The following is a 260,879-nucleotide window of genomic DNA, read 5'->3' as shown; positions in this document are numbered from 1 at the left end:
CTGATGGAAATTCTACCTCCAGATTCCTTCCATTTTTAGGCCACAGCCTACCAGACAGCGCAGCTGTGCGGTATGCGAAAGACATCATGGGGCAGGGTGGGGGGGTCAAAAAGTTGACCTGGGAATGCATTCTGCCCGTTGCTTGCCATTGGCTCTGTGTTTTGTAACTCACATTTTCTTACTTTCCATTTGTTGGCGTAGGCTATCTTCGTCCCTCCCATGCTAAAACCATATTTACCAGAGTCCTTTCCTGTCGAAGGCTCCCTTTGTGTAAACAGGCCTGTAATTCTTGTTCTTATCTCGCCACATTTGCTGTGCATTCAAAGACAGGGGTCAAACGTTAAGATGTGTCTTCCAGAGAGCTTGGTGTTTATTTTGCTTTTGGCTGACTTCAGTCTACGCTGGTGCTCCTCCTATACTTCATTTAAGTGGCTGTAACATAACCCTTAAATAGCACATCATTTAACGTGCGGATGACAGATTTTATTTTATTTTTTAGACATTGAGAGATAAGTGATTTGCTCAGAATCACAGCACTGTCCCCGATTGTTAAAATGTTATGCCTGCTTGCGTTTTAACCTGCAAATTACACATACATGTGGTTCCGTAACACGAACTACTCCCCATCATTACTCATTTAAGAGCCCCCCCTCACATGTACCTCCATTTCCTGTCTTTATCCTGTGCACCTGCACTTCCCAGGATGTAGTTTCTATTCCTGTGATAGGTGCAGTGGCACCTGGACACCGAGTAATCAGGGCCATATTGAAAACAGACTATTGCTTCATATTATATTTTAAGCAAGAGCCAAGGAGTCTGTTTCCTTCCTGGCACTGGAGGCATCGTACACTATCTACCCCACAGGGCACTTCCACACACTGTGTGCTTGTCTCCGTTGTTAACTACAAAGTATGTTGCCAGCGCTTTTGTGACGTCGCCACTACCTGTCATCATTCTTCACTGCCCAGCCACCCTTAGTGCACCCCCCACCTCGTCCCCTGTCCGACCCTGCAATTACTAGACCGTAGCTTCCGTTTGCGCAGCAGGTGCAGTGCACAGTGTCCCCACTACACAAACCGTTCAACCCTGATGATTGCTTTATTTCTGCATAGCCCTCTCCCATCCCTAGCATTTACCCCAGCATTTCCGGTGTCATATAGCTTCTGTAAGTGCAGCAGGTGCAGTGGCTCCACAACAGTAGTCTCTTCCCTTGGTGCTTTTTATCACGATCCTCACAAGTTGTGATTGTTAGCGCCCTGCTACTTGTAAACAACCAGAAGCCCACTCGTTGTTCTCTAAGTCCCTCCCCCAAAGTGTCTGTGTGTCTCTCTCTCTCTCTCTCTCTCTCTCTCTCTCTCTCTCTCTCTCTCTCTTCTCTCTTCACTCTTCACTCTTCACTCTTCACTCTTCACTCTTCACTCTTCACTCTTCACTCTTCACTCTTCTCTCTTCTCTCTCCCACCCCCTCCCTGCTCCAGGTTAAAGCTCCACAGCCCCTCTTCATTTCCGTTTACCCCTTTTCCTACCACTGCCTCTACTTACATTGTCTCATCACTCAGAGGTATTCCCTGTCTTGCTGGAGTTTACTATCCGCATTTGTGGAATTCTGCTCTGTACCGATTACACTCCATCCTTCATGACCTTCCGGCCTGTTCTAGAATGCAAACTATGCATGTTTAAGTCTTGCCCTTTACCTACAAACCCACCTAAGTAAGGTATGTTCTTACCTTCCCCCAAACACGCCTTCAAAACGTCCTTTCCCATCCAAGTTCAAAGTTTTTATTTGATTTAGTTCTCTACTGAGAACAATAAATTTCAGTCAAAACCTTTGTTATATAAATTTAAAACATTCAATACAAATGTAAAAACGTTTTTAAAAATGTAAACAGGTTATAACACACGAGTTCATCTGGGGGAAATGTAAAAAGCGAAATCAGACTGCACGGTTCCACTATTGTATCTGAGTTGGATTGTTTTTAAGAAGCGCCTTCTAGCCTCGACTAGTTTCATATTCGGGCATACCGACACTACGTGCTTCAGATCTTGCACTCCACTATTCCACTATTCCCATCCCTGCCCTACACAACCACACTTACCAGGCCATAACGTAATGATGTGCAGCAGGTACAGTGCTACTGTACCTCCCCAAAAATAAAACCAAGACAGATGAATGCTTTATTTCACTTCTCTCTCAGAAGCACAGCTGCCCATTTCCATACTTGCACTGCAGCCAATGACATTCTGTTCATGACGCTGCACTTTTTAGGTCGAGCAGGCCTGCATTCAATGCGAAGCATTGATTGCTGTCTGCTTCGACAACTATTGTCAGCCGTTTTTGGGAATGTAGACACGAGTCAGACGCGCGCTTTTGCAGTCTCAGTTTTGACCGCGGGAGCGCGCTTCTGAGCCGCGCTTGCGCAGACGAACTCACAGCCCCTGCTTTCGCTTCGCTCGCATGCATTAACGGCGCACACACACAGACACAGCCAGCCCCCACCCCTCTGTATGCACACACACACACACACACACACACACACACACAGGTGCGCGCACACATACACACGCTGCCGCCCCCCTGCACACACACAGACACGCACGCATACACACGCCACCGCCGCCCTCTGCCCTCCCCCCCCCCCCACACACACACACACGGTGGTTGGGTGACACAGGCAGCTGCCCTCTGCCAGGCTCACAATGAGCGAGAGGGAAGGGCTTTGCTTATCCTTACCGGGGCTCTTCAGATTGTAGCGGGCTTCCACGGATGCTCGTGGTGTGCCGGGTTCATGTCGGTGTTCCGCCGCCCCAGCTTTAGCCCTGACGTGGCACCAAGTTCGTGGCCCTGCCCCGGTGCTCACACTAACGCTGCAAGCTGCGGCGCCCGGGGAGGTGACGTCAGATCCAGCCGCTGACTGTGTCCTTCAGTGCAGCGCCGACATAGAAAAGGGACTGGTGCGGCGGAGAAAGTGTAAGCGAAACTGCAGGAAGGGTAGGCGGAGGCCTCGAGCGCGCAGACACTCAGGCCATCTTATGAGAAGGAGGCTTCCTCTTCAAGTACCGTTCATCATTGAATTGAAAAAAAGAAAACAGATTTTTATTATGCATCTGGCTTTAGGTAATCGCTACTGGCTGCGCTGTCATAATTGTAATTGACATTCGAATATGTTTGCCGCTTAAGTAAGTAAGTACCCATAATATTTTTATAATAGGGATATGAAGGGCTTTTTTGGTAATGTTTCAAGGTATGTGACGTATACGCAGAGAAATCACATACTTGTTTTTTTTATCTGTCTCAGTGTGACTGTGTCTGCGCTAGGGCCTGGCCAGTGATTTATGCCATCGTTAGAGCAATTACATTTGTTGGCATTCTTTTGCCCTATTTTCTCCATCCTAGCACAGTAGCAGTATTTGTGGCTTGCTGGGGCCAACTATGTAAGCCCCTCCCTGTGTGTGTGGTACCGCAGTAGGGTGAGCAGGCGTCCCGGATTCGCCGGGGCAGTCCCTGTTTTTCAACCGCTGGTTTGGGTCACGTCCCGGTTTTTAGAGAGGGGCAACTCAAAACAGTGAGAGCCGCTTTTTTAGGTGTTCCAAATCAGCGCTAGTTCGTAGCTGTTACTAGTAAGCAATTTAATTAATCGGTATGGTGCTGGTTTTGAAAATTACATTTTATTTAATTTCTTAGTGCTTTTTCTGTGTGTTTGTGTTGTTGAAGGTTGTCCTTCTTTGCCACTTCCTTGATGTACAATTCTAGTCCTTCCTCTGTGTTTTTGAAATGTCCCGGTTTTTCAGTCGCATGATCTGGTCACCCTCTGTGGTAGGCATCCCGGACCAGAAGCTTCCTATTGGTTCTGGTCGGGTTCATTGCAGAGGTGGGCGGGGAGTCGTGGGTGTGGTCGGCCCGCAGGAGCAGGGTTGATGCATTCCTACAGGTTAGTAAACATCAATGTGATGTTTGGTGCCACAACAATTTATCTTAAGGGGACCCGGTGCGTACCCATTCATATTAGTGCAACAGGAGCAGTGGCACCGGGGTCTGTCGATACTGGGGACAGGGCACTACACCACAGTTATGGTTGCATTTTACAACTGAAATGAAATTAAATGAAAAAGAAACTTAATAAAGCGCACTGCGGCCAAGCGGCTTCCTGGTGCTGAGGACTCATCCAAGCTCACAGAGGGAACCCAAGGGAACTAACTAGGGAATGCCTGAGAGAACAAAAAAGTTTTGAGGGCCCTACGAAAGTGGGTGTAGATAGGGATGGAACGTATAGAAAGGGGGAGACTGTTCCAGAACCGGGGGGCCAAGACCGAGAAGCGGGTGCCTCCGGTACGTGATTTACCGAAACGGGGGACGTGAAGGAGAGAGAGTGATGAGGAGCGGAGAGTGCGGCTGGGGGCATGGGAAGTGATGAGAGAATTGATGAAAAGAGGGGCGGAACGAGCATGCGCCTGAAACGCCAGACAAGCAAGCTTGAAGAAGGATCTAAAGTGAACAGAGAGCCAGTGTAGGGATTTAAGTGCCGGAGTAATGTGAGAAGATTTGGGTAGGCGGAGGATAAGGCGAGCCGCTTGGTTTTGAATGGCCTGGAGGCGGCGAGTTTCATAAGCGGGAATGCCTACATACAGGCCATTCCCGTAATCCAGGCGGGAAATGATGAGAGCCATGACGATGGTCTTGAGGGCATCTACAGAAAAAAACCGGGAAATCTTACGAATTAAACGAAGAGACAAAAAGCAAGATGATACAACGGAACTAATTTGGGCATGCATGGACAGGTCATGGCTGACCTTGATGCCCAAGGTACGAACAGAAGGAACCGGTGAAGGAGGGGGACCAAAGGAAAGGGGCCAATGTGCCGGGGACCAGGGGTTAGAGGGACCACCCGTGAGGACAAGCTCTGTCTTGTCCGGGTTGAGCTTCAAATGATTGAAGCTCATCCACTGAGAAATAAAAACTAATGTGGAGCAAAACTTGGGAAGGGAGTCAGAAGGGGACGAAAGATCAAAGACGAGCTGGAGGTCATCTGCGTAGTTATACACAGAGACCCCTAGCTCGAGAAGAGAAAAAATAAGAGGACGGATATAAAGATTAAAGAGGAGAGGGGAGAGGGAGGAGCCTTGGGGAACCCCACAGGTAACCGAACGAGGGGGAGCGGAGAAACCAGAGAGGTGAACCGCTTGCGACCTGCCTTGGAGAAAGGACGCGATCCAAGAAAAGGCAACGCCCTGGATGCCCGCTGGGCTGACACGATCGAAAAGGATGGCATGATCGACCGTGTCAAACGCAGCGGACAAATCGAGGAGGACCAAAGCTTGGGGGAGATTGCTGTCGGCTTTCCCCTTGAGTTCGTCCAGGACCGCAAGAACAAAACCCGCCTGATGGGAGGCCAGAAGATGGTTCTCCTCGATATAGGTGGACAGGCAAGATGTGGCATGGCTTTCAAGGATCTTTCCCAGGTAAGGGAGCAAGGAGATGGGCCTGAAATTAAATAAAAGGGAAGGATCTAAACCAGGTTTTTTGAGAATTGGGAGAACTATAGCGGATTTAAATGAAGAAGGGACAGAGCCCAAGGCCAAGGAAGCATTAAGGGAAGTAAGAGATGGGGCAGGACAGCAAGTGAAGAGTGTTCTGAGAATCCGTGCAGGAGCACAGTCTGCTGGGGAACCGGACTTAACCTTAGCAAGCAGGTCAAGGAAAAGCTCAGGAGAGATAGGTTGAAAATGGTCCAAAGAAGAAGAGGGCAAAGGAAAGGGAACAGAGAGTTCAGGATAAGGTACAGGAGGAATATTGGCCTTGATATTAATAATCTTGTCGATGAAATAATCATTCAGAGAAAAGCAGAGAGTTTGAGAGGGAACAAGAGACGTGCAGGTGCAATCGGAGGTGGCGAGATTGTGGACTAATGAGAAGATTTCTCGAGATTTGTTGGCAGAGAGGGCCACTCTGTCAGTGAAATATTTTGTTTTGGCCGCTAGGATAACTCTTTTATAGTCATTGAGAAGAGCTTTATATTTGAGGCGGAGAGTGGGGCAATAATTCCGTCTCCAGTGGCGTTCCGAGCGCCTGAGATCAAGTTTGAGAGCTTTAAGCTCGCTGGTGAACCATTTGTGCGCATCGTAGGGACGGAGAGATTTGACCTTCTTGAGCGGGGCAACCTGGTCGCATGAGGAGGAGAGCCAGGTGCTGATGGCATCTGCCTGACTTTCCAAAGATTGGCCAGTCAGGTCAGGAGCAGAAGAGGCCAAGGAGGACAGAAGGGGGTTAAGGTCGGTCTGGTTCCAACTACGAGCCAGGATATTTTTAGGTAGAGGGACTTTCTCGGCTGGACCCAAGTAGATGGAGAATGAAATCATAGAGTGGTCGGACCAGACACAAGGGAAGATAGAGGTAGATGAGACGTTACAGTGTAAAGACCAAATTTGGTCCAAGATGTGACCCTGGATATGAGTGGGGGCCAGAACGTGAGATGTAAAGTTAAGACACTGAAGTGTAGCAGAAAAGTCTTTGGACAATGAGTCCTCCCTGGGGTCGCCCGGCCAGAAATTAAAATCACCGAGCAGTAACAACGAGGAGTTGTTAACCACCAGTGTGGCCAGGAGATCCAACAGGGTGGACACGAACAACGGCATAGTTTGAGGGGGACGGTACATAAGGACAACAGTGAGAGGAGAGGGAAGATTAAGGGAGCTGGCTACCAAGTAGTCTACATTGGGTATGAGGGGGTGAGCAAGAAGTTGAAATTTCAAGGAGGAGCGGATTATCATAGCCACACCCCCTCCAACCTTGCCATCCGGGTGATCTGCTCGGAGGGCGTAATGGGTGTCTGGGAGGATGGCCAAGAGATCTGGGAGAGAGTCGGAGGAGAACCAGGTTTCTGGGAGGAATAGGAAATCAGGGGACTCAGTGTTGAGAAGATTAAAAAGTGCCGTTTGATTTTTGGCCGCAGATCGGGTGTTAAGCAAAAAAGCAGAGGCTGCCAAGGGACCAGGGGAGAGGCTAGTGACAGGGAGAGTACAGGACATAGGGGAGGTGGGACTAGAAACAACTGAAGGGGGACAAGAGCGGTGGGGGACATATATACCAAGAGTGTCTAAACGGTGCAGTAGGGAAGGGGAGAGAGGGATGGAAGCAGGATGTGCAGACAGTTGGGCCGAAGTGTAGACCAGTGGAAGAGCAGAGTCTGTGGCCCCTGGTCCCGGCCCGTCGCGGACGGGCGCAGACGGGCTTAACTTAGGCGCAACTTCGGCGCGCCTTCGTCGCGCCCGCTGCGCACGTCCGCTGCGCTGCCGGGACTGATTAACCAATATGTAGGGACACATGAGGAGGGAGGGTCAGGGAAATGGCAGGGGGGGAGGGGCCGGAAAACTGCAGCGCTAACCCCAGAGCCGCCCAAGATGGTAGACTCGCCCGTCCCCACCAGCCCAGCAGGAGGAGACGATCAGCGGCAGGCGCTCTGGGGCGCGTGCAGGAGGGTGAGGCAACTAAAAGCTAGCAATGCGCGAAAGTCCAGAGCGCAGCTAGAAGACCCAGAGTTCGAGGACCAGAGGTCAGTAAATGTCTAAAAGAAACGTTGCTCCCGGCGAAGCCTCGGGAGATCTGTGAAAGGCGTGAGGATAGGCGCGAGGTCCGCTGGGCGCCTGAAGTACTTGTCGGGGGGGGGAGGGGCCGGAAAACTGCAGCGCTAACCCCAGAGCCGCCCAAGATGGTAGACTCGCCCGTCCCCACCAGCCCAGCAGGAGGAGACGATCAGCGGCAGGCGCTCTGGGGCGCGTGCAGGAGGGTGAGGCAACTAAAAGCTAGCAATGCGCGAATGTCCAGAGCGCAGCTAGAAGACCCAGAGTTCGAGGACCAGAGGTCAGTAAATGTCTAAAAGAAACGTTGCTCCCGGCGAAGCCTCGGGAGATCTGTGAAAGGCGTGAGGATAGGCGCGAGGTCCGCTGGGCGCCTGAAGTACTTGTCGGGGGGGGGGAGGGGCCGGAAAACTGCAGCGCTAACCCCAGAGCCGCCCAAGATGGTAGACTCGCCCGTCCCCACCAGCCCAGCAGGAGGAGACGATCAGGCGCTCTGGGGCGCGTGCAGGAGGGTGAGGCAACTAAAAGCTAGCAATGCGCGAAAGTCCAGAGCGCAGCTAGAAGACCCAGAGTTCGAGGACCAGAGGTCAGTAAATGTCTAAAAGAAACGTTGCTCCCGGCGAAACCTCGGGAGATCTGTGAAAGGCGTGAGGATGAACCAGGGCACCCTTGCTACGCCCCAACCCAGCACTGAAAGGAGCATTAAACATATCACTAGAATGTAACCAGGTAACCTATAAGTTACACATGCATCTCTGCAGTTGGTTCCTCAACCCATTGAGCGGTCTCCCTTAGAACAGAAAGTGTGAGCTCAGTAGCAGGTTATATTCTGGGATAGCAGCCTGCTGAATAAACTGATAAGTCGATCATACCTTAAGCTGTGTAGCAAGCACATTACCCCTTGGGCCCCAAGTCATCGTTCCAATAATACATGGAGAGTTCTGTAAACCAGATAAAGCAGGGATATTTCCTGGATATGATCAGATAATGGCTAAGCCAATGTATACACTTTTAAACATATGTTCCGCACCTTTTACAAGGACAGTCATTAGCCAGACGCTCCAGTGAGCTATTTACGTAGCAGTAAATAATCTACATGAGAGTTAAGAAAGAAACAGATCTCTTTATTAATCAGACATGGAAGAATAGTTGGGACGAGCAACAAACGGAGCAATATCCTTTGAAGCCATGCACAGACTCTCACACTCTCACAGACTCTCACTCTCTCACTGACACACACTAACTCTCTCACACTGACTCACTCACACCACTGACTCACTCACTCTCTCACTCACACTGACTCACTCACACTGACTCACTCACACTGACTCTCTCACTGACAGACTCTCCCACTCTCACTCTCACTAACTGACTCTCCCACTCTCTCACTCACTCACTCACTGTCACTAACAGACTGTCACTGACCGATTCTCCCACTCTCTCTCACTCACTGACTGACTCTCCCACTCACTGACTCACTCACTCACTGTCCAGACTCTCACTGACCGACTCACCCACTCTCTCTCTCACTAACTCTCTCACACTGACTCACTCACACCACTGACTCACTCACACTGACTCTCTCACTCACTCTCTCACTCACACTGACTCACTCACACTGACTCGCTCACACTGACTCTCTCACTCTCACTGACAGACTCTCCCACTCTCACTCTCACTAACTGACTCTCCCACTCTCTCACTCACTGTCACTAACAGACTGTCACTGACCGATTCTCCCACTCTCTCTCACTCACTGACTGACTCTCCCACTCACTGACTCACTCACTCACTGTCCAGACTCTCACTGACCGACTCACCCACTCTCTCTCTCACTGACTCTCCCACTCCCTGACTGACTCTCCCACTCATTCTCACTCACTGACTCACTCACTCACTCTCAACACATATTGTATTACAAATGTAATAGGTGTCACATTTGCGAAAGTTTAAGCTATTGGCATTGTAAATGACAATGCTATGAATGTATCTATTTTCAAAACCAACACATAAATAAAATGTACAATGCCAATAGCTCAAACTTTCCTAATGCGAGACCTATTGCATTGCAAATGCTTGTTTTATTAACTATGAAGTGACTGGCAGTGTTCTCACCTGAAAACTATGAGAACATATCCTTCTGAAACAGCAGCCCTATTACTGATCTTCTATGGCAGTTCTCCAGTCCCTGCCCTTTGCTTCTGCACTTCCACAGGAGTACATTCCATGTATGCAGCAAGTGCAGTGGCACCAGGACACGGTGGCTTCAGGGACCAATTGACCACAAGTTAATGCTTCATTTTGGATTTTAAAGCACCCAAGGAGCCTATTTCCTTTCTCGCACTGAGGCCATCACACACTGTCTACCCCACTGCTCACTTTCACACATTTTGTACTTGGCTCTGTTGTTAACTTCAAACCTCTTTCACACCTGTGCTATACTAACACCACAAGCAGCTGTCACCCTTCTGCGCTGCACACCTCTCCGTCCGAAGCCAGCGCAGCTACACTTCCTGGCAGATAGCATCCTTTTGTGGAGCAAGTGCAGTGGCACCATTCCCCTGACAAACTTAATAACCACACACTTCTGCTTCATTTCGCCCATCTACATATTCTCTCCTGTCTCTCGAGTTTCCTCCCCATTTCCAAGGGCATAGCTTCCATTGGTGCAGCAGGTGCGGTGATGCCAAAACACATTTCTCTCTCAAATGTGCTTTTCATCTCAAACCATGCTGGTTATTCTGTTTTCACATGTGTTACTTGAAAACAACCACGGAAGGAGGAAAAGAAGGAGAGAAGCCAGAGCTACCTGTGAAAGGTAAAAGGGACTTGGGGGCTATTAAAAAAAACTACTCTTAAATCGGACCTTATGAGGGAAGCTAATTCGGCCAATTCCGACCGTTCCCCCCTCAATTAGTAAGCATTTCCCCGTTTTAAGAACGGTAGCAACAGCAGGCAATTGTGGCGATGCGGGCAGTAAAGGTCTCTATAAAGGTCTTCCCAATAGTAGCCCCCAAGTTCCCTCTGCGGAGCTCGAGACACTTATACCACGGATCACACAAGAGGCGAACTTAGAGACCCGGCAAATCGATGTAGAAGGAGATAACGAGCTTCAGCTAGCTCCCTTAAGTGAGGCCATGATAGGAGCCGAAGAGCAGGAAGAGAACCTAAATGTTATGTTATGTTATGTAATTTTGTAACTTATGTTCTAGGCTAAAGATTCAGACATTAGGATTCCCAGATCTCTAGTATCTTTTAGTTTTTTGCTTTGTGGTTAGGTGGTTGGAACTCACACTTGACATCCATCATTCAAGGCCATCTTGGCTGCTCAATAAGGGTGAGAGGTGGAGGGGGGGAGAGGGGGCACCAAAAGGATGTAGAAGGATGGGCACAAAACAACAGGTTGAAAACTGGTTGCAGAGCACAAAATTACTCTTATTTAAGAAACCAAGGCAAGAAGAGAAATAGGCAGGTATGCAGGAGAGCTGAGAGAATCAGTAGCTTAAGATGAATTACATAAATAAAATCAAAATAATATCGGTCAATATATGTGGGCTTAATGACTTAGCAAAAAGGCAGAAAGTGGCAAAAGGGCGGCGGATGCTGGGCCCGGATCTGATCTGCCTTTCAAGAGACACATGTCGAAGGAGCCCAAAAACATCTTTTTAACTCACTAGGGTACTAAGTAATTGGAACGACAACTCGAGGTGCTAGAGTGAAATGGGTAGGGGTGCTGGCAAATCACAGGCTTGCTTTACAAATAGACAGGGTAAAAGCTGATAATATTGGGAGATGGGCAATTGTGGGCTGTTCTTTGGCATCAAATTGCGCTTTTACATTGTGTTCTATTTGTGGGAACAACCAAGATGATCCGAGAGTAATTAACTTGGTGACAGGGGAGCTAGCACATTGGCCGAGTCCTATCATACTATGTGGGGATTTGAATATAAATTTACCTAGCTGCTGGCAATCAGAGAAGAATTGGAGGTACAATGGTTTGAAGCCAAGGGTGTTTCAAGCCATGCTAAACATGATTGAGACACATGGACTAGTCGATGTCTGGGCAGAACTGAGACCCAACCAAGAAGGATTTACTTTTTTTCAGCACCTCACGTTTCGCTCGCACGGCTTGATTATTTTCTCATCTCTTCATCCTTGATCAGTTCCTCTCACATTGAGATCTCACCCCGATTCATGTCGGACCGCAATCCATTAATGTTAACCCTGGATGGTTTAAAACCTGAAAACACTAGTATAACCTGGACTTTTGAAAAAGCGCTATTGTATGATGTCAAATATAAAGTATATATGCAGAAGTGGATTCTGGACTTTTTTTAAGCAAACTTGGGCTCTGCCCCTCTGATGATAGTGTGGGACACATTCAAGGCCGGGTTCAGGGGGGAGACTCTTAGCTTTTCAATAAAGAGAAACAAAACTGAAAAAGAACAGGTGCAGAAACTGCAGGAAAAATTGACGGCAGCAGAAACTAATCTAGCTCAGGCAATAAAAACAGGAGGGGGAGTAGAGGCAATCCAACACGTGGTAGCGGCAATCAAGGCAGAGATATGCTCAGTCTTCTCTGAAGTAACGGCCGCAAAGTGGGCTGTGACACGGGGGAAATTTATGAATGTGGGGAGCAAATAGGACACCAGCTTTCGTTAGCGATTAGGCAGCAGACAACTATTAATACAATAACCACAATTAATACCAACTCTGAGGGGGTCACAAAAGACATAAAGCCTTCGAAGGGTTTTACAGGAACCTCTACACTGAGGAAGATGTTATACTCTTGGAAGCTAAGAACATAGACATCGCGGAATATTTAGGCCCCATACCCACGGCTAAGCTCAACCGGCAAGCTCAAGAGCAGATGGAGTACCTACGGAGGAAGAAATACTAAGTGCAATTAAGAAACTGCCGGATGGCAAGGCAACGGGATTAGATTGTATTCCTGCAGAATTCTACAAAATCTTTGAGCCACAGATTAAAGAAGCTTTTACATTAGTGGTTAGCTCAGTCTTTGGTGGCGCCTCCCCCCTCCTTCATGGTCCCTTGCAAAAATTGTAATTTTTGCGAAGAAAGACAAATCTCCACTTGAAATGTCATCCTATAGGCCAATCACTTTAATAAATACGGACTCAAAGATATTCTCAAAAATACTGGCCACTATTTTTATTTATTAATTAAGCTTATTAAGCGCGACAGCTACCCAAAAAGAGTTTCCCGGCGCTGAACAGGTAAGGTACTAAGTGGCTTAACGTTGCAGACAGGGATAGCGTTATTGATTGAAAAGCCAGGTCTTGACGGCTCTTCGAAACTGAATATAGCTGGTTTCTAAGCGAATATTCAGGGGGAGAGAATTCCAAAGAGTTGGTCCAATGTACGCAAAGGATCTGCCACCCATTCTAGAGAGTCTAATTCTAGGGACAGTGAAGTTGCCTTCAGAATCTCCCAAAACATACAGAGTTTAGTCTCCGATTGGCAGCCTGGGTTTATCCCTAAAAAAGGAACAACTGAACATATAAGAAGAACAATTATGCTATTTGATGCAGCAAAGGAAGCAGGAGACCCGCTCGCCTTAATATTATTAGATGCCGAAAAGGCTTTCGATCGGGTCTCCTGGTCTTTCCTATGGGAGGCTTTAAAACGGGCGGGCTTTGGACCCAATATGCTGCTGGCGATCCAGGCACTATACAAAACCCCTAAAGCCAGAATCATGGTTAACGGAAAACTAACAGAACCGATAGAAATCTCACAAGGGACGAGACAGGGGTGCCCCTGCTCCCCACTATTGTTTGCCTTATATATCAACCCACTCATTAGCAAAATAGAAGCAAATCCAGAAATACCAGCAGATTTCAGTCATGGCATGAGCACAAAAATCAAGGCATCCGCTGATGATTTGGCGATCGTCACCCCAGACCCTAAAAGTGCCATCATGGCACTGGAGAGTGAAGCTCAGGAGTTTGGAAAAATATCAGGGTATAGTCTAAATAAAACAAAGACACAGATAATCCTAAATGAAAACATAGCTTGGACTGATAGACTAGTTGTCCCCAAAGCGAAATATCTGGGTGTGAATATCATGGCCAACATAGACTCAATAGTGGAAGAAAATCTGACCCCATTATCTGTAGACACTAAAAAAGCACTCAAAAAAATTGACAATTTACATTTAACTATAATTGGACGTTGTAATGTAGTAAAGATGACCTACTTCCCGAAGTTGTTATATTTCTTCAGAACAATTCCCCTGGAATTTAGCAATGCAATCCTCCTACTATTTGAACAAATATATTGTCAATTCATATGGTCCTACTCAAACACCAGGAGATCATACAAACTACTCTCCCTACCCAAGGAGAGAGGAGGCTGGGCGCTGCCAAACCTTAAGCTATATTGTTGGGCTACTGTTTTACAGTATAATCCTTTCTTACTACATGATAACATAGGTCGGACACACTCAGGATTACCATCCCCAAACATGGTTTTACTTGGGGAAAACAGCAAGGGATGCCTATGGAGGCAGCTTGAGTTTGGCTACTTTAAACGTGTACGGTTCAAGTCCTTAAGAAATGCATACCGGGTCTTTTCCAATTCCCGGCAATCTTCGGCATCGGCAAACTGAATTACTATACCCCTACTAAACATAACCGTATGCTTCCTTCAATCTTTGATAATTCTTATTTGGGGAAATGGTATAGTGCAGGGATAACCAGACTGGGGGACTTGATCACCCTGAATGGGGTCCGGTCCTTTTCGGAGCTCAAGACACAGTACTTGATTGGGGAAAATCAGATCTTTCACTATTTTGCAGTCAAAAACTTTTAGATCGCAAGATTGGCGGCCAAGCCGGTTTTGATAAAATAGAAATAATTGACAGAATACAGGAAAGTAAACCACTCCGGATTGGAGCAATTTACGCCTGTCTGAATGCTAAGATGCCAGACCATCTGGAGAAATTTGATGTAAAGTGGCAAACAAAGTTGAATGCTAACCAGAACGTCTTTGGCGCTGCCCTGAAACTAGCCCATAAATATTTACTATCCACTAAATTACAGGCCCAATTTTATAAGACCGGGTTCTTCCTTTATATTACACCTAACAAAATAGCAAAGTGGGGAACCGGAAGAGGAACCCTATGCCCCAGATGCTTTGAATTCTCAGCGGATCAGATACACATGTTCGCCACTTGCCCAAACCTAAAACCGCTTTTAGAACAAATACAACACTTTATGGGGGTAGTGCTGAGACAAGACATACAATTAACCACGTCAGTCATCTTATTGGGGCTGGACGACTGTACTCGGATTGGGGGCCCTCTGATTTTTGTAGCCATCACTATCTATAGGATTTGTATTGCGGCTCACTGGAAGGACTCGGACCCCCCATCGTTTGCACAATGGCAGACAAGACTACTTGCGACATGCAAACTAGAGAAAGCTATTTATGCCAAAAAAGGCAAACAAGCCAAAAAAATTGGAATGGCGGTATGGGAACAGTTGGGCAAATGGATTGATGGGGTGCAAGACTAGATACCTGTTAGAGTGGGCTTTTCTACGCAAACTAAGGAGACTACTTAGGCTGAACTCTGTCTTCTTTCTTGCCTCGCATATGTAGCTGTGTGGGTTTGTTTTTCTTCCTTTTATCGTATAATGTGCAGATGACTGTTTTTTATTTCCTCCTTTTTTTTTCTTTTTCTCTTTTTTGGGTTTTCTTTTTGGTTTGTGCCCTGACTCAATCAATGTGGAAGGTGTCAAATGGTACCAGGGTGGGGGAGCGAGGGTCTTGAAAAAAATGTGACGGAAACTATGTATTTTGGTTTTTCTTTGTGACGAAAAAAACAAACAAAATGAAAACAACCACAAACTACAACTGTTGTCCTTCTGGAAAACCACCCCCTCTCCATCTTCCTGTTCCACTTCAAATGTTCACAACCTCCCTTCACGTTCTTTTCGCCCATTAACTGCCACCACTCCATTCAATTACATTTTAACAACATTCACACGCTGCATAAGCTCATTGTTGAATTTTGTTCTGCACTGATTGTACTCCATGCTTTGTGCCCTTCAGTCAAGTCAAGAAACAATCTTTGCTCTTTCACACACAGCGTCCTCTTCATACAAAACCACAGCGTCCTCTTCATACAAAACAAACTACTGAGATGTGTTCCCTTCCATGCCCCACACTACTACACCAACTGGACTGTAAGTTCATCATCAGGTGCAGAGCCACTCTAACCTAAAAATACAGTACTGTACAAATAAACATTAGCAAAGTCAACAGCTCAGCGTTCACATTATAGGACTGAGACCTATTGGTTTTGCCAATATTTGCCAATATTTGTGAATATCCCAGGCAATACACTGGATCTGTAAACTTTTTCATAGCTCTTCCTCTCTGCTCGAGGTCGCTGGGATCCACAGCTCGTTCTTTGACCCCAACAGAGTAGTCTTCAGAACTGGAGTATGTCAAAATGAATGTTCCTACAGTGTGGATGCCATCAGTGCCAGCGGACTCTGGCGCTTGGCCGATAACCCCTCCTCTACATCCTCCTCGGTATCTGCCTTCAGGGCTCTGCATCTTGCATGTCTTCCTGGAGTTCCCCGCTCTAGGCACAGATCCAGTGTTCTTTCTGAACGCCATGATTGGTATCTTTAGGAGAATCAGATCCCCCCTGGAGTGCCTGCAAGCCCCAAGGGATCGGTTGGAGACACATTCAGATTTCCACCAAATAGCTTCCCTCAACACCAGTCTGCGTTTGTCACCTGCTGTGCTGCCTTTTGCATCAGTACCTCTGTCGCTTCACCAGGCAACACCTCCTCTGATGCCAATGGTGCCAGTCCGAGTGGCGAGTCTGAGGCCTCAGGCCTTCAGACAGACCAACCTCTCTTTGAGCTCAAGGAGATGCTCTTCAGATCCAGGAGGGAGGGACCACATTTGTAGGAGTATCAGCAATATGGGGAGGAGCAGCGGGGCTGGATTTTGCGGTGATGACTCTGTGCGACAATTTTTTTTGCCAACAATTCATAGGTAAATGTGCTGTATTAGGACCGTAGCTTACGAACTACGAGTAACAAAAGGATTTCTGTGACAAAATCAGTAACCCACATAAAATACGGTTACCTGATCTGCTTGGTACACGTTCTTTGCATCAAGCATTCTAACCCTCTTCGCTACTTTATGATGACCCAAGATTGTCACCAGACAAAACTCTGACCCCTGTCTGGGAGGAACGTCAATCACCGGAGTTATTTCAACATTTTTATTGTTGCCTGGAAACTGGTGAACACACAAAAACTCTGCAGTAGGTGCCTTTAAACCCATAAGTTATTTCCAAACACTGTGCCCCCTGAGCTCAGTGGCAGGTGCAGCTGCACTGGTCGCACCACCCTAAAGCCAGCCTATGGCTTTAGCTTCAGAGACACTATTTATGCCCTGTCTGGTAGTGACTCAGACCCATTGGATTATGGTAGGGAAGCACCTCAGTATTTGCAACTCACTCTGCATGATTACCAGGGACTTGGGTTATGCCAGTGAAGTGGATACATCCCCTGAACTGTAGATGCAAACCCATCTGGTTCCCTCCCGAAGTAGTTCAGACTATGCAGTGGTCAGATAGGCTGCTTAGATGTTGGAGCTACCACTACTCTCTCTAGTGACAAGAGCAAAGTTTTTGACCGCGGTGCTCCAGCACCCCAGTTAGCCAGCATAACCAATCTTGCCTTTTAATGAGATCTTATTAGATCCTGTCATGGTTGTTTAGGACAAGCCATTCTTTTTGCCCACAATAAGTAGAAAAATAGACAGGTAAGGACTCCAGTTTTCTTTCCATTCACCCTTCCCCGGTGAGTCTGGTGGTCCAGGCTTCTTGCTCTTCAAAGCTCTCTTCTGGAGCATTCCCTACAGCACCAGCAAACAGGGAATCTAAAAAGCTGGAGGCTAAAGCCAAAAGGGTCTATGCATTAAAACACCTCAACTTCACATGCCATCATGAAATTGCCAAAACATTGAGGGGGCAGGTTTGGGGGAATTGGTTAGGGATGACCAGGCAACATCCTGGCAGATTATTCAATTGGGTCTGGACACAGTAGACTCCGTGTCAAGAGCTATGGGCACATCAATTAACCTTCAACGTCATGCCTTACTTAGGACTTATGTTTTTTTCTTCGATGGCCAGACGACATTGATGGACCTACCTGTTGACGGCTCCAGGCTATTTTTGGGAGAAGGCCAAATTGGCCCTGGTGTGTTGGAAGACCATCAGAGTAATGGCACGTGCCTTGGGAACAACCTCACCAAAAAGATACCCAAATGTGTGTGAAGTTTCTGGACTTCGGATGCGGATTCAGCTTCTGATAGAGCCAGTCAACACAATCTCAACAGCAACCCAAGAACCTGCTCTTAGACAGGATAGGGAGCCATGGAAAAGGCAGAGCGCCAACCGTCCAACAGGCGGCCTCCTCTTCTCCCCCTAAACCTTTTCCTGGGAAGCAGCTCTAGTTCGTCCCTGGCAGAGCACGTGACACATGGAAGGCATAACTTCAGACCATTAAGTCTTACCCTTTTAGCATTCCCCTCTCCAGTTCCCCCCTCCTCTTTCATGTCAGACAGAAGGAACATCTCCCTTTTTGTGCTGCAGGAGGTGGCAGCCCTCATGCAAAAAGTAGCAGGGGAAGTGGAACCGGAGCAGGAGATTGGGCAGGGGTGCTATTTTTGGTACCTCCAGGTTACAAGAAGAATGGAGATCTTCACCCAATCCTCAATCTCAGGGTCTTGAGTCTCTTCCTCCAGAAGGAGAACTTCAAGATACTGTCTCTGCCTCAGGTTCTTTTGGCGCTGGAAGCAGGAGACAGGATGGTGTCCCTAGAATTGCTGGGCATGTATTTCCATACACAGATCCTGCCGTTTTACAGCAGGCACTTGTGCTTCATGGTTGGGTCCACTCACTACTAGTTCACAGTCCTCCTCTTTGGACTAATATTGGCACCTCAAGTCTTCACAAAGGTGATGAAAGTGGCAGCAGCTCATCTCAGAAAGTCGGTGTTAGTCCTGGCATCCTTGGTGTGGTTCTCTCCTAACAGTTGTGCCTTCAACCCTCCTGTTTTGCTGACTTTGTTGGCTTTGGACTCTGCACACTTTACCACTACTAACCAGTGCCAAAGACCATGTGCTCTCTCCTTAAAACATTGTAGAATTGGCATACATTCAATTGGGCTATTTAGTTTACTTAAAAGTCCCTAGTAAAGTGGTACTACATATGCAAAGGCATGTACATTAAATGCTACTAGGGGGGTCAGTCAGCCCCAAGAGGGTGATACCACCCACTTAAGTGCACTTTTAAACATCTCTCAGGATTGTCATTGCAGCCTGCGTATGCACTTTTAAACTGCCATTTTGACCTGGCAAAGTAAATCTTTTGCCTGTCCCAAACCTGCCTTTTTAATAAATATGTCACCCCTAGGGTAGTCCCTGGACTACCCAGAGGACAGTGTGTACATTTTACATGTCTTGGTAGTGAAAAACGGAGCCAACTAAGGCTATTGACCTTCAACTACATGAAAAAAATCAAATGAAGTTTAAATGGGCCAAAACCTAGAAAACACTGACATAAAGCAGAGAAAACCACAAGGGCTAAATAAAGACGTTACAGAAAGTCTCTCAGCTTTAGGAGCAAAAATGGTTGCGGACATTCTGAAACGTGTGGCACAGAGCACATGCATACTTGGCCACAAAAGTTATCAGGGAAACAGACATTAAATAAACTGTGACAAAGACCAACCAAGTTTGAACAGAAAATGTAAACCTAGTTATAAAACTTAGTGGAAGGCAGATCCACAGCTCTGAAAATACAAATGTGAACTCAAAACGAAAGAAATACTTAAATTCACCTTGCTCTCCAATGAAACGGCCGCTAATTTTCTCTCTAATTCACAGACCCTGGATTTTTCTAACGCGGACATTGCCGCGGCTGACCTTGTTGAAAGAATCTCTTCCATGATGGATACCCTTGCCCCCAAAAAATCTATCTATTCTACTAGGTCTAAGCCTACCGCGCCCTGGTTCTCTGATCGGTTACGTGAAATGAGGCAGGAGTGTAGAAGGAAGGAAAGACTTCGGCGGAAGGACCTGGCTCCGTCAGGCAGGGAGTCCCACAAACAAGCCTTGAAGTCCTAGAAAGACGCTATACTTGAGGAAAAAGTAAGACACTTTTCCAACATTGTCGGGGGTCTTACCTTCCCTAAGGAGCTTTTTAACATCTTCAGTGCTCTTGCTGCCCCCTCTATTTCGGATAAGGTGGAACCTTCACAGGCACTCTGTGATAGCTTATCCTCCTTTTTTACGCTCTAAGATAGCTGACATCTACGTCCAGTTGGAGCTTCAAAATACCACTCTGAGACCTGATTCTACGTCAGATACTCTCCCCAATAGCGACCCTAGCCGTTCCTCTTCAGGGAGTTTTTGCTCCTTCCCAAACCTTACGACTGAGGCCGTAGATCTGCTGATTGAAGGAACTAAATCAGGGTCCCCTTTGGATCCCTGTCCCCTTAAAGTCGTGAAAAGAGCTAAAGCAGCTTTTATCCCCCACCTTATGACAGTTTTGAACTTAGCCATATCCTCAGGACGTTACCCACTGATTTGGAAGGCTGCTGTGGTCAGACCCATACTTAAGAAGCCTTTGCTAGATCCTTCCAGTCTCAAGATTTCCGTCCCATTTCCCTTCTTCCTCTTCCCACAAAAATTATTGAATCCCAACTCAATTTGCACTTGAGCGCCTACCTGAGGGACTATCAGATTTTAGATGACTCCCAACATGGTTTTAGATGCTCTCACAGTACAGAGACTGCACTCACAATGGTGCTGGATAATATTCGAGTCCAGGTGGATGCGAGTCATACCACCCTCCTAATTTTACTCAATCTCACCGCCTCCTTCGATACCCTGTCTCCCCAGAGACTGGTGGAACGCCTCAAGGAGATAGGGGTCAGGGGATGGGCACTGGATCTCCTTGCTTCTTTTCTCAGTGAGCGGTCCCAACTTGTCAGAATGGGGAGCTTCTCCTCTGAGCCCTCCCCCCTTGCCTGCGGTGTGCCCCAGGGCTCTTATTTGAGCCCTACTTTGTTCAATATCTATCTGGCCCCGCTGGCAAGGGTGGTGAAAGCCTTTGGGCTTGAGGTGTTATCCTATGCAGACGACACCCAGATCATGGTATCTATTATGCAAAAGGTCAGGAACTCCGCGCAAAATTTCAAAGACTGTGTGGTAGCAGTCTCATCTTGGATGGTTCATAACTATCTTAAATTGAATGGTGAAAAGACGGAAGTCCTGATCTTTGGGGAAGGCCCGGACATTTGGTCGGGTGAGTGGTGGCCTGATTCCCTAGGTACCTGTCCCACTCCTGTTCCTCATGGGAAAAATCTTGGAATCATTATTGATGATTCCCTTTCAATGACTCTGCAGGTTTCAAGGACGGTGTCCACCTGTTTTGGGCTTATTCGTATTATAAGAAAAATATCTCAGTTTTTGTCTTTGGAAGCCCGAAAAAAGGTGGCTATGGCCTTAATCCTGACCAGATTAGACTATTGTAATGCCCTCTATCTGGGCATCAACAAGGGTCAGATCCTCCGCCTGCAGATGGTTCAAAATGCCGCTGCAAGGCTGGTTTTGAATCTCCCGAAGCATCATTCGACCACATGTTTGCTTAGGCTGTTGCTTTGGCTTCCGGTGGACCGTAGGGTTCTGTTTAAGACCCTTTGCCTCACCCACAATGCATACTATGGACGGGGCCCTTCTGGCCTAAAAGGCATCATTAAAAGATACACACCCTTAAAGAACCTCAGGTCAGCAAATCGTAATCTTCTCGTCGTTCCAAGGTTTAAAAGATTGAGGTGGGGGAGAGCTTTCTCGCTGACTGCTGCTAAGGCGTGGAACTCTCTCCCTGTCTCCCTCTCGGGGCAACAAGAACACTCTGTCTTTCGCAAGTCCCTTAAGACCTGGTTGTTTCCCAAGAGCAAGGTCTAAGTATGATATCCGAAGTTGTCTGTGGGTGGTCTGTACATAAGCGCCTTGACACCCTTGGGCTTAGTTTGCGCCATACAAATTGCTCATTCATTTATTAATTTAAGTAAAGGTCAGGGAAATCCATCTATCGAAAACCAAGAACATATATCTGCCTGAAACAAAGAGCTTCAGTAACAATAGCAACCGGGGGATAAGGGCCGCCAACCCCAACTCTACCAATTAATAACCATAATTTGATAGTAGTACTGGTATAGTATGGTAGGTGCATCTGCTCTAGGTATGGCCCATTTTCCATAGTAAGTTGAATTCATTTGTAATAAGGAGATGCAATTTACGCTGAATAATTTTCATATATATGTTATTAGTGTACTAGTTAAGATCACAAAATACTTCTTAAATGAACACAGATTTTTCAGATATTATAGAGAAATTATATTATTTAATGCTTGTTTGTACAGTAGTTTCCAGGTTAAAAAGAAACTAGCACCCTGTTGTTATTGCTACCTCTTTTGGTAAATTACAGATTTACACCTTACAGAGAATATCACTGATGATGTGTTTGTAAAGCCCAACTACTCACCAGTGCGGGTCTCAAGGTGCTGAGGGGGTGGGGCTGCTGATCCGTCTGGGCGCTGAGGTTCATTTGAAGAGACAGCTCTTGAGATCCTCCCTGAATTAGGTCAGCGACGGGGATTGCCTGAGGTGGAGAGGCAGAGTGTTCCAGGTCTTGGCAGTGAGGTAGGAAAAAGATATTCCTCTGGTACTGGTCTTGCGGATCCGTGCTACGGTGGCCAGAGCTAGTTGGGCGGAGCAGAGGTATTTAGTAGGTACGTCGAATGAGGCTTATCAGCTTGGAAGACGATCCATTAAGCTCTAAATTTCACTTAAACCAGTGTATGACTGAAGTCATTGCCTGGATGAAGGTTTGAATACTATTAAGATTATTACTGACAAAACTGAAGTGCGAACTGTTGAGAACGACCCCACTGCTTGGTCCATTGTGTAGTGGCTGACGAATTTAGAGGATCCCCTCATCCAGCCAACTTAGTTCAAAACCTTAGTTTCTGCTCTGACCCTAACCTTTATCTTTCTTGCCAAATCAACAAAGTCACAGTCTCTGGAGTTTTACTTGGTGTCATTTTCTTCCCTTTAAGGGTCGTCAAATTGCCATACAAGCAATGATCTAATCTTGCTTTGACTGCACAACTATAAGTCTTCCCACCTCCTCTTTGATAAAACTACAGAGGATTTAAAATGGTTAATCTTTGGACTGCCATTACATGCGCATACTTCTTCTCTGCCATTGACCTTGCCTCGTGATCACACACAGCACATCATTTTAAGCTATCTTTCCTTGTTCTTTGTCCCTTCTTCTATATTGGTCATCATTATTGGCAAAATTGCTTTATCTCTAACATTCCAGGCTGCTTTTTTAGGTCTCGCCTGGCAAACGCAGCGCATGCGTTGCTTCACTTAGCAAGCTTCTATTGTTGTGGCTTTGGTAAGCGAAGGGAGACAAACCATGTGTGCACAAGGACAGGCGATGTGCGCGCGCATAGCATCTCCTGAGCCTCACACGCTCCCACCGCGCGCTCACACTACAAGGCAGACACGCGCTTGTTGCTTACTGAAAACCGTGTCTTGAAGAAACTGTTCACAACCTCTCTTTCTTCTTTCATTTAGTTGCTTCCCTATGAAATGGATCCAAAAAAGAAAAACACTCTTGCGGGAAATGCCCTTTCAGAATGGAGGGAAATAAAAGGTTTTAAATATGAAAAATACATACATAACTAAATAAAGCAAGATAGAGTGGTTGCAAAGTGACCAGATTGGTTTTATTTGATCCAAACACATCAGCCTCACTCTACAGACTTTGCAGTGAAGCGCTACTTTTGTTATCTCGTCTTTCTTTGAACAGCATTGTTATTCCCAGGTGCGGAAGTGCACCATTCCTGGATTTATTGCAATACCAGGTTGATGGGTGGATTGGAAAACAAAATGTGTACCATGGCTCTGTGTTTATGGATGTGGTCTTTTTAAACCATACTGCTTACGTTTTGTAAGGATATAAGCAATGGACATTGAAACGGTTCCCTTCAGGGCCCTGTAGTCATGTCCTTAACTTTTCAGGTAAAACCACTCACTGATTTCTAAATAGTGAGTGAGAGATCGTTTACTTTAACCATGTTGTTTCTGCTTACATTTCACATGCTTTACTTAATCTTGCACCCCCTATGAGTGTTTGCTTTTACTTTTTTTTTTTTTAAAGCAGGATATTACTCTTATCAAGTGCATAATTTGAATTGAGCCACATCCAAGTGTTTATAGCAGGCACAATTTGGTTGCAGCTGTAGGCAGTGCGAGTTTCTCTCAGTGGGGCAGTATGGTGTTCAGTGGGGGAGAAGATGTGGCACTATGGCCAGAGCTGTCAAATTTGGAACTCGGGAACCGGGTTCAGCCTTCATGACGAGTCCACCAGACCACTCTACTGAGGGATTCAGAAAAGGGGGTGGTGATGAACAGAGTGTCTGAAATAAGCAGACCACTCTTACCCAGTCCAAAGATCAGGGCTTGATCCATCACCGTTATTTAGCTCACTGCCCCATCCCAGCTCAGAACCTGGCTATATGCAAATTAGTCTGTCCCTGGCCCAGTGCATCATGGGAACAGGGCAGACCAAACTACCAAGCCAATTCTTCACCAGAAAGGAGACAAGCTTCCGGGGACCGGTTTCTGGCATTTCAGCCGTCGTCGGCCCGGCTTGCTTGAATCCTGATGGAGCAGTGAGCAAGGGACTCATGTCTGAGTATACCCTGCCACACCTATAGTGAGGGAGCATACTCCCATGCTTGACCTTTGAAGGCCCTGAAAGACCTTAGAAGGCCTGATGTCTTAGCACAAGCAGGTGTACCCTAGTGGTGTCCATTGTGGGTTAACCTTGAAGGTCTGTCCACCACAATCCATACTGAAGTTCATCTCCAGTCTTGGAGGCTGGCCTAGGAAGCAGTACACCCTAGAGCAACAGTGATCCAGTCACTGTGACTCTGTCACTGAGGTCACATGAACCTTGAGCAGGTTAGGGCGGTGCGAACGGTGTGACTGCACTGGGTACCTGTTTCGGGTGGGTGCGGAGTGTTTGCAAGTATATTATGGGTTAAAAAAACTTGCCTCTTCCTTCATGGCCTCCAGCAATTTTCAGCAACAATAAAAATGTCATGATAACTTCGGTGATTGATGTTCTTCCTAGAGAGAGATCAGAGTTTTGTCTAGTGAAAGGTTGACTCCTTGAAAGTTAGCACAGAGGGTTAAAGTGCCTGCTGCAAAGAACATGTACCTTGCAAATCAAAAAAGTGCACATAATGTTAACTAGGTTAGTAGGTTACTGCTTTTGTCAGAGAGATTCTTTTGTTACTTGCAGTCTATAAGTTAAAATCCTCACATGGAACAGTGCGCTATTAAACTATACTGCCTACTAGTATGGTTGTCATGTGGCTTCTACACCTTGTAGTCCTTTGTCCTATGTAACATTTCCTATACAGTGATTTACACACATATAAATGATTGTCTCTGTCTAGTGTGTGATGTAAAGTGCTCTAACACCGCACACTGGTATGAGTGGCACTGTAGAGTGAGTCCGAGGTGTAGGTGATCATTGGGAGCACCAACAAACATTGTTGCACAGGGCTCCACCAGTACTAAAGCCGGCCCTGCTATCGAGGCCAGTCCTCCTCACCCATTGGTACCTCCATTGGCCTTGTTTCAACAGTAGTAGCTGCAACTCACCAAGGATCGGCAATGCAGGATTTGCACGCACACCAAACTAAGTTTGCAAACTTCACAGTCTCTCTGGTTCATGCACAAACAATTTTATCATTTGCTACCTGCTCTGGAGCCACTGGAATTATGGAGCAATGGGGGACAAAATGATGCAGCAGTGTTGACTAAATTATGCAACAAAAAAGGCTGCAGCGTAATGCAATATATTTTCTTATACTTTATTATTTAGACATTTTTACACATGTTAAGTCTCTGCAAAAATTCTGCCTCATCAGTATCAGTATAACATACAAATGCAGCAGAGAGAAAGGTGATCAGTCAACCTTTGCAAATGGCCGTCCACTTTGCAGCAACTGAAGTCACGTTTTTTAGTAACTCTTTGTCTGTTTGAGCTACAAAAATTATTAGTTAAAACTGTAAGATTATGCAGTGGATGATGAATTATGTGGCAAATACGGCAGAGCCATAATTATATAGAAAACATTAGCAAACTAGGATATTTTGCCATTCATGTTTGAACTGCTCTTGTGGTAGAAGGGAGGAGAAGTGCTAATGAGTGAAACTGCATGGCTTGGAGACAAATGGCTCGTAATTCCACTTTTAAGCGTATTTGGGACATTGTGTGATTGGAAATATATCCCACTTTGTGAATCTATTTAAATGCCAATAACTCCTATTATACATTAAATAATCAAGTGTATCCATTGGTTGAATTAAATAACACAATAAGCAGTAACTGGTTGGTGAAATGCCAAACAAATACTAAAAATTGGGATGTTTGGCACATTCTGGCCACACCTCTGATTCCACCCACTGATCTCTGCCCACAGTTCCCCTTCTTTTTTTCCCCCCACTTCGACCACTGCATACAAGTAGTGACCTGCATCAGCACTAGAACTCCCCATGTCCTTCCGCAGGACCAGGGTGGAACATGAACCCCATTCTTTGGACGGCTTCACCCCGTGGTGTAACGGTGCCCACCATGGGTGGTAACAAAGTGCGAACCACGCTCTTCGAACGGAAACAAGGTCCCTATACAAGGCGGTATTTATTTTGCTTTTGTTCTCTTAACGCACAACAGTGCCATCTTCTTTAGCATTTGCTGCTCTGTCCAACCTCCTCCTTCTGCTCTCGGGAGTCTCCCCGCTCCACCATGCAATAAATGTACCGCCTGCACTTGGTAAGTGGCACGCTTTATTATGCCCATTTGACGGTGTTTGCGACTGTGTAATTCGTAAGCTATTGTGGCACACAATTACACAGTACTAAAAGCATGTATGCCTGCTACGTAGTATTTTGTTGAAAATTGAATGCCAAAAACACAGTAATTGTGGGCTGTAAAAGTATGCTTACCAACGAAAATGCCTTTGTAAATTGGTCCCCAAGTTGTTTTAGACTCCCGTACCCTAGAAAGTGAACATTCAGCATTTGCACCACTTAGGATGTTATTATGCCAATTTGAAGGTGTTTGCGACTGTGTAATTCGTAAGCTGTTGTGGCACAAAATTACGCAGTAATTAAAACATTCATTCCTGCTACGTAGTCTTTTGTTGAAAATTGAATGCCAAAAACACAGAAATTGTGGGCTTTAAAAGTATGCTTACCAACGAAAATGCCTTTGTAACTTGGTCCCCAAGTTGTTTTAGACCCCCGTACTCCAGAAAGTGAACATTCAGCATTTGCACCACTTAGGATCTTTGCCAGAGTGCAAAGACGGGGCTGGAATCGGAGCAGGTTGGCACTGGGGCGCAGCTCCCAGGAATGTGTGCAGTCTGTGTGGGCCAGGCCGTTTCAAGCTACCTCTTGTCCATGTATCTGAGCACAGATCTCTTCTTTTGCTTTCATGCTCTGTGAAAACGAAGATTCTTAGACTACCTGCGCATTATTAAAGCTCTGGTGCTCAATTGTTACCGCTCTCACATTTTTTATTAAACTATTTATGACTCAAAGTAAAGTCACAACATTGTTTATTCATCCTGGCTTAACCTGGGCAGCCTGCCAACCTGTGCATCTTTATTTTGCTGATCTACATCTGGTTCGAAATTTAGTTTGGAAGAGGGTAGAGGATGGGGGGGTTGAGAGGTCATGCACTTCCTGCTGTAATTTGTATATCCAAGTGTCTGATTAGTCATTTATTGCCTTTCATTTTATAGCACTTAATACCGTGGCGTAGGCTTCAAAGAACATTAGTTATTACCTATCAACACCGGTACCCTTTTTACTGGCCTTGGTAAGAGGAGAGGTGGGGATGTGAGTCCAGCTTGGTTTTTTGTAGGGCTGGTCTCCCCCCACCCCCGTTCGTTACATCCAAGGGAGCTTCTGACCTGCTTTAATGTGATAGATTAGTGAGCTGTTGTATCTGTGTGTCACAAGTTGCAGTTCAAGCTGGACAGCCTTTCATCTTTTAGCTGTCGAGACATTGCGTACCATTCATTCGGTAATAGTGTTTTTCATCAAACGTTTTCTAAGACAATTCATCCTGTGATAACTGATATGAATGTTCAATAATATCAAGGCCCTTGTGAACATAGCAGAGAGGCAGCCCCTCTTTTTAGGTCGAGCCTGGGCAGCGCATGCGCTGCTCTGGGAGGCATGCTGTATTCAAGTACGGACCTGAAGCTCCGCCCACTCTCCGTCCATATTTTTCATTGGCTTGTGTCATTGTCCACTGTGAACTGTGGCTTTTCATTGGTCAATAGGCTTAGTAGTCCCTCCTTAGTACTGCTTTGTCTTATTTTGTAACCTCCCATAAGGACACCCCTGTTACGTTTGTTGTTACATGGTCGGCTTTAATTGTAGCCTCCACACACTATTTTCTTAAATCGCTTTGTCCACGCTCTGTCATATCTCTCCTATTGCTTAAAAAAAAAATCTTTATAGCATGGGCGCCGAACGCATTTGCAATGCTAAAGGTCTTGAATTTGCAAGAGTTTGAGCTATTGGCATTGTAAATGAGAATGCCTTTTATTTATCTGTTTTAAAAATAACACATAAATAAAAGGCTTTGTCATTTACACTGCCAATAGCTCAAACTCTCATAAATGCGAGACCTATTGCATTTTAAATGCTTGTCTTTTTTTACTTCCCAGACTCTTCTTAGCTTTCCCAAAATCAACAATAAGAGATCGGACAATCACTCCTTGTCCTATTTGCAGTCTAAGGTGTAGCCAACACTTGGGTATGCAGTGCATTGAGTAGCCTCTAGGTCATCTAGTGAAGAGCTAACACAGTTTTGTATGTTTCGCCTTATGTCTGCCCCTGAGCTCTCTTATAACATATATTTGGTTGTTATGCTCATCTTTGCATAATGCTTCACATGTATTTTATAATGCATAATTGTTTTTAAAGTAAAACTGAAAAATATTATGTAAAGCATTTTCACAAGCTTCTCGAAAAAAGAGAACTAGCTTCGGACATTCCAGGGAGAGCATCTATGACAACCACATCTGAATCAAAGCCATATTTTTTCTCATTTGGCAACAATGAATTAACAGAGAGTACAATATGATTATTATATTTGGAGTGTGTAGGGGTACGTTGTGACCGGGATAATGGATGATGGTTTTTACACTATTTCGTGGCTGGGATACGATCATTACTGAGCTACTTTTCGGTAACTCGCATGCGATAACTAGTGAGTTATACTTAGAATATGGTTGACCTACTCAAATTAACAATGACTGCTACCATGAGCAGTGGTTATCAGGACTGACCAAGACATTTTGTTATTTAGTAATTTGGTCTCACATTATATTGAAAAATAATTTGATTTGAGTCTTGACGCCAACAGACAATATGGGATATCATCTTGAGTAATTTATGGTGGAACACGATTTCAGGATGTACGATAAATGAGTGTGTACCCTACATTTCAGCAAGACTCCAATTCAAGGTGGGATCCTATAATTTACCAAATAGTTCATTTGAAAGCCATATGTGGGCAACAGAGAGCCCACTACAATATGGCGCTCATGCACATAGGTTATATTCTGTGTCTGATAGCCCATTACTTAATATGGGTTAGATCGTAACTGATATATATGGCGCCCATGCGTAATGCCAATATTCAATGAGAAACACTCTCTCGAGTAGCAGATGACAGGATTTTGAATTTATAAGGTACTTTTGCTTATATCACAAATTAACGGACGGCTTATTCTAGTATTGTGAGTGACCGTATTAGCCCGGCGATCTAATTGCAGTTGCTAACCTATATTTATATGTTGTGGCACATGGTTCCAAAATAGCCAAGTTTAATGTCTTTATAAAAATTAAAAGAGTTACTTATGATTACATTAAAGGGGCACACCATCGTATAGGGGCTCTAGAGGTCCCATTACAATATAGTGCCTCTGTACAAATTGCTATTTCGAGTTAGATAGTCCGTCTTTGATTTCGTGTAACAAAGTGCCAGTGTATAAATGGGTAGCCCAACATGGCGCCCATGCTAGACGCTGAGATTTAATGATGAGCACTCTGCCAACTAACTGAAGTTAAGACACATAACAGCTCGGTGTAATATTCCTGTTTACATGAAGGACGATTTATTGGACGGTGCATCTTATCCATGTCTTATTACAAGTAATCATGTCTGCTTGGTTACTTTAACTTAGTTACTGATTGAAAGTTAAAAGCTTTAGATCATATTCGCGAAGATTGAAAATGTGATGCTCTTAATTTGGTGTACTGGAGAATACTGAAGACTGGAGTTTACGCACAATTGAATTTACAAAAGTACATATTATTTCAGATGTATGACCTCATACCATTTCAATATGGCGTTCTTGTACAAATCTGGAATTTTGATTTTCGGTCCATTTTTGTTATAACGTAATCGGTGTAAAATGGGTACTTTAACATTGCACCCACGCTGTATGCTGAGATTTAATTCGGACTACTCTCCCAATGTTACCGTATTCGCTCGGTAACTCTAATTTAGTTATACGTTTCGGAACATGCCCCCATGATGGAGATTTTAGTATCTAAAATTTGGACTACTTTAGTTTCATAATGACTTGATTTTACATACAATGGGGTGTACATAACACATTGTATATCGGACGAATGGTTTATTATCACTGGTCCTTGCTTTTCGTCTTTCTGAAATACAATGTGGATTATCTTTTGCAGATACTTGAACTGTGATATGGTGGATAGTAAAATAATGAGGAATATTGGATTGAACACTGAGATATAGGTATGAACTAATTGATACATAACAGTACCTAAATCTATGTTTTAAATACTACTTTTGGTAACGGTGTTTAGTGATAATAATTATTAATATTTTGGTGCTTTGAGAAAATCCTTTGATCAATAACTGGAGATTCAATTTGATAGTGACTTATTAGGTAAGTCGGAATTGAATAACTTAATGGTAGACCACTAATGGGCTATAGTTGTTACCTGGAACTTATTTAACTTCTCACATGCACGTTCCTTTTGGTAGTTTGAACTTAGCACATTTTTTTTAAGGTGCATGAGGAACTACATCTGAAGACTGTCTTAGTTTCTCTTTGCATAACTAATCATTTTCCTGATTCATTATATAGAATCTTTTACCCTTCTCACGTGTGACTAATCACGAGGTTTCTAAACATTTTTCTTTCCTTTGGATCACCTCTGATTATTTCACATTACACTAACCCCAGTGGGAGTAGGTGAATGAAATAGTTACTAGTACTGCTTGTTTCTTGTAGCCCTGATGAAGTCGGTGGGACACTATCCATGAGATGAAACACGTGTTGGCTACAATCTGTTCAGACTGGCTGTGATATTATGGATCTTGGAACTCTAACATTTGGAATAAAGCAAGGAAGTTACCATAACTACGGACTGATGGACTTACTTTGAAGTGGATTTGTGCGCATGATAAAACCTTGATTGTATTGTTATTTGGGTATATTATTTCCAGACTTTGGAGGGCCAGGTGGCCGTTTCGATTTATCCTTGCTGCAGTATTGGTAGTTTGGAAGTAGAATACTTTGCATCAACTCAGCGCAAATTTGGCCCTGCCACCATTCACATTGCTGTGACATAACAAAGAGGACAATCAGCCTTGCCCCAGTGCAGACACCAGACGGGAAAAATATGAGCAATGATCAGTTCTGCTTGTGTGTCATCTGAGAAGTTCTTATTTATGGAAAGATTTTGATGCCAATGTATACATTATTAGAAGAGATTCCATCAAAGATTGACACATATGCGGGTGTGGCCAAGGTAGATGGATGGACAGACCTGGCTTGCTAAAGCGCAGCATTTCCTGAAAAATATCTGACACAATCCTGGCTTCTGAGTGAACGGAACTGCTATGAGAACATAGCTGACCCGGCAGATCCGTTGAGCTGCCTGTGAGAAGATTGTTGACAACACCTGATGGATTCTGCTGTGGCGACGTGAAGAGAGGCTGAGAGGCAGCTACTAGTTTTAAAGGTTTCCTTGGCTCTCAACGCAAATTACATGCACTGTCCAATCTGGAACTGGGAAGAGCGTTGTCTGATGATGGAATAAATGGATTAAAAATTGGGACATTTGGTTTAACCTAGTATGTTTCAAATGGAGTTGCCTTGTCGCTGGTACTAAGTAACCAAATTATGCATAGGTTCTTATCTGAAATAAGAGGACCTTAAGCAAACAGACCAGAACCTAGACATGATTATAACTGGCTTTTTCATATGGCAAATTCCCTGGAGTAAGAAAACAACAATTTTTATTTTGATTATTTATTGAGCCATGAAAGAAGCGGTATACTATTCTTTTAAAGATGCTGATGAGCACATGAGGCTTTAAAAGGTTCTTTCATCCCTTATCTAAACACATGTATACTAACTCATCCACTGCTAATTCAGCTTTGAATATATTAGGGGAATGTTTATACACTTTACTATAGGAACTAGCTTGCACAATTGCGCTGGGTGTTACTAGACACCTCAGTGACACAAAGTGCCTTGGCCAATTCTTAATGAGACTTCACTTTTTTCACCTTAGAATCTCACTGCTGTACAGCACAATTTTTCGAAAAGGAAACATACTACAATCTAGTCTTGATTCAAGATACAGGGTATACCTTTATGTCCAGCTGATTATCAACAGCTAATGCTGTTGATTCATGGGACTTTATCTCTGCCCATTAATACTTTTCATTTCTATGTCAGATGCAAACTTTTTTAGTGTTGTATGAGCCTATACGCAACACATTTTCCTTTAAATTTCAGTTCCTTTCAAAAAAGTTTCTTGTGTTCATTGGCAATCCTTTGTGTACTAATCCTTTTTGGCACTCGCATGTATGAGACGAGATTGCAATATATAGATCTTGCAATCTTTCTAATCCTAACCTTGCTTGCAAACTGCTTGCTGTGCCTGCACTGGTTATTTCCTCCCCATGCTGTTCTAAAAACTGGTGACTATGCTTTCAGAATGAGTATTTCATGCTGCAGGCTTAGTCATGTTCACTGAGATGGGGTAACCCTGGGTCCCTCAGAACCTGGGCGTTTACAAAACAAACTACAAATGGTTCTGTCGGATGGACAATTTCTTAGCATGCCATAATTGATATGTACCAAGAAACACACCGAGAATGTTATTGTATGATTTAAACAATCAGTATATTATTCCTTTTTCTTTTTGGAATATAAGGCTGTCACAATTTAACCAATGGAAAGTAACTAGAGAGTGACTTTTGGTGAGTAAGTGAAAAAGGTAACAATGTGATATAGTGTGTGAAATATACTCAGTAAGGAAAAATTGCAACGGAATAAAATGTATGAATCAATAAACATCTATCCTTATACAAAGTAATGTCACACCCCTAGTCTAAATCATATTCCAACGTTGGGTTGAGGAAACTGTAGGATATGGATTGATGCGAGGCGTCGACGTTTCGAACCAGGGACAGGCGTTACTCAACAAACAGGTCTTCTTCAAGACGGTGAGGTGGAGGAGGACAGCCAAATGCAGTGGTGATTTCGACGTATTCTGTTCGAGAAAAGGAAGAGGGACATCCACCGTCTGGTTGGATTCTTTGCCAGGATGAATCTTTCTGAGTGAAAGCCCCTTGATGTCAAAGAAGCCGGTAATGTGCTCCTGAATTCCTTTACTATGCAAAGGTGATCTTGTGTCTGTAAAGTAGCTTAATCATTCAGCAGAAAGCTGCGAGTTGCAAACACAATTTAGTTCTTTTTCTTTTTAAAAGACAACTGGTTCATTCCTAAAATGCTCCAAGTATCCAACGCTATTTAGCAGATTTGTGAACTCGCAATCGTCAATGAACGGCACCGTACGGTTTGCAACTCTGAGCTTTCTGCTAAAGGATTGAGCTAAAACATAAATGGACTATTTAGTTAAACTGAGGAAAATTTCTTAAAAGCAAACATTTTTAAGAGAAAGTAGTACCGTTTAGAGGGAAAAAACATTACACTCACTTTGAGTGGTCACTTGGTGGGAGGCCAAAGAATTTACCTATTTAGGGAGAATCTTCTCTCAGACACTACAAGATTTCTCCCATTTTCAGCGTATCGACCTTAAGGCGGATGCTCACACCGGAGTGCTGAAGAGACGGTACTCCTCCTCTGGACAGAGGGAAGAAAATCTCTCCTATCTTATCCTATGCTCTAGAATATATTCCTATATATATATAAATGGCATGTTATAAACATGAAAGAAGGGTATCTGTTTCGAAAAATCGTAAAGGTAAACCAAGCAGGCCCTGTTCAAGGAATATCGCATGTTACTACGTGTTCTAATACCACGCAGTAGGTTACTACGCGGTCGTTGAAACGACCGCTTTGTTACCACGCATGGCTTTACAACGCAAGTCGTTTCTACGACTTGCGCTAGTTGGCGTGCTGGATTTAGGAATAGTATACATCACTAGTCCTACTCCAGATAGCGCAACAGCAGGGATTGTGTTGGATTTAAAATCCATCACACCCCCTGGCTTTGCACGCCACCTAGCGCAAGTCGTAGAAATGACTTGCGGTGTAAAGCCACGCGTGGTAACAATGCAGTCGTTGTAACGACTGCGTTGTTACCTACCTGCATGGTAATAGCAGCGTTGTAAACGTTGTTTCCCCTGTTGAAGCATTGCACCTCGAGGTGTCCATAGTCAGTTCTTTCTCTAGAGCTATAGCAAATATAATAAGATGGGCGTATAACTTATTACACGATGACGTAGGATCCGTAAGGAACTTTTTACAACTTTAAACATTCAAACTCGTATCTGGGCACTATACTTTTAATCAGAATCTTAATACAGCGCTAGACCTTTCTCAGTGCACAATAGCACTTTTACAGTCTTGGACTCCTGTACTATTGAAGTTATTCTTGAAGAACTTGACCCCAAGAATAAGCTTTTTGAGCTCAATGTAACGCACTGCTCTCAGTTATCACACTATAAATCCTATGCAGAAACCCTATAGTATAAGATTCAACAAAGATATGTGCGATTCACATTAGTACATAGAATTCAACACTGTATTATTTTTTTGTGCTTAGGGATTCTACCACTAAACAAGTTTACACAAAGTATTGAAACTCTGACAATAAGAACAGACTTATGTGAACTTTGCAACGGAGGAGTCAATATATTACTCACGTATTGTATGTCTGCCAACAAAATATTAGTAGCGTCCCGATACCGTTTTCTAAAACCCATATGTTTTGGACACAGTATATTCACTGTTCAAGGTCAAATTGTGTTTTTAAGATCACTACCTAATGAATTTGTTTGCTATAACCTGTTTACATTGTTTAAGTTTTTCTAATGTTTTTTTAAATTATTCTAAAACAAGTATTGTGTTAGTATTTATAATGAAAACTATGCTTTGACCTAATGTTAAATTTATCCCTTGTGTTGATCTCTGAAGAGGTCTAAATCAAATAAAAACATTTGAAGGTCCAGTAAATGTCTTTGTCACTTATGCCATTTACACCTCTAGGGACTTTAATGTGATTGTCCAAATTATACCCATTTAAATTCTCAATATGCAGTACCTATCCCCCACAATATCACCTGGTTTGGGGAATATATGTCAAAATCACAGTCAGTATAAAAATATATATATATATATATATATATATATATATATCTATATATATATATCCAAAAATAACTCTTCCCAAGAAAAGAGATGAGGCCCATATGAGGAAACAAAGGAGGTCTTTAATCGCAGCTCAGGCAATGGGTAACAGCACCGTAATTCTAAGGCGTATGCATTTCGGCTCCTGCCTCTTCAGCGCCTGTAGTGCTAATGAGAGAAGGGCGTTCACTTCCGGATATAAATATCCCGCCCCATCTCATTACTGACAAGCCGCTCCGCCCCCAGGTGAGTATGTCCAACACCTTCATATTACGTAGCGCGCCTAGTATCGTGGCGCCTACATATCCCAAGAGGCAGTGTTCTTGCAGCATTCTGGATGCGGGGCTAAGTGAGCGTGCTATGTATGTAACTCCGATCCAGAGCCACGGGACAAAGTCCCCAAAACCACACCAACCCCCAAAGTCACAGGGATCCATCTCCGCGGGGGCAAAGTAGGAATGTGCCTCGCCCAACGTGCAGTTAATAACTGCAACACCGCTCCAATCCATCCCGGTGTAAGGAGGTGGGCCCAGGTCAATCCAGTCACCTGGAAGAAGAAACAAGTCCACCGTAGCGGAGACCAATGGTACCGGGGCCAGCTTGTGGTGTGGGGGCCTCATGAGCGCGATACTAGTCACTCGCCCTGACAAACCCAAAAACAACTCTTCCCAAGCAAAGAGATGAGGCCCATATGAGGAAACAAAGGAGGTCTTTAATCGCAGTTCAGGCAATGGGTAACAGCACCGTAATTCTAAGGCATATGCATTTCGGCTCCTGTCTCTTCAGCGCCTGTAGTGCTAATGAGAGAAGGGCGTTCACTTCCGGATATAAATATCCCGCCCCATCTCATTACTGACGAGCCGCTCCGCCCCCAGGTGAGTATGTCCAACACCTTCATATTACGTAGCGCGCCTAGCATCATGGCGCCTACATATCCCAAGATGCAGTGTTCTTGCAGCATTCTGGATGCAGGGCTAAGTGAGCGTGCAATGTATGTAACTCCGATCCAGAGCCACGAGACTTCCAGCTCCCAAGTACATCACTCGTGAAAAACTTTTCAACCAAAGTTTATTTGGGTTTCTTTAACACAAAAGATGTGTTTCGGTGACTGCCTTTGTTAATCTATACTACTATTATAAAGAGAGAGCCCAAACCTTTGAGGCGGGTAATCTCAGTAACCACAGCACCAATCACAACACCCAATACAGCGTTGTAAAGGGCAGTTGCAGCAGAAGGACATAGGCTATGCAGTCGGCCACCATATACATTTAAAAGGTAAAAGACCCGTGCCAGCAAAGTAGTCCCTTGTGTGCGTGTATGCGTTGTGCTGTGGGCGTGACAAACGCTGGGGGCGCGTGGTACGTTCTGCCCTTCATGCCATCATTTCTTGTGCAAACGCTGGGTGCCCAGCATCAGCGCGCCCGGTGGTCCAAGATCCGGTTTCTCAGAGCCCCCTTCGCTGAGTCGCCATGCTGCAGTCACCCGCTCTTCGGCGGTCCAAGATCCGGTTTCCCAGAGCCCCCTTCGCTGCATCGCCATGCTGCACTCACCCGCTCTCCGGTCACAGAGGCCCCGGCCTCGTCCGTCACCTTGGGGGACATGGAAGCCCAGAGCAGCACCAGCCCCAGGAACGTGCCGATCACCAGCACACTGCTCAGGACGAAGCCCAGCTTCAGCCGCATCGTCCGCTGCCTGTCCTCGGCCCCGCTCTCTCCCTCCAGCTCTCAGCCGCGCTCCCTCCTCCGCCCCTCACGGCTCTTCCGGATTACAGTCCGCTCCTTCCCCGGCTCTGCTGCTCCTGGTGCTGGCCGCTCTGCTGCGCGTCTCCTGCAGCGGTGCTGCCCCCTTACAACCCTTTGCACACATTCTATTTCTGCCCCGGACAACGTCGGGACGGGATGCTAGTTTATATATATATATATATATATATGTATATATATATATATATATATATATATATAAACACCAGTTCCGGTTAGTTAGAGCTGTTGGTGGGCGGTCTGGTACGGGTTACCGGATAACCCAACACATTTCAGAAAGTACTCCTTCCTCGTGAATGAAGGTAAACAGACCCCCAGAGTATTGCAAAAATGATCTAATTTAATGGCAATCAACGACGCGTTTCGGATTTCTCCCAATCAATGGCGCGTTTCGGAAATCCGAAACACGCCGTTGATTGCCATTACATTGGAAATTTTTGCAGCACTCTGGGAGTCTGGTTTCCTTCATTCACGAGGAGGGAGTACTTTCTGACGCGTTTCAAAGCTCCATATGCTTCTCTTCAGAGGCTTTAACGGAAGCGGTGTGTGCAACCGCTGACGACTTTACCATTTTCCATATGACACACCCACCAATGTGGATCCCCGTCCCTACCTACACATAAACCAAGCTGCTGGTCGAGTGCTGCTTAAAGGTGGACAACTTTTGGAGCAGTATATAACACGCGGCCGTACAGCGGAGTATGCACCACCCCGTAATTCTTGGGGGTCACGAAAGTGAAACAGCAGCCCTATACAGGATCGAGGACGGGCTCACTTGCAGGGTCCATACAGGACTTGATTGTGTGCTCTCCGCACTACACTTCCCATACTGCACAGTCTCATCTGAGCCTCCCATTGGTGGGTGTGTCATATGGAAAATGGTGAAGTTGGTCATTGTCTATTCTCAAGGCATAATGGAGCATGGGATCTGATGTATTATGCAAGGGTTCATCTGGTCATCAGAGATGTACATGCAGTTAAGCATCAAGATTCAAGTCCCATGGCTGTTCCATACACACAGGTCTCATTCTTTTGCTCCCTATCTTGCTCTTTTAGGAACAGCGACATAACTGAGATGAAAACTAAGCTTGCCCAGAAGCAGGCAACGGGTTGGAAAAGATTTAAGCCATGTATACATAAGTGCCATCTGGGAAGCTGTAATTTATGGCAGGCTTTTGTTAGAAAAGTGTACATTCATTTAGATTGGAACAAAAGGGATTCAAACAAAGATTGCTACAATATTATAATGTCAATTTCCATATTATTCATATTGCTCCTTGATGTTAATCACCATGAAGCTCATATCTGCAATTACACTTTTTATACATATATTTTGCTCTTAAATAAGACTTTCATATTTTATTAAATCCTTTCAAGATAATTGTCGATTTATTATATGTGCGTCTATTTGGTGAAAACAGTGCCAGTAACACACTCATGGAATGTAAATGTATTCCAAACTCTCTCTGGCAGACATGATTGTTCAAAACTCAGTACCTTCAAGCAAGTGATGGGAAATTTGTCGGTCAGAGCCTGTCTGCTCCTTTTGCTAAAGCTGGAACATACCTGTGCTTATCTGAGGGCTAAGAAGGATCTCCTGGGCTGGGTTTACAATAAACTTTTAAAAACGTATCAACAGGGTCTGCTCGGAGAGCTCTTTTTGCCCCAAAGAAATTGCATCCACATTAATAACTGTTCAAACCTGGGATGGAGTGAGTAGCTCTCCGCCTGCACTAGCAAGTCCCGTTAGAATTTTCATGTTGTTGTTCTATATTATTATGTTTTTCTCTGAACAGATTAGTAGGGTTATGATCTGTGTGATCCTGGCCCAGCTTGGAATTATGTGACACTTTTTGATGCACCTTCAAGTATAGCGCTGCCTAAGGCGCAGTTCTATAGGGGGGTATCTTTTTAGGAGTGTGTGGTCCCTGAGTGTACTTGAGCAGTGCGTGAAAATAACAGGGCTGACCACTATAGAGACTTTAGGGAGGAGGTTTGTCGCATAGAGCAGTGTCTGAGTGAAACAGTACTGCTGTGCTATTTATGCCGGGGTGGGGGGGGGCATATAGAACTGTACCTCGGTAACTGTGTGCACTATCAACTCTTTTTGTTTACCTACAAATGGTAATTTGTGAGTTTCATGTTTGTAAGGGATCTCAGCAGGACTGCGCAAGAAGGTTACTGAAGGCACAGCAAGTGCCTCCCTCGTCTGTTTGCATGGCTCCTGAGAGTAGGGGACTACATGTTCAGTTGGAGTTTCACCCAGGTCGATCGTTTCACTCTTCTGGCTGCCTTATGTGTTTATATGCCAAGCATATCAAACACACAAAAGGTGATGGGAGGAATGATTGCAGTAAGACTAACCACTGGCAATCACTTGTGGTAGCATGCCAACCCATCGTTTTTTTTGGCCACCATGCCACCTCAGTTAGGACCCAAGTCTTGACCTTGCTCCAATGGGACCATTTGAGCCAGAATTACAGCGGCAGGTCCTCCCTGAAGCAGAGCAAGCAAGACAAGACTGTTTTCTCACTGATAGGGGTTCTTCAGTCGCGCATAGCCTGGTTCCAGTGGCACAGTGAACATGAGACCAGCAGATGAGTCTTTCTTTGGCCACTTATGGCGTTACATCAATTACACAAAAGGTAATGAGAGGAATGCTTGCAATAATTCTAACCACCTGCAATCACTCAGGGTAGCATTCCAACCCATCCTTTTTTTTTTACTCCATGCCATCTCAGTTTGGACCCTCCAATATGTAAATCAGTTTTTACCCTGCTCCAATAGGGACAGTTCAGTCTGAACTACCAGGGCAGGTCCTCCCAGACTTCAAGCAACCCAAGACTGATTTCTCACTGATTGGGACTTCAGTTGGATGTAGCTTAGTTCCAGTGTCACAGTGAGCATGTAACCCAACCCTGGGCATACATACCCTTGGCCTCTTAGGATATTACATCAAACACACAAAAGGTGAGAGGAAGAACGTTCGCAATATGCTCTAACTACTAGCAATCGCTCGGGTAGCATTCCAATTCATTGTTATTTTGCTCACCATGCCAACAGTTTGGACTCAACCATATGCAAATCGGTCTTGACCCTGTTCCAATAGTAACAGTCCAGTATGAACTGCCAGGTCATGTCCTGCCTGAACCAGAACAGAAGCAACCCATGACCGGTTTGCCATCAGTTGGGGCTCTTCAGTTTGATGTAGCTTGGTTCCAGTGGAACAGTGAGCATGGGACCCACGTCTGGGCATAGCCCTGGCTACTTAGGGAGTTACATCAAACACCTTAAAGAGGTTGGGTGCATAAGTCTAACCACTGGCAATCGCTCTGGATAATCTGAGGTGGCATGGTGGGCAAAAGAATGATGAGTTGGAATGCTACCCCAAGCGACTGCTTGTAGTTAGTGTGGTTAATTTTGTTCAGATCTCTACAGTGTTCAGATCAGTTAATCACATATTAACAGGATCCAGGAGCCCTCTTAGCCTGTGGGAGCCTTGTTGCAGCAACTCGTGGTCACACCAAAGACAAATCGTCCCCATAATGCATTTGCATGTGTCATCTGGACACCTGCACATACTATCCATTCAGTTTGAGTTTACATTTAGTTGAGCACTTTTATCATTTTACTGTTGTAATTGTCTGTGACAGCACGAATGTCAAAACTCATGTGACATCACTTCCTGTGATGACATAAATGTGCCAATTAGTTCTCACTCCTAATGATGTTGAAAATGCTAGTGTTCTGCAGAACTGACAGGCTGTGAACCCAATGTTCAGGAGCATCTGAGCCGGAGAAGATGGAACTCTAGTTTCCACTCAGTGTTCCAAAAGCGACTTTGAGGTCCCAGGCTCCTCTTAAGGCTGTGCCCAGTCTGTCTCTGCAGCCATCCAAGGTGTAATGATGGACACATCTATGGGCACTAGGACCGGCCCGAGGAAGGCCGAGGGTGGGCGGAAAGGGAGGAGCCAGGGACCAAGAACGGCTGTTTGCCGATGTACCAGAAGGAGGAAGGACCGCCAATAAAGAAGCTCCCAAATCACATCTTGTGTCTGTGTCTATATGAACCACGCAGGACACTACATCTGGCGACAAAGGTGTTAAGAACGTCTACGTGTGTGGGAAGAACGGCTAACTCAGTGCGTGTCAGACACTATACTCTACTCCTGAGGCGGAAGCCGGGAGTCTTTGTTTTTAAAAATCCTGATTTATTTTTAATTCTCCTCACTGCTACTCACTTCCTTCCTTCTCCCTCCTCCTCGCTCCGGTCCCTGCACTGCCGATCTTGGGGCTACTGCAGGGGACCAGGTATAGCGACTTTAGCCGCCATCTTGGAAGGAAGGAGTCGTGAGGTAGCGGTCCAGTCGACAGACCCTCCCGCCTGCCGCTGGTACTTAAACCGCGCCACTTGACCTGCGCGTTGCTCTTTGCTCAAGACGCTATACTCTACTCCTGAGGCGGAAGCCGGGAGTCTTTGTTTTTAAAAATCCTGATTTATTTTTAATTCTCCTCACTGCTACTCACTTCTTTCCTTCTCCCTCCTCCTCGCTCCGGTCCCTGCACTGCAGATCTTGGGGCTACTGCAGGGGACCAGGTACAGCGACTTTAGCCGCCATCTTGGAGGGAGGGAGTCGTGAGGTAGCGGTCCAGTCGACAGACCCTCCCACCTCCCTAAGTATAAGATGTCGCCTCTGTCCCGGCCGCGCAGCGGCCGCGTGCAGCGGGCGCACCAAAGGCAAGCCCGTCTGCGCCCGTCCGCGACCGGCCGGGACCCGGGGCAAGCCATAATGCCCTAATATACTCCTATTCCTCATCACAACTACGGGCATGCCAGGGCAACTGGTGTATCTGTCCTTCTGTCCAGACTCGCATCAATAATCTTGGAATCTCCCTTCTTACCCCCGCGGAACTTGCCTCCTTTGCAGGACATCCCTCGCAGCACTCTGCAACTCCCCCTCCTGCTCAGGCAAGTGCTATTCTTCTGAATACCCACTCGGCGGTAAAACACCAACTTGAGCTCCATAATCTTTTGACCTCTGTCCAACCGACTTCTTATTTTTAACTGAAACCTGGTATTCCTCTGACTCATCCTCTGATGTTCTGGCTACTCTCCCCGATTCATACTACGTCCTCCGAGCCGACCGCCCGGATGGGAAAATCGGCGGTGGTGTAGCCATAATTATTCACTCCAGATTCCAGCTACAACTTATACCTTTTTCCCGCATTCCTTCCGTAGACTTCCTGGTCGCCCGTTCAACCAATCTTGCGGTACCTTTGACCTGCTTATTGCTATACCGCCCCCCTCAGACTATGCCTCACTTTATTACAGCCATTCAAGACTTGCTGGCCACTCTCGTGGTCAACAACTCTTCCATACTTATTGTAGGAGATTTCAACTTTTGGCCCCATGATCCCCAAGAAGACCTAATGTCCAAAGAATTCACAGAATCTCTTGGCTGTTTTAATCTTACGCCCCTGATCCACCTTCCCACCCATTCCAGTGGCCATATCCTGGATCAGATCTGGGTTGCCAATATCTCCATCTCGTCTCTGTCCATCTCCTCCTGCATCTGGTCCGACCACTTGCTGATATCCTTCTCCCTTGACTTAGGAGCTGTCAATAAAGTCCCTCCTCCAAAAAATAGGTGGCTCCGTAACTGGAACCATGTGGACATGCCTGCCCTGTGCGCATCCCTCGCGGCCTCTTCTCCCTGTCTACCAGACTCCCCCCCCCGACTCACAGGCAACCATCCTGAATAATTGGCTATCAGCAGCCTGCGAGTCAGTTGCTCCTCTCAAGCTAGTTAGGTCCTGTCGCTCACGTGAGGCTAACAGGTGGTTCACCGAAAACCTTAAAACTCTTAAACTCTCCCTAAGACAAGCCGAACGTCACTGGAGGCGTACATACTGCCCCATTCTCAAATCCCAGTACTCTGCCCTTCTTCGCAGCTATAAAAAGGAGATTCTGGTGGCTAAGACGGAATATTTCTCTACTAAAATTCTCCTAGCCAGCAATAAGCCTAAGGAGATTTTTACTATCGTCCATAATCTAGCAGCTGCAGACAGAGTCCTACCCAAACCGGTTCCTTCCCAATCCCTCTGTAACTCCCTCAATTCCTACTTCATCGAAAAGATAGCTGCCATCAAACTCAACATACCCCAGCCCCCCTCCTCGCTCCCCCCTACTCCCGCCACCCCCTCCGTCTTTCTTGACTCATTTCCTTTACTCTCAGAAGAGACTTTCCTTGGTCTCTTAACGAAGGTCAAATCTGGATCCCCCTTGGACTGTTGCCCTGTCCGCATACTTAAGGAGGTCTTTTCCAACTGTCCTGGTCCCCCTCTCACCCTGCTAAATACATCTATTCAGCACGGCATCGTCCCAGCCTCCTTCAAATCGGCCATTATCACCCCCATTCTGAAAAAACCTGGGAGTGACCCTTCCTCCCTTTCCAATTTCCGCCCTATTTCCCTACTCCCGTTCCTTGGAAAGACTCTGGAGACCCACATCACCTCCTGCCTCTCGACCTTTGTTGAGGACAATCATCTCCTATCCCCCCACCAGGCTGGCTTCCGTCCAGGTCACTCGACGGAATCCTTGGTTCTATCTGTCCTGGACGAGCTTAGGCAATGTGCGGACTCCAATTCCTCCCAGGCCTTGGTCCTCCTCGACCTGTCCGCTGCCTTCGACACGGTCGACCATTCCATCCTCATCGACCGTGTCGAGGGAGCGGGCATTCGGGGCACCGCCCTGGCCTGGCTCTCTTCTTTCCTAGGGGGCCGGACTCAGGCCCTCCATCTGGACGGCTTCTCGGCCGACCCCTGCCCGATCACATGTGGGGTTCCTCAGGGCTCTGCTCTCTCCCCCCTTCTTTTTAACCTTTATATCCTTCCCCTTATCTCGGCCCTACAAAACATGGAGGTAACAGTTTACAACTACGCAGATGACCTCCAGCTCATCTTTAATCTTTCTTCCTCCCCCGATTCCAGTTCTAACCTCTGCTCTGTCCTTACCTTTATATTTGACTGGATGAACTCCAACCAGCTCAAATTGAACCCGGACAAAACGGAGCTGTTACTCACCGGTAATCTCCCTAGTCCTTGGTCCTCTGCATTTTGGCCCCCTGCCCTTGGTCCCCCTCCTTCCCCTTCTGTCAAAGTAAAAACTCTAGGTATTCTAGTCAGCCAAGATCTGACCATGCGCCATCAGATAAGCGCCGTTGTATCATCTTGTTTTTTATCCCTACGCATCATCTGGAAAATCTCCTGCGTCTTTTCGGCCGAGGCCCTTAAGCTCATTGTCATGGCCATGATTACCTCCCGCCTTGACTATAGCAATGGGCTCTTTGTAGGAATCCCGGCATATGAGCTTCGGCGCCTACAGCTCAATCAGAACCAGGCTGCACGCCTGATATATCAGCTTCCTAAGTACCATCACGTCACTCCCCTCCTCAAATCCCTTCACTGGCTCCCTATCTCCCAACGTTCCCTTTTTAAGTTGGGCTGCATCACCTTTATGGCTCTTGCAGGCACTGCCCCCGGCTTTGTCAGATCCAAAATTCAGCCCTATCTCCCTAAAAGAGACCTTCGCTCCTCCTCCCTTATCCTTCTGGTAGTCCCTCGCTTCGAAAGGAAAAAACACGGTGGCCTCTGTTTCTCCACTCTTGCCCCCACCTTCTGGAATAGCCTTCCCTTTCCTATCCGGTCCATAACCAACTATATGGATTTCTCGAAAGCTCTTAAAACTTATCTTTTTTCTTTAGCTTTTTCTTTACCTTAACCCCCTTTTCCTTTTCTGTCTGAACTCTGGGTATAGCGCCAAAAAACCGCTTGGTGTCAGTGCGCTCAACAAATGCTTTTCAACTTCAACTTCCCTGGAAGTGGGGAGGCACCTAGAACTGTGGGCCGGTGACCGCGTGGTGACCGAGTCACAGCGCGAACATCCTCGCGCGCTGGGAGCTCACCCCAGTTATCCGGCGGAGTATGTGACCCGACCGGAGCTCGCCCCGCCGCACCGCGTGTGCATGCGGCACGTCCTGGGGGCAGGATCCTGCTGCCTGCCTGCTCGCCGGGAGCCCACCCCGGCGATGAAATAAAGAAAAAAAGAAAGGAGCTGTCTCACCTGGTGCTCCGGCTGAAGAGAGAGTGCCAGCTGAAACTGACGATCGGTGAGTGAGAGTGCGAGCGAAAAAATCAATGCATTTGTGTCTCTGGTAAACAAAAGGCCAAATCTCGCTGTACACGAGAATCTTGTGGCGGCCATTTTGAAGTCAGGCAATTCTGTCCAATCCCCTGTCGGGGATCCTCAGTGGCCATCTTGGAGTCAGGAAGAGAGCCTGAAAGAATGAACAAGCACTGGTGAGTGCAAAGGAAAGAATAAACAAGCACTGGTGAGAGCAAATGGAAAAGTAAACAAGCACTGGCGAGTGCAAGAAAAAGTAAACAAGCACTGGCGAGTGCAACTGGAACAGTAAACAAGCACTGGCGAGTGCTAAGGAAAGAATAAACAAGCACTGGCGAGTGCAAATGGAAAAGTAAACAAGCACTGGCGAGTGCAAGAAAAAGTAAACAAACACTGGTGAGAGCAACTGGAACAATAAACAAGCACTGGCGAGTGCAAATCCAATCACAGATTCGACAGAAAGGACTTTTGTTGGCACGTTTGAAATAACGGGAGTGCGCGATGGCTGACCCCGTTCCCATGAATGTGTTGGGAGTCTCGTTCCTGCGCCCTCCAGAGCTCCTCACTCTTGAATCTGGTGGGGGTATATGCTTGCGGTGGCAAGAATGGCTAGAAGATTTCACAGACTTCATGACGGGGTCCCATGTAAGTGAGGCTGGACAGCTATTGTTCGCGCTCAAGAATCTTGTAGGCAAAGAAGTGGGCCAGATCATAAAGGAGCTGCCTGTTGAGTCAGCCGGTTCATATGTCAAGGTCTGTGAAGCACTCAACCGCAAGTTCTTGCACAAAAAGAACATCGATTATGAGCGATATACATTCAACCTGGCATCGCAAGAGAAAGGTGAGCAAATTAGTGCATTTGTCACACGCCTGAGACGCTTAGCCAGATATTGTGATTGTGACAAGTTCTCCACCGAGGATGCCATCCGACTGAGAATTATAGAAGGCTGTCTGTCAGAGCCCTTGAGACGCAAACTGCTCAAGAAAAGCTACCCGCCAGAGGAGATTGAGGAGATGACAAGAGTTGATGATCAAGCAGACGAGCATGCGAAGAAGATGGAAGCCGGGAGGAGTGAGAAACGTGAACAGGCGTTCAGGATGCAGTCTCGACAAGTGCACGGACGGTCCCCACCTCAAGCGCGCTCCTCCAGATCCAAGAAGCAATACCACCCTTCAAGTCGTCGACGCAGAAGCGCAAGTCGCACCAAGAAAAGGTCAGAAAGGCTACAGATACGGCTATGATTTTCCACATGCAGACGCATCCCAAGCCCTAGGCCAACGATGTCGGAAGTTTGGTAGAGACAACCATTTCGAAAGCATGTGCAGGACGTCACACAAGGATGACCAACGAGAACATACCCGGCAATATCGCCCCTCGAGCAGTCGTCACCATGTCAGAGCAGTACAGGATAGGCGAGACTCATCCACTGGGTCGTCACAATCCAGCTGTCACTCCTGCCGAACATATCAATCTCGACGATCATTATCAAGAGAGTCAAGATCCCTATCACCTATCTCACAAGACCGAGACGAATATGTATATTTTGTAGCAGATCCTGATCGTCTAAAAGAGTATCCAAGGCTAGACATCAGAATTGGTTCTCATCACACCAAGTTTGTGCTGGACAGTAGGGCGTCACTAAACTACCTACCTGTGGCGGAATATCAAAGAATGAGGCCACCTCTCAAATTGGTCAACGCCCATGTGCGAGTATATACGTGGATGTCAAAGAAACTACTCCCCTGTCTTGGGAAGTTCGCGACCGATCTATCCTACCAAGATCGCACAATACAAGCCTACATTCACGTCATCGAAGGGCCTGAAGCAGACTGCCTACTAAGTCTGGCCACCGCCGAACGACTGAAGTTGATAGACATACTGTACAAAGTGGATGACAAACCACACATCATTGAGAAGTTCCCCAAGCTCTTCCAAGGTCTCTGGAAGATGAAAAACTGCCAAATCAAACTGCACATCAACGAGCAAATCACACCAGTAGCGCAACACCATCGGAATATCCCGTTTCATCTGCATGAAGCCGTGGAGAAAGAGCTCCAAGACTTACTTGAGGCTGACATCATAGAGAGGACTGATGGGCCAACCCCATGGGTCTCCCCGGTTGTTGTGGTTGTTGTGGTTCCAAAGAAAGGAGAGACAAACCGAGTCTGTCTATGTGTAGACATGGGAGCACCTAACACAGCGATAGAGAGGGAGAGGCACCCAGGCCCTCACATCAGTGACATGATCACGTCACTCAACGGAGCCAAGATATTTTCAAAACTGGACCTTAACAAAGGATATCACCAATTAGAGTTGCATGAGCGGTCCCGATATATCACGACATTCTCAACACATCTAGGGCTGTTCAGATACAAAAGACTACGTTTTGGGGTGTCCTCAGCAGCAGAAATCTTTCAAGAAGCAATCAGGAGAACAATTTATCATGTTCCCCATGTACTGAACTATAGAGATGACATCCTGGGCTATGGAGCAACCACTCAAGAACATGACAGGGCGCTAGATCGGGTCTGTCATGCATTGACGGAAGCCAACCTCACACTCGATCAGGACAAGTGTGAATTTCATAAGCCAACACTGACATTTTTTGGCCACATCTTCTCTGGAAATGGCATGAAACCTGACCCCGAAAGAAAAGGTAGCAGCAGTCAATGACACACCGAGCCCAGATGACGTTAGTGAGGTACGCTCATTCCTGGGCATGGGCAGCTACTGCTCCAGATACATACCAGACTACGCCACAATAAGTCACCCCCTGAGAACGCTCACCAAACAAGGGCAGCCGTTTCAGTGGTCCGCTCAATGTGAACGGGCGTTCAGAGAAATCAAGGAAGCTGTGTAGTCGGCTAAAAACATGGCTTACTTCAATCCAAAAAAGAAGACGGAAATAACAGTGGGGCCATCCTAGCACAATATTACAGAGATGAGAACCAACGGCACATTGTAGCATATGCCAGTAGGAATCTGACACGGAGAGAGCATACTCCCAGCCAGAGAAGGAAAGTTTAGCTGTCGTATGGGCCTGTGAACATTTCCACATATTCATCTTCGGAAAGTACTTCACTCTGGTCACTGATCATCAAGCTGTGCTCACAATTTTCGGAAACCCTCGAGCAAAAATGCCACCACGAATAGAGAGATGGGGCCTACAAGAATACACCTACACCATCATACACAAGCCAGGGAAAGCCGCAAACCCCGCCGACTACATGTCCAGACACCCCACCAGGACCAGCAAATCGGAACAATCGATTGCGGACTAATACATCCCCTTTGTGGTAGATCAGGCTAGACCTCCCGCAGTTTCGATGGAAGCCATCTGTGAGGCGACACAGTCCGACGTCACCCTGCAAGAAGTGAAACACTGGATACAAACCAATAGCTGTCGACATTCACAAACAAATGGACAAAACGACCAAGAGATGGCAGCGTTCAAACACGTCCACGAAGAACTGTCAATAGCGACAAATGGGCTCATCCTAAGAGACACTAGAATTGTGATCCCACGACAACTAAGGCAAGGGGTAATACATCTAGCACATGAAGGACACCGGGGCATAGTAGCCACGAAAAGAGCACTCCGCGAGAGAGTCTGGTTTCCAACACTGGATCTAATGGTGGAAACAACACTGAAAGACTGCCCACAATGTCAGCTAGTGAGCCGTCCAGATCCCCCTGCACAGCTGCAAATGTCTCCACTGCCGGAGGGTGTCTGGCAACACGTTGCCATTGATTTCTTTGGGCCATTCAAGTCGGGCCAATATGTCCTGGTCATCATGGACGAATATTCCAGATTCCCCATTGCACAGTTGTGCACATCCACAAAAGCCTCCAGCGCCATACCAATTCTAGAGGAAGTATTTGCTGCATGGGGCATTCCTCATGTGGTGAAATCTGACAATGGGCCCCCATTCAACAGCCACGACTTCGCCGAATTTGCTCAACACCTAAACTTCAAACACCGGAAGATCACACCACTATGGCCTCAGGCAAACGGAACGATTGAACGTTTCATGGCCACGGTCAAGAAAGCCATTCAGCAGGCGGAGCTCACTCGAAAGAATATCCAGACAGCACTTAACGAGGTACTACGAGCCTACCGAAACACGCCCCACCCCACCACGGGCAAATGTCCTGCCACCCTCATGCTAGGCCGATGAGTGCGCACTAGATTACCAATGATGAGCTTCCAAGCGAGTGAACAGTATCCCGATTCTGAACATGAGGAGATCGCGGCCAAAGACAAGCTGAAGAAAGAAAAAATGAAGGACTAATCAGATGAACGTCGACATGCCTCTCACGCTGAAATTCGAGAAGGAGACTGGGTGCTGGTGCGGCAAGAGCAGCAACGAAAGACTGACTGCAAATATCACGAGACTCCGCTGAAAGTGGTGCAACAGAAAGGAACTATGATTACCGCGGAAACCGACGGAAGACGAGTAACCAGGAATGTGACGCACTTTAAGAAGTGCAGCCCTAATGTCAAAGAACTACTGACTGAACCGCGAGCTGAGAAAAAGGAACCAGAGACACCACCCAACCGCAGTCAAGTACTGATGGAGATTGCTGATGAACACGAGCAAAACATCGCTGATCATCAGTCGTGCCCCAGACGGACCACGAAAAAACCGTCTCGCCTCATCTTAGAACTTTAAGTGGCAATCGTCAGCGACGTGAAAGCAAAGGGTGTAGATAGATTGCTGTGTTTTTTTCTATTTTTGTTTACAGAGGGGGGAGATGTAATGATGGACACATCTATGGGCACTAGGACCGGCCCGAGGAAGGCCGAGGGCGGGCGGAAAGGGAGGAGCCAGGGACCAAGAACGGCAGTTAGCCGATGTACCAGGACGAGGAAGGACCGCCAATAAAGAAGCTCCCAAATCACATCGTGTGTCTGTGTCTTTACGAACCACGCAGGACACGGTTTGTGGATTTCCATCTCTGCTGTAACTGCCATTTGTTGAAGATTCAATTTATATGCCTGGAAGTGCTCACGATTAGGATTTTAACATTTCTTGTTTACATTTTGCTACTATGGAAGGGCTAAGAGCTGGTAGGTGAAAAATATTTTTGGGTAAAACGTCCAGTATTCTTTTGTAACATGACAATTATCCCTCTGTTTGCAAAATAATCATTAATAAATAACTGAGATAGCTCTCAAATACTTTGTGATTTCTTCATATGTCTGCTGTTTTAGGTTTACATTTCAAAAGAAGAAACAAATCAGATTTCATTGCGTGTCCCATGTTTTCACTGTCATAAATGTAGTGACTTGGTGATGGCTGGCTTGCAGTCGTGTCATTTCTAGCTTGGTCATGTCTTTCCAGACTGGAAGATGATTCACGCAGGAGGAGTCAAGCTGGTTTAGGCAGAAAGCGCGCAAATTGCACCCGAGCAGGATGTCGCAGCGAGAGCTCTTGATTTAGGCAGTCTATCCAGAACTATATGACATTATTCAAATACTTTCTGAAGCTGATGCATATCTCGATTGTCAACTATAATAAATACATTGCTGTTGAACATCAACATCATCTCATGAGCTGCTTGGTGAATAAACTGGTGCAGTGATCATATATATGGGTGTGCTGAGTTGAAGACTACACTGGTAACAAGGAGGCAGGAACATGCATAATGCAACACTGCACCTTTAGTTTTGCTAAATCAGCACAGATGCTAGACTTCGCAACATGACCACCCAAAGGTGACATGCCCATCATCACTGCAGGTACAAGTTCCTGTGAACATGCCTTGTTACAGCTAACGTCACCCTCTGCCACTTCTAATTCGCTATACCTAGGAATGCCACAGCCATTCAGCTTGACTACTATACTGGCTCTAGATGGTGCAGATTGATAAAATACGTTGGCATTTACAAAGGAGTTCCTGGTTTCGAAAATTAAAAGTGCCTCAATTGTTTGCTGATGCACTCTGTGGGGTCCTGATACACATGACATCATGTACCAATTTGATGAGAATGAAAGATTGTTGCATGAAGACCTGAAAAAGTTTATTGACATACTTTCTGCCCAAAATTAATTTCATGAATGCTGATTGTTTCACTTGTTGGTGCAGATACAAAATGAAACAATTGACTCTGGTGTCATAAGATTGAAGGAAAGTGTCAATTTCAACAGTGAGAAAGTTGTCAGATCGCAAATTTAATCTGTGAAGCTGCTGCTTTGACAGATACTAATAGCAAGCAGAAGTCCTGAGCTGACAAAATAAAGACTGAAGTGAAGGAGTTTGTGCATGGTATCAAAAGCATGCACATTCCCAACAGCAACTCCAAATAACTTTGCTCATGCTGTGGCTTCCGTCTCCCATGCATATGAGCATTCCCTGCTACACAGAGCATGTTCCACAATTGTGGCAAAGTTGGACATTTTCGAACTGTTTGAAGGATTCATGACAAAGGCAAAGTGCAAATGATTCAACAATTACGAAATCGACATCTCTAACATATTCATGTCAAAATGCAGCAATCGCCTTTACCAGCACGTTAGAAAAGTGGCTGCGCAAAACAGATCTCCAGCAAAATCTGATTCAATGTCAACACATTCTGAAAATCCACACATATGCATTCTGGTCCAAGAAACCTCTCAACGGTCTGGGTATGTTCAGTCAACAACTCACACATGACTCGGACCCTCTTAAAACTGACATGTTATGGAGGCTGCTGCTGGTACAGACTATCTCCTGAGTTTTAAATCCACAGTGAAAATTCCTATGCCAGGTTATAGGCAAAGTGTTGCTTCCCCACAGTTGTTGCTTCCCCACAAATTGATGTAGAAAAACTGTTTCCTGATCTATTTCACTGCATTGGCCAGCGGAAGGAATGTCAAACTCGACTCCACATAGATGAGACTGTCAAGCTGGTGGCTTTACATTATTGTGAAATTCCAATCAGCATACAAAACAAGTTGAACAAGACATCCAAACACTCTTGTATCAAGCCAACATTGAAGCAGTGAAAGGACCAACACCCTGAGTGTCAACCATGGTGTCTTTACCTAAATGACAAGCAGGTGGGAATATTCGCATCTGTGTAGACCGAATCAAGCAATTCAAGATGAGCAGCTTCTTGCACTGTGAATTTAAGATATGATACATCAGTTGAATGGTGCCTGCATGGTCTCTAGCATAGATCTCAACAAAGGAAATCATCAGTCAGAACCTGAAGAATTAAAAATTAGCTAGCTATCGCGACAAGAATTTTCAATTCTATTAAGGACACGGAGGCGAGGATAATGCTTTCTCTTTCATTTATTGCTACACACAGCAGCCAATGAAATTTAGTATTGTATATCAAAAACTACATTTCCCATGATGCAATGGATTACTAGACCGACTGCACGAGTGGAGAAAGGCTGCTCTTTTAATTGCTTGCTGTGCCTTATTCTATTAGTTGTACCCGATAGCAAGGCTGCACTGATTGAGATCGCACTTTACTTTTTAACAAAATTCACACTGCTGATCGTTTTTTAAAATTGTAAAACTGCACGTGTGCTCTACTGGCACTCTGAAGGAAGCTGCGCTGAGTGAGACCGCACTTCATTTTTAAAACATAGCCAAAAGTCACATTGCATTTTGTGTAGAAATCTGCTGTGTCTCCTACCTGCATTTGTTACCTCCATTGCCGCTGCGCTGCCCCACACACCCCAGTCCGTCACGGCAAGTGCCGATAGAACGGAGGGTGGAAACGGGGTCACACGCTCCTACTTCCGGCAGGGGGCATTTCCGGCTCTCGAGCGCTCTGCGGTCTAGTTGACCCGAGGCTCGAGAGTACTTACGACAATGTCAGGGCGAACGCGCTGCGGACGAGCGCAGCGGGCACGCCCTCAGCATGCCGAAGACTCGCCTAAGACAAGCCCGTCTGCGCCCGTCCGCGCCTGCACGTCGCCTCTCGCCAGGGACCCTGGTGAAAATATGAGAGACAATGTAACTTATTCCAGGCAGGATTTACTGACCCTCAATCGCTCGGATGGCACATGCAAAAAATTCTCCCTCACGCGTAGGAAAGGCCGTCCCAATTGCTCATGTGGCTTCTCCCTTCCCAAACCCTTAATGCCACTGTCCTTCTTGATTGCCAACCCTTCACAAATTAAGGTGGGCCAGCTTAACATAAGATCCCTTCAAAAACATCATATGGAAGTCTATGGATTACTTACCAGCCATGCCCTAGATATTTTATTTCTCATGGAAATCTGGCTACAAGACGACATGGATTCGGTCATCAACCTAGCCACCCCTCCAGGATATTCAACATACACACTAAATAGACAAACTAGGGGAGGTGGGATAGCGATGATTGTCAAGTCTCATTACACATGTCTATTTACTAAATTGGATATTGAAAGCAGCAAATGTGCCCGCTATAACGTTAAAATCAACCCTCAATTTACCCTTGTGGGTATTCTGATTTACAGACCGCCAGGGTTAGATAGTAGTTTTATAAAATCACTCCTTGATAATGTGTGTTCTCTGGTCACTGGAACAGCTAATTTTAATATAATGGGTGATCTAAATATTCCCTTCGATCTTACCACTGATAAAAAGATAAACACCCTGTTAGCTGACCTAGCCGCTTTCCAGCTCTGTCAGCTCGTTAGCGGTTCTACACACAGAGGTGGCCATCTTTTGGACCCCATCTTTTCCAACTTGACCGAGGTGACAGTAGAGGCCCCTATTCCCATGACCTGGACAGACCATCTATTGGTGATTATGATAGTGCCCATGGGGAGTGCTCCCAATATAAGACCCGTCCAGCAAGTGCTGAAACGGCCATGGAGGAAGCTCCGCCTCGAGGAATTTCATGCACTTCTTACAGCTGACCCCCCCAAAACCAGTGAGGACCCTGATCAAGGGTATGAGAACTTCTGTGACTGGATCAATCAGACTCTTGATGTACTGATTCCGGCTAAATGGATTAGGGCACGCTCACAGGAATCCAGTCCCTGGTTTAACGAAGAGCTCACCTCCCTTAAAAAAGAGTGTAAAATAGCTGAGCGCAAATGGAGGAGAGAATATGATCCTTCGCTCAAAATCCTCTATGTTCAGGCACGGAAAAGGTATCATCGTAACATCTGTAGGACACGAGCTATATACTACAGGACAGAGATTAGCAATATCCAGAAAGCCTCAAAAACCATCTTTAGAATATTAAAAGAGCTCAGCGCCAAACAAACAGTAGAAAAAGTGAACACCTCTCCTACATTGTGCGAGAATTTGGCTTCCTTTTTCCTGGACAAAATTCAGAAAATTTACAATGCTTTCCCTACTACACCACACCTTAACCCCTCAGTCACTACAAACAGGCCCTAAATAACCAACATGCCTGCGCTCAGTCAAGAAGAATTTCTTAAAATCTGCAACAAAATCAAGTCAGGCTCACCGGCAGACCCCCTCAAACCAGCACAATTTAGAGAAGCAGACTGGACAGTACTTGGCCCGCTCCGAGACATTATAAATTCGTCCTTCTCCACTGCCAACATTCCTTCCAGATGGAAGCAAGCCTGGGTCTCCCCTATCATAAAAAAACCTACGCTAGACCCTAGTTTACCCGAAGATTTCAGGCCTATTTCGCTGCTCCCTTGGCCAGCCAAAGTGGCGGAGTCCTATGTCAATACCATCTTGACCAAATTCCTGATATCCAACTCCATTCTAGACAGCTCCCAACACGGATTCCATGCTGGACACAGCACTGAAACGGCCCTCCTGAGTGTGACGGAACATCTCCGGACCATATTGGATTCCGGCGGGACGGCAGCACTGATCCTTTTAGATCTCAGTGCTGCCTTCGATACGGTCTCACACGAGGTGCTGTTGTTCAGGCTTGAGGAGGCAGGAATATCAGGACAGGCCCTCAATTGGATTAAGGCATTTCTATCTGGGAGATCTTTCAGGGTCTCCACCCCACCGTTCCTCTCTAAAGAGTGCCCCATCAGACAAGGAGTGCCCCAGGGATCTGCACTCAGTCCCACGTTATTTAATATCTACGTCAAACCGTTGCCAGAGGTAGCCAGGAAACGTGGGTTGTCATTAGTATCCTATGCTGATAACACCCAGCTAGTGGTAGCACTGGAAGATGAGGACGGACTGAGTGCTCAGAACTTCAAACAGACCCTTGTCAACATCACTAACTGGATGACCTCAAACTATCTCCAGCTTAACGCCGGCAAGACGGAGGTCTTGCTGGTGGGCAAAGAGACAGCAACCTGGGGAAACAAATGGTGGCCTGAGGCATTGGGCCAACTGCCTGAGCCTAAAAACCATGTGAAAAATATTGGAGTATGGGTGGATTCCACCCTTAACTTCACACATCAGACTAAAAAAGTGGCTGCCACATGCTTTGGGATCCTGCGGAACCGTAGGCCGATCTTAAAGTTCTTTGACCATCAGACACGCCAGCTTGTGGTACAGTCAGCCATTCTCTCGCGGCTGGACTATGCAAGCTCCCTATTGTTAGGGGTAAACGTAGCAGAGAAAGTAAGACTGCAGCGAGTCCAGAATGCCGCAGTTAGAGCTTTGACAGGCCTCCCCCGACATCAGTCAGTGGCAAATAACCTAATTAAACTCCACTGGCTCCCGGTGGAGAAGAGGATCCACTTTAAGACCCTGTGCCTCCCATTCAACATCTTGAAAAGGGCCTCTCCACCTATGCTAAGTACACTTCTCACTGCATATGTGCCCCGTCGCACTCTGCGCTCGGAGGGACAAAACTTGGCAGTCGTCCCCCGTATTAGGCTAGCCAGGATGGGTGGACGTTCCTTCCGGTATCTTGCAGCTAAGCTCTGGAATGATTTGCAGTTCCAGATTCGTGGACTGAACGACCTCCTGTCTTTTAGAAAAGCCATAAAAACCTACCTCTTCTGTCAAATGTTGTTATGTTAATTGCAAGTTCCATCTCCAGTGGTCCTCTCTCCGTCTCTGGTAGAAAGCGCCGGGACGCCCCTTTGCTGGTGCAGCCGTGCGGTATAGAAAAATATATAACATAACATAACATAACAACACATCACATCCTGTAATAGCCCATAAGAGCCAGTCAACACCGGATATCCTCCTCTTTCTTTGCTTCGAACAGTAAGTCCATAAATAACTGAAGTCCAACAATAACATCCTCCAAAGTGGAAGAACAGCCAACTGGAAAAAACTTCTTCTCAACAGGAAGCATACTTAATCCATCTTCTTCTCAGAACCTGGAAGAATGAGAAAATGAGCCCGCAAATTCTGCTTCATGGGTGGGCAAAATCATTACAATACATGTAATATAACCGGGTGGGATAATCCTCGCCTCCGTATCCTTAATAGAATTGAAAAATCTTTGCGTGATAGCTAGCTAATTTTTTATTCTATTACAGGACCGGAGGCTTCGTATTATGCTAGTTTAACGCTGATGAAACACTACAGAGGAAATATCACCCACCGGTTTATAATAAAATTGTTTGAAAGTAGATTCAGAGGACCAATCAGCAGAATGCATAATGTCCTGAACAGTAGATCCTAACATAAAGGTCTTAGAGGCCATGGCGCCACGAACAGAGTGTGCCCCAAAAACCTGGGTATCAATACCCGCCTCCTGCATAACATACTTCAACCATCTGGCTATAGTAGCCGCAGTAACAGGCCTGAATGGTTTCTGTCAAGCAGTCAATAGCTGTGCCACACCTGTAGGCCGAATAGACTTTGTATATTCCTCATGTGCCTTAAGGCAGCGCACTACACAAAGCTTAGCATAACTTGGAAAAGCATGGTAATCAACACTTCTAGTCATTGTCTTGGTCCTTGCAGTAATATTAAAAGAGACTCCCTCTGGAGTAAATACTCTACCTGTAATGTCCAGGGCTCTAACATCCGAAGACCGTCTACATGCCGCAAGACATCAAAGCATAGCCAACTTGGCTAAAAGTTGCTTCCTTGCCAACATTTCATTTTGGGGCCAAAGATTAAACAGGGAAAGAACTAGAGAAACATCCCAAAAGGAAGTATATTTAGGTTTGGGCGGATTCGCTACCCTAATACCCTTCAGAAGGATGCATACCTACGGGTTTACCTTAAATCTGAGAATGACCCGCCGAAATAGCGAAACGGAAATTATTAATGAAACGATATGCCAAACCTTTGACAGCTTTCAGAAAAAGAAAGTTCACAAAGCAGGGTAGTCCTGCCCCCACGGGATCCACGTGTTGTTCCACGCACCAACGAACCCAGCCTTTCCAGGCTGAGGTGTATCTCTTTCTGGTGGATGGACCCCAAGCTTGGTTGATGAAGGCTTAAGCCTGCTCCGAAAACCCTGGCATTTACCAACGTTGCCTGAAAGTCTCCAGGTCATCAGGGACAGTTGCCCCGACATTACCATCGGATGCATCTCTCCATGAGGGCCCTGGAGCATTGTCGGGGATTGTGGAATCTACCTGGGGAAGTCGCAGCTCAACTCCAGAAGACTCTGGAACCAGGGCTGCGACTTCCAGAGGGGAGTCACTAAGATCACCTCCGCCCTCTGTCGCATTATCTGTGTATACACTTGAGGGATCAATATGAATGGGGGAAATGCATAATTCAGAGACTGAAACCAGTCCTGAGTGAACGGATCCGGTCTCCAGCTGAACAACTGAGGCATTTGCCAATTCAATCTGGACGCAAAGAGGTCAATCGGGCATGTACCCCAGATCACTTGTAACCAATGAACTATCTGAGGTTGGACCTGCCAGTCGCTGTAGTCCTTGAGATGTCTCGAGTGCCAGTCCGCCACCACATTCGACTGGCCCGGAATATATTCGGCTATGACAGATATCTGGTGATTTAGGCAATAGTGCCAGAAGTCCTTCGCTATCTCTACTAACATGGAGGATCTTGTGCCTCCCTGTTTGTTGAGGTAACGAACTGCCGATATATTGCCCATCCTTTAAAGGATGCAACATGAGACTTTCTTGGGTGACAGAGTCCTGATCGTGAATGAGCCGGCGAGCAGCTCTAGGCAATTGATGTGTTGGTCTAGTTCTTGGAGGGACCATCGTCCTCCTGTGGAAATATTTCCGCAACGCGCCCCCCAGCCCCAACGGCTGGCGTCGGACTCTATGACAACTTCTGGAAGGGAGACCATGCTACCACGTGGCTTAGCCACCACTGAAGCTCCTGGGGGACCACTGATGATAGAGTAACCAGGTCCGTGTACGAGAGACCCTTCTGTAGGTGTTGAATCTTCAGAGATTATGGCCCGGTAATGAAGGGGGCCCGGGAAAATCGCCTTAATAGATGACGCCAGGAGACCCACTATCCTGGCGATGGCTCTCAGTGAGACTGTCTGTTTGGACAACAGAGAGCGTAGTTCCGTCTGTATGTCGCGCAGTTTGGAACAGGGAAGGCTCAACTGAGCCGCATGAGAATTTATGACAAAACCCAGAAAAACAATTTTTTGTGATGGACACAGTACGGATTTGGCTTTGTTGACCACAAACCAGAGTTTTGCAGCGTAGCAATGGTCATGTGCAGATGTTGTTCCGCCATCTCCTACGTCTGCACCATGATCAGTATATCGTCTAAATACACTATCATGCAAATCCCTTGCTCTCTGAGGTAGGCTACCACTGGTTTCAACACCTTGGTGAAACACCATGGAGGTGAGGAAAGTCCGAAAGGAAGTACCAAATATTCGTGCCACCGGTCTCTCCACTGGAATTGCAGAAATCTCCGATGTGGAGGAAAAATCAGAACAGATAGGTAGGCGTCCTTCAAATCCAGACGGACCATCCAGTCCCCCTGTTTCAGAAGATCCGCCAAGAGATGGATACCTTCCATCTTGAAATGCTTGTAGACCATATATTGATTGAAATCTTTCAAATTGAGTACCAACCTGTAACCTCTGCCTTTCTTCTGAACCAGAAAAATATTGCTGCAGAAACCGTGAGGGCCCTCGTCGCAACGTGCTATCCCATGTTTCTGCAGCAATTCTTCGATTTCTGAATCTATGAAAACGCATTCTATTTGGGGAAAAAGACAGCTGCCTGGGCGGTCTGAACTGAGAGGGGATCTGAAAGAAATCGAGATGAAAACCCTGAACAGTTTCTAAAATCCAAGCACCTTGAGACAAGTGAGCCCCATTGTGAAAGAAATATCGAATACGGCCCCCCCAAAGGAAGTGGGGAATTGTCCGGAGAACTCACCTGAAGATTCTGAGGCCTGGAAACCACCACGGTAGGTTCCCTTGTTGAAACGTCTCTTGTTGAAACGCTGCCTGGTAGGGTAGCACATTCTCCCACGGGTGGAGTCCCAATCGCCTCTGCCTCTGCCAAAGTCGCCTCTCTGGGGGCCTTGGAAAGACGAGCGTCCCTGGCCTCATCCGGGCCTGTTAAGAACACCAGCCTGAAAGACTCTCTTTATTCCTGACTGGGTTTTATCGAGAGTCGTGAAAGTGCCGACGTACTTAGCACGTCCTTCACAAAACGCTCACCGAATAGATTGCCGTCCGCCAGAGGACCAGGTTCTGCCGCTGCCAACTCGGTGAGGTTGGAGTCCATCCTCATAAGGAGAGACTTACGCCGCTCCGTGGATATTGTGCAATTAGCATTACCCAGGAGGCATATCGCCCTCTGGGTCCAACCTGCTAAAACATGCGGATCCATCGTAGCACCTGATTCCTGCGCCTCCAAGGCCATCTCTAAGATCTTTGCTAGGGGTCCCACAACGTCCAGGAGTTTGCCCTGGCGCCCCCTCCAGGCACGATCAATGCCCTTCTTTGGGTCTATGGGAAAACTTTTTTAGGAAGGTCAGCGTGCTCAGGGGTTTCTGCGACCTTATCAGAGATGTCCGGTCTAGGGCACTCTGACCGAAGTCTATTCCTCACCTCTTAGTCGAAACTCTTACGGAGGTTGTCATGTAGATAAGCGGCAACCTCCGGCGCTGGAAGCCAATCGGAGGATCTCGGATGAACAATGTCAGCCGGGTTGAAGGTAAAGGGGGTGGACACAGGAGGAGCCGGCTCCACATTCTTGGACTTCTTAGTCTTCTTCCTAGGAGGAGACTCGTCAGGGGTGTCAGTAGACTTAGTGTCCGTATCGGTATCAGTGTCCGGAGCCTTGGACTTGTGCGGGTCAGGAGCCGGCAGAGAGGACAAGGTATAGGAGTGAGGCCAAGATTCAGTGTGAGAACCAGAAGAAACCCCGTCCTTCTTAGGGACTGCAGGCTTAGAGAGACCATGGCGCTTGGCAAACTTTTCTAACTGCTTAGTGATAGGTTTTAACGCAGTCGCCAGTGCTTGCTGTACAGTTCCCGGAACTGTCTTCTCCAGGGCCTTGTTGACAGAGTCCTGGACAGAGGCGTCCAGGGCCTCAACAATATTATCCTCAACAAAGGATTAGGCTCTTCCTCTTCATAAACAGCTTCATCCTCCTCATAGGTAACCCAATCCTCCACAGTGGTGCCAAATTTATAAATGGACCTGTTCATGAGGTAATATATATATATTCAGGGGAGTAAATGGGGGAGCCAACCCACAGCGCAAGCCAATCACCGGTACCTAGCTCCTCAGCAATGCTGTAGACAGGTAATTGTAGCCCATAGGGAGTAGATGGAGCAAAAGCAGTAAATATATACAAGGAGGTGTGCTCCCTCCAGGCCCTTAGTGTTTTTGCAGCCAGTCAGGCGTAGATGTACTGCTCGAGAGAAAATCCTAGCTGAAATGGGAAGAAAACGACTAAAAACCATGCAGTAGCGATGTGAGTAGCCCATCCTACCAAAAACCAGCCCAATTGGGCTACACACATCGAAACTTAGAGGGAAAGTGAAAATGAATGCTCCAGCGCTTTCGGCCAATGAGGGGGGCCTCCGCGCTTCAAGATATGTAAATTAAGCCCGCCGAAGGTGGGACGGTACCGGTGAACTCGCTTAAAACTGGCCCACAGTGATCGCTGCACTGACAAGACCCGCCGCGCGGGTAATTAATGCAAGTCCCGCTGGAAGCGGAAAGAACAGTGCGAACCTCCCTGCTTACGGGAGAGACGCTGGCCAGCTGAAAAAACCCTCGCGCGAAGGTCGCGCTAGTCTAAATGCCTCCGTCCCCGTAGGGACGCACCGGAGAAGCGCGCGCACATCCCCGATGACAGCGGGGTGTCACGGCTGACTGAAACTGAAGTAGAGGCTCGCTACGAGTCAAACAAGGGCAAGGCACAATAATAGCAAACGCGAGAACACGTAATACAAAGCGCTGAAGCGGCGTGAATATAATAATAGCATATAATCACATTAGCATATAATCGCTAGGCAAGAAGTAAAAAAGCACTTAACTGGCTGCGTGAGCAGCAAAGAAAGAGGAGGATATCCGGTGTTGACTGGCTTTTATGGGCTATTACAGGATGTGATGTGTTGTTTGCATCATGGGAAATGTAGTTTTTAATATACAATACTAAATTTCATTAGCTGCTATGTGTAGCAATAAATGAAAGGGAAAGCATAATACGAAGCCTCCGGTCCTGTAATAGAATCTAGGTATATCACGACATTTGCCACTCACTGTGAGCTGTATCGATATAAATGGTCTTAGCTTTAGCATTTGCTCAGCAACTAAGGTGTTTCAGAAAGAGTTAAGGAAAGTCATTCAGGGCATACCTGTGGGGATAGCAATTTATTATATGCTGTGGTTGTGACCTCACTGTGTAATAAACTCACAAATCCGTTTTGGTTACAGTCAAGCTTCTTTGCAAATCCTTATCTCAACCCTCAGTAACTGTGGCTTTGAGCGCTTAGGCATTTACAAAGTAGCATATGTGAAGCATGTAGAAGTACCAAAACAGTCAATAAGAATGAAGAACGACACAAAGGAAATTTAACACATTTATAAACATAGCTCCTATTTTTATGAATCTTTAGACACCAGAATGAACAAGATCCACTGAAGGATTCCAGAGATATACATTTTTAAGCAAATGATAAATAACTGCTTTTCATTCAATTCGCAAACAAGCATTGGCAGCTACCATTGTTAGCGGTTACTTTGAAAACTTTTATAAAGTTGAGTACGGTTACTCCGGCCTGATTTGGGTAACCTACTCCAGCAGGGAGCGAGTCACAAGGGCCAATAAGTCTTGGTAGGACAGTTACCTTGCAGTCAAACAGTCTCCAGTCCAGTTCCAGGCTGTACAGGTGAACCACCATAGACTTTTCCTGATGCAAAGGATACAGGATGCTGATCCGGAGATGGGGGTCTTGCTGAGTTACTCCTCAGTTCACAGTCACGGTGGGGTGACTTTGGCCAAAAGAGTCAATGTCCCTTGACGTCTGATTGAAGTTCAGCCAAAAACCAGTTGCCACTGGTCTGCGGTTACAGCGAAACCGCGGTTCCCTTTAACTGAGGCTAGTATCCGTTTACACTCCGACGATTCCCCCGGGTCCAGCAGACTTGGATGCAACATTAGATCATCAAGACTTGATATTCCAGGCTGTGCTTCGGTGGTCTAGTAGCGATCAAGACCTCTTAGACGGAAGGTTTGGTTTTCTTCTCTGTATAAACAAGTAGCTATCTGCCAGACTTTAAGGGGGATTCCTCCCCTGAACCATTTTAAATGTCCAGACTTTTCACTAAAGTAGGGCATGCAGTTGCAATTCATTTTTTCGGACCAGTCACAACAGGAAAACACCTCCTGGTTGTCACTGATGAGTGCTCATGATTTCCTTAAGTCGTGATTGTTGCTAGCACTGTCTCTAATGTGAAGAAAAAACTAAGTTTTCTCCTCATCAGCATTCCAGAAAGTGTAAAGTCGGATAACAGTCCCCTTTCCTCAAAGAAAGAGTACTTTTGAACATTATTTGAAGACTCTTGTCAACTCTTGTATGTGGAGGAATCACCTTCTTCAGTTGGTAATTGCAAAAAAGATGAGGCAAACTCTAAAAATTCAAGGTGAAATTTCCACCACTTCTGATGTGCAAATGCTGTGTTGCTCACCCTCTATTCTTCCAGCTAAAAATTCTGAAACCATCCTTCCTTTTACCTCTCAACCTAATACACCATCAAACTATGGTGCCTTTTGCATTGTCACTCTGACTTTATCTTCTCTCTCTTCCACTAGTCAAGGCCGAAGCAAAAAGATCAAGGCCCCTGAATGCCTCATACCTGTGAAGGAGTTGGGTTGGGTTAGGGGTTGACTTGCATAGGAATCGGTTGGGCTCAGGCCGAAAGAGTTCATCCAATGACGAAGTAGAACTCTGATGTGAGGACTCCTGTTCTCCTTATTTATATGATCATTTTGATACTTTGTATAAAGCTGATGCATAGCACCTAGACCACCAAGTCAATAAATATGTTGCTGACCATTATCATAAATGATGCCAGAATAATCGGAGTAATTTTGCGTTACTCTTATGACAAGAAATTACAGAGCATACACCTGTGCATGTAATTTGTGGCAAAAATGCCTACCCAAAAGCAAAGGAACAAAGCGTGAGCAGCTGCTTCAGTTGCTGTTCTGTTGCATTTAGCGCTATTTTGTTAGGTGAAAATGCAACATCAGGTTAATTTCGGACGCAAAGGTGCATTTTGCACTAAGAAAATAGTGCTAAATGCAGGGTTACACTCCTTACGTAATTCCATGTAATTTTGCTGTAATACTATGTTATTATGCTACAGTAAATTACTAGATTTATGCTCACCCTTTGAATGAGTAGAGGGCTGTACAATAGTACAAAAAATATAGGACAGTCAAGTCTCTGGTAATCAATACACCTAACCCTCTGGGGACCTTGAGGTCTCATAGGAGGGGGATGTGGGTGCCATTGAGGATGACTAACGGGTCAAGGCGAAGTTGGCCTCGAGGATGCTTGCCATATGCATGCATCTCTGCTTGATTCAGTTCTGCTACTTTCATAGGACGTACTAATCCCTGAGCGACTGTGGGGAATGGGGCGGACCCGCAACCCGGCATGATTGTGGTGTTAGTCTTCACCGGGTACTTTTTACCACAGTTTGGACAAGTCCAGAGGCGCAGACGTACTGGACGGCTGTTAATGAGTACATCAGGCGGGTGGTAGGAATTCCCTTAGTGCCTAATTTCAAGATAGTCTTGCTGGGTATTATGGAATCAGTGGGTGACTCCAGACCAGTTGTGGTACAAGAATCGAGGGAGAAAGGTACCACCTCAGGTTTGAAGGAAGAAGCAAGCCAGCAGGTAAAATATCCAGAAGAGTTTATTCTTGTATCTATGGAAAACGGAGCCCACAGCAGCATGTCAGAGATGCACATCAGAAGGGTACAAAGTGACTTAACTGACAGGGAGCACTGTATAAATAAAGTTTGGCCAGTTTGAATAGAAACATGCATCCGCGTATCTGCACGCAGATGAAAGTTTAAGGAAAAACAGAACAGCGAAAGCATCTCCGTTCTGGCACTCGAAGGAAGCAAAGCGCAACAGCGGTGAGAAAACAAAGGACACCGCTCATGCACATGCCGTGTGCTGAGCGCAAGAACGCTTACATATAAATTAATTACAGCACAGTACAACACCTTCAGCTTTACAAAAGAAACAAAAAAAACAAGAAGAACAATCACAGTAAGAGGCTGTAAAATACCAACAATAAATAACTAGTCCACATAGAAATCCTTGAATTTTGAAGGCATACCCACATTTCGTGCAAGCCTCTGTGAAAAACAAGAAGATGCATCTGCTTCAAAATTGCCACCGGTGGGATGTAAAGAGGTATACCTGTCCAAACCGGTACTATCACCTTAGAGTTCAGACAAGGAATTGCTTGAACTTGAGACAGCAAATTCAGACCCAGATACATCCAGGTAGTCCGAATCCTCCTTTTTCTTTATGTGAGACATTTTTAATGCTTACTCCTTAGATACCTTTATTAAATCCCTTTTGCTCCACCAGCCTTTACTTTTTAAAAATGCTGAGCATTTGGACACTCTTTCAACCACTAATGGAGCAGACCATTTGGTATCTTGTTTCTTCACTCTTTTAGGAATCTTTACTAAAGCAATGTCATCAACCATCAAATCACATGTACACAACCTATGTCTAGGATCAAAAGCTAACTTAGACTGCATTAGCTTCATAGCGACACGGGAAGTCACACCTTCTAATCGCTTATGGAATCCTTGATAGTTCATATTCCTGACCCAGTCAGGACACAATAAACACCTGGGTAACCTTTTTCTCAACAGAAGAACAGGAGAAACACCTGTCGTAAGTAAATATGAGCTCTTTTGTAAAACATTCCTTGGCATCCCAACCCATCGTTAACGCAATTTAAATACCCTTTTTGAGAAAGCGATTCATTCACTCAACCAAACCATTGACAGAAAGTGAGTAAAATGCTGTAGTTATGTGCTTGATACATTGTTCATCCAAAAATATGCACATCCTCTTGGAACCAAAGTGTGTGTCATTGTTAGAGACCAATTCTTTAGGTACCCTCTCAGTAAGAAAGACACTTCTTAAGAAAGTAATAACTGACTCAGTGTCAGAATGGAATGTGAATTTGAAGTAAACCAACTTGCTAAAATAATCTATGACAAGCATCAACAAATGTTGCTTTAACAGTAACAATTTGAAGGGGCCGGCATAATCAGAGCAATCTTACTCCAAGCTTCTTCAGGCAAAGGAACAGGCATGAGGGGTGTCTCATTTTTCTTCCAGTGCTTGTCAGAAACCAAGCAGGTTCAACAAGCTTCCACAAATGTTTTAACCTGCGCCTCCAAAGACGGCCACCAAATAAATTGTTTCAAAGACTAGAAAGTGCTCGAGACCCCTAAATGCCCAACTTGAGCCTCCTTGATGAGAGTCAACTTGAGGGATGAGGGTGGCACACAACAATCTTCTCTCACTAACACTCCCTCAACCAAAGCTAACTCATCAGCAACTTGGATGAGAGGTCGCAAGAAAGGCTCCACACATCTCACTTTGGACCAACCCTTTTACAAAAAATCTGTCACAGTCACCAAAACAAGACCAAAGCAGAAGCCTTAAGCCATTCTTCATGTGAAACAAGAGCAGAATTAGAAATAACTTCATCCACTAGTGCGACCACACATTCCTCATGACTAACTCCCTCCTCAGAATCATCCTGAATCAGTAGTCTAGAAAGACAGTCAGCTCTGACATTTTTCCCACCTGGAATGTACTTTAACGTGAAATTTTGCTCTTGCACTCTGGATAACAACCTCATCAAGCGAGAACAGGCCTTGCCAGAACCGTTGCCATTCAACAAATGTAGCAAACATCTGTGGTCAGTGAACATAGTGAAATGTTGTCTCCATAAAAACATTTAATATTTTTCCACAGCCCATGAACATGCCAATGCCTCTCACTCTATGGTGCTGTAATGTGATTCAGCAGTAGAGAGATTGTGTGAATCAAACACAACTTGACTGGCCAATCTGACTGGCATTCACCATCAGAATGCACTCCTTGTCAGCCTGAAACAGAGAAAGTGCAGGAGCTGAAATGATTAGATTTTTCACAGCTACAAAAGTAACCTGTATATCATCACTCCAAATGAATTTTACACCCTGCTTTAGAAATTCTCTTAACGGTTGCACAATAAAGGAGTAGCCATCCACAAACATGGAGTAATATTCACTGAAACCTAAAAATGAGTGAAGGGAATCTTTATCCCTGGGAATGGGGGCATCTTGAATAACTTTGATCAGTGAAAGTTTGGGATAAATATATTTTGTACTTATAGAATGACCCAAATAATCAAACTCCTGGACATTAAATTGACATTTATCCAATCTTAGAGTAATGCCAAACTCAGTGAACTTACCAAGGGCCTGGCAGAGAACAGCATCATCTTCAGCTAGTGTTTTGGCAAAGATGAGGACATCATCCTGATAGGCTTGAACCCCAATGATACCCTCCAGGATGTTGTCCATCAGCCTCTGAAAAACACTGGCGGCAGAAGCCAGTCCAAAGGGAAGTCCGGTAAATTTGTAAGCCCCAAAAGGTGTAACAAATGTGGTGAATAGTTGAGAGTCAGGCTGTAGAGGAATTTGATGATACACCGACTTCAAGCCAAGCAAGGAAAAGAACTGTGCACCACCAATATTGGCCAACAACTCATGAATCTCAGATAATGGGTGACTCTCAAAAACAATACACTTGTTAAGACTGCACAAGTCTGCACATAATCGAATACTTTTGTCTTTCTTGCGTACGATGACTATGGGACTCACCCATTCAAACGCTTTCGTTTTTACAATCACACCTTCAGACCACATCTTATCAAGCAAGGACTTTGTTGTATGGCGTTTTAGGATCAGAGCGAAATTTACCGATTCATGCCCTTATATAGGTACAATTCACATTGCCCTAATATAGGCATAGAACTCATACCCATATTTAGACATAGCCCATGCAGTCCAAATACAGGCATAGCTACTTCCTCCCGTTCCAAAAATCCACAACGATTTCTTGGAAAATCGACTTAAGCAGTCAGGGACATCCCCTTGCTTGAATATTGATTTGTACAAGAACTCATGGAGTTTTCAAATAACCTCCATTCCCTTGAGGTTCTTTGATGACGGTATTATGCCCGACTTTACGTCAAACTAGGCACCTTCAAGGTATAAATATGCCTTCACTTGCTCTACCAAAGACACGGTGGTTCGGAGCAACTCGACTATCTACTTGCCCGACGCAGCTCGCTACAGCAAGTGCTGAAGGAAGCCGACCCTCCAGCTGACGCACTGATCGAGAGGCTACATTTCTCTCGGTGAGAATCCAGCTCCAGTTTTTCCAAGCTCCCCTCGCGGGGTGTTGGGAAATCAAGTCCCGAGAAAGAGATACCAGACCTCCTTCATTCTAAAACCAAGGTACGGAGCTGATTAGACCCTAAAGAGAAATCTTGGCTAGATTCTTGGCAAAGAAACTAAACCTATGCTCCACCACACTTACTTCTTCCCTCGTACTAGACTTAGGATAGGTACATTGGGGTAGGCTTATTTTAGAAGCACCAGTTGAGTCCTTTTTTTTTTTTTTTTGAAAAACCTTTATTGTAGCATTCAATAAAAATACAAGCATGGGCCTACAACCGCAGGGGCCGGCCGCTAAACAAAATTTAAGACCCCCTATATCACAGTACGACACAGCTCATCAGCCGACAGCCCTGAGGTCCGGCAGCGATTCAGGATAGAACTTGTATTAGAATGCACAACTGAGTCCCAGGATGAGACAGAGGTTCCATTTTATATTATTTAAGAAAGGATCAGGTGCCATACAATCAAACAGAAGAATACGGGGGACAGGGCAAGAGACTGGATATGCACGTAAGAACCGCTATAATGGAACATTGGCGCCAAAGCATATGGATCGATGCAAACGACAATACAATATACATTCAATGTTGAGCGCCAGTTCTCAGGTCCTGCCCACCCGGGAATCAGGATATCATAAAAAGCATAAGCACTAAATACAAGTACACGATAAGAATCCGAATGATTCACAAGCTATACTGATCCTTTAAGGAAGAGAAAGGGAAGAAATAAAAAAAGGCCATAGAAATAGTTTTTTTTTTTTAAAAAGGCAAAAAAAAACCCCCAAAAAACCCTTTCTAACCCCCCACCCTGCACCCCTGCAAATGGCTACAGCCTAACCCCACTAGCAGCGTGCCTGTCGCCCCTAATAACTAAAAACCCTAAAAGTAGGAAAAAGAATGGAGGAGGGCTTATCCGTTTGGGCTCCCAGCCCCTTTAGTCACCCCGCCAGAAACAGACACCCCCTATCACTAAAAGACCAACGTATGACAACACTTATAGAAGAAATTAGGGGGCACCGTAATACACCGCCCAGCCTTTTAGATCAAACAGTTGCAGGTCGAACACCCGTAAAAGCCACTCCAACCCGTCCCGACCTAGTTGATCTTAACCTTGGCCCTTCCGAATCAGCACACGAACCACCCCCAGCGAGACCCAAAGGCACACAAAGGAGTAATAGAGGAGAAGGGAGTCATCAAGAATCAAGCAATGGCGACTCGTATGCAGTGAGTCCTCAAGAACTTCAGACGCAGAAGAGCTCTCCCTCCTAGATGGACAGTCCCAATGTATCTTGCCCAGGAGTCGTAAAGTCACCAAGAAAGGAGAAGACGACCACAAAATGAATGGAAAGTCAAGAACAAAAGTCTGCGGGAGGGGAACGCCTTTCGATACCTCCAAAGTCGATAGTGGTGGAAGGTTCGGCAATACACTGACGACCTCGGGAACACCTTCCTCCAGGGCTCCATCCGATGGTTTCAATACTGGCTCCCTCACGGGGTTCTTGCACAGAGGCAAAATGGCCGCGGTTTGAATGGCTGCAGATTGCTGTTCCAACAGTAAGGCTAGGTCCGGTTCCGCCAGGAGCATCTCAGATAGGCGTGTGTCCAATTTGCACAATAAGACATCCACATGTGAGTGAAACGCCCCAATTTCTACCAATATTGACCTCAGCGATGGCTCAAGCACCGTTCGATCCATAATCTCACACCCGACACCAATCACAATCACCTCCCCGGGTGAATCTGGCATCCTCAGGGGGGACAAACAGGGTCACGAACGTGCAGATGCGGAGGGTGACCAATCTTTATTCGCAGCCACGGTCAACCCGGTTAAGGCCGCAGGCCAGAGACCCCGACTCACCGAACCCCGGCGGGTCCAATACCGGGTCCGCGGGACGGGGACCCGCACCCGCAGCCAACAGCGAGCAGAGTCACTCCTCCATCGATGCTGAGCAATAGAAACGATCGCCGCCAAATTCGGGCTTAAACAAAGCCTCCACTCCGATTGACCGGACCCAGCCCGATGTTGTTGCACTGGAGCCCGGCTGTGAAAGTACTCGAGGCCCCGGCTTCACCGCTGGAGTAGGCCACAATCTTCAACTCGATGTAACTTCGTCAACCCAGCCGATAAAAGTTACCGGATTTCACCATCGGAGTGCGGAACAGTTCATGTACACAGAGGCTAGGCGTAAAATTAGGATAATGTACAGGATATTGCGGCGGGATACGGAGGTCGGCGGAGCCTGGAGCCTAAGCAACCATCTCGTTTGCTGACCCAGTTGAGTATTTTTAGCCTTTGTTATTTATGTATGTATTTATCTATGGTTTAGAAACCATACAATGCTTTTACAGTATTATTTTATAATACTCTACTTGCTGTACGTATTATACTTTACAGCCAGTTTTATGATTGTAGCAGTTCACTTTACTTGCATGAGAAAGAAGACTGTTCAATAAATCCTTTTATTGAAAACGCCAATCTATCTATTTCTCTGCACCTCTGACGAAACGAAGCATGCATGATTGACTGAGTGAAATATCTATCTATTGTTTCCACGACTCTGAAGATACGTTTATTCGTGGGGAAAAAAAGTTGTCATGTTTATTAGGCCGGGGCGGTAAATTCTGTTCCGTTCGCGGAATTTGCGGAATTTCGCTTTCCACTAAGAACGCGAAATTTCCCAAAATTCTGCATTCCGCGACTTTGCGAAATTCTTTGCTTGTTCGCGTTCTCAAAATGCGTGTTTGCGAGATATTTCCCCTGAGCACGCAAACAGCGATCGTGAACAGGAAAAATGCATCGCGAACAAGCAATTCTGCGTGTTGGTGGAATTTCTGCATGTTCGCGGACATTGTTTACCGTTTTGCGGAGATTTGCGTAACGCAATTACGCAGATTCCGCCCACCGCTAATGTTTATGCATTTGTCAGAAACTAATCCCTTCTTGTTTATTCGAGAAAGTTTCTAGTGACCTCTGAGCTAGCTGGCACTCACAATTAAGTTTAATATATTTGATAAAGACCTAGTAGACATATGTCCTACGTTAAATCTATAGGATATATTATTCCAATGCACAGAGCCTATTGGGAATATATTAACTACACTACAACTTACGCTCATCTCTGATGTTCAATGGAAAAAAGCTAACTTTGTGAGCTACAGGACTTTTTTTTAACACAATAGTATGAAAATAGTTTTTACACAACGCAAAGAATTGTTAAACACAGCAGGAAATTTTTTCTTCCATAATGCCAAACCAGAATAGTCAAGAGAATAAACAGAGCTGGCAGGAAAATCATGGACCCTTATTGGAGGATCGCAGCCAGGAACCCAAAAAAATTCCTAACTTGGAAAGATCCTTCCAACCAACACTAGATTTGCCTTTTCTTGAAACATATATCTTAGTCTATAGCAGGGTTCTTCAAACTGTGGGGCGCAACCCCCAGGGGTGCCATGGAGTGAAACAAAGGGGGTCGCGCATTCCCACTTCTGGCCAGGCCCAAGGGTTTCAGCCCCCTCCTCACCCCGTGTCTCTTAGCCTGGGCTGCTGCAGTGCAATTCTTCACAGGTCTTTAAAGACCATTTGCATATTTGCATGCCTTTGTAAACTGGTTACAGAGGCTTCGTTTTTTTCTGGTTCCAGTACCCCCAGTACCCCCTGGGCCCCCATTCTGCCTATTCCTTACATTTGTATTTTACATTTACTGCTGTAGTGTGAGAATGCATTTCATGAAAAGGAACATAAAGTAGGGTTGCCAAAAGAAAAATGCCTGCTGTGTGTTTTTAAAGAGCCTGCAAAGACCTCCTCTTGACACTAAATAGGGTTATAAATAAAACAAGCATTTGCAACGCAATAGGTCTCGCATTAGGAAAGTTTGAGCTGGAGGAGCTTGCCCACTACCTGCGAACGTGACAAACTCAGAGCTATAAGGAAGAAATACAACACCCACATCAAGAACAAAAAATCTATGTTTTTCCGCTACTACTAAACCTTGGTCTCTCTCTCAACCCATTCCAGAAAAAGAGATAATCAAACTTATCTCCACCGCTAAACCTTCATCTCATACCCTTGACCCCCTTCCGGCTCAACTCACCAAAAAACTGTCACTCTCCCTAGCCCCTCTGTGGTGCAGGATTATCAACAGCTCCCTAAAAACTGGAGTTGTCCCAGACTGTCTGAAAGTTGGACAAGTCACTCCACTGCTAAAAAAACCAGGCCTGGACAAAAATGACTTAAATAACTTCAGGCCCGTCTCTAACCTTCCTCTTCTTTCCAAATTCCTAGAAAGATGTGTTCTCCACCAACTAACCCGGCACTTGGACAATACCAACCTACTCGACTCACATCAGTCGGGATTCAGGAAAGGGTGCAGCACGGACACTGCAATCCTCAACGTAATTGATGACATATACAAATCACTGGACTCTGACCAGTGTTGCCTCCTCATTCTCCTAGACCTATCGGAGGCATTCGACACGGTCGATCACAATCTTCTCCGCAAAGCTCTCGAAGAAAGGGCCGGACTCGTTGACGTGGTCCTCAACTGGTTCTCTTCATTCTTGCATAACCGCTCCCAAAGAATCAAAATCAGAAGCTTTGAATCCGACCATCACCCAGTCAAGAGGGGAGTGCCCCAAGGATCTGTGCTCTCCCCCCAACTCTTCAATATCTATATGGAACCCCTCACCACCCTACTCAGAAAAGCTAACATCCCCTTTCATCTCTACGCTGATGATACCCAACTCTACTTGGAAATCTCCTCTTCTAAAGATATTCACAGACTCAATGAAACACTAAAGGAAGTGCAACGTTGGCTATCAAGCAACCATTTAAAGCTGAACCCGGACAAAACAGAACTACTCCTTATCTCGAACAAAGAAGAGAATCCACAAATGATTGAATGGTTAAAAGATATCGATGTGCTCAATGGAAACCTCACCTTGGCTAACTCTGTTAAATCACTAGGCATCATGCTAGATACCAAACTCGATCTGAACAAACACATTAAGATCTCGGCAAAGAGTGCTTTCCTTAACTTGAAACTACTAAACAAAATTAAACCGTACATTCCACCCAAAGACCTCAAACAAGCCACTCAAGCATTGGTGCTGTCTCGATTGGACTATGGAAATGCTATGCTCTCGGGAATAGCCAAAACTCACCTTGCTCCTCGAAAAACAACCCTCAACGCGGCCGCCAGAATGGTCACTGGAATAAAGAAATTTGATCACATCTCTCCGGCACTAAAAGAACTCAAGTGGCTACCAATTGAAATGCGGGCGAACTTTAGAACAGCTTGCCTCACTCACAAAGCCCTTCACACAGGCAAACCCGCATATCTGCCGTCCAAACTCAGAAAAGCGGGACAGAACCGGACTCTCAGAAGCTCTAATACTCTACTCCTTATCCCGCTAAAAGCACGAAAACAAAAAACTGCGGCCAGATCCTTTGCCGGAAATGCGCCCAAAATTTGGAACTCCATCCCCCCCACATCAGAACTATTCCTACCTTCCCAAAATTCAAAAGCCAGCTCAAAATCCTTTTCCTCGACCGCTCCCTATCGAACAGATAGCAGTAGCTCGGAGTTCTAAACGTCACTGCTGCTCTCGTCGAGGTGGTTCTCAAGACTCTGTATTTTGATCTCGTCACTATCCTCTCTTACGATTTGTACCCTGAGTATATTGCTTACTGTTCTATGTTTGCCTTATTTTGCACTGCTCTGTACTTGTTGTGAAGCGCTCCGATACCTTCCGGTCAGGCAAGCGCAATATAAAACTTCCTAAATAAAATAAAAAAAATAAATGACATATATACAATGGCTTTTAATTGTTTTTTAATAATGAATACTTAAATAAAAGTTATTGTAATTTATAATGGCAATAGCTTAAACTTTTGTAAATAACTTTTGTGAAGATTATGTTCATTGTATTTTATTGTGACGAAAATCCAAGAACAGAAGTGAAATATTAACATCTTTTTGTTACATTTGTAATAAAGCTTGAAACATTGAGAGAACATAGTTGAACCAGTTGTTATTGAATGGTTGCACTGAGTGATGATGTGATGGCGAACGAGTGATGCTGTGGCGTTCAGTGATGCTGTGGTAGCGCATAGTGATGTTGTGGTGCCCCTGAGTGGTGCTGTGGTGGTGCTGAGTGATGCGGTATGCTATGCTATGTTTTGCTATCCATGGGGAAGTGTCATTTGATTTTAGGAAACAATACGGCAAGGTCACAAAGTGCAGAACTGAGAACTGTGATCTTGTTTTAGAGACCATGAGGTTTCTATTTTGAGCTCCACAAATTACTTAGGATTTCATGAACTCAGATGTGCAGTTGTTTGATACAGCCATTTTTAGTCCTATGGTATTTTTGTCAGTAAACGCTTTCTGAAACTGATATTATATATTGTAAAATTGGGCAGTGTGAGGTTTCTGCATGCATATTGGTATATGTATGTATTGAACTGCAAATGTAATTAACATTTCAGCGCATTGACGCCTCATCTGGGGGTAGTAAGAGCTATATAAATACAATTACAATTTTGTAAGAATCTATCTCAAATCAGAAAAGCAGACATAATTAAAAACACCACAATAATTTAGGTGCATGTCTTATGGCTCCATTAATAAACGTAATAAACAGCTGGTCATTTAATGTCCACATAAAGTACAGCTCCACAGGATGTGAAATCTCTACCTGCTGGTTCTATAGTGGGATTGTTGTACTATTTGGTAAATACTAGTCAAGTCAAGTCAAAACCACTTTATTCGATTATTAAAAATCATAAAAGTATACTATACAGGTTATCATTTCTTTTAAAATAGTATCAAAACATGCAATTCCATTAAAAACAGTTAAAAAGAATAATTTCATGTTAAAATTCAGTTAATCACTATCGATAGACTTATAATGACTGGTTTATCATATCCTGTTGGGCTGCCTGTCTGATCCTCCTACTCCTGATAGACGCGACAAGAAAGTTTGCAACACCAAACATGGTTACAGGCGATTCCATTAATTGTAAAAACAGTAATGCAGATTTAGCTTGTAAAAAGGCCTTCCCTTTCAGCACTGGAAAAATAAACCTTTTTCTAGTTTCATAGTACAGAGGACAAAAAAACTTAAGGTGCATGGTATCTTGGGGGGAAAAATCATCACATTTACAAGGAACCGCATCCTTAGGCCTACACCATCCCTGTAAGTCACCTAATACCAAATGGATCTGGTTGAAACGAAATTTGGTCAATAGCCATCTATGAAAAGGAATCGTAACGATGGAAAGGTACGACTGCATGGCTAGAGACGACATGAGCAAGAAATGAGCCCTAACTGTAGATTTACTTAGCTCTTCAGATTCCCGCTCTAACTCGCTGAGCTTAATGTAGTTTATTTTAACCCATTTAAGATCAGCTTTGCATAGACCTTCAGGGTTGGAGAAAATCTCTTGGCGCCCCAATTTCTTTGTTGACATTTTAATATAGGACAGCCACTGGATTTCCTTCATTTTATCTAATTTCATGCAATCCTTCAGAATCTTGTGGTTCAGAGTAAGATTCAAATTCAACCAAGTTCTGACCCATAGCAGGATTGGCGCCATTTTTATTGTATCTGAAATATACCCTATCCCCAACTCGAGGTGGACCGAATGGGTCGCTGTCGATTGTGGGAGGCCGAGGAGGGCACGTAGAAATGTATTTTCTTCTCTTTGAATGGAATCAGGTTTAGTGTACCCCCATATTGCTGCCCCATGCCTAGCAATTGATATGGTTTTTGCTTTATATATAGCTAGGATGGACTCGCGTGGTTTTCCCCCCAACCTTTTAGCAAAACCTAATGTTGCAGCTGAGGAGCTTCTCACAGCATTTACCTTAGTTGAGAGTTACGGTGCCCAAAGTCCTTTGTCATCAAAAACGACTCCCAGGTAGGTAAACACTTTCACTCTAGTGATAGCTTCCCCGTTGCAATAAAAGGATTTAATGTTGTTTTTCCCCTTTCCTAATGACATAATGTGCGATTTACCATTATTAACCACAAGGTCCAGTGACTTCATAAAAACCCCGAAAGAATCTAGTAATCTTTGTAAACCTAGGGGTGTCCGTGCCAGTAGTACGGCATCGTCCGCGTATAGGAGTACAGGGATAGAAGTTCCTCCCATACGCGGAATGTCTGGTGTTGCCGTTAACAAGTTGTCTTCCAGGGAGTTTATGTATAAAGTAAATAACATAGGTGCCAAGATGCAACCTTGGCGCACCCCTCAACCTGATTTAAAACTTGTAGTACATTTCCCCTCCTGCGTCATCCTTATTGACGCTCTCAGGTCTCTGTGTAACTCGGCCAAAAAATACACAAGGGGGCGGTCGAGTCCTAGGTCCAACAGCATGGTCCACAGCCTTGATCTATTAACTAGATCGAAGGCCGTGGACAGGTCCATGAAACCCAAATAAATCGAACCCTTGGCAGCCTTCGTGTATTTAGATATAATTAGGTCTAAGTTAAGACATTGGTCTTCCGTCCCCCTCCCAGATCTAAATCCATACTGGGCATTGGTTAGAATATCATTCTCCGTAGCCCAGTCTGTTATTTTAGCTAGAATGACCTTCCCTAAGATTTTAATAGAGGAATCTAGCAAAGATATTGGTCTGTAACATCTGGGATCTCCCCTTTGGCCCTTCTTGAACACGGGGATTATAATTGAACGAGACCATGATTCCGGGAACCCTTTGGCGGCCGATGTATTAAAAACATTCATCAGAATTTTTGCCCAATATTTGGGACTAGCCTTTTACATGTCAGAGGGCACACCGTCAGGGCCTGGCGCCTTACGCCCTGCCGTTCCCTCTATTGCTTTCTCAACCTCCGCTATTTTAAAACTAATAGATGTCATTGGGGAATCAGAGATCGGTACCTCAAAGGTTTCCTGCTCGATATTACTCCCATACATTTTTTCAAAATGGCCTAACCAGTCCTCCTCTGAGATGTTAACTTCTAATGCAGAGTTCTGGGTACCGGCAAACAAGGGATTATTAACAATTGCCCAGAACTTGGAACTGTCTTTCATAGTTGCCTTTTCCATTAGTGCTGCCCAGGCATCTTGTTTAATTTAATTTTTCCGTGCCTGAACTGTTAAGGAATACTCTTTCCTGAGCTGAGCTACCAGCCTTTTGTCCCTTGGTATCTTGTTAACAGCCTTTTTGAGTAGGTTATGGGCTTTGGTGCATTCATGATTGAACCAGCCTAAGGCAGGATTAGTTTTAATTCGCGTGTTAATTGTAAGTTCTTTAGCTACTTGCTGACAGATGGCTTCGTATGAGGCTATTACATCTCCCCCGTAGTTGAGGGGGTCTGCACATATATTTAGTTCCGGGCCAACCTTAGATGTAATGGTGTGAAAAAAGTCTTCGGGAGTGACCTTACTCCATTTTAATCTCCTCCCTTGATCTTTAACTTTTACATCAGCTACAAATTGTAACAAAGCTGTTTTGTTCAGGAGGGAAAGGTCATTATCCAGTTCAATTAATAGCGGGTTGTGATCACTAAAGGAAGAAGGTATAGCATTACATGACTTAAAAGTCCTGGGGATAAGTATATGTAGTCTATTATAGATTCACAGTTCCTAGCTCTATACATAGGGACACGGTTACTTTTATCTAGAAACTCCACCTCAAACAGGTCATTATTGGCCAAAAGTACCTCCAATGCTTCCCCCTTGGGGCTATGTTCAAAGTATTGAGGGGTTGTGAAATCAGGACCATCGCTATCTCTATACTGACAGTTTAGACTACATAAATGTACGTTAAAATCACCCATCAGGATATAGTGAACAAAAGTGGTTTGATTTTCCTTATAGGTTGTTATAAAATTTGACAGTGAATGGAGATGCTCGTTTGGGGACTCCCCTTGCAATGAATTATAACAATTAATAAGAGTTAGTTTAATATTGTTTGCTAGACTTACTTCTAGTATTAAATAATTAGAGGAAGTACATTCGACCTTTTTAACTCTTCCTGTAATGTTTACTGAAACCAGAAACATAAGTACCCCTCTATCTCTCCCTGCAGACGAACACAACGCAGGTACATAATAAGAAGTAAAACCATTAATCCAAAAATCACAGTCCTTGTCCCAGGTCTCTTGAAGTGCAACAATATCATACTGTTTCACAAGATTTAGCCAGACATTATCATCTCTTTTGGACCGCAAACCAGCAATGTTCCAGCTTATAATTTTTACCTTTTCCCCCACACCCTCAGTGATGCTTTCAGACTTAGAATGGGTATTAGTAAAACTCATTTTAACTTGGGCAAGTTCCGTACATCTCAGGTTAGCCAATCTTTCCCCTCCCTGACCCTCAGAGTCCTCGCGTCAGTCACACGCCTCTAGGCCCGAGAGTAGATCAAATCTATTTTGTGTCACAACATTTGGCCCATCCCTGCAATGATTATCAGCATTATTGGGTTGTGATACTACAGGGTCCAAGGCTCAGTTGGAATAAATGGTCTAAATCTCCCAAGATTAGGGGGAGCTTTGATTAAATGCGTATAAAAATAACCAAGTGGACGCACACAAACAGTGTTGTCGTCATAGACCAAGGAAGCTTTGTTTTGTTTTTTTTCTTGTTATGTTGTTATACACTGTAGCTTCATGTGGAAAGCGCCGGGACACTCTTTTAGAGTAGCCGAGCGCTATATAAACATATTTTAACATAACATAACATAACAAGCTCCCCTTAACAGAACTGTGGCAACATGTTGGGGGTGTTTAAAATTGATGATTATACAATCCCCACTACATGTCTTTCTGGATGGGCCGATCCAGTTTGCCCTCCTCGTGGACAATATTTGATCGGAATAGTTTGTTGGGAAGCCACATCTCCTATTCAGCCATGACACTGTTTTTTTTTTTTAATGAATCATGTGATTCCTCATTGGACTGGATGGAGTGATGATCAACAGGCGGGACATTGGTCAGGACAACCACGTAGGGTGCACAATCGGGGGGAAGGTTTGTAAAGCGGCTTTTTTTTACCTGTCTAAAACCTGATGTGCCATCTGGTCCTAAGAGGGGATGTTTAGTTGGGCAGACTATTGGCGGGGGACGAGGGGGGGGCAGTTTCAATTACAGTTGTTTGCTGGCTTAGTTGCTGCAAGTTGTCGTTACTAATACCCTGACCCTTTCCAGCAGGACCCTTCACAACAGGCTTGACTCTTTCAACCGAGGTCAAGTGAGTAGCTAACAGACCACCTAGCCTCTTTACTTCTGAGGTGACAGTATCTAATTTGAGTACTAGGGGTTTAATAAACTCTTCTATCTTGGCCTCGATCTTAGCTTCTATGGAGCAGACCAGTAATGCAAATTGTTCTGGGCTTATGTTAATGCTGGCTGCACTATTTCCTTTCTGTTGGTCAGTTCCAACTGCAAGGCTGTTTCGGTCTAGCTGGGAAATTTCTCCTCTTTTTTTACTATACTTCCCCCCGCGTTTGGTTTGAGGTTTTCTACAGGTTCTCACTGGTCTAGTGGCTGGTGGGGCCTCCTCTGATGCACCAATAGATGCATCAGATAATTCCTCCTTCAGCTCAGAGTGAACCTGCGCTTCGGCCATTATGATCACCCGATTGTCTAGGTCGAATATGTCATCGGCTGGAGATTCCACCAAAGGGGTAGGAGTATCTTGGTGTAGAACAGGTGGGCTCCCTCGACCTAGCGAGGCTCTCCTGTCATTATTAATTTTGTTTACCTTTTTTACCAAGTAATTGTCTAATGTGCCTGCCCCAGATACGAACTTATCATTTTTAGCCATGGACATAGTCATTAAATGATACTTAGATACTAGCATTAATAGTAATATACCTGGTGCCGGTGTTACAGGAATGTTAGCTAAGGAGATCACAATATCAAATCCCTCAACAAGGGTCCAAAGAGCTATAAAGTCTCACTTGAGCAGATGTATCTTAAATTACAGAGCCAAGGTCCGTTGGGCAGCCCGGCCTCCTTCGGCCCCGGACGGCCACAGACGGTCCCGCCCTTGTCGCGGGCTTCTCCCGGCGCGACCCGCGCGCGACCTCGCGAGGCGAGGGACCAGGCGTGGTTATATGCGCCTCCTGGCGCACGATGAAGGGTCATCCTGGCCCAAAGGATCCTGGGTGTTGTAGTCCTCAGCGGGGCCGGCGGAGCCAAGCCAGCCGGACACCAGCAGGGAGTGTGAGGTAGGATGCGGGAGCGGAGCAAAGCCCAGCCGCGACGACAGCAGCGGGCGAGTCACAGGCTCGCACAAGCCCCATGTCCCAGCCACAAGTGCCGAAGCTCCAAACAGCGTTTCCCACCGGGCTCAGCACCAGGCGTGGTTATATGCGCCTCCTGGCGCACGATGAAGGGTCGTCCTGGCCTAAAGGATCCTGGGTGTTGTAGTCCTCAGCGGGGCCGGGGGAGCCAAGCCCGGCCGGACACCAACAGGGAGTGTGAGGTAGGATGCGGGAGGGGGGGCGGAGCAAAGCCCAGCCGCGACGACAGCAGCGGGCGAGTCGCAGGATGTGAAATCTCTACCTGCTGGTTCCATAGTGGGATTGTTGTACTATTTGGTAAATACTAGTTGTCTTACCTTTTGTGGGTTCTGCTTTTAATCGTGGGGTTCTCAAAGCGCACATTCTGTTAAGGTGGGAAGGAAGTGACAAGACAACTTAGGGGGTTGTGTGCCTGCTGCTGAGCTCAATGGGTAACATACAAGTTACTGGTTCAGACCCTGGAAAAGACAACATAGCCTTTCATCCTACTTTTGTGCCTAGAATGAGTAGCATTGAGATGGGTAATGTTTGCGCCTGGTATTAAGAGGCAAGAACAGTTTCACATCAGCATCTATATGTGCAAGGTGGCAAGTCAAGTGATTTATAAAGCACAAGGCACGAACATGTGCTAACTGTGCACAAAGCTATTAGTAGCGGTGGGGGCAAGTGGGTCTATGCACAAAGTGGCAAGGTGTTTAGATGACGACTCCATCTCCTTGGTGACAGAACCCTACTGTTCTGCCCTTTCTTTTCACAGCGCTTTGTTCAGGGGCACGGAATTATAGGGCATCTTTTAAGAAACTCTTTTGCTAAGGGCAAAGTAATTAGGCGGCGGGGGGAGGTGTATGCGGCAGAATTATTCTTTTAACATCTAGATTCAGCAATATGTACCTGAAAGCTGGCCTGCCTCTGTGCAACAACGGGCTAGCCAATCCGCGGCAACATGCATGGTAGCGGTTTTAGTAACTTTGGATCCTTTTGAGGTAGAAACGATTTTTTGTGATTTCAAGTGAAAAATATACAGAGATGGATTATGTGGCAAGAGCAACAAATCCATACTCAAGAGGAAACCACTGTGGCCACAGAATTGTATCTTTCCAGTGGCCCTGCCCGGAGCATAGCTATCACAGGCACTCCTGCTCGGCCATCCCCTCACTAGGCCCAGAAGTTGGTGACTAATGATTAAAAACCTAAGAGAGCCGAGGATGCCATGGGTGCAGTGGCGAGGGCGGCGTCAGTTTGAGCCTGTGGAGCAGTTCGTGGAAGGAGCCTTGCAGACGCAGTAGTGAGCCGGGAACTGTGTGTAACCACAGGGAGAGTCGCCGTGGGCGCTGTCCCCGTGTGAGGAAGGAGAAGTGCGCCAGGCTCCTGCGATTACGCTGATGAGTGGTCATTGAAACAAACGACGGCTGCAGAGGCCAGTGGCGACCAGACACAGGGCTGCAGAGGGTCACGACAGGCGCAGGGCTGCAGAGGGCCACGGCGACCAGGCACAGGGCAACGGCACAGCACTGGACGTGTGCGCGGCCTACCCAAAGGTATCTGCCTCTGGCAAACCACAGGGGCTGGGATAGTCACTCCAGTAGACACGTATTGAGGTCAATGCTCTGCAATCAATTGCCGTGTATCTACATCGGTTTATAAGCCTACCTATGCCCACGTTTCTGTTTCCTAACTGATAGGGACCGCTGAAGGGGCTGGTAGCACTGGACAGAGTCAGTCACATACAGGCAGACCAGCTGCTGTGCACACCCATAACGGGATGTGGCCGCTGCTACAACATGTCATTCACACCAGACATAAAGCTTAGCCCATAGGGCAGAGAATCTACACAGGCCTGGGATACTGCGTTGGCCTTACCAGCAAAACAATGGAGGTGGTCAGCTAGATGCAGAGCGGAGTGAAGAGCAATGTACCCTGGTACACACTGCCTCAGGTGCCGTAGGTGCTGCTGTGGAGGTTTCCAGCTGCTGGCACCGGTGTAGGGTGTCACTGTGGCAAGTGCTGCGTAGCCGATTGCAACAGAGGAGTGGCACACAACCCCTGCGCGCACTACCGGAGGTGGGCGGGGACAGGGCCGTGGACGTATGTGTCCGCCTGGACTCATGGCGGGCTGCGCTGGTGGTGAGGCAAGGAGGCTGGGGGTTTCTGCTGACAATCGGCTGTGGATCGGCTGTGAAATGCTGGCAGCCCTGCCCCTTGCAGCACTGAATGGGTGAGCTGCAGCGGTCGGATCAGAGAAGGGCCCCTGGTGCCATAGGCCGAACAACTTTACAAATACGGTGCCTGGCCACTATTGCCCTCGTCACTTGCTGATAGAGAGGCGGTCAAGAAAATGATAGTGCTGCCCAAGTTTTTATACATGTTTAATAATATTCCCCTTGCACTAACGCATGACTTCTCTAAAAACCATCAGATCCTATTCTTCCACTTGCACGCATAGATGTCAGGCAGAAATCAAATATTCTATACATAAATATCTCACCACAGCAGCCTGGCGTGCACTTAGTTTTCGGGCAAACAAGTCCCCTCTGGACGCACCAGCATTGCATTGCTTTACCGCCCGGCCGTCTCAGTTACACAGGATCGGTGACATCACCAACACCGTAGCAGAGGCCAATGGTGCGCTAGCAGGGCGGAGCCCTGGAGGCGGCCGAAGGGCAGGGGCTACAAATCCTGCGCAGCCGCCGTCCCAGACCCCTGTCTCAGATTCCCAGGAAGCGGACAACATTAGATACTTCGCTGGACGCAATGCTTTGCATTGCTTTCTCCAGCTCGACCTAAAACGTATGTATTCATTTGAAATGTGACTTTTCTGTCTTTGTTCTCTTTAATTATCAGTCATGGATCATTGAGGCAGCCCTAGAACACAATTAAAAGTGCTTTCTATTTATATTTGCTGTTCGAAGTATGCACAGATAAGTGCTGAAAATATGCTTTAGGTGACTGTTCATTTTTGTACTGTCTGGGACATCAAAATAATGAGCTGGCAACCCTAACCATAGGACTGGAAGTTTGTTGCAGGATCAGCACATTATTTATTTCCTCCACCCTCTATCCCTGATTAATGACATAATAGCAATAGTTTAACTTGGATCTGAAACCCTACACTGCCGTCATTAACATGGTAAGTTACTTCAAGTGTCTGGGAATGCACCCTTCATTCAGACAACTTGCTCCTCATTCTCGCCCTTCACTTTCACGCTCACCCTGCACTCACAGCGATCATAATGCACTCACACTGATCACCATGCACTCACACCATTCACCCGCTCACCCTGCACTCACAGTGATCACTCTGCACTCACAATGCACTTGCGCTGTTCACCCTATGCCTCACCCTGCAGTCACACCCTGCACTCATGGGACACTTCACTCACCTGTCCCCCTCACTCCCCAATCTGCAATCTAACTCAAACAAGCCCATCACTAATCATACATTCATTTGTCCCATTCTGAGCTTACATCAGCACCCAAATTCATATGGCCACCTCACTCACCCTGTAGTCACTCCTCTTACCTACTCTCACACTGTTGCATCGCTCACAGTGCACTCCCATGGGCACTCTTGTCACTCACACATTGCAGAGGGTTGATGTGCCTGCTACAAAGAATATGTACCATGCAGATCACAGAAAGGAATGTGAGTAAACTATGAGTAGTGCTATAAAAAAATGAAATGTTTGTCAGAAAGGTGCTATAGAGAGATGAGGTGCATTGTTGGGGAGTGGTAGTGAGGGAATTTATGGAGAAGGAGGAAACTGGGGTGGGGCACCAAAAAAGACTGTTGCACCGTGTGCGACCAGTGCTAGGGCCAGCCTGGCTGGGAGTGGTAGCCCCCTCTGCCACCCTCCGAAGTTCTGGTCTAGTGGCTCTCCTGCTTCTGCCTATTATTATTATTACATTTGTAGTGTGCTACTGTTACCAAAAGATGTCCTGGGACTAATAACCATCTGCTGCCTGAATGCAAATGAGAAACACACAGAAGGTAAAGGAGAACCAGCCAAATGGGGTAACCTACAGAGCATAGAGAAAGGTTTTTATATCTTCCTAAAGGATAATAGATTCTTGGATGAGCAAAGCAAAGGAGGGTGCAAGTTCCATAACTGTGAGGTCTGCACCAAAACAGTGAGACAGACAACTCATGCCTTCTTGAATTAGGGAACAATAGCATACGGATCCGACCTGTATGCTTGGTGAGGAGAAAAGAGAGGATGAGAGAGGACAGGAAGGGAGTGAGAGAATTCAATTGAAGAGGTCAGGGATGAGGAGAAATGTGAAGTGCAGGAGAGAAGTGTGGACACTCAAGAAGTGAGTGTGAGCCACAGGTGAGGGCTTCTGTTAGAACTAAGGGGAGATTTGAAAGATGAATGGGGGGACTGGAGAGGTGTAAGATACAAATAGACAAAAATTTGAATGGAGAGACTAGAGGTGAATGAGAAGTGCTGAGGGGCAAGGGAGGCGACGGGCCATAGAAGCCATTAGATAAATGCAAGAGACTGTTAGAAATTAGGGCAGTGAAAAGACAAAAAGGCAAGAGGTGATTAAAGGTGAAGTAAGAGGTTGAATGGGGAGAGTTCAGAAGTTGTAAAAAGGGGTGAATGAAAATGGCCTGCAAAGTGAGATAGGGATCCGGGGTTGGGAGAGGAGAGGAGAGAGGGATGGAAGGGAGGGGGTGAGAGGAAAGTGGCATGGGTAAACTGCTTAGCTCTGCACAGGACCGCCAGGTTTTTAAGGGACCCCAGCTGCTCCCTGCCAAGGCCAGGTGACCTTTTAATGTGGCAGCACGTATTCCTGCGGAGTGAAAGGCCCTTCACAAAGGTTGACTAGACATCTTTCTGACGTTAATTGCAGTATTTTGGTCATAAACTGGTACTGATGGGGTGAAATCTTTCCTCAGTGTTACTGAGTGTAAAAAATTTAAAAATAATGAAGCAATGCAATCCCGAAATACACGGCATCACATAACTTTATTTACATATTCTACCCATACAATTTAGTCAAGACTGTTGCGTAATTTAGTTCTTACCTGCCTCATAATTCTAGTAGCCCTGCCTACAGTTTTAGAACTTTTTGTCAAGCAGGGGTCCTTACGCCTCAAAATGTTGAGGGGGGTCTCGGCATCCAAAAGTTTGAAGACCTCTGGTCTATAGAGACCTACCTAAACAAGTAATGAGGTCATAGAAAAATCTCACCATATCAATTTCCTGTTCCATGTAAACTTTGGGACATGCATCAGAACCATGCAAATGTGCACCATTTCCCCCCTTAGAATAAAATAATACATCAGAAATAATGGTGATGGGAGCACCAGAGTCACACATCATGTCAAGGGTGAGAATCCCACCTATAGTCACTTGACAAATGGGATCGTTGATTTATGTATCAGAAATTTGCAAGACATCAAGACTAAATAATACATTGGCTAAATCCAATGCCTCAGTGTCCAAGGGTGCTTCCAGACTATTATCTCTAGTCTGATTCTTGCCCATCCTACAGTGTGGAAATGACCCATCTTTTTACATTTCACACGTTTCCCAACGTCTGGACACTGTGGTGAATAACCTATATGAGATTTAGACCAACACCTGAAACAGAAAGTAGCAGTTTTTTTAACAGACTTACCAAATTTGTTTTAGATTTAACAACATTGACATCCACATCATTATCTACAATGTGCAGTTGATGGTGAGGCCACTTATCTAGTATTCTGTTTGTTGGAATTTACCTGCCATATATATGCTGTATTTAAATCCATGAGACTCGTAGTGTGTAGCGCGCTGCTTCAATGTGTTGTGATGCACTTTTCAGTCTGTTTTTAAACTTAAAACTATAAACTATTTTTTAACTTACTTGTGCTGTTCACATCGCCCCGTTCCAAGGCGGCTGAATGCCGTTTGTTGTGGAGGGCGTCATTAGATCGCTGCACCTCCCTTCTGGGTGACACATTTCCAGGTTTCAGGGGACAGGGGGCGGTACTGGCCATCAGCGCTCACCTACTTAGTATGTGGGGACGCGGAAGTGCAGTGGAAGCGCCGCTTGCGTGCCGAAGGCGCACCTAAGGCAAACCCGTCCGCGCCTGGCCGCCGCCGGACAGGCTGCCTGTTTGGGTAAAAATACTCCTGCCTATACTAGAGATGATTTGTTGGCTATCAGGGAGGCAGTGAAACCGTGTGCTCATTCTTTGGGCAAGGCGCCTGAAGGTCCTTTTTGCTGTCTACATTGCAGTTTTGATTCTGCGGCCATTACCCTGCAATGTATGGCATACCCCTGGGTGGGGCACAATATTAAGATTTGTAGCTTGAACTGTCGCTCTCTAGTGAAACATTTTCTAGACGTCTATGTGCTGTTGCAGGATGAAGCTCCTGATGCTCTTTTCTTAATGGAAACCTGGTTATCAACCTATACGGTGGCGGAGCCCGGTCTGGCACTCCCCCATGGCTTTAATATCATGACTCCTAAGAGAGACTCTAGGGGGGGTGCTATTGCAGAATTTTTTTTTATTTTTTTTAAAACCTTTATTTGCAGGAGACAAATAGAGACAAAGATGTGCCTACAACCCTCTGGGCCGGCCGGTGCAACATCTCAAAACAACGTTAAGGTACACAGCTCATCAGCCGACAACCAGGGGTCCGGCAGCAATGGTGCATGACATCGATCAATTACAAAACGACAGGATATAAAGAGGTTTCATTTTTTAAAAACAACTAAACAAACAAAGAAGAAAAAGACAAGGCTATGCCCGAATTGTTACGTCCGTTTCAGAAGATGCGGGACGAGTCAGACCTAGAACAATAGGGAAAGACAGGAGAATCTTCAGAGGATAAAAGAAAAAGGGAGGGGGGGAAAAGGGGGACCCAGCGCCAGGGTCTAACAAAAATACAGCACGGGAAAGAGCCGAAACACACAGCTAAGGGGAACAAGGAGTATCAGGGGGATCAGTGAAAGGGGGGTCGCAGACATCCCCTCGGAACGAGTTCCATTGGCCCCATATCCTACCCCATTTTTTGGGCCTGCCACGGGAGACATACACAATCTTTTCCTTGAACATGCAACAGTCCATACTATCTTCCCACCCGGAGACCGATGGAGCCCTCTGAGATCCCCACAATTGTGCAATGTCCCTCTTTGCAACCACGTTCCCCAGCGTCACCCATTGAGTCTGAGCAACATTACAATCAGTCTGCTCCCATACATTCAAAAGACAACGCCGGGCTTCAGGCAACAACTGAACATGCGTAACTTCACTCATCAGCGCATACACTCCATTCCAAAAAGATACAACCTCCGGACACTCCCATATAATATGGAGGAAGGTAGCAAGCATACCACAGCCCCGCCGACACAATCCATCCTCCGAAAAACCCATATGCATCAGTCGGGGACCCGTGACATAGACCCGGTGTAGAATTTTCAGCTGAACGAGTCGCAGACGTGCCGGAATCGCAACCTCCCTAGGAGAGGAGATCGCGGCCTGCCAATCCTCATCATCCAGCTCAAGTCCGTCATCAATCCAGGAAGTACGCAGATGAAGAAGCAAATCTGTTAGAAATGGGATCCCCGGCTGGCCAGGGCTTTCGCCAAAGTCAGTCAGAGACCACCACACCCAAGTCAGGGCAAGGGAGTTACACACCAAGATAACCCCTACTCACCCTCTAGGTAACGTGGCGCGAGCAGCAAGGCTAAACTTGGAGGCGATGTAGGCTAAGTATTTGCGCACGCACCCCAGCAACAACAACCAAAGGCCCACCACAAAGGAAACTCCACACAAGGTTATATAAAAATAGCCTTTGTATTACACCAAAACACATTAGATAAAACACACACTTTACAATGTGCCAGAGGCACGGGCAGAATTTACAAGGGGTATGTACAAGACAGGGCCAACTGGACCACTGTCAGGAATCAGAAGTAGCACTTTCAGAAATAGCACTTAGTACATAGAATATAGCACAAAATAGCACACCACCAGTAATTACTGGTAACCAGGACCTCACTAGCACCACCTGTACTAGGGAGAACACAACCACCTATGTATCACAATACCTGTAGGGGTGTAAGAGGAAAACACATGATGCAATGCATTACATTCATTCAGAGGTGTAAAGGCACATGACGCATAAACAATACATTCAGAGGTGCATAGAAAGTACAATTGCGCCAAACTCACGTAAGTCACCACCTGTGACTGTCCCTGTGTCCCAATGTCAGGGCCTAAACGTGGCAGTTGCCCACAAAGTGCTGGGCAACTGGAGCAGGGGAAGTTAGGGCAACGTTGGAGCCTCTCTGGGCTCGAAGAACCACCACTGTGGCACTGGTGAGCCTCTCTCAGGCTCTCTTACACAAGTAAGGGGGCTGCTGAGCCTCTCAGGGCTCCAGCAACAAAAGGTGCAGCCTCGCTGGGCTGTGGGGTCCCTCGCTCTGGGGACCCAAAGCAATGATGCTTGCCAAGAGCCTCGCTGGGCCCTAACTCAACTGGTGCCCCCGGGGCACCTCGTGGCTCAACGGGAACGCTCCCACTCGTTGGAGCCTCTCTTAGGCTCGGGACGCGGTGCCGGCAATCGAGCCTCGCAAGGCTTGCCAACAGAAAATGCCCCCAGAGCCTCTCTCAGGCTCTAAACACGTGGGCGCGAGGTCGCGCTGCCGAGGGCGGCAGGGGGGGGGGCGGACACCGACAATGTGTCCCGGCGCCCCTCCCTCCAGAACGGCCACACTCACCGGCTGGTCTCCAGCGGAGGCGGGTCTCTCCCGCTGGTCCCGGGGCTCTCCTCAGACTTCTCCCCCGGGCTCTCCCTCGCTTTGGGAGCCTGGGGGGGACAAGGAAAGACGCCGGCTTTTCCCCTCACCGGAGCACGGGGTGGCCTCCCGTCTGCTTCTGGTTTCCTCGCTCCTGCCCCCGGCCTGCCTGACTTCCAGGTCGCGGCTGCGGGGCGGGACTTCCGGTCGCTTCCCCCGGGGCCGCGCTGTGATTGGCCGACGGGCCCTGCACTTCCGGGTCGTCGCGGGCAGCGCGGCGGCCCGTTCCAGGCACTCGTAGGCGGGGGATGAGTTTACCGAGGAGTGGGCTCCCTCGAGGTAAACTTAAAATATAGCGGCAAGGTCCCTGGCAGGGTGGGCACCTGCCAGGGGGCAAATTAACCAAAATAAGCGAGGTGGGCACTCGCTAGGCAGGCAAAGCGCTCCTCAGCGCTAAAAGGCAATTTACAGCGCTCCCTGCGCTAAATGCCAAATACAGCGCTCTCAAGCGCTAGAGGACCAAAATAGAGCGCTCCCAGGCGCTATAAGTAAAATAAAGGTCCAGCAGAGTCCTTCAGCAAGGCAGGGGGGCAGGGCTGGGCCCAGAGCCAGCACACTGGGTCTCCAGGCAGGGAGACAGCCCAAGTGGCGGTCCTCTGGCCCAGCAGCAGCAACAGCCCCCTCAGGATCCTGGAAGAGAACAACTTCTGTGGGGACACAGCCCCATTTTTATACAGTGCATTCCTTTGTTCAAGGTGCAGAGTGGGGGCGGAACCAGTCGCAGCTGGTTCTTGAGTACTCTGTTTACCTCAGCCACCCTCTCTATTCACTGGCAGGGCTTGGGTCATTAGACACACCACAGGGGGGCGGAGCCAGCATTGTGTGGGGAAAACCCAGCCCATCCAGGACACAGGTACACTCCTCCCACACATCACTCATGCTAATCTCCCACTCACCACCGGGCAGACCCATCCAGACTTCCTGGAGCCTGGCATGCCAGCCAGCTCCAGCCAATCACACGCCAGCACCCTCACAGCACACGTACAGCCATGTCTAGAAATGGCGCTTCGCTACTAGCCACATACATGCTGCATACACCGTTGCGCAGCATTCACTCACACGAGTTCACACATACCAGACTCAAGCCTGTACACCCCACGCATCAGGAACTACCAGGGACACATACATTCCCCATGCATTCCTATGGGCGGGCAGGCCTAGCTCAGCACATGCACTCAGAGTGCGCACGCACTTTCCACTGGGACACAGTGAAAGTGCGCAGAATCCAAAAATCACCATCTCCAGGTCACCATTTCAAGAAAAAAGTCTAGGGGTGAACCTGCCCTAAGGGCCAAAGTCCAACATAACCCCCTTCCAGCCAAAACGCAGGGGAGACCAATCACCACCGTGATGGACTTCCCTGCTTGGGGCGATAGAACACGGACGCGGGCCCGCAACTGCAGGGACACCCTCCTGTTCTATGCCACGGTGAACCCATGGGATTCCTTCTAAACACACTGTCTGGACCAACTGGGCTACCCCACTGGTACTCCCAAGTTGTCCGCGGCCAGGACCAGGCCCTGGGCCACCCAGGTGCCACTGGTCCATGCCAATTCGCAGAGCGGGGGGTAGTAACCCCTGGCACATAGGAGCCATTTTCCACTCTTCCTGTCTGCAAGACAGGACTAGACTGCCACTGGTACTCCAGCCTAGGGCCTACAACCTCAGGCGGACCAGGAGTCTCAGGGAAGGCTCTCCTCCCCTTACCTCTTCTCCTAGGGTTCCTCCTCCGACGAGGGGTACACCTAGAACGCCATTCCAACCCAGGACTTATCCACTCAGGTTGCACCGGGGTCAGAGGTGGGCTCTCCCACCCTCTGCACCCCCTTCCAGAGGTCTGCCCTCTCCCACCTGGAGAAGTTCCTCTGGAAGAAGAACCGGTCAGGACACTGGTTACAGTCGTCCTACCCTTCAGGTCAGGCTGATCCTGAACCTGGCCTTCCAACCTCTGGTCTAAGACCTTCGGTGGAACAATTGCCTGGCACTCCAGGACTTCTGGGGACTTACACTCCATCCCCCTGAGGCTAACAAATGTCACATCTGTTGTGTGACTGTCTGTCTGGCGCAGATCTCCCGCCCTCTGTCCACCTGACAGTGCGTGACGATCCCCCAGACCAGAAGTGGCGCCACCCGGGTCCCTCCAAGAAGATCTAGCCCAACTGGCTAGTCCCTGGTCCACTGGTGCATCCACTGGGACACTCATCCCCCAATCACTCCTCACGCTGGACTCCTGTACCCTCCCTACCGGAGCGGTACTGCCAGCTTCTAGAACCACAGGAGCTCTGGTTACAGACGCTCCAGGTCCTCTACTCACTAGGAGATCCTCCTCAAATGGACTAACAGGACAGCCTAGGTCCCCAACCTGGTGTTCCCTCAAGAAACCACCCAGGTTCTGAGACAGGGCTTCGGGCCTCTGGGGGCTCTCAGCCACCCACTGACTCCTGCTCCACTGAGCCAGGCAGTCAGCCCCTCCACCCTTCTCACTATACTGGGACCTCGCTGGGCTACACTGAGCCTCTTCCACCACGCTGGGCTGGAAGATCCCTGACCCACTACTTTTGGAGTCACTCACCAATGACTCTACAGAACCTCTGGTCCCTTCCCAGCGGTCTGCTTCCTCTGCCAGCTCACATGGTTCAGACAATCCACACCCTAACAGGTGTTGGCGCAACCCTGGTGAACAACAACTGAGCAACTGCTCTCTGAGAAACATATCGAGCAATAGGTCCCAATCACATTTCGTGGGCTCCCGTACCCAATCACACAGGGCTCTACAACAGTCATCCTCAAAGTCTTCCCAAGACTGATGAGACGGTTTCCTAAGGTTCCTAAACCTCAACCTATTCTCCTCCTCTGGGGAAACAGGAACCATACTCTGGGAACTGGGACTTTCTAGACTGAGATTTAAATAGCTGCCACCACTGGACCCAACCCTCCCTGGGGGATCCAGAAACTCAACACTGCGCGCAGGGGATAGTCTACCCTCCAGAGCTACTTTGCCTCTGGTGGCGGCCCTCTCAGCCTCCTCTATCCTGTCCTGCGCTAAGACCCTCTCGGTCTCCAGCTGTTGCTTCTTAACCTCCAGCTGTTGCCTTCTAATGCCCAGCTGTGCCATAGCCTGGGCATGCTCCAACCTGAGCTTTTCTAAAGCCAGCTGGTGCTCCCTTTCTCTCCTCCTATCTTCCAGCTCCTCTGGGGACAGGGAAAGGGATGAGGCGCTGCCTCCTAAACTGGACCCAGCAAGGGACTCCCTATCTATGGGGTCCTCACTATCTGCTGGCGTCCCTGTGCTATCATCTTCCTCCTCCTCAGACTCTTCAGGGCTCCCCTCAGACCCACCACCCTCATGGTGTGAGACCCGGGCCCTCTCCGCACTGTGCTCACGCTCCCAGTCATCCTTCTGCCATTGGATTAGGTTACCCCTAAGTTGGGACTGGGTGTCTGACTCATTCACTGCAATGTCTCTCTCTTCGCAAAACTCTCTCAGTTCATGCAAAAACAGACCCCAGACATTAAAAGCAGACTCCATCTTGGCAAGATGATCACAGACACGTGCAACACAGGGGACTGAACAATCTGAAGTAAGAGGACACAATTCCAAAACTTCAACAATCTCCTTATCAAAGAGAACTCATACTCATGCGTCCAGGAAAACACACCATTCATCCACACACACCCTCCCCTCGGATCGGTAAGGCAGTTTCTACCACCCCTGACTTCTCAACCTGACCAAAAGCGACACAGGTACCAAACTCTGGAAGCAGAGCGGGGGACAAATGTACTGAACACAATCAAATGACACTCTTCAGGAGAAGAAAATAATGAAACTTCCAAAACAATCCCCTAAAATGTGGTCATCTAAAATGCAGAGTTTTGTGGTATGGCCAGTTACTACTAAGGTACAACGCAAACACAAATCCTCATCCCACCGCTTGCCGCCAATGTTAGAAATGGGATCCCCGGCTGGCCAGGGCTTTCGCCAAAGTCAGTCAGAGACCACCACACCCAAGTCAGGGCAAGGGAGTTACACACCAAGATAACCCCTACTCACCCTCTAGGTAACGTGGCGCGAGCAGCAAGGCTAAACTTGGAGGCGATGTAGGCTAAGTATTTGCGCACGCACCCCAGCAACAACAACCAAAGGCCCACCACAAAGGAAACTCCACACAAGGTTATATAAAAATAGCCTTTGTATTACACCAAAACACATTAGATAAAACACACACTTTACAATGTGCCAGAGGCACGGGCAGAATTTACAAGGGGTATGTACAAGACAGGGCCAACTGGACCACTGTCAGGAATCAGAAGTAGCACTTTCAGAAATAGCACTTAGTACATAGAATATAGCACAAAATAGCACACCACCAGTAATTACTGGTAACCAGGACCTCACTAGCACCACCTGTACTAGGGAGAACACAACCACCTATGTATCACAATACCTGTAGGGGTGTAAGAGGAAAACACATGATGCAATGCATTACATTCATTCAGAGGTGTAAAGGCACATGACGCATAAACAATACATTCAGAGGTGCATAGAAAGTACAATTGCGCCAAACTCACGTAAGTCACCACCTGTGACTGTCCCTGTGTCCCAATGTCAGGGCCTAAACGTGGCAGTTGCCCACAAAGTGCTGGGCAACTGGAGCAGGGGAAGTTAGGGCAACGTTGGAGCCTCTCTGGGCTCGAAGAACCACCACTGTGGCACTGGTGAGCCTCTCTCAGGCTCTCTTACACAAGTAAGGGGGCTGCTGAGCCTCTCAGGGCTCCAGCAACAAAAGGTGCAGCCTCGCTGGGCTGTGGGGTCCCTCGCTCTGGGGACCCAAAGCAATGATGCTTGCCAAGAGCCTCGCTGGGCCCTAACTCAACTGGTGCCCCCGGGGCACCTCGTGGCTCAACGGGAACGCTCCCACTCGTTGGAGCCTCTCTTAGGCTCGGGACGCGGTGCCGGCAATCGAGCCTCGCAAGGCTTGCCAACAGAAAATGCCCCCAGAGCCTCTCTCAGGCTCTAAACACGTGGGCGCGAGGTCGCGCTGCCGAGGGCGGCAGGGGGGGGGGCGGACACCGACAATGTGTCCCGGCGCCCCTCCCTCCAGAACGGCCACACTCACCGGCTGGTCTCCAGCGGAGGCGGGTCTCTCCCGCTGGTCCCGGGGCTCTCCTCAGACTTCTCCCCCGGGCTCTCCCTCGCTTTGGGAGCCTGGGGGGGACAAGGAAAGACGCCGGCTTTTCCCCTCACCGGAGCACGGGGTGGCCTCCCGTCTGCTTCTGGTTTCCTCGCTCCTGCCCCCGGCCTGCCTGACTTCCAGGTCGCGGCTGCGGGGCGGGACTTCCGGTCGCTTCCCCCGGGGCCGCGCTGTGATTGGCCGACGGGCCCTGCACTTCCGGGTCGTCGCGGGCAGCGCGGCGGCCCGTTCCAGGCACTCGTAGGCGGGGGATGAGTTTACCGAGGAGTGGGCTCCCTCGAGGTAAACTTAAAATATAGCGGCAAGGTCCCTGGCAGGGTGGGCACCTGCCAGGGGGCAAATTAACCAAAATAAGCGAGGTGGGCACTCGCTAGGCAGGCAAAGCGCTCCTCAGCGCTAAAAGGCAATTTACAGCGCTCCCTGCGCTAAATGCCAAATACAGCGCTCTCAAGCGCTAGAGGACCAAAATAGAGCGCTCCCAGGCGCTATAAGTAAAATAAAGGTCCAGCAGAGTCCTTCAGCAAGGCAGGGGGGCAGGGCTGGGCCCAGAGCCAGCACACTGGGTCTCCAGGCAGGGAGACAGCCCAAGTGGCGGTCCTCTGGCCCAGCAGCAGCAACAGCCCCCTCAGGATCCTGGAAGAGAACAACTTCTGTGGGGACACAGCCCCATTTTTATACAGTGCATTCCTTTGTTCAAGGTGCAGAGTGGGGGCGGAACCAGTCGCAGCTGGTTCTTGAGTACTCTGTTTACCTCAGCCACCCTCTCTATTCACTGGCAGGGCTTGGGTCATTAGACACACCACAGGGGGGCGGAGCCAGCATTGTGTGGGGAAAACCCAGCCCATCCAGGACACAGGTACACTCCTCCCACACATCACTCATGCTAATCTCCCACTCACCACCGGGCAGACCCATCCAGACTTCCTGGAGCCTGGCATGCCAGCCAGCTCCAGCCAATCACACGCCAGCACCCTCACAGCACACGTACAGCCATGTCTAGAAATGGCGCTTCGCTACTAGCCACATACATGCTGCATACACCGTTGCGCAGCATTCACTCACACGAGTTCACACATACCAGACTCAAGCCTGTACACCCCACGCATCAGGAACTACCAGGGACACATACATTCCCCATGCATTCCTATGGGCGGGCAGGCCTAGCTCAGCACATGCACTCAGAGTGCGCACGCACTTTCCACTGGGACACAGTGAAAGTGCGCAGAATCCAAAAATCACCATCTCCAGGTCACCATTTCAAGAAAAAAGTCTAGGGGTGAACCTGCCCTAAGGGCCAAAGTCCAACAAAATCCGACCGAGTATTAATGAGTTTCTTATATATAAGAGAGATAGTGCTGTCCGGAACATGTCCGTCCAGCACCCTGTCTTTCAGGGGGGAGCTCTCCGGGATGGCAGACCCAGCCGGAAAAACCGACCCAATGGCATGACGAACCTGAAGGTACCGGAAAAACTCCGAATCAGTCAAACCATATTCCTGTTGCAATTCAGCAAAGGACTTAACCCTGTCCTTAACCCAGAGGTCATCCAATTTACTGATCCCGATGAGGTCCCATCTATCAAACCCTTTTGAGGTCCACAACTCACCCAGCCTCTCCGCGACAAAGAGAGGGGTCGCTCTGGTCAGCCTATCTGTCCATCCGGTAGCCGCGGTCGCGCTGCCCCATACCCGCACCGCCACTCCAGTGGGTCCCGTCAAGTTCTTCCTAGCACCCCGAGAATAGAACGCCCTGTAATAGTTACCCCCGGGCAAGAGCCACCGGTCCATTTCGTAAGCAGGATTCGGAACTGGACCATACATAGCATGATTCACAGCACTCAGTTGAGATGCCCAATAATACCGTCGTATATCAGGTAACGCAATGCCCCCATCGTACCAGGGTAACGTGAGCTTAGCCAACGCAATACGAGGTCGGCCAGCCCATACCAGCTTCCTTTGGAGGCCCTCAATTTCGCGGAAATAGCTAGCCGGCACTAGATCAAGTGTGTTTTGCACAGTATATAAGAACCGGGGAAGAGACATCATTTTAAACAGGGCCGCCCGTCCCAGGGGGGATAAGGGCAGATTACACCAAGCCGCGACGTCTGACCGAAGTCGGGCGAGTGGAGGCAACAGATTCCGATCATAGCGCAACACAGGGTCAAGTGAAATATAAATACCCAAATACTTAAAACCCTCAGTGCGGACCGGGATCGGGCACACTCGGGGCAAAGAAAGAGGGTCACAAGTAAGCGGGAAAATACAGGATTTGGACCAATTGATAACCAACCCGGAGTTACGTCCGAAGGAACGCAGGACATCAAAGAGAACTCCCAATGACTTACGGGGGGACGTCAAATACAACAAAATGTCGTCGGCATATAATGATACACGGTCTTCAAAATCAGGGGACCACCGAATACCCTTCAAGGAGGGTTCCCACCGGAGCCAGGCGGCCAGCGGCTCGAGCGCGAGGGCGAACAACAGCGGTGACAAAGGACATCCCTGCCTCGTGCCTCGTCCAAGAGTGGAGGGCCTGGAAGCTCTACCATTTACCACCACCTGCGCCAACGGTTGCTCATACAGGAGTTTAACCCATGCAATAAATTTCGGGCCAAAACCAAACTTGGCAAGAGTAGCCCACAAATATGGCCACTCAACCGTATCAAAGGCCATCGAAGCATCAAGAGAAACCAAGATGGCCGGCTCACCAAGAGATCCCGCCCTCGCCATGACGCCATGCAGTCGACGAAGATTGAGCGCAGTATTACGCTGGGGGATAAAACCGGACTGATCAGGGTGAACCAGTCCGCTAATCACCGTGGCTAGTCGGTTCGCCAGTAGTTTCGCCAATATCTTGGGTTCCGCGTTCAAAAGCGAAATCGGGCGATACGAGGAACAGCACTCACGGGGTTTGCCGTCTTTATGAATAACCACAATAGAGGCCAGCCTCTGGTCTCTAGGAAGGCAGCCGAGGTCACGCGACGCCGCAAACATACGCAGCAGATACGGCGCCATTTTATCCGGGCATAGCTTGTACAGCTCGACCGGTATGCCGTTAGGGCCCAAAGCCTTTCCTGAACGAAGAGAGCGAATAGCGAGCGCGACCTCATCGATGGAGAAATCAGTCTCCATTAAAACCCCGTCTGATTCCGAGAGACTGGGCAGCTCGAGATCACGAAGTAGCAAGCGCGAGTCCTCCTCCGGCAAGCCCGAAACCGGCGCATACACAACCCGAAAGTGCTGGGCAAACACCTCAACTATCTCAACCGGGTCCACGACTCGCACTCCATCAACTCTCTCAACCACAGGCACCACACGATTCAGTCTGTCTCGCTTATCCAGCCATGCAATCAACTTCCCCGCTTTGTCACCCACGTCGTACAGACGCCCCTGTTGCATACGATGCAGTGCCTCAGCCGAGGTAGTAACCAAGGCTCTGTAATCAGATTGCTTAAGAGCCAAAACATGCAACGTCTCAGGCGTAACCTCAGCCTCCAACCGCTCCTCCAACACAACAATCTCAGACTCCAATCTCACCACCTCTTCTTGTGTGCGCCGCTTCTTGTCAGCAATTAGGGATAAAGTCTGACCACGGATAACAGTTTTATAGGCCTCCCATAAGGAGACTGGGGAAGACACCGATCCCTCATTTTCAGCAAAATAAAAATTCATGCATTTGACCACCTCTGCTCTGATCTTAGGGTCCTGAAAATGCCATGGATTTATCGGGGCAATTCGTCCCCCATTCCCCAAACAGATATCCAAGTGGAGCCATATCGGGGAGTGGTCTGAGATCCCTCTAGCCAAGTGTTTAATTTCACGCACAGAGAGCAACTGCACCACCGGCACGAGGAAATAGTCAATTCTCGAGAGACTGCCATGAGCCCCCGAGTGGAAAGTGTACTGAAGCCGGCCAGGGTGCAGCTGCCTCCAGCAGTCGGCCAAACCAAAGGCATCCAAAAATTTCCCCAACCATAACTGCGAGGCAGGGAGGAGCCTGGGGGGCTACGATCACTCTCTCCATTTGCCACAGAGTTAAAGTCCCCACCCAACACTAGTAAGCCATCGGGCAAACCAAGGACAACCTCACCCAAGTCGGTGAATGTGGTAGATTGCAGCCCAGGCGGAACATAAATAGACAATATGGAAATCAATTTCCCCTCCCATCTCCCCGTAATGCCAGCATAGCGGCCCCTGTCATCAAGCACCGTGCTATCTATCTCCAGGGGAAGGGAATTCCTGACCAGGATACCAACCCCTCTCGATCCCGAAGTAAAGCCGGAATGTGCCACCAAACGATAGCCTCTTCTGTCCAATGCATGACATGTATTGCCCACCAAATGGGTCTCCTGAAACAAGACCACATCTGGGGTGTGTCTCTTCAAATATTGTAGCACAATCCCACGTTTTATCCTGTCCCCAAGACCGTTAACATTCCAGCTCAACACCCTGAGTCCCCTACCCCCCATCCCGGAAGAAGACCGACCGCCCCTCCCACCCCGAAACAGACACAGGAAAGCAATTGTAAAGCAAAGCACAGCCTCGAAACCAACAAAGAGAAAAGAACCCCACCACCACCCCCAAGGAACCCATCAAATTCAAACCCCCCTCCCTGCACCCCTGCGGTAGACCTAATAGCCACCCCAACTTGCAGTGTGCCTGTCGCCCCATTAAACTAACCTACAGAAAGAGAGAAAAAGTCCCCAGAGGAGGAGGATCCCCGAACCCCCCCCACCCCCGGGCATTCACACATTGCTTGAAACAAAGTCTCTAAGCCACTGCAGCGGATAATGGCTCGTCGATGTAGACTCACTGCTCCTGGTCCTCCACGCCTCCCTCAGCACCTCTCGAGTCCTCCGGGCCCTCATGATGCGTCGACAAAGTGTCCAACCAGTCACTAACCACCTCAGGGCGGTCAAAGAAGAATGCACGATCAGCATGTTCGATTCTCAGGCGGGCCGGGAAGAGCATAGCATATTTCAGTCCCAGGTCCCTGAGTCGTCTTTTCACACCCGTGAAGCCCATCCTCTGTTTCTGAACTGCCTGAGTAAAGTCAGGGTAAAAACTGATTGAAACGTTCTCAAATTTAGTGGGCCCATTGGTGCGCGAAGCTTGCAGGATAGCGTCCCTATCACGAAAGTTAAAAAGTCTAGCAATTATGGGCCGCGGAGCGGCTCCCGACTTTGGCTTGCCACCCGGAACACGGTGGGCGCGCTCCACAGCGAAGAATTTACTGAGGCCTTTCGGCACCAGATGCTTCAGCACGAGGTCCTCCACCAGGATATCAACAGGCATGTCGGCAGAATTCTCCGGGACACCCACAATGCGAACGTTATTGCACCTGGCCCGGCCCTCGAAATCTTCCAACCGATTGGCAAACAGGTCACAAGTAGTCCTAAGATGGCGGACCGTGGTCTGAAGGTCCGAGACATCCGTGGTCAAACTAGCAGTCTTGAGATCGAGAGATTTGACACGCTCATTCGTTTTCCCAAGGTCCGTTCTGATGAGGGTGACATCAATCGCCACCGTATCAATCTTAGCCGCTAGTGTTTCATATTGCTGACCCATGGCGGATTGGACACTCGCAATAGCGCCCATAACGTCCTTCAACGTTGGCTCCTCGTCATCAGGAGCACCATCCCCAGCTTCTTCCAGGGCACCACTCAATCCGCCCGGGGAGCCCCGTGGTCGAGTAAATCGATCAATGGTCTGAGATTGGGTGACCCCCCCTCGGGACGAGCCTCTATTGCCGCGCCTCTCAACGACTGTTCTGCCCGTCATGTCGTGGAAGGAGCTCCAACGGGAAGTGTAGAATCAAGGCAAAGCGAACTTCGTCGTAGCAGGCTCTGAACTGCGAGTGGATAAGGGCACAGCATAGGCAGCAGGCAGGCAGCGATAGCAGAATCGGGACTCGGATCTGGAAATGAGCGTTCACAACAAAGAGCAGAAACGAAACCGAAAGTACACCAGGGGTAGCAGGCGTGGCTTATCCGCCGTTGTTGTTCGATTGCCACCTGGGTACCTCGGAGACTCAAGCCCCCGGCTGGCATACGATATAGGCCTCAAAGTTCAAAGGGCAGCAGGTCCAGTATCCGACGGCCAAATCGATTTCTGAAAAGAACGCTGGCATCAGCAGGGCTTCAATAAAGAGCACCCATCGTCAAAATCAGGATCTTGCACAGGATAGTCGCGGGAGGCGGAAAGGGTATCGGGAGCCCTTAGCTCACGCGTCCATCTTGGAATCGCGCGAAGCTCCTCCATTGCAGTAATTTTTAAATCCTGTTATTCCTGCACCTTTACCAAAGTGCCTATGGTTGGCTGTGAGTGCGCATGCTTTGGGATTGCCTTTAGTGCAGGCTTTACCTTGTCTGGACTATTGATCTATTGGCCCCCAGGTCCCTCTAAAGAGTTTAGAACTGTACTCATAGAATTGGTCTGTTCGTTGGTAATGAGATCTGCTAATTTCACTGTTCTCGGGGACCTGAACTTGCATCTGGATAGTCCTTTGGATTCGGAGATAAGTAGCTTTCTGGCTGACTTCGAGGCATGTCAGCTGTTCCAACTGGTCCAAGGTCCCACTCACTGTGCCGGCCCTTTGTTGGATCCAGTTTTCTCTAATCTCCATTCCCTTACAGTTAATACCCCAGCCCCAATGTGCTGGTCAGACCACTACATGATATCTATGGTTCTCACTGGGGTGGAGCCCTCTCCTAAGGTGGCTCAGCACTCTTCCTATAGGTGCCCTTGGCATAAATTAAAGATCGAACAATTTCACACCCTTTTGTCTACTAACGTCCTTAATATACCAGATGATCCGGACTTGGCTGACAAACCACTGTCGGACTAGATCCGTCAACCACTGGGCGTACTTATTCCAGCCAGGTGGTCTAAGTGTCGTAATACCAAGTCCAGTCCATGGTACAGCAACAAGTTAGCCAGCTTGCGTAAAATATGCAAAAGGTTGGAAAGGGTGTGGAGACGTGATTATGACTCTATCGCCAAGGGGCACTGTCAGATAGCCACCAAAGCTTACCACAGGGCTATCCAGTCAAAGCGGGCAGCCTACTATTCAGCTGAGATCAAGGGTAGTAAAACCCCCACTAAATGTATCTTTGGTATACTCAAAGATCTCAAACAGAGAGGGTTACCCCCTGCACCTCATATTACATCAGATGAGCAATGTGAAGCTCCTGCCTCCACGTATCGCGGCCCCCGCTTCGCGGGGGCCGCTCGCTGGTACTGGAACCCTGATCCTTCTCCTGGCCTCCTGATCCTTCTCCTGGCCTGGGACCCTGAGGATTTTGTTTGGACTTGGTGCTACGCACACGGACAGACGGGACTGCGAGGACCAGCGTGCTCAGCGGCGCCGATCGGCCGCAGCTGGTCCTCTTCCCGCCCCCTCCTGCACAAAAAGTCCTTGCAGTGAGTGTGTCCGGTGGGTCTTTTTGTTGCACGTCTGCGGGTTGCTGCTCTCACGGAACTTGCCGTCACCTGCTTGTTTGCTGCCTGTTTGGCCACTACGCCACCTCTCGCGGCCCCTGCTTCGCGGGAGCCGCTCGCCGGTACTGGAACCCTGATCCTTCTCCTGGCCTCCTGATCCTTCTCCTGGCCTGGGACCCTGAGGATTTTGTTTGGACTTGGTGCTACGGAAACGGACAGGCGGGACTGCGAGGACCAGCGTGCTCAGCGGCGCTGATCGGCCGCAGCTGGTCCTCTTCCCGCCCCCTCCTGCATAAAAAGTCCTTGCAGTGAGTGTGTCCGGTGGGTCTTTTTGTTGCACGTCTGCGGGTTGCTGCTCTCACGGAACTTGCCGTCACCTGCTTGTTTGCTGCCTGTTTGGCCACGACGCCACCGCTCGCGGCCCCCGCTTCGCGGGAGCCGCTCGCCGGTACTGGAACCCTGATCCTTCTCCTAGCCTCCTGATCCTTCTCCTGGCCTGGGACCCTGAGGATTTTGTTTGGACTTGGTGCTACGCACACGGACAGACGGGACTGCGAGGACCAGCGTGCTCAGCCGCGCTGATCGGCAGCAGCTGGTCCTCTTCCCGCCCCATCCTGTGTCCCCGCCCTCATAAGGAGCTACTACAACGCGCACGCGGGACGCGCGCGGGACGGAGCACGGGGCGAAGCCCGGACTAAGGGCGGACAGTCTGAGACAGTCCGAGACTGACCGTGACTGGGCTGGGCCAGGATCTCTGTCTGTCGTTGCTGTGAGACATCTGTGGTATTTATCCAGTGTGACTTTACTCTTTCCATAAACGTTGTGGTCACCCCGTGCTTATTTGTTACTCAAAACCGTTATCTACCATTTGGCACAGGGTTACTGAGTGCTAGTGGGATACTAGCTTACTGTGTGCGGTATGTCCAAGCACAAGACTCCCTTAGTATCTAACACCATGGACAATTATTTAGTACAGGTTGTAAGTAAAATCAATAACAAAAGAAGGATGTCACTGGGTTTGAGTTCTTCTCCCACTTCTCCCATTACTACTACACCGAGTTCCCGGCTTGAACCTTCCCTGGTAGACCCCCCGGTACAGGAGAATAGTAGTGATGTCCTAGATAATGACCATCCTACAAATGACATTTCTGAACAAAGTATACCTCCCATTGTTGACTTAGAAAACGACTCAGATCATCTCAACAAGAGGATAATTCCCCGCCCCCTGTGCTTGTGCCTATAACTAGAGCTGTCCGAGCGCGTAGAAAAGGTCAGACTAAAAGTGGTGGGTCACGCTCGGGTAGAAAAAGGATAGCCTCTCCACCCGAAAATATGGTTATAAATGAAGCAAATGGGGTGGATGGTGGGAAGGTGATCATGGAAGATGAGCAAATTAAGAAGTTAGTGAGCATGATCGACTCAAAGATAAAATGTAATATTAAACCATTGGTAGCTAAAATTGACCAGCTAACAGCAGAGGTAAACAGACTAGGAGGTCTCTTAAACAAAACAGTGGAGGAGGTGGGTAATATATCAAACCTAGTTTCAAGTAGAGTTGAATCAAATCAATCAAATGAGGAGCTCTTAGGGAGTGTGGTGGGGGGTGGGGAGAAAGTGGTATTGAATCCTCCCACCACTGAGCCTCCAGCAGGTAAAGGTGGCCAGGTAATAGCCAAAGAAGACCCCCCATCAAGACCCACTACAAGACCCACTACATCGTGTCTAGAGAAAGGCTCAGTTCAACTCATTGTAGAGGCTTCTCCGCTTGTCCTGGTCCTGGCAAACGTACCCCCATTGAAGCCTGGCCAGGTGGAATCAACATCTTCTTTGATCAGCAAAGCATTGCATTGGTTATCGGATAACATGTTGATATCTCCATGGGGTAAACAGCAGCTAGCTGGGAAAATCAATATGGCAAGAAGGGTTGAATGGATAGGGAATGGCCCGAAAAAATTTGGAGGATATTGTGTAGTCTTGCATTTTTCAGGTCCAGATGTACTTCCTAACGTCCTGACAAATATATTCCCCCCACAACGTAGGAGCACTGATATAATTCCGCTAACACTTGATTTTTTCTATTATAGAGGTAGCATAGCGAACCCTAGTATATTAAGGACTAAGTGGAATTCTGTGTCAAATAAGTGGGGCAGGGGTGCCCAAACCAGTGAATGGGGAATTAACCTTGAAAATAGGTTTGCGGCTCTGTCAGACTTGAATGAATGCGACTGACTTGAGAGGGCTGATAGTGTCGTGGTTATTGATCTAGCCAAGCTGGATAGAACGTGTGTTTCTACAGCCGAGGGGATTGCTCTTATCAATGCTATTCCTACGACCCAAGTACAAAGGGTGTGTTTTAATCACACAGGGACGAGAACAGAGAATAAAGATCCCGACCAACAGTCCTGCTCCAATCTATTGGAGATATGTATTAGTCCTGGCTTAGAGGTACTTCCATTAAAACCATCAGGTCATCCATTTAATAATATAGAACCTGAATTCGGGTTGGTGGTTGAAACACAAGGCATGTTAACAACTCAGGACCCTTTATGCTTTCCAGCAGTTGAGCCAGGGCTGTCCTTCCTTTCTTGGAATCTTGCTGGTATTGCTAACAAGCTAACATCTCCAGAATGGTGTAATTTTATCGACCAATTTGACATCATTCTGTTCCAGGAAACATGGTCATTGATTCCTGTACATCGTTTTGGGTTTCTTAACTTCCAGATGCCAGCTACAAAAATCCCAAAGGTCGCCCATCAGGGGGCCTGATAATCTGGATTCGCCAATCATTATGCTGTAGAATCCAGCAAAGGAGTTCCCCATCAAATGACATTTTGTCAGTTAATATTACATGGGCTAACGACCAGGGGGTGGCTATTTTTAACATTTATGCTAGGGGAGTAGCAGAGGGCCAAACATCTGAAGTAATCACTGCCCTCGACCACGAGCTTGAGGCGCTCCCAACCCAGTTGTCTATCATTGTGGGGGGTGATGTCAACACTACCTTTGAACCACTTGGTCAAGAGGACCAAATTCTAGCTGCTGAAGAGGACAGCAAGTGGGGCGTCCCCCAGCTTGAACTACCCGCAGTTAAAAGATGGACAGCGGTGGCCATCCAACTTAAGGCTTTATGTTTAGTGAGAGGACTCAGAGCAGCCAATGGGCGCACCCCGTCAGATCGCCAGGGGGATAAAACTTTTGACAATGGTAGGTCTTCAAGCCGAATAGATTACTTCCTGGTGGATATCAGAGAATGGCATAGGCTGATTGACATGTCAGTAAAAAACAGGATGGAGAGTGACCACAACCCTCTCTGCATGGATTTCCAAACTAAGGTGGGGTTAAGAGAACCAAATCCTGGGGGGGCAAAGTCACCTTAGATATTGTAGCCTCAAATAACCTGCGCCATATAAAATGGGGTAGATTGATCGAGAACTCGGAGAGGCTGGAGGATCTTAAAAAAGTGGTGGTCGAAGAAGTGGGTAAGATAAACTCATACAGTAAAAAACAAAATTTTTCTGAAATTATGTTAGAGGCTCACACTAACTTTTTTGCTAAGCTCCAAGGGTTCTTTATGAAGTCCACAAAATCAGATAAGGTCAATAAAAAATTACCAAAGGTGTGGTGGAATAACCAGTCCTGTAGAGTATCCCGCCGGAATCTTAGTATTGAACTCAGAAGTAGGAACATCCCAGGTGTGAGAAAGGCGAGGGATATATACAGGAAGGCCCAGAAAGATGCCAAGAAACAGTGGGACGATGTGTTTCTTAGTGATCGACTATCTTGGTGTCAATATTTCGTGTGGCTAGCCAATTCTGTGGCGAGGGGTGCCCCAATACCCACATCATGGAAGGGAGCTGAAATAATTCCGGTTTTTAAAAAGGGAGACAAATCACTACCTAGCAACTATAGACCTATCAGTCTTATAGACTCGGCTAAAAAATTAATAGGTCCTCTAGTGCAAAATAAATTACAATCCTGGATAGTAGAAAAAGATATTTTGTCGCCTTATCAAGCTGGTTTTCGCCCATGTACAAGCTCAGTTGATCAGGTATTCTTTTTTATAGCTTTTACTGGAGGAACGTGACCCTAACTAATGGGACCCTTTATGCTGTTTTCATAGATCTAAAATCAGCTTTTGATTTAGTCCCTCGTTCTAAACCTTTGAGTGTACTTGCTGAGGCTGGATTGAGCCCGGAACTGTTAACGCTTCTTGTCCGCTTGCACGAGAACAATTATGCAAGAATTAGGTGGGGGGCTCAGGGTGAAGTGACCGACCCTTTCCCTGTCGAACGTGGTGTCCGGCAGGGGTGTGTTCTGGCACCCACACTGTTCTCTATATACATCACTGGCATAGTAGACCATCTAAATCGCACTCCCACTGATGCTCCTGTACCAGCAGGGGCACGCGTGCCAGTTCTCATGTTTGCGGACGACACGCTGATAGTTTCTCGAACACCGAGTGGGCTCCAGAAGGCAGTTAATGTTTTCGGTGAGTTCTGTCAGACGCGTGGACTTGAGATAAATACCTCCAAAACCAAGTTCATGTGCTTGAACCAGCGGAAAACATTCAAAGGTACAATCAATTTTAATGGAACTCCCTTAGAACAGGTTGAGGCCTTCATGTATTTAGGAATATCCCTTCAGTGTAATATGAGATGGAATAATCATATTGATATGGCTGCTCTAAAATTCCATCAGCTGGCGGGTGTAGTGGCATTTAAGCATAAAGCATCACTGACTAAGCCAATTACCCCTGCTTTAGAAATTTACAACATGAAGGTAATAAGCGCCACCTTGTACGGGTCGGAATTGTGGGGATTCTCCAACTTGAAACAATTAACTTTGGCGGAGAACAGGTTTCTACGCCGTCTAGTTGGGGTTCCCCAAAGTACTCCTACCGTACCACTAGTATATGATCTTGGCAGGAAGAACATAGAGGATTTGGCACGGCTACGACCTCTATTATACTGGAGACGGATTATGACAACCCCCAAATTAGTCCATTATGCCACTGCCCTGAAGGACATTATCAGGGCAGATCGTTTTCATTCCATTCCGTGGCTTAAAGAATTAAGGGGTATGTTAACTAAGTTGGAACTAGATCACTTATGGATCAATCCCAATGCCCTAAGTATTCCACCAAAGGCAACCTTGAAAAATATGTACTGGGATATGGTCTGGATGACTGCTTATAGTACTGGATCCAGCACTAACCTAACCGGTCGTTTTCTTGATATCAAACCTCTACCATCATGTGAGCCCTACTGGGACATCATTGAAAGGCCGTTTGATAGAAAATTGTATTTTCAATTCAGAACCGGGACCCTTCCTATAAAGGCTTTTACTTGTAAATGGTCAGCAACTCAGGATGATAAATGCCACTATTGTAAAGATTTGATTGAGAACATCCCTCATCTGCTGTTTGTATGTCCCCTTTATGTGAGCCCCCTTTGCAAGTGGATAAAACCTGTGTGTTTAAATCTAGGAACACGTAGATACATAGAGGCGCTAAGAGTACTTGAATCAGATTGCACACCCTGTATGGCGATTGCCGTTGCAAAATTCTTAGGGTGGGCCTGGTCTTTACGCACCCGCACTTTGCTGTTCTCAGACACCGCCTAATGAATTTTATTACACCGTTTTATGTACGATTAACTTTCTAAATTCACATTTTATTGAATTGTTTTTAATTATCCTGTATAAATTGTTTTAAAAATTGGCAAGCGACAGCATTATGGTTTAATGAGTTTTTAAAATAATGAATTTAATCATGTAGTATTTATAGTGTAGTGTCAGTATGTACACTTGCTTTTATGACATGCTGTCGAATAAAGCTTTGAAATTTGATGTGACTCTATCGCCAAGGGGCACTGTCAGATAGCCACCAAAGCTTACCACAGGGCTATCCAGTCAAAGCGGGCAGCCTACTATTCAGCTGAGATCAAGGGTAGTAAAACCCCCACTAAATGTATCTTTGGTATACTCAAAGATCTCAAACAGGGAGGGTTACCCCCTGCACCTCACATTACATCAGATGAGCAATGTGAAGCTCTTGCCTCCTTTTTTGTGGAAAAAGAGGAAAATATTTACAACTCTTTCTCGCCAGCTTCTCCAGTCCTGGGCTCAGCGCTAAGCCCCTGCACCACCTACACTCTTGCGTCCTTTCCTTCCATCTCGCAGGACAAGCTGCGTGTACTATGCGGCAAGGTGAAATCAGGTTCCCCTGCTGACCCCCTTATGCAAGAATATTTTATGAACTCCTTATCCCTGCTTAAGGATCCTCTGTGTCAGATGATTAATCTGTCCCTGTCCAGAGCAGTCGTTCTGAGGACATGGAAACAAGCTCTATTAGATCTCAGTACCGCGTTCGATACTGTCTCCCACCAGATTCTGTTGCAACGGCTGGAGGAGGTGGGGATCATGGGGTCGGCCCTAGACTGGTTCGCCTCCTTTCTCTCTGAGAGAACCTTTCAGGTGTCGGCTCCCCCTTTTTCCTCTCGGACCCATACCATTCAACAAGGGGTTCAACAGGGTTCAGCGTTGAGCCCTACACTGTTTAATTTGTATGTTCAACCTTTAGCAGCGGTTGCTAGGAGTAGAGGCCTGACAATGATATTGTACGCTGACGATACTCAGTTGGTTGTGGCACTCTCTGGCAATTCAGCTCAGGGTGCCATTATGTTTCGGAGTAATTTTTGGCCATCTCTGAGTGGATGTCTGCTAATTGCTTGCAGCTCAACGCTAGTAAGACTGAAATCTAGTTGGTTGGGCGGGATGGCGAGTTGTGGAGTGAACAGTGGTGGCCTACTACTGTGGGCCATGTCTCCATCCCCAAACAGTTAGTAAAGAATCTGGGTGGATTCCGCTCTCAGCTTCCAGGCCCACACCAAGAAAGTGGCAGGAACCTGTATGGGCATTCGGCGTGGGCTCAAACCATTGTTTGGATACTTTGACCCGTCTACTCGGCAGGACATTATCCAGGCTGACATCTTGTTGAGATTGGATTACGCCAACTCGCTATATTTTGCGGCTAATAAGTCATAGACTCTTAGACTGCAGAGAGTCCATAACACGGCAGCAAGAACCCTTCTTGGCCTCCAGAGGACTTGTTCCACCTCTGTTGCCATCCGCCGACTTCACTAGTTGCCGGTGGCCAGACGGGCGGAATTCAAATCTCTGTGCATCGCTTTTAAGATCCTAAAATCTTCCTCTCCAGCCATCCTGGCCTCACTGCTCTTGCCTTATACTCCCCCCGCAACCTCCGCTCAATGGGCCAATACTTGGCGATGGATCCCAGGGTGAAGAGAGCGCGGGCGGGGGGACGTGCCTTCGGCACACTGGCAGCCAAGGGTAAACATCACTTACAACGAAACTTTTACAACGCACTACCATTACAACGCGGTCATTACAATGCAAACCATTACAACGCATTGCGCTGGGGGGCGCTCTAGGATAGGGAATAGGTTTAATTTACTATCCAACACCTTCCCTAGTGTCCACGGGGACTGGAGTTGGAATAGTAAATTAAACTATTCACTATCCAGCATCCAAAAGCGCTATGCGTTTTAATGGTATGCGATGTAAAAACCGCGTTGTAAAGGCAGGCGTTGTAATAGCCTGCGTTGTAACATCATACATCCGCGGCCAAGCTTTGGAATTCTCTTCCACTGTCAATCCGTAGCCTAAACAATTATCTGGCATTCCGCAGGGCAACCAAAACCCATCTTTACCCCTCACTTTAGGATGTTTTGTTCTCTGGTGCACTTCTCCCTCTGACTGCTATTAGCGCCGGGACGCCCCTTTGCTGGGGCAGCTGGGCGCTCTATAAATCATATAACATAACACAACAACATTGACAATCACATCATTATCAACAATGTGCGGAAGAGTAGACGTAATCATTTCCTGACCCATGACCCGAGAAGACTCAATGGAGCGCTCTATGCTTTTGGCAACTGTTAACAATTCACTAATGGAAACACAACAATTTTTCTTGAATTTTCCTAGATGAACAGCCATAGACAAATTGATTACGTAAGTAAATGTCCAATGCAGGACCAAATTTGCAGTTGGTAGCTAAGTATCTTAAAACAGACACATAATCCTCCATGGACTCATCAGTGCCTTGTCTTCTCTTGACAAAATTGAAGCGTTCTAAAAGAGTGCTTGGCTCATCACAATTTTCTTTTTGTATAGACGAGCTTTCGCTTCAAGAAAAACATCCCACTCATTCTCCTCATCAGTGGGTGCAGGTATTCTCGGAAGAATGTCAAAGACGTGTTGTCCTTCACGTCCCAAATGACTGAAGAGAATAGCAGCATTCCATTTAGGAACCTATTCATCTGCACCAATAGCAATTAAATAATTTTCAAAAGCTCTAATTCAAAGCATTCACTTCAAAGGAGTTTGCCAGGACGGTCAAGAAATAGAGCCAGTTGAGCCAAAGCATTGGTAGTAGAGGATGATGCAGCCATGAAGAAGGTAGAGACAAATAGTGATTAAGGATACAGATGAAGAGCGTAGCAGAAGGCAGACACAGAGTACTCACAAGGTGTGCCTGTCACCGTTGTAGAAGGACAAGCAAGTTCCAGAAGATCCAAGAGTAAACTGACAAATTTGGATGATGTCTCAGCAGGAGAACCCAGGAGCACTATTGAAAATGCAGCGAAGAAATCCTTGAGCTGAGAGAAAAATGTGGTGCCAGCAGAATCCAGAGACAAGAGACAACTTAGTGCAGTGCACTTAAAACTTCAAAGGTGCCTCAATCTACTGACACAAAGAAGTAGGCATGGAGACTCGACATGAGGTAAGTGTCAACATTAAAGAAGACCTATGGATTCCGTGATGCGTGGTTTCGTTTCCAATAATCACCAAAATGTGGGACAAGAATCCAGGGAGAAAGGTACCAATTCAGGTTTCAAGGAAGAAGCAAGTCAGAAGGTAAAATATCCAGAAGAGTTTATTCTTGTATCCATGGAAAATGGAGCCCACAGCAGCATGTCAGAGATACACATCAGAAGGGTAAAAAGTGACTTAACTGACAGGGAGCACAGTATAAAGCTCAGCACGTTTGAATAGAAACATGCCCCGTGCGCAGACGCAAGTTCAGGGAAAAACAGAATAGAGAAGGCATCTCCGTTCTGGCGCTCGCAGGAAGCAGAGCACGAGAACGGTGAGAAAACAAAGGACACCGCTCACGCGCATGCCGTGAACTGAGCACGAGAACGTTTACATATAAATTCATTACAGCACAGTACAACATCAGTCCAGTCCATTTTTTGTTCGCAATAGCATATATGGTTGCCAAGAGAGACCTCCTCAGGCACTGGAGGGATGCTCAAACCCCGTCCATAGATGAGTGGGCCTGTGACATGGACTCTTGTGTGGCGCTGGAAAAGCTGGTGTACAAGGCGAGGGGAGCCCCCAAGAAATACGACCAAATGTGAGGGGGGGGCACAGGGTGATGGAGCAAGGATTCGCATATTACGCGACTTGCTTGAATTCATGAACCTCGAATAATATGTAACAAAGTAATCCAACCTGTTTGTTTTACTAATTTCCCTGTTATTCTGACATTTTGGGTGTCCCAGTGAAGCTTGCATATGTGTTTACTAACATTAATACGCTTGCCACTGAAAATGGCCGCTGCTTGGCGGGGTTTCTTCTGCGCATGCGTTAGTCACACTCACGTGACGTGACGTACTCGCAGTTCTGGTGGGAAATGTTTGCTCATGCGCAATACAGCTAATATGGCTGCTTTGTCTCCTCATATGCTCTGTGCTTGCAAAGCTGCTTTTGCAAAGTCGTTTGTTCCGCATTTACCCTAACGCTATAGATATTATAAAGTAAGGGGTATAGAGTAGCTATTCATGGTATACAGTGTATTCATTTATTTCTGTGTTTTAATTTGTTTTCGCTTACTTTTCATGTACCGCGTTCTTGAGGGTCTGCGAGACACTCGTGAATCCATATTGAGTTACCGTACTGCGCATGACAGTCTTCTGCCGGTGGCATTGAATGGTTACCAACCAGAGGTCTCAGCCAAGACGAGCCTGGGAAGATGCACCCTCACCTAGCAGAAGAAGCTGAAATGTTCTGCAAATGAAACAAATGTATTTTATTTCATTGTACTCCAAAGAGTATGTCATTGGAACCCCAAAATCAATAGGCGGTCCCAGAAATCTTAATTTAGGCTTGTAGAATTGAAATGTGATTGGTGTGTTGACCTATCCTACTTGGGGACCAATCGAAATTGGGGATTCTGACACTTGCAACATTTGGGGGGTGGTACACTGACCCAAAACAGTATAACTAGCCTAGGTTTAGCTAGAGAAATTGTCCGACTTGTCCGAATAGCTGACCTGTCATTGACCCAACGCACTCAATAGGTTGCTTGATATAGAGGGCTGCGGAGCACTCTGTCCGAACTTTCCATAGACTCTAGAGGTTTTAAACCTTAAGTGCTGGCGGAGCACTTTGCTGGGGAACTCGATAACCCAATCGGGGTTCTGGCCAATAACTGCAGAGAGGGTGGAGCGCAGGCGTTGCTTCCAAACTGCGGGTGCTGGTCTTATCCTGGTGGTCCTGTCCTGATCCTAATCTGGGTTTCCTGTCCTGTCCTGGGGTGTCCATTCTGCACCTGCTGTCCTGCTGATGACGGGTTTCCTTTGGGGGTACCTCCTGTTCTTAACTGACCAGTGGCCAGGGTTGGTCTTCACACCATTCTAGGTAAATATAGTGCTGAAACTCTATACTGCACCTTTCTATTTTTCTGTCTTTTGCTTCAATAAAAACATATCTTTTCATATATTGATTTTCCATGCTTTTTGGCAAACCCACTGAATGAAAGCTCATACGATATTTGTCGTTATTCTAGCATGTTCCATTTTTCTTACCCATCCTTGGTAAAATTCCTTTTCAAGTTTATGATACATAGATGTTCTTTGTCTTTTCCCATTGTTTAGTCGAATCAAGTAATTGCACCAGTTTATTAGTATGGTCTATTTGCATTTTATCTATAGTTTCTCTTTATGGGAAAATATTTCACTGTGACATTCTAGTATGCTCTTTATTCTTCCCCGTCTTTTAGTCTCTCCAAACTAAGTTTAAAATTCTGAAACTACTGCCTAGCATGTTCCTTGTTCTTACCTCCCTTTAGATTCACAAATGGTTGGTTTTATATACTTCCTTTATGGATACGTGCTCTTTGTAATTCTGGTTATCGATTGCTTGCTTGTTGTAAATCTCATGTTTTCTGAGCTTGATGAATTTTAGATAAAGGTTTTCAAAACTTCCTGAGTTTGTGGTTATTATAGTACAAATAGAATATATAAAGTATAAGTATTTTGGTATCTGCCTTTTCTTCACAGCTAGCTCCCTGATTCATCGTGGTCATTAGGTACCCGTGACGGTGGATTGGTAAGTCGGGTACAATAGAAATATATAGGAAGGAACTGGGTTACTGGTAGTAGAGTGTATGGTCACCCGATTAATAAAATGGTGAATTGAAATATATGGGCCCGATACGTGTATGGTAAATCTGTTGGTTGGGTGACCTGCGCGCTCTATCAAGGGTACATTGGCTGAAATGGGTAATGTTTTCTGATTTGCAATGTTTACCTACTATTCTTACAGCGATATTTGTCATATTTAGTGTGAAATGTAACTGCACTTCTTTTGCATATTTATGTGGTTTCTATTGCAGCCCTGTGGCCTGAATTCGGAGGTCTTTGTGGATGTTGTTGTTAAATTCAAACAAAAATCAATAAAATGTGTTTTCTCTCTCTCTGTGTGTATATGTATATATATATATATATATATATACATATATATATATATATATATATATATATATATATATATATATTCAGTCTCGTGTGGGAGTTCTCTGCTACCGTAACGACACCTACCTGCAATACGGAGTTTGATTAAGAGCACAATTTTGCACCTGCTAAACTGTGTATATTCTCCCTTGGCTCCTTTTAGCACTGCACTCGTTGCTCATTAACTCTAACAATGACGTGACGCATAGAAGAACGTTAGGTGGCGTATGATTAGTCACGTGACATTGCTAAACTCCTTTCTCTGATGTGAAATGTTAGAAGAGTGTAGCGTGTGATATCAACAGGCAACGATTTTCCTACTGCCGCGACCTGTAGACTCGAATTTTGCATGATGAAGTATTTTGGTCAAAATGTCAAACACCTTATAGTACTACCGGTGGCACTTCTAAAAACTAACAACGTGCATTTTTTTTAACCATATCGTTATCAAATCCAGTGTCGTTTGCTTCTATCAACAAATTACTTTTTCTTAAACTTTATAAAAATAAAAAATGAGCTGCAATGGTTGCATATGTGAACGCTACATATTCCACAAATTCCTGACCAAGATGGCCGCTGCATTGATTTCTGACTACACTTTTTTCGCTCCTTTTTGGGCAAGATAACATTGTATTTTGGCTACTAAATGCACATAAACTTACCGACAATGTGTTCGTTTTGAAAAGAATGGTGGCGATGATTTTATATTGGGCTTCCGGCTGTGGATGCTCAAGGATGTATGAAACTGCTGCCGCCAGGCCTTCGTCGGTTTCCTTGGCTCAGTCGCTTGCGACAGGCGTTGGACTGGGCAGCTACGTTTTGGGGGCCTTTCGTCTCCACGTGAGAAGAGACGGATCTAATCCAGAAACAAGCAGAGCCTCCAGAAGGAAAACATGGGGGGCCAGGAGAAGAAAAAGGTAAGAAAGTCTGCATGGCGTTAGAAAGGGTACTAAAAGGGGCACAGAACGAGAAAGTGAAAGGAGTTGGAGTAACAGAGGAAGATAAAAGAAAAGGTGTTTGAGAGCAATGGACGTGTGTGTTACCGAGACAAGTAGGCACTCGAAAAATTGTGTGAAATCAAATGGGGATGAGTAGGCACGCGAGAAAATGAAAGCAAGCAGGATAAACATGGGCAGGAGACGAAGAAGTAAAATCGGGCTAACGTGTGCGAGCAAATGTATTCCCTGGTCAATTAAGTAAGTATAAACTGGATCAACAAGTAGTACACTTTGTGTCAAGGCAGTAATATAAACCTTTTATTTGTATACGTCTTCTGTGACAACAAGCTTGCAGTAACAGTGTCCCAAGTGAGAATCTGAATAAAGTTATAATCAGCAATGATGAAGCAACCAACACGTGTTTCGCCACAGATGACTTTTAAAAGGCCATGCGAATATACGCAAACAGTTAAGGAAGAGAGTGGACCAATAAAAGAAAAATGAAACCGCATCCAGGAAAATATGTTCAGTTGAAACGCCTGAATTAGGTTTAAAAGCAGTAGAAGAAAGGCTGTGCTTGTAATATTCCCAGATAATCATGTGCTTCATAACACTTGGGTTTTCTATGGATGCAAACCAGCAAAGTGGCGTTAAAAATGAGTGTCATGAAATTAGAAAATATTATTTTATTATTTAAAGTGCTTAGATTGAAGCACCGTTAGTACAGCGAAGCACCAAAAAAAAGAGGTTGGGCTATATATCTAATGAACGAGGAGACCAAAGAGAGAGTAATGTAGGATGATAGATTGGTTACAAAACAAGAGGATAAAACAGCGGTGTGGAATTTTAAGGTATCTGGTGCCTTAGAAATGAAAACAAGGCATGGTCAACTGGAGGGGTAGTTGGAAACTAAAGCAGTGGAATTGTGGATTAGGATGAAAAGAGGAAAGTAATAGGGTTGGGAAAAGGGAAACAAGCATTTACAATGCAATGGTCTCGGCATTGTTAAAGTTAGAGCTATTGTCATTGCTCATGACATTTTTTATTTGTTTTTGTTTTTAAAACATATAAATAAATGGCTTTGTCATTTACAATGCCAATAGCTTAATCTCTCGCAAATGCGAGACCTATTGCATTTGCAGCCACACACAAAGCCACTCACACACACATACAGAGCCACCCACCCACACAGAGCCACCCACAGTCATTCACATAGAGCCACCCTCCCACAGACAGAGCCACCCTCCCACAGACAGAGCCACCCTCACACAGTCACACAGAGGCAAGAAAAAAACGAACAGCAGCAGGGAACAGAGGCAAGAAATAACAAGGGCAGCTCCCCCCAGATACAGAAACGTATACCCAGGTGCTTTCTGAGTTTGCAACCGCCTGCCCCACCTACAGGGCAAATTGACCTAAAAAAACAGGCAGTCTCACCCCAAGGAGGATGGAAGCAAAAGAAACTAGGAGTGAGGGATGCGGCATGAAGACCAAGGAATGAGGGATAAGGAATGAGGAACTAGGAGTGAGGGATGAGGAACTAGGAGTGAGGGATGCGGAATGAGGACCAAGGAATGAGGGATGTGGAACTAGGAGTGAGGGATGCGGAATGAGGAACTAGGAGTGAGGGATGCGGAATGAGGAACTAGGAGTGAGGGATGCGGAATGAGGAACTAGGAGTGAGGGATGCGGAATGAGGAACTAGGAGTGAGGGATGCGGAATGAGGAACTAGTAGTGAGGGATGCGGAATGAGGAACTAGGAGTGAGGGATGCGGAATGAGGAACTAGGAGTGAGGGATGCAGAATGAGGAACTAGGAGTGAGGGATGCGGAATGAGGAACTAGGAGTGAGGGATGCGGAATGGGAACTAGGAGAGGGATGCGGAATAAGGAACTAGGAGTGAGGGATGCGGAATGAGGAACTAGGAGTGAGGGATGCGGAATGAGGAACTAAGAGTGAGGGATGCGGAATGAGGACCAAAGAATGAGGGAAGTGGAATGAAGAACCAGAAGTGAGGGATGCGGAATGAGGAATTAGGAGTGAGGGATGTGGAATGAAGACCAAGGAGTGAGGGATGCGGAATGAGCAACTAGGAGTGAGGAATGCAGAATGAGGACCAAAGAATGAGGGAAGTGGAATGAAGAACAAGAAGTGAGGGATGCGGAATGAGGAACTAGGAGTGAGGGATGTGGAATGAAGACCAAGGAATGAGGGATGCGGAGTGAGGAACTAGGAGTGAGGGATGCGGAATGAGGACCAAGGAATGAGGGATGCGGCATGAGGAAGTAGGAGTGACGGGCGTTTCTCCGAGCCATTTGTGAATGACCTCGGAGAAACATGGTGGTGTGGAGCTCTCCTCTCTTGCCTTACGATCTCGGAAGGCAAGAGAGGAGCGCTCCACACCACCATGTTTCTCCGAGGTCATTCACAAATGGCTCGGAGAAACGGCCATAATTTTTTGTATTGAGGGGCGTGTTTAGGGCAGACTGGGACCTCGGCGAGAAGGAGGGTGTAACGTCCACCACTAGAAAAGGGGCGGGGCTTAAAAAAGAGAAAAACGCCCCCGAATCGCGTCAAGGCGGGCCCTGAACTGAGTGACGCTCCTCTCCTCCAATGGCTGGCCAGCATTTACGAGGCCAGCCAATGGAGAAGAGGGGCGTGTTCAGGCCCCCATACTACACAACGTAAAATGTCAGCTCCGCCCACTGCTTACGCAGTGCGATGGTAGCCTCAACCTAAAAAGAAAAGTGTTGGGAAATAGGAAAAAAAGCTAAAGGGGATGTAGAACAGGAAGGTTAATTTGTCTAGAAAACGGACAACAGTGGGACTGAGGAGTGGAAGTGGGAGGGATGAGAAGGCGAAGAGGAAAGAAAGTAAGGGCCTCTACTGAGAAGTAGATGAAAGAAAGTTTTACTGCCTAATTATGAATGGGAAAGTAAAATGACCGACGTGTAGGAGAATATGTAGGTAATTGGGTGATTGGGAAGCAGAATCTCCTAGAAGGACTCAGAAGCATGCAAAGATGAATCTAAAGTGGAACTGGGAAGCAGGAGAATGAGTTGGTAATGAGAAGTAGTGGGACCAGGAAAATGGAAAGGCGTAAAAGAAATTGCAGGGTCTGTCGGTGACAGGACAGCAGGACCAACTGGGTGTGGGCACCAACGAAAGATAAAGAATTCATGAAGGAAATGAAAAGGCAGGAATAAATTCCTCTGTTGCCCCTCCAGAATGAAAGGGCAGAAGAGGAAGGTAAGGGAATTCTGGAGGATCGGAAGAGGAAAGTAAAGGGTTTGTGGATGGGGCTGCAGAAGGTAAAAGAACTGGTGAGGTAGAAGAGAAATGAGGTCTGAATGGTCAAGCAAGCAAGCAAGCAAGGAAGGTAGAGAATGCTGGAGGGGTAGACGGGGAAGGTAAAGGAGTACTTAATGGGCTGACAAGAAAGAAGTAGGAGGGGACCTTGAGTTGACGGTTAAGGTAAATGCATGCTGGATGGACAGACAGTAAAAGTAAAGGAGTATAAAATGGACAAACCGTGATGGTATATAGGCAGGTTAAACATACAATCTAGAGAAGGTTAAAGGCAGATGAGAAGTAAATGAGGTTAGAAGAGTTGGAGAAGGATAAGTTAACCAGCTTGGTTTGGTTATTGTAGGGTTCAATGGTATACACTAAACTCACTAATAAGTGCATTGCATGCAGCAAGCGGCCTTGCAGACCTAAACAGAAGCTGAACAGTTCTGAGAGCATCTAGCTACTCATGAACCCAGCCTTTTGATAGCAACCAAAAGGAGTTCAGATTGCTTAACGTTGTATAAAACGCACAGTAAATGCATACAGCACTCTCACATGGTCAGTCTAATAGCGATTGATATTTTTTGTGTTTGTGTGATTGTCAAATATTTAATTTGGTATGGCTAATTAATGCAAACAATTATGTACCTTAATTTACAAATGTACATGTACCCATATTTTGAAGGATTGTATTTTATTTTTATCTTTGTGTCAGCAGATTTCAAAACTTTGTGTGATATAATGCAATGTCTCTTACTTCTCTACATTGTTATTAGTGGGTTTGCACTTTTCGGATGTGGGGACCACTATTGGTGGTTTTTTAGTCTCTTTAAGAAAACTTACTGTTTTATTTTATGAATTCCTGAACAGTTTGCTTTACTGATGATCTGTTGAAAGGATTTATTGTCAAAATAAAGTTATTGATAATGATTATATACTCAGTGCAGCTAGTAACTACTCATCTAATGATGACTGATTATTTCTTATGTAGCACTTTCTGCTACTGTACGATACTTGCCGATTTAAGCACGGCATACTCATTTAAAATTGTTTGGTGCTACTGATTCTAAAGCCTGAAAGGCTGGTGGTTCACTTGGATTTGGAATCTGTCTTGGTTTGTTCAGCTAGCACAAACTCATTCAAATGTATGTGTTAACCATCTTTAAAACATTGTACTGTGGGGAACTGTCCCCATTTTTATCTTTTTCTATGTGTTAGTAGAACTGATTTTTGTTTTGTTTCTGAAGAATTCAGCTCATGTTGGGTTACTAATATGTATCGCAAAAGTAAAGACGCTTTGAGGGAAGTGTTTATACAGAATGTTGTAAGCTGCAGCATAAGAAAGTGGCATGTCTGGTAGGATTTTAATAAAGTAGCATTGCAACCAGATACTGACAGAACCTCAGCCAAGTGTAAAATATCTTCCACAAAGCTCAATCGCACATAATGCAGTATAGAACTTTAACCTCATCCATGCAACCCAGATTCCCCTCCGGTGCTGAGCCCTAATAAAAACGGGCATGGTCATGACGGAACGGTTCCGTCATAAGCACAGCTCGACTGATGCTCATGACGGAACCGTTCCGTCATGAGCATCGAAGGGGTTAAATAAAAGTACCATGAGAAAGGAAAATATTATTTTTCACTTGTTTGCCTCATGCCAATGCGTACGTATCATACATAGATCAGTTTACAGATATTTAATGTAAAAATATTGCCTGTTTTGTGTATTGAATTTTGATGAAATAACTATGGCTCTCCGCATTCAGATAGGTGACATGTCCCGCCCTGTTCTCAGAAAAACATCTTAAGTTAAAAAAAATAAAAATAAACCATCACTTTGGAATATTCAAAAGGCAATAAGCCAAACTTGATGGAACACCTTACAAATAAATAGTTAAGGCTTCTATTTTTAGGTCTCGAAGAGCCAGCGCATGCGCTGCTCTTCGAGAAATTTAGTGTGTGAGTTTTCAAAGTGCTGCCACTGGTTTTTGGTGGCTTAGCGCTGCGTTCACACAAGCGTGCACGCGTGCAGCCGCCATGCGTGCCTCAATCAGCTTTCACTTTCATGCTTGTTTTGGATCTAATTTTTTTGGATTTGGTTAAATTAAAGTCCTAAAAATGCGATTAAACCCTCTGTTGCCTTTTCTCCTGTCCGTCTCTGTCAACAGTGGCGCTGATTGTTGAAGGCTGCTCAAGTAATGTAATTTACACCTTTATAATCAGTTTAAGCTTCACAGGCTCACAACGATGTTGCTTTTTGATTAGTGAATGATGCAGCCCCATTCCTCGTAACCACTTCAAAAGCCAATGCATTTGTAAATAGCCATTTGTTCGTAATTGCAAACTTGGCTTTTTTCCATTAACCCAGCCCCTTCGTTAAGTCAGGGATGCTGGCTGAATCTGGTATCGGGGAGCGAATGTTGGTGTCCTTGTAAATAGTTCCGTGCGACGGCAGGGCACGCGCTGGGATGTAAATCCTGCAGCTGTCTCTCCGTTGCCTTTTCTCCTGTCCGTCTCTCCGTTGCCTTTTCTTCTGTCTGTCTCTCTGTCAACAGCAGCACTCATTGTTAAAGGCTGCTGATTGTTCTGGACATTTGAGGTAGGACGTGATAAGTGTACCCTTTTTAAAACCCAAGGTCGCCTTCCTGCTTCATCATGCATCGACGATGTGTCTCGTGTTCCATTTTCTAAGACTCCAGACAGCTGTTTGCGTAAACATCCAAGCATCATTGCTGCACTACACATCAATAGCCAGTAACTAACCAAATGTTTTTGAATGCCAACTCCTGTGCTTGACATCTGGTGTTCATGTGTCTCTGTTTTAGTGCAGCCAAATACATCACACAACACCAAACGCATGCGTCAAAAACAAGCCATACCGATTGGCTTTACGAATGCTTGGGAATACTGATTTTTATTCAACATTAACACCTTAGGAGCTCGTAAACAAACCTCCCCAGTGCTGCGCTGTCCATTATCCAGTGCTGAACTGGACGTCCAGCGGTCGCACGCAGCACTGGGGAGGTAGTGCCCGTGACGACCGTTGGCCGACGGCAGCACCTAAAGGGTTAAATCAGTAAGTAATCTCTCCCATTCTTCCTTTCACATCACTTTCCTCTAGTCTACAATCTATCTCTGTTACACCCTTTCCGTCACACATCTCATTCTAAGTCCCTAGTCTGCATGCCTCGCACGTCTTATCCTTCCTCTCCAGCGCTGCTGTTTCACTTTCTCCTTCTGCATGTGCATTTCTTTCATCTCCTACACTTCTTCGTGCCCTCTCACTATCTCTTACACATACACGCTTGTGCGCTGCATTGTATTTTCTAATGTGCTGTCAATATTTCAACAGTTGTGTACCACCTTCATTCACGTCTTCATAGAATGCAATTGACACATATGTGGCCATACCCCTGTGCGCTCTGCAGAGAGGCCAAAGATTGGATGAGCATATAGTTTTAACACGTCTATTACACAGTGACACACCGTGGAAAATCAACTGTCTTCAGCCTTGGCAGCTGAGTCCGCAATCATGTCCTGTTATGAACGATTGTTCAAACCATATACACACACCAAGACACCTAGATGTGACTCAGTTTGCTGTACGCGCCATTGTAAGCTCACCTGCTACATGAAAACGAGCATTGGCATAGCCAATAGGTCCCGCTTTGGGGACCTTTTAAGTATTTAATTATGCAGCACCATATCCTTGGTGCAACAACATCAACTGTTGCAGGGCTAAACACTTATAAGGTCCCAAAGGCGAGACCTATTGGCTATGCCAATGCTCGTTCTACACTGGCAGCCCTTTTTAGGTCACCGCTGACCATGCGCTGGTCTGGCGAGACTTTTAGTAAGGGATTTGAAAAATGCTGCCATGGCCGGCCTAGAGCTTGAGTGCATGTACGCGGGCGCGCGCTTTGCGTGCCTCTCTCCGCGCTTTAATTCCCTCCCCCACCACAGATCTCGTCACTCTGCTGGCCTCATTAAGCGCATCACGATCACTTTCACTTTTGCACACAACTCCCGGGCTTCTCTTGCGTTTCTTCCCCCACTGTTCTTACTTTAATTCAGGCTTCTGCGTCAGCCCTTGTTTTCTCTTTCCTACCATTCCCCGTACTTCTCTTCACCTACTGGTTCTTCCTCTCACCTTGCGTCTCTTTCACTCCTGGTTTCTCTCATCCTATACTGTTGCTCTTCCCTGCTATTACCTCACTAAGGTAATAGGTGCATCTGTCCATCTCTTTTTTTCTCTCTCCTTTCCGTTGCTCTCCCGCTTGCTGTTTCTGCCCCCACCCTTTCTGTTTGTCTCTCCTTTTTGTCACCCCTCTTCTGTTTCTCTGCCTTTCCCCCTACTCAACCCCGTATTTTTTGTGTTGCAGTTTTCATATGGCAGGAACTCATCCCGAAGGTACTGTAGCGCTTTACATAAGCACCAGTTACATTACGCAAGGACACATTCCTTTTGGTAGATAAGGGGAGATTAAGTGATTTGCCCAGAATCACAGGATGTTGACCCCATGCCGAGACTTGGATCTGTCTCCGCAGTTCCAAAATCAACTCTTCTGGCCATTACGCCACACCTTCACTAACCTTTTCCCTTCTTAAGAAATATCTGCAGAAGGTGAAAGATCTTTGAAGTTTTTTGGGAGCGGGATGGGAGGGGCAGGGCTCCGAATGAGAACGATGTCAAGCTCTCTGGAGAGTTCTCACTTCTTGCAAAATAAAAACGTTACCTTCCGGTGTCAACACATTCAAACGTTCCTTAGAACCTGACTGATGTGCATATGGAAACGCTAATCGTGGACAGGTTTAGAATGTGAGGATGCATGCCTTTTGGTAGAACTATCACCATCACAAGAAAGGTCTTTAAAAAAAAAATCAGAAATGAGGGTAACGTCTTCTTGATATGTCAATGAGTCTTCTTGAACACCACCTCCCCTGCATTCCTTCGAACGCCCCACCCACTTTTCATTCAGCTTTCCAATTAACTGGAACGCTTCCTGACTTCGTAAAACTGCAGAAGAAAGAATAGCTTTGGCCTCTCGCACCATTAAGTGAAGGTTCTCCACACCACTGGAGTCAAGCTATCCAGGCTGAATGAAGGCTGATAGCCAGAAACCGGTCCTTGGATGCTTGATTCCGGTCTGGGAAAGACATGGCTTGGTAGTTCGGACTGGACTGTTTCCATGAGGCACAGGGTCAGAGCTCATTTGCATATAGCCAGTGTCTAACCCAGGGTGGTGTGGAGTGCAAAAAAATGATGGATTTAGGCCCAGATCCTTGTACTGGGGTGAATGTATGACATTGTTCTACATTCTGTCCATCAACTGTTTTTTTTGCAATTTTCACCCCGAGTGGGCTGGGTATGCTCAGACGTGAGTCCCAGGCTCTCCACACCACTGGAGTCAAGCTATCCAGGCTGAATGAAGGCTGATAGCCAGAAACCGGTCCTTGGATGCTTGATTCCGGTCTGGGAAAGACATGGCTTGGTAGTTCGGACTGGACTGTTCCCATGAGGCACAGGGTCAGAGCTGATTTGCATATAGCCAGTGTCTAACCCAGGGTGGTGTGGAGTGCAAAAAAACGATGGATTTAGGCCCAGATCCTTGTACTGGGGTGAATGTATGACATTGTTCTACATTCTGTCCATTAACTGTTTTTTTGCAATTAAGTGAAGGTTCGACACCATAAAGGGAGCACATCTGCGCCGAAAACCCTTCATGCAGAAACTTCCTGCTGCAAACGCTCCTGCCATGACAGAGAGAGAGGGGTTCTGCGCCATCTCTCCCTTGATACAGATCTACTCGATGGGTGCATGTTAGGTATCCTCAGTTTTCAACTGCACTGAAATACATACATAAGTGCTACGACACAGATGGCATGATTGTGCAAACAAAAAGTTGTTAATCTGCACCTAGAGTTTTACACCATCAGATGGCTGGAGATTTACAGCTTTTGCCAAATAACACTTTCCTGAAGTACTGTGCAAAATACGCCAGTCGCAGGTAATCCCATCCTGAAAGGGATTTATTGCTGCCACTGACGAGAGTAAATGTCGATCTCAAGAGTGAGAAGGGGTGAGAGGATTTTGAAAAAAATACTCTCGAACTCTCCACTTCGCTCTTAAACTTTCTAGTGAAACATCGTCCCTGTCTCCCCATTAAATGGGATTTAATCTCCAGCAATATTACATCAGTGTGGCATATTATCAGCGAGTAAAAGAAATCATTTATATGGCATCCTTTTGTGACAACCTTGCACTCATAAATCCTCCAATTTGCGCATGTAATTCGAATTCTTTGTACCATTGTCTGTTTATTATCCCTAGACTAGTGTGTCTACTGTTTCCACTTGTTAGCAATTACCATGCGAGTCGGACCTACCCTTCGAGACAGTATCATGAACAAGCATTATAAGTGTTTAGTTATCCTGCTCAATATCCTTGGTGCAACATCAAGTGTTGCATGCCTAAACACTTATAAGGTCCCAAAGGCGAGACCTATTGGCTATGCCAATTCTTGTTGGCCTTGGAAGTTGGTCGAATTGAGGAAATGGAGGTCTGTGGGGGCCAGTGGCAAAAAGAAGAGCGTGGGTAGGGTGAGGTAAAACGGAAAAGGAAGGTCGGCAGAACTGGAGGGTGCATATAGAGAAGAATTTCACCAAAGAGAACAGTGGGGAAAAATGCATGGCTGTTGAGATGGAGTGAAATTTAAAGTTAGGTGGACTTAACAGGCCTAAATAAAAATCATAAGAGTGGGGCTAGTAAGATGAATGTAAAGGGCACTTTGAGAACGCAACTGTAGGGGACAGGAGAATGGGAGAGGAAGTGATGCAGGAGGTGGCAGGGGAAGCAGCTAAAGAGGATCCGATGAAGCAAGGAGAAGATGACAGGTTTGTGGTTTTGAATGGCAGGAAAAAAGGTTGTTAAGGTGAGAGGAGGCTGCAAGAAGACCGGAAAAATAATGGTCAGTGGCAGATGGCTAGAAAACGTCTCACAGTGAGGAACAGTATGTAAAAAGGGAGTAAAGTTAGTAGGATACAATGGTAATGCAGCATTTAATTCACGTTTACTACCCTTATATGAGGCCCTGAAGTGCTTTCATTCACCAGTAGCATGCTACACCATGTAAGGTGTGTGGTTGGATGGATGATGTTTTTTAATCCTATAAGGGAAGTGTTTTCTGTTGTGCGTGATGTCCATCGAAGTGCCGTTATCGTGTTATGTACGCAACGCGTACCACTGTGTTGGATGATGACATGTAAGAGATAGACATGCAGGTTTATAGTATTCAGTATACTATTATCCTTGAACAGATCTGCAGTTCCCTTTAAGGTATTTCATATGATAGTCTTCTTAGCAGTGGAGAAGTGTGGCTCACTAGTTAGAGGAGGCAGACCTGGAAGCAGAGGTCAGTCCGGGACCAGGGTTCAATTCCCGGCTCGGCGGGGTCTTGAGTCCTAAAATGTCCATGGACTCGACAATTCTCGCTCCGGTGCCTACTTGATTCACGGGTTCACACTCTGCGACTCTGGGCAATAGCTTGCTTAATCTCCACAACGGCCCCTCGCGGCGGGATGCCTGGCTTTCACCTTGCGGATATCCTGACGGGGTTATCTCACAGGGGAATACCAGGACGGGTTCCCTAAGCAAGCGCTTAGAAACCGCTTGGTGATTTGCGCTATATAAATTCCTGTACATTTACATTTAGCTGGTTAATGCGCTGATTTGTCCAATCTGATATTTTGGGTATAGTTGTGACCTTGACCTGGCATGGTTTGAGGTTGGGAGAAGTGGAGGGATCTGTAGGGATAGGCATTTTTATTATCATTTCATACCCAAGTGTCAATGTGAAATGTAAAGAAGTTGTTGGGCTATATAGATATTTGGGACTTGCAGTAAATGGACTTTATTAATGTCCTCAAACTGTCCAGCAATGTGTAACCGATCTCTTCAGTTATTCCAGGCCTGTTCATTTACTGTTTGGTTTTGGCCACACAGTGCTGGTGACAATCCTCATAGCGGATATGTATTATGTGAATTTAATAGATATAAGTTACAAGTAGCTGCTAACTGCTGCGTAGTATTGTTTTAATATTATTGTGTGCCATATGGAAGTACATAACAATATGATGTCACAGTGAGCCATGGGTTAGCCATTTTTTTTTAGCTTATCTGCATAATATAAGCAGTTAGTTGGTTAAGTTGTTAGCAGTTCATGGGTTGTAAGCTGAGGATTGCACTTGAGGGTGTGACTGCTTTCTGGGCTCTGTTGCCTTTATGCAGGTGGTGTATTTATCTAGGAAATAGCCACACTTTCAACTGTCTGCAGAAGTGTTTATGCTCCAGGATGCTTCTAATGCTGGCTCATAGTGAGTTCCAGAACTTGACATCTTGAGCTGAGAAATCAGTGCCTCCTACATATTTCATTACGGTAAGATGGTATGGGAAGCGTGGCTTGGACGGCAGAGGCTAATGGCTGCCTGATCGAGCCATCGCTCCAGAAAGGAGCTAGCGATTGGATTATAACAGCTAAGTACTGAACGTTAGGAAACCAGAGACACATCTGCAGTGATCAGAACCTGACCGCTACGGAATGCGACAACCCTGAGAATTCAAGGCGATCCAGGAGAGGAGTATCACGCAAGCCCAGGGAGAAAAGGTGGAGCGTGGCGGAAGCCCAAGATGGCGATCGGCACCAAAGTAAACAACCTCCCCAAGTAAGAAAGAGCAGCACGGCTTAATAGCGACCACCCTCACCAACGAGGGAGGCACGAGCGTGGGCAGCCCCGGCAAATATACTCCCCACACCGGCTTAGCCCCACCACCAAGGCGGCACCCCGACCCCACGGACATACATACGGGAGCGGGGCGATAGCGGACAAGACCGGGGCGAGACCAATTCACTCCCGGCTAAGGAGACAATGATTCTCGCATGCTACACCTCGCCGCGATAGCAATCAAACCAGCCCGACCATCCCAGATGGACGAAAACTCGAACAAAAGCCAGCGAACTCCCACTGGTCCGACACACAGCCGCTCAAACACCCTGCCGAGATCGACCTGTAGATCGGGGAAAATACACACTAGCGCTGGCCAGTGCAGCAACGACTGCCACAAGGGTGTGAGCGACCACGCGGGGGGGTGCACTGTACATCAGCAAAGATAATTAAAAAAAAGATGGCGCCCGCAGACCACCAGCACCGAAGGGAGAGTCCAACACACAGCTGCTCAAGCACCCCTGCCGAGAACGACCTGCGTACCGCGGAAAACATGCACTAGAGTTGGCCAGCGCAACAATAAGGGAGAGGAAAACCGGCACAGAGCGCACCCCCTCACCAACAGTGTCTAACAATTGCGAGTCGCTCAACCAACATCGAGCCCTGCCGCACCACCAACAAAACAGCGCTCGCACACACTAACGCGGGGGTATCTGTGAAAGGTACACATCGAAAAAACCCAGCAGAATGTCCTGTGCACACGTGTGGAGGGCCGAAGAGTGCAGCTCCGAGACATCCCGACAAGAAAATCGGGTACATGAAGCGGCGGCGGGCTGCAGCTGAGCACAGGAATACTGAACGCCTAGCAAGGTTAGACGGGATGTGCACACACCGACGGGAGGCGGTCCGGTGGGACCATAACAGTTTGTGCCTGAAATAGCCACCACGGCACAAGAAAAAGGGAAGAACTGCAACACTCCAAACACACCAGCGGTGAAGGGAGAGTGAAGAGGCGAAGGATTCGTGGCTGTGCCTGGGTGAGGCAACGGGGGAGGCTAGCACTGAAGTAAACAACGACAAAACAACAAAGTGAGAAAGCGCACTGTGCTCCAGCATCAAATAATAAGTAGCCACCCGGCAAGGCCACGCAGTAAAAAGGCAACGACACCACTAGACCCCTGGGAGACAGTGCTAACACAAAAGAAGAATGGCAGACAGAGAATCCAGGCTACAAGCTCAGCTACAGAATAAAAGCAAAGGGGAACCACAGACATCGGACTCCCCAATCAAACAGAAGCCGGATATAAACAACTCATTAGACACTATCCTGAAGAAGCTTGCGGAAGTTCACGACTTAGCAAAGTGTACGAAACTCACCACTGAATCAATAAAGCTGTAATTAGCTGCGGTAAAGGCGGATCTCAACACAGTAAATATCAGACTCGCAACGGCGGAACAACACCTCGGCGATATTGATGATATAAATCTACACACTAAAAAAGAAGTGAAAGACCTCAGCATGAAAACTTACTCCCTTCAAAGAATAACGGTGGAGATGAAAGACAAGAGCCGCAGAGGGAACATTCGGATACTGGGAATTCTGGAAGGGGCAGAGGAGGAAGCGGGATCATGTGTCAAATTCCTGGAGGATCTTATCCCAAAGGTCACAAACCTAAAGTTCGACCGCCAATTCGAACTAGATAAAGCTTTCAGAGTTCCAGCTTCAAGACAACACACAGCGCAATTCACTAGACCCTTTATCTGCAAGCCCCTGAGATCCCAACATACGGAGGACATCTTCAACTATGCCAGAAAGAATCACCAAATCAACTGGAAAGGACACAAAATCATACTAACACAGGACTACTCAAAGACGACAGTAGACGCCAGGAAAGGGTTTCTCGCCCAACGCCAATTGCTCAAAAATAGAGATATCCAATTCACCTTTGTTGCTCCCCCCAAATTTAAAATAATGGACAGGGGCAAAACCTACTTCTCGGACCCGCAGGAGCTGCACCAATACCTGAAAGGACCGCCAACTCAACAGATGGACACGGGATCACCCCGCATGTCCAAAAGAGGACCTTCCCCGGATCCGAGCAGCGACTAGGAAATAACTGAATAAAACCTAAGCTACCTCAAGGCATACAGCCTAACCTACCTCAAGGGCACGATGCAACCTCCGAAGGAACAGCAACTACCTCCAAAGAAGGCGAAGATAACCGCTGACGCCAGCAATGAACAACTTCTACCCAACCCCAACAACCCAGCATAATATCCGAACTACCAGAAGAACAGCAAAGGGAGGTGGGAGACGAGCAAACTACTGCCAAAGAAGTCAAGGGAACAAACCTCAAAAAAACACAAAGTATCCTTTACCGAACGACAACATAGACTCTTATGCAATTGTTTACATCCCCATCTGCCACTCACTCTCTCTCTGATTGACGGGTAGACATCTCAAATGTGAAATGTCTTAATCTGACAATCCATGTGTTAAAGTAATAGACTAGCAATGACTCAAAGCAGACTTGGCTCCAGGAGGCGCAATGGCGATCCTGTCGTCGCACCTTCCAAAGTCTAAATGTGGGGGGAGGGAGTGGGAGGGAGAAGAGGGGGGAGGGGGAGGCTAGGGACAGGGAAGGAGGGAGGAATGGTGCTCTCTTTTTCCAAACCTATCTATGTATCTTCTTTGCTTTACTTATTCTATCTCCTGTTTCAATACGATAGTGCAGTGCTTTAACCCATTGGAGGTCGGGCACAATAAACAGCTAACTTTCCTACTAGACAATGGCTAACAACAACCCTATCACGCTCATGACAGACCTCAAAATAACCTCGCTAAACATTAAGGGCCTGAACCACCCCATTAAGCGCAGGAAGATAATAGAGTACTTGGCCAAAACCAAGAGTGACCTAATCTTGTTACAAGAAACAAAGCTCGATGAAAAGAGCCATAAACTAGTTAGGGCGAAATGGATCGCACAATCGGTGTGCTCTCCTGCGACCAAAAAGAGAGGAGGCGTCCTGACGCTCATCTCCAAAAACTCCAAACTCTCGATAGACTCACACACACACACACGACAAGGAAGGCAGACTAGTGCTAACTAGCATCACAAGGGGGAGTGACCGACTACATGTGGCAAATCTGTACAGCCCCAACGCAGATGACTTCCCTTACTGGAAAGAAGTAATAGCTACCCTAGCCAAAGTACCACAAAATGAACTACTAATAGTAGCAGGAGACATCAACATGCCACTAGACCCGCTGCTAGACAGACAATCCTTATGCCAATATCTCCCCAACAACTCCCATGCTGCGCTCCGTAACATGTGCACGAAATTCAACCTCAAAGACGCATGGAGGCTGCTGCACCCAACCACGAGGGATTACACATTCTTTTCAAACCCACACAAGAATAGATTACATCCTAATCTCAGGAGCTCACACACACATGATAGAAGAAGCCTCAGTAGAACCGAGACTGTTTTCAGATCACTCAGCAATCACCCTGAAACTGACTGGCACCCACAACGAGGCATTACCCCAAAGATGGAGATTCAGAAGTAACACTACCACAGACCCGGGTCACAGAAAAGAAATTATAGAAGCCTTATCAGAGTACATGATCAATAATGATAACGGCGAGGTTAGCGTTGACACACTGCGGGATGCCCTAAAAGCCACAATCAGGGGAAAACTAATTGACATATCGCCTAGGCTAAATAAGAAGGCGAATTTAGGGCTAACAGAACTGGAGGCAGAAATAAAAAAACTAGAGCTTGAGCTCCTAAAAGACAAGCGGGATGACACACCCCTTTATAGGTTTACGACCAATCAATATGAGTATAACAAAATCGTTAGTGAAAGGGCTGGCCTCTGGTTCAACAGATGTAAAGCTCTAAACCTGTGCGAAGCAAATAGAGCAGATAAACTCCTGGCATCATACTTGAAATATAAAAACAACCAGAGGGCAATCACATCGATCACTCACGTGGATAATAAAACACACACCAATCACAAAGAGATCCTCAGAACCTTCAGACAATTCTACTCAGATCTATACAAGAACGACAAGAAGCTAGACAAAGAAAAGTGCCAAAAGTACCTAGAGAAACTAGGCCTTCCGACACTTGACAAAACGGACAGCACCAGTCTAGGATTAGACATCAATGGGGCAGAGATAGAAATGGCAGTCAGGTCCCTAAAAAAGAACAAAAATCCCTGGCCCAGACGGATACACAGCAGACTTTTACAAATCCTTCCTTCCACATCTGGCACCACTCATGAGAAGAGTCTTTAACCACACTGCGAACACAGGGAAAATACCACCATCTATGGCAGGAGTGACCATAACAGTAATACCTAAAGAAAACACGGACCACCAGTTCCCAAAGAACTACAGACCAATCTCACTTATCAATGTAGATTGCAAAATCTATGCAAAGATTCTAGCTGCCAGACTGAACAAGATACTGCCCAAACTGATAGGCAATACCCAGGTGGGCTTCATGAAAGGCAGAATGGCCAGTGACAACACACGCCTGTTATGCCACGTGCTAGAACAAGCCTCAAAGAGCCCACTCCAAGCAGTTGCCATTGCACTAGACGCTGAGAAAGCCTTAGAAAAAGTCTCATCGGCTTTCCTAGAACATTGCATGCATAACTACAACCTGGGAGAAAGATACACTAAAATGGTAATGGCCCTGAACCACTCACCAACTGCGTGCATCACAATAAATGGGGCCCTTTCGAAACCATTTACACTGCAACAAGGAACGAGACAGGGATGCCCTCTGTCGCCCGCGCTTTTCCTCCTATCCCTAGAACCCTTAATCCAAGATATAAAACTAAACGAGAAAATAAACGGGGTGAACATCGGACAGACGACTGTTAAAATAGCAGCGTACACAGATGACATTCTAATAATGACACAGCAAGCAAAGACATCGATAGAGGCACTCATGTCCACAATCAACGATTATGCTGAGTTATCAGGCTACACTCTCAATAACGGTAAGTCAGAATGCAAACCGCTAAACATCCACAGCACTAAAGAAGTTCTGGGATCCTCGGGAATAAAGTGGCAGACAGGCTACATCAAGTACCTGGGTATTTACTTCAGCATAGACCTGGTTTCCACCCTAAGACACAATGAGAAATTCGCACTAGACAAAACTAAGAGAAATCTAGAGGCATGGTCTCCCAAATTCATGTCCTGGTGGGGGAGAATCGAAACAATAAAAATGATGATCACCCCCCTAGTAAACTACCTCACAAGCATGCTTCCAATTTTCCTCTCAGACGAATTCCACCAAAAACTAGATAAAATATGCACCAGTTTTCTCTGGCAGGACAAGAAAGCTAGGATAAACTTGAAAAAACTAAGAAGACCCAAAAATCAGGGAGGAGTTAACATAGACGACTTCAGAACATTCCAACTCTCATTCCTAGCCAAGCAGGGCACTCACTGGATAGAGCAGTCGATAGACTACGCACCAGTCTGGCTACAGCTAGAAAAGGCAATACTTTAATCTGAACCCACTGGCTCTCACAGCCAACACACACCCCCAGGCGAGCAGCACAATATTCAAAAACACGAAGATAGCACTACTAAAGCTAGACAAAAAGATGGAGGTTAGCATTAAGGTTCCAAAGCTGAATCCCTATGGGCAAATAGCGCCATAAAATACAAAGGGAAAAAGCTCTACTTCGATAACTGGATAGAAAAAGGCATAGCACACTCATACCAGCTGGAAGCGGACTCCACGCCGCTGACCTTCGCCAGCCTAAAAAACTCACACCAACTTGATGACTCAGATCTCTACAGATTCCTAAAGATCAAAATAGACATTACAAAATCCAAAATAACAAATACAAAGCCATCAATATTCCAATATGTAACTAACATAAACAAACTAGGACATCAGGTGTCGCGCATATAAAAACCCCTCAACACCCATAAATCGAATATCAACGATAAAACAGAAAAATACTGGAATGACCGCATACACCCACCATTGGACGACGGGAGTGGTCCACCCTATGGTCATCAGCCACACAGACCAAGATTACCTCAGCCCTCGCACAGACCAAACTATGGCTCTTACATAAAACATTCTGGACCCCAGACCGCCTACATAAACTAGGACTCAGACACAGCCCCACCTGCTGGAACTGCAACGCAAACAGAGGTGACCTAGAATACCTGATATTTCTGTGCCCGACACTCCATGGGTTTTGTGGAAAGGTATTTGACATTAGACAAGGTATTCAAATGTAAAATAATAAGAGACGTTGCTTCGATCACTACGGCTTTTATCCGAACTGAGCTCCCACAGAGGGAGAAAGGGAACTACTGGACCTTCTCCTAATCGCCGCAGCCAAGTTAGTACTAAAACTTGAAGGACACCTCTAAAGCATCCTACAGCAGCTGGCTTAGCAGGGTCACTTACCTAAGAGGAGTCGACTCCCTAGCGATAAGATACTCACCATGGAAAACATCCTCCAGACACCTATGGAAACCACTGGACAAGTGCTTGACCCCTTCTGACCCACCTTAAAACCGAACTACTGAACGAGATACCGAACAAAAACAAAAAAAATGTATCGAACAATAAAAAGGTACACCACTGCCAATGCGCTCGATGCTGTGGGCCCTACCCTGTAATCTCTCTCTTTACTTATTCACTCTTTTCTTTTCTCCTACTCCACTTACAGCCTACCTTCACTGTATAGCCAAGCAAGAAAGGGGGCCACCCAAAGTACTTACTATGTACCACTTACCCTGTAAAGCATAGGATGGCTACCCATACAACGTTTTCACTGTGTATTGTTTGTATGTGCATAAATACCATAAATAAAATTTATATATATATATATATATATATATATTAAATACAAAGAACCAGCGCTTCGAAGCGCACACGGAGTTCAATCTTCGTAACAGCTCAGCGGCTTCCCTTCCCACAGGTAAAATAACTCAGCCTAACGCGTTTCGGAGCTGTGATGCTCCTTGTTCACAGGCAAACACATGAAGAGCAGAAAATCAAGGAAGGCACATTACCGGCAAGTCTTTTATTTCGTCATCACTTAGTGCCTTGTAACAACGTTGCATGCCGGTACTTTGAGTCTTTAGTCTTTGAGTCTTTAGTAGTCTCCCTATGGTAGGCTGGTGCCGCCTTGCTCGTTTCATGTGGTAAATAATTAGTAATGAAGTAGCCCTTCAGTGGGCCCCCATGCGGCAATCCATTGTCGCGAAGCTGCACCGCCCGGACTCGGGGCCAAGGAGACACTTGAACTGTTCCAAGTCTCCAGCTGGGGTCTTCAATCAGCTGCGCTGTCGGAAAACCTTCATCCCGGGGGCCCACTGAAGGGCTACTTCATTACTAATTATTTACCACATGAAACGAGCAAGGCGGCACCAGCCTACCATAGGGAGACTACTAAAGACTCAAAGTACCGGCATGCAACGTTGTTACAAGGCACTAAGTGATGACGAAATAAAAGACTTGCCGGTAATGTGCCTTCCTTGATTTTCTGCTCTTCATGTGTTTGCCTGTGAACAAGGAGCATCACAGCTCCGAAACGCGTTAGGCTGAGTTATTTTACCTGTGGGAAGGGAAGCCGCTGAGCTGTTACGAAGATTGAACTCCGTGTGCGCTTCGAAGCGCTGGTTCTTTGTATTTAAAATGTCATGCGGCAATCCATTGTCGCGAAGCTGCACCGCCCGGACTCGGGGCCAAGGAGACACTTGAACTGTTCCAAGTCTCCAGCTGGGGTCTTCAATCAGCTGCGCTGTCGGAAAACCTTCATCCCGGGGGCCCACTGAAGGGCTACTTCATTACTAATTATTTACCACATGAAACGAGCAAGGCGGCACCAGCCTACCATAGGGAGACTACTAAAGACTCAAAGTACCGGCATGCAACGTTGTTACAAGGCACTAAGTGATGACGAAATAAAAGACTTGCCGGTAATGTGCCTTCCTTGATTTTCTGCTCTTCATGTGTTTGCCTGTGAACAAGGAGCATCACAGCTCCGAAACGCGTTAGGCTGAGTTATTTTACCTGTGGGAAGGGAAGCCGCTGAGCTGTTACGAAGATTGAACTCCGTGTGCGCTTCGAAGCGCTGGTTCTTTGTATTTATAATATATATATATATATATATAGTAATATGGTACGGTGGTAAGTAGTGCGAGCCTGGAGCGCAGTGTTCTGATTGGTTAGTATTGCTTGAATTGAACTTGTAGGTATAGCAGTCCTTTTCCTTGGGAAGCTCTGTGGACAGTGCAGAGGGCTTGTAAAAAAAAAATTCTAGCTATAGGTAGCTAGTGGAGCTATTGCAGGACTGGAGTCAAGTATTCTCTTGGGTGAAGGCCGAGAAGAAGCCTTCCTGCAGCATTGTGGATGAGTTGTATTGTGCATATGATGAATGCAGGAGTGCCAAGGTATAGGCTGTTGGCATAGTCATACCTGGAGATTACAAGCACGAGGATAGCTTGCAGTTTGTTGGTATGGAAAGTATGGGAAGATGTGGCATAGTGTTCATTGTGTAGAAGGCCCTCTTTGTAATGTTGTTAGCATGAGATATGAAGGGTAAGTCTTAATCCATGGTTATTCAATGTTTCTAACTTCTCTTGATGTTGTCAGAGGGGCTTCAAGTTTCTTAGGCCATATGGCGGTAGGCTGGTAGTTTTGCCATTGTCTGCATGGCATAATCTGTCTTTGCTGTGTTGAGCTTTTAGATGATTCTTCATCATCCATGTGTTAATGACTTGAAGGCAGTCATCAAGTTTTGAATTGTAGAGGTCTTCAGGGATATCCTTAAAAAAAAAAAAATGATTTGGGTTTCTTGTGTCATTGGTATGCCTCCCCAGGAGGACAGAAAGCTGTCTGCCGGACAGACCCAGTAAAAGGGCTCTGGAAATCTTGGGCGACTAAAGTGGAAACTTCTAAAGTTGTATTTTGCCCACCATTGAAATGAAATTTGATGTAACCATTGCATCAGATGTAGCACACTGATTATTTGATAGCTTACAGTAGCAACTTTAGTAGTCCCATTCAGAAATTAGCAGGGCTCAGGAGTCAGCCTGTAACTCTACAATTGTCAATGGGGCTACTAGCCTCTCCACAATAGAAACCTCAATTTAGGGTTTTTACTGCTATAGCGTGTAAAAGTGCATGTTCCACTTAGTAACATACAGCTCCCCCTCTTAGGGCTGCTTAGGTCTACCTTATGGGTGACTTTCTTATATTAAAAAGGAAGATGTGAGCTCTGCCATTACTTTTAATTGCAAAGTCGAGTTAGATGTTTGAAACTGCCCTTCCAGTACGCAGTGGCAGACTGGGAGCCATGTTTTACCTTATACCAATTAGGGTGGCAAAACAAGTGCTGCAGTCCCTGGGGGACGTTCTAACTTACAGGCTCTGGATACACCTGGTACAATGTACAAGGGACTTACAAATAAGTTAGGCTATGCCAATTTGAGATAAGCAAAATGAACATGCATCTTTTCAACAGTCCGAGCACATGCACCTGTTTAGTAAGGCAAAGTCATTACACCGGTACCTAGTAGTCAAAATCAGGACAAAAAGTAGGGGTAAATCTGCAAAAAGCCGGTTTCCTTACATAACCCCTTCCCACAGATATGTCGAGCAGAATTCAACCAGACTGCTGGTATGTCTCTTGACTATGCAACGAGGAAGAATATAGGGAAACTGGATGACCATTGAAGGTATAATTGTACCTTACATCCGTTTGCAAAAATCGTTCGCTCTGGGGAGCTGACCTACCTCAATGACTGGACCCAACCTAACTTGGGCTTTGGCTAGGACTGTCTCTGCCAACCGTTTTGCCTCCCTCTACTTGGGACTGTGATGTATCTACCTCACCTAGCCCTACCTAGGGCAACACCTAACTGACCCAAAAGAGTCACACTACAGTGGAGTAACCCCCCCCACCATGACCAACAGGATCAAGGGGTCTGACAGCAGTTGCCTGACTATCCAGAACGTCCTCTGGGGTCTGGAGAGGCCTCACCAGGGCCAGTCTTGGGGCCCACCCCCACATTGGTAGGTTGACCCTGGCTCCTTGGATCTCTAACTAAGAGTTGCCTTCCTAATCTTGCCACTCTTCTGGGGTCTACATCTCCTAACTTTAGGGACAGGACCTCCAGGATCCTTGGGACTGGCAACGCCTTCCCGGCTTCCCCCTCTGGGTGCAGATCAACCTCTGGGAGGTCATTGACGAGGAGACAATCTACGGGAGGTCAGGACTGTCTACCACCCTATGCCCGCAAAGGGTACCCTCTACCGACACTAAGGCCACTGGGTGATTTGTGACCTCCCCTAGGTTACCCTAACTCTCCTTACTTCTCTTGGCAAATACTGGTCTGGGGACTGTAACCTATCCACCACTATAGTGTGACTGGCACCTGTGTGTCTTAGAGCAGTAGTTCGGTTCCCATTCACCTTGAGGTGGTGAAAGTGCCTCAGCAGTCACCAGCTTACCATCTGGACCCCTTTCTCAGTCGAAAGCTACTAGAACCTTCTCCTCTGAGGTATACTCTTCAAAGGGTACACTAGTCACCACAGTGCTAACCACCTTCTTGGGGCATGCTGCATCCTCTCGGTGGTGTCCTGGCTGCTGGCAATAGAAACGCAACCTCTTGTCTAACAGTTGCTTTAGCCTTGGGTCCCCACTACTTTGCTTGCTGGAGGTGAGCTGGGTCTTGCCCCCCTCCTTAGGGTTTTTGGGTTCTGAGGGAACCTTTTTAGTTGGTTTACTCCTTCCTCTTTTCCCTTCTGTGGGCATATCCCCTCCCCCCTCATAGGATCACCCCCTGGGTCTTCTTTGGGTCCTCTTGTCCCAACAAACTCATCAGCTATCTTGCTCCGCTCTCTGGGGCCAGTAAGCTTCGAGTCGACTAGATGTTGGTGTAATGTTTCTGGGGGAGGCAATTTGTAAAGATGTGCCACTCGACCAACCAATTATAGAGCCTTTCATAGGTAATTACATTGTTACCTTTTATCCAATCATATTGTGCCTTTACTGATGCATCTACCAAGTCCACCCATGTCTGTGTTGCCCCATTTTGTGATGTCCTTAGCTTGTCTGTACTCTTCAGTAATGAGACCAAACAACTTGACAAGTGCTGCCTTCATGTGAGGGTAGGATTCTGGTACCTCCTCCTCAAGTGCAAACAGTCTATCCGTACCAACTACTGGTACTAACTCCCATAGTTGTTGTTCCCAGTGTTGGGTACCCACTTTCCTCATAAGGCTAGCCACGTGTCTCTATCATCCCCTGGTGCATAGCTAGACACAATCTCTTTGGGCAATCTGACTTGGGCACCCCTGTCAAATACTTTAGTGTCTCTATTGCTGCCCCCATTCTTTTTGGGCCTCATGCTCAGTGTAGTTCTTCTTTCTTCAAGGGCCTGCTTCCTTTCTCCCAGGGCCACGTCTCTCAATTCCAGGGCTGCCACTTCCACTTGAAGGTGTCTCCTGCTGCTGTGTGAGCTCACCACAAGTGTAGTGGTGGACAGTTTCAAACACAGTAGATAAATCCAGAAGTAAAAAGGAAGCTACTCTGTTTTTGTTCACTTTGAATTTTAGATCACCCCAGATGGATATAATGGCTGATTCTGTGCCTCTGCTTGGATTGATACCAGACCGTTGCTCTAACAGTATGCCATAATGTTTGGTAAAATTAGATAGTTGAGTAAACATTGCTCTCTCAAAATGTTTTCCTAAGAGTGATCCATTTGACATGGGCCTGTAATTTACTCGCTCAGATGGGCCAAGGTTTTTCTTTTTGAGTAGAGGTCTTCCATAGGAGGTTTCAAGGTCAGGTGGGAATGAACCTCGTTCCAGGGACTTGTTGAGTAGGCATCTGGATACCTCTCCTGCACCAGCTGAGTGAAGGATATCTTAAAAGGTTCCTGGCGGTGCTGGGTCTGATGGTGATCCTGATGGTCTGGCTGCAATGATAATAACATCTTTTTGTGTCAGGGTATTGAAGGTATGCATTGATGAATGATTCTTTTTGTCTCTTTCTGTGGTGGGTAGGTCACTTACTGTGGTGTTGTATGTGTGTTTCTTCAGGTAATTTTCAATCTTTGTAATTTTTTAGATCAGTTAGAAATTTTGTCATGGACGTCTTATGCTTTTTGGTGTTTTATGTTTAGGCAGTCTGGATTCATAAAATTCGAATAGAATTCCGGGAGTTCTTAGGAAGGGCATTCTGCTACAGCCATGTGCATGGAGTAGTGGTTTCTTTTTGTGGTTCTGATGGCTCTTTTATAGGCTCTGGTACAGAGGGTTGTAGCATTGTTTTGTGTGTTTCATCTCCTGATTTTATCCATTTGCATTGTAGTTTGTTGAGTTCTGTTTTAATACTTTTAAACTTGTCAGTAGCCCATGTTGTGTTATTTTTGTGGTCAACTCTGGATCTGGTTTTTGTTGGTTATCTGTTTGTACAATGCAGCAGAGATCCAGTTGTAGAACGTGGGTATGCCTTGCAGCCGCATGTTTATTCAGGGTTTTTCGAACTGAGTGTTGACTTGCTGAATGTCTATTTCTTTCCATTGTCTGTACAAGCATTTGTTGTTGGGTTTTGTCTTCAAAGTGTTGTTATTGGTAGATGTGTAGCTCTTGAGCGCTCCAGCTTACGGGGGAGTTATCTGTGGCTAGTCCTAAGGGTGCACATATGACATCTAGCGTGTGTCCTGTGCAGTGAGTTGGGCCAGAAACTATTTATTATGTTTAACTTTGTTTTATTGATTTTCAAACAACTGAATAGGCACATTACAGGAACGCTATCCCTCCAGCCCAGGCGTTAATTCAGAATTATCGAACAGAGGTGTAAGTGGTGAGGGAAAGGAGGTGAGTCCCTGTTTGAACGCTACCATATCCCATACCTGCATCACTGTGCGAGTGATTGGGGAGTTGTTTAGGTACGTTGGCCTATCGGGCAGTCTCAGGAAGGGTATTTTCCAAAGGGATAGCCACACCATCGCCCTATCCTGAAATAGCCACCTCTTTCGGACTCTGGTTAACTCCATTCTACTAAGTATCTGAGTTGTGCCGCTTGAAAATAGGTCAATAAGTTGGGAATCCCCAGCCCCCCTCTTCAGGGGAATGATAGGATAAGTCCCTGTGCATCCGTGGCCGCTTCCCGGCCCATATAAAGTGCTGCACCGCTCCTTGCAGCTTATGAATGGAGCCCTTGGGAGGCCCAACCGTAATGGTCTGGAAAGTATACAGTACTTTGGGCAAGATGGACATCTTTACGGCAGCGATGCGTCCAACAATGATAGAGGTTGCTTCTGCCACTTGCGCAATTCCCTTTGTATTTGGGAGGTGAGATTAGTGTAGTTCTGGGCGACTGTTTGCTCAGTAGACTGGGCCAAGACTATCCCCAAGTAAGGGATCGAAGCCTGGGGTCGGACTTCTCCGTATTCTTGGGAGGTGCCTCTTGGCATGTTCTCATTGAGACCTAGAGGTAGGAGCATTGATTTTCCTGTGTTTATTTTAAAACCGGACATGCTCCCAAATGCCGACAGCTTCGGCAGGAAGGCTGGCACAGTACGCTTGGGTGTTTCCAGAGTCGCCAATATGTCGCCTGCATACAGAGTGATTGTGTGCCGTTCTCCTCCGAAGGGAATGCCAGAGATATCTGGGTTGTCTCGTATCCTCTTTGCTAGGGGCTCCACGTAGAGCGCGAAGAGGAGGGTCGACGGAGGGCACTCGTGCCGTGTGACCCGTCTAATGTCGAATGGTTGTGAGCTTGTTCCATTAACCCTTATCGTCGCCTTAGGCTTGTCGTAGCATCTCTCGACCCAGGCTCTAAACCGGTGCCCAATCCCAAAGTGTGCCCGTGTTTTGTCTAAAAAAAAAAAAAAAAAGTCTACCCTGTCGAAGGCTTTTTCGGCATCTATCGACAGCAGTATGGCATCCATCCTGGTGTAATGCGCTTTGTCAATTAAATGCATGAGGCGTTAGGTGTTGTCGCTGTTTTGCCTGTTCGGTATAAAACCAGATTGATCTGGTTTGATAATACCAGGCAATCGTGGGCCGCGAGGACCCCTGTAAAAAGTTTCAGGTCCAGGTTTAGTAAGGAAATTGGCCTGTAAGCGCCGCATTGGGTAACGTCTTTCCCAGGTTTGGGTAAAACAATTATATCACCCTCAAGCATGTCCGAGGAATAGATCCAGGGCCCTGAAAAGAATTAAAAAGGTGAGTTGAAATCGGAGCTAGGAGCGGGCCAAACGTTTTATAAAACCCGTCCGAAAAGTCATCAGGCCCAGGAAAGTCATGAGACGCCATGTTTTATCTCCTCCTATGTAATATGCATGTTTAAGCCGTAGGGCCGCATATTCGGCTCTTTCGAGGCTTGCTAGCTGTGCTCTGGCCGCTTTCAATTGCCGCCATATCCTGGGGGCTCCTGTTCGACTGTGCACCCTCTCTAATTCCACCACCTTAACTGTGAGTGAGTCCCTCTTTTCTTTCCGTTCTCGAGCTTATGCAGCGGAGATAGCTATCAGTTCTCCCCTCACCACGCTTTAAGGGCCCCCCATATTGCTGTCATGGGTGTGTCAGTACTATCATTGATCGTAAGATAGTCAGTGATGCATTAGTGTAGCTGTTGAGATACCCCTTCTCTCTGTAGTAGAGCCTCCCGCAGCCGCCACCTCCCCTTTGGTGTACGAGTCGGAGGTACGGCGATGGTCACTGTCACAGCGTCCTGGTCAGAGAGCACAGCTGGGGTGATATCCACTGTGCTTACTAGTGCATTGATCTCTGATGCCCCAATAAAGTGGTCTAGTCTGGCGTATGTGTGGTGCACATGCGAGTAAAAGGAATACTGTGTGCTCTGAGGGTGAGCCTCTCGCCAAAGATCCACCAGCCCTCTGCATCTCAGCCAGTCCCTCCCCTCTTTAGATATGGCTCCTGTGGACCCATAGCGATGGTCCGACCTGTCCTTCTCCGGATCTATAACCAAGTTGAGATCACCTCCCACTAAAATCTGCCTGTCCTGAGGGCTAAGAATCTCGGACAGGTCTCCCTTAAGAAAGGGCTCTTGACCTGAATTGGGGGCATACAGGGACCCTACAACTATGGCGGTGCCACCCACCCACGCCTTGTATGCCAGCAGCCGGCCCTTTGATCTCTGCCAACTTATCGCCCACCTTGCCCTGGAAGTGCCTAGCAAACAATATAGCTACCCCTGCTTTCTTATCCATAGTAGAGTAGTAGAACTGCTGGGGAAATGCCCGGGACTTTATTCTGTGCCAATATCTAGACAGCAAATGTGTTTCTTGTAATAGACACACCGAAGCCCCAGAGTTCTCTAAGTATGACAAAATAGCTCACCTTTTAGCAGGGTTATTTAACCCTTTCACATTGAGGGTGATAACCTGGAAAGTAGGTCTCGACATGTTGTCTTCGTGAGTATGGACTGCCGTGTCATTGGGAGTCTGCCACTACCAGTTGTATGTCTGTGCCCTTGAGCTGCACTACTCTCCCACAGTAATTCTGGCCTCCAGCCATGACCCTTCCCTGTCAGTACACCGGTTCCCATCCCCCCCCCGGAGCCCCAACGAGCCCCACCCCCTTGAACTTTCAGGGCTACATCTCCCTTGCATTCGTAAATGTTCGGAATTTGCTTCAGTCTCTCGCCTCTCTCTCCTTCTCCTATACAGGCCTCCCTTCACCCCTGCCTCCCGGTTCCTTCCCTCCCCCTCCCTAACCCTAACTGAACAACCACAACATTTTACTGTAGTCCAATGCCTGCCATCCAAAGCCACGAGCATATGGTGAGGAAGAATCAGGGAGATTGTGTAGCCCCAGCGACCCTGGCCCCCCGCCTAGCTATAGGTCAGTGTGTATATGTCCCCATGTGCAGACTAAGGTTACTCCGGTGATGAGGTGTTTCTTGACACCGCTTCCAGGGCTGACTGCCCTTTCATGCGTCATGGTTGCGAGGTCCGGTCCCAATTACACTGTGGGTGAGTGTTTGCGGCCCACTCTCTGCCATCCTCTCCCTGATGATCGTTGTGAAGGGCTCTGGGAGGAGCCCAGAAGTGCATATGTCTCTTGGAGGGATCTCATCTGGTGCAATTTGCCGTTCCATTTGAAGATCAGGTGGAAGGGGTGGTCCCAGGAAAATGTCACTCCTTTGTCTCTTAAGATGGTGGTCACTTCCTTGAATGCTTTCCCCTTTTGGAGGGTGATGGAGGCCAAGTCCTGAAAGAGGGCTATGGAGTGTCCTTGGTATTTAATGGGCTGTTTCGATCTTGCCTCATGTAGTATACGCTCCTTCAACGGGAAGTCCGGCAGGAAGGCCAGAATGTCCGGCGGAGGGGCCGGCGCCCGCCTCGCTATGCCCACCCTGTGCGCACGATCAATGCGGATAGCGAAGTATGAGCCCTTGCCCAGAATCTCCCTAAATAGGCCCCGGAGGTATCAGGCTACATCTGCCCCTTCTTCTTGCAGCGGGACCCCTCGGACGCGAATGTTGTTGCGCCTTGACCGATTTTCGAGGTCTTCTGTGTGCGCCTGTAGGTCCACTTGCTGGTCTTTGAGGCGGATGAGTTCCTGCTTTAGGTGTTCTAACTCCTCGTTTTTGGATTGGTCACTGTCTTCTATGGCAGCCACACGCTCTTCGAGCTCGTCGACGTCGCAGCATATCTCTCACTTCTCCTGCTACCTCTTGTTTGATTGTTTGAGAGTCCTCTCAAAGAGTGTTGAAAAGCATTTCGAGAAGTGCCCGGGATGATTGCACTTCCCCATCCCCCTGGTTTGCTTGCGGGGTAGGGGCCAGGGGGGTGTGACCACCTCTGTCCCCTGCTGTGGATCCTTTGGTAAGCATCTCTTTTAGTGAAAGCTCCCCTTTCCTTGTTGTAGACATTGTGGGGCCCCCCGCCCGCCAGTCCTAGGCCTCTGTTCCTTGTCCGTGTGTGTGCGCCCCCAGGGAACTCCTCCAGGTGCCGTGGGGGGAGAATGTATGTTGGGCTCACTAAGACTCCGTTCTTGTGGTATTTTTTTTCTCTCTCCAAGCTTCGACAGATGTTCGACTGCTTCCTGGGGCTCTCCGGCTACCTTGTCCCGTCTTGACGTTTCGTGAGTCCCTGGGACGCTTGTGTGTATCAGTGATATGGCACTCGCTTAATAACTGTAACGATCTTCCCAACTGGGAGGAAAGGAGAGGATGGTTAACGGGTGCCCCCCCGTCGCTGCGCTGCGGTTCACCCTCTTTAGTCGAATATGGCACTATCGTCCAGTTCGGGCGCTGATGTCAGCTCGCAGGGCAGCCGTGCTGTAGGGAAGGAAGGCCCTCTCCCTTATTGGTCACTCCTTTCTTGTGGCCTCCGGCTGTAGGATATCTTGTGTGGGTACTGCGTGCTGCCGCCTGGTGCCGGCCTGTACTTGAGTGTGATCTCACCCCTAGGTGCTGCGTCTCTTAGGGCCGCTCTTAGCAGTCTCCAGCGTGCTATTGCCTCAGCAGTTGGCCGACAGGTGGCAGGGCAGGCGGCGCCCAAGGATAGCTCCATCCCAGTCGCTCAACGTATTAGCCCTAGTGGTGGCGTCGCCGCACGTGCAGCGCCTATCCTCCCGCTGCGGTGTCGGGCCTTATCCCTCCGTCTGTGTGCATCCGCTGATTGCGTGTGCCCCGCAGCGCTCCTATTCCACCCTACCTTCTGAGGCTGTTGCTATGCTCAGCTTAGGGGATTACCGGCCCACCACCAGCGTCGGGCACGCCCATTCCTGTGCGGCCAGGTGACAGTCCTCTCGTGGGTGGCACCCAGGCACTGGGGTTTGTGGATCACCCCGGGGATAACGGGCGCCTCCCAGTCTAGACACCGCTCCCTGTATGTCCTCAGAAAGGTTCACGTTGCATCTCGTCTCCCTACTGATGTCACTGGCACAGAGTCCGCGCAGGCCCACCAGCCGCGCCCTCGATTTTTCGAGCTGCCGCCCTGGTGTGGACCTCCGGCTCGCGCCCGCTGCCTCACCTCACCCCAAGGCCGGCTCTCACTGTTGCAGGGGGCGTATATGCGGATGGCTGTCTCAGGTCCTACTATGCTTTCGCTGCTTGCCGTTCCCATGTGTCCCAGGTGAGAGTCGCTATGCAACCCGTCTCCCCGCCAAAGCTATTGGCGCCTGACCCGCATCTGTGTAGGCCCCCAATTTTCACGCTGCCACCTGGGCAGGTGCCTCTGGCTCTATGCTGCGCCACTCCCGTCCGCCGCTTCACACCACCTCCACCTCCCTCTCACTGTCTTTGAGGGCGCTGTTTCAGAAATCTGTCCAAGGTCGGTGACGGTGATGCCTCCGTCCGGTAGGGCCTGATCGTGTCCGTCCCTTCGCGCTACTGGACTTTCGGCCTGGGTACCATTTCCCGCTGTTGAGCGCCGGGCCGCAGTGAGGGTCGCCCAGCACCGCATCTGAAACTGCTCCCTGGGACAGTGCTTCGCTCCCGCACGTCGTGGCAGTCTATGGTGCACAACTGGGGACTTTCATTCTCGAATTAGCTGGAAAAGGGGGCTCGCTGCGAGGAGCCTCCAGGTTCTGCGTCTGCTTAGGTCGCCATCTTGGCCAGGGCCCCAGGATTCCAGGTTTTATATGATAGCTGTGATTGTTGTTAGATTTGTATTGTCAAACCATATGTTGAGGTATTCTAGAATGTATAGTTTTAAATGTTGCAGATAGGTGTTGGTTACAGTATCAAGCAGGCTATCTTTACAGTTGGTATTGCTGCGTGGTGATTTATATATTAAGTGAAAGGATTGGGGATGAGTTGGAGTTGGCTTTTTATGGATGACTGCTAGGCCTCTGTCAGTTGTGCCAATAAAATTTCTGTGAAAATCCAGAGGGATGACTTTAAGGCATGTGGTGGGTGCAGAATCTTCGCCGAGCAATGTTTCTGTATGTCGAAGCGATTTTTGTTCATCGATCATGCATTGAAGAGTAGGCATTTTGGGTATTGGTTTTCCTTCTTCCTGGGCTGTAATAGGGGGTCGATACGGAGTGGGTTAGTGTGTTTTGATGTTGCTGGTTTAAATGTGAATTGTGCTCGTGGCTGCTTTGGAGGTGATGTGGAGGTTGCATGGTTAGAGAAATGTGGACTTCGAGATGCATGTGTATGGGATGCTTTTTATGATGGGTTATGATTTAACTTCTGTGTTGTCTAGTGATTAGTGCAGTGTGTGTGGGGGTTATTTATTTATTATGTAACTTATACCGCGCAGACTAAACCCGAAGGTATCAAGGCGCCTACCAAAAGGGATCAAAAATGCAGGGCACAACTACAAGTACGCTTGTACATAGAGACGTGTTTTAAGGGCAGATCTAAATGACTGTAGGGAGGGGAGGGACCTTAATTCAAGCGGAAGAGCGTTCCACCACTTTGGAGCCAGATAGGAAAAAGCCTTCCCACCCCATCTGGTTTTCCGAATCCGCGGAACACAGAGAAGAAGTCGGGTTGAGGAGCGGAGGTTCCTGCCAGGATTATAATGAGACAGGATGGATCCAATACCTGTAGGGCTACTTTTCGCCAAAGCTTTAAATACCATACACATGGATTTAAAGACTATCCGCTCCTCCATCGGAAGCCAATGAAGCTGCTTCCTTGCAAAAGTGGCCGAGGCACGACGAGGTAGATCAAGGACAAATCTGGCTGCCGCGTTCTGGACTACCTGCAAGCGCTGCAGCTGGCTTTTATTCAGTCCTGCGTACAGCGCATTGCAATAGTCCAAGCGGGAGCCCAAGAGGGCAACAGCAAGTTGCCTCCTTGCCTGCAAAGAAAGGTAGTGCCTAATTTTCCTTAGTATGTGGATGATACCCCAACAGGTAGATACAGTCCTATTAACCTGTGGGCACATACCCAGGATGGGATCGATCATGACCCCAAGATTTTTAGCCAAAGAGGTGGGATTAGGGCAGGCACCCAGTGAGTCGGGCCACCACTCCTTTGACCAGATCTCTTCCTTTCCTCCAAACACCATCACCTCAGTCTTCTCCCCATTTAATTTCAGTGAATTGTGAATCATTCACTGGCTGACTGCCTCCATACAAGATCTAAAATTGGAGGCTGTCAGCTTAGTTGACTGGGAGAGAGAGACGAGGATCTGGGTGTCGTCCGCGTAGGAAACTACCTCCATCCCAAAAGATCTAATAAGTCTGGCAAGTGGGGTCACATAGATGTTAAAAAGGGTGGGACTAAGCGCCGACCCCTGAGGGACCCCACATTGCACAGACAGGGATGGAGATAGGAATTTACCCAGCATTACCCTCTGCTCTCTATGATAGAGGAAAGGAGCCCCAGGGCTGCCCCCTGAACCCCAATCTCACCCAATCGAGATGTTAATACTAGGGGAGAAAGGGTATCGAAGGCAGCCGTGAGGTCCAGAAGGATTAGGAGGGAGGTCTGGCCCCCATCCACACCCGTGCGGATGGAATCAAGCACCAGGGTGAGGGCAGACTCGGTGCTATGTTCCCTCCTAAACCCATGCTGGGAAGGATCCAAACAGCCCGAACTCTCCACGAAGGCAGCAAGATGTTTATTTAAATGAGCTTCTAACATCTTCGCGGTAGCCGGGAGCAGTGAGATGGGGCGAAAGTTCTTTAAAACCCCAGGATCAAGGGAGGGTTTCTTAAGTAGTGGTTTTACAACAGCATTTTTCCACTGTTAGTTGGGAATTTACGATTAGGGAACCTTGTGCTCACACTTTCGTGCATTTCCTTGACGTTTGGTTTCCTCCTGGCAGGTGACATTTTGCTTGTAGGTTATTTGATTCGTGGTTAATGAATTGTATTGTTTGTGCTATGGTGTGTAGTGTTGGGATTGTTTTTGTTTGGAAAAGTTAGATGGTGATGGAGAGATTTGATAGTAGTTAAAGTTACTCAGTGGCTGTATATGAGTGGTGTGTTGTATAATATGTGGGGTTTTAAGGGTTATTAGTTGGTAAAGATTTTGTAAGTTGGAGGTTCCCTACCTGAATTCTTATGGTGGAGATGCAAAGTGGCTGGCCCTACCTAGTACCTTACCAGGCCCTAACAGGCAACACCCATAACCTGTTGCCCTTTACCTGGACTCCTTGAACCTAGGATTAACTAGGCCCAGTGATCAAGTGACCCTGGGCCATTAGGGAACCCCAGCCCTATTAGCCAATCAAAACCCAAAACCTAAGCCCTAGGTCCAGTAGAACCCCTAGTCCTAGGAACCAATCAAAACCCTAGTCATGCCAACCAATCAGAACCCAGGATAATACACATAATAAGATGGTAAGGGAACAATAGTGTGTACAGAAAGAGGAAATCGAACGGGAGATAAGTTAGGAGAAGAGAATTTCTAAGTGGACTGGAGGTGGTCATTCGTCATGTATATTATGTATGTAGTATACACTTGTTTCCTGTTTTGATCCTTCTGCCCAATGCTTTAGTATTGTGTTAAGAATTGAACTAGTGTCTCTTCTCAACTGTTTTTCTTCAGTTGCCCCCCTCCAACCATATTGCTTCTCTTGAAACACTTTCCCTAGAACACTGCTTTATTGTTCTGATTGTTTGGTATCAGCAGCTTCTTTTTTTTTTTTTTTTCCTGCAGTATGAAAGAGGCTCAGCCACCAACTACATAACCAGGAACAAAGCCCGCAAGAAGTTGCAGCTGAGTCTGGCTGACTTCAGGTACGTAAGTTTGTCCTCCGCTACCAACAAGTAAACAGTGTGCCTGTCCTTTTTTACATATCTCACAGACACACGGTGTTGTGTTACACATTATGGTGTTGGTACTCTTCTATAAGAACACATTTTACCCCTGTGCTTCCAGATAATAAAAAAAAAAACTGGTGCTGTACAAACACGAGATTACATTTTAGGCCACCCTTTTCACACCTGGATTACTGCAACATCCTGTATCTAGGTGGCAAGAAATAGATTTTAAAGAGGCTGCAGTTGGTGAAATATGCAGCAGACATATTGCTGTTCTTTCTACCTAACCTTTGTCCCGCCTCTGGGCTCCATCAGAAGCTCCACTGGCTACCTACTGAGAAGCGTTTTCAATTGAAAATCATTAGTATTTCACATAAGATTATGAATGCTTCGGGTGCTCCTATCATTATGGATGTTATGCATAAGCAACCCTATCTTCCTAGCAGAGTGAACCGTTCAGCCGAGTTAATCCTGGTGGCGATCCCTTGGTTCCAAAGAAAAAGAACCGGAGGCCCCTCCTTTTGGGTCTTAGGCCCGACACACTTTAGAACAGTTTGACCCTTGAACTAAGGAACATGCAGAGCCATCTCTGCCTCAGAAAAAGCTTAAGACTAGACTCTATGCCTATTAGATCTTCTTGTGGCCCCCCCTTTCGCCACTTCTTTGTTTAATGTATGACATTTGTCTTCTGTGGGAAGGGCAGGGAAGCCCCATTGCTGGGGCAGCCATGCGTCCCCTAAATTTTATTTACATAACATAATTGAAAATGAAAAAAACTGAAGACCGACTACGCCAAGGGACAGAAAAGGTAGGAGTAGTTGTACCATTTTGGAATGGTTTAAAAGACATTGGCAAACCTAAAAATGAAAACAACATAATTATATACTTACACCAAAATAGTCGGGACTGTACAGTCCAAAATACAGGACCGTGCAATAAAATCATATGACATTGCGAAAAGAACCAAAAAAGGCAAGGGCCATAAGATTTGGGACTCCATATAGTTTATGTATGGGGAGAATTCGTTTTAAATCGAGGATGTCCAATTTGCCTCTCGATTTAGACCAGTGCGTATAGTGTCTAAATGAAGAATCCAGCTCAAGTTCTCCTTATTTAATAGTGTTTTTATTTTGCCTCCTCTCTCAGGGGTGACAATTTGTAGGCTACTTGCCACTGTAAGTCACCCTGTCAAGTACCAAACTCTAAAAGTGTGACACTGGAGGGTCAGTGAGGTCCTTGCATCTGATGCAACTCATGTGCTAACTGTGAAGCAGTACACGGGATGCAGGTGTGTACAAAACGTAGCGTTTTTATTGAAGTAGCTTCTGATGCATGAAAACGTCCCATTCACATGGTGTCCAGAAAGTAACTGACACAATGGAGTTCTGAAGCCACAGCACTCCAACAACACCAACATTCTCAGAACATACTTCATTCTAAAGACCTGGGTTAACAGGATACTACGCACCTTCCCCCTACCATCATCACAGAACAAACAGCTATACCCCAAAGACAACAGATAAATTAAAATGAAATAAAATAGGATGCATTTCAGCTCATTACATAATCACGCAAGGCATTAGGGACTTTACATTCACGGGTGTTCTACGCAATGATGGCCGTACATCTGGGCTCTATTTATGGTTGTCTCTTCTGGCTTGTACACCAGGAGGAACTACCGTAATTCTGCCAAGATTCCAAATGTGACCACCATTTAGTTGAACGGCATTTTGGAACAACTTCACTACTTTAAACTGTGGTGAGTACCTAGAAGAACCAGATTTCTGTGGATATCTCACTCTCACTCTCACCCACGCATCCATTAGTTTGCGAAGCAGCATGCCTTACATCCAAATTCTGCTTCCTTTTGATGATCTTTAGATCTTGTGCAATCTTCCACGATTCTTCCTTAGAATCGTTAACACCCCCGTCTTTATACCTCATCCAAGACTGAAACATAGGTGTGCTGGGCCTTCTGCATCTGAACAATTCAAAGGGCATTTTACCTGTGACCAAGTGAGGTGTCAGACGGTATATCTTTACCCTCTCCTAAATCTCCACTTTTTAATTTTTGCACTGAGATTTAGCAATTTGAATAGATTCCTTTAACACCCTATTGAATCTCTCCACCATGTCGTTAGTTTCAGGATGATAGAGAGCGCAACGTTTGTGTCTAATCCCTCTTTTCAACAAAAACTCTTCAATTTCTTTCTAGACCAGTTGTACGCCCTTTAGAGCTTGCATCAGTAATCAAAATGGAGGGGGCAGAAGTATCAAAACTGTAGAGAGGGTGCGGAACTAAGAACGTTGTTAATTTCAACAAATTCAGCCTCACACTGAGGAGTCCACTAAAACTTCGCCCCTTTCTTCAACAGAGTCCGTAACACATTAGTACGGGTGGCAAACAAAGGTACAAACTTGTAGTATTCGGCTATACCTAAAACGGTGCCCAAATCATCTCTCGATCCTGATACTGGAAGTTCTTCAATGGTTTTTACAAGTTGGTCATTGGGCTTAATCCCCTCTTTGGTTAACTTGTGGCCTAGATACTCTATTTCAGAAAGGTTAAGCCTGATAATTTCTGATAATATTAGGCCTCGAACACTGAACCTCTCGAGAACAGACCTTAACCTATAATCATGTTCTTGCTGAGACGAGCCATACACCAAGACATCCACCTGATAGATTTTAACCCCGGACAGTCCGCCCAACACATCCTCCATAGCACGCTGGAACACTGAGGCAGAGGGTTTTAAACTGAATGGCAACCTGGTAAATCTAAATGTCCCAAACTAGGTTATGAAAGCCTTTAAGTCTGTGGAACTATCATCAAGCTTGACCTGGTGATATGTGGCTTTGAGGTCCAACGTAGAAAAAAAATACAGCACCTTTCAATTGTGTTAACATTTCGATAATGTTTAGGAGTGGATACCTATCGGCGGCAACCGCCAGGTTGAGAGCTCGGAAATCCACACAGTCTCACCTCTCCAGAAACCTTGCGTGCAAGGACTACCAGAGTGAGCCATTCTGTCCCCTCAGTCTCTACAATAATGCCATCATCCTTTAATTTCTTGAGCTCAGCGCGCATTGACTCCCTCAATGCTAAAGGCACACTGCACACCTTACTTGCTACTGAAGTTGCATCACTTTTAAGTGTGAAATTATGTGTATACTCTGAGAGACAGCCCAACTTCTCACTGAACAACTGTTTAAATTTACCACGCAAGCCAAGCTCACCGTCGTTTTTTTTTTTTTAAGATCGCAAACGCCAAAAACATCTACAGCGGCCTTATGCTTGCAAATGCCTCTGGGACCTATGCTAGGTTCCCCTCCAGGAACCAAGAACACACTGAGATCACCATGATGTAGCCGCTGATAATACTATTCCCCTCTGCAAGAAATGTACATTTTCCTGCTGTCAATCTTCCCTTATAATCTGTCACCCGCAAAGTAACCAAACAACTTTATTGATTGGCCACCATAAGCGAGGGGCTTGATGTCTGGTTTAAATACTTTTTACTTTCCCCTTCAAAGACTTGTTGAAACAAAATTTAGGGACTAGCGAAATCCTTGCATAAGAGTCAAAAAGCATTCTAATGTTATTTCCATTCACCTTTACTTAATCATTAGGGCTCTTGCACTTGTTCTGTCCAATCTGCAGTACAATTTCCCCGCAATGTAATTCATCATATTCTCAATCACTCTCACCTTCCAGGATGACTTCTTTTACACTTTAACTTTTTCTTTTTTTTAGACCTGCTAGCTTTATCTAAGTGTCTCACTTTCCCACAATTATGACACTTGGATGTCAGAGCAGGGCAAGTCTTATTTGCCAAATGCCCTACCGTGTCAACGAAAACACTTGCCTTTGAAACCTTTCTCAATGTTGTGTGTCGGAGTACTGGTGTTCACAGGCTGAGTTTTTCGAGGGTTTTTTGTTTATACTCTACCTTCTCATTCAGGTGCCTTTCTCTTTCTTTATAACCTCTACGCATGTAAGGGAATGCTCAATTATTTTCACAATCAACACAACCTCATCTAATTTAGGATCATTTTTCTGCCATAATTCATCTTTTATTTTTTCTATATGGCAACCCAACATAAATTGGTCATGAATTAGTTCCTCTAAGGAACCTTCGAACTTGCACGTGGCCCCTAACTTACGGAGATCTGTCATATATGCCTCAATTGACTCTTGTGACTTTTGAAATCTCCTCCCAAAGTGGTACCTTTCTAATGTGGTACTCACCTTTTGGTAGGTAATTTTTGTCTAGTTTTTTCAAGAAGATGTCAAACTCATTGGGATCTTCAGACTCACTTTCACTAAAAGCGGGGTGTTGATCAAATACTTCCAGGCCTACTGGCCCCAAACAGTGCACCTACTGGCCCCAAACAGTGCAACAACAAAGCTGATTTCCTTTCTGCACTTAGAAACACTCGGCAGACTTGTGCATAGTTAAGGAAGACTTTCCTCCAATTGGACCAGCGAAAGTTTGGTTCACCAGGGCAAAAAAGAAAAAATGGAGAAGGAGTAACGCTCTGCATAATAACCACAAAAGTCAACACCACCCAAGGTGATCAACTATTCCATGTGTACGTAGAGAAAGTAGCAAAAGAAAACAATTATCAAAACTACTTTGAAAACATTTGAGGCTGAAAGTCACTTGGAATGTAGAATAAGTGATGAGCAACTGCACAAGCACAGTGTAGGGATGTTAAGTTCAGAACTGTGTGGCTCACAGGTGTGCGACCTCACACCCGAGACTGTATGTCGCACCGGTGCGTGACACACTCACCTGAGTGCTCCCATGGGCTGAGTGAAGCAATGAAAGGATTGACAACAAAAGAAAAATATGACTCACGGTAGACTGTATGTCTTCCCGTTGCGCAAATCTCACACTTTAGTGCTCCCGTGGACAGCAGAATAAAGAAATAGTGTGGTGGACACCCAGTTGGAGACTTTGTTGAAATCTCTGACAGAATGGCTTGGAAATTTTGTTGATGTGGGCTGCGCATCTCCCGTAAATACGGATCGGGGAGAAGCGGTTTGTGCTGCTGCACTAGACGTTGCCAGGGAAACGGAGGAAGCCTATAAATGCTGCGTGACGTCATGACTGAGGGAGACATGAAGATCAGCGTCGCCGCGTGCAAAGCAATGCGGGCTGGAAAGAAATCCATGGAACAAGACTAGCACACGCAACCAGGCCGGCACTCGCGCTGGAGGTAACTGTTGCCTGCGGTAAGGAATGCGGTTACGAACCCTCGATGGTTTGAAGTATGTGCAGAATGTAGGAGCAGTGCGCACAAAGGCAGTGGGGAACCCACATGGTTTGTGCGCTCATCGAGTGCAATATAGTTAAAATACAACAAAAACTCAGTTGTTCTCAAACGCACCAGGGGTCAGGCATAGTGCGAACAGTACCTTATTAGTAGGAGTAGGTCTGAGAATGTGTCGAAGTTTCTGGACGTATCAGAAACTTCGCAGAAAACCATGCTTGATTTCATCCGCAACGCTTGTAAGTTGGGTCCATACTTGATTTTCTCCAGCTCGTAGCCAGTGTGAAGAAGTACATGGGATACAGATGTCTACAAAACTTAGCATCTTTATTGAAGTAGCTTCAGATACATAGAAACTTCCCATCCACAGGGCGGCCAGAAAGTAACTGACACAATAGAGTTCTGAAGCCACAGCACTCCCAACAACACCAACATTCTCAGAACATGCTTAATTCTAAAGACCTGCTCATGCAGGATACTAGCAGAATATCATGCACCACATAACAGGATACCACACTAACCTATTCAAATCCTTATTTTTTGTGTGATTTGGCCAATGTACAGTAGGTTATACAGACATAGACTGACATATATTACATTGTCAGTGTTGTTGAGAAAATCTCAAAGATCAAGTGAAATGTTGATGTGTAAATTCCTTCGTCTCAATACAAAAAGGACACGCACTATATTGTCTGCATTTGTAGTGCCCTTTTGTGGGGGAAGGCCCCAAAACTCTGTAATGGTGCAAGCTAGTCTAGGTGATAGTACGGCTACAAGGATGAGATGGTCTTTTAACCGTGGCGCAAATTCTCCCACAGTGTAGGAGAATTAATGACTGGGCGGGGCTGTGTCGGCCAACGGACGTGCGCAGCACCAGCAAGGTAGTGCTCGTGTCAGCCTGTGGCCGACGCGAGCACGGAACTGTCATATAGCTACTGTTTAGCATAGGCTTATTAAATGTTTAAATGCCATTTTTCCTTTTGCTGCTTCTGCACACGACACTTAATTGTTTAGCATTCAACTTAGTAGCCCGTTGTGGTTTACATGAGAATAATATGTTATTGCTCTGATATCAGCTTTGCTTAATAAACTGTCTGTACAGAGAGTGCTGAAGCTTCAGGAATAACACGATACAGAATTGTTATGAGGTCTGATCTCTGCACCTTCATAGACATAACATAAGTGCAGCTTCTGCCAGCTTTAGGCGGGTTTTATATTGCTTTGCTTGAAGCACAGATACACACTTGATGCTGTTCGCATGCAGAGAGAGCTGGTGTATGCTGATGTGATCTCTTCATTCTAGGATCTTGAGGTATGGGCCCGCCCTGTTAAAACCCAAAGAGACCTTCTTAGCTATTAATATAATATGTGAGTTAGGGAGGGTGAGAAATAAGTGTTGTTAACCCTTATTCATTACAGCATGTTAACATGCTGTCACCGTTTGCTTTCTATGGACTAGTAACTATGCTGATAACTTTGCTTCTGATAATATGTTTCCTTGTATTATCTAAGATACTGCGTTTGAGAAAACGGCATTAGTAAATAAATATTTCAAATGTGCACGTGTCCTCATTTACTCCACGTTCTGGTTTGAAATGATTGTATAACGAAAGAGTGCTCATGTGTTCCACGTAACCTGAGGTATCATAAGTTCATGTTCTGGTTTGTCTAAACATTGGGAGTTTATGTCCAGTGAGACACTGTAGCTAGCTCGGTAAGGGGTTTGTTGGGTACTGAGGTGAGTTTTGGGTCACGCTAATTCGCTGAGGTTCCAATCCTCTGTGCACAGTTCTGTGGGAGAACAGAAACCCTGCTACATGGCGCCCATACGTTGGTGGTCTTATATCATGACACTCGAGTAGTATATCATTCAAACCTTAACCCCTTCACTATTGTTTCCGGAAAACAGTGGTGTCGGAAAAACCTACCTATTTTTGAAATAGGTCTTTTCAAGCTTGAATCTGTCTAAAACGGTTTCCTTGAATTACTACCCAGTTGTGCTACAAAGTTTCCTTTGTTTTTCAGTAGTTCCTGTGTAATCATGGCGCAGGCTGTGAACATCCCGCAGCATAGTCGTATTGTGGTGCGCAACCATTTACAGACTTTCCAGGTCCCAGTGGATGGCTTAGCTGTGATTTTAGTGGTGTGTGCAGATCCGGCGTACCCTTACGAACTGTTTTACTCGTGGGTAACGGTTCCGGCAGTGGACGCAAATTCTGGTGTGTTCCACACCTAAACACCCGCACCTGTACCGGCTGAATATACGCCGTACAGGGCACTGGAAATACCTATTGATCATTGGCAGCATCGTGTTTGGTTTGATGGCGCCCTACCCCACTCTTTGTCCGCTGCGAGGTTAGGTCCTTTGTCCATTCCAGGCACAAATTGGCCTGCGTTGGCTGGATTTACCCCGCACCCGAATCACGGCGCATGTCCCCTAGCGGATATTCGCAGACTTCATGTTGTTTCGATTGCAGTGATTCGTGCATTAGTGCAATACATAGGTCGTCATCTCCCGGGTGGTCCCCCGGGGGGGTCCGGCTGTTCAGACGGAACATGGCGGTTTAAAGCTCAATCCGGTTATGGTCAATTCGGTCTTTGGTAAGCGCCCCGATGATAAAGATGAGTTCCCTGTCTGGCTTGCCTAGAAATTTGACCAACTGGAGGCTGTGTTTCCGAATTCTACTCCTGCTGATAAACATAGAATGTTGACGATTACTTTGCCTAAGGATTTAACTCCTGAACTCGTTGACTGTGAAAGTTGGGGGAAAACTTTTGCAGCTGTTTATGCGAGGTGTTTCGGCACCCCATCTATGTCCGTACTGCCTACGATCGTTAAACGTGTTCCGGATGATCACGGACCGGAAGCAGCAGTTGAATTGGGTATGCGCCTGTGTGGTTCTTTTGAGATTGTTAGCGATCTCATACTCTCCAATATAAAGGGAGATGCGGTGAACTTTCAGGTGTCGAATGCTTTGGCTGCTCTACCCGATGCCGAAAAACCCCGACAGTTGGCGAAAATAGTTGTGGCCGCATATAAAACTATAGGTCACACAAGTAAAGGTCTGAAGTATTTTGCTATCAAGGAGAAAAAAACAACCACAAGGGCAGTCTGCTGAGGCAGATGTCCAGCCCAAGTCCAAAAAACAAACTTGGCCTAAAAAACAAACAGGGGAAGCAACAACAGCAGACTCAGGATTCGTATCCTGCGCCACAAGTTTCTGCGCCGACAGAGAGTTTATGACTTGCGCGATGATTAAATCACCTGATCGATTTCAGGTTTCTGATCAACGCTCTCCTCGTTCCTTTCAGGACTCATCGGCCCCGAAGCCCGGTGGAGGAGGCGGCGGAAGGGGACGTGGTGGCCAACAGGGACGTGGCCAGCCCCGCCAGACAGACGGCGCAGCGAAGCAGGAGGATTCTACGCCAAAAAGACCGCAGTTTGCGAAAAAGAAAGTCGCGACCTTAACAGCGCATCGATATGCCACAGATAGTGAGAACGCGGCTTCGGAATCTGACGTGGGCTCTGACCTTGCTGGACAGCGCGGCGGAGATTACCATAGTGAGAGGCGCTGCGTCCACTACTGAGGGTGACAGCGACTGATGTCTACGTTGTAATAGAAACAGCCGAACTTGCTCCCCCTGAAAGACTTTATGAAATTGTCCTGTTAATTGAAGGTGACATACAGCGTACCATCAAAGGGGTATTTTGGGAAAATCTTTCTTCTACGTATGATATTTTGCTTTCGGAGGCTGACTGGCCCCCACCTTTTGTGCTCGTGGCGCCGCGAGGGGAGGAGGTAATCCTCCCCAGTTTTGCGAAAACTGTCTCGCAAGAGCATGCGCAGCATTTTGCAGAAGAGTGGGCTCGGGCTCTCGCGCCGGCTCTGTACATGTGGTTGGGATAAATTGTCCCCGTGCCACGAGATTCCTTTGCGGTCTCAGCCGCAGCCGCAGCCTCAATATCCCATTCGGCGTGAAGCCAAGGCTTCCGTCGCGGAAATCCTTGAACAATTGGAATATCAGGGAGTTATTGAAACGTGTGTGTCACCGATGAATAATCCTCTTTTTACTGTGACCAAGCCTGAAGGCTCATATCGTTTGGTATTAGATTACCGGCATTTGAACTCGCATTGCCGTATCTGTGCAGTACAGAATACTCACGGCTCTGCCCTAGTGGATAGTCTAATGCGTAAGCGTTTTAAAACGACGCTTGACATTTCCAACGGTTTTTATGCCCACAGATTGGATAGCTTTAGCTCCCAATGGACCAATTTTACATGCGCTGGGGTCCAAAAACAATTCCGGAGTCTCCCAATGGGCTATAAGAATAGTCCTGGTATATTTACCGCACGCATAGTCTCTCTTTTGGAGAGGATCGACCCAGATGCTTGTTTGTATGTGGATGACATATATCTCACAGACGACGAAATTTGGGAGCATCTGTGTCGTGTAAATTCAATTATTTGTAACTTTGCAGACGTGGGTTACAAGTTTAACTTTGCAAAATCGCACATTGCTGAGTACACAGTGTTGTTCCTGGGCTATGAGCTCAACAATGAAGGTAGAGGTTTGGCTCCTCACTTCTTGGAGAAATGCGCACAATTGCGCGCTCCTACAACACTGAAAAAATTACAGTCTTTACTGGGCTTTTTAAATTTCGGGAGGACATGCATTCCGGAATATGCCCAGCGTATCAAGCCTTTGTATGCTTTGATACAACCACTTTTTTCCAAATCATGCTGGCTGCCTGAGCACTCAGCCATCTTGCAGACCTTGCAGGCTGATCTGCTCGCTTCTAAGTTCTTACTGACTCGTGATAACCACACCAACCTGGTGATAAGAATAATTCCAGGGACAGTGGGTTTCACGTACCTAACTTTTAATGAAGGAGACACAGTACCTATTGCTTACAAGTCACACTTGTACACTTCGGCTGAGATGCGGTTTCCCACTGTGGAAAAGGTTTTAACAGCTGTACAGATGGCGATTCTTAAGGAACGAGCTCTGTCACAGGGGAAACGCATGTTGGTTGTTACACCCTGTCCTCATTTGGAGGCAGTCACGAAAGCCAGTGTAGCAGTTTCAAAAGCTTTGCACCCTCGGTGGATTCAGTGGGCTGCGTCCTTGACGTCCACGGATGTCACGTTTATTTTTGACGCCACAGTACGGTCGCAAGAGTACTTGCAGTATGAATTTGTGCATCCTGCTCCTCTTGCTATGCGACCTTTGGAGGACTTCCATTGCATCATTTACACTGATGGTTCGGCGCAGGTTGCGCATGGTTCAAAACATGCCTACGTTTCCGCTTGCGCCATTGTGGTCGGTGCCATGGTGAACGATGAGTTCATATCCAGGGAAGTGCACACGCTGCCTCTGGGGGGATTGCACCGCACAATTGGCAGAGCTTCGTGCTCTCTTACTAGCGTTGGAATACGCAGATCCTAGTGTTACTACTCTTATTGTGAGTGATTCTAACTGCTGTGCCCAGTCTTACAATGAAAACTTGTTCTTTTGGATTCAGAATGACTTTTGTGATTCCAAAGGTAGCACAATAAAACACAAGATGATCTGTGTTCGAGTGGCGGAGCTTAAGGCTACGTTGCCGCTCGTTTTTGTAATTCATACTCTCGGCCATCAGCGTGTTGGAGTCCACGCTGTCGGTAACTCGCTTGCTGATGAAGCAGCGAAATCAGTGGTGTCTACATACTTAGTTGCAGCAGTTAGTCGGTCCAAAAGTAAGATTGATAGTGACATCTTGGCGGCTGTTGCTGCCACTGAGAAGGGAGGTAAACATCCTACGGGGTTCCCTTCGAAGTACACATACCACTAAAGTCCCGATAAGGTTCCTGTGAAAATTCCTGAAGTTGGAGAACGTTTGATTCCCAACTCGGATCGCAGGGCTGACTTGATTACAGCGGCACATGAAGGTGTGGCGTCTGCGCATGCAGGCGTCTCGGCCACTGTAGCTCAATTACAACGTTTCTGGTGGCGGGGACTGTACGAACAGACGCGTGATTATGTCCTTCTATGTGACATTTGCCAGCAGATTAAACCTTCAACTGCTGCGCGTCCACCACAGACACAGTTGTACATTTCTAATAAACTACTGGGTTGTGTTTATTTAGATCACTGCGGTCCTTTTTCATCTGATACTGCGTATAAGTACATCTTAGTAGCAGTTGATTCATGCACACGCTTTGTGTGGGTCTGGCCCCATCGCAGCGCTGATTCACGGACTGTCATTAGAGATTTGCGTATCTTTGTAGGGATTTTTGCCTGTGGTACCTTCCATTTGGATCAGGGTCCGGCTTTCGCCTCTAAGGCGTGTAAGGATGCCATGACTTCGATGGGGGTCCAAGTCAAGTTTTCGTCTCCATACAGGCCTGAGGGTAATAGTGTAGTGGAGCGAATGAACCGTGATTCAAAGCAATCTTTGACAGCTCGAGTTATAGGCACTGGTAGAAACTGGCTGGCCCACCTCTATGGCGTGCAGCGTGCTCTTAATAATCTCCCTAGAAGGTCTCTGGGTGGGCGACCCCATACGAAATGCTCTTTGGCATCAAGATGTGCGTCCCTGACCTTGACGGTCTAGACTGCGTGGCTCACGCCACACCCTTTGACGATGATGAACATTGCAATGTTTTACGGGATCTACAAAAGACCAGAGACAGTCTTGCGAAGGAACATTTGCCCTCCACATCGGATGTTGCGTTGCAAATCCCGGTAGTCGGCTGGCTACCCCAAGTTGGAGAACTGGTTCGAGAGAAGATCGATAACAAGAAAGAATTTGGTCCTTCCTATCGAGCTCCGGTTCCAGTACTTGGCGTGAAGGGCACAAGAACAGTCATTTTGCCACCACTTGCTGGTCGTAAGGAAAACAGGTTTATCTCAATTGACAATGTCAAGATACACAGAGTGGCCGATTCTTCTTAGCATGACACCGGCGGTTTCCTGTCCTTCCATTGTGAGAAATTCAGTTGTGGCCACTGCTTCTAATCCTGAAACTGAAGTGGCCATCGAATTGCCTGCTATTTCCAGTCCTTTATTAAGTACTTTGCCTGATGCTGACCAAGATGAAATTGACTACTCTTACCCCACTGACTTATCCATGCCTGACCTGCAAGCACGTTTGGCCACAGAATCCAGATTTTCATTTGACACTGTTTCCAATGCCTCGAAAAGACCCTCACGTTTTGCTGTTTATGCCAGCTTATTTAAAAACATTTTTTGATTCCCCCTTGGACATATATTTGGCTGGTGCTTTTTTCGATTTACCTTTTTATGTCAATTGGGTTTGTGTTTTATTTTTTCCGGATTATAAATGGACACTATGTCGAGGAAAGAACATGCATTCGACATCTCAATGGAACTTTGGCCCCCCTTTCCTCCATAGCATTCTGCACACAGACTGAAAAGAGACTTGACATTTGTTAACATTACTGCTTGGCCTGTCCTTGATGGGATAGTGTGGGATGCCGTTAGATTTCAAATTCATGGCCCTACTGAGGTTGTTAATGTCCCTAATGTGCTTAGAGTTACGATGGGGGATGTAGTGAAACAAAACATACGTTCTGATGATTGGGATGTTCAGGCCGTAGAGTCTTTGTTTTCTGATTTGAAATACTATGCTGCCTTTGATGCTGAGGATTTGTACTTGGAATCTGCTAATTATGGTGATTTTGTTTTGCTTTCAACATTTTGGCAATCACTTCTTACATAAAACGACTTCCAGAAGGAATACTGTAATTTATACGCAATGGGAGCATTGTCCCGCTCCTAAACGAGGCAGTTCCAGTACTTTTTTGAAAAAGTACACTTATTTTACTGACTTCAATCAGTCTAATCCAGAGTCCTTTTATTTCAAAATGACACAGAAGCCTATGTCCAAGGTTAGACTTACTGATACCAAATTATTGTATTCGAAGTCCTTTCTTGATCAGCTGGCTATTGGCGGCTATGAATTGTGGAAGGAAACTATTGACCTAAAATCTGTTTGGGGTTCTAAAAGCTGGCAGGTACAAGGCACTGGGGCTTTGCACCGTGCTTGTCTCATCCCGAATCAAATGTTGTTTTTGAATTCCTCTATTTCACAGACGACATGCTTTGGATTGGCTACTTCTAAAAAAATTAAATTCTCCAACCATCCCTGAGTTAGAAGAATATTCTGGCTGGAGTAATTATACTCAGTTTTCGATTAGGGACTTACAGACCCTATTGCTGAATTCATCCTTTAATATATCCAGTATGGATCCTAAAGGTTGGCTGATGTGGCACAGAAGTGCTGATTCATGCCAGCACCGTTTTCTGGGTTTATCTGATGTCTTTACACAAGTCAGACCTGATCCACGTTTTGAAACTGAACATTCTGTCACAACTTACTCTGTGGGCAAATTATGTCAAAATTGGCTAAAACATTCTAAATTGTCTGCAGTTAAATTACATCTTGCAAAGTTGAATGATGTAGATTTGAATGATTTCATCAAAGGCCCGGCTAGTGGTAGGTCAAAAAGATGGATATATGCTGTTTACAATGAAATCTGGAAGACATCACAAATTGAGGCAGCGATACGCCTTAGAGCTATAGATCAAGCCAATCTAGAGAGAGTGCTTCCTGTGGTAGATAATAGTATTAACATGCTTTCTTCCCGCATTTACACTTTAGATAATATTGTGTCTTCTGTAGTGGATATTGTGCATGATGAAGTGTCTGTGTTGTACCATGGTCAGAATCAATTACGTTCTATCATGCAATTTGCATGGACCCTTCAAACGCTTGTCTGGCAAGGTGCCATGGACCTACATGAATGTTTCCTCTCTCTTTGCCCCCTTTAATTTAACTGACAAGCAGCGCTTGCTTTCCATGCGAGATGCTTCCTTTTCTATGTTACATATTGAGAGATTGGAGTCCTTGCCTTTTTCTGTGGCGGAGGCCAGCGCTGCAACGTGGCTTATCCACGGTTTGATAACATTACCTTTTGCTTTATATAAATTTACAAATTGTATGAGATATGTTGCCATAGGTCGCTATGAGCCCTTAGGTAGTGCGTTTCTACATGAAGTCTGGTCCCTTCCTTTCACTTATCGATGTTTGAAAGACGGACAGGAGGTTTATCTAAATGGGGAGGAGTGTACAGAAACACCAGATCACTCGCTAATGTGTAGGCATATACAATTGCACGGTTCTTGTAACCAGGACCGGCCGAACTTAGCCTGTGTTTTGAAAGGGACTCCAGTTCCTGCTATCACCCCGACTTTTACCTTGCTGGGAAACGGAAGTTATTTACTTTTAAATAATGACGATTGTTGCGGGTCAATTAAAGGTGTTGCTTATGTGGTAACCGTGACTGAGCGTGTAGTTTGCTGCAGAAATGTTCTGTACCCACCCACACATGAAAATAGGGATGTTTCCATCTGGCCACGCATCCCAACCTTGACAGCAGAGTTCAACGGCATGAGCGGAATAAGGGCTCTATTGTCCCAGAAAGAAGTGGCCTTGAGTTCGGCTAGGGAGACTTTCGTGCTTCACATAGCTAATACCCGGACTGAGGTTCAGGCCCTTTTAAATACTGAATTACCGTTACATTTCAGCGAGATGGTTCACTCTATCTTTAACGCGTCCTCCACAACTGGGCTGGCGCATTTTTTTAAAACTGTTAGCAGTGGTCTTGTAACTTCATTTGAAAAAATATTTGGAGTCATCCCTGCATTCTTCCATTCTATTTTTTCGAGTTTGTTTGGTGGATTCCCGGTTTTGCTGGCACTAGCGGCAGGCGTTCTAGTGGTTGTTTGCTTCCTTAAATATGGATGCCCCACATGTGGAAGGAGCCGCCCAGCCCCTTCTGGCGCTGTTTCGCAACCGGATGCTTGAATATTATGGCACGCTGCCGCTTGCGATTTTAAGCACAGCATATGGATTATCTTTTCGGTTTTCCTACTTCACCTGTGCCCAGCCTGTGTTTCATTGCCTACGCTGTGATTTTGACTGGGCCATTGATTTGTGTCTCTGCGGACCGGTTTCTCCTGACGTCGACTTTAATCAGCTGATGAGTCCCATCGTTACTCACGAGTTGGTTTGTACTGGCGAAAGGATTATGGCCTTAGCAGCGATGCATGGACTAATGGGTCCTTGGAACATCCTTACAGCAGCGCAAGATTTCTTGGCACTGAGCTTTCTTGAAAACCCACCGAGTTGTCCTCTGATGGTAATAGAGGCTCCGGTACTAGGAGAACACGTATGTTCTGTTCCCCTTTTGAATTGGATGGCTGAACTGTTTTCGGATGAAGACGGTGATTTCCTGTTGGAGGCTGTTGCTGCATATTTTGCATATTCGGTCTTGCCTTGAATACCTTTATTGGTTTATGATGATGCCACCTTTTTATTTTTGCATTTTTTCACCTGCCAGTCCTATTGACTTGAGTGCTGTGGAATACTGAATTTGACATTTTGACGTTTTTTGATTTGGTTCATGTAGTTTCCTTCACTTATTATGATTATAACGTTGTTCACAGTTCTTGAACTCTGCTCTCATGAAGTTGCCCTTATGTTATCCTATCTTATCCGTGCTCGGATCATGGGGGGGTGTCATATAGCTACTGTTTATCCTTATAATGTGTTAAGTTAGCATAGGCTTATTAAATGTTTAAACGCCATTTTTCCTTTTGCTGCTTCTGCACACGACACTTAATTATTTAGCTTTCAACCTAGTAGCCCGTTGTGGTTTACATGAGAATAATATGTTATTGCTCTGATATCAGCTTTGCTTAATAAACTATGTCTGTACAGAGAGTGCAGAAGCTTCAGGAATAACACGATACAGAATTGTTATGAGGTCTGATCTCCGCACCTTCATAGACATAACATAAGTGCAGCTTCTGCCAACTTTAGGCGGGTTTTATATTGCCTTGCTTGAAGCACAGATACACACTTGATGCTGGTGTATGCTGATGTGATCTCTTCATTCTAGGATCTTGAGGTATGGGCCCGCCCTGTTAAAACCCAAAGAGACCTTCTTAGCTATTAATATAATATGTGAGTTAGGGAGGGTGAGAAATAAGTGTTGTTAACCCTTATTCATTACAGCATGTTAACATGCTGTCACCGTTTGCTTTCTATGGACTAGTAACTATGCTGATAACTTTGCTTCTGATAATATGTTTCCTTGTATTATCTAAGATACTGCGTTTGAGAAAACGGCATTAGTAAATAAATATTTCAAATGTGCACGTGTCCTCATTTACTCCACGTTCTGGTTTGAAATGATTGTATAACGAAAGAGTGCTCATGTGTTCCACGTAACCTGAGGTATCATAAGTTCATGTTCTGGTTTATCTAAACATTGGGAGTTTGTTATGACCAATGAGACACTGTAGCTAGCTCGGTAAGGGGTTTGTTGGGTACTGAGGTGAGTTTTGGGTCACCCTAATTCGCTGAGGTTCCAATCCTCTGTGCACAGTTCTGTGGGAGAACAGAACCCCTGCTACAGAACAGGTAAAGTTCCTTCTCCGTTTATGAGCAAGTATAGGTGGGCCAGATGCATGGTCCCCATCTGCTAAAATGTGCTAGTGTTTTAATGCTTTTGGAGATAAAGTATGAACGTTAAGATAAATTGGTGACGCAGACGATTGTTGGATTCCTGTTTTGCATGAGGGGTTAGTAGAGTCTCACACGGGCAGCTCATGCTCTCTTAGCACTTTGATCTCCGAATCTCTTTATACGTTTTTACAGGTTCTCTTATTTCTTTTTTCATATCTGCAAACTGCGCAGTTTTGACCTCTTAATTCTAGCCTTCCCTAAGATTTAGTGCCTCTGCCTTGGTGGAAGCCCTTTTGACAGCCATAGAGTAGGATGTTTACTTCTGTGAAGATGGATATCCAGGTGATGACCGTGCTTTCTAACAATATTAATAAGAATGGGTCCGTGGTTGATAGTTGGTTGGGTCTCATGGTGTGTGGTTTGAGCTACTTTATCTTAATTGGTGAGTAGTCAAATGTGGAATGTATTAAAAGCATAGAGGAAGTGGCCTGAAGATAGTGTTTTCAGTGTGGAGGAAGCCGATGTGTAGAATAGGATGTATTTGAAGGTTTATGCAAGGCACTGTTCTTATTGGTAGCCTGCTAGCCCTCTTGCCATGACCAGTTTGTTGATATCATAATCGTTTGAAGGATGCCAGAGACCATTTCTCATATTGATTGGGGATTGAAGGGTGTCTTTATTCGTAGATAGGCAATTTCATTTTTTAGATATTGTTTGCTGTCATAAAGGGCTCGGGGTGCTGGATTTAGGTAACAGGGCATTTGGGGTTGTAAATTTCTGAGAGATCCCGGTTTGCTTCCTTGTAATGGCATTATGACATTAAGATCCATGTGGCATTGTGAAATCTTTTTAGATTCCTCATTGATAACTTATATATTCAGCTTCTTCGCTGATCCATAGGGTACTCCTTTTTACTGGTAAGGGCACATGGATAACTTCAAAGGGTTTGTCCAAGTAATTTGTAACATTAATCCAGTTCTATGATTTTTGTTTATTGGGAGATGTGGTGGTGATTTGGGAGTCAAATGCTTTGTTGTTGAACTTTGTTCTGCTGTCTGTATGTAGTTTTGTTGAAAACGGACGTTGTAACAGTTCTTGTGTTGAGATTCAAAATGATGATGATGTAGAGTTTGTTCCATTTATGGGAAGGTATCCGGTTATTGTGATGAGTAGGAACAGAGATGGTCTCTACGGTGTGTCCAGCAAATTGTGTTAGTCCAGAGACAGATTTGGATAGGTGGAGGGCCGCTGTTTGCCATGAGGCTTTTCAAGCAAGGTTAGATCAGCTAGTTCAACCAGATGTTGAGGTGAGTCGGAGCATAGGTATTGTTTTGGTTTACCATGGTATCCACAACTGCATCCCTGAATGCTTTATTTAGCTGCATTCTATAAATCACCTATACGATCAATACAAGGTAGGTGATAGTGAGAATACACTTGTGAGCAGTGAACGAGAATTGATTTACATTCACTTGTCACATTCTCGAAAGTATGTGGGCTACAAGGTGTTCTTCAATTAACTGCTATTGCGTTCTGATTTTCTTGGGTGATTTTAGTGGTGATTCTGAATCCTGTTCATGGAGGATCAGGCCTGCATTGTTGGCCAGCCAGGTTTCAAAGGTCAGCAGGATGCTCGACTTTGAAACCAGGTAATGTATGTTTAAGACAGTTATTTTTGATTGATTGTGCACTGAAGAGGAGCCAGCTCAGGTAGGTATAAGTAGAGGACTGGAGGTTCTTATCGGTGGTACCATTGGGGTTGAGGAGTAGGTGAGACACGCGAAATGGTGATTGAGGTAGAAGAAACTGCAACCCTATTAGTAAATGCATTAAACTTTCAACGTTTGCAGGAGTTATTCTAAGAGGTCCTAAACCAATAATCCTGAAGCAGGGACCATGCTGCTCCTAGAGGGGGGGGAGACCTTGAATCACCGGGCCAAAGGATGCACTTCTCCCTAATTTAACCAGAACTAACAACAAAAGGCTATCCCCTACCTGAATAAAAATTCAGACAGGAGATGCGTTCAGACGAGATACGTTTTTGTTGCTAGTTCTTCTAAAAGGGCCATGATTACCAGTTTCGTCCTTCAGTGTCCGAGAGCGGTGCTGCTTTTACTGTCCGTCCAGCTAGGAGTATGTGTTACAGCAGACTGTTATCTTGTCTACTTCTCTGCTTTAGATTAAGGGAGGCAGGTGATTTACAATTGGAGTTCCTACGAGATACAGATGATGATTTGACCTAAAGTCCATGAGGCTGGACATCATCTTGAGCAGCCAGAGACTCAAGTTTCTTACTTTTTGCAGAATCGTTGACATGTCTGACTTTGACTCTGATGTTCTGCCCTTACATTTCCAAGAACCTGTGGAAGTCTCCAGTCACTCAGACAATTACTTCGATAAGAACACCTGATGCTACATCAGTCTTGGACACAAGCCTTGTTCTTTCCATCTCCAGGTCAGACCAGAACAATAGCATAAACAGTATAGTCTGAATTGACATGTTTTTACCTTTATTTGTTTCTAAGAAAACATATAAGAGGAGTATCTTAATGCATATAGGTTATGTCAGAAATTTCCATCTCAGATTAGATACAGTATAAAAGGGCTACCACTTGTCAGGAGAGGTCCTTCGGTCCAGATTATCACCCAAGAGAATATTTTGACTGCCAGATTCCTGGTATGTTGCTGCATCCTGCTTTATGCTGAAAGCTGATACTGAGCCAAGTCTGGGAGGAGTGTTGTTGATGCAGCACATGTTTTTAGGTCAAGTCTTTTGTATATGCTTTAGTATGTACATATGTGTGTGTACTTTGTGGACTCCGGAGATCAGCCCCAGGACTTGTCTGCTTCCTCTTTGGGACTTTTTCTTCTGTTCAACTGCCTCTATTTAACTGTCTTGATAGAAAACGACCAGTAGAGGTCAGTAAAATACCGAATTGTTTTCTGCTGAGGGACTTTCATTTTTAAATTTTTCTGGCAACTGCCTCTATTTAACTTTCTTGACCGGAAACAACCAGCAGAATCACTTTAGCATTCTCTAGATTCCAGTCCATAGAAATTGTCTTCCGCGAGCACCCGTAGACCATATTTTTTTTCAATCTTGTATTTTCAATGATATGACCGCCGAAGGCCCTGATTTTATCTTAAAAACAGAGCTTCGGACTATACCATTTCCCGCTGATAGGCAATATTTCTCTCCATGTGTTCCCATACCTGGCGGGTCACGCAGTTCGGTGCTTACTTTCCCTCCATGTTAAAGAACAGTAAATGTTTCAGCACCCGGGCTAATGTGCTGCATAGCTAAATACATATAAGGTCCCAAAGGCGAGACCGATTGCATTGCAAATGCTTGTTCTTTCAAAGAAACATTGCCTCCCCAATTTCTGATAACTACAGCGTTTGGCTGTAAACAGGTATGCAATGTGTTGATTCTCCCTTAAAAACTCTAGATGCAAGTTATGGTACTTACCCATGCTCTTAATATGGTGCATAAAAGTAGGTTTTAGGATGTGAAGTTGCTTTTGACATTTTAACTAGAGTAGAAATTTTAATTTTATTCTTGTTTGCAACAAGCATTCATGCCTTTTTAATTATCAGTGTGGTTATTTTAGATGGGCTAAGCAACAGGATGGGACGGTTGAAACACTTTTAACTTTAAACTGTCGACCAGTCTGATGCCCAGCATAGAATCTTGAGTTGTTTTTGTCCGTGCCTTTCAGGAGCTGGTCCATTCTTCAGAAATGCAATGTTTACTTGAGAGCAGGAAACTAAACAAGCTGTGGAATCTTCTTAAAAGTGCATTATTGACTTCACGTGTTAACATTCCTTAGAGTAGCGGGGTACACGAGGAGGCAGACCTGGAAGCAGAGGCCAGCCCGGGACCAGGGTTCAATTCCCGGCTCGGCGGGGTCTTGAGTCCTAAAATGTCCATGGACTCGACAATTCTCGCTCCGGTGCCTACTCAATTCACGGGTTCACACTCTGCGACTCTGGGCAATAGCTTGCTTAATCTCCACAACGGCCCCTCGCGGCGGGATGCCTGGCTTTCACCTTGCGGATACCCTGCCGGGGTTATCTCACAGGGGAATACCAGGACGGGTTCCCTAAGCAAGCGCTTAGAAACCGCTTGGTGATTTGCGCTATATAAATTCCTGTACATTTACATTTACACCCACGGACGTGGGGTACCGCCCTGGAGCAGCCGAAAGACCTTGTTTTACTGTAAAGTAACGCCTCTGATTCTTGAAGCTTTCCGTGAAAGGTTCTTAATGTCCTTTTTTTACTGAAAAAAATGGATATTCAGTGTTCGAAGTGGTGAGGAATATTGTGTACCCAATTGTTTTTGGCTTCATAAAGCCCTATTAAAAGACGGTCTGGATTACAATTTTTTTTTTTTTTTAAATTGGCCTTCTCAATTTACCACTGCGTCCCTGACACCCTGTTTAGGGATCGTTAGTAACCCAAAAACATTGACACCACTTCAACTACATATATTGGGTGGGGTCCTGTGGGTGTTACAATAGCCTGTCTTTCACATTCAGTTGCTGGTGCATTGAACTAAGTTCACTCGTGTCACCCGTGAGTGTGAAAACAAACTTTGTAGAGCTACGCCAGAGTCTTAGTTTACGTTGTACATTGACCGGGTGACTCTTGTACAGAGGTCCACTATGTGAATTCGCTGGTACAGCACTCGAAATTCAGAATTAGAATTAAAAACTATAGTGGAATGAGAACATAGTGATAAACCATGGAGGGGATGCCTGGCTTATTTGTAGGGCTCCTGGACACATCGCCTTCACACATGCTGAAGTCAGTTTAAAACATACATACATAACACTTCCATCCAACACAGGAATGGCACTTTGCATATAATATAGTGTTGTGCAATAATATGAGTTAGCATGGCTATCTAAAATGGTGTCTGCAATATCAATACTATTTAAAAGACAGGTTAATGAAGCTTTTCTTTAACAGCAATTGCCTGGATTTTTCAAATGTATCGAACGGTTACCCTCACCCAACTCCCTAGTCTGGGCTCCACCCCTGATCTCCACCTGTTCTGCTGCTGGGGTAGTAAGTCACCATTTGTTTTTCTCTGGTATTTCGGGGATTCTTAATGAGGAACACTTTTCCATGGTGTTGGAACCGTGTCAGACTATGTCTTTTAGAAATGGCAAATATCTTCCCTTTCTAGAGAGTATGCCTATTCTGCTAAATGAGTAGTTGAACAATGTCTAGAAATCTTTCTGTCTATTAAGACAGGTAAGGAAGTTGTGCTGTACAATCGAAGTGACCAACCTGATCAGGAAATGCCCCTTCCTTTGTTTCAGACTAATGTAGATTGCATGCGGTCATCCCTCTTCTCACCTTGAAAACGTTAGCTGCAACTAAGATCCTGTTGCTGTAATCAGTGCTTAATTTTACAGAATTTTAGGTCGTATATGCAGCTATTGATTCCAAAAAGGTTATTTGTTTGAGGAAGGATTTGGGCTAGAATATATGTTGGTGTGTCACACTAGCCTGATCTTTTAAGCTGGAAAATAATTGAAAACATCCACGTGGCAAAAGTATGTCCGAAATTATCCTTATTTTTGGATTTCCACACTGCACCATTTAGCCACATTTCTCAATTGTGGTATTTTGGTATTCTAAATTCTCCAGTGACTCAGTGTTGATGATGAAAGGAATGGTGTTCATAACGGGTCACAAAATGGTACAGCAATGTCCCGCACACCTTGGATGTTTACTCATATACTTCTTCCTATCCTTTGAAACTATGTGTGAGCCTCATTGCATTTCCTTTCCTTTATTCAACTAGACGTCTCTGCATCCTGAAGGGAATTTACCCCCATGAACCCAAGCACAAGAAGAAGGTGAACAAAGGCTCCACAGCAGCACGCACGTTCTATCTCATCAAAGATATAAAGTTCCTTCTCCATGAACCAGTTGTTAACAAGTTTCGTGAGTACAAGGTATGCCCCTTTCTTCTTGCTATTTGTCTGTTTACATTTCTATCAAGGTACAAAACATGCTTTAAAAGACAAGAAAAATTATTACACAATTGATTTGAGTGTAAATCCAGACCATAAAGCTAAATACTAAGTGACTAAAAGATAGCCAACATTTAAAACTTTATTGAAGACATTTGCTGCTCCTTTCACCATCCTTCTGTCAGCTCCTCCTTCCTAAGCAAAATAATAGTTTGTTAGTCCTAGTGGATTAATCAGTCCGGATTCTGCACTAGGAGGCAACTTTGAGTTGAATGATTAATCGAAATTGCGAGCCATCTAGTAAAATTCAGCTGAGACTCTGGACATTCAGTTTGGTCTTGTTTTTTTTTTCTAGAATAAGCCTTTCCTAATCCTTCTGCTTTCGTAATTTGACTTTATTATCAGAAACCTCATTTGAGCCTGTGTCACTCTACTTCTGGACTACAGGGTCTAGATCTGTATTTAATCATATGCAAGAGAAAACAATGAACACGATGTGGCACAGTCTGCCTCTCGCTGTAAGTTTATTAATCTTTTTTTTTTTTAATGAAGCACCAAGCTGCTAACATCCAGTGAATGGGTGCCTAGTCAAAGGTTTGTGTTTTCCATTTATGACTTCTGGATTATGTGTCAAAGAAAAGAGGAAACCCAAGTGAGCGATTCCAGAGTTTGTTTAACTTTAACTGAGGCTTCACTGCTCATGCTTTGTATTTGTTCTGGAAGAAGACCTCCTTAATGCTATATAGAACATCAGTATGAGATGTATGGGTGAAAGGGATAAAATGTTATTGCAAGATAAAGTCAAGTTCAAGAACTACTGTGGTTCACCCCCCAGCAGAAAGCAAAGCTGCCCACTGGGGTTCCCAAGCCAAGTTAGATGTTTTCAAAAGTGCTTCTCAGGAGCGTTTACAATTGTTCTACACAAGGGGGAGTGTGGGTATTTCGGGATATAATCAGTCGGAGTCCGGATGAATTTAGTTTGCTTCATTAGTTAATTGAATCAAAACATAAGTCTTCGTATGCCTTCTTCTGGAATCTTCTTCATCTAACAGTTTCAGGGGACGAATGAACGCTCCCTCAAACAAAAGGAAATTGCATATGTAAGTGTTCTGTCCACACCCAATTCCTTTTATTTCTTAGAAACAGGAGTGAGGGAATTTACCCACCAGGCTATATCCGTCACCAGTGAAAGACCACAAAGGTCTAGAGAAAAGGTTAATAGATAGTTATTTTAGGTTTCTTTATGGGCTTCACTCAAGTGAACGTACATACTGCAACGTGCTTTTGGCCTCGAAGTTGCTCACTCGGGTTGTTCTGCTAGTAGCCTTTCTCCTCCCAAACTTTCCCCAGAGCCACACAGTCACTTGTGCGAGCCACGTTACTCCTGGAGCGTAGCGGGTTGATTCATGGATGGTGTTCCCAGTTGAATTGCTGTCCCTGTCTCTCCACAATTGCTGGTCCCACTGTAGATTCCTCTGACACCTTCAGTGAGTTCAAGATGTCCCACGAAGTCCGGCTCTTGCCCGTTGTCTCTCGCTGTCTCTATTCCCGCGGATTCGGAGTCTTCCCCCTCTAGGCTTTCGTCGCCCCGGTCTGACGCGCAGTCCTCCTCTGGTATTGGTCATGATGTCACCGTGAAGCGTTGGTCTCTTCTGACGTTCTCTCTGCTTAAAGGAGCCTCGCCGGCCAAAGGTTGGAGACGACCAAAGAAATGGATATGTTTCTCTGATATTCAGATCTCTTTGAGATGGGCTGTAAATAAAGCAGAGTCTCGAGTGGGTGAGGTAGACACCAATATTCCTCCTCAGTAGCCCCAGTTTCAGAGTTTAGAGGGGGCTTTTCCTGAGGGGGGGGATAAAAAAGGTACACCTGGGTCTAATTTAAAGCACACTAAAGACTACCTAAAATGCCAGTGCAGGCTTATGACTATTCATGTTCACTGTGATATTAAACTAGGCTAAGAGGATAGATGGCAGATGAGTCCCTTGTCCTTATCGTATATGTTTTAGTAGGCTTAACAGTTTTGGACAATCCTTTTACAGTACTTTTCAAAGACCTCATCAACCAAAAAAGCCTTCTAAAGACCTAGCTGAACACCGCCATTAAAGAAGATATTAAAAGAATGATGGCAGAACTGGCATGGCATCCTATGGCACTTTAAGAAGCTCACGGGGCACATTGCATGAAGAGGGCTCAAGATCTTTACAGAACAGAGAGAGGAGTTCTGTCTGTCTCAAGGGGATTTATTTACTAACTCTTGTCGGTCATCGCTTTGATTTTCTCTTTCCTGCTCTCTGCATTGATTTTTCTTTTTTCCTGCCAGGTCTTTGTCAGGAAGCTTCGGAAGGCATGCGCTAAGGGCGAATGGACTGCTGCAGACCGGATTAAAGAAAATAAACCTAGCTATAGATTGGATCATATCATCAAAGAGAGGTGAGGTTAGAGGCTTGATTATTTTCAGGGTCCACTTACTAGAACACACAAACACACGCACACTTTCCCACTGTTTTCCTCCACTCTGTAGTGATGCACTGTATGCTATTTCTACCTGCTAGATACCCGACCTTCATTGACGCACTGCGAGACCTGGATGATGCACTTTCCATGGCTTACCTCTTCTCCACATTTCCTCGCACTGGGAAATGCCATGTTCAGACCATCCAACTGTGTCGCCGTCTCACTGTTGAGTTCATGAACTACATCATTACATCACGATCCTTGCGCAAGGTAAGAACTTCACTTTCAAGGGTAGAGTTGCATTGGTTTTGGCATGCTTTCTCATGTGACATCAACTTGTGGACTTGTCAATGCAACATCTGGTGTAATAGAGAAGGTGTGAAACTGAACGAATCACTCAAGGGTAATAGCTGGTATTCTTTATACAGGAATCCACAATTTTCTTACAAATGTAATTTTCATTTCTTTTCTTCATTTGTTTGTATTTAATTTCCAATGTTAAAAAAGAAAAATCCTACCATATTTTGTTACCAATTTTGAAAAGATGGATATTTATCCAGGTTCAAGAACTATGTTGTATTGATCAACAGGTGATTTTTTATTTTTTTCCACTGTGAGAAAACCAAAATGTAACAGCAAATATTTGTCACCCAAGGAAATTGGCAGGATAGAACCTTGGTGCATTTTGCAAGGCATTTGAAAAGCAATGTTAGTTTTACTAACGTTATTTTTAGGTCTTGCCTAGCATTGCAGCGCATGCGCTGCTCGCTTTGTGAAGCATGTAGTATACACTATAGCCTTTAAGCTTCATGGAAGCTCCCCCCACTCTCCGTAAATCTTTTGCATTGGCTTAGGTCCTAAATGCAGCCTTCCGATTGGTTTTAGGCTGGTTAGTCCCTCCTCAACACAGCCATTTTGTAATTTGTATCCTTCCGTGTCTATTGGCCCCTTTACTCAAAACACTATTTTCTTCCCTGTGCCCCTCCCCATTTAAAAATGAAACACACAATCCTATGGATAACAACTATAATAACAAATTATCAGGATCATCATCTAACAAGCATTGAAAATGCAATAGGTCTCGCAGCATTAGAGTTAGTGCTTTTAGAATTGTTTATGGGTTTTTTTTGTAAATCTATAGCATTTTTGTTTCCTGTAGCCAATGCTAAAGAATTTCAAAAAAAAAAAGCCATAAACATTTTTAAAAGCTCTGAAATGCAGTCTGAAATGCTGGATATATATTCAGTACAGATACACTATATTGTTAATGAAGACATAGGATATAATATGTTGTACTGTATACACACAATTAGATGGGAACGTGCTGTGTGTGTCAGCGATTGAAAGAGACTGCACTCAGAGTTGCTGTGCGCATCAGTAAACACCATACACATATACAATAGCACCACACCCAAACAGAGCCTCTCTCAGTCTGGTAGTGTCCCCAGGGCCAGAAGGGTCTTCAACCCATGCTGTCTCCCCTGGACATCATGCTTGGGGACTTTAGGGCTCTGATGCTAAAAAAATAAATATATAAATATTAAAGGATTTATGAAGTCACGTCACGTGCGGGCGCCCAGACTAGCAGTGTGTTTCAATAAAAGAGCCTGCGGCATGCTGAATTGGTTTCTATAGGTGGTCTTCATAATAATAGCTGACTGGCGTCCTCCCCCCATCCCCGCCTAAACCCAGAAGCCCCTCTTCATCCGCTAAGGAAGTGGTGAATAAAAAAAGTGAAATTACGGCCAGCGCAAGCCATGAATAAAAAAAGTGAAATTACGGCCGGCGCAAGCCATGAATAAAAAAAGCGAAATTACGGCCGGCGCAAGCCATGAATAAAAAAGTGAAATTACGGCCGGCGCAAGCCATGAATAAACAAGTTAAAAAACAAGAAGTGGGCAAAGAGGTGTCACCAGGGAGACGGGGAGAGGAAGGAAGAAGAGGGAACGTGGAAGGAAAGTGAATGCAGCAGGGGGCGGAGCGGATCGCTTTGAAGTACGTTTTCACAGATACATGGAAAATCACTAATTCCTGCACATTACAGGGGGAGCGGATCCCTTTGAAGCATGGCCTCGCGGCCGTGAAAGAAGTGTGTGTTAATTAGGGGGAGGAGAAGTGAGGCCGAGTGCGCTGGGGAAGCAACAGCAACAGATGCTTTAATTTGAAGCTCTCGGAGGCAGGCGGCTCGGATGATAACACCGGAGGGTGGTGGCAGTTATGCCAGTGAGTGCTGGGAGCACTGGCTGTGATGCTGGTGGCAGCAATGCTGACGGCACTGGCGCTGCTGCTGGCGAAGCTACCACGGATGCTTGCTCCAACACTGTTGATCCTGGTAGCACTGTTTATGGTATAGCTAGTACTGCTGGCAAAGATGCTGGGGTACTGGAGGTACGGATGGTGGCAGCACTGCTGGTGATATAGGCAGTAAGGCTGGCGGTAGGGGTGCTGGTGGCACTGACAACGATGCCGCTGATGGTAAATATGATAAGGGCAGTGATGCTGTGGAATACATACGGAGAATCCTGCTGAGAGGTATCTGAAGGGTAGATGTACTGGCAGTGAGGCTTGCATGCTGGTGGTCGTGGCACCGATAATACTGCTGAGAGGCGTCTGAAGAGCAGTGGTACTGGCAGCGAGGCTGTGGAATAAATACTGATAATACTGCAGAGACATATCTGGAGGGCAGTGCTACCGGCAGTGAGGCTTTCGGCAGCGACAGTAACAGTGAGGATTGCACGCTGGAGTCAGCGGCACAGAAAATACTCCCGAGAGGCAGTGGTACTGGCCTCAATGAAAGCATGCTGGCTCCTCTGATAGTAGTGGTACCGGTAATGCTGCTGAGAGAGATGACCGGAGTAGTGTTACTGGCAGTGACGGAGTTGGCAGCAGTAGAAGAGAAGCGTGCACTGCCGGCAGTGGTACTTCTGAGAAAAAGCATTAGGGCAGTGGTAAAGGCAGTGACGTGTTTGGCAGTGGTAGTACCAGCAGAGGTGTGTGCATGCTGGTGCAGGTGGCAGTCGCACTGCTGAGGGAGATGGCAAGGGCAGCGGTGCTGCCAGTGAGGCGTGCATGCTGGGGGCAGTAGTTGTGGTACTGATAATACTTCTGTGAGACATCGTAAATACAGTGGTACTCGAGGTGACGCCGTTGGTACCGATAGTGGTAGTACCGATGCTTGCATGGTAGTGGTACTGCTAGTAAGGGCAGTGGTACGGGCAGTGATGCTTTTGGCATTGACAGTACTAGCCGCGATGGTGGCAGCAGTACTGCTGAGAGAGATCGTAAGTGCAGTGGTACGGGCAGTGACGCTTTTGGCAGCGTGATAGTAATAGCGGTGGCAGCAGTACTGCTGAGAAAGATGGTACGGACAGCAGTACGGGCAGCGGCGCTTTTGGCAGCAAGAGTAGTGGGAGCAACGCTTGCAGCGCTGGCGGCGATGCTGCTGGCAGTGATGGGGATGACTCCGGTGCCAGTAATGACACTGACATCCAGGGAGACTGGCAAAGGGTGGGGGTGAGGCGGGGGGGAGGTACTCACGTGGGCTTCTGTGGGAAAATTAAGCCCTCGGCCCCCAGCGCGCACAGGGACAGCAGCAGGACCATGGCCGCCAGCGAATAAGTGCAGGAAGAGACGCGGCTCAGAGACCCCGGCAACGTCATCTTTCCAACAAGAGCAAAGAACAACAAGCCTTTCACCGTAACACGGCTGGCAGGGGAGGGGGCGGAGAGGGGAGAGGTGCGACACGGCAGTAGGAGGAGGAGGGGGGAGGAGAGTAGGGGAGGCACGGCCTAGCGGCAGGCAGGCAGGGGAGGAGAGGAGGAGGGGGGAGGAGAGTAGGGGAGGCACGGCCTAGCGGCCGTGCAATCAAGTAGTGAGGGGGCGGAGCTGGGGGAGGCTGTGAGAGAGAGTAGGCAAGGCAGGCGGCTGGGGGCATGTGCACGCGCTTTTAAGCTCAATGCACATGCGCATTGAGCTTAAAAGTCACGGGCACTGCAAGGAATCGCCACGATTCCTTGCAAGTTAGATAAAGTCTGGATGAGCCCCTATAGTCTCGCTTGCTCGATGCGCATGCGCATCGACAGGCGAGACCTAAAAATGCTGCTGAGAGACAATAAGTACACGGTCGCCTAAAACCACTGTAGAGTGGGACGTTCTGGGAATACAATAGCATTGCGCCGAATTATTTATTTTTAAAAAAATGTTATCAAGGTTAAACGAATTACGGAATATAATCAACAACATTGTGCAATTACGCATGGAAAAAAAACTGGGATGTGATTCCTTTCCACATTACTGCACTCGATAACAGTTGTCGTGAAATCTGTGCTTCTGATTTGACGAAACGTTTTATGCCAATAGGCCCCGAAGAGTTTGCAGTGAATCTTAAATACCAGCGTACACACAGGCCCCCGACCATGGCCCTGCGCACCCCAAACACGGCCAGCTTGTTCGAAGCGCTCCGCATCAGGCTCAAACATTCAGGCAGAGAGGAGCACGTGTTTGTGGAGGTAGGCGAGCCACTGAAAGCTCAAGCCAGGCTTGAGCATGAATCCTGGCTCTGCTGCTCGAGATCCTACAGAAACCTGGACCAATGACGTGCCGAGGTTTCATGTGCTTTCTGTTCACCACCATCTTTGTTCCTGCCAGACCTGCTGACTTCTGACCTAGGGAGCCACGTTCCATTCTTGGCGTTGACTAAACATCCTGTTGTTCTGGGCAAATCACTTAACCTCCAAATCTCTATAAACAATGAATAGTGGCCTTTTGAAATGTAGGTGCTGTAAATGGCAAAGCACTCTGGTACCTGCTGGTCGAGTTGTCACAAAATAGACACTGCAGAGAAATGCACAGAGGTAAAAACAAAGCCTAAGCATTTCGTTGCTTCCCCGTAAAATGGATCCAAATGCGCCCCACAGCAAGACATGTGCTTTCAATTATCGCGCCCGTATCTGGGCACGATAATTGAAACTACATGACCTATTGGTGTCTATTACGCGCACCAATCGCGTAATAGACACCAATAGGCCATGGACGGAGCAATACCCGCCTTTGGCCAATTGCGTGCAGTCTTTTATAAAAAGACAAACGCAATGACCAATCGGGTAGCACAAAAGGAAAAGCACATGCATGAGCTTGTGCGATTCCTAGGTTAGCTACCCAAACCCCTTTTTTTTTCCCCTCACTAAATGTCTTGCGCTGCACGACAGTGCTGTGCACTGCAACGCTAGGCGTGAGACCTAAAAAAGGAAGTTAATGCTCTGGCCCTGATAAAGGGACCTTACATTCGTGAGATAAGAGTTGGCCCATTTCTGTTAACAATAAAGAAGTAAGATTTGAGCATACAGCAAGAAACGTAGCTTTCTTTTTTGCAAAAGTACTTTGCTTTAGATATCAAACCAAGTCTGTTTGTGTAGCTCTGCTGTTTTTGTCCAGAAAGTGAAACTAACTTCTGCTCCCCACCCCCTTTATCGTCAAACTGTCCTACTCACAGGGCCTGGAGCCAATCCCATGGTATTTCTGCATGGTCATTAAATGAGCCACTAAAGCACATATATCACTATTTTCGAATTCCTTTGTTACAATTTGGACCTTTTAAAGCAAGCACCAAATACGGCTACCTGCGTTGGTGCACCATTTTCAGGTTAAGTGTCTTTTGTTTCTGTGTCAAGAAGTGGCTTATGTTTGTTGGCCCCAAATGCTAATATAACTTAACGAGTTAGCAGAAGTCTTGTATCTGTGGTGTGCTACAAGTAGGTAGCGCAGTAATCACTTACAAGCTGCAGTGAATTTTCAAGAGAGGATGTCATTAAGGCACTATTTGACTGATGTTTGGGCTCCTGGTTGTCTGTTTATACTAATACGTGGAAGCAGTCTTCGACTTGTTTAGTGTTCTCTCATAATAAGTATTTAGTTTCATCCTAAATCTATGGTTTTGTTGTAGCATCCTACGTCCTCTTTGACTGTTTTTTCCTTTCTGGCTATAACCTTTTTTCTGGTTTGCACATCTCTTCTTACAACCTCTGTTGTTGTGTGCTGCTTTTCTCACTTCCCTTCTTCATTCTCCCCTTTGGTAAGGCTGTCTGTACTCCCTAATTTCTCTGTTGCTTATAAGTAATGCTATTTTTTTTTGTTCAGAACGGACCCCGCCCCCCATTCTTCTCGCAGTATCAGCTGATGCTTTCTGACATTGCTCATTCGTTGCAGAGCCCATCTCATCCATTCTGATTGTGGTCCTGGCTTCTCAGGACCTAGCTTGGTTGGCTTTAAAAGATTTTCTTCTTAGAATCCTAAAATGTACAGGGCTCCAGATTCTGCAACAATCTCCCAATACACCTTTAATTTTAAGTTAATATGCGTTACAGATGGTCACTAAAGGCTCATGTTTTATGGTCAGCCATTTAGTAAGGACTGCTCAAGGTAATGGAAGTCGTCCGCAAGTGGCGGAGTGCGTTCACGCTGATGTTTAGCACAGGGTGTTTGTCCTGCGCTGGAAAATCAGCGCAAACTGCATCATGCGCAGTGTAAGGGGGCTCTGCTTCTTTCTGCTACTCAAGTAGATGTTATGCTCGAGGCGCAGCTTTCTTAACACTAGCGGAAGGATTCTGAGCGGTTGCGGCCATTTGTGACTGCCCGCATTAAGTCTCAGTGGGAGGTGGTCTGAACATTTTCCTAGCTCGCCAACTTAACATTGGCAAGCGGAGTTTTCCAGGAACTCCGCATGCTACGCGGATCGCGGAGTGGCAAAACTTCTGCAAGTGGAGTGGAATTTCATGCCCAGGCCTAGAAAAAAAATGTTTAACGCATTTGCCTCTTTAGATATACATGCTCTGAATTGTCCTGTCATTTAGTGTTAAATGTGAATTTTTAGTTGGCTGTCTTCAAAGAATTCTTCAATCTCAAGATATCTTGCTCCAAGACAAAGACTTTAAGTCCTACTTGTTATTTTTTTCTGTTTACAGAGCTAGGGTGGTTTTCAGAATAAACACCAATTTCCTTCCAAAAGTGTTTTGCCCGTTTCATGTTAGGCTGAGTTGCCCCCCTTCTTCCTGCATCCATCCTCCTGGAAAGGACCTTACATACCTAAGATGTTAAAAGGGCAGTTGTGTAGGACATCAACAGAGCCAAATACATCCGTAAAACATTGTTAAATGCATACAGACTTTTTGAATGCTAAGGCAAAGCATAAACTGCTTGTACCACCTAAAGGGCATTCCACACGTAAGAAAGGAGCCACAAGCTTTCTTGGGAAAATATTCCTTCAGCGGACATCTGTAGAGCTGTTTCTTGTTCACCTAACTTTAATGTGCAGATAATCCAGAACCACCGTCAATTTTTAGTTGGCAAGACTGTATTAAGAACTTTGTCAAAAATCTCCATCATCCCGCTAGCCACTGGTTTCTGTGAGAAGGGCTGGAGATGATTTACAGTCTATATGGAGCATGTGTATCTACAGCCATACATACCATGAAGGTAAAATACTGCTTCACCTAATTCACGTGTTCACCTACTTTTGGAAGTCAGCAGTGACTGCAAATGTTTTCAACACTGTTGCATTTCACAATGCACAGTCCTAACTATTATGTCTTTGGCGCTCCACTCAACTTGCACTTCTCATCCACTAAGCAGAAAACAATCTAAGGAGGAGTCTTTGTCATGGTGCAGTGTTGACCAAGGTTAGTCACAGGCCTTGTGACTCAAACAACTTTAATGAAAAACAACTTGCAAGGGTCTGGTGGCAGGAGTATGCAGAGCAATCAATCTGCAGAAGAACACGCACGCGGCAAACAGTTTGTTGCAAGGGAAGTAACGTTTTTCTTTCCTTTTGTCATGGCGGTAAAAATAAATGTGGCCTAATCACAAAGGCTTTTTAGAAAAACTGTCTTAATAAAACACGTTCACGTATTTATTGCTTCAGTGCTAGGGTCAAATGCCATGTTTTTACTGCAACGCAGTGATATTGACGACAGAAAAATACTGTATACTGCCTCTCAGACTTCACACAGGGTAACAGCTTTGTTTATAATTATGAGTTCTGTTCAATGTGGTTTTACCTTACTGCACAAATTTAAAGCCTTAAATCCTGAAATTCGGCATTTTGTAGATACATACATCTGGACAAAATGTATAAACCATATATGTAGATGTGCGTAGTGATCTGGTCTTTCTGTTACCATTCTTGAAAGAGGTCAGGGGCATTTTGAACCACTCAAGGCTTCGCCTCTCCTAAGTCATGTCCTCTCCACACTCTGTGTGGTACAGCATTTTACGTTTTTTGTATCTTGATGTATAGCATTACCATTGCAGCTTCACCTGTAAGAGTAACTTTCTAGCTTAAAGTTTATCAAGTCTTACCGTTTTTTCTGTGACTGTAGGTGTTCCTGTCAATTAAAGGCATCTACTACCAGGCTGAAGTGCTGGGACAGCTGGTTACTTGGATTACACCATATGCTTTTGCGCACAATGTAAGTAGAACAGATCAAACTCACACTCCAACACATCAATCGGCTCCTAAACGGTTATGCTACTTCATATGCAAATAAGTGCATATTTCCTGGAACTCCCCCACCATCTCCCTGAAATATAAGTGTTTCTTAGACTTTTTGATTCTCCCTCTTTCACTGCTTAACTATCTTAATTAGTGCATCTTGAAAAATGCAGTAAATTGAGTTTCTATGTCTCCCGCTTGCAGCTTTGTTTTCAAAGTGGGCATTTAATTTTTTTACTTCAAGGAAAATTTCTTTAATCTACTAAGTAAGTACAACACCCTTTGCCCCGCCCATAAATTCATCTCCAACACTCTGAGGGCATAGTAGATCCCCAAAATTAAGTGATGATGGTTTTCCTGCCCCTGTGACCCGGAGGGGTTCCCAAGGTAGCAGCATGATAATGTTAAAACCTGGGCTATATCAGTCACATGGTGCTGATTGCTATGCTAGGGATTCCTCTGGCCCTGCAGAGAGAAGGATGAAACCAAGATCATCAAGGTTTAGTGACACACAGAAAACACTTGGTGCCCCTTGCAGGCCTGCCATAGCAACATTGAGGATTGTACTACCAGTCAAGGAGTGGAGGTACAGCACCAGCTGCAATATGAGGGCAGCATGGCATATAGAAGAGAGAGCTGGATAGAGAACTATCTCCTCATAACACGCCTGATGCATTCCTTTGATGTGACCGTAATATGAAGCTTTTTGTTCCCATCTCCGTAATTGCTTGATATGGTAAATACCAGCTGCATATCATTGACAAAATTCTAAACTCCACTCCATTAACCATCAAATCTGAAGTGAGTTTAGATACATATTAAAGAGTCACAGAGACCCTTGCAGAATTTTACATGCGAAGACTAGAACTTCTGCTATTTTCGTACTCTCTACTGTGACGGTATTCTGGAGGAAGGAACAAAACAATTGTGATGGTTTCTCTGGTTCCCATAGCTGATTTCAGCCTTGGGCGCAGCTCTGCATGAGCAGCGGTAACATGAACCAACAAATCATGCTGCTCCACACAGTGTTCTGCAATTTTTGCCTTCAATGCAGGGTGTTTTATTATATCAGCCAGGCCAATTTTGGTACCCTTCTGGGGCAAAACCATGGCAAACAGCAGCCCAAACAAAGTTCCTTCCCCCACCCACCCCCCCCCACTACTCACCCAGCTTCGTGGTCACAACTTAAGGACGTCTGCTATAACAAGCAGATAAGCCGATTACCCATTGGTATATAGCTAGATGGATCTCAAAGATCCAAGGGTATTTCAGTAAAGGTAGAAGCCATGCATATTTTGAAGCAGGTAGGATAACCTTGTGATCCAGCGACGAGTTGTTTCCGTTTCCCAGTGCTTATGGTGCACATTTTCACCTAGGACTAAGACTCCCCGTTACAATTAGCAGGGTTGCTGTTGCTGTAAATACATCACCTCTTTGTAATAGCATAAATTGTGTTCAATTTCTTACCTGCGATGGTCAGTCACCTTTATTAGCCACCTAGAATGGACACCTATCTGTCCCATATTCTGCTTCATGGAGGTATCCACGCCCAAAAAGGCAGAATCTTTCACCAAATGTTTGTGACTTTAATTTTTAGAAAATTGTGCATTTCTATGCACATCTCAACAGGAGCATGGACTGCCTGTTGTAGTTTTGGAAAGTACTCTACTTCTATACAAGACTTTCCTAATGTTAGTTGTTGTGCTCCCTTAACTGTATCAAGACTGATTTGCATATGGCTGGGTCCAAACTGGAATGGCACGGTGTGAGAAGTTGGCCTGATGTGCAGTGCTCACTATTCTAGTGATCACTATATATCAGTCCAAACAACCCTTATTGATGATTGGTTGTAAGTCAACCTTATAGACCAGCTATCCTAGTAGCATGGATACGAGCAGTCTAAGGCTAAGACTCTAGAGGGCGTGTTAAGCCAGCTGTTTTACCATCACATTACCCCTTGAACACCCAGTGAAAGGACACCACACAAGTGTTATGAAAATAAACAATATATTTATTAGAATCACAACAACCCTGTACTCTTTGAGGACAGGGTGCTAAGCACACAACAAAACTCTTATGAAAATACTTAAGTTAGCACGTTATACACAAATGCCCGAGGGGCACGAAAAACCATATACTCTAAAAGTGGAATGCGAATTACTAGCAGGTAAGTAACAGTACTAATAGGCTTTGGAATCGCTAGGACTTGACTAGGGAATCGTTAGATTACTACTAGGAGGCCCAGGGGACTCGGGTGCAGAGTGTGCACTCTCACGCGGGATGCGGGACAAAGTCTATGGGAGCTAGAATTCACAAAGTTAGTGTTCACGGGCGAACCCGACCTGGTAGGGAGAAAACGACAGTGGATCCTGACCCTTGGATAGTGAGGCTATGCTGGGACACCGAAGTGCCGAAGTTACCTAGCCCAGGGGCTGCAGCTGCATAGGTCTGAAAAGACGTCGGGAATCCTCGTGCCGGACCAGGAGCCTGGAAGGAAGAAGTTGCTGGCAGGCGACCAGTGAAGGAAAGTTCGATGGATCCAGGAAGAAGGAAACCTGAAAGCAGAGGGGACCAAGTTCTTGAATCACTAGCCAGTGATTAAGTGGGCACCAGGATGGCACCGGGCGAAGTCACCGCAGTCAGGTGAGTGGGCGCTGCTGGGCTCTGCAGTCTCTCGGACCAGGAGGCGTTGTCGGCGACCAGGATGGAGGTGCGAGCTGTCCCACGAAGGTTCTTGCTGTCGACGTCGCTGGACCCAGGATTGGGCAACAAGTCTTGGCAAATGCAAGGCCCACGCGGTGGACCTAAAATGGCGTCTTAGCCGGACCAGGAGGGTCCAGAGTACTTCTCCGATGGAGGGAAGCAAGGGCCAGTCTGGAGCAACCAGACCAGCAGCAGTGTTGTCGTCGGGCGTCGTTCGGAAGGCCACAAGCCAGCGGGCTAGTAGCCAAACAACGCGGTGAGCAGCAAAAAGCAGAAGGGCCCCACGCTGATCGTGGAGATGCTGGGGGGCTGCTCTTCGGTGCTGGAGCTGCTCAGGGTGGGGGCTTCTCGGACCCCAAAGCACTCACCAGGAAATTACTCGGTGGGCTTGCTGTGCAGAAGTCGTGCAGTCTTGGCGATGGCCGGTCCCTCGAGGTCTCGTCGCACCCACGGTTCTCAGCTGTGCTGTAGAGGTGGGTAGAGGTCAGAGGTGCCAGGGAAGCCGGGTCTCGTCGAGCTGGGCAGTCGGATTCCGGAGGAAGGACGTGCAGCAGACCGCAGTGTTCTTGGATGGTGCCTGCGGATGCAGGGTGACTACTCCTTAGCCACAAGGGAGAATCTTGAGGAAGAAATCGTGAAGTCCTTTCGTGGAAAGTGGTATCTTGATTCCAAAGATGATCTGATTTGGAAGGGGGCCAGTCTCTACCTTTATCTTGAAAAAGGGGGCTGGCACGCGACTAAGTCCTGCCCTAGGGGTGGGACCAGGAGGGGGGTGGTTACACCCACTTCCTTGGCGGGCTTTTCCCCAGCACAGGGTCTAGAGTGTCCCTGGAACTGGTTTAAGCCAGCCCATTGCACAGTGAGCACCGGGGTGCCACGTGCAGTCACCTTCCTCTGAAGCCCTGCCTACCTACAATACACAAAACCCTGTCTGGGACGGTGCTGGCACCGCCCCTGGCAGGAAACCCTTTGTCCTTATCTCCTGCTCTGGGAGGACTCCCAGCAGCAGGAGGGCAGACTTGTGTCTCGGTGGCAGCATCCATTTTGTGGATGCTAAGGCTCTGTCTGACTTTTAACCGGGTTATAGGTTACATGCATGTCGTGTCCCTCTAGAAGGGTGGAATGCTAACCCCGTCGCCAGAATTGGCGAGGGGTTAGTATTCCAATTCGTCTGACACCTTACTCGACATGTTTTGATAAAGCGATACCAGAGTTGGCATATAACCGCGAGGATTATAATGCACTTAAGAGTATATGGTATGCGATATCATGGAAACGGCTAAGGGATGGATCCCGAAAAGCCGCAGACAGGCTCAGCTCATGCCAGAGCACTATCTCACACGATTCCAAGCACTCTGCCTTCAGGATTGTCAAGGCCTGCCATAGGAGTGACTGATAGGAGATCTGTGTGTCCATTTTAGGGTTAGATATAGGTATACTATATCTAAAGCAAAGGGTGATTACACCACCTTGCCCCAGCTGTCGTGCAGCCAGTTGTGTCAGATTTGGATGGCCAGCCAGGGGTGGCATAATACATGCTGCAGCCCTGGGTACACCTATGCCCTGGGTACCTAAGGTACACTGTACAGGGACTGATAAGGTGACTCAGTATCCAATTAGATATGTACCTAGGGTACATGGAATCCATTTTACAGAGAGAGCAGTAGGCCTGGGGTCCTGAATAGCAGGGCCCCAGGTCAACTAAGTCAGAAAACCAGCAAAACACCAGGCAAAAAGTTGGGGGCAACCATAGTCAGGGATCTACCTTCCTACACACGGTGAGCAAAAAAACTATGGATTTAGGCCCAGATCTCTGTAATGCTTGACATTGTTCTGCATTCTGTCCATCAAGTGTTTTTTTTTTTTTTCTCGTAACCTGTATAGCACATTCTAAAACGTCTCCTGCACCTACAGATATTGTAACTAATCCTATTGTAATTAATTGGAAGCCACAGTTAGATGTTGGACCTGAATGATGTTTTTAAGCCTGTTCCAGTAATGTAAATGATATGCAATACAAAATCTTTACACCTGCTTTGCATACCCATTGATGGTATTTTTTGTTCCCAATCACAGGCTTTTCCAGTCTGAACATTTTTCATTCTGAACCGGCCTCTCTCTATTTAGGTTCTCTGTTCTGGGTATTCATCTCTTTGAGAACTTTTCTGTCTACTTTAACAGAATCCAAGTGTCTGATGCTCTTTCTCATACTTTTTCAGCATCCAACCGATGTGGACTACAGGGTCATGGCAACCTTCACAGAATTCTATACAACGCTGCTGGGATTTGTAAATTTTCGTCTGTATCAAACGCTAAATCTTCATTACCCTCCAAAGGTTAGGTGTTTTCCAGCTATCTGCTCAAGTCACATGAGAATTGCCTGTCCCTTTTTAGGCTCTGCCTGCCTGTGACTATACCCTTCTTTATTGCTGTATGTCTGTCTCGCCACACATTGGCAGCTACTTGCCTGTAAGTTTCCCAGGCATCTGTATATCTGTATAACTCAATCTCGATTGATGGTTTCCCTTTTTTCCTACCACACCTGCTTCCTTGCACCCACAACGACTGCTTGCTTATGCCTGTCTGCCACTTTCTGTGACCTACTGTCTTTTTGGCATTTTCTGATTGCCCCACCCCACAATAATTGTGCTCCTCTCTTGCCTGTTAGCTCCTTTCTTTTTGAAACATGCCTATCTCGTGTCCTATCTTCCTTCCTGCCTTGCCTTCTCTTTCTTCCCCTCATTTTGAAGCACCCTCTTCTAGCTGCTTATTTTGTCCCCATAACTTTCGCCCTCCCACCCCCTATTCTCCATCAATTTCTTACCCTCTCTTCACTGTATCCCTCTGGTTTCTGCAGCTGGAAGGACAATCTGAAGACCGCCCCAAATCAGAGGGAAATTACGCCATGGATTCAGAGGCTTACCTGGAGGTTAGTGAAAGACATACTTGCTATTAATGTGAGTAGCCTGATTGTACCCCCTCCAATAAATATGACATAACTCAACATTGACTATGCTGTACTAAAACGGCATGCGGACATTTCACCACAGGACGCACTGCATGTGTTGTGCCTGTCCTGTGGTGAAAATCCCTCCTGCTCGATTAGTCCTCTTCATTCTTTTTTTTGGGGGGGAGGGGGAGGGGGAAGGGGGGGATTCCTTTGATTTGAGAGGAGAGCACAACCTTCACCATGTCTCTGGTTGTAGGGGCACCACCCAGAAGTGCAGCCCACTTAATTTTTCCTTACATTTTCTTCCTTCTACCCCTCATTCACCTGCTTTCGCCCCCCCCCCCCACCCATAAAAGCTGTTCCCCAGCTTTTGTCTGCCTGCATCTGCCACAGTGTGGAATCCAGCCGTGCTGAGCGGCGTAGTGTGCATGGTGAAAGGGGTGCACACTGGGGAAACCAGTTTCATTTGAAACAGTGTGTAGTGTAGAGTGGTGCAAGGGCCATGTGGAAGGCCAGTAGGATGGAAAAGGATGGTGGTGAAAGAGGAGGGAGACCGAGCAAGGGAGATGGCAAGAGAAACACTATCTTTGTCTCTGTTTCTAAGGTGTATTCCCATTCACATGTTGTGAGAAGATGGCTGTGGCAAGGAATGGATTAATGCAGTATTAATATTTATATATTTATATATATATATATCTATATATATCTATATATATCTATATAGATAGATAGATAGATAGATAGATATCCTGTGGGTGCTGTAGTCTTTCTAAGTCTTTAAGTTTTATATCTGTGCAGAAACTGTCGGCACTCAGTGCCAGCCTGTCCCGAGTCATGGTGCCAAGTACTGAAGATGACGTGGAAGTAGACGAGTTTCCTGCTGATATGGTGAGGAATTGGTGTTGGTTTTGAACTTTTACTGCCTCACCTAGAAATTATACCTGATTGCTGTAGTGGACTTCCAATGTGATTTGTCTTTTGATTTGAAATAGTCTGTGATTAGTGTTTGGGTGTTATTACAGAAGTTGCTCAGTGTGTACTTGCTCCAGACTTTCACTTCTTTGCAATTGTCTTCAACCTTTGCTGCTATCATTCACTCTTTAAATCTTGCTTCATGTTTGTCCGCGTAATGTTTCTCAACTAGCAATGTTCTGCAGTTGTTACCACATAGAGGTGTGGCGCCGCGGCCAGGGCGACTGACGCTGGAATCTGGGGACCACGGTTCGATCCCCGGCTCCGGCGGCAGGTTAGCCCAGCACCATGTGACTCTGGGCAATAGCTCGCTTAATCTTCCCGACGGCCCCCAGCGCCTAGAGACCCTTACGGGTGATTGTGCGCTTTACAAATGTGGACTTTACTTTACATACATCCTAATTGTACTGTCCATTTACATTGAGATACACTACTATGCTTTGCAAAACCGTATGAGTAAAGGTCCACCAACTAAAGTATTCTGCTAATATTCACCGAAAGCTCTTTTGTTGCTATTTTTGGGAAAGTCAGTTGTCATGACCTAGAATGTGTCTGTACTTTTTTTTAATAACACTTTTTATTAGGTAAAGACAATTTAACCACGGTTATAGTTCTGGTCAGTATTGGGTCATGTGACATTTTTACATACATACTGTGTCTGTACTTGTACTTGACTTGTGCTGCACTGTATTCGTGTGTACTAGGTCTCTGTTTTTATGCTGCTGTCTAAGTAATATTGCCTTGCTTACTCTTAACTACAGATGCATCATTCATGGCCATTCACGTTTTTATTGCAATTTGTTTATTTGTGTAGGAGAACCCTGAGCAAAAAGAGGAACGCCAAAAGGAGCAGCAGGAATTGGAGCAGCAGCAGAAGCTCTTTGAGGGCCTTAAGTTCTTTTTGAACCGAGAAGTTCCCCGTGAGCCTCTAGCGTTTGTCATAAGGTGAGAAGTGGTGGCACATACGTTAAATAGAAAAGATACCCTTGTGCAAAGAGGAAGTGGATTTGATGAACCCACTCCAGGTTTGAGTGTCTGACCCAGTAAGGTCAGAGGCCATAGAGATGGCACATCCACCAGTCACGAGAAAGAGGCTTGTGCAGGGAGATGAGGCAGCAGAGCATGGGATCTTCGTTATTGTGTGGCTGGAACAGGATCTTTATATGTGACCATTAGAATTAAGTACTTGGAGAACACTGGGTAATTAAATAAGATTCAAGTCCATTGGAGCCCGGCTTGGGTGCGGATCCCATTCTTTAAATGGCAAGCTGTTACACTGAGGTTTTATAACTTGTCAACATAAGTTAATGATTGAAAACCCAGAGAGGAAAAATAACAAGACGAGTTGGCCACACCCTACTTTTCAGGGTCTTTCATTTAGAGACCAGAAGGGTATCCTTTAAGGAGTAACAAAAGAAGTCAGCCTGAAACACGAAGCACAAAAGTTCATTATATAGACTTTGTGACAATGAGAACTATCGTTCTATGGTCAGAGTAGTAGAAGTTTATTAAAAGGATAGTTGAGATCTTCATCGTGTAACACTGCACACTTGTTTGGTTCAATAAACAAACTTGATAAAAGCAAGTTGCTGTATGTTTTGAGCAATATTGACTTCATTAACGGGGTAATAATTGTTTAATCCAACCCCACTAAATTAGTGTCGCTTCAGAGCTGTGTTTCTGATTTCCAAAATGTTGGCTTGTGGATGTGGCTTGTAATTAGCACAAGTGGCGAGTGAGGTCTGTGATTAGTAAAGGTGGCACTAGGGAGATTGTCTCAATTTGTTTTTGAACAAATCTCTGGTTGTGTATTGATCTACATAGGGAGTTTGAATTGGTGTTTTTTTCTCCCAAATTGACAGAGGTGAGTTTGTGTATCATTTGTAATTGGCAGAGCAGAGGATCGGATTGCAAGTCTCCTCATCATTGGAGGATGAGTCTAAAAGGGACTTTATTTTGGAATTTCTATCCTTTAGGGATAGAGGGACATGAGATTATCATTGTGGTGTGGGGAATGCTCTTCATTTTCTTTAGATGTAGTTTGTTTGAGGAGAGATATGCAATATTCATGTGGGCAGTGTATGCTTCCGTGAGTGGGGTGATGGCTGTCCAGTTTCTTCATTGTGAACTAACGTAACTGGTTATGGTTAGATTGTAGAATGGTGCCTTCATGGTGTCTTGGTAATGCAAAGTGGTTACTTTCCAGTGCTTTTGTATTTATTTATTGTTTACCTTAGTTCTCTGCTGTTCCACCTTCAAAGCCACAAATGTAGCTTGCATCTCAGTAGGTGTCTACATTTATATCCCTTGGTTGCTACCTCTGTATGACCACCTCTGTCCCCCTTGCACTAGAATAATACTTGCCTCTGACCCTTTCTATTAGGAGTTTTGGTGGTGATGTTTCCTGGGACCAGTCAGTGTGCATCGGAGCAACATACAGTGCATCTGACCAGACTATCACTCATCATATTGTGGACCGGCCTACTATGGACAAGCAGATTATCAACAGGTGAGTGCTGTCCTTGAATAGCAGGATACCCATGCCCCTTTGTTAGTGTCTTACAGGCAATGCGTGAAGGGTTATTTTCTATATAATATCCAACTTCTTTACCTAATATGTGCCTTACTTCCTAGTTCACATTGAATCTCTTTTGCTATTGATGTAAATCACTGATGTGGATCCATTGACTGTGGTTTGATTTGAAGGATAAAAACACCGCAGAGCCATGCCTGTAATAATATCCAATTTTTCCAGGCTGTAAAGAAGTGTCTCATGATCCACTGTATCACCCAGCTAACGGGCCGAGGATTATCTTTCCTGCCACCTCTAGGACTTAGTCTTGATTCATTGCTGTAAATTAAATCAGGGTTAGAGTGTTATTTTTAATTACATTCTTGCCTCTAAAAAGAAAACCCTTTTGGACTGACTGGTGGTATATTTTTGGTTGGTTCACGTTGACTGTTTCTGCTGAAATTTTTCAGCTGTTCTTTGTTTTCACTAGTTTCCTAGTCACATTGTAGGGTTTAAGTTTCTCATCACTTTTTGATGACCTTCTTGGACTGTACTGCATAATCATTGGACAAATCAGCTGATTTATTCAATTAAACTTGCAAGATTGTGGCCCAACCTGTAGATTGTGGCTTCCACATGACAAAATTGTTGTTTGTTTTTATTCCTTTTTTAAGACACTGTAGGTCCGATATGTAAAGGGTTCTTCTAAATTATTACACGGACTGTTTACGCAACAATTTAAAAATTTCCCTGGATCTTTTAGATTTTGAAAGTTAATGAGAAATGGTCAAGCCCATTGTTTTTATGAATAGTGAGGCTTCCAGTCTGGTTTTTTTTTTTGTCCGCTTACTCTAAATCTATACCGGCTGGTTAAGCATCTGACGATTGCTCGCAGAATGTGCTCGTTTGTAAGACTTTCTCATAATAATTTTGTTTTGAAAAGTCTACCCGTTTTTAGGTTTTGCTAGGCAATGCGTACGAAGTACGCATGCGCTAGCAAAATCTAATGTTTTCCTCTGTGTAGTCGGGTATCCGCCCCCTCCTCCCATTGGCTAGCTCCATAAATGGAGGCTAGCCATTGGGAGAGGGCTCTGTCCGTCAATCCCGGACCAGGTTCGGGGGCGTTCCCGAGAATTTTTCCCTTTTGGCTACGTCAGCCGAAAGCCTGTTCTCAGGCACGCCCCCGAATCTGTGCTGGCATTGACGGCACCCGCCCTCATTGCAGCCGCAGTCATTTCGGAAGTGGTTGGCCGGCCGGCCAATCCTGGCGCGGCCGGCCGGAAGTCCCGCCCCCGCCCGGAGACGCATGGAGCCCCGGAGGAGAAGTGCTGGATGGTGCGGGGCTCCCGTGTGCTGAGGGAGCCCCGGGGGAAGAGACGGCAGGAGCGGAGTTGTGTTCCTCCAGCTGACGGAAGTCCCGCCCGGAGACGCATGGAGCCCCGGAGGAGAAGTGCTGGATGGTGCGGGGCTCCCGTGTGCTGAGGGAGCCCCGGGGGAAGAGACGGCAGGAGCGGAGTTGTGTTCCTCCAGCTGACGGAAGTTCCGCCCGGAGACGCATGGAGCCCCGGAGGAGAAGTGCTGGATGGTGCGGGGCTCCCGTGTGCTGAGGGAGCCCCGGGGGAAGAGACGGCAGGAGCGGAGTTGTGTTCCTCCAGCTGACGGAAGTCCCGCCCGGAGACGCATGGAGCCCCGGAGGAGAAGTGCTGGATGGTGCGGGGCTCCCGTGTGCTGAGGGAGCCCCGGGGGAAGAGACGGCAGGAGCGGAGTTGTGTTCCTCCAGCTGACGGATCCGGTGAGTTTGCAGAGAGGGGAAAGCCGAGCGGAATCCTGGCTCACACACGCACACAGCCCTCTCCCTCCCGCATCCCCCACCCCTCCTCTTCACCCTCCCCTCCGTCCCCCAACATCAGCAGAGAAGTAAATCCCACACTTGGGAAGCCTGACACCAGCTCTGAGATGCAGGCTCAGGTCTTAGCTCCAGAGTGTGCTTCGCGGATAGCTATTGTATCTAATTTATCAGTCTGTCCCCACAATTAAAGTTTCACTATGTGTGTGCTTCGCGGATAGCTATTGTATCTAATTTATCAGTCTGTCCCCACAATTAAAGTTTCACTATGGTAGAAAAAAAGAAACCACAACTGAAGTTTAGTCAAATTTGCATAGTTTAGAAAAATACATTTTTTTATTGGACTAGTTTGGATTTTGCAGTAATCTTGCCCGTCAATGTAGATAGAACAGTACTTGTACAAGATGGCGCTGTAATTATTCAAAAACCGAATAATGACCTAGACGTCTGCTCTAGCATAGCGATCCCTGCGCTGCAAGGGTTGTGTTTCTGGTCTGTGTGCCACGGAAAGTTTTGTCTGTCCCGAAATCCGTTGCCGCTGCTTTTAGTTCCGGATTCCGCATTGACTGCTGATGGAGTCCGGGATGCCCGTTACAGTTTTGGTGAGCTGCAGCTCCCCCTGACTTGCTTTTCTGCACTAAGTTCAGTACTGCGGGTGCGACAGGGGCCGGAGGAGGTGGGGTGTGAGAGGTAAGTACTCAGGGTGGGGGGGAACTGTTCTCAATGCTGGTCAAGGGATGGCTCCACCTGGGCAGGGAGTTCATGTCAAAGGTGTCCCCGCGATATCCTCAGACGGAGCCTAATGAGCTTGAGCCGCAAAACAGGGATCAAGATATCGATGCCGCAGAGACCAGAGTTATATAGCCACTACTAGGCATGTACTTATTGAAGCGCGTGGGCGACACTGAATTTCCGGGGAAAGGGTAGTGTTGGCTTGTTTTTATGTGTTTTTATTTTACCTACATGACCCGGCAAGCAGGTTGAGCTAGGCAGTTTGGAACCGGATTCTCTCCTCCAAATCTAACCAGCTCTGCTGCAGGCTGTTTTCTGAGAGCACCAGGTTATACCAGTTGAAATAGATGTGTGACATGGGTTTGGGTTTAATGTGCGGATTTGTCAGTTGGTCTGATCAGTTTCCAGAAGTAGATGATCCGTTAGACAGGCTCAGGTCTTAGCTCCAGAGTGTGGAATAAACTAAATGCACGCATAAATAAATATATGCACATGTACGTGCAGGTATGCGTGCGTACATACCCTGCATGTCCGCGCGCGTGGACATGATTATATTGCTGCTGTGTGTGTGTGTGTGTGTGTGCGTGCTCCCACACGATTACGTAAAGCTACGTGTCTGTGTCTGTAGGTGTGAGCTTGGACACAACAAGTATACAAATATACATTGTACACAACTCTGAAGGAAAGTGGGCAGATATGCAGGCTGCTAGGTAGATAACGGTGTGTGCGGGCTCTGTGGGGGGAGGCTCGCAGTGTGTGTGGGAGGGCTCTCTGTAGGTGTTTGTGGGTGTCATTGGCGAAAGATAAAGCTAGTGGCATTGCAAATAACAATGCCATTTATTTATGTTAAAAAAAAAAAAGTCAAGAGCTTTGCCAATACCACAAACTTTAACAAAGGCAAAACCATTGCATTGTAAATGCTTGTTTAGATAATTTTGTTGACTTAGTCTTTCCTAATTGTTTTTAAATAATTTGCAGTTTCAATGTAGTATTTTCTTTAGCATTAGTTGTATTGTAGCATTATTGCATCACAACATTTATATAGTGCTTACTACCCCTAGGTGTGATGCTGACGTGCATGCCCATTCCCTGGAAGGTGTGTAGTTAGAAGAGTTATAGTATTGAGCCTATATGGGAAGGGTTTCCATGTTGTATGTGAAAGACACCAAAGTGTAATTATCTTGTTTGGGACGTAGCACTGTGTTAAATGAAAGGATTGTGAAAGATAGGCATGTGATTTTAATTTTGAGATATGCTGGCAGAGTTTTAGCTTTGTTGGTCTCTATAATGATTTTGTAGTTTCTGTAAGGGAGATTTAATTCTTGTTTCTGTATTGGGTGCTGCATTAAGGTCACCTACAATAAACAAGCATTGGAAATGCAATAGGTCTCGCAGCATTAGAGTTAGTGCTTTTAGAATTGTTTATGGGTTTTTGTGTAAATCTTTAGCATTTTTGTTTCCTGTAGCCAATGCTAAAGAATTAAAAAAAAAGCCATAAACATTTCTAAAAGCTCTAACTCAAATGCTCCGAGACCTATTGCACTGTGTGAGGGTGAGGGGTTGAGGGTGAGTGAGGGTGAGGGTGGGTGAGGGTGGGTGAGGGTGAGTGAGGGTGAGTGAGGGGTTGAGGGTGAGTGAGGGTGAGGGGTTGAGGGTGAGTGAGAGCGAGGGTGAGCGAGGGTGAGTGAGAGTGAGTGAGAGTGAGGGTGAGTGAGGGTGAGTGAGGGTGAGTGAGGGTGAGTGAGGGTGGGTGAGGGTGAGTGAGGGTGAGTGAGGGTGAGTGAGGGTGAGTGAGGGTGAGTGAGGGTGAGAGTGAGTGAGGGTGGGTGAGAGTGAGTGAGTGAGGGTGAGTGAGGGTGAGTGAGGGTGAGTGAGGGTGAGTGAGGGTGAGTGAGGGTGAGTGAGGGTGAGGGTGGGTGAGGGTGGGTGAGGGTGAGTGAGGGTGAGGGTGAGTGAGGGTGAGTGAGGGGTTGATGTTGAGGGGTTGAGGGTGAGAGGGTGAGTGAGGGGTTGAGGGTGAGTGAGGGTGAGGGTGAGTTAGGGTGAGTGAGGGTGAGGGTGAGTGAGGGTGAGGGGTTGAGGGTGAGTGAGGGTGAGGGGTTGAGGGTGAGGGGTTGAGGGTGAGTGAGGGTGAGGGGTTGAGGGTGAGTGAGGGTGAGGGGTTGAGGGTGAGTGAGGATGAGTGAGAGTGAGGGTGAGTGAGGGGTTGAGGGTGAGTGTACAGCCTGCTTCAATAACCACGTTTTCAGGTAGTTTCTAAACTTCACACTTCCATACAGGGAGAGAAACGAAACAATTCAGAAATATTCAGAATATTGGAAGAGCGGAAACTGTGGAGGCTGGGAGGGAGGGGGGAGGCGGGGTTCGAAAAATGGTAGACATTGTGAGAATTGGCAGAGTACTACAGAGAATGAGAAAAATAAATTGTGGGCGTGGAGGGTAATTGAAGAGCGCAATCGGAGAGGCAAAGAAATAATGACTAGAACTAAAGCGACCAAAGGAATTAAAATGAACGGATTAAACAGATATGAAATAAGTGCATCCATTGCATGTGCTTGTACTATCAAATTAACTGTGCAGTTCTACGCTGTTCCCCTGTAAACACTTGTAAAGCACGCAAAGTCCTTCTTAGATTTAAAGATTTACTTCTCAGCACGAGCTTTTCTTGGTCGCAGTTTTCGATTTTCTGTATATTCTGATATTTCGATCCATTAGCTATTTCTGGGAGAGTCCAACAACATATGACAGGCTGTGAAAGGAAAGTAAAAGTTAAAGAGACAGAAAAGCACGAGACACGGAGAGAATTTCGCGTGAACTAAATCCCGCGGGATCCGAGTTTAAGAGGGCCTGCACGAGGAGAGCGAGCCGAGCCGTTCCATCTGAATGGAAACACTTCTGCAGTGCTCTGAAGCTGGCTATAAATATTTGAAAACATCAAAGGCGGTTGTGTTAAATTAAAAATGCTGTCGCACAGATAGGAACTAGCCGCGGGGGCTGCCAGCTCCGACATGTGAGCCTGGGATCAGACACAAAGAGGCAGAGCAGCAGCAAGGCAAGAAGAGAGCCGGGGAGTGAGCGAGAGAGAGAGCGACAGCAGAGGGGAGAGCAACGGAGAGACGTGGGGAGAGACCAGGGGTGAGGGGATACAGCAGGGGGGGGGGGGGGTGAGGGGATACAGCGGGGGAGGCAGTCACAGCACGCTAGGAAGAGAATAGACTCAGAGCTTCATATTGTCTGTTTGGTCACGGATTAGCAGCGTAAACTGTGAATAATCACGTTTTTATCGAAAAAACAGTGGTGTGGAAAAATGTATATTTACGACTTGGCTCTGATTTTAACATGGCCATAGCAAATAGTTAAGGCAGCACAGTATCCCATGCTTTCTAGCGGCAGGCAGGCAGGGGAGGAGAGGAGGAGGGGGAGGAGAGTAGGGGAGGCACGGCCTAGCGGCCGTGCAATCAAGTAGTGAGGGGGCGGAGCTGGGGGAGGGTGCGAGAGAGAGTAGGCAAGGCTAGCGGCAGGCAGGCAGGGGAGGAGAGGAGGAGGGGGGAGGAGAGTAGGGGAGGCACGGCCTAGCGGCCGTGCAATCAAGTAGTGAGGGGGCGGAGCTGGGGGAGGCTGTGGAAGAGAGTAGGCAAGGCGACACGGCGGGAGGGGGCGGAGCGGGTAAACAAAGACGGACATGCACGCGCCCGTGACTTTTAAGGTCAATGCGCATGCGCATAAGCTTAATGCGCATGCGCATTGACCTTAAAAGTCACGGGCACTGCAAGGAATCGCCACGATTCCTTGCAGTGTGGATAAAGAGTGGATGAGCCCCTATAGTCTCGCTTGCTCGATGCGCATGCGCATCGACAGGCGAGACCTAAAAATTATGAGGCTGGACGAGTATTAGGAGGGAAGAAAGTGTTGAATATCTGCCTGGATGGAATGTGATATAGTCCAGCAATGGAGCTAGACATTACAGGGGCATATCTGCTCATGCAGATATGTCCTCACATGTGCTATAATGCACACCTCCTTAGGGCTCCAAGGCCTGCTAAAAAAGGTGACTTGCATGTAGCCCATGTAGTCTTTGGCATGGCACACGTGTGCCATGTCATGTTTAAAACAATTAGTCTGTGTGAAATGTGTGTGGGTCCCCTAGGGTGGCATAAAATATGCTGCAGCCCTCTGGTACACATGCCGTCGGGTACTATTACCTAGGGACGAACATGGTTGCGAAAGTCCTTCGCTAATTGTGAAACAATCAGACATCACTTTTTGGGAGAAAGTGGCTTTATATATACACTGGACAATAATGAAGTACAGTGTGTATAGAGTCCACTAACCCCAAAGGTATAACAGAGGTTAAAGTTGGGACTGACCTTACTCTCAAAAGTGGTAGCTTGGTCGAGCAGTAAGGCAGTACCAGAGGGCAGTGCAAAGCATTTGTTGTACACACTCAGTCAGCAAAGGATTTCACACACTCTAAGACTGAACTTCAGGCCAATGTTTTTATATCCACAGACAGTTGTTTTATTTGTAGAACCAACATGCATAAAAATATACATTGCTTGATATGAGAACTCTCATGTAATTCTTTGGCAATGAAGCAAAGTTGATGAACACAATAGGTACAGGAGTTACTGAAGGTAACTCAAGACTAGTCACACTTTAGCATTGAGCTCAATGAATTGTTACCATAAAAGTACAGGTGATTACAGTATAGATTACTTTAGTAGTTCCAGGACTAGATCTTAGGTTCAGTCCTGGGGTCGAAGCTGAAACCAAGTTAGCAAAAACGTTTTCGTTACTGTGGTGAATTTTCATGAATATAAAGCTGTTTTAAAAGTTCACACTTAGAAACTTTTCAATGACAATCTGACAATGTTATTCAATGGGAGAAAATTCAGGTTGCAGGTAAAATATGATTGTGTTACTTTTGTAATCCAGTACTGGGCTTCTAGGGCCAGCACTGGGGTCTAGACTTAAAACAGGTAGGTAATTGCGTTTCAGTAGTTCGTACGATTTTTAAATAATATTTCAACTTTTCAAAAGTGGGCACTTAAAAGAAATTTCATAGAAAAGCCGGTAAGGGTTACTTTTGCGGTTCAGTACTGGGCTGCAAGGTACAGTACTGGCTTCTCGCCTGCTTGCAGGTGAGTACTTCGGAATTCGGACTTCGGCTGATTTTATATGAATATTTGTAGTTTTCAAAACTTCACACTTGAAAAATTTTCGAGTCAAAATGGGTCAGTGTTATCCAATGGCAGGTAAGTGAGTTACCGGTTTCCAGGTGAGTACTTGGCTGGTGAAGTTAGGGTTCTGGGCATAGACTCAGGGGTCCCCCAGGGACAGGTGAGTACAGTTGGTTCAGCCCTAGCAGCGCAGGGCCGGCTGGGTGCAGAGGTAGGTAGTCCCAATGATATCCAATGAGGGAAAGGGGGCCTTCGGTTGGTGGCTGCTGGCTAGCAGGCCACGTGGCTGTGGGAGCTGGGCTCCTGGTCACTTGCTCAGGGCAAGGGGGAGTAAGATAGGACAAAGGTGACACAGCCAGCGGCACTCTGGCGGCTGGGGTCAGGGTGCTTTTGAGCCGTCGGGCGCTCAATGTTATCCAATGGGAAAGGTCAAAAAGGAACAAAGGCTGCAGGCTCGGGGACGGAGACCCTCCAGGGGCGGCCAGCCCTTCGAGAGGTAAGGTGGGATCTTGGAGCACAGGTAGGTACCCCAAAGGGAGGCACAGGGGGCTGTAGGGCGCCGGTGCAGGGGTGTCTTTGGGTGTCGGAAAAGCTTACCCTCGGCTGGTCGTGGTTGGGGTGGCCCCTGGTTCTGAGTCTGTAGGCGTTGGCTGGTTCGTCGAGGAGGGACTTTGGGCACTGTACTTCGGGTCCCAGTCGCTGGGGGGACGTCCTCGTGGTCTTGGTTCGGTTGGGCCCGGCCCGGGCTCGTGGGTGCAGAGTGGGCTGGTCTGGAGCTTCCTGATTGGCACCAGGTGGGTTGTTGCAGCAGAGCCTCTGCTGATGGGAATCCCAGTCTGTAAGAGGGTCAAGGCAGGCAGGTCCTCTGGGTGTCCCAAGGTTGCTGTCCGCAGAAGTCGCCGGGATGTAGGCAGGAGCAGGTTCCAGGATCGACAGGCAGGTAGGGCTGGGGCCAAGTCAGTTGTTGTCGTCCTGTTAGCAGCTGCGCGGCGGGTTTTCTTCTTGATCTTCTTTTTTCTTTTTGTATTGGGATCTGAGGAAGGAAGGTTCAGGGTGCCCCGAAAATACTAAATTTAGGGGCATTACAGGTAGGGCAAGGACAGGGAACAATGGGTCCCTGCCCTGGGGTGAGTACACCCCCTAGCCTGGTCCTCTACTATGGGAGGGGGGCAGGAGCCTAGCTGGGATTGGACAGGGCTCCCCATCTGCAAGATGTCCGGAGCCCGGGGTCGTGCTTCGCCTTGTCTCTCCCACCTGAGGGGTGGGGTTGGCACAGGCTGGCACCCCCCCTTCCTGACGTATTTTTTCTCTCCATTCTTCCCGCCAGAGTGGGGGTTAGAACTGGTGGGGGCCAGTTGCTGGGTACAGCAAATGGTCTGGAGAAGCTCTCAGAGGCGGCAGGCCTTTGAAGCTTCCCCCTTCCCATCCTGGGGGAGGAGACTTAGCACCTCGCCCAGGATGTGCTTTGTTGCAGACCCAGGAGAGCGGGGGCTCTCCACCCAGGGGTCCAGCAACATGTCTGCTGTGTGGCAGCCTCGGCAGCCACTCAGCCCAGACGTGGATTGTAGGTTAGGTTTACAGTGGGCATCTCTAAGATGCCCTCTGGTGCAGTTTACATTAAATCACACACTGGCATCAGTGCGGGTTTAATGTGCTGAGAAGTTTGGTACCCAACTTGTGCGTCTTCAGTGTAGCCATTCTGGTGCTGTGAAGTTCGTAATGACAACCTCCCAGCACCATATACTCGTAATGGCATCACTGCACTTACAGTGCCCAGGAATGGCCCTGGGTACTGTAGGGGCACAGGGCTCATGCACCTGGGCCCACACCTCTGGCATAGGGCACCCAGCGAGAGGGGTGACTGAAGTATGCCAGGGCAGTGGGTTATGTGGGCATGGCACACAGGGATGTGTGCCATGTCGACTCTTGGTTTAGTGCTGTACTTAGGCACTCAGCCTGCAAAGGCAGTGTGTGGGTGCCAGGGTACAGGGCCCCTGAGGGTGGGATGTGCCGCTGCAGCACTCAGCGGTCTTCTCTGGTCACCATGCCCTGAGTACCTAGGGTACTATTTACTATGGGCTGACAGGTGGCCAGATATGCCAATTGGGTTTTGTTTCAGTTCAGTTTTAGGGAAGGAACACAGGCCCTGGGCACCTGGTTGGCAGGAGTCCAGGGCACACTCAGTCAAAGCACATCAGCAATTCAGAAAAAAAAGTGGGGGCATACCAATGCAAGAAAGATGGCACTTTCTCACAACTTTTTTTATTTTTTAGAGTTGCACTGAGTTCTGGTTAGCAGGTCTCAGTGCACTGTCAGTCGGAAACCGCCATCTAGCAGCTAACCAGCATTGGCATAGCCAATAGGTCTTGCTTTTGGGACCTTATAAGTATTTAGTTAAGCAGCACAATATCCTTAGTGCAACAAGATCAACTATTGCATGGCTAAACACTTATAAGATCCCAAAGGCGAGACCTACTGGCTATGCGGATGCTTGTTTTAATATTCTGTCTGTCCAATGCAAGGCCTATGGTGTTTGCGAGTAAGAGTATTTATCATTGTAAATGTCAAAACATTGCACCTGACCCAACAGGATTTCGGTGGTCTGTGATTCTTTGCCTACATGGTGTCCTTCTGGACCCTTAGGGAAACAATTTAAAACAATATGTATATATTCTATGGTAGGTTTACATTTGGGGTAAGATGAAGTTATACATCAGAATGGACTGTTAGTTTTATGGACCGTTATACAGTTGTGAATAATGGTCATTGGATAATTTATGATTAATGCAAGTATTGAAATAAAAAAACTTTACTAATATTAACAGATCAGGGTTGGGTTTTTGTGTGTATTTTTTAAGTTCAACAATAAGCTTTAAGAATGTGTGGAACTATTTTTGTAAATAACTTGTCTGTGTAGCCAGATGTTTATATTTGGATAAAATATATATTATTCCCAAAATTGATGTTAGTAGTTGATGTTCAAGAACCAGGATTACGAAGTTGATGAAGTTGCTGCTTTTGTGTATCACGGAGTGTTACAAAAATTTACATAAATGAGTCCAAAATCCACTGTTCTGTATTACTATATTTTGCAGAAAGTTATTGATGTGCAGTGGTTTGGTAGATCCTTGCCCAAAACACAGAAGGGGGGGTGGGCAGGGGAGTAAACACGGCGAGCTTTGAACCTGATGATCAGTTTTAGGACAGTGCGGGGGCAAGAGGGGTAAGCACGGCGAGCTTTGAACCTGATTATAAGTGTTAGGACAGAGCTGGGGGCGGGGGGGGGGGAAGCACGGCGAGCTTTGAACCTGATGATCAGTTTTAGGACACTGCGGGGGCAAGAGGGGTAAGCACGGGGAGCTTTGAACCTGATGATAAGTGTTGAGACAAAGTGCCAGGCAAAGGGACCGGCACAAGTAGTGAAAAATATGAGAATAACTGTTAGCACAAAGTGCGGGGCAGATGGCGAGGCAAAAAAATAAAATTAGGTGGTAGCAAAAACGAGGAGGGAGGGGGAGAAGAGAGAGGGTAGTGAGAGCAGAGAGCAAGGTGGTGTAGGAGCATGATTCACGCGGTGTAAGGCTTAATGAGCCATTACACAAAGCCAGATGGCCTGTGCACGTTCACGGCGCGCGTAACCGCAAGCTTGAGGCCAGCTGAAAGTGAAAACCCACTTACTAAATGTCTCGCAGACCAGCGCATGCGCTGGCTCAGGCGAGACCTAAAAAAAGGGGACCAAAACCGGGGGAACAACTGTAACAAAATGCCAGTTATCTACAAGCCCTGACAGCTGCAGTGCGATTGAACGGGGTTCTCTCTGAGAAATTCTAGATTGAGCGGGGGCACAAAAGGCCAGCCCCCTTATCCTCTCCTCTTTGCTCCAACGTTGGCACCACTGGCATGTATGATCCGTCTCACCCTGCCCTTCGGGGTCTCGGATTCCCACCTAATGAAGGAGAAAATCTCACTCGAATGATAACCTCTTATACGTTACAGAGCCTCGTGACTTGATCCCAGCAATTTTCTGGACTATTAAGTTGTTTGGTGGCTACTCGGAATACAAAATTAACTAAGAGAAATATCTACTCTTCCAACCTTATATGGTGCCTGTTAGACCCGTCTGCTTCTGAGAGTCCCCTCACCACTATGATTTCTTTTGTTCTCCTGTACCTCCCAAAATTTGTCGCTTTTTATTTGTCTACCAGGACTTTTTATGTGTTGTTTCATGGGGTTAGATGTTCCTTGACGCCCAGTTGCTCACAAGGTTTGTGGCACCTATTTACAAGGCGCCTGGCCCAAAGCAGTGGCATTACAAACTGGGGTTGTCAACCTGTATAAATGAACCTAAAATGGTGGACACCCTTTTTCCTCATGTGAAGTGACTCCCATTGGAGCCTTCATGAACCCTGGCCTTTTGAGGTTTTGGCGCCCTTTGTTTGGCGCGCATTTCTGACAGGAATTCCTTTATTTTCCTCAGGTACACAAAATGGCTGCTCTAGAACCCCAGTACGGTGGCTGTGAGTGTCCTAAATACCCCTCAAGAGTGCCTTGTCACTGTCACAGCCAGAGAAGGTTCTAGAACCTTCTGGCTCGTGCCAGTACCCCAGGGCACTGGCTATATAAGGCCCAGTCCCTGGCGGCCATTTTAGGATGGAGATTAGTTCAGACTAGAGAAGAGATTCCAGACTTGACACCAGATTGACACCTGCCCTGTTGACCCCTGAGGTGGCTGGTAGCGCAGGCAGTAGAGCAGCAAAGGGTTGCTGGCGTTGTGTCTGACTGGCGTTCCAGTCAGCTACGTGATAAGTGATCTAGCGCCTACAGCGCCTGCCCAGCGAGTACCTCATTGCCCCCAAAGACTGTGGCCAGATTGTGTGCCTCCCCGCCCCCCCGGTGGTGAACTGTGATCGATTTATCGAGTCGCGAGGCGAGAGCAAGTTCGCCGCGACCGCGATAGTCAGCTGTGCCCCCTTCGCGACAGGTGCCTCTAGAGGGGAGCTCGGATGTCTCCGAGCCCCACCAGCGTAGAGCGTTTCCTGCGCAGATTGGTGAGGTGGTGCGCCGGGGCGAGGAAAGGCCGGCCTTTGTTGGGCGGGACTAGCGTCTCTGCCACTCCCCAGTGACCCGGGAGCTGTAGCTGTGGGCGGGAACCACCCTGTATGCGGAAGTCGGAGGGAGGTCCGTGGAGCCCCTGAGAGCCCCGTCGCTAACGAGAGAAGTGCTGTGCCCGACTGAATCGTATTTTGATTGCAGCCGATGTGAGGTGGGCCGGTTTCTTCATAGTGAATGCAGCGCTGTGAACCGGCATTCATTTGACTGTGCGTGAAGGTTGTGTGACCTCTCCGGCAGCCCGTTCGTCAGTCTAAAGACTTTGAACTGGTGCCGCCTGTGCTCAAGTGGTGCTAAAGCCCGTAGGCGCGCATAGACTTCACCGGCAAAGCAGAGATCCTATCCCGGTGACCGCCGAGTGCAAATTATGTATTTACTGTGTTTCCTTGCCTTTTAGATATACGCGCATACGCCCTGAGTGATTATTAAAGAGTCCCAAACCTTATTTTGTGCTCAGAGAAGCCGTATACCCGGTCATTGACAACAGCATAAACTGTAAGAATTATCTTTCCCATTTGAAGCGTATTGCACATGTAATGATTCTAAAGTATTTAATTGGTGGGAGCGATACCAGAAGAAACATGTGGTTGTTTATTTAAATGAACCAATATTTATTCTGATATTTATTCTGATATTTATTCTGATATTTATTCTGATATTTATTCTGATATTTATTCTGATATTTATTCTGATATTTATTCTGATATTTATTCTGATATTTATTCTGATATTTATTCTGATATTTATTCTGATATTTATTCTGATATTTATTCTGATATTTATTCTGATATTTATTCTGATATTTATTCTGATATTTATTCTGATATTTATTCTGATATTTATTCTGATATTTATTGTGATACTCAACCCTGAAGTTATTCTATTTATTAATACGATTTATTACCAGAACTGTATGACCAAAAGAAATGTATATGTGCTTTCCCAGTCAACCCTATTTACAACAAAGAACTTTTATATAAAGGAATCTTATTTTTCTACAGCAGTGGTGTGGTGTCCTTCTTTTTGGTGTGGATGTACAATGAGTTATTATTGGGTCAGAGCCGGCTTAACACTACAGCCTTTACTTGCCTTGTCACTTGAGCCAAGCTACCCCCTTTGTGCTGGGTTTGCCCATCGCAGGTCCAACATAAAATTGGTGCTCAGCGGGTGGGATTGCGAGCCGTGCTTGTTTTGAACCCCATAATAATTCAGTGTGCACCACAGGTACACACCCGGAGTTTTCTCCTAGCGGCCCTCCAATTCAACATTTTGCTTTTTCCAAATTCTTTCCTGGAGGTGGGTGGAAGTGACCCTCAAAGTTCTTATCCTGGTCACCTACTTCGGGGTGGTTGTCCACACTTTTCACTGACAAGATGGAATTCGAAATGTCAGAGCTGGAGACCTATACTGTGGCACAGCTCAAGGATTTCTGTCAGGAGAGGGGAGTGTTTGTCAGGCGAGGGGCCAAAAGAGAGGAGCTCCGTACTAATCTGCGAGCATGGGTGGAAGCACACACGGAGGGAACGGTGGAGGAGGAGGAATCGGACAGAGGTACTGTCATTGATAGGACTGCGGAATGTCCCCCGGGGGTGGGTGAGATGTCAATCAGCCCCAAGGCAACCTCACGGGAGGGCAGCAGTGTGTCATCGAGAGGGTTATCAGAAACCGAGTTAGCTGACAGGAGAGAGGAAAGACTGTTAAGGTGGGAAATAGCAAAAATGGAGTTGGAAGAAAGGAGGGAGGGGAGGAGGTTGGAACATGAGTCCAAGCTGGAGATGGAAAGGAAAAGGATGGAACACGAGTTCAAGCTACGAGAACTCGAATTCCAGGCCCCTAACATCACTCCGAAGGGTGTCGAGTCAAAGGAATTTGCCAGGGAGCCCAGGCCCCATTTACCCAAGGACGTTATACCGCTGGAGACGACATAGCCAAGTGGCTGGCAGCCTATGAGGTCTCCTTAAGAGCCCATGGGATCCATGAGAAGCATTGGGGTGGTGGATTATACCGGTACATGCCTCCGACAGGTAGGGATGCCCTATTGGCCCTAGACCGGGAGGAACAGGTTAATTACCCGGCCATGAAGGTGGCGCTCATCAGGAAGTTTGGGTTGACCCCCAAGAAATACCGGCAAAGGTTTAGGGGCAGCCACAAGCTGAGCTCACAGAATTGGGTTGACTTCTTGGATTTTGCCAAGAAAGCCCTGGATGGGTGGGTCCAAGGTAATGAGGTGGAGGACTTTCGAGGGTTGTACGACCTAATACTCAAGGAACATCTACTCGAGAAATGTCTTCCCGAGCTGAGGCAACACCTGGTAGACAGCAAACTTACTTGCCCCCGTAAGCTTGCTTAGGAGGCGGACATTTGGGCAAGTACCCGAGTGTCCACGAAGGGGACGGGAGGAGATTCTCAGAAGTCCGGACAGGGCGCTCCCCAGAAGAAAGAGGGGGGAGATAACAAGAAGCAGGAGTTCTCCAAAGGCCCCCAAAATACCTTTAAGGGGAAAAGTTTCTTCTCCACTTCTAAGGCTAACCCGCAGAAGAACCCTAATCCTGGCCAGAGTCAGCAGCCAAGGGTTATCCATTGCTTTGAGTGCGGTGGTATTGGGCATTATAAGGGAGATGTGAAATGCCCAAAGAGACCACCCCCTCCCACTGGAGGAAAGGCCCCGGGAGTCGCTAGTGTAGCGCTCGGGGAGGAGATGCCCTTAGTTAAGGGGGGGGAGTGGGCGGGTGTCACCTTAGTGTCCCTGGGTGATTGGGAGGTGGTTCCAAAGATCCAGGTGCCCTCAAATACTACCAAGTATGGGCAATGGGTCACCATCAATGGCCATAGAGGGGAAGCTCTGAGAGATACAGGAGCCAGTATGACTATGGTAAGGAGTCATCTGGTGTCCTCAGAGCAGGTGATTCCAGGCGTACTTCATCCAGCCGCGATGGCTGACGGCAGAATGGGCCACTATCCTGTGGCCGAGGTTCCCTTTGAGTGGGGAGGGGTTGCAGGTTCACTTCGAGTTGCCGTAAGCCCCGCCGTGCCAGTCGATTGTCTGCTGGGCAATGATATGGAGCACAATGCTTGGAAGGAGGTGGAATACCGGACTCATACTGAGATGCTGGGTACACCTGATTGGGCCTGTGTGAGTACCAGGCCTGCGGCTGCTCGGGAGGAGAAGTCGCGGGGGTTGGAGCCTGGAACAATGGCCCACCCAGCTGCTGATGAGGGAACATTTCGAGGACAGGAGGAGCCTGCCTCGATGTCCATGCCCCGTGAGACGGATAGGCCACCTGTGGAGGTGGACCCGGAGTCCGCGGAGGAGGACATGGTTCCGTTGGAGGACTTGCCTATCCCCGCTGAGTGGCGAGTGGAAGGAGGACCATCCAGGGAGGAACTGAGCAAGGGACAAAGGGAATGTCCCACCCTCGAGGGTCTGAGGCAACAGGCTGAAGCCCAGGCAGCAGGTAACGAGTCTGGGAACTATCGTGTTTACTGGGAGGATGGTCTCCTCAACAGTGAACCCAGGGCGCCAGTGCACGGATTGTCACGGGCCCTGGTAGTCCCACAGTGTTACCGAGCCTTCCTATTAGAGTTGGCTCATGAGATTCCCTTGGCAGGACACTTGGGTCAGGACAAGACCTTTGCCTGGCTTGTCCCCCACTTTTATTGGCCTCGAATGAGGGTGGCGTCCGAAACATACGGTCGGTCGTGCGTGTCATGCCAAGCCAGTGGGAAAACAGGGACGAAGCTGAAGGCTCCCCTGGAACCACTTCCCGTCGTTGGCACCCCCTTTGAAAGGGTGGGCATAGACATTGCTGGGCCCCTAGATCCACCTACATCATCCGGTCACAGGTTTATCCTGGTCCTGGTGGATCACGCCACAAGGTATCCAGAGGCAATTCCTCTGAGAACCATTACTGCACCAGAAGTGGCAAAGACCCTGATGGGGATCTTTACCCGAGTGGGATTCCCCAAGGAAGTTGTGTCTGACAGGGGGACCAACTTCCTGTCAGCATATATGCGGGCCATGTGGAAGGAGTGTGGAGTGACTTACAGGTTCACCACTCCTTATCACCCACATACCAATGGTCTTGTGGAAAGGTTCAACCAAACCTTGAAGGGTATGATCAGAAGTCTACCTGAAAGCCTGCGGAGGAAATGGGACGTCCTCCTACCCTGTTTGCTATTTTCCTACAGGGAAGTGCCGCAAAAGGGAGTGGGCTTCAGCCCCTTCGAGCTTTTGTACGGGCACCCTGTACGTGGACCTCTCAGCCTGGTGATGGACTCCTGGGAAAAGTCTCCCCGGAAAGTTCCCCAGGATGTGGTGAGCTACATGCTGGCCTTCCGAAGCCAAACGGCTAAGTTGTGGAAGCAAGCTTCTGACAACTTGGAAGCCAGTCAGGCAGTCATGAAAGCGTGGTATGACCACAACGCTCACCCAGTGGAGTTGGAGCCTGGCCAGAAGGTGTGGGTGATGGAGCCTGGAGAGCTGAGTGCCCTCCAGGATCGTTGGACAGGCCCCTACGAGGTATTGGAGAAGAAGGGCAAGTCTACCTATCTGGTGGACGTAAAGACCCCTCGGCATCCGCATCGGGTGTTACATGCCAATCGCCTCAAGCCCCACTACGAGAGGCCCGAAGTCATGTTGGTTATGGTGACTGACGGATCGGAGGAAGAGGACACGGAGCCTCTCCCCGACCTTTTTGCGTCTCAAGAAAAGGATGGGTCAGTGGACGGAGTGAAACTCTCGCCAACCCGGACTCCTGAGCAGCAGGAGGAATGTCGCCAGGTCTTGGGGTCCTTCGCTCCTCTGTTCTCCCTTGTCCCGGGTAAGACCCACCTGTGTACCCATGACGTGGACACAGGGGACAGCCCACCTGTGAAGTCAAAGTCTTACCGGCTGTCTGACAAGGTGAAGGCCAGTATCCAAAGCGAAGTAGCTAAGATGCTGGAGCTAGGAGTCATCGAACCTTCAAGTAGCCCTTGGTCTAGCCCGGTGGTGTTAGTTCCTAAAGCTGCCCCACCTAGCACCACACCAGAATTGAGATTCTGTGTGGACTACCGAGGACTAAATTCGGTAACCAAAACGGATGCTCATCCGATCCCTCGGGCGGATGAATTGATTGACCGGTTGGGAGCTGCCCAATATCTCAGTACCATTGACCTCACTGCAGGGTACTGGCAGATTCCCATGTCTAATGGAGCCAAGGAAAGGTCAGCCTTCTCCACACCTGATGGACACTACCAGTTTTGCGTCATGCCCTTTGGGCTCAAGAACGCTCCTGCCACTTTTCAGCGGCTGGTGAACACGATCCTCACCGGGATGGAGTCATTCTCTGCTGCTTACTTGGATGACGTAGCTGTCTTCAGTAGCAGCTGGGAGGATCACTTGCAGCACTTGCAAGCCGTTCTCCAGGCCCTGGAACGGGCTGGTTTGACGATCAAGGCCAGCAAATGTCAGATTGGACAGGGGTCTGTAGTGTACTTAGGACACTTGGTGGGCCGGGGAATGGTGCAGCCCCTTCAGGCGAAGATTGAGGCAATCATGGCCTGGAAACCCCCCAAGACCCAGACTGAGGTCCGAGCCTTCCTGGGCCTCACAGGTTACTACAGACGATTCGTGAAGGGGTATGGCACTATCGTGGCACCCGTTACAGAACTCACGGCCAAAAAGGAACCCAGGAGAGTCATTTGGACGGAGGCTTGCCAGCGAGCCTTTGACACTCTGAAACAAGCATTGTGTAAAGCTCCAGTCCTGAAGGCTCCAGATTTTTCAAAAGAGTTCATTGTCCAGACAGATGCATCCGACATTGGCATTGGGGCGGTGCTATCGCAACTCAATGAAGAGGGTCTGGATCAACCCGTGGTCTTTCTGTCACGGAGACTGCTTCCCCAGGAACAGAGGTGGAGTACCATCGAGCGGGAAGCCTTTGCGGTGGTCTGGGCACTGAAGAAGCTGCGACCATATTTGTTTGGTTCACACTTCCTTGTTCAGACAGACCACCGACCCCTTCGTTGGCTCATGCAAATGAAGGGGGAAAATCCCAAACTGTTGAGGTGGTCTATCTCCCTACAGGGAATGGACTTTCGGGTGGAACACCGACCCGGAGTAGACCACGCCAATGCAGACGGTCTCTCCAGGTATTTCTGCCTTAGTGTTGAGGACTCCCAAGGGGTTGGGTAGCTCTCCCCACTTTCAGCTGGGGGGGACGCGTGTTAGACCCGTCTGCTTCTGAGAGTCCCCTCACCACTATGATTTCTTTTGTTCCCCTGTACCTCCCAAAATTTGTCGCTTTTTATTTGTCTACGAGGACTTTTTATGTGTTGTTTCATGGGGTTAGATGTTCCTTGACGCCCAGTTGCTCACAAGGTTTGTGGCACCTATTTACAAGGCGCCTGGCCCAAACCTGTGGCATTACAAACTGGGGTTGTCAACCTGTATAAATGAACCTAAAATGGTGGACACCCTTTTTCCTCATGTGAAGTGACTCCCATTGGAGCCTTCATGAACCCTGGCCTTTTGAGGTTTTGGCGCCCTTTGTTTGGCGCGCATTTCTGACAGGAATTCCTTTATTTTCCTCGGGTAAACAAAATGGCTGCTCTAGAACCCCAGTACGGTGGCTGTGAGTGTCCTAAATACCCCTCAAGAGTGCCTTGTCACTGTCACAGCCAGAGAAGGTTCTAGAACCTTCTGGCTCGTGCCAGTACCCCAGGGCACTGGCTATATAAGGCCCAGTCCCTGGCGGCCATTTTAGGATGGAGATTAGTTCAGACTAGAGAAGAGATTCCAGACTTGACACCAGATTGACACCTGCCCTGTTGACCCCTGAGGTGGCTGGTAGCGCAGGCAGTAGAGCAGCAAAGGGTTGCTGGCGTTGTGTCTGACTGGCGTTCCAGTCAGCTACGTGATAAGTGATCTAGCGCCTACAGCGCCTGCCCAGCGAGTACCTCATTGCCCCCAAAGACTGTGGCCAGATTCGTGTGCCTCCCCGCCCCCCCGGTGGTGAACTGTGATCGATTTATCGAGTCGCGAGGCGAGAGCAAGTTCGCCGCGACCGCGATCGTCAGCTGTGCCCCCTTCGCGACAGGTGCCACTTGAGGGGAGCTCGGACGTCTCCGAGCCCCACCAGCGTAGAGCGTTTCCTGCGCAGATTGAAGGTGAGGTGGTGCGCCGGGGCGGGGAAAGGCCGGCCTTCGTTGGGTGGGACTAGCGTCTCTGCCACTCCCCAGTGACCCGGTAGCTGTGGGCGGGAGCCACCCTGTATGCGGAAGTCGGAGGGAGGTCCGTGGAGCCCCTGAGAGCCCCGTCGCTAACGAGAGAAGTGCTGTGCCCGACTGAATCGTATTTTGATTGCAGCCGATGTGAGGTGGGCCGGTTTCTTCATAGTGAATGCAGCGCTGTGAACCGGCATTCATTTGACTGTGCGTGAAGGTTGTGTGACCTCTCCGGCAGCCCGTTCGTCAGTCTAAAGACTTTGAACTGGTGCCGCCTGTGCTCAAGTGGTGCTAAAGCCCGTAGGCGCGCATAGACTTCACCGGCAAAGCAGAGATCCTATCCCGGTGACCGCCGAGTGCAAATGATGTATTTACTGTGTTTCCTTGCCTTTTAGATATACGCGCATACGCCCTGAGTGATTATTAAAGAGTCCCAAACCTTATTTTGTGCTCAGAGAAGCCGTATACCCGGTCATTGACAACAGCATAAACTGTAAGAATTATCTTTCCCATTTGAAGCGTATTGCACATGTAATGATTCTAAAGTATTTAATTGGTGGCAGCGATACCAGAAGAAACATGTGGTTGTTTATTTAAATGAACCAATATTTATTCTGATATTTATTCTGATATTTATTGTGATACTCATCCCTGAAGTTATTCTATTCATTAATACTATTTATTACCAGAACTGTATGACCAAAAGAAATGTATATGTGCTTTCCCAGTCAACCCTATTTACAACAAAGAACTTTTATATAAAGGAATCGTATTTTTCTACAGCAGTGGTGTGGTGTCCTTCTTTTTGGTGTGGATGTACAATGAGTTATTATTGGGTCAGAGCCGGCTTAACACTACAGCCTTCACTTGCCTTGTCACTTGAGCCAAGCTAACCCCTTTGTGCTGGGCTTGCCCATCGCAGGTCCAACAGTGCCTTCAATGCCACAGCCTTGCCGGGTCGACACCGGTTTGAGACTGCGAGTTTTAAATATCTGGGAATTCGAGTCATGACTGACAAGAGACCTATGTCTAGATGCCAACCTAGGCAAGGTGTGCGCTGCGTCTCGGAGCGATGCAGAACATTGGTGTGGGCTGGCTTTGACAATTCTAGGGAGGGCTGCCATCTTGTAAATGATTACACTCCTCAAGTTGCTCCAAAACACTATCACATAGGAGATGTGCAATAAAATTGATAGTGGTGCGGATGTTGCTGTGGAATGGGAAGCACTCTAGAATGGCATTATGGACCCTCCAGCGGAATTCTTAGACTGGAGGGGATTTCCCCACCAGATATACTCGGGGATGTGGTATTCCTATAATTTTTTCTTTTCAGGTAACTCTCCTTAACTGTCTGTCGTCTGGCCTTTGGTTTTACCTTCGTTCTTCCTTCTCCTTCATCCAGCTCATCAGAAGATCGTTTTGATGTTTCAAGTTTCATTAACTTATTTTCCTCCACATTTAAAAGAGGCAGATTGTTCATGGCTCATGCCTTTCTTGTGTTGCTATTCTGGAACCTTTTAATATTGTGATGTAAGTGGCTGCTTGGGCTGCGTTAAAGGAATAATGCATAATGTCAGCCTCCGTGTCTTTAATGAAATCCAGATTCTCTAGTCATGTTAATATGAGAATCACAATTTCAATGGAAAATGTGCTGTCTGTAAATGCCTGTTACCTTATCATGTATTGGCAATATATGTATTGGAAACTTGAGTTTTTAAACATTAACCGAGAAACATTCCAGGCCCTTCCCTGTTGATAGTGCTGTTAGAGGCGAGTCAAGGGTCCTGTCTACCCTATATGTGCGTTAGATTTTTAATATAGATGGAGCTAAAACGTAATCTATTTAATAAAGCAAGAGTTTTTGTACAGCAGACATATATTTGATGGTGCTCTCATATATGAAGAAAAAGGCAACTATCTCTCTCTTGACATGTTCATGGACAGTTTTGCGTCGGCCAGTCAAGGAGGGTGGGGAGTTAAAAAAAAAAAAAAGTCTGATTTTCCATGGGACACTTTACTCTACAGTACAGGGAAAAAATGGCTGAAAGTATTTTCACCAAATATGGCAAAAAAATAAAATTATAACGTTACTCAGAAAGTATGCTCTTTGTGATTTGGTGTAAATCTGTTCAGCCATGTTCGAGAAGTAAGTGCTTAGAAAGGGGCTCATATTGGGCATGAAGGGAGGATTGCTAAGAAAGTTAGGTATGACTGGACAGTTGGGAATTTCACAGTAAAAAAAAAAAAAGATTAAAGTACATTGTGTTGACAAGATATAAGAATTCACTAACTACTAATAAGGACAGACAACATGGCAGTCGTGTATTACATCCAAGCAGGGGACACTCGCTCCGGAGATTTAGCATTGGGCAACCCGCAACAACTTGCACATGTTGCAGAGCATTTGCCAAGGGTGTAGAGTGACTTTAATCACCTGCTCGGCAGGATCCGCCAAGAAGTTCACGAGTGGGAACTCCACCCACAAGTGATTCAAAGGTACTTTCCGATGAGGGGGGACTCCTTGATTGTCCTGTTCACCATTCCTAAAAGTGCAAAATTCCAAAATGTCAACTGCAGGAGCCCTCGCCCACTGTCCATGGGAAATGGTGTATGAATGAATTGGTAAAGGCTGTTTGTCTGCTCTTTTCCATCTCTTCCCTTTATCTTGTATGTGGGGATGAAAATGAGTTAGGTGGCCAACCTGAGAAAGACAGGCTTTTGGTTATTTCTCTCAGACCCCACCATCATCTCCCATTCAGGCCTGATCTTCTTACTCCGCATTCAGGTCTACTCAGACACCCAGAATCCCATACAACTGAACCTTGCAGTCTGGTCCAGAGTTCTTAGTTCAGTTACCTCACTCCTCCAGAGGAATAAATGGCTATACTACGGGATACACGAAAGCCTACTTCACGCTCCTGTTACATGGCTAAGTGGAAAAGGTTTACACATTGCTGTATTTTTAAGCACTTACACCTCCTAATCCTTTCTGTGCAGTAGGTTGTTTCCTACCTCCTACATCTTTACATAGCCGGCTTTGCTGACACTTCCATATACCCATCTGCAGTTGCTGTGTACCTTCAAAACAGAAATAATTGGTGTCTTTTTAAGGTCCCAGTAATTGAAGCATTCATGGAGGGCCTAAAGAGGGGCATACCTCCAAGGACCTACTCTGAATTTCTGCCAAAGATTGTCTCACCTTTCCACATGAGCTAAACCTTTGAACTCCCCATCTTCTAACCCATTAATAGGGGTTGTAGCAGAAACGGGCCCACAGACTTTTTTTGGAATGTGATATTGCAAAAACTGTTGAATGAAGTAACACCATATTTGGTAGGACGCTAAATCTTGGTCCAGAATAATGTGTGCCGTTTGTAATGTGGTGTATATCTGGTAAGTAGTTTTTGAGACATTAATTGACAGAAATATTTGTATATCTGGACTGTTTCGCTTGAGGGAGTCTCTCGCGAGTCCAGCGAGCGAAATACTTAAAAAAAAAAAAAAAATAGAGCATTTCGATTGGCTCAGGGCTTTTTTCCCCTTGGCCCACCTCTCTGTCGGGGGAGCGAGTACTCTGATTGGCTGGCTGCAACATGAAAGAAAATGTTGCTGCAGCCATTACATGATACTGGGGACTTAATCCTCTGTCCTGAAAATACTCTTCCTCCATCACCTCCTCTTCCTCCATCACCTCCTCTTCCTCCTCCACCCTCCTCGTTCTCCTCCATCACCTCCTCCTCGTCGTCCTCCATCACCTCCTCCTCGTCGTCCTCCATCACCTCCTCCTCGTCGTCCTCCATCACCTCCTCCTCTTCCTCCTCCATTACTACCTCCTCTTCCTCCTCCATTACCACCTCCTCTTCCATCACCACCTCCTCGTCGTCCTCCATCACCCCCTCTTCCTCCTCCATCACCCCCTCTTCCTCCTCCATCACCCCCTCTTCCTCCTCCATCACCCCCTCTTCCTCCTCCATCACCTCCACCTCTTCCTCCTCCATCACCTCCACCTCTTCCTCCTCCATCACCTCCACCTCTTCCTCCTCCATCACCTCCACCTCTTCCTCCTCCATCACCTCCACCTCTTCCTCCTCCATCACCTCCACCTCTTCCTCCTCCATCACCTCCACCTCTTCCTCCTCCATCACCTCCACCTCTTCCTCCTCATCACCTCCACCTCTTCCTCCTCCATCACCTCCACCTCTTCCTCCTCCCATCACCTCCACCTCTTCCTCCTCCACCTCTTCCTCCTCCATCACCTCCACCTCTTCCTCCTCCATCACCTCCTCCTCTTCCTCCTCCATCACCTCCACCTCCTACTCCTCCATCACCTCCACCTCCTCCTCTTCCATCACCTCCTCCTCTTCCTCTCCTCCATCACTGCCTCCTCTTCCTCCTCCATCTCCTCCTCCTTCATCTCCTCCATCATTTCCGAATGAGCCATAATTTTGCATAGGATGCAATACAAAAATGTGCTTTACGTAGTATGGGTAGGCATTTCCAAGTGTTAAGAGCTTGTCTGCAGGTGTAGGAAGGTTGTTCGTTACAAAGACAAATTCTTAAAGCAATGAATCTTGCCGCAAATAAAATCTGAAATTGATGCACACAAGACATCTGTCCACTTGCTTACCCTGATAGGTGAAATGTCTCAAAATAATGGGGTTTCTATACTGACCACAGAAGGGATGGTGGTTAAACATGGATTATTTAATTTGTGAAATATGTACTTCACAGCAGCTTTAATGTGTCATTTTTGGCAGCCATGCTAGATGTTTGAACAGAAAGAAAAACTTGCATTTACTGTTTCCTAATCTGAGTACCTAAAATTCCTGATGCAGCTGGGAACCCTTTGTTCTCTGAGTTGTTGGATAAAATAGTTAAACTCAGCATTGTCTGTCCAAATGTCAGTACCATACATGAACTGTTTTTCTTCATAAAGAAATGAAAAACCATGTAATTTGACCTCCCATTTATCATCCACTACGTGTCTTTATCCTGCAAGTTCTTGCCATCTTCACAAGCCCATTCCGCCTCCAGTGACTACATCTATCCCAGTTACATATTTTCGACTGTCATCAGTCTGTACACACCTCATTTTCCCTCTGTATGTATCCCACTGCTTCTGTTCTCAACCTTATGCCTCATTTGTGCAGTGCTGGCCTGCCTCTGCTACTTTTATCTGGAGTCTGCCTGTACACCGTCTTTCTACCTGGGTCCACTTCTGTCATCAGAAGTCTCTCTTCCAGTCTTTGTCATTTGTTACTTGTCTATTTATTCATCCATCATGGAATTCAAGCACTCATTCATACATGTATTAATTCCCCAGTTATTCATCCATGTACTGAGTCGTGCATCCTTTCATCCAACCTTTCACTCATTCTGGAATATTTCCACCTTTGTCAAAAAAAAACCCACAAAGATTAACTTTGATTTTTAAAAGGCCTGATTTATTTGCTTTGTTATGGCATTTTGTTGGCTGTACTGCTAAAACAGATTTCCACTGTGGAAGAATAGACTTCTGATAAAATATGGCAAAAACATTCAAAGAATGCTGTCCATACATGCACTGGTGCCAGCAATAAATGTTTTTTGGGTTGCTTTATCATTGCTTTAACATCCAGTTTCACCGCTGTTATTTTTAACATGTCACAACATCTCCACAATCTTGAAATGGTAATTTAAGAATAAACTAAGCCGAAAAACATACTAAGATGGACTACCGAAAAGATAGACCTGTTGGCTTTATGAATGCTTGGTTTATCGTTAGCTTCTGCTACTAGAATTGGAATTGTATCTATAAAAATATGGGTCTATAGCTCGTTGTAAACTTACCAAATCTCTAATGTATGTCATACACAATAATCTAGGTTAACAGTTGTGAATATGTTTATTTTGGAATGTAGACTCCAGGACTTGCTTTTTCCACGGACAAAGTTTGATACTGTGTGTCTTTTGGATAGCTGAGTAGCGGTCAGAGTAAGTAATAGAAGTAGTCGATGTGATTAATGTTTTCTGCCTCTGGCCACAATGCTCCTGCCTTTCTGCTGACTCACTGGTATGTATAAGGGCAAGGTTGTTTTTACTCGTGGATATTGAGCATTTATGAATGATATGCTGTTCTCTGGCATTGTAAGTCATTATGGTCGCCTCTATAGTTAGGGAGATGTTTCTATTGGCTGAGGTTTAGCCTTGCCTTTCTGCTTACTGTTTCTTTGCTTTAATGTTTATCGCTTTTGAGGGATTGATATGTTCTATGTTCATCCTTCCTGCAGATATTATGTTCAGCCGCAATGGGTTTTCGACTGTGTCAATGCCAAGATCCGCCTTCCTGTGTCAGATTACTTCCCAGGTGTGATGCTGCCTCCACACCTCTCACCCTTTGTGGAAGAGAAAGAAGGAGACTACATTCCCCCTGAGAAACAGAAGCTGCTAGCTTTGCAAAGGGGTGAACATTCAGGTAACTAGGATTGTTTTAGTGAAGATGAAGTCCAGCTTAGTGTGTCTGTGCGAGGGGATGTGTCAGAGTATGGTAATGCTTTGAACAAATGGAGCTGTAGAGTCACAGCACTGTCAGTGCTGCAGCACTGTCCTTCCAAAATGTTTCTCTGTACTTCTCTCCTGTATTCTCTTTGGTTCTAGTTGCCAGTCCTGATGCCTCTCCTTGCCTGTGTTAGGTGATTCCAGTTGTGCCATAGTGGTTGTGTGATATTCAGCATTTAATCTTTCTAGCTCATGTCTGAATTCTAGGGCGTGCTTTCTAACTTTTATAAAGGAATGCACACAGCTTATTAGTAAAAAAAAGCAGCGTGAAAAAAGAATAAAAGGGTAGGATTGGAGGAACAGCTGCATTGTCATATGATGACATTTGAATGAACTATATGCAATTCAAAAGTGATTTGCTGCACCCACAATATTTGGTATTCAGCGTTTGCTGCCTCATCCAGACTCCCTTCACTGAGTGCATTGTAACCTTGATGTCCTAGCTTTTTCCTTATTTATGTTATGTCTTGTCTACCAAGTAGAAGTGAAGTAGTTGCTGCTGAGAGCTATAGCAATTTGTGTTCTTCACCTAGAGGCATAACAAACCCCAAGCAAGCACCATGCTTGGAGCCATTCCATTGTAGAGTTGAATGATTTTGCTTACTGGACCTTTTATGTCCCTACTTTAAATGAGGAAAGTGTAACTTGAAGTCCAACAAATGCACGTGCTGTTGAGTAAAATGCTTTTTTCGCTGATTATGTCACTGTTAACATTGGGCTAAATGTAGTTGATGACATAGGTTTTGGGGCAAAACTAGGATGCAGGAGTCCGAGATGCAGCGTTTAAAGTAGAGAGTCGCAACACTTAGGACTAGGGGTTGGTAGAAAAATGCTTCTGCGCCTGCATACTTTTTTTTAATATCATTTTTATTAGCATTTTGTTATAATCTTACGTCACAATTTTCAGCCAATGTACATTAATTAAATGCGAAGTATAGACATTATATATTCGGAGGGATAGAAGGAGAACAAAAGAGGGTATAAGCCGTTCACAGGTAGCTTTCATATTAGCATCTTAGTAAGGTCTTCATACATAATCTTGAATAATAGTCTGTAAACACATGCGTCTGGTGTAATAGTGGTCTGTGTGGTGAGCTCTTTATGCTTGCTAATTTCTTCTTATATATAACCATTTTTTATAAAGATAGTTAACTAATAACAGATGCTTCCTCCTTGGGTCAACATCCACATTAATCCTCTGTTATCCATATTAATCCTCTGTTATCCATTCCATTCGTCGGTCATGTTTCCTACTAATATCAGGGGTTCGAGGGGCAGGGTAGGGCCCCTAAACTTGCTGTGTGCGGCCTCACTATGCGTAGCAAGTTTCTAGTAACTTATTAGGGTGGTGTCTGGGAGGGGGCGGGGGTGGATCCCATCGTCTTCCACTCATCTGGTAATCTCTGGTTGAGTGATCACTATCCCCAGATATTCGGGCCTCCCACGCTCGCATTACTTCTTACCAGGGTTCCGCCAGAGGCTTGCGCCCTTTACTAGTTCTATCCTCTCGTGCAAGCGTCCTTTCCTCTGCTCTAGCCCAAATCGAAACTTCACTCTCCAATTCAGACACTCTAGGGCCCACAGTTGCACACCACCTGGCCAGGAGCAAGGCAGGTCGACAAACCTATGTCCAATATTTTTTTTAGCTTTTGGCCGCGGGAATAGCCCGAAGAGGCAAACCTCAGGGCGCACTTTAGGGCGCACGCCAGAACTCCATTCAGGATTTCTATGAACCTAAGCCAGTAGCTCAGTCACCGGGCATCCCCCAACCATCCATCCACTCCAATCTAGCGTGGCACACTTGGTTCATCATCCACTATTAGATTTGCACTTTTTTAATGAGTTAACTGACCATAGTGAAGTAAGAAAATGGCAATGCACTGTTGTCCGAAAGCTTCGGAAGCACCATAACTGTTTTACAATAAGAAGACACGTTCTTTGAAAGCCTTTATGTTCTAGTGAACAAAGCTGGAATTAGCGATGTACTGGACGGATGAGGAGTCTTGTAGGCTAGTATTGCAGTTTTATGAGCAGAAAATAAAGCAGTCTGAACCAGCTTGTTATGCTGGTTGGCATTTAACAATGGATGGATTGAGGTAATCTGGCAGCTCCAGTACTTGTAAATGTACCCTTGGGCACGATCAAAACATGTGACATTTGATGTCATTTAAGAGGAGTAATATAAATTCTCTGGATAATTTTAAACTGTCTTTAATTTGGAGATGTCATTAATCGAATCTTAAGAGAAGTATGTATTTCGCAAACCAACTGATTAGTCATTTGGGTCCATGGGTATTGGAATGCATGTCAGTCACTGTTCCCTGGTGATGGACGTATCTTCTTTTTTTTTTTTTTTTTTTTTTTTTTAAATACCCTTTCAACCTTTTAGGACATTTCAATGTGAATGTCCTTGATTTCCTTAATGGCTTTCTGGCTTTCTGTATTGGCCAGTTAGTGTCCTTTATACTCATTAAGTTCCTAAGTTCTGACAGGGTTGGTCCTGGTGATTTGGGGGGTCGTTGAGCGTGTCCTGCTTTCAGCCCCTGGAGAAGGATCATCTCAGCTGCACAGTATCCAAGTTGGAAGTCGCAGCAAGCAAGCCTGTAGGTGCTGTACACAGTCCAATCCGATTGGGACTGAAAGGACCTGTGGCTTGAAAAACCGATTTCACGGATGTAGCATGCATTAAGTGTATTTCCTTGGCACACTTCCACCATTCTTATGGTACTGAAGTGCTTTTGTAACTGTGCCATTGAAGATCTTGGGATCTGCCTGGACTGGTATTATTGTATATGGTTAAGTTTCATATTGTTTAGAGGTGAGTCATACTGGATAATGGCTGGTAAAGATGGAATAGACTAGTTTAGAGTTTAGTGATGGAGTTTATGGGATATTTGCCAGGTAGATCCGGGTTTTGATCTGTGTGGATGATTATGTGCATGGATGGTCATGCTTAAGAACTTTTCCATGTTTCTGCTGCAGTGTGTGGTTGATTCATTGCTCAGCTTCAGATATCTGTTCTGCTTGGAGGCATATTTGCCCATTATGTGACTTCTATCTTGTTCTGTGTGGATGGGATGAGCTTAGGTTACATTATTTTCAATGCTAGATATGTAGATGAGTTGTTCAATAAGCATATAGCCATCCAAGTGTCTTGAGCCTGTATTGTGCGTCTGGTGCCAGGAGTTGGGTGTAATGAGTAGAACGTGGTTAGAATGGTAAACGTTTTGTCAACTATATGGCTTGTAGCCTTATTACACGTATGTTGATAAGTTTGACCTTCCCACTACCACAACCAAATGTAGTATGTTGAGACTTCATTCCTCGATTTGCCAAATAGACCCATCACTAGCTGGACGAAAGATGTGCCTTACCTTTACTAAATTGAAGATTTGACAAAATATAAAAGGTATTTATGAGGGGAGGTTCAGGACAGATCCCTGAATCATCTGAGTCATGCAAGAAAATGTCTGGAGAAATGTCTGCAATACTAAGCACCCACTACCACATGAGACCTTAACTCAATAATGGTGCTTTTGCTGGTAATCATGTGTTCGAGGCATGTGGGCTGCTAAATTCATATCTTAGCATTAGATCGCCGCCTAGTGTTGGGCTCGGATGATCGCACATTGTTGTCCTGGAAGAGTCTTCGAAGTATCCTGAGATAGGTGGCTCCTCCCCTGGACTACAGTGCGCATGGGCATCGGCTCCATCCCCAGATTGTTTTTTTCCACCATTGGGTTCGGATGTGGTCTCGACGTCTTACTGTCGGAACCAAGAAAAACTAACTTTTAGCGGCCAAAAGGCCTCGATTTTCTTGCGTCGGTATTGTCTGCGCACGGTCTCGAGTCTTCCGTCTCTTGGAGCCGGAATAAGCGGAGTTTTCTTCGCTCTCAGAACTTTGAGGCCTTCTCATCGCGACACGACTGCAAAACTTTTCGGACATGGAGCGGAGCCCGTTTAAGTACTGCCCGCTTTGTGGGTCCAAGTACCCACACATCGATCTACACCCCGTCTGTAACAAATGCCTTTCGCCTGACCACGACGACGGCAAGTGCAAGGCCTGTGCACAGTTCCGCTCCAAGAAGACTCTCAAGCTTCGCCGCGCGGTGCGCATGGAAGCGAGACAAGCAGCCCCGGATCCGGAAAACATCTTCGGCGACCAGGACGAAGAGGACCAGGGTCATCATCTTCAAATCTCCCCACCCGAGACGGAGGTCGAGGCGGATCCGGGAGACGACGACGGAGTCGTGGGTCAAGGCCTTGAATACGTCGACGAGGTAGGAGACGACGATGAGATTTATGGGGCCGCGGCAGACAGCTCGGGGGATGAGCTCTGCCCCGAAGGTTACGAGGATACCGACCGGGTCACGGGATCGCCTGTCGGCCTTACCCAAGACCCGTTGCCGCAAGCCACAGCCCCGCCTTCGGGCCCGGCCACGGACTTACTTGCTGAGCAGACTGTTTCGAAACCGAAACCGAAACCATCGGGATCGACAACACCTAAAATGGCCGACCCGAAAACGAAACCGAAACTTAAGGACTCGAGTGTCCCTAAGATGGCTGCCGTGCCGGTGAAAACGACGGTGCCCGCTACCCCATCGACTCCGTCGACCTCCGGTCCGCAGAAGTCGAAGAAGTCCGTCGATTCCGATGCTGCAAAATCGAAAACAACGCCAGAGGAGGGGTCCTCCAAGAAAGATGGTCGGCACGGGTCAGCGGCTACGACGCCGTCCAAGCCCGCCAAAGTCGGCTCCAAGGAGGCTACGCAAGCACACGGAACGAAGTCTGCGCCCCGAACACAGGAATCGGAGTCGGTGAAGACAGGATCCGCGCCCAAAGCGCACAAGGCCCACAAAGACGTCGGATCCGAGGGAAGGATCAGACCATCCTCGTCGGCGCCGAAACAAACTGTGAGTGAGGCGTCCCCCATAGCCGAATCACTGCAAAGAATCAGGGAGAAGGCCTTTGCCCCGTCGGCTCCGATACCATCGCCGCAGCCGCAAAAGGACAATCCAGCGAAGCCTTCTGGGAAACTTCTCTTTATTTTGCCGCCGAAGGAGGCGCCGAAAGCATTTTCAACCAAATCGGCACCGAAACAGGTGATTTCTTCACCGACTGGCCCGCTTCCACGTCGGGTACTCGAATCAGAGGATGATTCAGAGCATTTCATCGACGCTGACACAGGCAAACTGACCCTCTATAAGAGGAAAATCACTTCGGAGCCAGTGGACTCCTATGTCATCCCACTAAAGAAGAAGAGGGTGCCCCTTGACACCTCAGGCCTCACGGAACCAATCCAGCCTCCTCCGAGACGGAGCCCTACTCCCTCCCCAGAACACTCTGCGGGTGAGGGGTATGATGAGGACGAGCAGTACAATTTCCCTATCAATGAACCTGATGCACAACCGGATTCATATGATGACACTGGTGACCAGAACACCCAAGGTGTGGGGCAGGACCCGCAGCTTTTTAATGCACGTGCATCCCCGACTGAGGATTCAGCAGGTTTTCATGCACTACTCGAAAGGGCGGCAGCCAATCATGATGTGGACATGCATGCCGACCCGGTTGAGGAAGACTTCCTTTTCGACACGTTTTCAGTCTCTGAAAGGACAGTAAAGACACTGCCTATGCTTAAAGGAGTCCTCAAGCATGCTGGGGACATATTTAAGGAGCCTACAAGAGCGAGAGTGGTCAACCCTCGCATTGAAAAAAAGTACAGACCTGCACCTGCAGACCCCGCATACATTCGGGGACAGTTGCCACTGGACTCTCTTGTGGTCGCCAATGCCAGGAAACGTGCCAACTCCCAGACAACGGGTGAAGCTCCTCCCCCGGATAAGGAGTCCAAAGTGCTAGAGGCAGGGGGCAAAAGAGTAGCTGCACAGGCATCAAACTTTTGGCGCATCGCCAATACACAGGCACTCTTGGCGCGTTACGATAGGGCGCACTACGACACCCTAGAACAGATTGTACAACACCTGCCTCCAAAGTTCCAAGAGGGCACCAAACTGCTTATTGAGGAAGGGAAGCTAATCTCAAACGCAGCCATCAAGTGTGCACTTGACGCAGCAGACACAGCTGCTAGAGCTATCAACACTAGCGTTATGCTGAGACGACAAGCGTGGCTCCGCATCTCAGGGTTTAAACCGGATATTCAGACAACAATTCTTAATCAGCCAGTCAATCCCGATAGTCTGTTTGGTCCAGATGTTGACACCACCCTAGAGAAAATAAAGAAAGACACAGAAACTGCTAAGTCCATGGGGGCCCTACAGTCACAACAGTTTCGTGGCAGCAATTTTCGTCGCTCAGGTGCGCGTGGAGTCACCAGAGGACAAATGGGTCAACAATCCCAGTTCTCAAAAAGTGGGGCACAATCCTCGTTCACAAAACAGAACAAGGGAGGTTACAGAAATAACAGCAACAGAGGTCGCGGCAGAGGAAACAGCTCCCGCTCCTCTACTCCAAGCAAACAGTGACTCTCTGTCACTGCCCCCCGACCACCTAACACCTGTCGGGGGGAGACTGCAGCAGTTCCTGCCCGTCTGGAGAAACATCACCACAGACAGGTGGGTGCGACAACTAGTCCAGTATGGTTATTGCCTAGAGTTGAAGTCCACTCCACCCAACATCCCGCCAAGGCAAAGGCCTATGTCCGCAGAGCACTTGCTCTTATTGCAGCAGGAAGTAGTGGTGATGCTGCAAAAGGGAGCAATCGAGCTCGTGCCGGTGGGAGAGGAAGGCACAGGGGTATATTCCCTGTACTTCCTTATTCCAAAGAAGGACGGATCTCTCAGACCCATTCTAGATCTACGTCCCCTCAACCTGTACATACTATCAGAACATTTCCACATGCTTACACTGCAACAGATTCTTCCCTTGCTAAACCAGGGAGACTTCTTAGCAACCTTAGATCTCAAGGATGCTTATTTCCACATTCCACTACACCCGTCCCACAGGAAATACCTCAGGTTCACTATTCAAGGCAAGCACTACCAGTTCAAGGTCCTACCCTTCGGAGTCACCACAGCCCCGAGGGTGTTCACCAAGTGTCTGGCGACAGTAGCGGCGCACCTCAGGAGGCAGAACATCCATGTCTACCCCTACCTAGACGACTGGCTCGTGCAAGCCAAGTCAGAACAACAGTGCGCCGCAGACATGTCGACTACAATTCACCTTCTTCACGATCTGGGTTTCTCGCTGAACTACCCAAAATCGCATCTACAACCAGCACATGTCCGGCAGTTCCTAGGTGCGACGATCAACACCCTGACGGCCATGGCTCAGCCAAACCAAGTCAGGATAGACAGCATGCAGGCTCTGATCCAAAAGTTCAGGCCACAACACTCGCTTCCAGCGAGAGTGTTCATGCAGTTGATAGGCATGATGGCCTCCTGCATCTTCATAGTCCCTCACGCACGCCTACATATGCGCCCGCTCCAGGAGTGCTTAGCGAATCAGTGGACACAGGCTCGTGGGCAATTGACAGACCTAGTGTTGGTTACCAGTCGGGCATACGACTCTCTGCATTGGTGGACTCCACACAACCTTTGCAAGGGCCGACTGTTCCAAGAGCCTGTGCCGCAGATTGTCCTGACAACGGACGCATCTCTCCAGGGATGGGGAGCTCATCTGCTCACTTACACAGTGCAGGGACTATGGACGACGCAGCAACAGAAGATGCACATCAACTGTCTGGAACTGATGGCAATCTTCATGGCGCTCAAGTCCTTCATTGTACATCTGTGCAACAAGGTCGTGTTAGTCCGGACGGACAACATGACCGCGATGTACTACATTCAAAAGCAGGGAGGCACCCACTCGCCACAGCTGTCTCATCTGGCTCAGAGCATGTGGAAGTGGGCCATTCAGAGGAACATTTTCCTCATGGCAGAACACCTCCCAGGAAAGGACAATCAGATGGCGGATCTGCTCAGCAGGTACAGCCATCAAATGCACGAGTGGGAGTTACACCCATCTGTCCTCCACCCGTACTTCCAGCAGTGGGGTCATCCGGAGATAGACCTGTTTGCCACAAAAGAAAACGCAAAATGCCAACACTTTGCCGCCAGGTTCCCTCACCCACAGTCGCAGGGGAATGCGATATGGATGAACTGGTCAGGCAAATTTGCGTACGCTTTTCCGCCAGCCCCTCTAATACCGCTGGTCGCAAGAAAGCTAAGGCAGCACGCGATGACTCTCATCCTAGTTGCTCCAACGTGGGCGCGCCAGGCTTGGTACACCACGTTCCTCGAACTCTCAGTGGTGCCGCATCAAAGACTGCGCCTCACGCCCAGTCTTTTGACGCAGAACCATGGAGAAATTCAGCATCCAGATCCGCAACAGCTCAACCTGGCGATCTGGCTCCTGAAGTCCTAGAGTTTGGATACCTTAACCTACCTCCGGAATGCATGAACATCATCAAGGAGGCAAGGAAGCCAACTACCAGAGCATGCTATGCTGCAAAGTGGAAGCGTTTTGTCATTTACTGTACAGCCAATGACATCAACCCGCTAGATGCATCTATCCCCAACATCATCTGCTATCTGTTGCATCTTTACAAGTGCAATCTAGCGTACACTTCCATTCGGATACATCTATCCGCCATAGCGGCTTATCTTCAAAACAGGCAGCACCTCTCTGTCTTCAGAGTGCCCGCCATTAAAGCCTTCCTTGAAGGTCTGAAAAGAGTCATTCCCCCAAGAACACCGCCAGCTCCGGTGTGGAACCTCAATGTCGTTCTCACCAGACTGATGGGACCACCATTTGAGCCACTGCACTCGTGTGAACTACAGTTCCTTACGTGGAAAGTAGCTTTCCTTGTAGCTATTACGTCTCTGAGGCGTGTCAGTGAGCTGCAGGCGCTCACGATCCAAGAGCCATTCATTCAAATTCATCCAAATAGGGTAGTGCTACGCACTAACCCCAAATTCCTTCCGAAGGTGGTGTCACAGTTTCATCTAAACCAAACTATTGACTTACCAGCATTCTTTCAAAACCCGCAAACGGTGGCGGAAAGAATGCTCCATACCTTAGATGTACGGAGGGCGTTGATGTACTACATAGACAGAACACAACCCTTTAGAAAGACAAAACAACTCTTTGTTGCCTTCGCACCACAACACAAAGGCAACCCCATTTCCAAAGCAGGGATAGCCAGATGGATTGTTAAGTGCATCCAGATATGTTATCAAAAAGCCAAGCGCACTTTAACAATACCCCCCAGAGCGCACTCCACACGCAAACTGGGGGCATCCATGGCTTTCCTAGGGAACATTCCTTTAGAGGATATCTGCAGAGCAGCCACGTGGGTTACACCACATACCTTTACAAAACACTACTGTGTTGATGTGCATTCCAAGCAGCAAGCTGCTGTAGGACAGGCTGTTCTGAAGACACTTTTTCAGGTTTCTGCAGCTGGCACGGGCAACCGCCGCTGATGGAGGGACTGCTATGTATTCTATGCTAAGATATGAATTTAGCAGCCCACATGCCTCGAACTGAATATGCTACTTACCAGTATGCATCTGTTCTTGGCATGTAGGGCTGCTAACATTCATATCGCCCGCCCTCCTCCCCGGTGCCTGTCGCAGCTGCAGATATACTATTGTATTTATTCATTAGCATGGACATCCTTTACACTTTTCACGCCATCTTCTGCCACAATGGCGAAAAACAATCTGGGGATGGAGCCGATGCCCATGCGCACTGTAGTCCAGGGGAGGAGCCACCTATCTCAGGATACTTCGAAGACTCTTCCAGGACAACAATGTGCGATCATCCGAGCCCAACACTAGGCGGCGATCTAATGCTAAGATATGAATGTTAGCAGCCCTACATGCCAAGAACAGATGCATACTGGTAAGTAGCATATTCAATAGCCAGAGACAAAACGTAACTGCATGCGAGTAGATTTGCATTGCCCTTAAAAACACATCTGCAGAGGAAACCGTGTGTGAGGAGACCGTGTGTAACTGCTCCCAGAGTTACAAACATGCCTTGTGTAATCTAGGCTGCCATGTTGTGTAGTGGCTACGTTTAGAATAGTTACAGAAACTGACTCACCTCCAAACTATGTAAAACGCACCAGAGTGCCTTAATCTCATCACAGTGGGATGTCCAGATGCACCGAGTTAGGGGAGTCAGGAGCTTTAAGCATTTGCAGTCATCTTGGTCAATCTAAACCCTCCTGCTATTCACTGCCTTGCTGAGACATGGCGATACTTGTGTGCATTTTTAGGGCTCGCACTGCGACGCAATCGCGAAAGCGATTGTCGCAGTGGAGTCCTATTGTAGTCAGTTTTGCTTGCAAGGACTAACGAGGTTTGGGACAACAGACTGGCACGCGCACGTAGCCTGCCGGAATCGGATCAGGTCGCGTGCGTCAACACGAGCTCCGATTCCGGCAGGCTGTTTAAACAGATAGGTACACACACATACAGAGCCCCCCCCCCGCCGCGCACACACACACCAGCGCACCTACACGCACGCACACACACACACAGAGCCCCCCCCCCCGCCGCGCACACACACACCAGCGCACCTACACGCATGCACACACACATACAGAGACCCCCGTCCCCCCCCCCACATACACACAAGCGCACCCCCCTCCCCCCTACAACTAAGCCCCACTTACCGCCATTCTGGACTTCTGCAGCCTCCGTGGGGCTCTCCCTCGGGCATGGGAGCCCCGCTCTCAGGCACTCCGTGGGCACGTGCGCGGGCTTCCGAAGACGGAAGTCCCGCCCCACGGAAGGTTTCGGTTTCCTCACTACACTTGTTGTCAATTGCCTTGTTCTCACTGTGTTTATTCAGTATATGGGGCATGTTGTATTATAATCCTGTAGTTTTAAGTTTGTACCAGTGCTGTGAGCTATCATCTTTCAGCCTCGATACCAAAAACGTTTTTATTGTGAGCAAGTGCATGTTATCTGTAGTAGCCGTGGCGCTTTTCTTTTCTTTTCGCTTTTATTACGAGCCCCGTGCTGTCATTTTCCGTGTTTGTGCCTTTTGTATTGCATATGCATCATGTCCTAATACGTAATAATCCGCTTTTATTTCAGTTGCATATCGTGCTGTTATTTTCCGTGTTCGTGTCCGTTGTTATTGTCAAGGCGATCATGTCATAATCCTAATTAGTTTTCATTTCAGTTGCATATCATGCTGTAATCTCGTGCTGTCATCTTTCAGCCTCGATAGCAAAAAGGTTTTTGTGAGCGGTCATCTTTCAGCCTGTGCGGTCATCTTTCAGCCTCGATATCAAAAATGTTTTTATTGTGAGCAAGTGCATGTTATCTGCAGTTAACAATTAGTTGGCCCTCATGACATAATCTGCTTTTATTTCAGTTGCATATCGTGCTATCATCTTCCGTGTTCGTGTCCGTTGTTATTGTCAAAGTTATGTAATTTATTTCAGTTGCATATCGTGCTGTCATCTTCCGGTTCGTGTTCGTTGTTATTGTCAAAGCGATGTTAGTGTCAATGCGCATTAGTAGCATGCGTTCCAAAAGCATGCAATGTAAAGCCTCCTGCGATGTGAAAGTCGCGTTGCGATGGCAGCGCGTGAAAACACCGTCGTCGTAATGGGTGTTTCTCCTATTTTACTGGCGTTAGAATGGAATCTGTGATATTGAGTATACACACAGATTGCTGTTGCAGACACCCAACTAAGCCATCTCATTGGGTTTAGAGCATGTTACCGGCAGTTTCTCTGTTCGTTGCATGTGCTTAATTAACCCACTACTATTTTATTGCCACTGTTCTCACATTGTGCCTGATACAACAGTCCGAAACCTTGAAGCGTGGACGCATTGAAACAGATAATGCTCTGACAACAGTTCTCCCTACTACTGCCCGAGTTCCCAACAGATACCCTGAAAATGTGGGTGTCATTTCAGAACCAAGCTCAACCTATAACATAGTTTAATTTGCATTGAGAACTCTGCTGCTTTAGAGGGACATAAGCAGTTTAAAGATTGTTGTGATGGTAACCAGAATCACGCTTTCCCTATATTGCAGTGTGCAACTCCACTAACTTCTGTTTTATTATTTCACGCTAGCAGCACATTTTAGATTAGAAGGCATCGGTGCCATTTCTCGTCTAGATCACAAATTTGCTATTTTTAATAAGAACCCCCTTTTAATATTAAAAACGTGTTTAATTTTTTTAGCATTTAATACCTTCTTGTGCCTTTCTAAGTGTTTTTATGAACAGGTGTTCCAATTACCGCAGTCCATTTACGGACCTGGGGAGGATGGAAGTCTGAGTCCGCCTCGCATGTTTCCAGCTGGGATCTTTTGAAGATACCAGGCGTCACCGCCGACTCTTTGCTCACTGAGCCATGTGTATGACATCACAGCTCTCCCCATGATCTCACAGACTGTGGCAGGTTCGAGGGAGCTCCGCCTTTCACCAGAGTTCTCCTTTCCTAAGAGAGAACTCGAGGTCTCCCGGGCCTTGCCGTCTCCCTCTCTGCAAGAATCATTATCTGGGTCACAAATGCAATTTACTGTCTCAAAGGGGCCGACGGCACTGGGCCTCTGTTTCTTTCCAGCCTCTCTAGAATTGGACCCGGGGCCTGCGTCTCTGCCAGGCCCTAATTGAGATGAGTGATGAGCAGAGGCTGCGAGCACCTGCTTCCTGTCACTGCATTTCATCACGGGGAGTTTTACCAGAAGGTGTGACATAGGTGTAACATGTGCCTGTGTTTTCTTTAGCTCCTGTTTTCATTCGAATGTTCTTTTTAAAATGTATTTAGTTGTATTGGTCTACATAGGGTTCTAGTAACAGGCGATGAACTTCCCATGAAATGCTGTTCCTGGGTACAGAGTTACAATCTGGCTGTCTGTGTTGGCGCTCTGTGTGTGTGTGTGTGTGTGTGTCTGTGTTGGGTGTGTCTCTGTGTGTATACCTGTGTGTGCTTCTGTGTGTGCCTCTGTGTCTGTGTGTGGGTATTTGTGTTTCTGTGCGTCTGTGCGTCTGTGTTTCTGTGTGTGTGTGTGTTACTGTTACGTCGTGCTCCCGCGGTGTTCTGGCCTCACACACCCCAACGCATGTTTTTGGTTCACATGCGGGTCGCCTTAACGCTGGGAAGGCAGCTGCCGCCTTTCAATGGGAGAAGAGGTATTTTCAAACCCTTTTATTTTGTTTTTCAAGACAGGGTACATACAGTAAAGGCTGGGTGTGATTTCAGCCGGCAGCCGGCAAAGAGAACTGCAGTTAATGAAAGTGATTCATTTGAGGACTGTCAGTCAGTCACGCGCTGCCCTGGAACACTTTGCAACGTTATATTATTCTATTTTCTTAGTTATAATTCAGCTATTAACTTTTGCTGGCACGCAGCTCGGGGGGGTTAATGCACCCCTTGCAGAGATCAGTGCAACTACCATGAAAGGTTGCAAACCAATGAAAACAGCTCGGATGCACCCTCTGAGGTTTGTGTGCACGTGCAGCAGGGAGTCCAGGTAAGATAGCTCGGTGGGTTAATGCTTCAGCGGAGCTCGTGTGCATGAAGCAGGGCGCCAGTTCCAACCCCAGTCGCACAGCTCAATATTTTAAAGACCTGTGTGCAGAGATGTAGATGCGACAGTCAGTGCTTGGGTCCCTAATCTAGTGAGACAGCTCAGATGAGTCATGCACCTGCTGCAGAGCGTGCAGTGTACAGGTTCCAGTCCCAGGAAGGCAGCTCAACCGGTCTACGCTCCCTCCCCAGAGACCTAGCCACTAGGTGCAATGCAAGTGGGATAGCTCAGTGTGTTAGTGCAGCTTCTGCAGAGTGTGAGATTCCCAGTGAGATAGCTCAATTAACAATATGCCCGCTACATAGATCCGGAATCCTGCAATATAACACAGCTCTGGGGGTTCGTGCTCCTGCTGCAGAGATCCGCCTGTGCAATCCGAGGCAGAGACTTTTACAGCCAAAGATTGCTCAGTGAGCTGAGTAAGGTGATCGTCACAGGCGCCACTCCGCCTTTTATCCAGGTCGCTTAGTAAGAGGAATCCAGCTGCAGACCCTATGCAGCGCTGGGTGGTCTGCAGGCGGCACTTGGCAGTAGAACTCCGGCTCCAGATGCTGTCTGGCCACCCTGCTCTCTGAAAGCACATTGTGGAGAGGCTTTCAACAGGGGGCCTCAGTACACCCGTCTATCTCAGTCCGAGGCCGGGACAACCTCGGTCGGAGTCAGGTGCCGTCTTCTCTGGCACGGCAGAATCTTACTCCCTATCTCCAAACTCGCCTCGAGCACCCGAACAATGGGACAGTCTCGCCACACACTCCATCCCTCGCCCCACACTCCATCCCTCGCCCCACACTCCATCCCTCGCCCCACACTCCATCCCTCGCCCCACACTCCATCCCTCGCCCCACACTCCATCCCTCGCCCCACACTCCATCCCTCGCCCCACACTCCATCCCTCGCCCCACACTCCATCCCTCGCCCCACACTCCATCCCTCGCCCCACACTCCATCCCTCGCCCCACACTCCATCCCTCGCCCCACACTCCATCCCTCGCCCCACACTCCATCCCTCGCCCCACACTCCATCCCTCGCCCCACACTCCATCCCTCGCCCCACACTCCATCCCTCGCCCCACACTCCATCCCTCGCCCCACACTCCATCCCTCGCCCCACACTCCATCCCTCGCCCCACACTCCATCCCTCGCCCCACACTCCATCCCTCGCCCCACACTCCATCCCTCGCCCCACACTCCATCCCTCGCCCCACACTCCATCCCTCGCCCCACACTCCATCCCTCGCCCCACACTCCATCCCTCGCCCCACACTCCATCCCTCGCCCCACACTCCATCCCTCGCCCCACACTCCATCCCTCGCCCCACACTCCATCCCTCGCCCCACACTCCATCCCTCGCCCCACACTCCATCCCTCGCCCCACACTCCATCCCTCGCCCCACACTCCATCCCTCGCCCCACACTCCATCCCTCGCCCCACACTCCATCCCTCGCCCCACACTCCATCCCTCGCCCCACACTCCATCCCTCGCCCCACACTCCATCCCTCGCCCCACCCTCCATCCCTCGCCCCACCCTCCATCCCTCGCCCCACCCTCCATCCCTCGCCCCACCCTCCATCCCTCGCCCCACCCTCCATCTCTCTCTCGCGCCTCCCTCCATCTCTCTCTCGCGCCTCCCTCCATCTCTCTCTCGCGCCTCCCTCTATCTCTCTCGCGCCTCCCTCTATCTCTCTCTCGCGCCTCCCTCTATCTCTCTCGCGCCTCCCTCTATCTCTCTCTCGCGCCTCCCTCTCTTTCGCCCTCCCTCTATCTATCCTATCACCACAGCATCACTCTGCACCACCACAGCATCACTCTGCACCACCACAGCATCACTCTGCACCACCACAGCATCACTCTGCACCACCACAGCATCACTCTGCACCACCACAGCATCACTCTGCACCACCACAGCATCACTCTGCACCACCACAGCATCACTCTGCACCACCACAGCATCACTCTGCACCACCACAGCATCACTCTGCACCACCACAGCATCACTCTGCACCACCACAGCATCACTCTGCACCACCACAGCATCACTCTGCACCACCACAGCATCACTCTGCACCACCACAGCATCACTCTGCACCACCACAGCATCACTCTGCACCACCACAGCATCACTCTGCACCACCACAGCATCACTCTGCACCACCACAGCATCACTCTGCACCACCACAGCATCACTCTGCACCACCACAGCATCACTCTGCACCACCACAGCATCACTCAGGGGCACCACAACATCACTCAGGGGCACCACAACATCACTATGCGCTACCAAAATGCTTATAAGTACAACAGTAACTTACAATATTATTATAATATTATTGCCAACATTGCTTAATATTTTGCAACAGCTATCATCTTGCAAATCATCTTTATACACCAATACAGACTTTGCTAAAAATGTAATGCAACATATTGTCATATACAATGCCAATAACTCAAACTTTAATGCTGCGAGACCTATTGCATTGCAAATGCTTGTTAATTAACTGGGTGATTTTTAGCCCTTGCAGTTATAGAGATCTTGAAAGGATTCATAATCTGGTAGCAAAGTCTTCTCTTATAGTTTTCATTAAACCGTCTAAACGTTCAGCTGTACTCCAGAACACTTTAAGGTATGGTGGCACTTGTGATCTGAATGGCATTGGGGATCCTACCCATTTCACCAGAGGAAAGACCGCTTCTATTACCTTTCAGCCATCTCGCTATTTTTGAAGGGTAGCCAAATTATAATTCTGCATACTTTCTCTGAACACTTGCACCTTAGTTCAGTAGCTAGTCTTAACTTAGTGTAGGACATTCTTAGAAATCTTTCACAAGGGGCCTATGGTGCCGCTTTTCTGAAACTTCTCTCTTGATTGTGATTTCAAGATTTCTATACACCAAGGAGTAAGAGTCGAGTTGTTTCTCAACTCAGTTAACTTTTTTTATCAGCCCTCTTCTTTTACCAGTTCCTGCTCACCTTCTTCTTCTCAGCAACCCAGTTTATCCAACGTCTTACAAGCTGATTAAAATAGTGATCTTGAAATGTGATATTTTAGGGATTCTGAGAGGTGAGACTGCTGTGAGAGAGAGACTGCAAGCCTGTGAGATTTACTGTTAGAGGCTATGAGAGGCACAGAGTGACCAAGATCGAGAAACTGAGAGACTGGGGTTGAGACCAAAAAGGAGAGGGGGCGAGACCCTTTTAATAGACCAGAATGGAAGTGGTGTCTTCCAATTTAATTGTTACATGTCCATTGATGGTTATCTGGTTTCTTTAATAGAAGATAGTGCTTCTGAGGAGGAGGAGGAGGAGGAGGAGGAGGATGATGATGATGATGAAGAGCAGTCTGAAAACGAAGAGGAGGATTCAGAGGACAATGTGCAGCTGAAGAAGATGGAGCAGAAATCGCAAGGCAAGGTAATGATTTACCCTCAAAGGTACAAAAGAGGACTAAGAAATGTTTAAAGACCAGCGAGTCTGGACTCTTATTCTGTTAAAAACACTCAACAAGTACTCTGGTTGGTTCACCAGAAACACAAGATGCTGTAAACTTGGAGAATAAGGGAATGTCTCTGATTTAAAATCAGGTGTCTGTTTAGTATAAAAACACCCACCCTTGCGTGGCATACTTTATCATAGAGTTCCACCTCGGGTCACATCAATTGTGTCATGGACTACAACCCTCTTTAGTACGAGGAGCTCTTTAAATGGGCACTTCCTATGTGAGCTGCAGGGATGGGTGGTTGGGCAGAGTACAAAAGGAGAGGGGATACAAGTTAAAATTAACCTTTGTACAGCAAAGAATAGGATTAAACGAAAAGGGTAGGGAAGAACTTCAGCCCTAGTATGAGAGTGTTGGCAACGTAATTCTGCCCTCTGGTACACTTTATTATAGGTTATGAGTCGAACCCTTGTTCTAAAATGTTTATGGTCTTATTTGTATCCTCAGGTTAGATAGTTATGGAGGTCACCAGCGGTTTTAAAAAGAAATTTGTGAATTAGACTTCAGTAGAGATCATAAACCTGAGACTATTGGTCTTCCAGGTGGGGTTGCTGTGGTTTATGGATCCTCAGTAACGTATAGGAGTACTTTGTTATATGATTGTCCATGATAAGGAAGTCAGTCTATTTATTGATGATCCACTGCGAGTCTTCCGCTTCCTGCACCAAACTTTTTCAGTAGTCTGGTTATGTGCTCTAATATAAGAGGTGAATAATGGTGCTGATCACTGAACTGTCTTAGACATTCTTCTCAGTATGTGCTGGGTTCTAGGATGACTATCACATCTCCTTTGTCAGCCTATTTGATGGATCAGTCGATAATTGGTTAGCAATGTCTAGTTCAGCACGTGAGGGGTTGAAGAAAGGATCACTGGATGTCTGTCTTAGTCTGTTATTGCTAGGTGTTGTTGATCTCCATATTGCAGTGTTCTACTTGCAGAGTAAGACAACAGTGGATTTGTACTCCATATTACCGAACCATTGGATGTACTTTTACTTATGATTTTTTCATTGTTACACATTTTCTTTTGATAATTTGACTGATCGCAGTTCCTGGCTAATGCCTCTTCACCTAATAGTCTATCAGAAGTACAGAAACGTGTTGACCGCACTCTCTTGTTAGGGTTGAAGTTTTTCCCTCCCTTTTTCTTTTAATCGTATACAATGGGGACAGTAAACTAGCAGAGTTTAACCAAGAGGTAGTTTTCACTCATATCCCCTCCACTCCTTTTACACTCTTCCCCACCACCCATACTTGTAGCTCATATCGGAAGTGCCTATTTGAAGCGCTCCTCCCTCTCAAGGGAGTTGTAGCCCAAAATTCACCACTGGTGTGACATGAGAAGGAACCCTATGATAAAGCATTCCGACTAAAAGTGGGCAGGGGTTTTCATCCAATACAGACTATTGCTTTTAAAGCAGAAGATACATTCCCTTATTCAGTTTGGCAACATCTTGCTTTGCTGGTGGATAGACCCAAGTGCTTAGATTTACCCTCCTCATTGCTCATGTGATAACGCTTGACAGAGCCTGATACCGGTCTGCTATATTGGGCATCCTTTGCACTTTATTCAGTTGTTCTGCTTTTCCATCAACAGCGGCTAAATGTGAAGGTAACTGCTGGGGTGCTGAAAACAGAAAGTCGTACCCAAACAGCTGACCGAGAGAAGAATGAGGAGAAACGTCTCGCTATCATGATGATGAAGAAGAGAGAGAAATATTTGTACAACAAGATAATGTTTGGCAAGAAGCGGAAGGTTCGAGAGGTAAGAACATGAGTAATTTGGAAAAGAGCGCATGTCTCTGAATTTCTGGATGAGATGTTCTTCAGGATTTTAATTTTTATCTGCTCCTCAGTACTCCGATATGAATAATTGCTGTTTTGTGCTAGATTGTTTGAGCTTTACATTTTTACTATCCTAAGGAGCACTTTGACACAGCAGGAATTGAAACCCAATACCCCGTGGTATTACTTTTTACTTTGACTTTTGGAATTCCTGCAGCACCCCCTTAAATCCTTCCCCGACAGTATTTTGCCCAGCTTTAGTTTATTGAAAACACAATGTGGACAGTCCCCGACAAGCACAATTTGTACATTTGCTCTTTTTGTATTTATTTTCATTTTGTAGTGAAATAATATTTAACCTTTCTGTCCCACTCTTACTAATTTCTCTATGCCAGAAAGAACTGAATTGAAGTAATGAATCTGACAATGCATGGTTGAGGAAGGACTACTCTGTTCGTACCTGTAGAATTTTTAGTTTAGTTTTTAAGTTTAACATTAGAAAACCATTTCCGCTGTAGGATGGATTTTTGTATAGCTTGTGCTCACTTAAATTTGCATGACTTTGTTAATAGCAACTGCAAGATAAATCAATCAAACAACCTTTGTAAAGCACAACACTGTCACCCCTAGGATATCTGGGCACTGTGTCTCAAAGAGCCAGGACTAGTCTCTTTGTAAAGTCTGCCAGCGATAGGGCAGTACAGAGCTGGAAGGGATGGTCGTTCCAGGTCTTTGCAGCAATGTAGGAGTGACCACCACTGCGGCCACGGCGGATTTTGTGTGTGTGTGTGAGAGAGAGAGAGAAAGAGAAGCGGAGCGCAGGTGTCTACAGGGTTGGTGGAACTTTAGTCTACTTGATTTAAACAGATACTCGGTCATTGGGTGCTTTGTAAGTGTGCGTGAGGATCTTGAACTAGCAACTCTTCTGTAGGGGGGCCAGTGGTGGTCTCTCAGGTTGGGAACGATTTGGGTTTGTTTGGGAAGGTCCAGGATGATTCTCAATGTAGCTTTTTGTATGGTCTGAAGTCTTCTGAGGAGCTGGGTGGAGATGCCGGCATAGAGGGCATTGCCGTAGTCTGGGCAGCTGGTGACGAGGGCTGAGTGACTGTCTTTCTGGTGTTGGTTGGGATCCATCTGAATATCCTCCAGAACATGCGTAGTGTGTGGTGTGGAAGCAGGAGGAGACGACTGCGCTGATGTTTCATGGTCAGTTGGCTGTCAAGAATGATGCTGCGGTTGCATGCATTGTCTGTCAGTGTGGGGTGTAGGTCTGAGTTCTGCAAGCTACCATCTGTGGTCCCTTGCAGAGGTGTTCTTTCTGAAGATCAGTACTTCAGTTTTGTCCGAGTGGAGTTGGAGGCTGTTGTCATCCGTTGGGCATGGCATCACAGAAGTTGGTTTTGGTATTGGGGTCGCAGCTGAGCGAGAGGATCAGGTGAGGGTCCTCTGCATAGGAGATTATGTTGAGTCTGTGGGGTCTGACCATGTCTGCCTGGGGGGTCATGTAGATGCTGAACAGGGTGGGGCTGAGGGAAGATCCTTGTGCTACGCCACATTCGATGTCTTTGGTTGTGGATGTGAAGGGAGGCCGTCGTATGCTCTGTGTGCTTACTGTAAGGAAGGAGGCATTACACTTGAGGGCGTCTTGCTGTATGCCCGTATTGTAGAGTCTGTTGTGGGAGACGATGTTGTACGCCGGGAGAGGTCGAGCAGGATCAGGGCTTCACTTTCTCCACGGTCTATGAGTGTTCTGATGTAGTCTGTGGTGGCAATCAGCACAGTTTCAGTTCTGTGGTTGGGACGGAATCCAGATAGTGAGGCGTCCAGTAGGTGGTTTTGTTCCAGGAATTCGTTGAGCTGCTGGCTGATGGCTTTCTCGAGTACTTTGGGCAGGTGGGGGAGCAGGGAGATCGGATGGTAATTTTTTACATCGCTGGGCTCGGCGGAGGCTTTCTTTAGAAGGGAGTCTAACGTCTGTGTGTTTCCATCTATTTGAGAAGGTTGCTGGAGAGATGGCGGTATTGAGGATGCTGGCGAGTTGCATGCTGATTATGTTTGTTGTGAGGTGATAGAGGTGGGTGAGGGCAGGGGTCGGTGGGCGCCTCGGAGTGGATGAAAGACATGATGGCTGAGGTGGTCAGGGCGGTGAGCAGAGACCAGGTGGTAATGGTTTGGCTGATGTTCGCTGATTGGTTGAGGTCATTGGGGCTGCTCCCAAGCCCCTTGTATGTCCTGGTCTGAGGACCTGTCTGAAAGTGAACCACATTTGCAGATGTTTCACTGAGGCTGACCCTTATGTGCCAGTGCAGCCTTACAAAGTTTGCTTCTTCAGGTACTTGTGCAGTCTTACACTGGTGTTGTTTATTGAGTATGAGGATCCTTTTCAGTAGAACCCCTCCATACCAGAGTTTGAGAAGCAGCATCCTGGATATTCTAGGGGTGTCATTGAGCCACTCAAATCATCACTACTGCAAAACATTATTCTTCAGAGCATTAATGCACTTCATAAATGAAAAGGCATTCTGCAGTCTTCTTAAAGGCATTCGCTTATATGGAAGAAAGAAAGACGTAGTCAAATCTCTTCTTGGTGCTCAAGATCTACCTTCTCACGGTGAATTCAAATACGCCTAGTCTTTGTGGCTTTGTGCATCCAGGTGGTAGGTACCCTTGTCAGGAAAATGTTCTTTGGGATCATTAGTTTTACAGCATGAATACTTTTCTGGATTCACATGTTATGCATCTATACTGCATCTAGTGGGTGGGTCTGGAATCGTGCTTTGTCTTCTCTCCATTTGTTTTTTTGTGTTTGGGCATTGTCAACCACCATTTGTTGGTAAGTCCATCCCCTGTGCGCCGTTGGGCGGAGCCTGTAGGAAGCTGGCTCTGTATATATCACATCACTAGGTGGTGATACCTCGGGGGGGGGGGGTCCTCTAGATTCACACTGCAAGTGCAGTTGTGTAGGGCAGAAGAGGTCCACCAATGCTGGACACGAGGTGAGTATCACTGGGGAGACTTCACTGCCCAGATAAGCCACTCAGGCCGTCGGTGTTTGGTGCAGAGTGGCTAGGGTCATGGATCTGATTAGATCCGGAGTCTTTGGAGTGGTTTCTTCTGGACAGGTCCGATGTCCTTGGGAGATTGGAGTCTTTATTGAAGGCAGTAGTCCTCCCAGGGGGTTTTGAGGTCGTTATTACAAGACAGGTTTCAGGATTCGGCGAAGCTGGAGACCGACTAGTAGGGCTGGGGCCAAGTCAGTTGTCTTCTGGCTTCTGCTGCAGGGTTTCCTCTTTCTTCTTAGGTCATTGTAGCTCTAATGGCCAGGTCTGTGGGAGCCACCTAAACACTAAATTTAGGAGGTGTGTTTGGGGAGTAGCAGGTAGGGCCATTGGGCACCTTACCTGGGGCGCCTACACCCTCTAATATGCCACCCTCCTGTGGGAGGAGGCATAGGCCTAGTTCTGATTGGAGGGGTCCCCTCATCTTCAAGGTGACAGGGACTGAAGGTTGTACTTCACCCTGCTTGGCACACCTCCTATCTTTTTGAGTTTTCCCGCCCAAAGTGGGGCTATAAACCAGGGGCTGCCATCTGCTGCTAGCAGCAGAGGCTGGGGGTCGCATTACAAAAGCAGACCTTTGAAGCTTCCCTTCTTCAAACACTGACCCATCCTGGGGGGAGGGGGGGAGGCCTGACACCTCTGCCCAGGATGTGCATTGTTTCTGAGGCTCTCTATCCAGAGGTCCAGAAACAGGTCTGGTGGTGGCTAGCTGCCTACAGCCGGTCAGAGACCACACCAGGGTTGGTAGGTTTTCAGGGGGCACCTATGAGATGCCATCTGAGTACATATTTTAGTAAATCTCACACTGGCATCAGTGTGGATCTGTTACAAGGAGCTGTTTGGTACCAAACACTCCTGGGTTCAGTGAAGCCAACATGGTGCTGTGGAACTCAAGTTGTCAAGTTCCCAGCCCATGTGCTCTCTGTGACTTGAAGGGGGAAGGGAGCACCCTGCTTCACCTCCCAGCACAAGTTCACCCCTTCGCATCCTGGTAAATGCAGTTCAGTTTAAATGCTTACTTGAAATGTTGCTTTAGTGTTTCACCAAAGTTGGTGCAGGTATTGCTGTTAATCTCTAGACTCATGTGTTTCTGGATATTATCCTTCATCAGTAGAGATGTGCTGGGAGGTGATGCAGTGTGCTCCCATCCCCCTTCTGCTCGCTATGACTTCCCTGGCACTTGCAATATTAAGGAATATGCCCTAATACTGTAGGGGCATACCTGCTCATGCAGATATGCCCACACCTGGGATAGCGTCACCCTACCTTAGGGCTGGTAATACCTGCTTGGGGGGTGACTTACCTATATCTTAGGCACTGCTAGCTGGCATGGCACACAGGCAGTGTGCAATATCGACTTAGTCATTTATTCACCTCACAGGGTCATGCCAGTTGCTGGGCCCTATTAAGCCTCCAGTCCCTAGGCACCCAGGGTACCACTTACTAGGGACTTACAGGGAGGCAGAAGTACCAATTGTGGATATGTATTTAGGGAAAGAACACTGGTACCAGGAACCTGGACAGCAGGGACCCAGTTCTCTACAGTCAAAGTTGCATGAAATGCCAGTGAAAAGTGGGGGGTATTGCAACAGAACCCCCATGTTCGAGGTATATGAGCTGCAGATAGTACACTTTGTATAGATCGCCATCTAGTGTTGGGCTCGGATGCTCGCACCTTGTTCTTGTCTTGGAAGAAGTCTTTTGTGGTCACGAGATAGGTGACTCCTCCCTTGGACGATAGTGCGCATGGGCATCGACTCCATCTTCAGATAGTTTTATTCTGCCATCTGGTTCGAATGTAACTTCTGCGCTCTGGTTCAGCACCATATTCTCCAAACCTTTTCAACACGTAAAACCATCTTAGACTGGACGGTATTGTTTTCGATCGCGTGATCATCGACGTGCTCCAAATACTCTATTCCGGTCATTGCCGCAGGCCGCTGGGCCTATCAACGCCGTTCAGGCCTACGGCTCATGGAAAGGACACCATTTAAAAAATGCCCCCAGTGTGGATGACCACCATACCTGTGTCTCCCGCCTGAGCACGACTGATCACCCTGAGAACAATTGCCAGGCCTGCGCCTCTTTTAGATCTAAAAAGACAATCTGTGATCGCTTGGCCCGACGACACATCATGACAAAGCGAGCAGCTCTGGTACTGGTGGACATCTCGATGAAGGCCCCGATGTTCCGGAAGAGGACTCTGAGGATCTGCATATCGTGTCCGAAACAGACGACTCCGGTTCAGACCACCCCATCACTCCAGGTCAGCAAGTGAGTACAACTGCCCCTGCCCCAATCCCACCTCCAAATAAGCAGGCCCTGGTCAAATCTTTGCCTGCTGGCCCCAGTCGCGACCAAAAACAAGATTCAAAAGCCCCGCCCTCTGGCTCGGCTCTGAAGATAAGACCAGCCTTCCGGTAGCTCGAGAGCGAGCAAATCACATATCACTGTCCCACAAGCGCCATCGGCACCGAACCACGGAGCGCAACCTACTCCCAAAAAGACCTCGGCACCGACCACCCCCGTGCCGATGGAAAAGGCATCGGATCCGAAACCGAAACATTCGGAACCGAAAAAGATTCCCGCCTCCACATCGAAGCCAAAGGACCTGAAAACACCCTCCAAGGCGCTGGAGCAGAAATCCAAACCGGCGCCGAAAGTATCTACAGAAGAGGAAGAACTTTTTCATCCGGATCCTATCGATCCAAAACCAAAAATACTCCATATAGACCCTAAAACAAGACATGTGCCTACTGTTCCACAAAAGGAAATTGGACATCACCGGCATTCCTACAGTGCATGTAAAGAAGGACTCTGCTACTTCACCTTTGCAACCCTCTTCTCCTGTTCTTCCTTCCAAGTGTTTCTTCCCTCTACACTCTCCTATACTTCCACCAAACTCCTCACCTGGTGATGATGATTTAGGGGCTGCGGGACACAACACTGACCCTTTTGGTGACCCTGATAACGATACAGACGTACCACAGGATGATTGGGACGATTATTATGACCCAGTAGATCCTCCAGACCTCTCTAATCCTCGTACATATCCAACAAAGCCATCTCCCCCCAGATGACAATATTGGTTTTAACCAGCTTGTAAATAGGGCGGCTCAATACCATAGTGTCCCAATGCATTCAGACCCCGCAGAGGAGGACTTTCTACTAGACACCTTTGAACAGTCACTAAAGACTGTACAAACACTGCCAATGTTAAAAGGTTTCATTAAACATGCCCCAGACATATTCAAAGACCCTGTTAAACTAGGATTCTAAATCCAAGGATTGACCAACAATATAAGCCCGCTCCCAGTGATCCCGCCTACATCAAAGCTCAACTCCCTGTAGATTCCCTAGTGGTAACTAACTCTAGAAAACGTGCCAACTCTCAAACCTCCGTTGACGCGCCACCTCCGGACAAGGAGTCTAAATTATTTGATGCTTCTGGCAAACGAATAGCGGCCCAAGCTGCTAATAACTGCTGGATAGCCAACACACAAGCATTACTTGCTAGATAAGATAGGGCTCACTATGGCCAACTATAAACTCTATTGCAACATTTAACTGATCAATATAAGACCAAGGCTAATTTAATTCAGGAGGGGAAGTTAATAACTAATGCATCAATCAAATGTGCCCTTGATTCAGCAGACACCGCCTCTAGGGCCATTAACACTAGCGTGTTACTCAGACGAAATGCCTGCTTGCGCATCTCTGGCTTCAAACAGGAGGTGCAAACTATCATCAATCAGCCCTTCAATCAGCAACAGCTTTTTGGACCCACTGTAGCCACCGCTATTGAGAAAATGAAAAAGGACATAGACTGCTAAATCCATGGGAGCATTGCAGTCTCCATTCCCACGTGGTTCCTTTCGACGCTCCTTCTATAGGGGAGCATCGCAATCTTGGTCTCACCGACGACGCCTGTTGACGCCGCCACAGAGCCGCTCTGCACCGCGACCTGTGGGCATCACACTCAGCACCGCCTCGCTTCACGGCGAAGCTTTGGCACCGCTGCAATGCTGCACCGTGACCTTGGTCTCACCGGCGACGCCTGTTGACGCTGCCACCGAGCCACTGCTCACACCGCACTGCCTTGCTTCACGAGGACTTCTTGGCCTGCCTGACGCAGCCACTGCCCGCCGAAATAGACGCCGCTGCTTGCACCATGGTTCGAGGGCACAGCTCGTAAGTCACACGACGCACCACCCTCATCCCTCACCGCAGCCTTGGCCTACCGATGCCGGCGCCATCGACTCCAGTTCGTCAACCGACGACATCGCTTCAGCAACAACCCCGCCTAGCTTGCTAGCACGTTGGCTCGCACCGCCTTCATGTTGCACCGCGACCCTGGTCTCACCGGCGACGCCATCTGACGCCGCCACAGAGCAGTTGCTCGCACCACGATCTCGTGGCAGCGCAAGCCGCACCACTGCACTTCACCCCGCAGCACCCGACGCCAGCGCTCCCGATTCCACCAGAGAGGAGCTCGACTTGCAACGCGAGTGCCTTCAAGGGTCTCAGCACCCTGCATTTCTCACAGGTACTGTTTGCGGGTCTTCCCGACACCATAGCTGGCCCGCGACCAGCCAGAACTGTTGATTTGTTGTTCACGACGCCGTGGTAGCCCGGACGGAACTACCCCTCAAGGAACTTTTCTTTAATCCGCGTGTTTTTGGAACTGTGAACTTTTAAGTATAGTATTGTGGATTTTTATCGTATTTGGTCTTAAGTATATAAAAATTGGATATTTTTGTAAACTGGTGTGGTGTCCTTTTGTAGTGCATATCCTGTTTTACTGTTGGTTATGTGCAAATGCTTTACGCACTGCCTCTAAGCTAAGGCTGGCTACTTGTGCCAAGCTACCAAGGGAGTGAGCAGGGGTTATTTTAGAAGTGTAACTCCCTTATCCTGACTAGCGTGGTGGTTTCTGCCTCGCTTTGGCGCAAGTCTCAGTTAGCCAGAAATCCCATTTATAACAGTAGCACTCATACAGCTGATGACAGAGCCTTTTGAGTCCATACACAAAACGGAGCTGTAGTTTTTAACGCCAATGACTGCATCATATCTTCAAATCCACAAGGTCAAAGTTGTCCTGCGAACAAACCCACAGTTTCTACCAAAGGTGGTATCTTCATTTCACATCAACCAAAGCATGTGACTACCATCCTTTTTCCAAGATTTGAAGTCAAAGACTGGAAGGACACTGCACACATTGGACATGCGAAGAGATCTCATGCAGAAAAAAGTGAACCAGGTCTGAGTCTCCTTTGCCACGGCAAGCAAGTGCGCTCTGGTAACGAAGGAGGCGATAGCAAGATGGATAGTGGAAACTATCCAAAACTGCTATACAAGGGCAGGAAGAACTTTATCCACGTGCCCCATGGCACACTAAACCAGGAATAAGGGCACAACCCAAGCATTCTTAGCAAAAGTACCCATTGGTGACATTTGTATGGCCTTGACTTGGTCATCCCCACACACCTTCACGAAACACTATTGTGTGGACATTCAGATAAACAGGAAAGCACAGGTGGGTCAGAGAGTGCTATAACACATGTTTGCCAGTTCAACCACAGTTCAACCCAGCCTGCCCAAGGAAACGAACACTACTACATAATCAGATGCATAGCTTGTGGATCCAGAAAAGGATTCATGCTGCAAAACAAAATGGGTAATTACCAGTAGGAGTAGTTTTTCACCCTGAACTTTTTCTGGATTCACATGCGACCCACCCACCTTCCTGGAAATGGGGGTTAAAGCATATGGACGAGATGAACAATACCTCAGATCAAGAAAGCTCCAAATAGGTCAGATGCTAGATGAAAAAATAGTCTTAATGTCGACCATGCATAGGAATTTCCGGTGTGTGCTAGCATAGGAGAGTAATAATTTTAAAATCCGTGTTTAGAAAAGGACACAGTTCTTCACATCTTGATATTGGGGCTTCGTTGAGGTTCGGTGCCTTGAAATGCTTTGTGAAATTTGTCAAATGAAAGCGAGTGTTCGTTCCTATTAATAGCATACCATCTGTTTTTTTTTCATGCACAAATGTCCGTTATCTAGTCTAACTCCTACCCTTTCTGACATAGTGATTTTTGGCCGTGGCCAAGTGTCTGCTTCTCTGCGTCATTGATGTAGTGGTGTTTATGAAGTTGTGCTGTACTTTTCATGAATGGTTTAAACATGGAAAAAGTGTGCATTTTGTTCCTTAGAACTTACTTTTACCCCCTTACAGGACCACTCCAAGTGCACCCATTCAGGACGCAGCTTAGATGGGCAATAGAAAGTCATTTTTAGGGCTCTGGCTCTGCGTACACTGCGCGGCAGTGTCGCGCAGCTCTGAGTCCTATTCCGGGCGATTTGAAAATGAACCTTAAAATTCCACACGCTCGTGCGTGTGGATTTCTAAGGTCCATTTTCATTGGCCTTGGCGTGCGTGCTGTTTTTAAACAGAACACGCAATAGGCCATAGGCGGACGCGTAGCTCCGCCTATGGCCTATTGGTGTCTGTTACGCGCACCAGAGGCCATATCTTTTGAATTATCGCGGCTGTCAATATATGCTCGCAGTGGCGCGCGCACCACTCGGTGGCTTTTTTTTTTTTGTAGTTCGCGATCACAAAACGAGTCCCTCCCGGCAGACCCTCTTATTAGAACACACAGGGCTCATATTCACATCAAACTGTACAGCAAAACTGCACTCATCATTCCCTCTCTGGTGTTTACTTTTGCATTTTTATCATTTGCCACATACAATACCCCATCTTCAGCGTTGCGTACATCTCTTTTCACGAGGGCTGATTTCTTTTTTTATCATGGTTTGGTTATCATTCTCGCTATTGCTTTTACTATCCCTCTTGCCTGTAAGCCCCACATTATTTTTTGTTTTTTATAGCCAATGAATCTCGTACCGTATTGTTACCGGCATTCCTTTGGGTAGTTTTCTAGTTTCCTGTTGGAACTATTGTCAGGACATTGACTATTTAAATACCGACTACATCACACTGGTCTCTTCCGTGTTTCCTCTGTTCCATTATTCTACTTCTGCATCGCGGTAACTGTTTTCCCTTGCCTCGTAGTTTGCCTCCTATTTTCTTCTTTCTTTCTTGACTTTTAGCACTATTGGAATAGGACTCCATACGATATCGGTATCTGCATTGCCTTGGGTAGTTTCCACATCCGTGTTGGAACTACGGCTAGTGCATCATTTATTTTCACACCTAACACGTGACTCTAGTCTCTTCCGTGTTCTCTTTGTTTTTAAATTGTTCCTTTTCCGTCTGACAGTAAACGCAGAATTTGAAATAATCTTCGGCGCATCATTGATTATACTGGGGTCTTCGGGCACGCTTATGGTAAGATTTGATTATTATTTCTGTGATACTTCGGTTACTGTTTTGTTTTATCGAGTGCTACCATTTATCCAGCGCTAACACCGAGTCTACTTTACATATATATATTACACTTCTTTGAACATATGACCTGTACTTAGTGCGAGGACCACATTGCGGTTGTTAAAGTGCGCAGTTGGGAACGCCAAGGACCTTGTCCTGTTAACTACTCATTTTTAGGGCTCAGGCTCTGCGTACACTGCGCAGCAGTGTAGGGTGAGCAGTGTGTGAGTGTGTAAGGGTGTAAGGGCACTGTGTGAGTGTGCAGGGTACGTAAACCCGAACTAAGTCCACCACACACACACACACATACAACACCACACACATACAACACCACACACACACAACACCACACACACACAACACCACACACACACACAACACCACACACACACAAGACCACACACATAAGACCACACACATAAGACCACACACAAGACCACACACACACATAAGACCACACACACACATAAGACCACACACTCATAAGACCCCACACTCACAAGACCCCACACTCACAAGACCCCACACTCACAAGACCCCACACTCACAAGACCCCACACTCACAAGACCCCACACTCACAAGACCCCACACTCACAAGACCCCACACTCACAAGACCCCACACTCACAAGACCCCACACTCACCAGACCCCACACTCGCCAGACCCCACACTCGCCAGACCCCACACTCGCCAGACCCCACACTCGCCAGACCCCACACTCGCCAGACCCCACACTCGCCAGACCCCACACTCGCCAGACCCCACACTCGCCAGACCCCACACTCGCCAGACCCCACACTCGCCAGACCCCACACTCGCCAGACCCCACACTCGCCAGACCCCACACTCGCCAGACCCCACACTCGCCAGACCCCACACTCGCCAGACCCCACACTCGCCAGACCCCACACTCGCCAGACCCCACACTCGCCAGACCCCACACTCGCCAGACCCCACACTCGCCAGACCCCACACTCGCCAGACCCCACACTCGCCAGACCCCACACTCGCCAGACCCCACACTCGCCAGACCCCACACTCGCCAGACCCCACACTCGCCAGACCCCACACTCGCCAGACCCCACACTCGCCAGACCCCACACTCGCCAGACCCCACACTCGCCAGACCCCACACTCGCCAGACCCCACACTCGCCAGACCCCACACTCGCCAGACCCCACACTCGCCAGACCCCACACTCGCCAGACCCCACACTCGCCAGACCCCACACTCGCCAGACCCCACACTCGCCAGACCCCACACTCGCCAGACCCCACACTCGCCAGACCCCACACTCGCCAGACCCCACACTCGCCAGACCCCACACTCGCCAGACCCCACACTCGCCAGACCCCACACTCGCCAGACCCCACACTCGCCAGACCCCACACTCGCCAGACCCCACACTCGCCAGACCCCACACTCGCCAGACCCCACACTCGCCAGACCCCACACTCGCCAGACCCCACACTCGCCAGACCCCACACTCGCCAGACCCCACACTCGCCAGACCCCACACTCGCCAGACCCCACACTCGCCAGACCCCACACTCGCCAGACCCCACACTCGCCAGACCCCACACTCGCCAGACCCCACACTCGCCAGACCCCACACTCGCCAGACCCCACACTCGCCAGACCCCACACTCGCCAGACCCCACACTCGCCAGACCCCACACTCGCCAGACCCCACACTCGCCAGACCCCACACTCGCCAGACCCCACACTCGCCAGACCCCACACTCGCCAGACCCCACACTCGCCAGACCCCACACTCGCCAGACCCCACACTCGCCAGACCCCACACTCGCCAGACCCCACACTCGCCAGACCCCACACTCGCCAGACCCCACACTCGCCAGACCCCACACTCGCCAGACCCCACACTCGCCAGACCCCACACTCGCCAGACCCCACACTCGCCAGACCCCACACTCGCCAGACCCCACACTCGCCAGACCCCACACTCGCCAGACCCCACACTCGCCAGACCCCACACTCGCCAGACCCCACACTCGCCAGACCCCACACTCGCCAGACCCCACACTCGCCAGACCCCACACTCGCCAGACCCCACACTCGCCAGACCCCACACTCGCCAGACCCCACACTCGCCAGACCCCACACTCGCCAGACCCCACACTCGCCAGACCCCACACTCGCCAGACCCCACACTCGCCAGACCCCACACTCGCCAGACCCCACACTCGCCAGACCCCACACTCGCCAGACCCCACACTCGCCAGACCCCACACTCGCCAGACCCCACACTCGCCAGACCCCACACTCGCCAGACCCCACACTCGCCAGACCCCACACTCGCCAGACCCCACACTCGCCAGACCCCACACTCGCCAGACCCCACACTCGCCAGACCCCACACTCGCCAGACCCCACACTCGCCAGACCCCACACTCGCCAGACCCCACACTCGCCAGACCCCACACTCGCCAGACCCCACACTCGCCAGACCCCACACTCGCCAGACCCCACACTCGCCAGACCCCACACTCGCCAGACCCCACACTCGCCAGACCCCACACTCGCCAGACCCCACACTCGCCAGACCCCACACTCGCCAGACCCCACACTCGCCAGACCCCACACTCGCCAGACCCCACACTCGCCAGACCCCACACTCGCCAGACCCCACACTCGCCAGACCCCACACTCGCCAGACCCCACACTCGCCAGACCCCACACTCGCCAGACCCCACACTCGCCAGACCCCACACTCGCCAGACCCCACACTCGCCAGACCCCACACTCGCCAGACCCCACACTCGCCAGACCCCACACTCGCCAGACCCCACACTCGCCAGACCCCACACTCGCCAGACCCCACACTCGCCAGACCCCACACTCGCCAGACCCCACACTCGCCAGACCCCACACTCGCCAGACCCCACACTCGCCAGACCCCACACTCGCCAGACCCCACACTCGCCAGACCCCACACTCGCCAGACCCCACACTCGCCAGACCCCACACTCGCCAGACCCCACACTCGCCAGACCCCACACTCGCCAGACCCCACACTCGCCAGACCCCACACTCGCCAGACCCCACACTCGCCAGACCCCACACTCGCCAGACCCCACACTCGCCAGACCCCACACTCGCCAGACCCCACACTCGCCAGACCCCACACTCGCCAGACCCCACACTCGCCAGACCCCACACTCGCCAGACCCCACACTCGCCAGACCCCACACTCGCCAGACCCCACACTCGCCAGACCCCACACTCGCCAGACCCCACACTCGCCAGACCCCACACTCGCCAGACCCCACACTCGCCAGACCCCACACTCGCCAGACCCCACACTCGCCAGACCCCACACTCGCCAGACCCCACACTCGCCAGACCCCACACTCGCCAGACCCCACACTCGCCAGACCCCACACTCGCCAGACCCCACACTCGCCAGACCCCACACTCGCCAGACCCCACACTCGCCAGACCCCACACTCGCCAGACCCCACACTCGCCAGACCCCACACTCGCCAGACCCCACACTCGCCAGACCCCACACTCGCCAGACCCCACACTCGCCAGACCCCACACTCGCCAGACCCCACACTCGCCAGACCCCACACTCGCCAGACCCCACACTCGCCAGACCCCACACTCGCCAGACCCCACACTCGCCAGACCCCACACTCGCCAGACCCCACACTCGCCAGACCCCACACTCGCCAGACCCCACACTCGCCAGACCCCACACTCGCCAGACCCCACACTCGCCAGACCCCACACTCGCCAGACCCCACACTCGCCAGACCCCACACTCGCCAGACCCCACACTCGCCAGACCCCACACTCGCCAGACCCCACACTCGCCAGACCCCACACTCGCCAGACCCCACACTCGCCAGACCCCACACTCGCCAGACCCCACACTCGCCAGACCCCACACTCGCCAGACCCCACACTCGCCAGACCCCACACTCGCCAGACCCCACACTCGCCAGACCCCACACTCGCCAGACCCCACACTCGCCAGACCCCACACTCGCCAGACCCCACACTCGCCAGACCCCACACTCGCCAGACCCCACACTCGCCAGACCCCACACTCGCCAGACCCCACACTCGCCAGACCCCACACTCGCCAGACCCCACACTCGCCAGACCCCACACTCGCCAGACCCCACACTCGCCAGACCCCACACTCGCCAGACCCCACACTCGCCAGACCCCACACTCGCCAGACCCCACACTCGCCAGACCCCACACTCGCCAGACCCCACACTCGCCAGACCCCACACTCGCCAGACCCCACACTCGCCAGACCCCACACTCGCCAGACCCCACACTCGCCAGACCCCACACTCGCCAGACCCCACACTCGCCAGACCCCACACTCGCCAGACCCCACACTCGCCAGACCCCACACTCGCCAGACCCCACACTCGCCAGACCCCACACTCGCCAGACCCCACACTCGCCAGACCCCACACTCGCCAGACCCCACACTCGCCAGACCCCACACTCGCCAGACCCCACACTCGCCAGACCCCACACTCGCCAGACCCCACACTCGCCAGACCCCACACTCGCCAGACCCCACACTCGCCAGACCCCACACTCGCCAGACCCCACACTCGCCAGACCCCACACTCGCCAGACCCCACACTCGCCAGACCCCACACTCGCCAGACCCCACACTCGCCAGACCCCACACTCGCCAGACCCCACACTCGCCAGACCCCACACTCGCCAGACCCCACACTCGCCAGACCCCACACTCGCCAGACCCCACACTCGCCAGACCCCACACTCGCCAGACCCCACACTCGCCAGACCCCACACTCGCCAGACCCCACACTCGCCAGACCCCACACTCGCCAGACCCCACACTCGCCAGACCCCACACTCGCCAGACCCCACACTCGCCAGACCCCACACTCGCCAGACCCCACACTCGCCAGACCCCACACTCGCCAGACCCCACACTCGCCAGACCCCACACTCGCCAGACCCCACACTCGCCAGACCCCACACTCGCCAGACCCCACACTCGCCAGACCCCACACTCGCCAGACCCCACACTCGCCAGACCCCACACTCGCCAGACCCCACACTCGCCAGACCCCACACTCGCCAGACCCCACACTCGCCAGACCCCACACTCGCCAGACCCCACACTCGCCAGACCCCACACTCGCCAGACCCCACACTCGCCAGACCCCACACTCGCCAGACCCCACACTCGCCAGACCCCACACTCGCCAGACCCCACACTCGCCAGACCCCACACTCGCCAGACCCCACACTCGCCAGACCCCACACTCGCCAGACCCCACACTCGCCAGACCCCACACTCGCCAGACCCCACACTCGCCAGACCCCACACTCGCCAGACCCCACACTCGCCAGACCCCACACTCGCCAGACCCCACACTCGCCAGACCCCACACTCGCCAGACCCCACACTCGCCAGACCCCACACTCGCCAGACCCCACACTCGCCAGACCCCACACTCGCCAGACCCCACACTCGCCAGACCCCACACTCGCCAGACCCCACACTCGCCAGACCCCACACTCGCCAGACCCCACACTCGCCAGACCCCACACTCGCCAGACCCCACACTCGCCAGACCCCACACTCGCCAGACCCCACACTCGCCAGACCCCACACTCGCCAGACCCCACACTCGCCAGACCCCACACTCGCCAGACCCCACACTCGCCAGACCCCACACTCGCCAGACCCCACACTCGCCAGACCCCACACTCGCCAGACCCCACACTCGCCAGACCCCACACTCGCCAGACCCCACACTCGCCAGACCCCACACTCGCCAGACCCCACACTCGCCAGACCCCACACTCGCCAGACGCCACACTCGCCAGACCCCACACTCGCCAGCCATCAGTGCACACATCAATTGTTAACTCATCCACAATTAACTATTGTAGCAATCGCAGTATGGTGCACTTTACTTTTAAACATATTCATCTAAAACGCAGCATGCCACCATTGCTACAATTCCAATCCAAACCACATAATTCCACTACACACCACATGCATACACTCCGAAAGACATTGCCATTTACAATGCCCTTAGCTCTAACTCAAAAAAATCCGGGACCTATTGCATTTCCAATGCTTGTTTTATGTTATTTGTACTTGATAAAATGCTCAAATCACAAAAAGGCATCTCGGCGCTACAATAACAGAAACGGACAGGTTTCTATCTATGCTCTGTTGCTCAACCAATCTCAAGTACCCTAAATAACTATCCTGGTGTGTTCAAGTTTTTGCATGTTTCAGAGGTGGTAATTTTTAATCAGTTGTCTTTCACTTTGGAAAGGCAAAGATCCCCAAGTAAAGTGCCAGAAGGATTGGGGGAGGAACAGAGAAGTCTGACTCCTTTCCTCCACTCTGTCCCTTTTGTTGCTGAGATTTTACATTTACCAGACGACACTTGAATACCACACTATCAGCTAGATTCATCCAGCTTAGTTGCGCTCGCAAAGGGCCAGATTCTGAGAATCTGGCCCTTTGCGAGTGCAATTTTTGCATTTGGGATTCATCATCCCAAATGCAAAATTCGCTAATAAAGAAGTCGCACATTTGCGAGGAATTGCATTTAAGGAATCTCTATTTGAGATTCCTTAAATGCAATTCATGAACCATTTTGAAATTGCGAAATCGCAATTTAGGACCGCTATTTACCACGAAGTCAAACCTCGTGGTAAATAGCTAAAACTTAGAAAAATGCATTTAAATGCATTTTTCTAAGTTGCATGTTACACACACACACATGTCCTTTGGACATGTGTCTGCACAGCATCAGTGTAAATTCACATTTATGGGGTGCTACAGGGTGTCCTTTGGACACCTCTGCACCCTTGAAATCGCATCCTTATTTGCGATTAGCAATTTGCTAATCGCAAATAAGGAATGTGTAGGAATCGCAATTTATTTAGCAATTCCTACATGAATCCCGTTTTGCAAATCCTTAATAGCGATTCCTTATGAATCGCTATTAAAGACTCGCAAAACGGCCCTTTCATGAATCTAGCTGTATACCCCTTGTCTGGTTTCTGATGCCCTGGTGCCATGCTGTCGTTGACGCCCCCGTTGCAATGTCTTCTGCTCCAGCAGCAGAAAGAATAGCTCATTTTTTTTCACACTGGCTGTTTGGAACAGACTGACTCCTTGAAAGGTCTCATTCCAGAAGGAGGTTGTAATTCTGAGTGCTCGGGTGTTTTACCCTCTTCTAAGGAAGCACCACCGTTTTAAGGAGGTGTTAAACTTGAGGCTTCTGAGCCCTCTGCTTTCAGTGACCGTAAACAGGTTCTGTGCCCTTTGCCCGTTAGTAGGTAAATTAGAAAGGTAGCCAAATTGAAAACAGCCAGTCAACTGAAGCCTGCACTTCACGCAGCTCTTTATCCCTTAAAGACTGGAAACTCAGGGTTTGGATTCATTTTAATGTTCTACCTACTCCGACTTATTACAACAGTTCTCTGTTCACCTCTACAGAAGGAGACCTATTGGCCCCTTCTCATTTTTTATTATAAATATTCTTCAGAGGAGGATATCCCGCACACCACTTATTGCTACAGACCTTCAGCTGCTGTCCTGAGACCGGAGGATTGTAGGTTTGAAACGTCGGCTACTTTTCCCACTCACGATTATTTTCGAAAGAATGTTAAGACTTTTTTTGTTGGGATTGTAGTAACTTTACACTCACTTTTGATTTGTTTGATTACGTTTTTCACTATGCACTTCACATCTGCACTATTTTCTCTTGTACACATTGAGTATATGTTAAAAGAAGCTATTGTGAATCATAAGATGTGGTCTTATCTTTTGTATACTGTGATTATATCGTATACATAACTATTGGGGTCGCTACCACTAATTGAAACCACCTTTAATGAGTGACCCATAGGGAGCCACTGAGGTTTTTTTTTTTTTAATTGTCTTATTCCCAAGGCTCCTACTTGGATTTTAAGGGTTAACCCTGTGATATATTTCTCATGCTTCGTTTTTTCTGCATTATTGGCATCGTCCTGCATGGTGGGTGATTGTGGTATTATTATACAGTGTACAGTCACCACAAGCTCTGCCTTTGTACACCAAAAAATGGCACACTCTTTACTATGATTGTTATGCACTAATGATGTTATTCTATCTGTGAATACTGACCTTTGTTGTTATTGATGGGGTTTGAGTGTCAGTGTGCTCTGCCTGATGTACATTATTAATGATATTGTTATTTTAGTGAGCTGTGGTTTTCATGCTGTATTGATGCCATTATGGAGCATCTTTTTAGCTCTGCCGCTTATTGTCTATTAGCTGCTAAATAGTGTTTGTGAAGACATGGTCTAGTGGACATTTTAGATCTTACTGTTTCTTTTATTGCTTCCTCAAAACAGGCCAATAAGCTGGCAGCAAAGCGAAAGGCCCATGACGACACTGTTAAACCACAGAAGAAGAAATTGAAAAAGGTGAAGGAGTAACAATGAGAAACAAACTCATTCTAGATGTGAAACAACGCAAGGACATTACTAAAAGTCGGTGCCTGTGACCAAAAGTGCGCAAATCAAGACCGACCTCAATGGAAAAAACGAAAGCAAGTAGCACTCTGATCCCGCACACCAACTATGGCATAACACCATGAGACTATCACCCAAAGTGGAGACATGGGATCGAACACCCCATCACCGAAAGCTGTTATTAATCCAGAAACATACTGAGAACATCAAACAGTGGAAATCCTGTTTGTGTTCCAAGGGAACAGCCTTTAAAGTGTGGCTAGTCAGCCTGACAGGTGTGTCAATATGATTGTGAAATAAGACACCAGACCCTAGAGCAACATTTTTAAGTGTGAACATTGACCTTTTACCACAATTTCAGGATTGAAAGCCTGCACCTTTACACACAAGACATTGGAGCGTGACTCTTCTCTTAAGCCAGATTCCCTAAGACCCATCACAACGAGAAGAGCTCAGGCCTGCAGTACTATGGAATGTCATGTCTGTTTTTCAAAAACCTGATACTTCGTAAGAATAGGACTCCCGGAATTTCTCTAGAACCAGACACCTCATTATAATGGACATCAAATGACTAAAATGTGGCCCCTCCATGAGCAGCAATCAAATCTGAGGCTTCAGTGGCACAGTGAGCCCTCCAACACGTCTACTCCGTAAGGAAGAACTTGGACAAGTGTCTTTCTCCGGTGTTTCCTTCAGACTCCTGGCTGATGTAGCTGCATTCTGCAGCCTATAGTTGCTAACTGTCTGCTACCTCCAAGACTCCCCAAGAATCATTTGTGGAAAATTTGGTTTAATAAAAAAATAGGTTGTAGGTTTTTGTAAAACATTTATCCTGCAAGGCCTGTTCTTAAACCCAGTCAATTGTTTGGAATGCTGCAGTTATGCTGCGTGGTAAGCAGAGGCAACAGTCGGGTGTGCCCACTTGCACTGCCTAGCTCTATGTAATGGTGCCTCTCTGTACCATTCGCTCTGATGGCTGAGTCATGTGTGACTTTTAAGAAACTAATTGATCTCTTTCTCCAAGAATGTTGACATTTTAGTCTGAGACAAAGTTCCTCCAGGGTGAAATTACCAATATGCCTCACAATGAGGGGTGTGTTCTGTATTAGCGTGTCCTTGTGCAGTGGAGCATTCTGCTGCTTCAAGAAAAGGTGGAGATGGTATAAGTGTACTGTTGCAAGTGTCTTGCCACCTCAAATGGGACAATGGAGTCTGGTAGTGTGCTGTTCCACATTCCATTAGAGAGACTGTCCTTTCAATGCTCCCGCATTCTGCCTCTTGCCCTTTCAGGAAAGACATGTGCGCTCTGCCTGGCAGGGCGCTGTTCTTGCTCAGCCTGCCTGGCTTTCTGTCCTCATCCCAGCTCTGGTATCGTCTTAGCCAGCCCTCCCTGCCACTTACTGAATGCTGCAGTGTTTGATTGTGGGAGGGATCATGCCCTCTCCATACCACACTCATTCCTTTACTGCCTCCCAGAATTCTTCAATGATTTGTCATACAATCAATTGCTTCAAAGTGTTCGAGGCGAGAGGGAAAATGACACGAGAATCCAAGTGGGATGAGGAAATGGGGAGTTCACTGTAGTGAGATTGAAACGTTACTTACTTATTACCCTAGTTCATAAATTTGCACTCCATCTCCACCTGTGTGCTCCAACCTGAAGGGGTTTCCCCAAAAATATCTTCTTCAAAAATATTTTAAACATTTCTTATGTAAAGACCTAGTTAAATTAAAACATTGACAATTTTTTTATTAACCTTTTTAGTTTTCAGTAGATTTATTGATGTCTAAAAAATAGAGCATTAACAGCAAGACTTTGAGTATCCCTGGTACTCGGATTCTCACCCCATATACTACCTCAGTGTTGAGACCTTTTCAAGTAATATTGTTTTGCCTTTTTTACATTCAACGTCGCTTTAGACATGCTGTTGCTGCAGTTTGTTTTTTCAGTTATGCAGTTAAAAATAATTGTGATGTAGAACTGCTGCAGGGACTACAAAGAAAAAAAAGGAGATCCATCCTCCCAGACCCCACTAATGCGGAACTATTTTAATGCAGAGGTAGCACAGTAGTTGGAATGCTAAGGTTACTACGTTTTGCAGCGTGAATCTTTCTGGATTCACTATGCTGTGCATTATTCCGCGGTCTTGTGGTTGGGTCCGGATTCGTAGTCTTTTCTTTGTTTTTTTTTTTTTTTTTTCTTAGCCCAGGTGGGCGTCGGCGTCACACCCCCTTGGGTGTATTTCCGGTGACGTCGGCATGCTTCCTGCGGAAGCTCCCACTCTTGGGCGCCATCTTCAGATTCTTTTTTTCCGCGGTCGGGTCTGGATCGTTCCCGTTTGGGCTCCAGACATTTTTGGAGAAAGAAGAAGGAAAATACAGAAAAGACGAGGAGAAGTCACCTGAAGACTCCAGGGGACTTCACCGACGAAAAACAAGCAAGGATAAGGCGTTTTCCATCGAGATCTTCGACGACCGTCGACGAACACGCGACCAGAGAGGCCCTGGACGCTAGAGGATGGACAACACGCCGTTCAAGTTCTGCCGTAACTGCCACCACAAGTACGCGCAGAAGGACCAGCACCCGGTATGCAACCTTTGCCTACCGGTGGACCACGAGAGCGGAGACTGCAACGCCTGTTCCGCCTTCACCCCGAAGACCCTTCGTGTGAGAGAGAGGCAGAGGGTAGCACACGCCGCCCTGCAGGGGAAGGCCCCGACTCCGTCACTCTACGAGCTGGGGATGTCCTCCGAGGAAGAAGACAACGCTGCCGCCGAAGACGACAGCTACACGGTCGTAGAGACCGATTACACGAAGACTTCTGACAAGGTAGGAGACTCTTCGGCCCCCAAGAACCCGAGAGACTCTGAGTCTAGAAAAATCGAGGGCAAGACCCCGAAAGCGCCGACGCCAAAAAAGGCGGCGTCCGCGACTACTCCCAGGCCCAGCGGATCCTCCGAGAAGGAGTCCCCGGCGCCGAGAGCTGCTGATCAGCAGAAAACGTCGAAAATCGTCCCCGAAAAGGATCGATCGACGAGGGAGAAAGACCCGAAACTGACGACGACGACCAGAGACCCGAAATCCGGTTCGACGTCGAAAACTTCGACTCCGAGAGGCACGGCGACGAGCCATCCGTCGAAGAGAGCGGCCGACCCATCCGACGCGGAACACGCGGCCGAGATGGAAAAGAAAAGGCGCCTCGAGGCAGAAATGGAGAACATCATGCAGCGGAAGAAAGATTTCGACGCAAAGATGAAAGCCTTCACGATCCCCCACAAGACCAAGCCACCAGTGATGGAGGTGGTCGAGGAGGAAGAAGAGATCGCCGAAGTCACCGAGCAAGACCAGGACGTCGAGGTGATCGACGACCAGGAGGAGTACGAGAATCCCTACGAAAGTTACAGCTATGGGGAGGAAGATGAGGGCAGGACAGACACTGAGTCGGCACCCTCTGACCTTCAGGAGGTAGATTACATCGATGTCGACACCGACAGCCCGGAGGAGGTGGTCGACACCTACCCCTCGAGGCCCTCGCCGCCGGACGACATCGGGGCCTACAACTCGGTGATACAATCTGCCGCAGCAGCTTTCAAGCTCAAGCTCGACGAAGAGAAGCAGAAAGCAGACTTCCTTCTGGAAACATTACTCCCAACACAAACGAGGAGCCAGTTCCTTCCAATGCTCGAGAGCGTCTTGGCTCAGGGGAAGGAAGCTTTCAGGGAGCCCGCAACATGCAAGGCAGTAACTCCCAGAACTGAGAAGAAGTACAAGCATGCCACAAAGGACCCGGCCTACATTCAGGGCACGGTCTCCGCAGACTCCATTATCACGGCCACAGCAAGGAGGAGGGCTAACGTACCCACTACCTCGGGCCCACCACCGGATAAGGAGAGCAAAAGGATGGATCTGGTGGGCAGAAGGATCGAACGGAATGCCGCGACCCACTGGCGCATGGCTAATTCCAACGCCCTGATAAACAGGCACATGTACCAAATCATGGAGGGACTGGGGCAGTTGGTGAAGGACTTGCCCCAGGATGCCAGGCAGAAAGCCGAAAAGCTGATTGAAGAGGGGAAGAATGCGGCAAATTCTTGCCTTAAGACGGCCCTGGATGGGGCAGACACCGCCAGCAGGCTCATGATGATGGGCGTCACGGAAAGGAGGCACGCCTGGCTCAGGATATCCGGTTTCAAACCGGAGGTGCAACACAGCATCCTGAACACACCGTTCAACGGCAGCACGCTTTTCGGACCAACAGTTGATGAACAACTCAGCCAACTGAAGAAAGATAACGAAACAGCAAGATCCATGGGGGCATTGCAGTTCAGAGGGAACAAGAGGGGCACCCCGTCACGGAGGCCCGGCGGGAGAGGCGGAAACCAGCCAGGTACATCACACCAGGCTTTCCAGCAAACGCACCAGGCAGACTCGCAGACTCAGCAGGGTCATCAGAAGCAGCCCTGGCAGTACCAACAAAGAGGCCAGTCCTTTCGAGGGAGAAATGGACGGGGGCAAAATAGAAGAGGGGGCCAGCAGCCCACCTCCAAGTGACTTCAAAAAACTCCGTGTGCCCGCCCGCAAAAAAGAACCCAGGGGGCAGCACGTACAGATGGGTCAAGACAAACTAGACACCTACGACCACAGGACACCAGTGGGAGGAAGATTAAGATACCACCTCCAGGAGTGGAGAGAAATCACATCAGACAAATGGATCCTCAACATTATCCAATTCGGATACTGCATAGAGTTGGAGGGGAGGCCAACAAGCAAAAAACCAAAAAGGAAACCACTAGCAGGCAAACAGCTACAGTGCCTTCAGGAAGAAGCAAAAGAACTCCTGCAGAAGCAGGCCATAGAACGGGTACCCTTCAAGGAAAGAAACACAGGAGTATACTCAACGTACTTCCTGGTACCAAAAGTAGACGAGACAATGAGACCCATTCTCGATTTAAGATTCATGAACAAATTCATAAGAACGCAGAAATTCAAAATGACCTCCCTGCAAGAGGTGCTCCCACAATTGCAGATCGGGGACTTCATGGTCACTATAGACCTCAAAGACGCATACCTGCACATCCCAATGAACAGAAAGCACAAACACATGCTCAGGTTCACCGTCGGAGAAAGCCACTACCAGTTCACGACACTGGCCTTCGGTCTAAAATCGGCACCAAGAGTGTTCACAAAGTGCCTCGCAGCAGTCGCAGCGCACCTAAGAAGGCAAGGGATACACGTATACCCTTACC

At 47.2% G+C, this 260,879-nt stretch overlaps 1 protein-coding gene across 1 annotated transcript; it reads left to right on the top strand.

Annotated features, from left to right (window-relative positions):
* Positions 1–114,450: 114,450 nt before the first annotated feature.
* PES1 (pescadillo ribosomal biogenesis factor 1) lies at positions 114,451–256,458 on the top strand. The gene is made up of 15 exons (XM_078667252.1): positions 114,451–114,600; positions 148,248–148,327; positions 170,983–171,136; positions 173,478–173,587; positions 173,710–173,881; positions 181,984–182,073; positions 187,019–187,135; positions 187,657–187,728; positions 188,548–188,637; positions 189,536–189,666; positions 191,105–191,230; positions 217,576–217,760; positions 234,650–234,786; positions 236,469–236,636; positions 255,513–256,458. Exons 1-15 carry the CDS (start codon positions 114,577–114,579, stop codon positions 255,594–255,596), a joined length of 1,740 nt encoding a protein of 579 aa, XP_078523378.1. The 5' UTR covers positions 114,451–114,576; the 3' UTR covers positions 255,597–256,458.
* The last annotated feature ends 4,421 nt before the right edge of the window (positions 256,459–260,879 follow it).

This window comes from Lissotriton helveticus, chromosome 11, assembly GCF_964261635.1.
Source record: "Lissotriton helveticus chromosome 11, aLisHel1.1, whole genome shotgun sequence".
NCBI lineage: Eukaryota > Metazoa > Chordata > Amphibia > Caudata > Salamandridae > Lissotriton > Lissotriton helveticus.
This window is presented reverse-complemented; position numbering and strand designations above follow the sequence as displayed.

Excerpts from the sequence above, each read along its gene's own strand:
- PES1 (XM_078667252.1), top strand. The coding sequence starts at position 114,577 with ATGGGGGGCCAGGAGAAGAAAAAG. Across the intron at positions 191,231-217,575 it reads GACAAGCAGATTATCAACAG|ATATTATGTTCAGCCGCAAT; the intron begins GTGAGTGCTGTC and ends TCCTTCCTGCAG. Across the intron at positions 236,637-255,512 it reads AGAAGCGGAAGGTTCGAGAG|GCCAATAAGCTGGCAGCAAA; the intron begins GTAAGAACATGA and ends TCCTCAAAACAG.